The sequence below is a fragment of the Pelecanus crispus genome, chromosome 11, assembly GCF_030463565.1.
Source record: "Pelecanus crispus isolate bPelCri1 chromosome 11, bPelCri1.pri, whole genome shotgun sequence".
NCBI classification, from domain to species: domain Eukaryota; kingdom Metazoa; phylum Chordata; class Aves; order Pelecaniformes; family Pelecanidae; genus Pelecanus; species Pelecanus crispus.
In genome coordinates, this window is record NC_134653.1 from 1,456,671 (window position 1) to 1,664,472 (window position 207,802).

General features: G+C 59.0%; 10 protein-coding genes and 1 non-coding gene across 19 annotated transcripts; 6 read left to right on the plus strand and 5 right to left on the minus strand.

The window, feature by feature from the left end:
• Nucleotides 1-2,278: 2,278 nt before the first annotated feature.
• GRID2IP (Grid2 interacting protein) lies at nucleotides 2,279-42,508 on the minus strand. 2 transcript variants are annotated; one of them, XM_075718544.1, is made up of 23 exons: nucleotides 41,945-42,508; nucleotides 39,034-39,188; nucleotides 27,447-27,701; nucleotides 25,519-25,604; nucleotides 24,894-24,963; nucleotides 23,499-23,593; nucleotides 21,829-22,012; nucleotides 18,979-19,133; nucleotides 18,043-18,084; nucleotides 16,876-16,962; nucleotides 14,416-14,513; nucleotides 13,820-13,937; nucleotides 13,105-13,430; nucleotides 12,455-12,868; nucleotides 11,080-11,167; nucleotides 9,204-9,281; nucleotides 8,252-8,448; nucleotides 7,590-7,745; nucleotides 5,562-5,648; nucleotides 4,945-5,074; nucleotides 3,398-3,516; nucleotides 2,780-2,944; nucleotides 2,279-2,350 (listed from the first exon to the last, which is right to left on the minus strand). In XM_075718544.1, the coding sequence occupies exons 1-23, from the start codon at nucleotides 42,506-42,508 to the stop codon at nucleotides 2,279-2,281; spliced, it is 3,741 nt and encodes a 1,246-aa protein (XP_075574659.1). The 2 variants fall into 2 exon arrangements, with proteins under 2 accessions (XP_075574659.1, XP_075574660.1); XM_075718545.1 differs by lacking the exons at nucleotides 39,034-39,188; nucleotides 41,945-42,508 and adding an exon at nucleotides 31,473-31,507.
• A 6,466-nt stretch (nucleotides 42,509-48,974) lies between these two features.
• Nucleotides 48,975-56,891, plus strand: ZDHHC4 (zDHHC palmitoyltransferase 4). Its single transcript, XM_009488664.2, has 8 exons — nucleotides 48,975-49,046; nucleotides 49,130-49,260; nucleotides 51,678-51,751; nucleotides 53,438-53,616; nucleotides 53,716-53,841; nucleotides 54,506-54,750; nucleotides 55,828-56,373; nucleotides 56,755-56,891. Exons 2-7 carry the CDS (start codon nucleotides 49,138-49,140, stop codon nucleotides 56,104-56,106), a joined length of 1,026 nt encoding a protein of 341 aa, XP_009486939.2. The 5' UTR covers nucleotides 48,975-49,046; nucleotides 49,130-49,137; the 3' UTR covers nucleotides 56,107-56,373; nucleotides 56,755-56,891.
• A 503-nt stretch (nucleotides 56,892-57,394) lies between these two features.
• E4F1 (E4F transcription factor 1) lies at nucleotides 57,395-67,205 on the minus strand. Of its 3 annotated transcripts, XM_075718356.1 has the most exons (14): nucleotides 67,049-67,205; nucleotides 66,448-66,599; nucleotides 66,212-66,308; nucleotides 65,604-65,809; nucleotides 65,270-65,390; nucleotides 64,835-64,987; nucleotides 64,350-64,516; nucleotides 63,595-63,822; nucleotides 63,157-63,262; nucleotides 62,424-62,641; nucleotides 61,856-62,054; nucleotides 60,449-60,609; nucleotides 59,591-59,653; nucleotides 57,395-58,915 (listed from the first exon to the last, which is right to left on the minus strand). In XM_075718356.1, exons 1-14 carry the CDS (start codon nucleotides 67,203-67,205, stop codon nucleotides 58,568-58,570), a joined length of 2,376 nt encoding a protein of 791 aa, XP_075574471.1. In that variant the 3' UTR covers nucleotides 57,395-58,567. The 3 variants fall into 3 exon arrangements, with proteins under 3 accessions (XP_075574471.1, XP_075574473.1, XP_075574472.1); XM_075718358.1 differs by lacking the exon at nucleotides 67,049-67,205 and having other exon boundaries at nucleotides 66,396-66,489; XM_075718357.1 differs by lacking the exon at nucleotides 67,049-67,205 and having other exon boundaries at nucleotides 66,212-66,311; nucleotides 66,396-66,489.
• Nucleotides 67,206-67,744: 539 nt separating this feature from the next.
• PGP (phosphoglycolate phosphatase) lies at nucleotides 67,745-69,763 on the plus strand. The gene is made up of 2 exons (XM_075718549.1): nucleotides 67,745-68,369; nucleotides 68,955-69,763. Exons 1-2 carry the CDS (start codon nucleotides 67,745-67,747, stop codon nucleotides 69,278-69,280), a joined length of 951 nt encoding a protein of 316 aa, XP_075574664.1. The 3' UTR covers nucleotides 69,281-69,763.
• Nucleotides 69,764-73,002: 3,239 nt separating this feature from the next.
• BRICD5 (BRICHOS domain containing 5) lies at nucleotides 73,003-77,861 on the plus strand. The gene is made up of 6 exons (XM_075718884.1): nucleotides 73,003-73,041; nucleotides 74,303-74,434; nucleotides 75,112-75,264; nucleotides 75,535-75,642; nucleotides 76,986-77,139; nucleotides 77,635-77,861. The coding sequence occupies exons 1-6, from the start codon at nucleotides 73,003-73,005 to the stop codon at nucleotides 77,727-77,729; spliced, it is 681 nt and encodes a 226-aa protein (XP_075574999.1). The 3' UTR covers nucleotides 77,730-77,861.
• A 38-nt stretch (nucleotides 77,862-77,899) lies between these two features.
• On the minus strand, nucleotides 77,900-83,186 carry MLST8 (MTOR associated protein MLST8). Of its 3 annotated transcripts, none has more exons than XM_075718294.1 (8): nucleotides 83,058-83,186; nucleotides 82,853-82,901; nucleotides 82,594-82,756; nucleotides 82,424-82,499; nucleotides 80,161-80,313; nucleotides 79,830-79,954; nucleotides 79,184-79,347; nucleotides 77,900-78,663 (listed from the first exon to the last, which is right to left on the minus strand). In XM_075718294.1, the coding sequence occupies exons 1-8, from the start codon at nucleotides 83,184-83,186 to the stop codon at nucleotides 78,545-78,547; spliced, it is 978 nt and encodes a 325-aa protein (XP_075574409.1). In that variant the 3' UTR covers nucleotides 77,900-78,544. The 3 variants fall into 3 exon arrangements, with proteins under 3 accessions (XP_075574409.1, XP_075574407.1, XP_075574408.1); XM_075718292.1 differs by having other exon boundaries at nucleotides 82,853-82,904; XM_075718293.1 differs by having other exon boundaries at nucleotides 82,594-82,767; nucleotides 82,846-82,904.
• Nucleotides 83,187-88,721: 5,535 nt separating this feature from the next.
• LOC142594588 (hexosaminidase D-like) lies at nucleotides 88,722-92,336 on the plus strand. Its single transcript, XM_075719064.1, has 13 exons — nucleotides 88,722-88,816; nucleotides 88,966-89,203; nucleotides 89,334-89,443; nucleotides 89,764-89,851; nucleotides 89,937-90,101; nucleotides 90,196-90,379; nucleotides 90,587-90,658; nucleotides 90,767-90,971; nucleotides 91,067-91,149; nucleotides 91,403-91,481; nucleotides 91,719-91,820; nucleotides 91,941-92,030; nucleotides 92,153-92,336. Exons 1-13 carry the CDS (start codon nucleotides 88,722-88,724, stop codon nucleotides 92,334-92,336), a joined length of 1,695 nt encoding a protein of 564 aa, XP_075575179.1.
• A 3,098-nt stretch (nucleotides 92,337-95,434) lies between these two features.
• On the plus strand, nucleotides 95,435-129,768 carry CASKIN1 (CASK interacting protein 1). Its single transcript, XM_075718687.1, is given in 23 exon segments — nucleotides 95,435-95,528; nucleotides 112,340-112,391; nucleotides 115,209-115,306; nucleotides 115,413-115,558; nucleotides 115,655-115,750; nucleotides 116,038-116,168; nucleotides 116,243-116,288; nucleotides 116,290-116,352; nucleotides 116,720-116,828; nucleotides 117,823-117,917; nucleotides 118,002-118,157; nucleotides 122,040-122,100; nucleotides 122,251-122,369; nucleotides 123,377-123,464; nucleotides 125,157-125,254; nucleotides 125,682-125,792; nucleotides 125,889-125,990; nucleotides 126,435-126,573; nucleotides 126,652-127,694; nucleotides 127,696-128,764; nucleotides 128,852-129,036; nucleotides 129,038-129,264; nucleotides 129,672-129,768. Coding segments are annotated over 23 exon segments (4,425 nt in total).
• Nucleotides 129,769-132,810: 3,042 nt separating this feature from the next.
• Nucleotides 132,811-169,349, minus strand: TRAF7 (TNF receptor associated factor 7). Of its 4 annotated transcripts, XM_075718136.1 has the most exons (21): nucleotides 169,316-169,349; nucleotides 154,040-154,158; nucleotides 153,736-153,793; nucleotides 152,489-152,580; nucleotides 147,717-147,833; nucleotides 146,290-146,382; nucleotides 144,488-144,521; nucleotides 143,018-143,201; nucleotides 142,162-142,296; nucleotides 141,024-141,241; nucleotides 140,368-140,441; nucleotides 139,295-139,343; nucleotides 138,670-138,797; nucleotides 137,509-137,591; nucleotides 137,048-137,087; nucleotides 136,508-136,624; nucleotides 135,259-135,381; nucleotides 134,319-134,438; nucleotides 133,980-134,111; nucleotides 133,308-133,427; nucleotides 132,811-133,057 (listed from the first exon to the last, which is right to left on the minus strand). In XM_075718136.1, exons 2-21 carry the CDS (start codon nucleotides 154,118-154,120, stop codon nucleotides 133,043-133,045), a joined length of 2,013 nt encoding a protein of 670 aa, XP_075574251.1. In that variant the 5' UTR covers nucleotides 154,121-154,158; nucleotides 169,316-169,349; the 3' UTR covers nucleotides 132,811-133,042. The 4 variants fall into 4 exon arrangements, 3 of the variants coding, with proteins under 3 accessions (XP_075574251.1, XP_075574252.1, XP_075574253.1); XM_075718137.1 differs by lacking the exon at nucleotides 147,717-147,833; XM_075718138.1 differs by lacking the exons at nucleotides 137,048-137,087; nucleotides 137,509-137,591.
• A 524-nt stretch (nucleotides 169,350-169,873) lies between these two features.
• LOC142594630 (small nucleolar RNA SNORD60) lies at nucleotides 169,874-169,964 on the plus strand. The gene has a single exon (XR_012831519.1). It is a non-coding gene; the product is annotated as a small nucleolar RNA SNORD60 (small nucleolar RNA).
• A 3,696-nt stretch (nucleotides 169,965-173,660) lies between these two features.
• RAB26 (RAB26, member RAS oncogene family) lies at nucleotides 173,661-207,308 on the minus strand. Its single transcript, XM_075718695.1, has 9 exons — nucleotides 207,090-207,308; nucleotides 204,396-204,506; nucleotides 179,276-179,317; nucleotides 178,361-178,427; nucleotides 177,933-177,985; nucleotides 175,268-175,333; nucleotides 175,035-175,091; nucleotides 174,505-174,581; nucleotides 173,661-173,934 (listed from the first exon to the last, which is right to left on the minus strand). Exons 1-9 carry the CDS (start codon nucleotides 207,306-207,308, stop codon nucleotides 173,832-173,834), a joined length of 795 nt encoding a protein of 264 aa, XP_075574810.1. The 3' UTR covers nucleotides 173,661-173,831.
• Between the last annotated feature and the right edge of the window lie 494 nt (nucleotides 207,309-207,802).

A 207,802-nucleotide genomic window follows, 5' to 3' on the forward strand; every position in this document is an offset into this window, starting at 1 on the left:
CTCGTATTCATCACACTGCCCTGAATGCTGGCATGCAAGCAGCTCTCTTCACAATTATGCAGTTATTTTCCCCATACCAGCCCAAATCAAGGTCAGATCCTGCATCTCTCTCCTGTAGGTGTAAGGGGCCAATATTAAGATGTGCGGTCACAGAAGTGCCAGATGCAGAATTCCTCCCACCTTCACAACTGCGGCGGTCGCACGAAGCAGTTTTTGACAGAAGAGAGGTACATGCAGTCAGGAGGCAGAAGGCAGTAGCTTTATTTTAGGAATAGCACATAGGCATTGGGTAGAGAATGAATTGTGAATATACATAGTCCCATTATCAAATAATATAACCGTATGTCAGAAGTTCTGGTTCTTTGAAAATATTCACATAAAAATACCAAAGGGATTGGAGTTCTAACTATTTTGGAAAGTTACAACATGTAGCAAAATCTATGTACAGCATTTTCACGTTTGTAATGACAGTTTCAAAAGAACTTCCAGTGGTTTAAATATTGAATATGTTTTGGGGGGGGGGGGAATCAACTGAATGCAGTGTACAACACCCAAACCAGAAAGAGGAGCCGAGTGAGCACCGCCCTGTCACCGCCGTCGGGGCAGAGGAGAGGCAGAGGCAGACAGGGCTGGACCGCTGGGAACACAACGCTAGAAACTACCTGGCACTTAAAGCTGTATAAACTGAGAACACTTGTGAAAATATACTTCACTTTCTACAGCAGGGTTTAAAAAAATACTGAAAAACCAAAGATTTGATGGTCATAAGGTCTCCCATAAATAATGCACCGGTTGGTGATTGTGTACTTGAGCAGAGGCTGCAGTACGAGCTCTTGCTCTGGCAATAGACGGGAGGAAGGTTACCTACGCTACGGCTTGCTGGAGCGCTTCCGCGGGGCAGGGTGTTGGAGCGTGCCGGCTCTGAAAGGCAACGGATGCATTTTGCACAGAGTAGTGCCTCACAACAGTAACGCGCTGTGGGTTTGCTGCCGTAAAGCTCTCGGGGCACCGTGTCGCCCGGAGGCGCATGCACTGGATGCTGCTAGCCCTTTCCTCCCAGGGGACATCTCGGAGGGAATTAAGTCATCTAAATAACCATCACCCGCTGTTGAAAGATGGCTGTGCATGCTTCTAGAGTTCCCTGGGCGTATTCAGCGGGAACGACTGGTTGTACGGTAGAGGACTCTCAGGACTCCAGCCCTCGGGAGTGAATAGCGGAGGGCAGGGGATGATTTCTCGCTGGTCTCTGCGCTGCCTCGGGAGCAGTCCTTGGGGCTGCGGAGGACTCCCACTCCTTTTTAGGCTACCAAGGGTTCTGTACTTTCCAAGGAGGCACCAAAATGCTCAGGGATTTATGTCTCCTGGCGAGTTCAAATAAGTCTGCTGCTGCTGCTGCTAAACTCTTGGGAAGATTTCAAGTCCTGTCAGTCTCTGCCACACCTTTGAGCAAAGCTGATGGCCGGGAAGGACTCTGGGCTTTCCTTCCTCTCCAGCGCAGCTGGGTAGAACCAGACTGGATCTGTATTTGGGACCACACGGATGTGCCAGAAGGGTTCTGCAAGGCCATATTGCTTTCCATTGCCACTGGCCAGCAATGGCAGGGGATTAAAGCCTCTGGGCCACCTCCAGCAGTCTCCACTCCGCTGTTACGGTCTGTTCAGGTGGAGCTCCAGCCCCACGGTGCAGCTCAAGGGCAGAAGGGCTTGGAGAGGGATTTGAGAGGAGCTCAGCAGCGTTGCTCCTCATCCCCCCGCGCTCCCTTCCTCGCCTGACCCGCTCTGGCTCCCCAGGGAGCCTGTGGCTGGGCTCTAACCCCGGCCCCGAGGCTGGCAGGGGCAAGCGGTGCCGGCCTGGGGGAAGCCGTACCCTGCAAGGGCTGACTCCTTGTGCAGCCGTGCTCGGGCACCGGCTGTGGGGACGTGGGGAAGGTCTCCAGCAGCTGCTGGCGCCAGCTATGCGTGTTCTGGAAACGCGGGAGAGTGGAGGTTTGCCCAGATGGGTCTGAAATCCTTGACTCAGTAATACGCTGGAAATGGAGGGTGCTAAGCAAGCTGTTAAGACCAGCGCGGTGTTTACCTTCTTGTCCCTGTGCCTCACCCTCGCATCCGTCCACCATCACCTGTGGTGCCTTTTCAGCGTCCAGACTGCCCCGACCCCTTCGTCCGTGGTTCTGCTTGCTGGTAGCAGGTGACAGCAGCGTATTTACAACCAAACTCAACGGGAGCAAATTGCACTTTGTTGGCAATAAATTGTTGCACCTCGCATTGCTGCAGGCCCGTCACCAGGCAAGGGGGGAGGTCATCCTGGGGCTGCGCTGGCTTTCGCCGACCTGCACATCGCTGAGCGCCCGCTGCAGGGAGAGAGCAAAGAGCGGGAGCTGAGGATCAGGCAAGGGCAGCTGATACGGACAAGGAGGACGTTTCAACAGTACTGGCCACTACAGACTTAATTCTCCCCTGGCTTCCCACTGGACAAGCCCTGACAGTCAGTGCATCTGCCTCGAGGTGCTCCGACCCAGCCTTTGTTAACCACGAACGTCAGACCATGACAACATCTGCTTTACTCTCCATGGGGCTGGTGCTTGGACCATCAACCTCCACCTCAGCCTCCTGCACCGGCCAGGCAACTTGGGCGTTAGAAAAATTGCACTTTACAGACACTCAGGTACACGTGCTCACAAAAAGCTCGTCTCATTCCCACAGCTCGCATGCAAGTAAAACGCTTCACTGACCTTTAACAGGAAACCCCTTGCTGGCTGGCTTTGAAAAGTGCAACTCACCTCAAACTTGCTCATGAACTCTGCAAAAATGCCAAAGAAAGCTTCAGAAGTTGTCATTTTCGAGTCTTCCCCGAAGAAGGACAACACCTTGCTGAATTCTTCCATGGCCTTGTGCTGCAGGTCATCCAGGGATCGCATGGCAGGCTGGGCGCTCTCCAGGAAGGACTGCGAGAAATGGCTTAAGGAAAACCAGCTGCACTGTGGGTCCGGTACAGATCAGAATCACTTCTACTTATCAAATGGCTGGGTTTCATCTCAGGTCTAGGAAAGGACCTGCTGCAAATGCAGGCTGTGGCCACATGCGAAGGGAGCCCGCTGGCGTGCTCAGCTGTCCCTGACAGCGCTTCTCTGGAAGGAAAGACGACTCGGCAAGCTTGCTGGCCTCGTGGCACAGCGTTTCTGCCACGCAGAGGCATGTGAACAAAAGCTGTTTCCCATGCTGGCTAAGTGAGTGGAGGGTGAAGGTTTCCAGCATGCTCTCACCGAGTGCTGAGATGGTCCTTTCTTACCAGCTGGACACAGCCCTGCTGCTTACCGAGGAGCCATAAAGACAACCGAATGGTTTTACTGGAGGGCAGTAAGTCACGTTGGTGTTTTGCCCCTTTTACAGAAGGATACAGTCATCACAACTGCAAATCTGTCCTCTGCGGTAGCTGGCATGTTGTGACAGGCCATCTGTATGTCACTGACAGTGGTGTGCAGGTCCTTTAGGTCAGCCGTTAGCGTTCTCTGATTCACTACATGAGAGGAGAGGAGTCAACAGCATTAGGAGACTTAGATCTGGCTTGCTTCCCGCGGCAAAGCGAGGGCAACGAGCGTGGGCCATCAGTCAGGGTGGTTCAGGCTGTCTGTCTACATGGCTTTGCACAACCTGTCCACGTTGTCCAGGGCATGGTGGACAACCAGACCTTCCTGCTGGCCTCCAGCAGCTGCCGTTGGGCGCTTGGGCCAAGAAATGCCAAGAACCTCAAAAGGAGCTTGGAAAGTGCCAAGTGCAAGGAGTATGCAGGACTCAGCAGCACAAGGGCGGTGATGGAAACACAGGTACTTGACTTAGGAGGGGGACAGAGGGAGTGCACAGGACGGTAGGACAAGGGGTAATATCCAGGCTGCCCTCCGTGGCATCTCATCATAGCACCAGCGTTCAGGAGAGTGATGAGCACTTCAGACTCCTTGCTGGCTTCAGCGGCCAAGCTTTAGCTCTTCTGCAGGCAAGGGAGAGGGCGAGCTGCAGCATGTTGGGAGGGTTTGGGTTACGTACTGCAGCCGTGGTGCCCTGTGGCCTGTGTGAGGACGAAGCTGGGCAGCCCTGGCTGGCACACGGTCCAAAATTGGGTATGAAGTGGCAGGAGTTTGGGCAGCAGGGAGCCTTCAGTGACAGAAGTGTTATTTAACAGTTAGGCCAGATACAAAATCCAGCTAGGAAAGTTCCACAGACCTTCACCAAGTGGAAACTCACATCTGCAGGGCTGAGTTTTCTCCTTTATTTATCCACTGTAGCACTAATTCCCAAGGGAATTACTCACAAACAACAGGGGATGACGTGCAAGGAGAATGCAGCCCATGCTTTGCATGCAGCCAGCCTGTTGTGACACCACCAACATGAGTGGATGGATGATAACCCCAGCATCTATGCGACTTTTCTTTATTGCAGCCAACGAAGCCGTACGATCCTCAGTCAGCGTGACATACCTGCGACCGGACTGTGAACTCATAACATGAGGGGTGGTGTACGCTCCGTACCACGCGTTACTGCAAGCAGTAATAATGCTGGCACCCGCGCCGGGGAGGCTGCACAGTGGGGATGGAAGGAGGCAGAGGCTGGGTGGAGCAGACCGGCTCCTGGCACTTCCCTCTTCTGTTCCTCTCCTGCACTTACAAGATACCTCTGAACTTGGGAACCACTTTTTCAAGTCAGAAGGAAGGTTCAGGTCAGGGACAGAGCCTCATCTCGACGCTCCCGTGTGCAGCAGCACGGGACACTCCCCTGTCACTAGCTCGTCCCTTCCTAGCCCTGTCCTCTCGCTCAGGACCATTCCTCACTTATTTGGGCCACCATCCTGCTCGTGCCAGCGCCGTGCAGCTCATGACCAATTCTAGACCCACACAAAGCCAAGAGACAGCGCAAAGAGGCAAGGAGCTTGCAGATACTTTTGTTCGTTTACCTTTGGCAGCGAGCGGCACTGTAGGAAGATCCTTGGCAAAGCCCAGGAGCTCTGGGAAATGTTGGCTAAGTGATTTGGCAAGAATGTGCAGGAAGGTGGATTTCCCATCAACAGTCTTGGTTGTGTTCAGCTACGGCAAAGCAAAACAAGTAAGGAGATTCCTGTGCGGAGGAGAGCGTGTTTTGCCAAGCACCCAAATGCACAGGGGCTCTTCTGTTCTGCTCGGCTCACCCTGCATTCACGTGCGTGGCAATTCCCAGCCATGCTATGTGGATTAATGTTTAAATAGGACATTTAATGTTTACACAGCACGTTACGCCCAGGTTAGTGGCGTCGAGATGCTAAGCAATGCCTCCCTTCCGCAGGCCAGGGCTGTCACCCCGTCCCCCACCCCTCAGGACTCCCACCGTGACCCACGCAGAATAAAGACCTTCGTTTTCTCCCCGCAGCATGCTGAAGGACCAGGCCACCATCTGAAGTCAACCTTGTGCATCAATCCCCGCCCTCCCACCGGTCCCCCCTCTTGCAGCCTTATGCGAGGACAGGCACGATAAACCGGCACTTGGAGCTCCCAGCATTGGTGCTGCCTGCGTGGGAACAAGCATGCTTCGTCTTACCTCGGTGAGAAAGTTGATTTTAAAGCCTGTGGTTTTGCTGGTCTTGGGCTGCCCGTTGTTCAGATAGTTTCCCATCGCCAGCACAAACTGCAAAGAGAAACCTCAGTGAATGACTGGCCAGTGACGTCCAGCACTTATATCGTCCCATCTCCTTTTGTACCTGCTTTTGGGTCACAGAGACCTACCAACAATGTGGTAGAAGCAGAGGTAAAAAGCCTCCCTCTGTCTACAGGACGGTGGGAAAACACCCTTTTTTGTGCCAGGTCACTTCTGCTAAGGGACCCCGTATATGTGCTCATAGAGCATCGTTAGTAAAACCTTACCAGTTCCTTCAGTGGGTTACATTAGGTGGATGAATGCATGTTAAAGCAGAATTTCCGCTGGTTCTGTACACACTGTTCATGCTATTACCCATAAAGCACACTGGGAGAAGGAGGGCTGCTAATGCACCCATCGGCACGGCAGCCCCAAGGGACGGAGGGTCCAGAGGAGCAGGCTGTTCTCTTCTCTGCGCTGCTCCCGTACGAAGCCTGCACTGAACCCTCAACAGCAAAGCCCACGCTTCAGCTACAAGAACTGGTCCGCATCCACCACCTCTCCCGTGTCTTCAGCAGGAGCTAGAAAACACGCCCCACTTGTCAGCCGCAGAGCCAAACTTCCAGAGCCCTTACAAGAGATCTCATTTAGATGCTTCCCCACGTGGTTGACGTGGATGCTGCCCAGGAGTCCCCTTCCTTCTCCTGCAGCCATCCAGGTCTGTGCAGGGAGCCCATGGCTCCGCTAACACCGGCTTGGCTCCTTTGCCACTTCCGGACTGACCATGCAGGTGCCCAAGGTGCCCTTTGTTAACGCTTAAGGGGGGATTTTATCTCATGTTACAGCTTTGGGCACAATTTGGTTTTGCCTTTTTATTTCTCAAGGCGTTTTTCCTTGCAGGACCGGGGCTAAGTCTGGAGGTCCACTCTGAGATCTCCCACCTGCAGGACAAGGACTCTCCTGCAGAGCAGCAAGAGCCTAAGCTCTCCTCTTCCCCAAGCCTTTTGCCGCTGTTATCTGCAGATCTTTAAGGGACTATTTTAAAGGCAAAGTAGTGATCCAGCAGAGCCAGCTTTCCCCTCCAGAACGCTCTGATTCCTTGTGCTGTGGCTTTGCAGCCTTGGAGGCACAGCAGGACCCCAGCCTGGGCTCCCCTGAGTCCTGATGTCTCTCCTGGGGCCTGGCGAGGAGCAGGGACCTCAGGACTGCCTGGATTTCAGCCTGGGACTCTCCAAATTTCTGTTCATCACCCGTTAATGTGCAACCAGCCATTGGCCCCCCAAGGAGTTAACAAAGTGTTGGGGGGTTGCTGGCCAGGAGGTTCATCTCTCATCTGGAAATGCCTTTTGTCTCATCATGTTCTCATTTATCCCACCTGCTTTTTTTTTTTTTTAAAAGCAAACGTGAGTGAATTAACATTAATTTGGGGCAGCTCATCTCAGTAGGGTCAAAGAGCAGCTGCAGCACGATGCGTTCTCTCCTGGGAGTGTAGTGCCCCTCTGCCAGGCGCAGCCCATCCCCGGGACCCTGAAGGCACCTCAGAAGGAACAGGCAGCGTGTGGGACCCACGGCCGTGCATGGGAACCAGCCTGCAGTGCTACCTGCACGTGGCCATGCACGCAGTGACTGCTCGGCCAAACCCCACATCCTCCAGCCCCATCGCAGCCAAAGGACAACCTCGGTGGGCTCTGCTGCGTTACTGGGTGGGCTTCTGGCTCCCACCGCCCTGCCGTGAGCTGCAGGTGGGTGCGTGGCCATCTGCCATCTGCCCTCCCGCATCCTCCCGTGTCCTCCCGAGGCCAGGATCCCCACAAGGCCAATGCCAGCAGGAGCTGCCAGGGGATGGAGCTTGGCCAAGCCGGACCCGGAGGGACCCAGGGCACAGCCATGGGGCTGGAGCTGTGCTCTGGCTGCCCGTGAGCTGCCCGCGGGTGCTCCCGTGGACGCTGGGGACCCCCCGTGGCTGTTACCAGAAGGATGGACTGTTCTGACCTCCAGGATCTTAGCCAGCTTCTTGCTGCCTTTCAGCTCTAGAGAGGCCTTGCAGATGCACTCGTAGCTGGCTTTGATCTCCTCCGTCTTCTCCTGCAGAGTGGCCTTAAAATGGAGGCTGCGCAGACGGATCTTGTATTCTGGTACTGACAACATCTGAGAGCAAAAGAAGGAGAAAATTACTACTATCACCATTAGCCACAATCGCTCCGGTATGGTGTTTTTCCCAGCATATTTCCCTGTGCAGTACGCACTTGCTTAGCGCAGGTGACACCGCGGAGCAGCTGGGACAGCTGCTGTAGCTCGCAGAGCATGGCCGGTTTGCTGCCACAGGACGGGGCAGTTTCATGCCGATATCCACAAGTGACTTTGTCAACAGAAAGTTGCGCAAAGTCACTCTTACCGTGGAGTAAACATTGTGGTATGCTTTGGCTGTAAAACAGCCACCGTGGGAGCTGCCAGACACCTCAGGCATCAGCCCCAGCATCGCTCGCCGGTGGTCCCTGTGACCGCTGCGGCCAGCTCTTCCCATCCCGCAGCATGCGTGAGCAGACCAGCGTCCTGCCGACCACTTCCTCTCTGCTGGGCGTTTTCCTCCCTTCCAGCAGTGGGATATCAGGGGACACAGCACATGTGGACCTCCTCGCTCCCGGAGCACGTACCTGCAGCACAAACTGGTCGGGCTCGCTCAGCTTGCCAGGGTTCTCCTTGTAGCTCTGGAAGCGCTGGACTTCCTCCCCATCCGGGGCGTACAGCAAGAGCTGCTTGATGTGGGAAGGCTCCAGGCGGTCCGTCTCCATCGTCATGAGGATCTGGCGCAGCTCGATGTGCGAGAGCTTGAGGTGGGCTATCAGGATGGCTGGGGGAAGGGAGATGCGTCATTTGGGAGGGGAGGAGGACTGGACCCCAGGGCTGGCTGCGCTGGGACAGACCCCTGGCAGGACGGGGCCGGGAGGAGAAGCTCAATCTCTCCAAAGCGTGAGAGTGCCGTGGACTTCCCCCCGTGCCCGCACTGGCACAGGGTCAGCCCTGGGGAGAGGAAGGGCTTTCTGCTCCCCAAGGCCCTGCAGAGGCTGCAGCGGGGGTCCCGAGGAGTCACTCTGGTCCTGCAGACCCCCCAGGGTATGGCATCCTCGTGCACGTACGTCGCCAATGCACCCGGCTGGGCTGCACTGGAAACCACCCCCAGCACCTCCTCCGCTCCCACGTGGCCTGTGGCCAGGGGCCCAGGGGCTTGCAGGGTCCCACCAAGCCCTCCCACCCTCCTTCCTTCCAGAAGCACGTCCTGGAGAAGTGGCACCGACCCTTCCCCGGTGGGCATCAGGGCGGCCCCGCACACCCTCGCTGCCCTGCGGGGCCGCACGAGCTCTTCCCCTCTCCCTCCCCAGGCCCATGAGTACATCCCATCTCCATCCTTTCTTGGAAAGCCTTCTTCTCCCCCTGCCCGGTGCTGAGCCCAGCCCGGAGGGGCTCTGGGCTGCAGGAACAGCTGGGTTGCGCTCATGGGATTGTGCTCACGAAGCCCCCTCCTTTTACCTTTCCAGTTCTCTACAGCCCCGGTCCCATCTCTGGGCCCGTTTTGGGGGGGGTACGTTCACCGTGATGTTTACTTACATGTGTTGTAGGCCTTTTTGTGAGACAAAATTTCAACCACGTCTTTCTTTTTAAAGTTTTCAGGCATGAGAGTTGGCTCTGGAAGAGAAACTGAAAGATTTAATCATGGGTAAGGACAGGCTCAGCCGGCTCCAGCAGGAAGAAATTTGTCCTGAAAACAGTGAAACCATGAATGAAAGAGAGGAGAACTGATGCTTTGCACACAGCAATGGCTCCGGGAATCCTTGAATTCTGCGATTCAAAGATCTCCTCAATGGAGGACTCAGTTGGAGCTGAAAAAGGTAAAACAAGAGGTGAAACACACAGAAAATCCCAGACTGCCCAGAAACATCCCCAAAAAGATACCCCCTGAGAAAAATCCCAGTTCATCCCACTTCCACTGCCAGTCCCACCTGTATCTGCCCGCTCCAGCTTAGCTCTGCCCATGCTGCCATCACGCATCGTGTCCCTTGCAGGGGAGCTCAGACATCCCACTGGCGTTTTACTTTTCCCAGCATAAATGAGGCAGCTGCGCTGCCCCACGCCTCCCTTTGGGCAGGCTGCGGGGGGGCAGGACCCCCCACTGTCACCCCACGCCCTGAAAGTCTCCCGCTGTGCAGGGCGGCCATGCTGGCCACCGTGGCTTGGCACCCCCAGCCTGGACCCGCTCGCTGGGTTTGCAGCGCCCAGAAAGCCCGGTGGGTGGGCGATCCTGGTCGGGGGGTCTGCAAGAGACCCCGATTCAAGAGCAATGGGAAGGCTGCACTGGCAGGCAGCTGCGGACCCAGTATGTGGATTTTGGGGGGGAACTAACTTCTTATATATGTAGAATCATCGAATTGTTTAGGTTGGAAAAGACCTTTAAGATCATCCAGTCCAACCATTAACCCAACACTACCAAGTCCACCACTAAACCTATTAAGGGGAGAGGAATAATTAATTTCATGTTTCCTGGCTTGCTGGCTGGATTATTTTCTAATGAAAGTAAAACTGGGAATCACTAAGGTTGGAGAGGGCCTCTAAGACCATCAGTCCAACCATCAACCCAACACCCCCGTGCCCACTAAACCATGTCCCAAAGTGCCACCTCTGCCCGTTTTTTGAACCCCACCAGGGATGGGGACTCCCCCACCTCTCTGGGCAGCCTGTTCCAGTGCTTGGCCACTCTTTCCCTGAAGAAATTTTTCCTAATATCCAATCTAAACCTCCCCTGATGCAGCTTGAGGCCATTTCCTCTTGTCCTAATAGAATCATAGAAAGAAAAGCATTGCTTGTAATGCTCTCTACGGACAGAGAAATGTTTTGATGGCTCTTTCAGGGCTGAGTTCTCAAAGCAACAGAGCTGCAATCCTAATTTGCAGCCGTTACTGCTACCGCAGCACAACTCGGTGTCCGTGCGTGCCGACGGCCCGGCTGACAGTCCATACTGCACGGACCGTAACAAGCAGAGGCTGTGCACAAATCGTTATAGTAAGCGGTGCAGGTTTGAGCTTCTGCTGTGTTGCAAACCGGGCCCCTCGTGGCACTGGAGAGCGGTGCCGGCACACCGGCGTGCCCCACGGTACGGGGACGGCCGGGCAGGCGCTGTGAGAGCCGGGAAGCAGCACTGAGCGCAACGGGGAGCGAAACCCTCCAGCTGAGTTTTGCTGCCCCGATTGACTGAAATGCAGAGAGAAAACAGATAACGGCAGCAAAGAAAATTAAGGGAGATAGCGAAACAATCTCCACCTTAATGATCTGCTGTGCCACCAGCCACAAAATCCTGAGTATGAACGAATTCTGTGCCGTGGGTGATGCTAGGACCAGGCATTGCCTTGCTGCCCACCGAGCCCCAGTCCTTCCCAGTGCCCCGGTCTCCGGCCAGTACCAGGACCTATTCTGGGGCTCGGGTACTTACTCGTAGGCTTCTGCGTCCCGAAGTGCAGCTCCAGGTCGAGGTATTTGACCATATCACTCAGCTTGTCGTAATCCGAGTCTTCCCCGAGCTGCGGGAAGAGGAAGAGTCAGGAGCCGTGCTGGCGCAGGGGACAGCCTGACACTGCCCGCCTGCGCTGGGCCACCTTCCCTCCTCCCCAGTAAGTCCCTCCGCTAAGTTCTGCGTCCCTGGAAGGAAGCGGGAGAGGTTGATGGCACTGTCCTCTAGCTGGAGACTCGGCCATCATAAACCCTGCACAGAAACCAGAGCCTGGCAAACCGTTCACCTCTGTGGAGGCAGCTTCTACACAAGTCGCCAAGCCCATCTGGTGGGACCTGTTCTTATTTCAGAAGAAAGGAAGAAACCCGGAGATTCACCCCGTCAGCATTTCCTCACACGCTGCAGCCGGCGGCAATGCCCCACGGATTCATTTAGCTTCTGACACAGCTGGAAACCTACAGAGCACTACTGCTCTTCACTTGCTACATGGGCACGTTGCTTTACTGAAGGACAAAGTGGGAATTCTAGAAACTTTGGGAACTTTTTGCATACAAAAAAACCACTGGGAAGCATCATCTTGTTCTCCAGAGTCCCGGGGAGAGGGACCTGCAGGATTTCAAGTGCTTGCTACGAGGTGGGTGCCTGTGGGACTGGAAGATGATCCCACAGCTCCCCTCTAGCTGCTCAGGGCATGAAGAATATGGCAGATCTGAACATATTCACCACCGTGAGAGACGCAGAGGCTGGAAGTTAAACCCCAGGGAGGCCAGCTTCTCCCTACAGGGACTTGAATCCACCTCTGGAGTTCTGCATCACTTCAAGTCCATGATGCCAAAGGATTATCACATCTAGTCTCACTCCTCGCCTCTGCTTTCCCTCTCCAGTGTCCTTCCCTGCCTCCGTGCTCTCCCCATCACTCTGCTTTCAACCATCCTCATGGTTTCCCACCGATCAAACCTCCTACAGCTGCTAAATGTCCGAAGGCAGCTCCTGCCTATGTCAACCCACAGAGCGCAGGAAAGCCAGCGCTCCCAGGACGCTGCAGTCAAAACCAGCATTCCGGGTGCTTTCCAGAGCTTCTTCTCATCCTGGCAGTTTTGGTCCAAACAATTAAAAATGAAAAGAAATATGAGACTTTCTGTAACACGGCATCTTCAGAGCTCATTCCCTTGGCCAAGGAATTGCATGTGTGGCCCAACAAGAGGTTAGGACGCGATGCTCCAGGGAGGGGACAGCCCCCCCAGTGCTCTGGGTTGGGAGGGAGGGCAGTGCCCCCAACCCTCACAGCCTTGCACAGCCAACCGCTCCCCAGACCATGGTTTGGACCCTCGCCCCGCTCCCCATACCCGGGCCGTACCTGCCCCCAGATGGTCCCTTCCGAATTCTCCACCTGCTCCCACCGCAGCCTCTTGACGCTCATGTGGTTGGACTCGCTCCTGCGGTGCAGCAGCCCCCGGTGCAGGGGGGGTGCACAGGGCAACGGGGGGGGCGGCGGCGGGGGCGGCGGGGGTGGGATGGGGTGCAGGTGGCTGACGAGGGATTTGGGAGCTGGCGACGTGCTGGCCTTCATGGCCTCTGCCTTGGTGGGGATGGTCTGGGGGTCGTGGAACTGCAGGGGGGGTGGTGGCGGAGGGGGGCTGAGCGGCGGTGGGGGGATGTGGTCCGAGAGCGTGGAGTAGGTCAGGGAGCTGCCCTCGTCGCTGCTGCTGATGTACTCGCTGCTGCTGGCGTCATTGGTGACGTAGCTGCCCTGGTCATCGTGGAAACTCATCTGGGTGAGAGAGAGACAAGAGGCTGAAGGTGGCACCTCATCCTCACCCACCCAGCCCTCCGGGGTCTCCTGCCCCCCAGCCGTGCAGCCCTCGCCCCCCTCTGCCACCCGCAGAGCCCCCGGACATGTCCCCAGAGGCTCTGCACCCGTGCCGGTGCAGTGAGGCTGCACGACAGATGCTCCATGGCCAGGACAGAGAAGGACCGTGCACCGAGCCAGCCCTGCGCCACGCTCACCTCCTCGTAGTCATTCTCAGGGGTGAGGAAATCATCCACGATGGTGACCCGGTGTCCCAGCTGCTCGCTGAGGGCATCCAGGAATCGGTCGGTGTCGCGGCTGCGCGGGGGCCTGGAGAAGGTGAAGAGCTTCTTCCGTCGCGACAGAGGGCTGAGCGAGTAGTGCCGGTGCTTGGGGGACGGGGCTGGGCTGCTGTCGAGGCTGACGTAGGGGTTGGACTCGGTGCTGCTCGGGGAAGCCACGCTGCTGTGCAGGCGGTAGTAGCAATGCTGGGAGGCCAGAGGGTCGCTCGGCCACGAGATCGCCATCCCCGGCTTGCGAGCACCTGCGGGACAGAGCTCTGTCGAGGGGGGTCCTGCAGCGGGCGCTCCCCGGAGCCCCCCACCCACGGGCTGCGACGAGCCCCAGCACTGCGCTGAACGCGATGCAAGATAATGGTGCAGCCTGCGGGGAGGAGAGGTCCCCGGACAGCGCCCTGTGCTGCGCAGCAGTGTGCTGGGGTCCCGCGGGATTTGCCACCCCACGCACTCCGTTGCCCTCCTGCAGATGCAGCTTTGCAGGAGCTGGGCTCACACATGGCACCGTCACTGCTTCGTGAGAAGATGGCACCAAGAGAGGATGTCCTCTCCTCCGCCCGCCTGGCCAGCACCATCCACCATCGCCGGAGACCCCCCCAAAACAGCCTCTCTCACGCCGTGGGAAGCCGGACGCTACCTGCAGCGTGTGCCAGCTCTGGGGCAGGAGGCGATGCTCTGTGCAGGGCAGCGTTACCCATCTTGCCAGCAAAGCTGCCGATCAGGCGGTTTTCTAATTCTGCATAGACAGCCGACATCTGAAAAAAAGGGCAAAGAGCTGCTGTCGATGCCCGAATCGAGATGGGGCTTGTGGACCCCCCCGAGACCTGCGATGTCCTGGGGACAGGACAGCCACCGCGGGCCCGCCAGCCCCCAGTCTCTTACTCTTTAGAGGAGCGCATCGCCCTCACCCCAGGCTTCTCTGCCTTTTCTGAAGCTCCCCAGGAGCCTCTCACTCACACGGCTGCAGGAAGATGCTGGCAGACACCAGCCTTATTAAAGCCGACTAATTGCCCAGGAAAGCGATCTCGGAGAGGAGCTCTGAGGCAGGGATGTTGTCAGCCACCAGCAGGCACTTACATGCAGACACATCCTTCCCCATTCCCTTTTTTCTGCTTTCCTGCGTTAACATGAAAGGAGTCAAACTGTCAACCCTCCCTCTGAACGCAGCGGTCCCGCACACGTCGGCAAAGCACTTCCCAGAGGTGTCCCCCCCTCAGCCCCACGAGGTCGCACCATTTTGGGGTTGGGCGTCTCCGGGAGGGATGTGCCGTCTCCAGCCTGTCTCTCTCCAGGGATCAGCCGAACCGGGACCTCCACGGTGTCACTTTGGCCTGCCGGGGAAGGAAGAGACAAACCAGTCAGGACCCCCTGCTTCTGCCTCTGCCCCCCGGGGCTCCAGATGGTCCTGAGCCATCAAGGTGCCCCCCAGCTCCTGCTGGGACCCGGAGCCGTCCTCCCTGGAGCTCCTGGGTCTGGGGGTCCCAAGGGACCCATGCAGGGTGGCCGGCAGCCCCAGGCAGGGCAGCCTGTGAAACAGGGAACGTCTTACTGCAGGTTCCCCGGGAGGCAGCAGAAGTCACCCGGCAGCAAAGCACGATGCGTGCTAGAAAACAAGCACAGCTGAGACAAAATCCTCCTGTGCCTTGCCCTTTACCTCTCCATTTCCAGTTTTGTTCACTATAAAACAAGGATATTATTTATCTCTCAGTCTACCAGCGTGTAGATTTGGAAGCTGCCTATAAGTCCTCAGCACCCGAGCAGTGCTGCGGCTGCAGCATGGTTAGTGTGTTCCTGCAAACAGCGGGACAGTGCCGAGCCGGGGGGTTTCCATCACAGCATTTTGGGAGAAGAGACATTATCCCGGACACATGCCGGAGTTCGCACTACGCCGAGAACTCTCCAGGTGTCAAGACGCTGCAGTGCCGTGGGGGTTTCTTTTTTCTTGGTTTCTTTTCCCTCAGCACATGGCAGTCGAGGTCACAGTTTCCAAAATCTGGTCCTTTTGGTCGCCGATGCCCGGGCAGCGCCGGCCGCCCCAGCAGTGTCCCCTGAGATGGGGCTCTGCAGGGGACCTGAGGAGGGAGGGAGGGAGGTCTGGACCCCCACCAAGGCCCAAGGGAGCTCACGACGCTGATTTGAGCAGCTCCAAATGAAACTCTGTTTTTCCAGTTACATCCATGGAGAGCTGTTCAGAGGTTAATGGCTGCAGCAGTATAAGCTCTCAGAGATGTGTCCAGACCCCTGATTTATCTCCAAGGGTGTGTGAAGGGCTGCCGGGAGGATGCAGTCTGCAGTCCCTGCCTTTCCCGAGCTGCTGGAAGGCAGGTCGAAGGGATTCACATTCCCTTCAGCCACAATATTTCCAGCCAGCAGTCAGGGCCAGGCTGAGTACTGGGACGGGCAGGCAGAGCTCCGGAGAGCCCGGCTCTGCCCACACCAGCACCAAACTGGACCCGTGTGCTCGGAGCCCAGCCTTTAATGGCAACAAAGAAAGGCGAGCCCGGATGGATGTAGCTGGCTGGAGTGAGAAAGGGCTCTGGAGTGGGGCTTCCATCGGGAACAGGAGGTGCAGCCCCCTCCCCGCGTCACCTCCCTCTCCAGGACTGAGGAACTTTGTCTGCTTTTTGGAAATGACAGGGTTGTGCGGGGAGGTGAGCTGGGAGCGCCCGGGGCAGGGTGCACCCCAGAGCCTGCTCAGGCTGGGGTAAGGTTAGCGCGACAGGTCGCGGGCTGCTCCGCTCTTTCCGCAGGGCAGCTGAGGACAAGGCTGCTCCCCCGCAGCTGGCGAGCATCTGCCCGGGCGAGCGGCTTCCCTCCGGTGCACGCAGCTGTCGGCCGCTCTCCGTGCCGTAATCACAACCAGAAATGCTCCGCGGAGGCAGGTTGGAGGATCTTCGCTGGGGAAATGTCTCGGAGTTGACTGCTCCAGCAGCAGCTGAGGAGGACCGCGCTCCTGGTGAGGGGTGCCCGGAGGAAGGCGTGCAGCCGGGGTGCTGGCAGAGCGTGGCTGGTCGCGGTGGGGAGGTCATGGTCAGAAGCCATAAGCACAGGTCGAGTGCCCTTCGCAATCAGCTAAGGGTGATGGAGGAATAGGCGGGATGCCTTGTCCTGCCATCTGGGAGAGGAGGGCAAAGCCCTGGAGGACTGAAAACACAACGAGCAGCCTGGGGTGCATCCGGGGGAGAGGGTTAGAGATCCGGGGGCTGTGGAAGGCCCTGCAGCAATACCAGGACGGGATTTTCAGAGGAATGGGGAGATACGGGGCTTCTCTCTGAAAGGAAGGAGGGTTTGTACCATGAGCGTAGTTCATCAAGAGTCTCAAAGAGGCATTGAACCACGATCTTCTGCCTCACGTGGATTCCACAAATGCTGTTTTCCTCGTGAATTTGATGGTGTCCAAGAAAGTTCACAGGGAAGATAGAACCTGTGCACCCCGGAATGGAGGGCTCAGACCAGCAGCATCAGTTCGCATCCGAGCAATGGAAGGGATTGGAAACAGTGCTCAGCCTCAGCCCAGGTAGCCTCTTACTGGAATTGCTTATTTGAACTGTTTCTCAAAACACGGATTTCCAGCCAAAGCTGGCTCCATGCTCACCTCCATCTTTTCCCACCGTTCATGCTCAGGCACGGCCACCGGCACCCCGGTTCCTCCTCCCCGCAGACGGAACCCCTGCGCAGCCCCCGATCACTCACCTGCTGCCCCCCCTTCCTCGGGGCGGGGGGTTCGGAGGCTTCCCCGGCACAAGGAGGCCCCTCGAACGGAGCTGCGGTAGCGATCCTCTGCTTCTGGCTCAGCTGCAGCAGAAAACACCCTTCCTAAGGCGTGGCCGGTGCGTGCCGGACCCTGCAGCTCCCCCATTCCTCCTCGCCATGACACGGCGCTCCCCCAAGCCCATGGGACCCGCAGCTGCGATCCGAGCCCTGCGCTTGACCATGACCCCATGCACAGCCTTGCTGGCACTGCAGCTGCCCGTCTCCCCGGTAGCTGCTCACCCCGTCCTCACACTGGCCCCGGGGAGCAGAGCGGGTTACAAACGCTCCTGCCAGCACAGGGCAGGGGGATGGATGCCTAAAGATGGGACATGCAATTGCTTTTTCCAGCAGGATTGGCATCCACCAGCTTATGGTGCACACAAAACCCCAGCCTTGAGCTCGGCTGACCCAGAGGGACCGGGCTAACTCCTTACTGCCCTCAAGGGACAAGATGGGAGTGGGGGCCAGCACCGAAATGCTGCCTGGAAGAACCACATTGTCTAATGGATTGGTCCATGTGCAGTTCAGTGCGACAGCTCAGAGAGGCTCAGACTTACAGCAGGATGAAGGTACCGGAGCATCAGTCTCCATGGTATCCGACAGACCAATGCTCGGACAGCCCGATACACGCAAACCTCAGAGATGGCCACTGAGTTTGGAAGAAGCCCAGATGAAGGACGAACCCAAATTCAGAGATCTCTGGCCATCGTGTTTCCACGCATGGACACGCATGCAATGCACCAGAACAACCAGAACTTCACGTGGTCAGAGATTGCCCCTTTCACCCGAGGAGCTGAAAGGAGCCAGGCACCAGCCTGCAAACTGGGGACAACAGTCTGAAACAGCCCGGTCCTGGGAGATTTACTCCCCTGCTTTCCTCCTCTGCCAGTGGCTGGGGATACCTGCTTTGTATTCCTGAAATACAGCTGCAAACTGCAAATATATCAGCTTCTCCTTGACATCTTCTGACGTTCTTCTAAAGGAATATACAACACTTCAGGTAGGTTGGGCCATGATTCTGCACGCACAAAAGCAGTGGTAACTGATGTGCAAACTAGGTGAGCAAATGCCCAACAGGTTTCCATGCTCAGCAGGGAGTATTTGCACCAGGACTTGGAGCTGTTTCTCCCTGCGAGGGGACAGGCTGTGCTAAAATAACTCTGCTCCTCCAAAAGACTCTCTTCAAGCAACGCCTCTTTTTACCTACGTCGAGTCCAAAATAAACACATCAGCACAATGTAAATAGCTTAGAACAGAAGAATGGGAAAGCAATTAAGAAGCCCAAATCCCAAGATTAAGACATTTCACTCCAAATTTGCCCCCGCTTTTCCGCTGTCTGCCTGCAAAGCCCATAATCCTCAGCAAACCACAGTCGGTTTTGGTGTTGCCGCAGCCCCAGGTGATGGCGAGGGGAGAGGGGGACCAGGGAGGAGGAGAATCACCGCCTGCCTTCCAAGTCTCCTTGGGAGATCCGCGCTCCCGGGGAGATGCGGCACTGCCGGGGCAGCCACGCTCCCCACCGCCTCTAACCACGGATAGCCACGTACATCGACCGCTGGAGACATCCCGAGGGACACCACCGCCATCGCTTATTTTGCCTCTCTGATCTGAACACTGCCCCTAAACCAGCTGTTTGCTTTCAGGACTTCCTAACCTCTAACGACCCAAGTAGCTTCCAAAAGCCTTTGCTCCCAGAGACAACCTCTCCGGTGCCATCTCTCCTCTCAATGCAGTTTCCTCCCAAAACTACGGGGCTCCATGGTGCAGAAAAGGTAACCTCCCGCCTGACATTTACAGATCAACCTCATCGGTAGCAGGAGCTGGAAACTCTTCTGCGCTGCTCTACGTCCCGCGCAGCCGCTGCCTCCGTGCAGGCAGCGTGTGGGCAGGAGCCAGGCAGGGCAGAGCCGCAGCCGCTGCCCCCGGGGAGAGCCGGCTGCTCCCTCGCTGCCCCAGCCTGCTCCCGGCACGACGGACCGAGGTCCCCGGGGACCCGGTGGGACACGGCGTGTCCGTGCCGGAGCGCAGGGGCTTTCCTCTCACCTGCCAAGGACTTGTAACCAAGAAACCTGGCAATCTTTTGCTGGCAGTGCTCCTGCTCTTCACACGTCAGCAGCTGGTAGATAAACTGCCAAATGACTTGCTTGGCCGGTGTGTCCAGCACCGGGTACGCATCCACAATGAGAGTGTCAATATTCCTGCAAAATCCGAAAGAGAGGGCTGGGCAGTGAGCGCATCCCTACGGCACAGCCCCACCACGCCGCTTCCCTGGGCTCCAGCGCTTCCCAGCCTGCCTCCGCCTGCGTCTCAGCTGCTGGGCTTGCCTTTGAGTCTTTGGCACAAGCAGATTATTTCAGAGCAGAGGTGCCAGGCTGCGAGCAAGGGACCGAGCCCTTTGGGAAGTGGAGTTGTGCAGCTGGTGCTAACGGGGAAAGCAAACTCCTGGGGATGGGCAGCACCTGACAGCCAGGTATAAAACCTGGTTCGTGAGTCAGCCAGGGTGCCTGGGGTGGAGGAGCACCAGGAGGCAGAGAGAGGCCTGGGAAAGACCTGAATTTTGGCCAGCAGCAGGTAAGCAGGCTCAGGTAGAGATGCATTGGAGGGGGCAGCTGGGCTGGCAGCCTGGCTGGGCTGAAGGCTCGGTCTCAGATTGGCTCTGCGGCGGGTAGAGATGGCGAAAGGGCTGTTGAGAGTAGCAGGGCTGAGCCCCTGATTCACTGAGGAGGATAAAGCAGCCTGGGGAAGGAGGGCTGTCCTGGGTCAGAGAGCTAGTCAGGCTGCTTTTCTACTGAGGAACTGAGGCAGATGGGATGGGTTAAAGCTCATTGCAACTGTTGCATCCTTAATGTAGAAGTGATAATAAGAACCTCTTATAATGAGCTGGAAGGATGTTCCATGCAATCTGCTGTCTTGGTGTTAATTGAATGGACCATCGCAGCCTTCTGAGGGGCAGGGACCCGGCACGCAGCGGGGAGCTGAAGGGTGGAGAGGCTCAGATGCTGCCTGGATTTTGTAAATGAAGCATCTTGGGGGAACCCCAGAGGCCAGGAGGGATGAGAAGTGGTAGGAGCGATCTAGACCCTGCCAGAAGCTGTGTGCTAAGTTTCTCCCTCGGTTTGGGTTAACTTGCCTCTTCTGTGGAGCTGGGCACAGCTCTTGGCTGTCAGAAGCCTATTTCCCGTTCAGAAAAGTTAAAGAATTGTGGAGGAGCTGCTGAGGCAGGTGGCTGCTCTGCCCTGTGCAGGCACCGCTCTTCCTGGCTGGTGGCCAGGGCCAGCTGGCTCATCACATGCACACTGGCTGGGGGGTTGAAGCCCGGAACAGGGGTGTCCTGACTCCATCACCTGTGTTTGCTGCTGGGAAATGTGGCTAGCTGCATGGCAAGCAACATAAACTTAATGTTTGGGGATTTCCTTCCTTGGTGGAGCAGTTAGAGGTCACAGCTGGCTTCTCTGGGACAGGCATGCAATTAGGTCATGATGAATTATTGTTAAATGGAGCAGTGGCCTCTGTGTTGAGCTATCCGGGGCAGCCACAGGCAAAATGAGAAGGTTGGAGGAGAGGATGGGAGTGCCTGTGCCCCCGCTGAGCCTCGCTCCCCACGGTGGGTGACAGCCCCCAGTTAATCGCTGCTGGAAGACCAAGCAATGTGGGCAGCCCTGCACTGGGAGGGGAACCTGGGGACTTGATTCATGGTACTTGGGTTCCCACCTTTGTGCTGCTGAGTAAGAGGAAAAAAAAACCCTGCTGGGATTGGGTCTGCATTTCCCAGTTGCAGACCCCGAGGGCTGGATCTGCTCCCACAGCTGCTGTTCCTCAGGCTGAAATGCCCAACTGGGGAATCCTGTAGCAGCAGTGCAGTCTCAGGAGCACACAAAGCAATGATTTCTGTTTTACTGGGGCAGCGTTGGTGATCACGGGGCCTCAAGAAGGTTCACTCAGCTGGTGCCGGGGGGTTCATGCAGCTGTACCTCCCCCAGCAGCCGCAGGTACAGAGGCAGCCCAGCCTCCCCGTGCACGGGGGATGCTGCAGGGTGGTGCACAGGGGCAGTGCTATGGCATTGTACGTGGTAGTTTCTAGTCTCTTACCATCAGTAACCTAAATACTGAGGGCTTTACTGCATTTCCTCAAACTGAGGATTCCGATCCTTTGATCTTCACACCAGCAGATTGCCGCACTGCGGGAGCCTGCCTGGCCCTGGCCCGTGCATCTGCAGCCGGTGTGAGACCCAGGCTCCCAAGGAGCAGCCGGGCAGCCCGGCTCGGTTGGCTCAGCAGCTGCAGGAAGAGGCAGCAAGCATCTCCCAGTGCCCAGAGGGACGGCTTATTCGCCATGGTGCGGAAAGGTTAAAGATCAAGGGCAGAAAATAAGGTCACTACTGAAAGCCTTGAGTCTGCCAGGGGATCGGTTTTGACCCTTGCAGCAGGGAGGGGAGGATGTGCTCCAATGCAGGACGGGGGCTCTGCCAGCCACGGCCCTTCCTGCGCTGCCGCCAAGATGCTGAGAAGAGTGAGAAGGCAAGGAGGAAATGCAGCAAGATTTACTGAAAGAGGTGAAATGGGATCTGTGGCTGTTGGGGATGGCTGGACAGCAAGAGAGCCTGTGCAGTGGGGGACTGAGGTTGGTTTATGAGGGATTAAGGGGTGACTGAATTAACGTTAAAAGCTAATGGGCCTGCCCTGTCCTCGGGCAGGACCCAGGATGGGCTTGTGCCCTGTGAACATGCACAGGGAGATACGCACTGGGGAAACCGGAGAACATGATCACAGCAGAGCTCAGCGCCGACAGCCTCACAGCTGAGGTCTGCCTTCTGCTTGGAGACCAACTCTGACGTGGGCATCGCTACCAGGCCAGGTATCGCCATTAGAGGAAGGGAGCTGCTAACAAGTTACCGATGTTGGAAGAAGCCTTCCAGCGCTTTGCAGATGGTATAGCGCTCGGGTGGAGTCAGCAGGTGCTCCAGCTGCTGGCTGAAGGTCCTTCCTTGAATCTTGATGCTAGAGGGGAGTAGCTCTGCAACCCACTGCAGGGAGGTGAGGGCGGAGGAGGTGCTCGGGGAGTCAGCAGAGTCAGAGTCTGCAAGGCGCAGGTAGAAAGAAAAAAGAAAATTCAACAGACAAAAGGTCTTAACCATGGGTTAAAAGGCTTGTCCTGAATCCAGGGGTCAGTCCTGGGGACAGCTGTGCCCGCACACAACGGGTGCTCCACAGAAATACAAATCCTGATGTGCTGATACAGACATTGTTACCCCAGCAAAAATGGATTTTGGTCGCTGGAAGGCAGCATGGTGACATGGAGAAATGGCTCATCTGGAGCTGTGACTGCCCCTGCCTTCCTCCCATGCTCTGGCCCAGCTGCGCTGGAGCTCGTGGCTGTTCCAGTAGGTCCATGGACCTGCTGGAGATGAGCAGGGGTGTTTTGATTGGGATGCTCTCTGGGATCTATCTCTTCAGCCATGCTGCTTCTGTGCTTCCCGTAAATGCATGCAGATGATATTCCTTCTCTAGCTCTCTAAAGCATCTGCTCAAGTTTCAGAGCACTTTGTGATAATCATGGACTTCAAAAGCAGCATCAGTCGAGGGTTACCTGCGAGTGAACTGAGGCATGGAAGGTCATTTGCTTTGCCATGCTCATCTGCTATGGTCCCCATGCCACAGCCTGGCCGCCTCTGCAGTGAGCGCAGGGCAATAAGCGTCGCTGGGAGAGGGACCCGACCGCGTCTGTGGGATGCACTTATCCACCAAGGAATGTGGCCAAGGCAGCAGGAGCAAAAAATTCCATCTTTTCTAGGTTTCTTTTGGGGGGCAGTGAAGGAGTTTGAGTGCTGCTGGCTCTGTACCACGAAGAAGCGAGGTTCTTGATTTTGTTTCTAGGGCACATGCGAATGAGTTGGTAACACCAAGCTCCTAACGTGAAGCTTAGGAGAGTCCACTGCCACTCTGGAGGGAAGAGCCAGTCCCTAATTCCTGGCCCTACGCCTTGCAGAGCAACACCCCAATGACGCACCAACCCTCCTGCCTTCGCACAGCTTTGGAAACGCGGCAGCGACCGCGCTCTGCCCTGGGCTGCGGTCCTGCCCCTCCGCTGAAATCGTGCTGACAACCGCCCGCGTTGCCCCAGATACCCTCATCTCCCGCTGACTCACTCACCAGCAGCAAGCTAAATTATTCATAATGGCAGCAGTTATTCTGAACAGCACAGTCCATACACAACTGTGGGATTTGCACGGTGACCATGGATGCACAGGGCTGGATTACTTCGGGTCAAGTACACAGCACAGACTGCATGTAAAGGACATCGGCAAGGGCTGTCAAGGACGATCATACAGTAGGATGAACCCTTCTGGGGAGCAGCCAAGCCTGAGATCAAGCCTGATGCCAGAAAGCGGGCAGCCGCGTGCCCCGGCAAGAGGAGCAGCCCTCCAGGCAGCGCTAGGCTCCAGGCAACACGTTAAACATGCTGAGCCTACGGGCGGTGTTAGGCAATTCCCTCCTGCGCCGGGAATTCGGGAGCCGGCGTGGGATTTCTGCTGCTCCGGCCCCTTCCCTCCCCATGCTCTTACCATTGGAGAAGTTGACGATCCCCTCTTCCACCACCAAGGTAGGCATCGCCCCGCTGCCCTGCAGCATCGACACCACCTTGTCATGGGAGCAGTTCCTGCGGGGCACAGGAGAGCCCGGGTCAGAGCTGCCAGGCAGCGGCCGGCGGGAGAGCAGCAGAGGAATGAAGTTTGCAGCTGGCTCGTGTCTCTTGCAAAAAAGCCTCATCTTGCTGCTTGCAGCCAGGCAGTGCTGGGCCCCGCTGTGATGCCCCTGGACTCTGGGTCTGTGCTTGGTTTTACCTGTGCTGCTTGGAAAAGAGCCTCCCCGAGGGGGAGCGTGAATGGCCCCCCGCGACTGGGCTCTCCACTGTACCTGCAGCAAGGAATAACCGCAGGGCGTGCCTGCGAGCACCCTGCGGAGCTGTTACGGCAAATGAAGCCAGCGTTGCTTTAAGCTACGCTCAGACCCAGAAGATGAACTTTCCATTTAAGTGATACAGTGCTGCGGGTCTCTCCTTGCCTGGCCTAATTCTGCATGAAAAGAAAATGCAAGGTGGATGTAAAATGCATTTTTGTAGGGGGAAAAAAAAAAATCTTGGTGTGTCCTTGGACAAGGGTATGGGCTGGCCTGGGACAATGCCTGCCAAAACGTGGGCTCAGAGGACAATCTTGAACTCGGTCTCCTTTATTTTCTGGCGGTGCTGCATCAGCCAACAGTTTGCTGGATCAGCTGAAATGTGAGAACCTGAGCACTGACAGAAGCAGCATCAGATGTTTAACCTTTAAATATTCATCACTTTCTTATCCTGGAGTCTTTTCTAACTCTTTGCTTTTGCTTTTTGTGTGGAAAGACCAGCCTGAGGAAATACAGGCTGCTGCCACTGCGCTGGCAAGCTGCACACTCAGCTCTGGTTTGATTGCTTTTGTTATGCACAAATAATATAGAGAAGAATTAACTTCTGGGTGGAAATGCAATTGCCCATGTGGTTTTAAACTTATGATCCTGTTCTGGGAGTGATTTGTGGGCTGGCTGGTGCTCTGCTCTTTTCAAAAGCAAAACCCCAGGTGTTTAACTTGTACAGCTTAAGTCACAGTGGCTCAGATCAGGGTCTGCAGGTGGGTTGCAGCCAGGAGACCAGTTACATGTAGTGCGTCATGCACTGTGCACGGCTGTTTGCACAGAGAAGTCAAAGGAGGAGCAGGGGTGGAGCTGAAATACTACTCTTGGAGCCAGTTTTTGTAAAAGAATTGTAAAGGAGATGCTCGTATGGGGCAAAACCCCTTATGCACCTCAGTGGACAGCTCTCAGGGATGACCAGCTCTCGTTTCTGTTGCACAGCAGTGAACAAGTGAACACGCGTGTGCTTGGCCACCTGCTGGGACCCCTGGGCGCAGCTCTTCTAAAGAGCCTCTTACCTCATGTCCAGGCCGTTGAGGAACAGGATCCGGTCTCCAGCTTTGAGAGCAGCCTTCTCAGCCGGGCTCCCTAAATGCACAGGGAACAAGAGGGGCTTCAGCTGGAGGACCCCTGCTTACGGGGATGGGGTCCCAGCTCTCCCACCACTCTGTGCCCAGCCGTGCCCAGGGCTGGGCATCCACTGCAGCTGGGTGGGCTGGGGCTGTTCGCAGCGCCCAGCAATGCAGCGCCCAGCAATGCAGCGCCCAGCAATGCAGCGCCCAGCAATGCAGCGCCCAGCAATGCAGCGCCCAGCAATGCAGCGCCCAGCAATGCAGCGCCCAGCAATGCAGCGCCCAGCAATGCAGCGCCCAGCAATGCAGCGCCCAGCTTGCGTTGGAAACGCAGGTGTGATTTCAGGCTGTTCACTGAAACACAGACATTTTCCACCTTACAAAAGAGGGAGTGCCTGAAGCTGAAATAAACTGTACTAAAGACACTAATTCTTCAGCTCGGGAGACTCTATCACTGAGCCTTGTAAAAGTCCCTTTTGCTATTTTCTAGCAAACAGCAGGCACTTAAAATTTGAGTTTAGACCAGAGATAAATAAGTGTCTTTGCACCTTGTGGCTGGAGGTTTTCTTACCTGGCAGAACGGACTCGATCCACACCGGGGCATGGCCACGTAGCGTGAAGCCAAAGCTTCTGTTGCCTTTATAAACTCGCACAGTTCTGCAGGTAAAAAAAGCAGATGTGAAATCAGAGATTAACAAATATTTGGTTCTTCTTTCCCAGCCCCACCAAAGCTCCGTCAGCCCAGGTATCCCCTGAGTGCCCAAGCGCTTGATGCTCGCTGTGTCCCTGCAAGGTCCCCTTTGACACCAAAGTGGCTTTCAAATGCTTTTGGGGTTTCAAACCCCCAAACGTGCCCTGCCCGCACTGCCAGCCCCTCCTGCCTGCAGCCTGCCCGTGCCGGGGAGCAGAGGGAGCCCGCGGCGCTGGGCCAGCTCGGGGTGGTGGGGTGGGGAGTGATTTGGGGGTGCTAGAAATGGCCCAGACAAAACCTCGGGGAGGGCTGGGGGGATCTGGATGCCACTGTTTTAGGGGCAGAGCCCCTGAGCATAGCCTCTTGCTCTGCATTAATTACCGAATTCTTAAAACTCCCATCCAGTCCTTCAATGTGTTTTTAAAGTGGAACGTGGGATATAGCTTATGTATTACACAGCACGAGAGAGACAAGGTGTTTTGGGGGGCAAAGCCCTCGTAGGCTGCTGAGAGAAATTAAATTTGGCTAGAAAATTTTGGAAGGAGCATTAGGAAATCTCTCTGCTGGGAGGCTGACTGGAGCTGGGTGTTGCTCCCCATGGGGAGCCGGGGGAAGGCAATATCACCGACATCATTTACAACCAGAAAGCCTGTTGTAGGGACTGATCCTACACTGGCAGAGAGAGCGACTCTGCTGGAACTGGATTTTGCATAAGTCACACCAAAAATTATCCCGGCAGGAAGGTGTGCTGCAGCCAAACACGCTGGGGGTACCAGCTGGAGGCAGGGGAATAGCTCGGGACGTGCCTGTGGCAGCGCAGCCCCTCCCGGGAGCATTCCCTGGTTTTGCTGGCAGACCCAATCCTGCTCTCCTGTTTGTGGGACGGGGCTGGGAACGGAGCCGGAGCGACCAGCAGCACGGCAGGGATCCTCAGCCCTCCAGGGCTGCTGAGGCCTGGCCCTATGGGCAGCGGGAAATGGGTTCATCCCCTGCGCACCCGGGATTGTCCCGCTTGCCTCCCGCAGCCGAGGCCTCGCACCCAGACACCCACCGGGGCACGGCTGGACGATAAAGCCTGCTCTGTGCCTGGGTGCCCTGCATCCCACCGGCACGGCTGGGTGCCCTCCGTTCCACTGGCACGGCTGGGTACCCTGTATCCCACTGGCACGGCTGGGTACCCTGTATCCCACTGGCATGGCTGGGTACCCTCCATCCCACTGGCATGGCTGGGTACCCTGCATCCCACCAGCACAGCCGGGTACCCTGCATCCCACCAGCACGGCTGGGTGCCCTGCATCCCACCACCACAGCTGCGTACCCTCCATCCCACTGGCGCAGCCAGGTACCCTGCATCCCACCAGCACGGCTGGGTGCCCTCCATCCCACCAGCACAGCCAGTTACCCTGCATCCCACCGGCACGGCTGGGTGCCCTCCATCCCACCGGCACAGCTGGGTACCCTGCATCCTTCTGGCACAGCCAGGCACCCTGCAGCCCACCCAGTGCAGGAGCTGACATCCCCTCGCAGCCTGCAAGTGCTGTCTCAGCTCCTCAGGCGGCTCATCCCAGCCAGCCCTGGCAGAAAGGGTGGCCTGGAGCTGGGACAAGGGGTGCAAACGTGCCCAGCCTTTGAGAGGCAGAGGTCTTTGCTCATCCTCATCCCAGGAGGATTTCACCCACTCTGCACGCCAAAGACATCTCCTTTCCTAGTGCTTTCCCCGCTTTCCCTGGTATCCCTCTGCCATGCTGCCATCCATGCCAAATCAGACCCTGCCGTGTGAATGCGAGGGCATCCAGGAGAGGTGTTACCTGCGGGCAGCCCCCGAGGCCACATTGCTGGTGATGAGCGAGGCAGTTTTCCGCAGGCTCTTGCTGGCCTCCTCATGGCTGCGGGGCACGGAGCTGGCACGGGTGGAGACGAGGAGCCGCTCCTGGTGGTCCTCGCTCCGGCTGCGCCGCAGCCGATTGCTGTGCTGCTCACTCTTGGAGCGGCAGAGCTTGCTGATCAGGCTCTGTGACACCACCTCGTCAAACCGCTGCCGGTGCTTCTTGGGGATGAAAATCCTGGAAAAATGAGACAAGGGAAGGGAGTGAGGTGTGGGGCTGGAGCGGCTGTGGCCCAGGAGCTCTAGATCCAGCCATACTTGGGAAAGGAAAGGTCAGAGCAGCCCCAGCCCTTTGTGTGCTTTTGGCCTCAATCCTCCCTGGAGCTGCAAGTGCCAGGGCCGGGGATGCTGGGGACGCCGGGGACACCGGCTGCATCTCCTGCCCCGTCCCATGCATGGCTCCACTGGCGCAAGGAGGTGGGACCCCTCCACAGTGCAGTGCTCACAGAGACTGATTCAAATGGCTCAGTTCCTCCTCATGCATCCCGTCCCGGACCCCCTCACCTGCCGGTCCTGGTACACCGATGATGAGGTTCAGCTCGAGTCCCAGATTAATCGCTTCCCCCCACGCCAACAGCCAGGGAGCCGGCCGGGCAGGGGAGGACCCTTGTCCCCGTGGTGCCCATCCTGTCGCAATGCTGCTCCTTGCTGTGTGGTACCCACGGCCGCGGGTCCCAACGTGCAAGTGCCCCCCCCCCGTGTTGCCAGTGCCAAACCACCTCCTCCAGACCTGCTTCTTCCCCAGCACATTCTAGGACCCCCAAAATATTGCCCCCCATCTCCTGTCCCAGCCCCGTTGCTGGGAGCCCTGGACTCCACTCTCCTGGGGAGGAGGATGGGCACGGTGATGCTGCAGGCAAGGGGACATCACTGGGAACGTGCTCCATTTCAGGTCAGCTCCCCTCTGCGTGGTCGGAGCTGCTCTGCCAGCAGCCAAGTGGCCTTTGTGTCCCTACAAAGACCCCCGGGGACCCTCGGGGGATGCAGAGTGAGCGCAAAGCGGGATTCCAGGAGAGAGCAGGGAGGGTATCTCTGCACCGCTCGCACCCCGCCCGGGGCTGCATCCCTGTAACACAGGGAAACATTTTTTTCTTTTCCTTTTCCTTCTGCCATTGCAAGTGAGACGCTGTCACCTCGCTGACCTACTCCTACCCTCCCGTTTGCACATTTAGGGGCTCCTGGAGGAGCTGGTATCGCTGTGTGTTTCTATAGCAACTCTTCCCCACACCCGTACGGGGCTGTCGCAGTTGCATTTGCTCATTAGACAATACCGTCTTGTGAGGTTCATTAGTGCTCTTCACCTCGTGGCACATGAGAACGCGCTCCCTACATTAACACAAACTCCAACACTTGCGGCGGAGGAGGGACGCGAGCATCACTTCCAGACCGCCCGGGGGGCACATCTCCCGGGGAGCACACCTCCCAGGGGGGCACCAACTGGGCCAAACTGGCAGAGCTGGTGTCACAGGACCCAGAGCAACTTGCTCCGAGGGGCTGCCCCTTCCTGCGGCCAGCACGGCGTGGCTGTGATGAGGGCCGGCTGCTAACGAAGCGCGGCTGGAGAGGCTGGGGCTGGCGGGGGGCTCCTGCGGGTCTCCCCCATCCCTCAGGCAACTTCACCAAAGGAACCCAAAAGCCTGGGTGAAGCCAGAGGAGAAGGAAGGGGAGGCTTCAAATCCCAAATCTACCAGGACCAGGACGTCTCTGTTTCCCCCCAACAACAGGCAGAACTCAAAATAAGAGCTGACGCTCTTGCTGAGGAGGAGCAGACAGATCGCAAGCCATCCTGAGGCTAACATATGTTCATGCAAAGCATTTGGTGATAATTTAAAATAAGTGACACGTTGGTACAATTCACAGTCAGTTTGTGATTAAACAGCAACTAGAAAAGAGCGAAATCACGCTAATAAATAGTTCACCCAGCTGTAAGCAGGCTCCTGCGGGAACGCAGGCTGCTGCAGCCCCGTGGCAGGGGAGGACACGGCACGACGGCAGCAAATCCCGGCAGGACCCCACGCCTCTGCCCTGGGAGAAGTCCGGCTTCTTGCAGGCAAAACGAGCACGCTCCCATTTAAGTTGGCCAAATTAAATTGGCCCTGCTCGTTCCAGCAAGGTTGTCCCACTTTGCGCCGACTGCTGCTTTGCCTGCGGCTGACAAACATCAGGGTTGAGGAGCAAAGCACGGCTAGCTCCATAACCAGGCACAAGGACGTACTTAAGGGTTTCACCATGAATTCACTCAGTGCTAGAAGTAAAACGGTGTCTTAGCAAGGAGAGGAGCTAAGTGACTGATAAAAATAATCCTATTAAAGCACGTAAAATAGTTTCCTTCTGCAAAATCCTTTGAGAGAATTTGCAGTGTGGCCTCAGGGCGCCCGGGATGGCCCCATGCCACAGAGCTGCTGGGGGCTGGATTCCCCCGAGCTCCCCGACACCCTGCGGTTCGGCGGGTGCTGGCCTCCAAACTGCGTGAGCGCAGGTCTGGTCCTTAACGAGGGACCCACCAAAGGCAGCACGTGGGGTGGCATCGGACAGCGTTGATGCCTCAGCCTGTCCTCTGCCCCGGTACAATGCCGCCCGTGCAGCATGCACCAGCACAGGGCGGACGGAGTCCCGCGCTTAGCGGGAAACCACAGCTATTTCTGCAGCTCCCTGCTGTCCCACGGGACAAGCCCAGCTTTGCCTGTCAGCGGGGAGCACGGATGCACCCACCCTGTTTGCAGAGGTCAGCCTGGTTCCAGGGGCAGACCCCCCCGTCCCAGCAGCCCCGCCGGCTGCACGTGCCCATGGGAGGGCTTGGGAGCCGTGCAGCACCGACCTCGTGCCTTCAGCTTCCTCTTCCTCCTCCTTGCACACTCCAGGTGAGCCCTGGCTCTGTTCCCTGTTGGAGAGGGGATGGGAAAGGTGTCCCCAGCCCTGCGCACTGCAGCCCTGTGCCCACTGCCTGGCCCCGGTGCAGGGTGCGCTGAGCCCCAGTGCACTAACCCCTGCAGCGGTGCCAGCACACGCTCATCAGGAGGATGCAGTCCGCTCTAACTCACGAATGCTAAGTCAGGGTGTTTTCCAGGCCGGGAGAGGCCCCGGAGGCTGTGAGCTGCTTTGCCTTCGCTCCCTCTCCAAAGCAGCCTGGCCAGGACGCCAGCACGCTGCTGCGGAGCGGGAAACCACCCGGCAGGAGCCCGTCTGCCGGCACAGCTGACCCCAGCCACTCGGCTCCCGGCTCCGGGGCTCGCTTCGGCAGAGGATGTTTAGCACATCCCGGTCTTTGTCACACTCGCTGTTCTTAAAACTCCCAGGCGGGTCACTTGCAGCTCACCTCCGAGCAGACAGCCCCGCTTCTGCAGCCTGCGCTTGCTGAGAGCTGCCTCCCGCACCGGCCCAGCGCCATGGAGAACACCTTTCACGAGGGCACACGTCCTGCGACGGGCACTGAGCTCACCCGAACGGTTCCACCCGGAGCTGGGTGCTGAGACTCGCTGGTGCAGGATGCGTCCCCTCGAGCGGGACAGCGGCTCCAGCCCCGGCAGGAGCAGGTGAAAGCAGCCCCAAGTTTGCTCAGAGCTCGAGCTCAGCCGGGGCAGGAGCGAGGGGTCCCCGGTCCTCGCTCCTTCACAGCCCCTGCACCATGCAGCACCCCAAACCCCCGTCCTCACCGTCCATCCCTTTGGTGGGCTATAGTCATGGAGACAAAGCAGACCCAGACGTGCTCTTCCTGCCTCTCCCCAGCCCCTCACCCCGAATTTTTCAGCTGAGCTTTGCTCGGCTCCCCCCAGCCCCCGTGCCGCCGCTGCGGTGGGCATGGGTTGGCAGCAGGGCTGCACCGGCACCGGGAGGCACGGTCCCCGCAGCTCAGAGAGGCAGGAGAGACGTCGCGGGGACGTCTGCCGGGGCACAAGGCATTCCCAGCACAACCAACGCCATGCACGCCGAGTGGAGCAGAGAGACGTACCGAAAATGCCGAGAGAAACTCCGGTCCTTTCCCATTTGTCGGGATGCGGTGGGAACAAAAGGGAGATGCTTCAGATCCTCATGCAGCTGGGTCTCAGCCTCGGCTCACGCCCAAGACGTGGCCGGATCCAACAACCAAACCGTGCGCCAGCCGGTGCCCCCCTGCCACTCGGCACCCCCGCGGTGCGCAGGGACCGCAGCCAGATGGGCCGGCTCGCCGGCAAACTTTACCTGGGCTGAGTCCCAGCCTCCCTTCGCCCTCGCCTCCCCGCCACGCTCTCCGTCCCGGATGGAGGTTTACCATCCACCGAGTGCCTCCTTTTTTTATCAATTTGGCTTTAGCGCCTGCTCTGCCCTCCCTGCTCCGGCTCTGCCCCAGCTCACAGCGACGAAGCCTCTCGCTTTCCCTAAAAACTGCAGTCGCTGTGATTTCCAGCTGGAACGATCTCGTAACAGAAAGGAGGGCACGGCTCCGCGCCGAACTCCGGGGGGATGCCTCCCTGGTGCTAATTAGTTGACTTCTAAAGTGCTTCTGTTTAAATTACATGCTGCCGTAATGGGGGAGAAACCTTAAAGGCAAACAGCATCGGCGGCGGGTGCGCAGCTGCTGGGCGCGCAGGCGGAGCTGCCCAGGCTGCACCAGGACCAGGACCAGGACCAGAGCCATGGGCCCAAACCTCCCTCCAAGCCACAGAGCATCATTTACCCCCAGGGTAACACAGCAGCGCTTTGCATTAGGAATAGAAGATTTAAAAAAAAATCTTTAATTTAAATAACACCATCTTTAAACACAGCACTGGCGCTTGATGAAAAGGATGTGAAGCTTTCCAGAGCTGCTAAGAGCAGAGACAATCTCCAGGTAGCAAAGAAAGGAAAAAAGAAAAATGTATGGTTTAGCTCCCAAACAGCTAGCAAAGACCTGACCTTGAGCCTGTTGGCTGTGCAGAAAAACACATCCCAGGGTGGATTAAAATACTGAGCTACACTTGGATTATGCCTGAACTGTGCTGTGCAAACAGCTACCAGTCTGGAAAAGCACTTCTGCCCCGACAGCGTGCTGCAGTGCTAAAACTCACACGCTTTCGAGAGAGAAAACTCGTGTGCTGCTTTACCCACGCAGCAGGGCTTCTGCTTATGAACCTGCATGGATGTTCTCAAACCTGATCTCCCTGTTACCTCGGCGTGCATGGGCAGGGGTGTCGGCAGCTCTGCACCATTCTCCAGCGCCAGCAGCACCGGCAGCCATGGGGGGACGCGGCGCCTGCGAGCCCCCGTGCACGAGCGGGACTGGCTCCAGCCCGGCAGCGAGCGCGGACCTGCGATTTTCACAGGGGCTGTTATCCCCCGTAATGGGAGGCTCGGTAATCACTCGTCTGGCTGCAGATGTTTTGCAGATGTGACCGTTGTTATCATTAAACAGGAATGAAGGCGCTTTTCCACCCGGGAGCGCTGACGTAGTGGGATGCAATGGCTGTGCACCGGGGCCAGGAGCCCCTTGCAGCCCTTCCCCGGCCACCCCACTCGTCCCTGGGGGCAGCCCAAAACCCCCAGCCCCGCACGGCAGCTTTCGGGGGGGTCACCCTCTCATGACACATCCCTGCACCGGCTCCAGGAACGACTGGTGCGTTATCTGCTGGTAAGAGCCTCCCCGGAGCAGCGCCGCAGCCCGTGCCCGGCTGGGGGTCACCTTCCCCATCTGCAGCCGAGCACCGGGGCCCCGGGATGCTCTCGCCTCTCCCGAAACCAGTGTCAGCTGCTGGGGACATGGAGACCTTCAAAGAAACCCCCCCGAAAGGCTTTCTCTGCAGCTTCCATCCTGCCCAGCGTCGCCCGGCGGGTGTCGGGGATGGTGCCCAGGTTGGTGGGTGCAAACGCCTGCTTGACGTGGCACCCATGGGACGCTGCCAGCCGCTGCGCCGGGGAGACGCGGGGCCACCCGCAGCACCCGCGCAGCCCGTGCCCCGCACCAGCACCCCACACCACCCCGGGGCGCAGGGAGTTTTGTCACCCCCGGCTTTTTGGAGCCGCAGAGAGCGGTCACCTCGGCCGAGGCACTGCCCCCAACCTGCTTTCTGCTGGGAACGCCAGGGCAAATCATAGAATCGCTTAGGTTGGAAAAGACTTTTAAATGCAGCTTCCCATGTTTTCTTTAAGACACTGGAAAACACTCGGGCGAGTAACCACTTCCCAAAATAAAAGTAACAAATCAGTGGCAGTGTGATTGATATATATATATATATATCACATATATATATATATATATATGCAGCTCTGCCCTGGTTTGAAAACAGCTCAGAAATAAGAGCAGTGCCACGAAGCGCACGCCCCTGGGACCCCGACCTGCCCAATATATATATATATATTTATATATATATATATAAAATCTGCATTACAGCCTTAGTTCCATTTGTCAAAAGAAATTAATCTCCTAACAGGAGATTTTACACTGAGGCATTTTGGTCATGACCTATTTGAACTCAGCCGGTAGAAAAGGAATTCCGCTCCCAATTGTCTTCACCGCTGGCACATTTTTTTCCTGCTGCCCTAATTCCCATTTTTGGGCAGTTGACCATATGTCCAGCTATCAGATTAGGGATTTTTTTTAAAACAGAAGCAAACAAGAGCTGCTTTTCCTCCATTGTGGTCCTGCCGTCCGCGTGGTTTCACAGCGGCTCTGCCCGGACCGCGGGCAGGAGGACAGCGTCCGCTTGCAGTTTGCAGTGCTGCAGCAGGCAGCAGCCAGAGCGATGCGGGTTCGGGGGGGGACCCAGGCTGCAAGCTGCATCGGCACCCGAGAGCGCCAGAAAGCTCCCCCCAACCTCAGAGGAGCGGGTACATGGGGGGGGGGGGACAAGCGGGGAAGCAGCACAATCCGCAATATATAAATCCTGATGGCTAAAATGAAATTTCTTATCCAGAGACAGTCACAGATGGCTGGAGTATTTTAATACGGGAACATGCCAAGCGGTTTTATTGCCATGAAAAACAAGCTGAGACAAATAGATTGTGTTCGGAGCATTATTAAAATGAACTCGGTAGAATTTCTCCCGTAATAAGGGAACCCCCGATGGGCAGCAGTTTTATCTTTGTCAGGGATCAAAAGTGACGGCAATCAAAGCGGCGCTCGCCTCGGCCCAGCCTCCACAGGCCGGCAGCTTCGGCTGCACGCTTTGGTTTTCCCGCAGGAGCAGAGGCTGGTCGGGAAGCAAACAGACCGTAACCAAAGCAGCGAAGTAACAAACTACCCCTAACTTTTCTCCCTGCAGCAGTGAAGCACAACATGACTTAATGGAGATCCATGATAACACAGAGCAGCATGAACAGCCCAAGAGCTATCGTCTAATGAATTAATACAGCTGGATGTGCTCCGGAGCACACACGCATCCTGCCATTTAAATCCAGGTTAATGGGATGATGGCCATGTAAGCATCAACGCCGGTGTTTTACGCACCAGCTTTTGTAACACCGCAGGTCAGCGGGGAGGAGGGGATCTGCGTTTCCATCGCTCCCCAATTCTACCGCAAACAGCTGTTTCAAAGCCAAACGCCGCTGCCGGGAGCTGGTGCAATGCTGGCACGGGCACCGCCGGTGCTGCCGCCGGCACAGGGGAAACGCGCGGCGCAAAGGGAGACGGCGACCGGTACGCGGTGGTGTGCAGGTGCTAAACCCCTGCGCAACGCAGGTGAGGCTCCCACCTGCACCGCTCGGCTCGGAGGGTGGCTCTGGCCCCCAAAGTCCGGGGAAAAGCCAGCGGCCGCTGCGACGGCACTGCAGAGCACTTGGGTGCAGAGCCCGTGCCGTTCCTCTGCTGGAATCGCAGCTCTGCCCTGGTTTGAAAACAGCTCAGAAATAAGAGCAGTGCCACGAGGCGCACGCCCCTGGGACCCCGACCTGCCCAAAATAACCCGCTCCCCTCCCCACGCCGGTGCGAGACACGCACAGCCCCTGCACACGCGCTCGGCACAGCCGCGGGGAGCAGAGGAGGTAAACCCCGCGGCTCCCCCGGGACTAGACCCGGGCTCTGGCGTTTGCAGGTGATGGAATAACACAAAATCAGAGATTTCCCTCTCCCCCGGCAGAGCTGCGATGCCCACCGAGTCCCTGACGAGAGCAGCTCTGATGCAATACGGATGCTAAGAGTTAATTAACTTGTGGCACATCTCGTTTTTGCGGTGCTGGGGCTTGCTAGATTCAAGAATTAAGCTGCTTTAAACCCATTCCCCTCCCAGCCCCCTCAGCTCCCGGGAAAGGTCCGTTCTTACTCACCCGAGACAGCTCATCTTTCCCCCTCGCTGCCGTATTTCATCATTCTTGAGCAGAACTACAATTGTGCACTTTACTACACACAGCAGCCATATGGGCAGGGGATGGGAGCGGGGAGGAACCGGCGCAGCACGTGCATTATCCCTGCTATCCACAACCAAACGGATGAAGAAAATGTCAGCAAATTAAAATCTGCAGGAGCTTAATTCTGGGCAAATGGGATGAAATCCATTTGAGCTAAAAAGAAAAAAAAAAACAAAAATACCAACACTGGAAAAAGCCCAGCCTGAGGACAGACAGGAGGAGGAGAGGTGTCTGCAGCCCTGGGTCGATGTGCGTGCTGAGTCGGGGGATCTTGGGTTACGCTGCACCGCAGCACCTTGCAGGGAGCACGTTAAACCCCGGGGGGAGCCCGGGGAGGGGACAGGCAGGGGAGGAAGGACAGCCGGCAGCAGCAGCGGCCCGAAAATAAATACAGCTGGTGCAGAGAGGAGATCCAATCAGGCCAGCGTGAGGGTCAGTGGCAGACAGGGACGTAGCGGCCGCCTGGCTCTGCACGGCGGGGGCTGTGCGGTCACCCAGGGTGGGCCGCCGCCACGCACACTGCAGCAGGGCTTGGCCAGCCTGCCGGGGCCCGGGGCTGCTGGTGAGGCGAGTGTTGGGGACCCTTGCCAGCATCACCCCCGGCATCACCCCCGGCATCGCCCCCAGCATCACCCCCAGCATCGCCCCCAGCATCGCCCCCAGCATCGCCCCCAGCATCTCTCCCCAGCATCTCTCCCCAGTCCCCAGGCAATGGGCACCACCATCACGAGAGAGAAGGGGCTCGTCCCAGCCCCTCCAAGTGTTCCTCTCAGCACCTCTCCTCCCGGCTTTGCAGGGCGGGAGGCACGGGTGAGTTCGTGGTGTGCAGGGCTGGCCCCCAGATCTCAGGTGGAAACAGCCCCCGGGGTCAGGGCAGCCAGGCACAGCCTTGCAGGGATGCCCGGGCTGGCTGCTGGGTACCCGCGTGGTCCCGAGCCCGTCCTCGCACGGCTGCACGTGCCCGCAGCGGTGGTCCCGCAGGACGAGCCCCAGGGTGCTCACTGGGTCAGCTCCAACGGGCTCCGCTCGCCCGAATTGCACCAACACACACCACTGCCCTGCGCCCCAAGGACAGTGAGACAGCCACACCAGCAGCACCCCATCCCTGGAGCCAGCGCCGGAGCCAGGACCCCTCCTTGCACGAACTCCCCGCACAGCTCTTCCCCCAGCCTGGGGCGCCAGTCGGGGCGCAGACCCCAGACCCCTCCTCAGCCAGCAAGGAGCCGAACCAGCTTGAGCCATGCGGAAATCACCCCCATGAATTCACAGCACCCCCTAAATCCAGAGCGCCCAGGAGCCGCTCACCACCTCTCAGTGAGTTATTAAAAGCATTAAAAGCTCTTGCTCGGCAGCAAACCCGTCGGGTGGGAGACCCCGGGATAAGCAGCTCGTACCACGCGCGGCAGCGCACACAGAGCAGCCCCCGCCTCCCCAGCACCCCCGCAGCTGGGAAACCTGGTCTCCAAAGCACCTTTTTTTTTTTTTTTTTTTTTTTTTCCCTTGACTTCATTTCATTAAGATTAGACGGTAAATCTTTTCCCTAAGCTAAATATTTCATTTCCATTAAACCGAGATTAGCTGCCTGATTTACGGCGCCTCTTGCCCCAGCCCCGGCATTGACCTTTCACATGGGGGCACAGGGCGGCCGCGGGTTTGTCTGCAGCATCGGGGGGCTGTAACGCGGCGCTGCCCCACGGCATCACGGGGCTGGGCATGGGGCGAGCTCTGCACCGTGTAGCGGGGACGGCGGCACCGGGTCCGGCCACGCTGTGCTCCGCTGGGATGGGGACCTGCTGTGTCCCTCGCAGGGGGGCTTGGGTCCAGAGGAAAATTTAGATATTTATTCAAATAGTCTCTGTGGGGGGGGTGGAAAATATCGTATAATTCCCCAGGGATGAAGACAAACGGGCTCGCTGAGGTGTTCGAGGCATTTCCACGGAAAAGACTTTGTTCTGAATTGTGGGTGGCGGGGTGTTTTGGGCTGGGGCTAGTTTGGGGTGACGGCTCAGGTGGGGCTCGGTGCCATCCGTCCCCACCGTTTGCAGGTCGGGTCGCCCCAGGACAGTCACAGGGGACAGGACAGCCTGGACACGGGCACCTGGGCAAGGCGGCTGCCGGGGAGGTGACGGTCCCCTCCGCACCCTGGCTCTGCAGGGGTCTGCGCCCGTCCCCGCTCGGGCGGGGGGGGGTCCGGAGGGGCCCCGGGTGGCCCACGCGCGGCCGCGGCAGAGCAGGGGGATGCTGCATGGCAAGGGCCACCGACCCGCGCTCCCCATCCTCCCCAGCGCCGGATCGCAGCAGGCGCAACGGAGACCCCAGCACAGGGACGTTGTTATGGTAACTGTAATATCTTGCAATTCCACTGATTAAAGCAGGAATTGGAAAGCCAGGCCCAGAGCGGAGCCAGATGGAGACCTGATTCCCTAATGGCCATGGTCTCAGCCTGGCCGTAATCCCCACCATGTGTCCCCGCACCGGCACCGGCACCGGCACTGTCCCGCAGTGCCGGCCCACGCTGCAAGAAGAGCAGTGGAGCGGCTGCACCGGCTGCACACCCGCAGCACAGCCGCTCTGCTGGGGGCTCAGGAGGTGCTGAGAACCCCAAACCCAGGCGGAGCATTGCCGGAGCATCCCGGGATGAGCGACCTCAGCCCTGGCCACCCCAGGATGCTGCGGGCAGTGCTGGCCCGGAGGCAGCCCCCAGCCGCCCCTGCTGCCGGAGGTGCTGGCAGCCCTGGCCGACCCCTCGCCCGCCGCCAGCTCTCGCCTTGCCGAGCTCGGTTTATTTTCTGGCCAGGCTCTTGGAGAATCGCCAGCCGTTCTGCAGCTAATCCCATCTCCCTTCGAAACGACGGCCAGAAACAGGAGCCACGTCCCGCGCTGCAGGCGCAGGCGGTGGCTCCGTGGGGCCGGTGACCGCCACTCCTTGCAGGGAGGAGGATGGCCAGCGGTTGGTGCAGTGGTGGCCAGCGGGCCACCACGGTCCCCCCCGTCCCACCCCGGGCAGGGCAGCCACGCGGGCTGGCGGGCACAGGGACGCCAGGCTGAGACCCCACCAATTCAGCTCAGCTGCCCCTCGGAAAGGGGGTTGGCATCTTCCCCGTGGGAACCTCCTGACCCGCGCCCGCACCGCTCAGCCCTGCACGCTCGTCACCGACGGGCAGATGGGTGCCCGTGGTTTAATGACCAGCACGGCGGTTGCTGGCACCCTGTACCTGATGTTGTCAATCAGATGCTGATGGGACTCCTGGGTGAGAACCATGCAGAGGGCATAGGCCAAGTATTCAACCTTCCGCTCTGCCGCATACTGCTTCAGGACAGTGAACACCTTCTCCTTGACCTCTGGCTGGTCACGAAGGATGTCATCCACCTGCAGCACGGGAAGGAAGAGGGAAGGGGCATTGAGCAGCCAAGCAGTTACCCGTGCATACAGAGGCACTGACGGTGCAGAAAACACGTCCGTCTAGTTGCAGCGTCTGGTCAGCCAACGAGGAGGGAACCCATGCGGGGAGGAAAGAGAAACTTCAGACATCGGCCCATCACACAGCACCCCGGGGCCTCGCACACGTCCCTGGTATCGCTGTTCTGCGTGTTATAAACATTGCACCGGAACAGCGGCGTGACCCCAAACCCTGAAATGCTGCTCGGGCTGGGAGCCGGCAGACCAGCCCAGACTCTACCTGGCAGAGGCCACCACAATGGGCTTTTGGGGGTATTTAAGCCTCTAATCACGCCCTGATCGTGCCGGGCAGCACCGTCCTGCCATTAACTCCAGGAGGCTGCAGGGAAGTGGGGACAAGGAGCATGAATGTCAGCACCAGCCCTGGAAACAGCATCAGCAGCTCCCAGCCACTGTCCTGTCCTCTCCACCTGTGACAGCCATGACAGGCAGAGTAATTAGCTAATTACCATCCAGCCAATTACCCTGCATGAGATCCTTCTTATTAGCCTCTTCCCAGGCTAGGGGGCTGTTCCCTGTCTTGGGGCTGTGTTGGGTGCTGCTGCCTTGCCTGCAGCCTGGCTGGGAGCAGCAAATATGCACCAGATGCGGAAAACTCCTCGTGACCACCCTGCAGTGCCTCCACGGACTGGGTTTTCCTGCGAGGTGATGGTTTTGTGCTGACAGCAGGTTTAACAGCTTCCCTCCAGCTCTGCCAGCGCAGGGGGAAGCAGCAGCGAGGGGAGGGGAGCCCCTCGCCCTTCCCCAGGGCGTGTGTGTGCACCCCTGCGGCAGCACTGCGAGGGAGCCGGCGGGCATCGCCCGGCAAAGCCCCCTGCGCCGGCTGGGAGAGGCCCATGCCCAGGGAAGGGCCAGAGCCGGCGCCTCCAGGCGCTCGTCCCACTTGGCAGCTCCCCGGGGAGGGCCGTCGCAGGCGCTGCCACCCCCAGCCCGACCCTCCAGGTGCTGCGGGGTTTGCGCAGCCGCCGTGCGAGTGCCGCGGGGGCTCCTGGCAGCGCTTCAAGGTTACCGAATCTGGGGCAGCCGAGGCAGCTGCGTCCCCTGAGCCGACTCGCTTGCTTTTCAGTCCCAAGGTCCAGCACAGAAATGACAAAGACCGTGGTGTTCCTGGTGGGCTGAATCCCAGGATGCTGCTGTTAAATTTTTGCCTGGGCTGAGGCTGAAGGGCTTGGCGGGTGGGAATGGGGGGTGCTGCCCGTGCAGTCCTCAGCGTATCCCCAAGCATGCAGGGGACAAGAGGAGATGTTGACCTGGAACCGAGACCTGCAGCACTTTGTGCTGATGCCCCCAGGCTGCTGGGACGCTCGGCTCGCACAGCCTGGCTCCAGCCCTGGCCCTGCTGCCACCAACGCTGCCACCGGTCTGGCTGCCAGGCGAGTGCAATTCGAAGAGGCGCTCTGCCAAATGAATGCGGGTGGGGAAAGCCTCTATACCTCAGGCTTGTGCATGACCTGCAGGCAGCACAGGCACAAAATGCAAGCCACCGGCACCCTCCGACCTTGCAGCAGGTGGGCAGGAGTATCTGGGTGCTCATGGCACCAGCAGCACCCACCAGAGCCGAGCTCCCAGGTAACTGCGGGGGTAAAGCGTGCCACTGGGTTTTCTTATTTTCTGCGTCATGTTAAAAAATGGAGCCACTTAAAACATCTGCGCCATTAATTCCCTCTGGAGAGGCGTCTGCCAGCTGAGCTGCGCTCCAGTGCCTGGGAGCCAGCGACACGTGAGCTCTGCAAACCTGCTTCTGCCCAGGCTGGCTGGGGCCATCGCGGGCGGCTTTGCTCGGCGGGGAAGGGAGGTGGCAGAGGTGCTGCTGCAGGCGCTCGCGGCATCGTGACCAGCTTGCTCGCTTCGAAAGCGCTCTCCTGTGATCATCCAGGAAACGTTTACATGGCTTAATGTGACTTCACGAGATGGAGGCAGTGTGGAACAACCTCTCATCCTCCTGTTAATCTCCTGTAATCAGCAGGTATCTGTTTCACATGCAGTGCTCTACCTTATGAATCCAAACCTCAGTGCGTATTTGTGAATCTATAATGTAAAAGCTGATTTGGCTGATACCCACGAATCTCTTTATGAATGTCTTGCTCCTTTATTAGCTCGGGATCAAAAAAACCCCACAAGCCTGATTATTTTCATAACAGTATTTTAAAAGGCTACTTTGAAATGGAAATTAGAAAGATTAAAAAAACAACCATGATCAAATTTATAATTAGCACGAAGCGATGTGTTTGGTAAACTACCCGCTAGGCAGCCTTCAGGAACACAATGAAGATGTAATCACATCGATGTTTTCCCTTTGCAGTGGAATAGGAGCTAAAAAGTCTACGGAATGACACGCTCAAACTTTGAAGGGACGTCCAGCCGCGCAGGAGGGAGGGATCTGCCCCCGTGGGTTTCCACACGCTCTTGTAGTGCAAAGGAGTAAGTACTTGGGGCTATCCCCGGGGGCATCTCCGAGCTCTTTGCAGCATCCATCTACTCTCCCAGTAATTATCAGACCGTTCTCTCGTGCACTGAAGCCCCCAGTCTGCACCCCAGCCCGGTGACGGAGCCAGGAGCATCGCCCTGACCGAGCGCGCTGCAAGGGCTGAACGCGAGAGTCTCCAAACCGCTGGGTGCAGGGGGTGCCCAGAGCCCCAGGCGTTCGCCCCACGCCCCAACCTTACCTTTCTGCTGAATTCCTGCGCTTTCTGCTTCCTCTCCAGACGCACGGCGTCGGCGCTGGGGACGGGGTCCTGCGTGCCAGCCCCGCGCTGCGGCCGCAGCAGCCCCAGCCGCAGGGACCGTCCGTGGCAGGACCCCACCAGAGCGGCCGCCGTCTCCTGCAGCATCACCGGCATCCCGTTGACTTCCAGCACGTAATCTCCCGGTTCGATCCCGCAGGCAGCAGCGGGTGAGTCTGGGCTGATGCTGGCCACTCGTGGGGGGCTGCCGCTGGCCAGCTCGAAGCCAAAGCATCCCCGGGGACTGGGGGGGATGTCGACGTGCTGCAGGCGGGAGACCACCCCGATGCTGGGGGGCACGTTGCTGCAACGCCTGGCCAGCCCGAGCAGCGCCTCGCAGCCCAGGGAGGAGACGGGCTGCCCCTCGATCTCCAGCACCTCGTCACCCGGCCGCAGCCCCGCCGCCGCCGCGCAGCTGCCCTCCTGCACCCAGAGGATGTAGCAAGGACCGGTCCCGCTTATCTGGAACCCGAAGGCCTCGGGCCAACCCTGGTTGGTTGCTGGCATGGCTGCAACTGGAAAAGAAGGGTGGAAAAAAAGTTGTGGTGCGTTTTCGATCCTTAACATCAGCTCCTGTAGAGGCCGCATGGATCCCATCAGGCGTGGGGGCTCTAGTCTGTGCTGCACCCCCCCCATTGTGGGGAAGGAATGCTCCAAGAGGGACAGTTTTCCTCTATATTTCCCTAAAAATGACTTTTCTTCTTCTATTGTCAGGCTGCTGGCAGTGCCGCTGCCATTAGCCGTGAGGAAGCCGAGTTGGCCGGAAAGGTCGGGGCTACGCGTGGCACCCGGACCGTGGCCTCGCACAGCCCTTGCCTCGCCCATCAGTGGCACCTACCTAACCCCCCCTCCCAGGGAAGCGTGTTTGGGCACCTGCTGGTATTTATTTGTCTAGCAAAACGATTATTTCATTTCCCTGGCATGTCATGTTAATGAACAGATCATCCAATGACTTAAGACAGCCTTAATTTAACTAACTCATCTCAATACTCAATATTTTAGCAGTTTGCAATGGCAAAATTACTGCAGATTCCTTAGAATTTGCCAGATCCTCTCAGCTCCCCTGGGAGTATTTCTTTGTGCCCTCCCTGTCCCATGTATAGCATTAACCTGATCACAGCATCTTGAAATACAAAGATGAGGATTTTCAAAAGGATGTGTTTGTGGTTCATTTGAAGTGTTAGGACTGGCTCCACGGATGCTCAAGGAGAAATCGGGCACATCAGCCCCAAACATCTGCGGAAGTCATCTTTGCCCAAGGTAAAGTGGATCAGCTGATCCACGCGGCTCACTTGGATGCCCTTTGGACACCGCTGATGTGTAAGTGCCTGCATTGTCTGCTGACACTTGATAAATTAATTTGCATGTAGATTTTCTCTTCATTTGATCTTAGCTGTCTGTGAAGATGCTTTTTACTCCCACATTTATTCCATCTGTGCTCCTTAACATGTATTAAACACTTACAAAAATGAAACGCAGACTATTTTACCTGGGCAAATTATCTTAGAGACTACAAGGACTTGGAATCGCTCAGGAAAACATTCTTACAAACGCACCTTGAGTTTTGTGCTCTTCAGAGCATGAAGTCTCAAGCACAGGCAGAGAGGCATGGAGCCCAGCAGCAGCCTAAAGCCGGCTCTCGGTGCATCCCCCCGAGCCTGGGCAGCCCAGCGCGTCCCAGTTTGCTCCGGTCCGTGCTCCTGCCAGCACAGCAAAGGCACCCCTTCACACCTCCACCTCGCTGCTGTCGGGGCGGCTTGGCTCTGATCGGAATGACCGAAGGACATTGGGGTGCTGGAGGGTGTCCAGGGAAGGGCAGCGGAGCTGGGGAAGGGTCTGGAGCACAGGGCTGGTGGGGAGGGGCTGAGGGAGCTGGGGGTGTTCAGCCTGGAGAAGAGGAGGCTGAGGGGAGACCTGATCGCTCTCTACAACTCCCTGAAAGGAGGGGGCAGGGAGGGGGTGTTGGGCTCTTCTCCCAAGGAACTAGCGATAGGACGAGAGGAAATGGGCTCAAGCTGTGTCAGGGGAGGTTTAGGTTGGATATTAGAAAAAATTTCGTTATGGAAAGAGTGGTCAAGTGTCGGAACAGGCTGCCCAGAGAGGTGGGGGAGTCCCCATCCCTGGAAGTGTTCAAAAAACGGGCAGAGGTGGCACTTGGGGACATGGTTTAGTGGGCATGGTGGGGTTGGGTTGATGGTTGGACTGATGATCTTAGAGATGCTTTCCAACCTTAGCGATTCCTGGTTTTACTTTCATTAAAAAATAATCCAGCCACCAAGCCAGGAAACATGAAATTAATTATTCCTCTCCCCTTAATTGGTTTAGTGATGGAGTTGGTAGTGTTAGGTTAATGGTTGGGCTTGACGATCTTAAAGGTCTTTTTCAACCTAAACAATTCTATGATTCTTCTCCTTTGAGACCTGGGAAATCTTGGTCAAAATTCAGTAGCACTGAAAACATTGTTTAATACCCCATGATAGGCCAGGCAGATGAAAGGAACTCTTCTCGTGTCCACTTTCAGCACAGATAATACAGACCAGCTTGCTCTGAGAGCAGAATTGTGGGGATGGGCAGGGAAAACAGCATTACCATGGAAATCTGTATTAATAACCCAAGCCTGTTCTGCTGTTGCAAACAGCGACTCAAGGCTGTATCACAGAGGGCACTAGAAGTGCCGCCTTCATAAGGAAATATTAAACCAGACCAAGCAATATGCTGTCACTAAAGTTATAAGTGTAATCATCATGTCCTCCTTTGTGCAGCAGTGCTGTTTAAAATATTACATAAAAATCAGGGATTATTATTATTGTTATTAGTTAAAGAGGAAACTAAAGCTGTTGCCCATGTTAACAGGTACAGAAGTCAAGGACCGGAGGGGCACTGATGAGGGTGAAGCATGGGGCAAGTCTGGCAACAGCGGGATGAAATCCATCGGCGAGCGAACGCCAGGACATCCCTGGGGCTTTGAAGGCTCCAGCAAGAGCCCGGTAAGCACCGGGACGGCCCCAGCACCGCCGCTCTGGGCTGAGCTCCACGACAAAGCCCGGCAGAGCAGCGGCCGTCGCCTTGCTGCGGGGAGCTGCGTCACCCCTTCGCCTCTACACCCTACGGCTCAAGCACTTACAGAAGTCCGCAGCCATCCGAGCGAGCCTGGTGGGCTCTCACCGGCGGCAGGTTTGTCCCGCTACGGGGTCGAAGCTTTCTCGGTTCTCCTCCATCGCCCCTGGAAGCGTGTCCTACCTACCCGCTGGGCTCCCGGGGGCATCTCCGCTGCAGCCCCCCGGGCACCGGGGGCACAGCCCTCGCGCGTAACGCCGGTCCAGGGGTGGGTAAAACGGCTCCTGTGCCACGGCACTGGGGCAGAGCAGGGTGGCTGCCCCTTCCCGGGCTTCTTACTCGAGCCCTGTGCCCTTCCAGCCGCCCTGAGTCAGCGCCAGGCAGGCAGAAAGGTCTTTCTTGTCTTTTCCTTTCCTAATTAACTTTATTTCCATCGCAAAGAGAAGCACGGGCAGACTAATTGCCGTGCTGGTCCTGGCTGAGTCTGGTGCTGACCTGAGCCCACAGCTCTGGGGGGAATTAGGAGCTGGAAGGAGGTAAAAGAGATTAGTGCCCGTGGAGGGAAATCCCTTACCCACAGGGCAAATCCGAAGCGACAGCTCTTTGCAAAGCAGCAGAGACGCAGCAGGCTGTCACCGCTCCCGAGCGGCAGCTGGGCGTACTGAGACCTCGCTGGCCCTGCCGCCAGCGATTTGGGTGGGAAACCAGAGATTTTGGGAGCGCGCATCTGCCAAAGAACACACAGTTTGCTGCAGGGATTTGGGTGTCTGGCCCGACTTCTGCGGGGCTTGCCAGGAGAGCTCTCCCCAGCCAGGCTGCTCCGGGCAGGGGGGTCCTCGCAGCGGAGAGCGGCTGAGAGCGTTTCGCAGCAGAGACCCCTGCGCTGGCACCCACTCCCCGTTAAGCTGCTGTTTCTGATTTTCTCCTCTGCTTCCTCAGCACTTAGGGATCCCAGGGCTTAGCACGCTAAGAGGTTTTAGGGTATTACACATCCTGCTGCGGCACCAGCGGGAGGGGCCGTCTGCATCCCATGGTCTTCCCTTGGCACCGGTGCGGGCCGAGCTGTCGGCAGCATTGGGCTGGATGGGAAACAACCTCCCCAGGAAACCTGGGAGACTTGACATGGGATCAGGTAAAGCCTGACAAAGGAGAGCTGCAGGGACCTGCTCTGCCCACCCTGAAGGTGAGCACGATGCGGTGGAGGGTCTTCCTCACGCTCATGCCCTTCGTGTTCGTACATGTCACTGCTGCGAGGGACTTGGAGACCCCCTCCTCCTCCTCCTCCTGTCCTCCCCAGCTCTGCTGTCGGTGATGCTCTGCTAGAGACGGGACGTGGCTCCTTTCTCGCAGGTTCCGCACAAACACAAATCTCCTCCTCAGCAGCTGAGATCCACAGGCGCGTGCTGGGGGGAGCATGCACTGCCCTCCCGCGTTGACACAGAAATGCACACGCCTTCCTGCAAAACGTCAGGGCATCTTTGCTATTCACTGCTCAAACAGGCAGACAAAAATCTGCAGTGGATTTTTTTTTTTTTAGCAAGTGAAGTAATTGCTGCTCTTCCCATTATTTTTAAGTGACTTGAGTACTTTGAAACACTGACAGTGAATTTTAATCCCTGCAAGAAGTAAGTTACGGGATTCCATGCTAATGAAAATATTGTTTCCTCGAAGACCTTCTGCTAGACGTCGATCAGACAAGACTTTTCACTCATTTTCACAGCGCTTGGATTGAATCAGCTTCATTTCTCTCAGACTCAACCTGCTATTACAGAACTTGCTGGCTGTTTTGTCCTTGAGCACAGCCTACAAGGCCACTGATTGTGGATGGAGCTCCTCGGCGGTGCCGGTGCCCTGCTCGGCGGCACTCGCTGCAGCTCCTGCCGGTAGCGCGGGCAGCTCCGCGCTGTATGCAGGGACCGCGGTGCACAGACCCTGCCTGCCTGCCCGCAGACGAATAAACCACCTCGTGCCCACACTGCCGCCAGTCCCCCTTCCCAGGGTCCCTCCTGTGCTGCCAAACTTGCCAGTTTACATCCAATGTCCCAAAGAAACCGACAGCTGTACCTGGAGCAGTACAGAAATTTTGCTGTATCAGTAGGAAGGGAAAAAAATGGCTTTTTCACAACATCCTCTATCAGGAGCAAAGCGCCTCGGACTGCACACTAGCATAGCTGTGCCCCAGCAATATTTCGGCTGCATTTCTCTCTCCCAGGTTCTGGTTTGGTGTGTCGGTGGCCAAGAACTTACCAGGGAAAAAAAGATCCCCTTCCTGAAACCCAACCTCATCTCCTGCCGCCGCGTCTCGACCAAGCCAATTAATTTCGTCTCGGTGCCAAAGCAGCCTGAGCACCCCTTGGCAGGCTTACCTGTCGTGCCCGAGATCCAGCCAGCGGCAGACCCGCACCCAGAGCTGGCAAAATCATCACAGCAGCTTCAAAGCTTTTGGATCAGTTACCCGGCGCCAGCGACCGGCTGAGTTTCTATGGCAAATTCTACCCAGGCACCGTAACCCAATCGGCCGCTCATTAGCGGCGCTCCGGAGAGCAGGGACCGCGCCGGCCACAGGGACGGTTTCAGTTGACAGCCACCGCGTAAGGAACCGGCACTGAAAAGTTACTTAAAGTAAGGACTTGTACCTCCTGCAGCTTTGGTGCACCTCAGCCCGGTCCCAGAGGAGACCCCCGGGGGTACTGGAGCCAACAGCTACGTCCTACAGCGCGCGGGAGGCGATGGGGCGAGAGGAGGCCTACGAAAAGGGAACGTAACGCTCGGGGCTCCTGCAGGAGACAAAAGGATTTTTGCTTCAGAGGGGATTTCGCCAAATGCGGCGGATCTGAGGAAGTTTTTGCATATTCCTAAGGAATTCTGCACGATGCGCCGTGCCAGTTGGCAGCACCACACGGACCCTCTGCAAGCAGCAACAGGGCATCGACTGCACTCAACCCACGCGGTAAGGAGCTGCCCAGGACCGTTAGAACTCTACATGTGACTCTGAGTTTATAAAAATGATTTAACTTTTATTTCTGCTGCTTTAATCTTTGTTACTTTTATTTCTGCTGCTTTACTCTTTGTTACTTTTATTTCTACTGCTTTAATCTTCCTTTTCTGCCGCGGAGGAACGAAGAAGGCCGCAACGAAGGGCTCTCCCCAGCAGCCTCAGCACCTTCAGGAGGCGGCGGCTGATTTCTCGCCCGGTTTGCAGCCGCTTCCCGGTGTGCTGGCCCGGGGCAGCCCCATCCCGCCGCCGCCGCCCGGCTCCGCTCAGCCCGGGGCAGGGCCCGCTCCCCGCCGGCCGGAGACGCGGCCTCCTTGGAAAGGCACCTTCGGGCGGAGCGGGGCAGCCGGGGCCGCTCTCCCGGGCCCCGCGGGCGGCCGATGACCGGCACCTCCCGCCGTGCCCGCTTCCGGGTGCGACAGGCCCTGCGGCCGAGCCCCGAGCGGCCGGGGCGGGGGCTCGGCGATCGATTAGCCGGCCTCGGGGGAAGGGCGGCCGCCGGGGCGGGCTGAGGGGAGCGCGTCCCCCCCCGCGCCCCGTCTGTGTCCCCCCGTGTCGCTCCCCGGGGCCGGCGCCTCCCGTCCCGCGTCCCTTGGCGCTGGGGACCGGCGCCTTCGACGGCCCGCAGGCCCCGACCGCATCCCCAGGCCAGCCCCGGGCTCCTACTGCCCGGGGGCCTGCAGGCCGCAGGCCTCGGGCCCGGCGCCGTCAGCGGCCTCCCCGGGCCGGCCCTCGCTCCCCGGGCCGGGCAGGGCCTCCCCGGGCCGGGCAGGGCGTCGGTACTCGGGTTGTCCGCGCTGCAGGCAGCGGTGTGGAGCCCCGAGGCCTGGCAGACGCCCGGCTTCTGTGCCCCCCGCCAACGAGTCGCCCTGTCGCCGGGTCTCGGGCTGTATAGAATCCATAAACCCTTGACATAAGCCCTCGTGGAGGGGCTTCGGGTGTGCTGGCAGGACACCGAGCCGCGTCGCTGTGGCGGTAGCCATGCGCTGAAAGGTGCGAAGCGTGGCTAGGCCCGGGCACGGCTGCGGAGGGCTGGCACCGAGGGGCACTGATAAGCTGCTTCTGTTGCGTTGCAGGGCTCAGGATGGACTTTCTGACCCTCTTCTTGATTTACTTGTGTTCTGTGCTCACTGCTATCGCTCTACTCTGCGTCTGCTCGGGAAGGAAGGAGGGTTTCCTCACAAGAAGTGTCAACGGTGCAAGCCAGGTAAAGAACTGAGCTTTCAGAGCGATGACCAGCTCCCGGTCTGGTGGTCTGCCCTAGTTCCCTGTGCTAAAATTAGTGCAGCTGCTGTATTTCTCCTCCATAAAAAAGATGCTAGTATATGTTGTTAGAGTACTGATATGCTGTATTTCATATTTCGTCCTATTTTGCCAACTGCGCTCAGGTAAGCGCTAATTGGGATTGGAAATGGAAATATGTTTCCTTCTGGCTGATGAGATCCTGCCCAAGCAGGCAGTAAAAAGCCATTTGTGTCTTGCAGCTCCTGTTCCTGCGTGTGCCAGTCTGGCCACCTGCAGTCACCGCAGGGTAGTAGTAAGGATGGAGCTTCTCGCGATGCTAAAAGTACATGGCTCGGTGACACCATAACACGTCAGCTTTGAGAAATTAAATAATAATGAGGCCCCAACTATTCGCAATTTTATGGTATTTGCTGCTGTCATTAAGAGGAAGAAGGTGGGGGGGAGGTTTGAGAATTAAAATAGGGAGAGAATTACAACGGGAGCATATATTTTAGGGGAAGCTCTTTAATGTGAGCCTGTAATAATGCTGCAGACTGTTCCTCCTAAGAAAGAGGGAGGAATGAAAAGCTTTAAAAGAGGATTAAGAACTGGCATTTTATTGTAAAAACAGGAAATGAATTGGAAAGGCGCTAGCTGATTTTTCTGTCTATTGGGCTGTGTCTGAATGAAGAAGGAAAAAAAAAAAAGGTGTAGCGTTCTTGGAAGGGAAAGGATAAGAGAATTATTACTTAAATTGTAAATAATATTTAATGCTGTTTACATGAGTCTAAGCAGACATTGATTTTTATTACTAGTATTATACTTTCTTTTTATTTTGCTTTATAGACACGCAGATCACTGTGCAGAGAAATTTATTATTTTCCCACATTTGTTAATAGCTGCTTCTATGAAACGTGTGTAATAATCGGCAATTAAAATACTGCTGTGGTGTAAAGTCACTGTCTGGAGAAATGTAATTGATACTTGTACGCATGAAATAAATATAGGTAATCCTAAATAGTTTCTCTAGATGCTGTATTTTAAATTCATTTCTGACTGTAATTAATGAAGCGTATCAGCCTGGAAGTTTGTTGAAATTGTTTGACGGCACTCCTTTAAGATCCTTTAAAGTATTCATTGTGAGCAATGTGGAGTAATTAACTCGCAGACAGCACAGCTGTTTCTAGCTCTGTGACAAGTCACCTTCCACCCCCAGCCCATTCTCCTTGCAGCAGCGGGTCAGTCATGCGAGATGGTTCTATGCATTGTACAGCTCTTCTCCTTCTCTCCTACTTCTGTCATCGCTGCAAGCACAAATCGTATTTGCAAGAGCCTTTTGCTTTGGTGTAGGGAATGGCTGAAGTACAGGGGATTGCTGTAGTGTACGTGGGGGAGTGACGGATATGGAACGTAATGTTAGACTGCACGAACAGGCATGCAGTTAATTTAAATCTGAATTTTGCCGTTGCATGCAGGTTGCTTTTGTGTCTAGTTTTGTGTTTCCTGTTGCAGTATGCAGCCTCTTTTAAAAAAGGCTTGTCACTTGAACTGATGATATGAGGCATACCAGTTAAAAGAAAAATATTATAACATTTTCTCAACTCTACATATGCTTTTTGCCTTCTGGTCTTTCACATCTGAGACAAGCAGCTCTCACTGCATGTTTTATTCCCATGTCAGCTAGAAATAGGCTCAGCTGCTCTAATTCCTCCACCCCTGATGGAACGGTGTGTTGCTATAGAGATCTGTCATCTTCTGAACAGCAGAGTCAAACAACTCCGCAGTCACAGACTGTTGCTGAGGTCTCTGCTGAATGGAGACAGCAGTTTTCTTCTTCATCGTGTCTAGCTGGTTTTGAAACGGCAATTAGATAGACATGGAGTTAATCAGATTGGATCATAGCTGTAGCTGAAGGAACTCTGGATTTTCTGGTTTTGGTGGGGTTGGTTTGGTTTTTGGTTGGTTGGGGGGGGGGTTCCCCTTTTTCTGGAGGAGAGGAGGCTTTATCCCTTTGCTTATCTCCGCTTACATCTGTCAGATGTCCTGATGAAGCATATTGTAGTTCAGAAATTGCTCAGTTCTATCCTCTGCTTAGCCAGTTACCCAGTCTATAACCTGATATAAGCTCCTTATAACTTTCACATATTAACCCAGATACATTTGTTTGTGCCTTCTGGGCTTCCAAGAATATGGAACCTCACTCCCATTTTGAAAACCCCAGCAATGTGCCTGCCTGTATTCTCAGGAGCTCAGATGCCCCTGAAAATGGGCTTCCTCCCCGGTGGTATGGCTACAGTGGTACATAACTGAGGGATCAGGTGACTTATGTTTTTGTTTGAACGTGCCACAAGGCAGAAGTGCTGTGCAATTCTGGTAACACAGTGTTTTCATTTGCTTCAGGTATTGTCATTTGTAATCCCCACACAGCTCCAGAGAGTGACACAGAGGGTGCTTCACAGGCTCTTCCACACAAGGTATTGCACTTTTTTTTAAATGCTTTTGACCTTACTTTTTAACTGGTATTTCTGGCCACTATAGGTGACCTCCTGCCATTGTCAGAGCTTTCAGTATTATCCTTAGATATTCTCTCTTCGTGAGGGATGCTTGTCAGGGATTACAAATTCCCTTTAAGGTTTGCCACACTGTTGTCTTTCTGTTCCTTACTTATTGTTGGGAGGATGAGACCCTGAAATATTTGAACATATTGACAAATAAAGATAATGTGGCTCAGTAGCTTCCAGTGTAACAGATGTTGGTCACACTGGTGGGAGACTGCATCCACGAGAGAATTACAGCAGACTCTCTGGCAGCTGCAGAATGAGTTTACACAGAGCTAGCGACCCCCATCCTCTCCTTAAATCCCATTAGTCTTAGTCCAGCAGCTTGGCTGTCCAGGTGGCTCAAGGGGTGGCTGCACAGCTGCCAATGTGCAGGCTGCTGTATTAAGGTGGGTTTTGTAGCGTTCTGTAAACTTCCGTGCTTTAGGATCTACTTCGGGAATGATTTAAATACCTTTCCTCTGGGGGCAGCAACTCCAGTATAACAGCCACTTCAGGGGTGTAACATCTACAGCTGTTGAATGCGTGCTGCAGTTGTTTTGTTGCCTGCTGTGCAGACTCTCTGCTGTTAACACAGCCCAAGAGAGAGCGGTTACACTGTCAAATGTGCAGCCAGCAGCAGAGCAATTATCTGATGAGCCTGGTGTAGTTGTCATTGCTAGATTAAGCTGTGCGCTGGAGGCACTTTGATCCTCCACACGCACCCTTTGACCGCGTCGCCTCATACAAGCGAGAGACTTTTTCAGTTCATGCAGAAGTCCAGTGAGGTGCAGCACTTGAGGGTATCTTCTTGTAGCCCTGCAGCTGAGGGGAGACTCCGCAGGATCCTGCTGGATTGCACACAGAAGTGGTGTAGGAGAGAGCAGGAGAGGAGAGCTTGTCTGCAACAGACTTCCCGCCATAGTAAAATACACATCACTAGTTACTTAAAACTTGTAATAGAAGTCCAGCAAACTGACGGATAATGCAGAGAACTCTAGTAAGTGAACAGTGCTCTCCTAGTGCGTGCCTTATCTGAGCATCTATCTGCCAGGCTGCTGAAAGCTGTTGCTCAGTATGATGCATCCCAAACAAACCTGCTTGCCAGACAGTTGTGCAACTTGCCTCGCAGAAGCTGTATTCTGCTGACAGGTTGGAACTAGTGTTCGCCATTGCTAACCTCCTGCCACACTTATTTCCTAACGGCTGCTTATATTATTACAGTTGGGTTTTTTTAAGATTACCTTTTACTGGGGTTTTCTTTGCTTTCAGAGCAGCACGCAGAAAATGTCTTCTGGCAGAATGTTTTGTGGCCTGTTGCTGTGGCATATTTTGTCAGCACCAAGGGTGCTTTGTATTTGACCCTACTGTTGGAAGAAAAATCCAAAGGGACAATAGTGGAAGTGAATTTAGCTGGCATATTTAAAGGAATGTATATGGGAAGAAGAGAAGGAGAAGCCGTTGGATGGAGAAAACACTATTAATATGTAATCCATGCTGGCCTGAAAACCTAAAAGAGGTGTCTCCTTGCATTTGGAAAGTCTTTGCTGATTACCTCTGAGTGTACTTGACCTGTTAATCGGGATGCTGAGTATTAAATAGACTGTCCCCTTTCTGTTACAGAAGCTGTTTGTTTGTTGTGCTGCACATAGCCTTGCAAGCTGCAGTGTATGGGGAATACACATGGGAAGTGTTTGTTTACTGCTGGGAGCTGCAGTTCCACCTCCTCCCCCTGCTGCTGCCCTACCTGCTGCTGGCTGGGAACATGGGCTGCTTCGTTCTCTGCTCCCGGGCCAATCCTGGTAAGCTCGTGCTGATTGTGAGCTGTAACTGTTTGCAAACGGAACCTAAAAAATGTTACAAATGCATTACTTTTACTATTTTACTTGTTTCTTTCGCAGGTGTAATAACAAAATCAAATCATGCATCGTTGGTTAAGATTTATGCATATGATGGTGTATTATTTCAGAAAGGCATCGTGTGTCCTACGTGCAACATGGAGAAGCCAGCCAGATCAAAACACTGCAGTAAGAATCTTCACTTCCTTGATAAGCATAACAGTAATGCTTTCCCAAGTGAATTCTCTGTCAATAACTGCAGTTCACACTACATCTGTTCTGTTAATCCAGCTCGATGCACATGGGATTGTGTTTGTTTTACTGGGGTCCCGGGTCACAGCTGCCCTTTGCCCATCCGTAGAACTGTTTCGCTGCTATTTCTTCTCACAGAAATTACCAGTTCTGAGGGTATTATTTGGGGTCAGGAACAGGCAAGCTTTTGAGCGTCTAGAAGTTAAATGAAAAATTATCACCTGTCAAGACCCGAGTTCGGGATTTTGTGTTTCTCTTGCAGAATTTGCTGTTACCATCTAAGCTAAAGCTGGGAGCTACCATCCCTACCTTTCATATGCTCTGCTAGGCAGTACTGTCAGAGAAACCAAAGTCTTTGAGCTGCAGTCTTGGTGAATAAGAAAGGAAATGAGATACAGGTCTTTGTTGCTAGTATTGGGGGGGGAGGGGGGGTGTTATATGCATTTGAAATTAATGTATTTTCTTAAAAAAGCTGTCAGCTAAATCACCACCATAATTCTTAGACTGTTTCAGATGAAAAACTACCCTAAACTGTGCAAACCCCAAACTGATTATTTAAAAAGCAAATAACTGAACTGTCTTGTCACTCACTCCTCATCAGGTTTCTGCAGTATGTGTGTACATCGTTTTGATCACCACTGCGTGTGGGTCAACAACTGCATTGGTGCCTTCAACGCAAAGTATTTCTTCCTTTACCTCTTCACGCTGAGTGCCATGGCTGCAACCATTGCAATCATCACAGCAGCGTTTCTCATCCAGGTGGTGCTGCTGTCAAATGTGATGCGTGGGAGTTACATTGATGACCAAGGACAAGAGCATGCTGTTGAGATTCTCTTCCTCATTCAGGTAAGTTTATGCTCTCTGGGTTATTAGCTTATAAAAAGGTTTATCTCAGTCTTTGCTTTCAGGAATCTTATAAGTCCACCTGTTCTCACAGGCAGGGTGTGGACAGGCTGCAGTTTTTTTACCAACTTCACACAGCTAATTAGGTTTAGAAAACTGCCATTGCAGAATACTTTAAAAATGTGGGATTTTTCTCAGAGCACTTCATCCCGCTTCCCCATTCTCCAGATTTCTGTCTCCAGGCTGCTTTCACTCAGCAGATCTGGTTCACAAAGAATGACTTTACGTTCCACTGACCATCTACTGTAGTAACATTTAGGAAACAGTTGACAATCCTTGAGATACCTTCATGGAGATGTTAAAGCAGGACTGTACTACCCTGGAATTTAGATACTTGAATATTTTCTCTCGCATACAAGCAGAGGGTGACCCTGAGTCTCTCTAGCACTTGAGCTATTTGCATTTCAATCCCCTCATCCCTTTCTGTAGTACGGCAGTGAGGTGATAAGTAGTAAATGCTTTATCTTTTCCTCATCCTAGACAACAGATGTTTCAGCCTTGTACTCTTTATAAAGGGATCTTGGTCAGGGAATGTTTGCTCACGTTCAAGCAGGACCATTACCACTCCCCCATATTGGAATTTAACTCAGAAAAGAGCTGCCTAAACTGTACCATGTCAGCAAAACCTGAGGTTGTACCAGATTGTAGCCTCTTCAGTTGGCAGATTGTTTTCAGCTGATCTGCATTAGTGATTTTTTTTTTAATTAAACAAACAAACAAGCAAAAATCCAATATGAAGTACAAACATTCAGAGATAGAATGGTGTAGAAAACACACCCGCATATTAGCAGGCTTGTGAGGAAATACCGTTCTGGCAATCTCTCTGCTTTACTCAAAGATTGAATCGGGAACAGACCGTCACGGAGCTGGATGGGGGACAGGGCTGTCACTTGTTTCTGGGGCTGCAGTTACGTGTGCGTACAGATGTGAATTTCGGCTGATGTGTTGCAGCGGTCACGTGCCTCCACGTGATTTAATGCTCCAACTTCTTAACTAAGTTATTATTTTCTTTCTTTGCAGCACCTTTTCCTGACTTTTCCTAGGATTGTCTTCATGCTGGGTTTTGTTATCCTTCTCACGCTCGTACTGGGTGCATACTGCTGCTTCAATCTATACTTGGCCGTAACCAACCAAACTTCCAATGAATGGTATAAAACCAGAAGATCTGGGTGTTCCCACCATCCAACACTGCAGCCTCATGACAGACGAGTTGTCTACAGGAACATTTATTCTAAAGGAGTCTGGATGAATTTAAAGGAAATCTTTAAGCCTCCTACAGTGTTGGAAAGAAAGAATTAAAAATGAAATGTTGTTATTTATATGTGCATTTTTTTACTTTTTGTAAGACTTTGTTTCAGCGGTGCGCTTTGATACCCCAAACAACTTTTGTAAAAAGATTACTGTATTTCAATTAAGTCATTGGAAACTATGTTTTATAAAGCCAACCAGTCTTCAAAAAACTGGAGTTCTTCCAAGTTTATCTGTAACACTACTCGTACCAGTCGTGACAGTGGCCTGTCAGTCTTTTCAGACACAATGGCAGTATTGAAGCAAGCTGTACTAGAGGTAGGTTCAGCTAAGGAACACATACGGAATTTTTTTTTTTACGATTACTGTTTGTATGCTGCATTGTATCACTGTATAATAGGCAAACTGAGTTCCTGAGTTACTTTGGTACATCTTAAGAAGGTCTTCCTGCAGGAGGCTTTACAGGAGTATAGCGATGTTACGCATGTGGAAGGGGTGAACGCCTGAACGCACGTATTTGTCAAATACTTGCTTTTTTTTTCCCTGCAGGAAAACAGTGACTCCCAGCTGACTGTATTCAGCTGGGAGTTACTATTTTCAGCAGTATTCTGATAGCAGTGCCTCAGCAGAGCACTATTTGAGATACTGCACTTGGCGAGATCTCTGAGGTTAAGCTTAGTCCTCTTGTTTCCTTGTTAGAGGGGACTGCTAGTGGATTTGCTGGTACGGAGGGGCAAGTTTGGTCTATCTTACTGAAGTGAATCTTTTTCTCTGTGTGTGCACTCGCAAAGGAAGAGCTAACAAAGAGCTGCTGTGAACTCCGAGGAAGCTTCATCTTTCTTGTAAGTACCTTTGGTTGGCAAATGATTAACCCATTACTGTTAACAATATGTAGAATAGGTTGCATGTATTTAGCTGGGAAAAAAAACCATTACTGGCAGAATCTTAACCTGCAGAAAACATGTTCTACTGCAAATTTGTACTAGTATGGAGCACCTTAATTTTGGAAAGCAAACTACCAGAAGCGCTGCTTCTCCTTACCCGCTGTCTCTTTCTCAATACCTATTTTCAGCTCATTCAAAATAAGATGCAATTTCAGTCGTAGAGTCATGAAAACGTTGGACTTCTGGACAAAACTTCAGCATCCTGACAAGGGTATCTGAAATCAGATACTGAGCTCTGGATGTACAGGTCCTGGCCATTTACAAACTTAATCCTTCTGGCATTTCTCATCTTTATTGCATTATTCGATACATCTGTTGACAGCGAGAGGCTCAATCACGTCTTAGGCATTTCTTTGTATTTTGGACATTTTGCAGCAGGGGAAGTTGCCGTTGCCGTTGCTGCCGCTGTTTCTAGGGCTGCCCACCTGCAGCCACTGAACAGGCCACTTCAAAGGCACTACAGCAGTGGAAGACCACGTCACTGCTCAGGGATGCTCTAGGTGAATGCTGACTTTCACTGGTGTCCCTCAAGGAAACCCTCAGCCTTAATGGTGGAAGACAAAAGTAAACTTACAGCTATGCAAGTGACCTTCTGAAATCCCTCTAACTAGGGGTCACTTGAAAGATCTCCAAAGCACAGATGAGCTGGCTGCCTTTAAAGGCTTGCGTTTGTTTTTGGGAAAAAAACAGTGTTTGACTTGCCCAAGGATAAAGGTTTCTTAAGCACAACGTTAAGTGGCCCTTTTCTCCTTCCAGCAATTCTTCTGTTTGAGTGATAATAGAGCAGAAATTGGAAAAATAGAGTAAGAACTTTAAATAACTTTATTTTTAAAAATGTATTTATTTACATGCCGAATCTGTACAATATGCCATTAAAAATCCGTATATGGTTTTTAAAAAAAAAAAAATCATATACAATATGGCTTTACACACCAACAGACTAGCTCTCAGAGTAGCCTGTCTGGCATTGCAAGGGTACAATGATGCATTTGTTCATAGACCAGTACATAAGGCTACTTGTCCAGGATATAAAATAAAATACTGCAGTACCATGCCTTAGGAGGACTAAAGTAGTGAGGTTAAAGGCATGAAAGTTTTTGAGTGGTGGTGAATGCACACCAGAACTCCTTAGGTTTGGTTTTCTTGGTTGGTTTTTAATGCATATGATTAAGGAGTCTCTTACGAGACCCTACATACTTGCTTCACTTTCTGAATCCTTTTAAATCTAAAACACCAGAACACTGCTGTCCTGTGGTCAGAGGTAAATGCTTTGCAAAGGATCTTCCTTAATTTGAGGAAGCTGTACAAAATACTCAGACCATCAAATATGGCACATCAGTTGCTTCCACAGTATAACCATGCAGATGTTTTTAACAACTATTATTTCCATTTTAAACAGAAAACATCTCGGGGGTGTACCATCCTGTTAAGCCACTTACTTACCTATAGAAGCATTCTCTCCCTTGCTCTCTGAACAATTATAATGGCAAACTTAGGACCAAATTCCCCAAACTGGAGAAAAATAGTAAGTTTTACATTAGCCTCTGTCACTAGCTGCATGCTGTTCGTTACACAATCACAGTCTGGACTTCCACCTCCCCCTCCTGGGAGGCGATCACAAACTCTCCTGCGTGTTCCATTATTTCAATGTCCTCGGACGCCACCATTGTCACCGTTGCTTCTTCCGTCTCGATGCTACCCTCCGTAGTCAGCACCGCTCCCTCTCCGATGGCGGAAGCCAGCGTCATAGCTACCTGCTCCGTGAGGCTTTCGGGGGTCGCGATGGTGATGGTGTCCGCAGCATCTGTGGTTACTTCTGAGTTTTCTGCCACGGTGACGTTCTGTACGATGATCTGGTGACCGGAGTTTGCTTGATTTACTATCTGCTGCACGACCTTCATAATGTGGCTGTCAACCTACATGAAGAGAAAAGAGGCCATGTTATTTCTTGGTGTATTTTAGAAGTACAGACGGTTACCATCACCATAAACAGTGCTTTATGACCAGCAGGGCCGTACACCAAGCAGCATTTAATTGCAATTTCCTCCAGCTGTTCACTGAAGTGCTCATCACCCCGCGAGCAGCAGCCTCCTAGAACATGTCACACCTTGTGTCGCTGAAGATCTTTTGCCAGCAGCGTACTTCCTACAGAAAGTCAAACTGCTGTTTATAGAGAAATCTCAGCAATGCACGCCCAGACATTTCAACTGATGGACTGCCAGTCAAGAGCCCAGCCAGCCTCTGACTTTGCAGCAACCATTATTTCTAGCGTTCAGGAGTACCTTAAGAGGATCATGTCCCCAAGGCTGAAGCGTTGCCATACAATTCTACTTAGCCAGCAGCTGCACTCTCATGTGTGAAGCCACGCGAGTCGCTAGCGACCACCACCGAGAGGATCTGGAGCTAACAGAGCTCAGTCAAACCCAGTATGACCAGCGCTACAGTTTTATACAGATGGGTCTGCAAAACTACAGAGGTAGGTAAATTAATTATTTGCAGTTGGGTTTATTTAGCATGACTTTTAGACACTAAAAGCAATTTATTTCACCTACAGCTAGTCCCCGGAATAATAGTTTATGTGGCTGCTTTACCTCATGTCTTGTTCCTTCTATTATTTCAGTAGCTTCGCTGGTCTCCATGTCTTCAGTAGCAGTCTTGAAAGACAAAATATGATTATTCCCTTTTTAGATTACTTTTAAAAGAATCTTTAATTACCAAGATGCTAAGGTCTTTTACAAAAGTCTTTCTGTTCCCCTCATGATGCAGTAGCTACTCTAAAGACAACAACTTGAAATTCCCTCCAAATCCCATTATCAAGAGCTACTTAAAAGTAATGTGAAGTGCTCACAAATAACTGAGAGAGAACATCCTCTCTCAGCAGGACTTGGCCAACTGGCAGATTTTTCTCCTATTGCAGAAAATCTATGGCAGCACTAAAGGGACTCAATAAATGAGCTGTGTTATTCTGCCCGGATGCGTACTGGCTCTTTGTCACGAAGTGGGAGAAAGCAAAACGCGTAGTTCATTGCTTTTGGCAGCCACAGCCCATTAAAAACAACAGAGATTATTTTGGACAAAATAAGCTAAATAGAAATGGGAGAAAAGAGTATGTAAAAGTTGAGGGAAAGCTGAAGCAAGTTTGCAGTCTGGTATGGTCAGAAGTTCTCAGCCTTCTAATGAACTACTGTCAGTCTTCCCCGTGTTCTCATTTTCCTGCCTGCGTTACATGCGGGACTTCAGAAGGGTGGTGAAGTAGGCTCCTGGCGCTCTCCTTCTGAACAAGATTAATCCTACTTATTCCTAGGGTCCTGCAGGCAGGGATAGCTTCGGATAGACCCTATTTTACTTTCTCCCAAAAGCCTAGATGAGGAACATGCACAACTGCGGTTTTTACTGACAAAATACCGTGCTCAGTTCGGAATGAGAAGGCTGCTCGCCCCACTTCTTACCTCAATGATGTATTCCTGAGTGTCCGCTACCACCGAAGAAAACTCTACCAACACAGTGTGAGGATCTTCAGAAATGACCGTTGCAGCTAAGTTGTCAGCTGACTGACTTTCCTCAGACACCATCACTTCTTCCACCTCTTTCAAAGCAAGGAGGCAGCCACCTGAATGGTATTCCAAAACCGCCAGAAAAACAGTATTTTTCATAACCATCTCAAATACGGGAGTACCTAGAAAATACTACGTGGCACAAACGAGACCCTTTTAACAGGGTGTCGCCGACAAGCAACCAGCAGTCGGACGACGGGCTCTCATCCCACCAAGACAGTCCAAATAATGGCCTAGAAGAGGCCTACATGACATCAGACAACAGAACTGACCCTCGAGCAGAGCAACTGTCCGGTGTCATTTAAAAAAAATACACAACTAAATTCAGATGCGTAAAACCATATAGGATTTCAAAAGCCGTATGTGAAGAACATACAGTAAGACTTTTGGTATATTTTAAGTCTTATATCTTTTCTGCCTATGCATTACATTTCCGTATCTACCTAGGAGATACGGTAAACGTGTATTGTCCTTTACAATCTCAATACATCATCATCAGTACCTGAAGAAGTTTGAAAATGCATGCTTAGGAGCTAAAGGAGCAGCAGGTCCAGTGCAACTAATCCGATCAAACAAGATTATCTGTAAGAACTTAACTCTACTTAAGACATTTTCCTCGCAGCACATCCACACTTTGTGTTTTTACAGGATTTCATAAAACCCCCAAATTAGTACAAATTTAATGCCAGCCCCCCCCCCCCCAATTGGCAAGTTTAACCATAACGATATGTGCTACATTCTATAAGTCCTCTCGCCTCTTCCCCAACACAGAAATCAAGCTCACTCTGGCATTACTTCGCAAAAACATTAGTTTTCTCCCTCTTTGTGTACAGCCTTGGACCAGAACCACTTCACAATTCGGGGTAGACTCTCATACGGTTTAGGGTCTGTCTTCCCCACTTAGGGCAGTGGCAACATTGCAGAGACCACTTAAGCCAGAGTTTGGAGCAGAGAGTCCACAGCACCCCTGCAGTTACATTCTTGATACAAATTCCATTTTGGTTATCTTTCTCTTTAGTTAGATGATCTAGATTTTATATTAGAACTGGTTTATGTCTGATTGTTCAGTATCATTTTTGATCAGAAAGATCACAATAGGAATATTCATTAAGGTAGATGGAAAAAAATAGAATGCATCTCCTTCTGATGCAACTGCGACGCAGATAAACAAATGGCCTTGGACAAAGGTCGTTAGATCCGCTCTGAAAAATCATTACCATTCAGCCAAAAAGCAGCTTGTCCAAACCCAATCCTAGAACACACACGCACTCCCCGCAACGCAGACAAGCTTTGCCATCTCACCTTTGGTTTTTAAGTGCCTGTTGAGAGTGCCGTGCTCTGCAAACCCTCGCCCGCACTTGTAACACTTAAAAGGCTTTTCCCCCGTGTGATGGCGGATGTGGCGGACCAGCGAGCCCTTTTCCCGAAAGCCCCGACTGCAGTACTGACAGACGTAAGGCTTATCCTCTAAATGCGTACGGAAATGAACTTGCTGGGCATTCTGTACAAAGAGAGAAGCAAGAGAAGAGCAGCTGAGGGGAAGGACGAACTCAAGCAAGCAGTATTTTAGTTTCCAGGGTAGAAGTCAACATCTTTGAGGACTTCTTCTCATGTAAGACACGATAAATACTTGGGTTTGTTATTATTCCGCAATTTTTTCACGCACGAAGGAAGAGTTTCTTCATAAATGTGAAGGTTTTATTAAGACTGTCCCTCTTTTCCCCACTAAAACTCCTCCTGGAGCTTCTGCTCTCACAAGAGGCAGGTGAGCTGGCATTTGTTCTTTCAGGAGCAAAGCCTCCTAACTTCTCCCAAACCCTGGCTCTGGAACGGAAAATCTGAAGGCAAGCCTGTTGTGAGGGAGGCACACCTTTGTCTTGTACCGCTTGCCACACTTTGGACAGGAATACGGCCGCTCATCAGAGTGCACTCTTCGATGTCCCTTCACGTGCGCAATGGTCTTGTAGAGCTTGCCGCACTCTCCGCAGCGGAAGCGCCGTTCATTCACGTGCACTTCTTGATGCTTTTTTAGCAGATAGCCCTTTGTGAACTCTTTGCCACACTCCTCGCACTTAAAAGGCTTGTAATCTAGAGAGGGAGAACGCGTGGTTGATACAGGACAACCAGCAGTAGCAACATCTAGTATGTGCTGTAGCAAAATTCTTACAAAAAAATTAACCTGGAGGAGGAGGGAAATTGTATTTTCAACTGCATATATGGGCTTTGTCTCATTCGTAAGTGAATTCTGCTCAAATGTTGCTCTTATGGCCTTTGATGCCTTTCAAGCAGCAGTTCCAGCCTACCAACCTGTTCTGCCTCGCTAACCTTTTTATTGGCTTCATCACAAAATTCTACTTTCAAGGATGCAGTGCAAGCCCTGAAACATAGAATCTTTTTTTTCTTTTAAATATTTCTTTTACCCTCTGTTCTAGAGCGCAACCAAAGTCAACCTTTTCATATTTGTGTGTTAAGCATCAATTGATTTTGCATGGCTAACAGGCACGTGAAGGCAAGGAATCTGAAACAAAGCAAGCTGTACTATGCTTAAGGTTGCAGTAAGACACAGTGCATTTCAGACAACAGCATAAGCGGTAGAACTTTACCTGAATGACCTTTGATGTGTGTTTCGAGGGAAGTAGCTTCGCTGAAGGCTTCGTTACAGTGAGGGCAAATGTAACTTTTGTACCCATTTGTTCTTTCTGCATCTGCCTATTGGAAAGAAAACGGTACAACATAAATATTTTTTTATACAAGTGTGTACAGTAAGCATCACTAACCAAATTCAATTCCCAATTAAATACTCCAGCTTTGACTATATAGTTAACAGGAGTTAACAGGAGAGAGTGAGCGTGCGTGCGTACTAACACTACGCTTAAAGCATACGTGAAAAACTTAACTAAAAAAACTGACACAAAGACCCAGGCAGAGGGAGAGATGCACTGAGGGCAACGTGCGGGGTGGTGAGGCTAACGGTGCTGTCCACAACCAAGTGCAGGCAAGGAAGATTAAAAACTTAATCTATTTATGGAACACAAACATACAGAGTCCGCTTGTTCTACTTCAACACACTGTTCCCCACATGGCTCCTCTTCTGCTTGCACCACTTCATTTTCCAGTTCTTCTGTAGCAGCTGCAGCAGGCTCATCTGGCTTTTGCATTTCCTCCATAGCGACTCTCTCTATCACAATACCCGAATTCCTCATGGCCTGCCTCAGCAGGTTCTCGCTGTTCACTTCCCCCTCACACGGCAGCTCCTCAGGATGCGATTGCTGAAGGAATAAACGGTCCAGGAGTTGGTACAGCAAATACGCAGTTAGCCCGTTTTGTATGGCTGTATTGCTACGACAGTCACTCTTTCTAGAGTGTCTAATGCTGTGATACAGGGTTGAAAGATCAATGAGGGAATGATCTTGGACTAGGGAGGAAGATGAGGTGAATCTGTACTCTGAAAACATACAGTCCAAGCCTTTGCTCCTACCACGGGGTCCTGTAGCAGGGAACGGTCAACAAGAACATCCTCTCACCTTCTGTATCGTCCAGTACATGGTGGTGAACCCTACACATCCCCCTGTTTGCTATACACGTGCTGCTAAGCTCAGCAGCAGCAGATGGCCAGACAAGGTCAGAGCAGAGTGCCTTCTATGTTCTCAGATGAAAAAGAAGCTAATTAACCATTTACTTCCACCACACAGATTTATTCTCAGCACCTAAGAAAATTTTGTTCGTGAGGTGAAATACTTCAAAATACTGTTTTGCATAAAACACACGAAGGGTATTTAAGAGAAACGACACTCACATCTTGGTCCAGGGATTTCGCATCCACCACGGGAAGTTCCTGCATTTGGACATGGACTTCGTGAAGAACGTTGCCTTTTGCATCCGTCACGAGATGAATCACGGGTGAGGTCTCGATGGATTCACTTGCTATTGATGAAACAGTGTCGGCGTTTGAACTGCAGGATCCTTCAAGAAAAGCAGCACAGTGAATCACTTGGCGTACTGCCACCCCTCATCAATTTGCTGTGCCCTACACAAAACATGTCTTAGAATAAGACGCATTTTAAAGCCGTCTTTGTACCAGATTCACAAACATTCTTCACGGTCGACGCCTGGCTACATGCCCTTCAGGTTAATAGTTTAGCTCTATAAATTAACATTTTCCTGTATAAAAGATACAAACTGAAGACCACAGCAGTGTTTTTTTCATAAATGAAAAAGAGTTTGTAGTTCAGGTACCAGGAGCACGCTCAGGTTTATCAGAGGCAGGGCAGCATCACTGACCTGTTGGCAAATCATCTTTATTGACTACTATTTCTTTGTTCATGTTGAAGCGAACTTTTTCAGTGCAAGGTGTCAGAGATTTCAGGTGCCGAGTCAAAGCTCCCGATTCCCGGAAGCTTTTCCCACATTTCTTGCATTTGTAAGGTCTTTCATCTGGAAATGACGAGAATCGAAACAACAGCATTAAAATAACCACGGCCGGTATTTGCCCTATGCGACAGGCTGCTAGAACGCTTGCAGCTTCCTACAGTGAGCGGACCATGCTTATCCCAGAACCCCGTGTTGCCTCCCAGCACCCCAGACGTCAGGGAGCTTCACGGTCTCAGCTCAGCAACGGAAAGCAGCAATAAATTCCACGGGAAGGTAAGCTGGATAACCAACCATGCACGGCGTGCTCCAGCAACCAGGAACTCCTATTCTGGAGAACTGTCTTACCAGTGTGACGCCGATGGTGTCGAATCAGAGACCCTTTTGTCCTAAAGGAAGTTCCACAGAGTTTACATTCATAGTCCTTTCTGCTGCTGTGAGTGATCATGTGAGCTTTGAGGATGCTGGCCTACGGAAAGAATTTCATTTTAAAAGAAGTTCCAAACGATTAAGGATTTTACGTTTCAACTGTAAAGAACAATAACGCTCCTTCTGAAAGCAGAACTTTCCTTTTGAAAGCATAGCATGCAGTAGAGAAGTACGTTAGCGAGCCTTGAGACATCTTAGTTAACAGCTAGCCTAAATAACTCGCTAACCCAAACGCAGTGGAAGCGATACTTACCGTTTTAAACGTCTTCTGGCATAATTCGCATACATATCGCCCTTCTTTGTTAACCAGCAGCTTAACCTTTATCAGTTCTGTGGAAATATCCTGCTCCTGATCATCAGGGTTGCCTTGCTCTTCAGCGACTTCCCCATCAACGTGACCATTTGGGTTTTCAAAAACGTGGTCTCCTGCAACAATGACTTCTTTGATGTGCCCACTACCTGGGAAAAGGGTACGAAAACAGTTACGTTCTTTACCGAAGAGAGCTCTACATGAATAGAGCGATTTACTGTTTCAGAGTTTCAGGCAGCAGGAAGGAGAAACAGGTACTTAAACCCGGAACACGGGTCTTTGTGAAGTTACCACAATGTAAATATTAAAATGCGGCATTTCTGGAATGGAGTTTTAAATCTATTTTGTATTAATGTGGAGAGAATTGCAAAGCCGGCCTCGGGATGCCTCTCTCACACCTTTGAGGTAACGCTCCGTCCCAAGTCCCAGCACTCGTAACACCGAGGTGTCACGTACCCAACTACGGCACAAATCAAGCAGAAGCGGGCGCTGGGCGAGCAGACAAGTTCCTAACCCGGCAGGGGTACAACAGCAAGCGTCTGGAAGCTCACCTACTATCGCGGATGCACTGCTGATCTCCTCTGCTATTGAAGACGCTTCAACAACGATATGAGCAACAGTTATCGACTCCTCGACAGACGGAACGACCTGCTGCAACAGATGACATTTTAGCAGAAAGGTTTTACGACCTTTGAAAACACTGTATTCTGTTCTGTCCCCTCCAACCCAACAGACCATTGCATCCTAATTATTTTCAGCCACGGCTCAAGGAGAAGCCTGCTGTCACCTTTTGTACTTCTTGGTTGAGGAGACCTGCTGATGCAGCAGCGAGAGCTTCTGGAGCTCGCTGGCAGACCTTTTGTAACTTGTGTTGCACAAATTCTTCCAGGGAGGTGAACTCCGACTGGCAGCGACCGCACTTATGCACGTCATCTTCATCTGCGATTTAAAATTCAGCCGTGGGTTTAGTGCAGCGCGGCACCCGTTAACGAGCAGCGTTTACACCGAAGAACTGGCGTTCTGCTGGGCCCGCTGAGCTCCTGCCCCAGGAGGGGAGGGAGCCGGGGGGGATGCGCGGCCCCAGGGCGATTTCGCTCCTGCCCTGGGGCGGTTTCTGGGGCGGAGCGGGGCGATCGCCCAGGGCTCCGCTCTCACAGCCCGCCGGAGGGACGGGGCGCGGAGCCCCCGGCGCCAGCTGCCTCCTCGACCCCCGCTGAGAGACCCGGCACCACCGGGACCCCCCCCTCACCCCGCGCCCGGCGCCGCGGGGGCCGGTTCCGCCGCGCCGGGCCCCCCTCAGGGCCTTCCGCGGGCCCCGCCGCCCCGCTCCCCCCTCGGCTCCGGCCGGGGCCCTGTCGCGGCGGCACCGCCCGCCCCGCGCCTGGTACCTTCCTCGCTGAAGGGCGCCGGGAGGCTGAGAAAGGCGGCGGGGCCGGCGGGAGGCGCGGCGGGGCCGGAGCCCGCTGCCGCCGCCCCCTCCCGCTCCTCGGCCGCGGCTGCCGTAAGCCCCGCCGGCCCCGCGCTCGTTGCCATCGTGGCCTCCATGTCGCAACGAGCCGCACCGCCAAGATGGCGGCTTTACGGCCGTGTCGTCATAACAACGGGCCGCGTGCCGCTGGACGGGCCGCGGTGGGGGGGGCTCGGCGGGGAACGCGGCCGCCGCGCGGGGGGTTCCGGGGTCGCGGGCGGGCGGCCGGTGGTGCCGGGCCCCCGCGTGTCCCCCCCCCGGTGACCTCTGACCGCCGTGCCCGGACGGACCGGAGCCTAACGAGTTACCTAACGAGCCCCTGGGCCGGGCGGGTAGCCCAACGGGTCGCGGGGCGCCGGGGGTGACGGCGCGATCTTGGCCAATGGCAGCGCGCGGGGGGCGGGCCGATGAGGCGGGAGACCAATGAGAGCGCAGCCAGCCGGCCGCCCTCAGTGGCGCCGGGCGGAAGGGCGGGTAGGGGGCACCGGGCGCCGGCTCCCGGCGGGGTGGGCGGGGCCAACTCCGCCACCGCCCAATAGGGGCGCGGGCCGGGCGCGGGGCGGCCAATGGGGGCGGGCGGGGGGCGGGCGCGCGGCTGAGGGGCAGCGGGGCGGCCATGGCGGCCACGGCGGGCGGCGGGCAGCGGCGGTGCCGGCGGCTGGAGGCCGAGGCGGCCCGCGCCGTGCTGGGCGCCGCCGACACGCTGCTCTTCGACTGCGACGGCGTGCTGTGGCGGGGCGAGGTGGCGGTGGGCGGCGCGGCGGCGGCGTTGGGCCGGCTGGCGGCGGCGGGCAAGCGCCTGTGCTACGTGACCAACAACAGCAGCCGGACGCGGGTGGCCTACACCGAGAAGCTGCGGCGGCTGGGCTTCCCGCCCGCCGAGCCCCGCCACGTCTTCGGCTCGGCCTTCTGCGCCGCCCGCTACCTCCGCCAGGCCCTGCCGCCCGGCGCCGCCGCCTACGTGCTGGGCAGCCCGGCGCTCTCCGCCGAGCTGGAGGCCGCCGGCATCCCGCACCTGGGGCCCGGCCCCGCCGCCCTGCCCGGCCCCGCGCCCGCCGACTGGGTCCAGGCGCCGCTCGACCCCGCCGTGCGCGCCGTCCTCGTCGGTTTCGACGAGCACTTCAGCTACGCCAAGCTGTGCCAGGCCCTGCGCTACCTCCTGCGCGGCGGCCCCGACTGCCTCCTCGTCGGCACCAACCGCGACCACCGCCTCCCGCTCGAGGGCGGCGCCGCCATCCCCGGTGCGCGGGGCGGGGGGGGCCGGGGGGCGGCCGGGGGCTGCGGGGAGGCGGCCCCGGCCCCTTCGGAGCCGCCCGTGGCAAGGCCCCGGGCTCCGGGGCCCCCCGGGCTCAGCCCTGCATCTCGGGACGAGGGCAGCACCAGGCTTGGTGTCCCGGGGCCTGGGCTTCCCCTCCTCCTCGCTGCACCCCCGAAAAGAGGGAGAATCCTTGTGGATCCTTCACTTTACTCGGGGAATGGCAGCTCCTTTTTGGAATCCTTGTGGATCCTTTACTCGGGGAATAGCGGCTCCCTTTTGGAATCCTTGTGGATCCTTTACTCGGGGAATAGCGGCTCCCTTTTGGAATCCTTGTGGATCCTTTACTCGGGGAATAGCGGCTCCCTTTTGGTCTCGACACGAGACAGCATTCCAGCCTCCTGGCAGGTTTTACTCACCGCCTCCCTTAGGACTAACCCGTTCCCCTGCCTGTCCTGTCTGTAAAGCTGAGGCGTCGCATTTCCGAAGCACCACGCGGTTTTGTACCGGCTCGTGTGGATGCCGAGAGGCTTCTACAGCCTCTCATCAGTGTTCTCTGTTCTCTCCCTAGGGACCGGCTGCCTGGTAAAAGCGGTGGAGACGGCAGCCCAGCGTGAGGCGTTCATCGTCGGAAAGCCTAACCGGTACATGTTTGATTGCGTGGCGAGTGAGTTTGACATCGATCCCGCTCGTACCATCATGGTGGGAGATCGGCTGGACACAGACATCCTGATGGGCAACAGCTGCGGCCTCACCACGCTGCTGACACTTACCGGCGTCACCACGCTGGACGAAGTGAGGGGCCACCAGGAGAGCAACTGTCCTGCCAGGCAGAGCCTGGTTCCTGATTACTACGTTGATAGCATAGCCGACCTCCTCCCAGCGCTGGGGGATTAATATAGCGAAATGCTTGCAGCCCCTGCGGCGGTGCCCCGAGGAAGGCCCCCGTTAATCACCTTGTGACAGTAACCTCCTCGCTAGGATCCCACCTGGAGTTAGCAGCCCTTAGCTTTTTAACCTTTCTGTCCTCTCAATACAATGTTGTTTACAGCTCAGTCTTAAAATGCACTTTGAAACAGAGGGCATTACGGTGTCACCCCAGTCTTGTGGGCTTGGGGCTTTTTTTTTTTTTTAAATTATAAGCATCCCATCTATCCAAATGTTTGTGATACTTGATGGCATGTTGTCCTCTACACTGAGCCGAGGAAAGTAGAGCTGGTTGATCTGAGGAAAAGAACCCAACAACCTGCAGCGTGTCCTTGCCCGGACGGGCCGTGGCTCAGTCTGGTTTATTCAGGGAAATAACTCTTGGAGTGTGTAGTAACTTAGCAGCTGTGTTTGGAAACGCTTGCGGTGGCTGGCAGAATTAGCGCTTGGCCTTAGGTTCCTTCCCCCCCCACCCCCCCCACCCCCGGACATGGTCCTGTTTAGCGGTACAGCCTGCTGCAAGCGCGGCGTCAGGTCACAGAAACTGAAATCCGTCTCCTTTGTTTGACCGCTGCAAATTGCACTTGTGACGCAGATGCAGGATGATTCCACTCGCAGAACGCAAACGGTGTCTTCTGTGTACTGTATTTGTCCAGGCGTTGGATGTACGTGTAAAGTACATGTACGTGTGGGAACCACCCCGATCCTAAATATATATCAGAATATATTTAAAATATAAATTTAAGTATAGTATATGATAATATATCTTGTTTCCCAAAAGGGAGGATAAGAGGAACGTACTTCACTGGTCACAGTAGGTTTAATTCTCCTAAACTTTTGCATTTGGTAACGCAGACAGTCTGTAACCGCGTAGGACTGTCCTTCGCTCCTGCTGCTGCCCAGAAAGAACGGGATTAGTACCGAGTTAGCCCTTGTACTTCCCTCAGCATCAACACAGCCGCTTGCCTTGGCTTTACCTGCAGAGTCCGAGTTAACGCTTGGTCCACGGAGGACGGATGTAGCACACAGTATAGATTTCCACCGCAATAAGCCCGTTAGCGCGCTGGCTGTGTGTGACGATGGCACGTGCTTCCTTTCGATACCTGAGGTTAAAATCTTCCGCCTGTGCCTGGCGTGGGGGCCTGGCACCAGTTGCTTGTCTGAAGAGGAGTGCTTGCTTGCTTGCTCAGGTGATGATTTCATTTCGATCTTTAGGTGGGTTTGGGTGACGCACGGCTCAGGCTACGGGGTAGATTTTTGTTCTGGCTGAATCAAAGGCCAGAGTTGAAAGCTTTTGCGTTACAGAATTAAGTGAAAAATTAGATATGCAAATGACACGCTTTTATTCCGTAGATTCCACTAGCAGCAGTTAAATTTAAACACTGGCCTTCCTTCATCTCCCGCTGTTCAGCTGAATAGCCCTAGCAGTGTGTCGATGCCGTTTCCTTCCGCTCGGACACTCGAAACGAGTAGACCTGCCACCTTGTACAGCAATAACCGCGCGGTTCGCATTGTCTTTCGCTGGCACCAGAATATTAGCTGGATCTTGTAAAAGGGCGTTCGTTGGTAACTCGGGCTTGTGTGAGGAAGCAGGGATAATCTCTTCCCTGTTCCTGCCTCCAGCTAGAAGGCTGCGACTGTGGAAAGTCGCAGAGAAATACCTACAGGTAGAACTTCCACTTTGGTAAGGTGGAAACGGACGTTATGGGTTTCCTGCTGGTAGGGTCCGACTTAACGATGTGTTCTTTGATTCAGTTCCTGTATCTGGTGCTTATCACTTGAGAATATGTCAAGTAAAGCAGCAAACGGCAGGAGAGGCGCTCAGCCTCGTTCAGGCAGCGCGCCGTCCCTGCTGAGTACTGTTCACTGTACAAGGGAACCATTACCTCGATTCACGTATGCTGTAATGTGCTGGTGACGGTATCAATCATGCTTCAAAACTCTGTATCAACTTCCAAATGGTTTTTAAGGCTCTACTTGAATGTACATTAAACTTGCAAACCTACTTTCCCCTGGCGTTGTCTTATTTTGTAGTCTCTTTCGGTGAGCTGCGGCGCAGCTGTACTGCGTGGAAATTCTGGGAGTCAGGGATGCAGTTTGCATTCATCATCTTTAATCCTGACATGCAGTATCGGGGAAAGAAATCCAAACCCTGGAGCGTATTTCTTTGGTTCAGGCGCCCGGAGGTGTGCAAGGCTCTTAGCGTGGGCTGGGATTTGCTGCTTTGAGTAAGAGTATACGGAGCGGAATGCAATAATCCTTTCACAAACGTTTTATAAAGGTTTTTGCTTTGTTGCCGTGCTTTAGATCAGGCAGGGCATACGTTTCTTAAAGTAGGAAAGCGTCTGCTGTGCAGTTGTTGAAACCTGTACGGGGAGAACGCCCCATCTGCCTGTTGCAACTTGTTTTTCAAACTTCTTGCACTCAGCAGAAGCCAGTTAGCAGGCTGCGCTGCGGGGAGCGCTGCCCGATCCCTGTAACGCCTCGGTTGGCGGAAGCAGAACCGGTGGTTTGGCTGTTCCAACACCGTTCCTGTTTTCAGCAGAGCCGTAGCACGGGACGCTGCAGTCTTGCGTTCTCCGTTTTGCTGTTTTAAAGGAGCGAGCATGATGGTGGTTTAACTCTCGCTGGCCACAGCGTTCAGCTGTGAGTTCGTCCAGAGTTGGAGTTCACATCCCACCGAAGGAGCGTGCGAGAATGAGACGGTGATCTTCTACCAAAATAGCTCGGCTTTGACTTACAGAAGGAACAAGACTGCGTGGGGAGGGGGGTGCTTTGATGATGAGAAACCCCAGCATGAGCTGCCCTCTTGGCTGAGTTTGATCAGTCCTGGACCACGTTTGATAGGAAAATGTCTAAAAGCCGTATTTTCCCTTGATAGATACTACGTGAAGGAATCCTGCTGAGCTTTTTCTTGCCTCCGTTCAGTTGGTTATGCCTGCCTGGCAGGTCTCAAAACCACAGAGCTCTCACGGGGGCTCCTGGACTGCTCAGGAAAACCGGGATTTGGCGACCTGAGAACGCTATTCCCCGTGGGGTGTTTCTCACCGCGGGGCACGGGTGTTAGCAGGAGCGCAGCTCGGGTTGTGGCGATGACTTTGTAGCAGAGATCCTTTTCCCCGGGCTCCGAACGAAGTGAGGTCCGTAGGTGGAACGCAAGCGCATCTGCGCGGCCAAGGCTTGCAGGGCTGCAGGATAAACAGTTGGCTTTGGCCCACGGAGCTCCGGCAGCGCAGAGTTCACGTTGAAACGCAGAAATGACCGATGACAAGGGCAGGCTGCCGCTTTTCTTTATTCATTGTACCTCTGAATGAGGCTTACCTGGTCCCGCTGCCAGCGGGGAGGGCCGACACAAAGCCCCCATTGTCACCCACCTGCCCCGCTCCAGCCGGCTTGCGAGGGGAGCAGGAAGAGCGGTTTTGCGCGCTGACAGCGTTGCTCGGCAGCCCTGGGTTTTACCCCCCCTTCCCTCCTCCTCTCCCCGGGTGGCAGCTCTAAGGTTTCACCCTCCCCGTAGCCCTGAGCTGAGGAGCTCCTGGCTGGGAAGCCCTTTGGCCCCAAGGGACGCGTATTTACGTTTCGCGGATGCACGCTTAGGTTTCCCGGGCGCACCTGGAGCTGGGGACGATGCACGGTCTGCGTGCCATCAGGAGGCAGAGCTGCGGGAGCAAGGTCCTCGGCTGAAGCGGAGGATGGAGGGTAGGAACGGCGCCGGCAGCGCTGTCTCTGCAGTGAGTACCCCTGGTCCCCCAGCTATCGCAGAGTCCCCGCTCGTTTGAGTTTTGATCCCAGTAAGGTTTTGTTCATCCCCACCCTCAGCACCCCACAGTTCAGCTCCCGGTAAGGCAGCTGACTCTCTCAGCTGGGATTTTCTTGTAAATGCCTGGACTTACACGGTGTAAACCGATCGCGTAACAAGGCAGGGCAGGGCGGTCAGGTCAGAGATGCCAAAGAACCTCGGCTCGCGCGCTGCAGAGGTGCTCGGGATGCACGAGCACGTGTGAACTGCAGCCTGCCGAGGGACAGGAGTCGCTGGATTTCTTTATTTGCACCTTTCCCACCCGAGGGAATTTCGTTAGCTATTGAAAACCTGCCCGTTACTGTAGGGCTTGGGCTCTATTGCGTTTGAATTGAGGAGCTTTCAGCTTTGTGCGGTTTTAACTTCGTTAAGTCTCGCTGCTTTTCTAGTGGAATGTATCCGGAAGTTGCGTATTACCAAAAAAGATCAGTAACTGACCCGGAGGCTCGAAGAGCCCGTTGCTTGTGTGGCTGTAGCAGATCCAACCACGGGCATTTATTGAATTTCTATACGTGCTTCAGAAGATTGAGAAACAGATTATTTTTTTTTTTAAGTGTGGTTGAAACTCTGTTATTGAAAGCACATTCTTTCTGCCTTGTACAAATGATTTTATGTGCCATTAAGTTAAATGTAATTGTTTCAACATAAGAATTAAAGTGAATTTTAATCAAGCCACTAGAAACGCCACACGGCCACCAAGCTCTTTTGCTTCAAGCAACAGCTTGGTCTGCACGAACAACAACTTATCAAGGAAACAAAATACAAGCAAATACACGGTGGGGCAAGGAAGCAGGATCACTCCGCATGGGGCCCGTTTCAAACGCTGATGGTTCTCCTGGGGATTTCTGCTATAAACCAAAATAATTTGCTGCTGAAGCGCAGCAGCAGCCCCTGTGTGTGGAGAGCTTCCAGCTCCAGCCCTGCCTTGGCGGGTTTGCAGCGTTTGCACGCTTCCCGGGCTGCGGAAGGAAAGTGCTGGTTACTGGGACGTCGGATCCGAAACCCCATCGCTGGGGGATAAAAGCGACGTTATTCCGGGGCTGCTCTGATGTTCTGGCAGTTCTGCGTTCAAACCCCAGCGGTTTGCACCGTGATTTGCGTTGTGAGCGGGAAGCGTGGTTTACGGTGAAGGATAACCAGCAGAAGGGTTAACTTTAACTCCTGTTCTTTCCTCCTTTTGCCTTGGCTCCCAGGACAGGGGGGCCGCAGCACAGCTCACAGCTCCATCCAGGACCTTCTGGATCGTCTTGTCCGTTGCCTTGTTTTTCGCAGTTGTTGGCATCAGCGTTGGAGGGGTTCTCAGCTTCTCCCCCAGCTCTGCCCAGGTAGGAGATCCCGATCCAGGCGGGAAACCTCCTCCTAAGCCCTGATTTGTGTCGGAAGCACTTGCTGGCAGGGCTGAGATCAGGGCTGGGTTTGGCCGGTTACCCCGTCGCAGGCAGCCCGCAGGCAGAAGGGCGGGAAGGCGCCGGCAGCGCTGCAGGCAGCGAGCTGAGCAGCGGCTCTCGGCCCCGCGACGCGCCTGCCAGCAACCGTTGCTTAAATGAGAGGAACGGCGGCGGCGCGGCGCTCGTAATTATAGCCGCGAGCTGGCGTTCGGCTAAGCAGGCGCGTCCCAACCTGCGGCTGCGGCCTCGGAGGTGAGGGGCGAGCGAGCTGCGCTGGTGAGGAGGCCGATCCCAGCCTCCCCCCGTGCGCGGCTGTGGCGGAGGCCGGCGAGGCCCCCGGCCCTTTGCTCCAGCCCCCCGCTGCCTGGCAGGGTGGGTGCCTTCGGCGCGAGGGGCACTGGCACCTCTCCCCGCCGGCCCTGCGTGACGGCGAGCGGTCCGCTTCCCAGATCCGCTCCCCTCCCTTGGGTCAGAGCTTGCTGCCGTCGCTAAATAATTCAGACGAGCAACAGGGACCAGCGAAGGGGTCCGAGGGGGGATGTCGGTGGGGAGATGCTGCGCGCAGACGCTCAACAGCTGATGCTTGGTGCTGGCCTCCCTCTCTTTGTGCCCAGGCTGGCTCTCAGCTCGTCCGGCTGACGCTCCAGGGCCAGCAAGACCCGCTGAGGAACCAGACGGCCTTGGTGGACGAGTCCAGGAGCACCGTGACCTACTACGTAACCTCGCAGAGTAACCGCAGCGCCGTGGTGCTGTATGACAGCGGGAACGTAAGCGTGTTGGGATAATTACCTGCCTTGCTAGCCTGGAAGCGAGCAGAGGAGCCCAGGCTGCTGAGAGAAGAGCTGCTGGGGTGGGAGCAGGAGGTGTAGACCAGGAAAAACATCGACGGGCTGCTGTTTGGTGCCTTTCTCTGCACCTTTAGTTAGGAAAGCTAACGCAGGACAAAAGGAAGAACGGAGCGTACAGTTTGGGGGCTCTTAGGGCAGCTGCGGGTGCGTGCCGCTGCCCGCTCTCACGGGGCACGATCTGTCTCGCAGGGCTACGTGTGCTACAAACCCGAGGCGCAGCGTGCGTGCTACCTGAGGAGGATGGATGCCTGGGACCTCCAGACCCTACAGATGTCTCTCAACGCCTCTGAGCAGAGAGTGAGCAGCTGCTGCGGCCGTTCCCCGGGGCGGCTGAGTGGACGGGGGCGATGAATTGGGCTTTGCAACGGAGTTCTGGCTCGCTGAAGGCCCTTTCCTGCATGGATTTGTGTTTGCAGCAGTGACTTTTTAATGCCAGCATCCCAAGCGTGGCTAAATGAGGGCACGGGCGGCAGCCCCCTGTTCTGTGCAGTTCGGTGCTCGGGGGGGGCTGCGTCGGTGCCTTGCGTAGGAGCAGAGCTCTGCCTCGCGGTGCTGGGCTCAGCACACAAGCTCGGAGCAACAGCTCCCGGTTTTATCGATACCCTGTCTTCTGTGAGAAACAGCAGAGTTGCAGGTCAGGGAAGGGGGATATGTCCCGGAGACGTGAACAGCAGGGCTCTTGCAGGACCCGCTCCCACTGGATTCTGTTACCTGCTCAAAAATCTGGGGAACAAAAAACAAAGGGGGTTTGTTAGCAATTCGTGGGGAAGAAAGTTGGAGTAAATCATGTATACGGACCCTCTGAACAAAATGTTAATGGATGCACGGGTGGGGGCAGATTCTGTTTCAAGAAGACAGAAGGCTCCATTTTTTTGTGCCCCTGCCATCTGCTCTCCATTTCCTTGAGGGCTCCTGGGGGCTCCTTGTCCCTCTCCTGCTGCTCCCACCCAGCCGGGAAGCGATGGGCAGTGTTTAACCCAGAGGAGTGTAGGAACGCGGCTCCGTGAGAGCAGGCTACCGAAGGGGATGCAAGGAGAAGAAGGCATCTGCCAGGCTCTGAGGCTCCTTAATGGAAGTAAAAGCGTTGGCGGTGCTGGAACGGGAACCGGCATCGAGGAGCCTCAGCTCAGCCTTGTCCCGTCCCAGCCGCCACGGGGCTGAAGGACGCCGATACCATCACACCCGGCGCTGGGGGCTCTGCCGCTGCACGTGGAGAGGGGACCGGGCTGCCGTGGGTCACCGCGGCCGTGCCGCAGCCGAACCCCAGGGCAGGTGATGGTGCTGGGCGCGCAGGCGCGACTCAGACGGATGCTCCTGCACCAGCAAGCTGTGGGGCCGTGACACCTGGCACAACGGGGCGTTTTAGCTCCAGGCCTGGGGACAAGGCAGCCCAGCGAGGGGCCCGGGAGGATCCGCGTCCCAAGCTGCAGGGCTAGCGAGGGGCCGCGGGCTGTCCCCGCTCCAGTCAGAGCGGGCGTCCTGCTGGGACGGGGCAGCTCTTGGGAGGAACCTGTCCTTACTGCTGGGGTAGAGAGTGCTCTGCGGGTGCCCTGAAAGCATGAGCGGGGCTGGAGGGCAGCGCTGGGAGGAGCAAAGTGCCTCGGGAGCGATTAATTAATGGGGACGGTTTTTTCTTTCAGGCTGATCAGCTGCTACGTCAGAACAACCAGACCAAGTACTACCGGGAGTTCCTGGGCATTCTGGCAGGGGAGCAGGTGGACCCCAAAAGCCTGGGGGAGGCTGTCCAGACCCTGTGTGAGCAGACATCCATCTTCTGGGTCAGGAGAGGGGAGGGTAAGTTGCCCTTTGCAGAAGAGGGAAGCCACGATTGTTTCTCGCGCATCTAAGAGGAGCAGACTCCACTGCGCAAAAAGCTGACGCGCATCCCGGGATGGGCTGCCAAGGCCCGGGACGGGGACAGGTGACCTCTAGTTCAAAATCAAACCATTGCCCAGCCATCGCTGAGCGCTGGCTCGTGCCCACAACCTGCGGGGATCCGCGGTGCTGGCTGGGAAAGGCTCCGACTGCCTTCCCCCGGCAGCGCAGCCGGCTTGCGCGGCACAACCACGACACAGAGCGGTCCCCTGCGATGCTGTCGGCTTAATACTCGTCACCTTCGTCTTCACCAAAAGCAGCCTGCCGAGTGCTCGTTCTGTTCCGCTTTACTTCAGCATTAATGAGAAAGGTCGCTCCCTGAGGCTTTCCACTCGTTTGGCTCCCCAGGGACTCACAGCTGCAGGACTGCAAAAGCATTTCCCTCACCTGCTTCTGTCCTTGCTCATTTGGCAGGTCCAGGGAAGCAGCGGCTGATCTACCTTTGCATTGACATCTGTTTTCCGAGCAATATTTGCGTGTCTATCTGCTTCTATTACCTCCCCGAGTAAGTCCTGCAGCTGTGGACGCCCTCTCACTGCTCTACGTACCTGAACCGGATTCCTGAAAAGCCTCCGATTTCAGCAAGGTAACATCTCCAGTAGCCCCCAAAAGCTTCCTGCTGATTTCACGCTGCAGTTCAGGAGAGTTTAGAAAAAAATAAGAGGACTCTGCCCAGCACTGTCAGTACAGACACTTTTATTTGCAGCTGTGCTCCAGGGCTGCACCTTGTACGTAGGTATTAGGAGATCCAGGCCTAGAGGAACCGCGGGGAGCAGCTAGTGCTTTATGGCCGCCTGCCCTGTTCAACACGAGGGTACTAAATTTGTTGGGGTGCTTGGCTTTATGAGCACAGCTCTCCAAGTAAGCCTGTGAAATACACTTTGAATAAAGGGATTGCAAAACAAGAAAACAGCTGCCTTTCCTCTCTTTGCTCAGCCTCTCCCATCATTTAGAAAGGCTGATTTTTTTTTTTTTTTCCCACTGTGGGGTACAAGAACATCACAAAGCTGTCAGCAGCTGATGCCACAGGGATTCCTCCAGCTGAACCGGACCCAGCTCCCCTCCGTGGGATCGTGCCTCCCTCTCCCATTCCCTTTTGTCCAAGCGGCCTCCCTTAGAGGCCACGCGCGTTTCGGTAACGATCTGCTCACAGCTGAAGCCTGGTCTCACTCCAGGCAAACGCAGCTGCTTCTGCTGGAGACCGAGCCCTCTCCATCAGAGGAGGGGACGGTTCCAAGTGCATGTCTCGGGCTGCGGAGAGGGTGCTGGCCACTGTAAGACAAGGGAAAACAAGCAGAGGTCCTTTCCTTCCCACGCGTGACCGCTATCCCAACACGCTGTCGTTGAAAGCGAGGCAGATGACTGCTTTCTGGTGGCCGCTGTATTCCCTCTTGATCTCTCCAGTCTCCACGCACCAAAGTCTGGCCAGGTTGTCGGAGGAGGCTGGAACAGAAAGTGAAAAGAGGAGCGGGATATATTGCATTACTCTTTAAACTTTTTTTTTTAATCAGAAAGACTTTCCTCTTGCTTTGTTCAACACCTTTGAGGGCTGTTGATGAGAGGTAAGGGAGCCATGCAGAGCAAGAAGCTTAGCGCACTTCTGTATTACGTGAGGTTTTAATTATTTTGGTGAGAAGTTACTGTGGAAATTACGTGTACATTTTGAAGGGACTCTGACGCTGCGTACTGCAAGCAGCATTGCTACCAGGTGAAATGAACTGGACGCATGAAGATCGTCTCTCCAGTTTAAATGGATGCCCTGCTGCAGCACAGGCAAAATGCTTAAAGGAATTAGTAGGCTGCGCTGCGGGCGTGAGGCTGGATGCTCTCTCCTCGCATAATGGTGCATGAGGGTTTGGCAACATCCCAGTTAGAGAAAACGCCAAGTCCTGTGCTAGTGCAGGGCCCTGGCGTAGCCCAAATCAAGCAGTGGGCCCCGGGCAGGAGTGCAGCGGTGCCTCACCCGTCACGATGTACTGGGAGTCCCCGGAGAAGGCGCAGTCCCACATCCAGCCCCGAGATGTTTCCCCGGGGTTATTGCTCTTGATGCTCAGCTCTGTCATCAGAGAGAAGTTCGAAGTCCTCCAGATCTTACATGTCTGATCTGCAGAACACGTGGCCAAGAGCCTGCAAGGAAGAGACACGCGAGGGTAACATTACTAGTGAGGCTGTACGGCGAAGGGCCTCTCGTTAACGTGGGCCTGGAACAGTAATGAACTGAAGACCCGCGTTCATTGGAATCGGATTTCTCTACGCCTGTATCATCTCCCTGACGAGACTCAAGCCGAACAGACTCGGTGAAGGAACACACCAAGTTCACCACTTTGCTCCCAGAGCTCAGCAATTCGATCCCGGCTCTAAGAACAGCTCACGGCTGCAAAGCTTGCTGAGATCATGGGGCACGAGGCTGGGATCGCCACTGACAGCAACCCAGTCCCAGCAAGTCCCGAGCCTCCAGTCCTGCTCCTCCCCAGGGACCTGCAGGGCGATGTGGAGCCAGCATCAGCCAACAGCTGGAGGCACAGCTGGTCCCTGCCTGCCCGGAAAGGACCGTCTGCTCCCCTCGCCTGGTCCCCTCGCAGGTAGGTGAGGGGCTGGCACGCACTCACGTGGAGTCGGGGCTGAACTTGCACTGAAGGGCGTAGCGGTTGTGTGCTGGGATCTTGGTCTTGGGGATCAGCTGGGTCACCTCCTCTCCAATGCCGCCCGTCAGGTTCCACACGAAGCAATTTCCCTGCAGTGAGACAGCAGGATCTGTGGCCGGGCTGGCGGTCACCCACCCAAAAGCAGCCCAGACTTTCCGTGTCCGACCGCAGCACGGCAAAGCTGCAGGCAAAGCCGGTACGTGCAAACCGGCTGCCACTGCCCACGGGAGGCACAGCCCAGCGGCTGCCGGAGCACCGTAAATCCCATCCCGCGTTCAAGGCCGTCGGAGCTCACCGCGCTGTTGACAGCCGCCATGTAACTGGCATCGGGGTCAATGTGAACCGAATTCACGGAAACATCGGGCTCTGGAATCAGCTGCTCGTTGTGGTCTGTCTTCAGGTCCCAGATGTGAATGGCACCACTCTGATCGCCCACAATCAGCTCCGCCTGCAAGAAAACAGTAGCCTGGCTCTCTGCGGAGAGCCCCGCACGCAGCAGCCCCAAGCCAATGCCCAGATCGTGCCCGTGTAGCACCACGTGGAGCCTTGCTCTGGTTTTAAGCATCAGGGTCCTGTTCTGCCTAATTATTCCCCAGCACAGGGCTGTTTCAGAGCTCCAGCAGCCTGCTGACCGCCCCTGTGTGCCGAGAGCCAGCAGCGTACTAATCTCACGTTACACTCCACAAAAAAGGCTGTTTACCTTTACAGAAGCGTTTGCTAATTTTATAAACCCCCAGAGCAGACAGCGGCTGCCTCATTTCCAGAATCAGTGCACAGCTACAGCTCCAAACAACATCCACAGAAGCCAAATGATTTTCAGCACGTCTGAGAAGAGGGCATTAAGATGCAAGTTGGCCAGCGAACAACTGAAGCACTCAAGAGTGTACAGATATGTGAAGAACACAAGCCTAAATGGGGTTTCTTCTCTCTCTCTCCCCTTCTCAGGGGAAGGACAAGAGCCAGCTGAAGGGCAGGAGTGCTGGCTCCGATCCCTGCTCAGACCAGCAGACAATGCTGGCAGCTCTCCACTAAAACCAGGGCTTTTATCGACAGTCTTGCGCTGCCCATGATTTTAGCAGAATCCCTAGAGGAGATCAGGTCACCAGGCACGGCTAATCCTGTACCTGCGAGCAACGGCTTGTTTCCGAGGAAGACAATCATCGCTTGATATATTTAGCTGACTGCGCAGTGCAGAAGCGTCTTCTGGACGCCTCAATCCTTAGCCCCCTCTTAGCAGGGGTAAGTGCAATTGCTAAAGCTGTCACGGCTTTACCCAGGCCATGAGAAATCCTTCTCGGATAACTGGATCAGCATCGCTGCAGTGGGGAATTGCAGAGCGATGAAGCTATCCGAAGGAACGCTGCCACCGTTGGACTAATTAACTGCGGTCTGCTCACAAACCAGCACTTCGGCAACTCAGCAGCATCTTGGTTAGCAATTGTTTCACGTGTAAGACGTCTGTACAACGATAATAGTTGCTTTAACCTAACACATTCTCACAGCACCGTCACTATAGGAGCATCGGCAGCATTTGGATAAAGTCTGGTCCAAATAATTGATCTCAAATCTGGTCCAGAATTCAGGACTTGCAAAGCCAAACCTTTGCAAAATCAAACACAAAGAAACATTTCCATTACTCGGCTCTTTAAAAAGGTTTGTGCTGCCCTGTCCGCCAACAAACCCTGCAGCTCTGTGAATACAAAACGGACCAGAGGAGTTATTAACACTGCAATGATACGGATTGATTTTCACTGCTGTCCCCTCTAACGCACCGCACACCCTTTTTAGCCTTGTTTCCCCAGCCCCAGCCATCCCTCTGTTTATCAACAGCTTCTGAACCGACTCGTGAATCTTGAGCAAATCTGAGCCAAGTCCTGAAAGTAATTGGGGTCACGGGCCCTGAGCTGCTTTCTCTTGGCAGCAGTGCCGCCCTCAAGCTTCCCAGCCCGCCCCGCACCGCCAGTTCCACTCCCATCAATCCCCTTGGTTCTGTTCTTGGGACAGAGATGGCCCCAAAGGAGCGTCCCCTCCCACGGGATGAGGCCCAGCGCAGCTGCCGTGCTCTCTCTTTGCAACAGCCAGCAGGTAATTAGCACAAACGCGCCGGCTGGCAAACGAGCTGAGCGGACAAAGCCCCCAGGCACGGACACCCGCTGCAGGCACAACATGAGCCCACGGTACCCGCTTGCTCCCGGCGCCGCTGCTCAGGGAGGTTTGCTCCACCGCACAAAGCAGCATTGGCTTTCCCAGGGCAGACGGAGGGACTGTGCGTCTGTCGTGCCGGCTCCTGTGCCACGCAGGCTGTGTTCCCCCACCGACCCAAAGCTCCCGGCAGCAGCAGCTCGGTGAGGGAGCAGGCGGGCTGGGTGCGGGAAGGCACTTGTCCGGCAATGCCACCGAGAGCTTGCAGGTCTGTGCTGCCAGGAAGGCCGCCCTCCCCAGCCAGCCCCTGGGTTTCCGCTGCCTCTGCCAGTATAAAACTCTGCAGCCCCTCGGGTTCACCCAGAGGAGACGCAGCAAACCACGAGCTGGGAAATCACGGAGGAGCCGGCGCTCACCTGGTTGGGATGCAGGCAGACACAGTTAATAGGAGCGTTCACCTGGAAAATCCGCTGACACTGAAGGTTACGAGACCTGCAACAGAACGGTGTGGAAGGAGCGTGTTTCGCAACCAGCTCTGGCGCCTCTGGGGTGCTGCCAGAGCAAGGGGATGGCCGCCTCTGCCCACCTCAGGTCCCAGATCCTGGCCATGCAGTCCTCCCCGCCCGTGTACATCCACCGCCCATCCTCGTGGAAGCCCACGGAGGTGATGTTCTTGCTCACGCCGTCGTAGTTAATGACGGGGTTGGGGTTGTTGGAGTTGAGGTCATACATGCGGATGTGCTGGTAGCCTGTGGCAACGACCGGGCAGGGGATGACCAACGCCCCCCCCCGCCCCTAGGCAGTGTCGCCGGTGCCTGGGGCAGCGGGGGGCCGGGCGGGCTCACCTGCGGCGGCGATCATGCTGCGGTCCGGTGTGATCTCCAGGGCGTTCACCTGCTGCGGGCGCCCGTTAAGGTGGGTAAGAAGAAAAAGAAGAAGCAGCAGCAGCAGCCAGGACGCGACCGGTGAGACCGAGCGCTCCCAAGCGTGGGGCGGGACACCGAGCTAACGGCGCCCGTGGGGCGGCCCCGGCCCGGGGGTGAAGGATACGGAGTCCTGGTGCTGGACGGTGCGGGTGCAGATGCCGCTGTGCGCCTGCCAGAACCGCACCGTGTGGTCGTAGCCGGCCGTGGCCAGGATGACGGGGTCGCTGCCCACCGTGCCCTGCGCGGCGTTCATGGTCCCCGCCGCCGGGCCCCGCTCAGGCCCCGCCGCCACCCGGGCCCGGCCCGCCGCCGCGCCCCGCCCACGCTCGGTTCCGCGCCCACGCCTGCGCCCCCGTGCCCGCCCCGTGCGCCCGTGCTGTGGCCGGGGGGAGCCCAGGGCCCGCTCTCCGCCCCCCCGTCCCCCGCCGCTCCCCCGGTACCGGCCGGCGCAGGGCGGGGGGGCGGGCTGGTTCTGCGCATGCGCCGCGCCCTCGGGGCTGCGCACTACGCATGCGCGCGGCCCCCGGCCTCAGCGCGCAGCCGCTCGGGGGCGGTGCCGTCCGTCGGAGGGCGCATGCGCAGGAGCGCGGCGCCGGGCGGTACCACGTGCGGGGCGCGAGGGGGGGGCGGGAGAGGCGAGACCACGGGGAGCGGGGGGGGGCGGGGGCCGTTGCCAGCGGCGCCGCCAGGGGGCGCAGCGCCGGGCACGCGGGGCGGGGGCGGGAGCACCGGGAACGGCGGGAACGCAGCGGGTACACCGGGCATGCACCGAGTACACACCGGGTACACGGGGCAGGCATCGGGTACACCGGGAAGGCACGGGGTACGCACCGGGTACACCGGGAGCACAGCGGGCACACACCGGGTACACTGGGCAGGCACCGGGTACGCACCGGGAACGCACCGGGTACACCGGCAACACCCCGGCTACACACCGGGAACACCGGGCAGGCACCGGGAACGCACTCGAGTACACCGGGCAGGCCGGGAACGCACTGGGAACACACCGGGAACGCACCGGATACACCAGGAACACACCGGGCAGGCACCGGGGACACCGGGAACACACCGCTCGGGCACCGGGAACACCGGGAACGCACCGGGCACACACCGGACGGGCATCGCGCACACCCCGGGCACGGCCGGGCCCGGGCGGAGCGGTCCCGGGGCACCCTTTGGGCCGGGGCAGGGCGGGCGGCGGCTCCGCGCCGTGGCGGTGTCCCCGGGCGTGCGGGTGGGGCACGGTCCCCGCCCTGCCGGTGCCGGAGCATCCCCGCCCGCACCGCCCCGCACCGCCGCAGCGCCCGCGGCACCGGCGCCGCCCGGGCCCTTTAAGAGCGGCGGCGGCGGCGGCTGCGCTCCGGGACCGCGCTCGCTCCCGGCGGTGCCCGCGGCGGCCCCGCACCTGCCGGTAAGGGCCGGGATGCGGGGGTGCCCGGTGCCGCGGGGGTGCCCGGTGCTGTAGGGATGCCTGGGGCGATGCGGGGGTGCCCGGTGCTGCAGGGGCGCCCGGGAGGGTGCGGGGGTGCCCGGTGCCGTAGGGGTGCCCGGGGGGGGGATGCGGGGGTGCCCGGGGGGATGCAGGGGTGCCCGGTGCCGTAGGGGTGCCCGGGGGGGATGCGGGGGTGCCCGGGGGGATGCAGGGGTGCCCGGTGCCGTACGGGTGCCCGGGGGGATTCAGGGGTGCCCGGTGCCGTAGGGGTGCCCGGGGGGGATGCGGGGTTGCCCGGGGGGATGCAGGGGTGCCCGGTGCCGTAGGGGTGCCCGGGGGGGATGCAGGGGTGCGCAGTGCCATAGGGGTGCCCGGGGGGGATGCGGGGGTGCCCGGGGGGGATGCAGGGGTGCCCGGTGCTGTAGGGGTGCCCGGGGGGATTCAGGGGTGCCCGGTGCCGTAGGGGTGCCCAGGGGGGATGCGGGGGTGCCGTAGGGGGATGCAGGGGTGCGCAGTGCCATAGGGGTGCCCGGGGAGGATGCGGGGGTGCCCGGGGGGATGCAGGGGTGCCCAGTGCTGTAGGGGTGCCCGGGGGGATTCAGGGGTGCCCGGTGCCGTAGGGGTGCCCAGGGGGGATGCGGGGGTGCCGTAGGGGGATGCAGGGGTGCCCAGTGCTGCAGGGGTGCCCGGTGCCGCAGGGGTGCCCAGCAGACCCTGGAGGGTGCTGTGGGATGCGGGGATGCCCGAGGGGTCCATGGGGTGCCCCAGGCTTGCGGGGTGCGGGTGGTGCCCGGGTGGGGTGTGGAACGGTCCCCCGCATGCCCAGGGGCTGCCCCGTGTGTACCCCAGCACCCTGGGGGGGGACAGGGGCCATCCCTGCCCAGGGGCCGGGGGAGCAGCCCCCTCCTGCTGCCATGGGGGGGTCCATGGCCTCTCCATGCAGGAGCCCCCGACTGTGGGGCTGCAGCGCCGTGGCCCCGGCACAGGGCAGCTCATCCCGGGGGGGACCCCCAGGCTGGGGACGGGGACGGCCTCGGCCGGCCGGACCGAGGAAAGTTCTAGAAGCGCACGAGCATGTGCACGTGCGTGTGAGCGTGCACAGGAGTGCACACGGTGCAGCGTCACTCTTCCCACGGCCGCGCCGTCATCGTCGTGCGCACCGACGGGAGCGAGGGTTTGGCGCGGCAACAGCTGGCGAACGCCAGAGCGGGGCGGTGGGCAGCCGGGCGGCATCCAAACCCTGCGGTGGCACCCGAAACCCTCGCTGCTGGCCCGTGGGCCGCGGTGGGCACCCGCCACCCCGGGGGCGCTTGCCTTTGCCCCCGCCATGGCCCCGCTCTCTCCAGGCTCAGGTTTGGGTTTGCTTCCATTCTCCAGGCTCGCGAAGGTGAGCGGGGAGCTGGGCTGGTTTCGGGGAGCTGGGAGCAAAACCCACATGGGCTGCGTGGAGGCAAGGGAGGGGGGCGAGGGCCCAGCCCCCTCCTCGCACGGCGGCTGCCGAGAGCGCTGAGCCGGGCTGGCCGGTTGCAAGGAACCACAGGCTCTTCCCAGCCTCCCAGGGACCGTGCCAGCGCCGTCCCCACAGGGCTGGCGGAGGAAGATGTCACATTAATAAATATAGCGGGTGCTAGCAGCGAGATGCGGGGTGAGAGCGGCGGCATCGCTCGGCTGAGCCCTCGCTGCGAAGGCATCTCCCGCCGGCGCAGGGGTGCAGCTGGCCCCGGTCACCCCTCGGTGCTGCGCCCCACCGCCGGCGTGCACCCACCCCACCTGCCCTCGCCTGGGCTGTGCCAGGGAGGCTCAAATCCTGGAAAGCCGTTCTCTATTTAAATAAGATAACATGTATTAAAAACGCCAAATCTTGGCGAGCTGACAGCGTCTGTCTAAATATTTATCCCTGTTCCGATCAGGCGCAGTGTTCCCATGACAGCGCGATTAGCACTTTGCATATTTATGGCCTTCCTGGGTGCTGGGCTCCCCGTGCCCGCCTGCCCTGTGCCCAGGGGCCGCTGAGCCCCCTGCTCTCATGTCCCTCCTGCACCTTCCCATGTGCCCAGCGGAGGTGAGCGCCGGGCTGGCAGCCATCCCTGCCAGGCTGTGCCGGTGCTGCCAGGAGCATCCAGGGCCGGGCAGGATGGAAACGCAGCGGGGACGGGCAGGGAGTGGGTGCTGCGTTTGTCCCCTGCAGCACAGGAGGTGCAGCGCCGAGCACGGGGCGTGTTCTTCATGCAGGGGCATGAGCGCAGGGGACGGCGCGGGCAAGACCTGTCCCAAAACCAGGATCCTGCCCTTCCTCTTGTGCGTGAGCACCGGGGGACCGGGTACCCACGGGTCCTGGGTGATGGGGACGGAGCAGGGATGCTCCAGCTCCCTCCCGCACGGTGCAGCCCTGCCCCACGCCATGGCCTTGCTGGGGCCTCGTGCTCTGGGGACAGCACCATGGCAGTGTGCGGGAGGAGCACGTCGGGAGGCATTAGGGCTGTGTCTAGAAAAAGGGCTAATTCAGAGCCGGAGGCTGAGCGCAGCTCTCCCCTGGTGCCACTGCTCTGGCAACGCAAACAAAACCCTCGCGATCAGCTGAGCCGCTTGTGTGCCGCCGGCAGCCAAAATCTGCTTTTCAATTCTCAAATCTGGCAACGCTGAATTTAACCCTAAACTCCAGCGCGTTTGGGTGGCAACTCACCGAAAGGGCTGGTGGCAGCTGCCCCGGTGCTCGCAGTGGCTGGGGGGCCAGGGGTGCTGATGCGCTGCCCCATCCCTGCCTCGCCGCACACGCCAGAGTTGGCAAAAAAAGGAGGAAAAAAAAGGGCGGAAATGATTCCAGCGCTTCTGGTGTGCAGCTTCCAGGAGGATTCGTGCTGCCTGTAGTGCCGTGGGGGACACAGGAGCGGTGCTGCCCACAGCAGGGTGGCTCTGGGCTCCTGGGGTGGGAGCGGGCGTCACGGCGGGTCCCGTGTCACCTGCGAGCAGTGCTGGGGGCAAGGAGGAGCCCCGAGGGGGCTGCAGGAGCGGGGGACGTGGCGTGCACTTGGCGTTGCCCCCCGGCAGCGCTTTCCCGGGGAGGCACGCTGGGGCTGCGGAGGTCGGCGGCTCTGCCAGGGCTCCCGGGAGTGGTGCCTCCAGCGCTGCGCTCAACGGGGTCTGGCCCGGCTGAGCATCTCCTGCGGCAGCCGCGGTGCCGGCTGCACGGGACGCTGCTGTGGGTCTTGGTGTTGGGGCTGGTCGCGTGCCAGCGGGTACAAATCTCTGCACAATCCCTCGAGCTGTGACCGTGGGGGTGCTGGGGAAGGGGCGCCCGCTGCCTCCGGCCCTGCGGAGTCTGCCTTTGGTGCGGGCTCGCTTTCATCTAAATCGGTAGAGCCCCATGCCAGGAGTTCTCAAAATTGGTTTAGGGGAAACAAAGATTTCAAATGAATTTTATTAATCTTAATGGTGACAACTCTTGGACACGAGCTCGTCCCTGCGCCCCGTGTGGCCTGTCCTACATGTCCCGCGAGGGATCAAACATCGGTTTAACCAGACCAGCCTCTCCTGGCACGGCGCGGTGCAGTGTCTCGCAGCCCCCAGCAGCGGCGGCACGGGCCATGCCGCCCTCGTCCCTCTCCCCCTCCATGGGGGAAGCGGCAGCTCCTCTCACCGGGCCTAGATCCCCGGTGACCAGACCCCGCTGGGCTCCTGCCCCGCTCCCATGTTGTTTTCCGGCGTGCGAAGTAGCTTGTGCCCGTTCCCCTCGCTGGTGCTGGGTGGCACTCGCCTCCCCAGGCAGATGCTGCGGGCTGCATGTGGCAAGCATGTGCCTGTCGCTGCGGGTGCAGGGGGGGTCCGGGCTGCCACCTGCGCCCCGGCGGTGCCTGTGGCCATGCCGATGCCCATCCCCGGAGCAGCCCAGTGCCGGCACGTGCCCGGCCAGTCCCCAATCGCCTCTCCTCCATCCGCAGGGGCGTTGCCTCCCGTGCCTGGCCAGCCCCGGCTGCACCGTGCCTGCCCGGTGATGCCACCCCACCCAGCTGCCCCGTGACAAAGCCCTCGTCTCGGAGGCGACGCGGCGGCTCGAGGGGATCCCCCGGCGGGGACCTGCCCTGCAGCCACTGCTGCCTTTGTGCTGGCAGAGCCCAAGGAGGCTGCGCCCTTGCAGGCAGAGGCGAAGGCAGGTCTGGCCGCCGGCCCCGGTGCCGGGGCGTGTGAGGTAGGAGGGACACAGGGTGCCTCTGTGCGCCTGGGACCGGGGTGGAGGGAGGGGGTCTCCCCCATGTCCCCTTTCTCTGGCTCTTGTGCTGCCCTGATCAGGGGAGCCCGTCTATGGGGCTGCGCGGGGGTGCTGCCACGTGGCCGGACCCCCGCGTGTGCCCCGCAGAGATGGCCTTCCAGCGGAGCCACAGGCTGAACCTGCTGCGCCTCGTCATGCTGCTCCTCGTAGCCTTGGCCGGCATCAAGTTCCTCTTCCGCGACAGGTGAGGTGATGGCAGGACCCCAGGCGTGGCGGGGGGCTCAGCGGGGTCGGGGGCTGTGGGGACCCCCTGGGTTGTCCCCGTGCGGGACCCTGTTGCTGGGGGGCAGCTGGTGCCCCACGGCACCCCCCGCCCTGCTCTGCTCCCTGCAGCTTCACCCTGGAGCTGCACAAGCACGTCACAAAGGACAGCGGGTTCTGGGGGGACACGGGGGACACTGTCCAGGACGCCGGCCCCCAGAGCCAGGCTCTCAAGCTTCCCATGGCAAAGATAACGGCCCCGAGGCAAGAGCCTGGGCAGCACGTCCCCAGGGACGTCGGTGCCACCGAGATGAGGCTGGTCCACCTGGACCTCAAGGGAGCTGCGCCCAGGGTCTCCTACCTGGAGCAGGTGAGGATGCCTGGGGACCGGCGGGGGATGCCGGGGAGGGACACACCGAGGGGACGGAGGCAGAGCAAGGCTCGACCGGCCCGGGACTGTGCCGTCTCCGCTGGCTGAGCTCGCCCTGCCTGCCCCGCAGGTGTTCCCCCTCCTGTCCCAGCTGGGAGCCAACGGCATCCTCATGGAGTACGAGGACATGTTCCCCTTCAAGGGGGAGCTGGAAATCCTCAAGTCCCCCTACGCTTACAGGTGAGCTGGGGCTGGGTGCTGAGCTGGCCAGGGGGCTGCCGGCTCGGTGCGGCCCCGGCAGGTCCCGGTGTGCCGGGGGCTGGGTGTGACATGCCTGGAGCCGTGCCCGTGATAACTGTGGTCAGAGTGCCGGGCTGTGCTGGCGGCAGACGGTCAATATTTGTGTCCCTCTAGTAAAGTCCACACAGGTGTGGGGTGGCCAGGGCTACGTGGGCAAGGTGCCGGAGGAGGAGGAGGAGAAAGAGGAGGAGGAGGAGGAGGAGGGAGTGCCCTCATGCTCTGTCCCGCATCCCCTGGTGAGCCTGTCCTTACCTTCCCAGTGAGGAGGACATCGAGCGGATCCAGCAGCTGGCGGAGCTCCACAAGCTGGAGGTGGTTCCCCTGGTGCAGACCTTTGGGCATGTGGAGGTAGGGATGGTCCCGGTTCTGCTCCTCGTCCCGCATCCCTTTGGTCCATGGCCTGGAACTCCCCCCGATGGCTCCTCCCGCGCAGTTCATCCTCAAGCACGAGAAGTACCAGCACCTGCGGGAGGTCGAGCGCTTCCCTAACAGCTTCAACCCCCATGTCCCCGACACCCTGGCCCTGCTCAAGAGCATCTTGTCGCAGGTGATCGAGAAGCACAGGCGCTCCGCCTGGATCCACATCGGCGCGGACGAGGTGGGCAATGAGCTCTGCAGGGACTGCAGCCCTTGCCCTGGGCGCCAGGAGTGCTCCCGGAGTCCTGAGCATCCCCCTTTCCCCCCAAATCCAGGTCTTCCATCTTGGGGAGGGGATGGACTCCAAGAACTGGATGAGCCACAACAAGGGCGACACAGGGACCATGTACCTGAAGCACATCAAGGAGGTGCTGGGCTTCATCGCCACGCAGTACTGGGGGCTGCGGGCGCTCATGTGGGACGACATGCTGAGGAAGATCAGCGTGGGAGCCCTGCGGGGTGAGAGGATGGGGACAGCAGCAGTGGCACCCGAGCCGGGGGTCTCGGCAGCGCCCGTCTGCGTGGCCGCCCTGGCAGGCGTCGTGCCCAGTGCCCGGCAGGAGCCCGTGCCTGGCCCTGTGGGGACACGGATCTCGGGGGAGCACCCCAGGCATCCTCCTGCTGCTGGCACCAGCGCCCACATCCCCATCCCTGCTCCCCTCGCAGATTCCGGGATAGCGAAGCACGTCTCGCCCGTGGTGTGGTTCTACGCGCCCGACTTCGAGGCTGAGCAGATCGGTAAGGCAGCGTGCCGGGCAAGCGGGGCTGGCGGGGGGACACCCCCACTGAGCCCCCCCAGCCCCTTGGGGACAGTGGCACTGGTGGCTCGCGCCTGTCCCGCTGCAGGGCCGTTCCTCACCAAGTACGCGGAGAGCGGCTTCGAGGCGGTATGGTTCGCCAGCGCCTTCAAGGGCACCACAGGACCGGCGCAGATCTGGCCCCCCCTGAGCTACCACCTGAAAAACCACCTCAGCTGGCTGAAGGTGATGCAGGCCCTGCCGCAGCTGGCCCCGCTGCGCTTCCAGGGCATCGTCCTCACCGGCTGGCAGAGGTGAGGGGCGGCGGGACCCCTGCCCTCCCCGGCGCCCAGGCGGCTCCGCCGGCGGTGGCGCGGGAGGCGATGGCGCGGCTGGCCCTGCTCCGCAGGTACGATCACTACTCGGTGCTCTGCGAGCTGCTGCCCGTCGGCATTCCCTCCCTGGCCATCTGCCTGCAGACGCTGGTGAACGGTGAGCCCCCCCCCCCGCTGCCGGCACCGGACCGGCCATGGCGGACAGGCTCGTCCCCCGTCTCCCCACGCCGCAGGCAGCTGCTGCCTGCGAGACCCCGTCCTGCAGGCAGGGAAGGATACCGGGAGCGGGGTGGGAGGCAGGGGAAGGAGAGCTTCAGCTCCCCCAGTTTCGGGGACACAGTGAAGCCGGGGACGAGTGCCTGATGGTGGGGTGGCCCCGGCCCCTCTGCCCTTCTCCTCACCCTCCCCAGGGGGCTTCATGGAAGAGACGAAGAGGAAGGTCCTGGACACGCTGGGCTTCCAGAGCATGCAGCTGGAGCAGGGCACGTGGTGCGTGGCACAGCCCGGATGTGGCGGGGGGCAGCTGCGGCACTGCTACCCTGGTCGTGTCAGAAGGGATGCGCTGGAGGGGAGCGGGGGGGGGGGTGGTTACCCAAATGCCCCGGTCCCAGACCCACCTGGGTGCCCTCCAGCTGCGCAGGGTGCTGGGGTTCACCTGCCCTGGAGCCCCGGCGTGGCCGATGCACCCCACGTGTTGGGCTCTCAGCTCCTCCTCCCCTTCCCCAGCGAGGGCAGGGGAGCGTTCCCCGGCGCGGAGATCTACCACATGGTCGAGCAGGTTAATGGCCACCTGAAGGAGAGCATCCTTAAAGCGCTGGAGGAGGAGAGGTAACGGGCGGCGGGAGGCGGCAGGGTCGGCTGGCTCTGGCCACGGGGCCGGAGCACAAGAGTTTTTGCAGGGGAGGGGACATGCCCCCCGTACCCCCCGCTCCCCTCGTGCCTCCCCAGCGCCATCAAGGGCTGGTTCAGCCCCTATCACCGAAAGCGCCAGTTCGGCAACCCCCGCAACATGGAGACCTTTGGCAGCAAGGTGCTGAAGTACGTGGTGCTGGGGGCCGGGAGCCCCCCTGCATGCCTGCGCGGGGCTGGGAGGGGTCCCCAGCTCGGCTCTGGGGTCCCTCGCAGCAGGGGAGCTGGACCCCCCGCTCTCCCCATGCCAGGCTCCACGATGACTGGGAGAACTTCGTCCGCGACCTGCGCACCCACCTGGAGAGGGTCTACTTCCCCGACACGGTGGAGGAGTGGATGGAGGAGAATGTCAACCCCTACCTGGACCAGCTGCGGGACCTGGTGCGGGACTACCGGGCCATCATCCGCCTCAATGCCAGGCCCAAGGTGACGTAGGGACCGCGGCCCCCCCAGCTCCCACCGCGGTGGGCTTTGGGCGCTGCTGTCGCGTGCCTGCGTGCCGGTGACTGCAGCGCTGCCGTTGGTTTGTACTGTACAGAGAGCTCCCGTGCATCCCGCTTCCACAATAAAGTATTTTTATAGATGCTGATGGGTGCTGGAGGGGGCCGTGGCTCTGCCCCCCGTGCAGGCTGGTGTGGGGGGGCCGGGATCTGTGCCGCAGACGGCTCCTGGGTGCATTGCTCCTGCTCTGCCGGAGCTGGAGGGTTTGGCAGCCGTGACGGAGGGCAGGGAGGGGGCAGCCCATGCCCCGCGGTGCTGCCGAGCGCACGGGGACACCCGTGTGCCTCGTGCTGGCCTCAATGGCGGCCGTGCCCTCCCCGCAGGACGGGATCCAGCCCGGCGGGGTGCTGGGTGCTGCATGCTACCGGGTGAGGGCTGGCACCCAGAATGGTGCAGTGCCCGAGGGGGGGTGTGGGGGCCACCCAGCACCCCTCCGCAGGCCCGTGGCTGCTTTTGGCAGCAGCCGCCACGGCCAGCCCCTGATCGGGGGGCGAGTGCGGTGCTCGCTTCCTGCGCCGAGCCCAGCCATCCTCCAAACACGCTGCTTTCATCTCTTCCTTCCTCTCCTTTAATCCAGCGCCCGGGCCCCCGCGCGCTCCCAGGCCCGTCCTGCCTCCCGCGCCCGGGCAGGGGCCTCCACCGCGCTCCTCGCCTGCGGCCGTCGGAAAGGCAGCCGTGGCGGGGGGCTGCGGGGGGGACCCCTGCGCGGGGCGAGCCCTCCCGCTGCCGCTGGTGCCTCCGGCTCCTGCAAGCGAGAGTTTCCACACGCCCGCTCCTCCACGGTGCCCATCCCTGCAGCGGCGGGGAGGCGAAGCCAAATCCCCCCGCGCCCGCGGCTCTCCCCGTTTCAGGGTGCCAGTTTTGGCTCGGCGTGCGCAGGGCAGCAACACGGACATTTCGCTGCACATTTTTCTGCTCTGCAAAGACCAACCCGACTTGGCAAGAGCCCGGAGGGAGCCGCAGAAATGCGAGGCGGTCTGGAGCTCCTTCTGCAAAAGCCTGGCTCAGCCAGGGGAGGAGGGACGGCAGCCGTGCACCCCGCTCAGCCCCACACAGCCCCACACAGCCCCACACAGCCCTGCTGCCCTATGCCCTGGCTCCGTCACGAGGGTCCCGGTGCCCGGCGAGCCCATCGGGGAGGGGGCTGCCCCATGCCGTGTCTGTGCTGGGTTGCCGGGTGCTGGCGCTGGGTGCGGGAGCCCAGCAGGAGAGAGCTGTGGGGCACAAAGGGACCTTTGTTGAGGAGCTTCGTTTGTTATCGAGTGATGACGGATGCCAGGGAAGCCCCTGGACCTGCCTGGGCCCCCGGGCGCGTGCAGAGCCCCAGCCCCGGCCCCCAGCCCAGGGAGACCCGCAGCAGCTCAGGCCCCCCACGCCGCCGCGCACCGCCGGGCTGCGGGATTAGAGGACAGATTAGACGGCGTTTCACGCCGGCAACCCAAATATCCTGGATTGGAAAGTGGGGGTGGGGAGAGGAGACGGACCCCGCTGTCCCTGAGGGGAGGGGGGGGTCAGCCTGGAGCTGGGGGCTGCAGAGGGAATCGGGGGCTGCAAAGGGCATCCTTGGGCTCCAGCTCAGGGGCACAGGCCAGCACGGGGTGGGCAGGGGGCTTCAGGGAGGAGGCGTGTTCGTGTTTGTCTGGAATTTGCTTGGTTACCTCCATCTTTCCCTCTGCCGCAGGCACCCACCCATGCCCTGCAGCCGCCTGGCCCCGTGCACTGCACCCACCCGTGCCCTGCAGCCGCCTGTCCCCATGCACTGCACCCACCCATGCACTGTGCCCACCCATGTACTGCACCCTCCTGTCCCCGTGCACTGCACCCACCCGTGCACTGCAGCCACCTGTCCCCGTGCACTGCACCCACACCTGCACTGCATCCACCCGTGCACCGCAGCCACCTGTCCCCATGCACTGCACCCGCCCATGAACTGCACCCACCCGTGCACTGCACCCACCCGTGCACCGCAGCTGCCTGCCTCACTGCTCCGCAGCGACGAGTGCTGTAGGGGCCAGCCGGGTGCCGGCCTTTCGGACCAACGCACCCCAACATTATTTTGCCGGAGCTGGGAGCTCTGCAAAGCTTTCAGACAGTGACTTGTCTGGGGGAACAGAAATTCGGGGGTGATTTTGTGCGGGTGATGGCCGTGTTCTGCACTGACTGGGCACCACGAGCACATTAACGCCTTGCCCGTCGCTGGCCCCATTTCCCGTCTGGTTCGTCAGCATCCTCAGGCCCCAGCGCTGCCCAGCACTCTCCACACCTTTAATGTCTCAGCCTTTTAGCCATAAAAAAAGTGGAAGGGGACGAACGTCACCGGCCACTGCGTCTACGAAAGTGGAAAATTAGGCAGTAATAAGGGCTTTATTTAAAGACGTTGAAAAGCTGCTCCAGCCTGGTTCCCATTATCGGCCGCCACGGCCTGACGGTCGGTGACTGCAAGGGCCAGGCACAGTGGCGGGACGGGGAGCGGTGACCGGCACCCCGGAGCGGGGCTGGGGGGCACGGGGTGCCCCGGGGGGGTCTACTCTGCTCCCGGCTGCGGCCCCCAGCTGCAGCTCCTCTCGCCAGGCGGGTGCTGCCGCCCCCCCGGGGTCCCCCCCCGAGGAAGATGAGGCCCCGGGCAGCCTTGCTCCCCTCTCTCCCCTCCGGTTACCGGCGCCGCTGAGACCCGCCAGCTCGTTACACGCCACGGCAGCGGCGGCTCCCGCCGGGGCGTCCCCCGGGCCCCGGCACCTTCCCCCGCACCGGGAGGGGGGGGATCCCCGGCTCCCGCCACCTTCCTCCTCCTCCTCCTCCTCCTCCACGCCCCCCACCCCCCCGCGCTCCCGGTGCGGCCCCCTCCGCCCCGCCGCGCCCCGCCCCGCCCCGGGCGCCCGCCGCCGCCGCCGCCGCCCCCGCCTCCGGAGCGGGCTGGGGGGGGGGCCCACGCCGCGCCGAGCCGCGCCGAGCCGTGCCGCCCGCCCCTCGCCGCGCCGCGGAGGATGCTCGGGCCGTGAGCCCGCAGCCGGCAGCCCCGGCGCGGCGGAGCCATGGGCAAGGACCAGGAGCTGGTGCAGGCGGTGAAGGCGGAGGACGTCGCGGCCGTGCAGAAGCTGCTGCAGAGGCCCAAGCCCGGCAAAGCCAGTGAGTGCGGCGGCGGCGGGGCCGGGCCGGGCCGGGGAGAGCCGCGGCGGGGAGGGGGGGGCGGACGGGACCGGCATGGCAGCCCCGGGCGCGGCGGCTCGGGGCCCGCATCCCGCCCGCCGCTCCTGGGGCCCGGCCGGGATGCCGCCCTGCCCGGCCCCGCAGCATCCCCGGCCCTTCCCCGGTGCGGCGCGGCGCGGGCGGGGGCTGCAGACGTGCCGGGGACCACCGGGAGCGGGGGGGGGGGGGTACCGGCCCGGTGAGGGGAGGGGGGGGCTGCGCGGGGGCTCGGCGCTGCACAGGGTCGCCCCGCCGGTCCTGCTGCACCCCCCGGTGCACCCCCCGGTGCACCCCCCGGTGCAGCCCCCGGTGTACCCCCCGGTGCAAGCCCCGGTGTACCCCCCGGTGCCAGCCCCGGTGCAGCCCCCGGCACGGCCGGGCTGCCCTTGCCCTGCACCCGGAGCAGCTCCCGGGCCCCCGGGGAGCCGGGCCAGCACACCCGGGGCGGGGGGCTCGGCCCCGGGCACGGGCAGGGGGCTGCGGCCGGGCAGGCGGGGCAGAGCTGGGGGCATCTGCGTGGGCGTGGGGCGTGCGGGCACGGGCCGGGCGTGCGTGCACCGGGGGCTGCCGGTGCCTGCACGCGTTTGCGTGTGTCGGTGCGTGTGTGGCCGTGTCTGCGCGCGTGTACGTGCGTGCCGGGTGTGCATGTGTGTCTGTGTTTGGGTGCGTGTCTGTGTTTGTGTATCGGTGTGTACCCTGGCATATGTGTGTTTGGATGTGGCTGTGTTGGTGTTTCTCCGTGTGGGGGTGTTTGGATGTAGCTCCACGGGTATCTCCCCGCGTGCGGCTCTGTGGCTGGCTTTGCACGGCTCCGTGTGCGCACCCGAGTGCGTGTGTCCGGGCGTGGGGCTGCGGGGGTGTCTGTGTGTCTGTACGGGTGTATCTGCGTGTGTACGTGTGCGTAGCTCCATGAGTATCTGCTCTCTGTACGAGATAACTGCTCTGTTGAGGCGTTCCACCCGGGACTGAATTATTCATGGTGCTGATGCAGCCGCAGGTTTCAGGCCTGGCGCGCGGGCCCAACCCGGGGGGGCCAGGGACCGTCCCTGGGCACGGGCAGGGACCACGGGGAGCACTCGCGTGGCATCGGGTCGCTGGGCGCACAGCCTCTCCGCCGCTGCACCCTGCGTCCCTCCCTCCCGGGGCCCAGCACTCCCCAAACATGGGCACCCTGCTGTCCCTGGAGCCGTGCAGGGCTGGTGCGGTGTCCCCCACCCCTGACTGTGCCGGGGTGCTCCTGGCCGAGCAGGGCCAGCGTGGTGTCCCCCGTGTCCTGGTGCCGCGCAGGGCCGGCATGGCATTGGCATCCCCAATGTCCCCGCTGTAGTGCAGGGCTGGCACGGCGTCCACCACGTCCCCGGTGCCGCGCAGGGCTGGCGGGGTGTCCCCCATGTCCTGGTGCCGTGCAGGACCGGCGTGGTGTCCCCCGTGCCGTCGTTGCTGTCGCTGCCGAGGGCCTGTGCGGGGAGGGAAGAGGCCCCAGCTCAGACCCCCCTTCATCCCAACCCGCTCCAGGTGCTGCCGCGTCCGTGGCCTCTCAGAGCGGCGGACAGGGACGGGGACGACGCCTGGCCTGTGCCCCGCGCTATCCCCCGCACACCCCTCTCCAATCCCCACTGGCCCGGGCACACAGCTGGTGTTGCTGTGGCAACGGCCAGCGGTGCCGGAGTACCACCACCTCCTCCCGCATCCCTCTCCTTCCCAGCCCTGCTCTGCTGCATCTCCCGCCCCGGCCGCTCTCCCGCTGCAGAGCCCTCCGGCTGCCTGGCACTGCCGGGCAGGATGGCCGCGGGGGCCGGCGGTGGTCCCCGTGCCGGGCTCGCGGGCGAGGGACAAGGGACACCCAGCAAGGCCGAGCCCGGCCAGCCTGCTGTTGGGGAGATTCCTGCTGTGGGCCTGGACGCTCGCCCCGCGCCCCGGCTGGGCTGCATGTCTCCAGCTCTGCCGGACCCCCCGGTGCCGGTGCCGGGCTGCTCTTGTGCAGTTTCCCTACGGGACCCAACTCTCCTGCCCGGCAGCAGGGCCGCGTGCGCGGCAGCGGGTGCCATGCTCCCGGCACGAGCACCTCCGGCCGCGGCAGCGGGGCTGGAGGAGCGGTGCGTGGCACGGGGTGGGAGAGCACGGAGCAGGGGCTGTCCCGTGCTGCGGCGTCCCCACGTCCCCCGTCCCCTCCACGTGCCGGTCCCACGCGTGCCTCCGGCGCTCCCCGCGCTGCGTGGCACCAGGAAGATTTGTAACTTAGCTCTGTTATCTGGATAATATCCTATTCATGTGGGGTTTAATAAATGAGATTTTAAAAATCCCTGCGTGAATTAACACGGGTTGCTATGGCGACATGGGGCCCGATTTAGCGTGTGGAGTACGAGTTTGTGGGGCCCGGGCCGGCCGCAGCGCGCACCGCGCTCGCTTCCCGGGCATCCATAATTGATGAGGTTGTCTGAAAGTTACGCAAATCAGATGCAGGGATTTGGCAGCAAACTGTTTCCCTCCTTGTCCCCTCCTCCCTGGTGCTACCTCGAAGAATTGTAGTGACTTGGCGTTTTCCCCTCAGCTCCCCGGCTCGGGCACCGTGGGACGGGACGAGGGCCCGGGGTGTCCCCAGCAGCGCCGTGCCCACCGCACCGTCCCCATCCCGGGCACCCGGGGCTTTGGGCAGCGGGAGACGGGGCTGCGCTGTGCCGTGCGGGAGTACTATGGTTCCTCGGCCGTGGTGTGTTGGAGCGTGCAGGCTCCTTCCCTCTGAGGCCGGTGCCGTCGGTGGCTCATCTGCTTTGGAAATGGCTTCTGCGTGGCACCGCCGGTGCCGTGGGAGAGACCTCGAGCCGAGGGCCGGGCCCTTCTGCCCCGGCTTCTCCTCCCACCGGGCTGGGGGGCTTTGCAAAGCTTTTCCACACGTGGCGGCTCCGTGTGGCAAAGGAGAGGTCCTGGCACGTGGCCCCGCGGTGCCGGGCGAGCACCCGGCGTGGCAGGGGCTGGCTGCAGCCCGGCTGTGCGGGTGGGAGCCGGGGCTGTGTCCCGTGGGGCTGCGCTGCCCACCCTGTGCCTGCCCCTCGGTGCCATCCTGGCCACCCAGGCTGCCGTCAGGGCTCGCGTCCTCGTGCGCCGCCGGAGCTCTGGGTTCCTCGCTCCGGGACGCCCGGGGCCGGATGAGCCACGCTGCCTGGCCAGGCTCGGGAGCTGGGCATGGGGTCCCGCACCCCCTGCACCCTGCTATGCCGGGGTAACCCAGCCCTGCCCAGCCCCACTGCCTGGGGGTGCGGGTGCAGCTCTTGGGGTGCCCCTGCCCTGGGTTGGAGACCCCCGCCCGCTCCCATGTTGCTGCCTGCACAGGGCTCCGCGTCCTGCCCTGCCTGTCTGATCCCAGCCAGCCCCGGCCCCGCTGCCGGGCGTGGGGAGCGGGTCCTGCCCTTCCCCGGGGAGGGACCCCAGCCCCACTGGCACCACTGGCGCTGCGCTCGCCCTCCGGCCATGCTGCTCCCGGCTCCGGGCCGTGCGGGGCAGGCAGAGCCCGCTACGGGGGAAAAGACCGGGATGGGAGCCAGCTCCTCGGAGGGGTGCGCATGGTGCGGGCAGCCTGCCTGGAAGCGGGCAGCAGGGGAGGGACCCCAAAGCTCAGCGAGCACCCCCAGGCTTCTCACCCTCTAGGGTGCTGCCATTCTGTGGGGGCTCGTCCTGGGATGCAAGCGGAGCCGCAGAAGCCAGGCGGGATCGCTGCTTCGCCGGTGCTCCAGGATGTGGGGGCAGCGGGAGGCAGGAGCCAGACCCCCTGGGGACACGGGGTCCCCGGGCACGGCCTCGCCGGCTGCCTCCTGCCCTCCAGCGTGTCCTCCTGCGCAGCGGCCAGTTAATTCTGTTTTTTTTTTTTCTTTTCCTTGCATTTGATTGCATTAATAATCTCCTCTGATAACAGTATTTAATAAAACCAGGCTAATATGGCGCAGTTAGGAAATGTCTTTGACATTTTACAATTCAATTTCCATGCAGTAAAAGGCAGGGCAGCTGCAAATCCAATTGTGGTGCAGTGCCCAGGGTGCGCGTGGCCGGCAGCCGTCGGAGCTGCCCGGTTCCCCTCGGCCCTCCGGTAATGCCAGAAACTTCCCTGGGTAGCAACCACCCCTAATGGGTCCCACTGCTGCTCCCTGGCCGCGGGCGCTGGGGCAGCCCCCTCCTCGCTGCAGGGGACGCCTGGGCAGGGGGGGAGCAGACGGTGCTCACCGGGACGCCGGAGCCCCCGCGTGCTCCCGGCCTCGGGAGCCGTCGGTGCCAGGCAGGATGCCTGGAGTGGGAGAAAGGGGCTGTGGGGCCGGATCCTGTGTCAGCTTGGCCAAGCTGGGGAGGCTGCAAAGGGGTGCTGGGCCCCCGCACGCCCCCCGTCCCGTGGCCGGGTGCTGCTCCCGCGGTCCCCCCGATCCCCTCAGCGCGGATTAAGGGGCAAAACGCCAAGGGGACGGGCTGGGGCGCGCGGGGCGATGCCGGCACGGGGCGATGCCGGTGCATCCCAGCCGTGTCCCAGGCACAGGGCCTGAGGGCCATCCGGGATGGCGGTCGAGGCCAAGCAGCTCCTGCTGCTGCCGTGTTTAACGGTGCGTCAGCGTGTCCCTTATAAACTTCTTCCTGGGGTTTCTAGCCCGCATGTGAAACCTCGCTCCCAGCAGGACTTGGCAGGCGGGCGCAGGCTGGCGTGTGCCAAGTTTCCTTCCAGAGGGGGTTTATTACTCAGCCCAGGGTGACATCTAGTTATTTTACATTTTCTTGCCTCTCTCTCTCCAGCGGGGCCGGGGTTGCGGGTGCGAACCCTCCTCTGCCCCCCTGCCACCCTAGCACAGCTCCCATTTTGGGGCCGGCCGCGGGGTCCCTGCCCGCTGGGCGATGCTGCGGAGGATCCAGGGCTGTTGGGCACCAACACCGAGGAGCAGCGGAGCCGTGGGCCGGCAGCTCCGCACCCAGCTCGAGGCTCCCTTGCCGGCCTGGATTTTCTCGCGGCAGTCCCAAATTCGCCTGGCTTGACACCAATTAGCCCTTTGCTGGTGGCGGGTGGCCCCTCGAGCCCGGGCTCTCCCAGGGCCGCTGGCTCCGGCTGTTCCCTGCACAAGGACCTTGCCGCTGGGTGCTGCGGTGCTCCCATGCACCGTGGAGGGGTGATGCTCCTGGGGAGCGGCTGGAGGACGTGGCAGGGCCAGGCTGCACCCAAGGGTGATGGTGCTACAGATCCTTGGGGTGCTGGTGCTGCGGCAGCGCTGGGTGCTGTGGGCACCCCAAGACCCCCTCCGCAGCCACCCCCTTCCCGGCCAGCCCAGCTCAGTTTCCAGTAGCCAGGTTGGCATCTGGCTCCCTTGCTCCGCTGAGCTCCCTTTAACCCTCCTCTCCCCAGCCGCTGGGAAAGGCTGCGATCGGCCGCTGCCCCGCTCGGCACGCCTGGGTGCCCCCAGCCCCTTCCCACTCCCCCTGCGCCCACCGCTGGCGGCTGCATGGGCCGCGGCGTGCTCGGCCCCATGGCAGCAAGGCCTGTGGATGGTGGCAGCGTGGCATCATGTCGGGGCCCGGACCGGTGCTGAAGCCGTGGTGGGTCTTTGGTGAACGTCGGCGCCGGGCACATGGTGGGTGGGAGCTGTGGTGTCGCTGATGGGGTGAGCGGTGGAGGGGACCGCCTGGCTCTGGGGTGATGCTTGGGGCAGTGCTTGCACATTTTTGCTATGGGGCTTTGCCTCCTGGTGCCGGTGCGGGAGCGGTGTTTGCCGGGAGCGGTGCCGGGGCTGGGCACCGCTGGCCACCCTGAAGAGCCGGGGCCGGTCAGCCTCTGGCTGAACGCTGGCCATGAACCCGCTGCACGCTGCCCTCGCCAGCCGGCGGCTAAAGGTGCCTTTCACAAGCGTTCAGACACCGTCGGGAGAGCGTTGGAGAACTAATTTCCTGGTATTTAATGGCTGATGCTGTTACGGCCAGGCCAGGCTCCTGCGGATGAGGGAAAGGCAAAACCCGCTCGGCAGCACCCGGTCTGCATGGATGCTGCTACTCTGTCACTGCTTTGTCCCCCAGCTGCGGCCAAGCGTGCCGTGAGGACGGGCCGTGCCGGGCTGGTCACTGAGCCAGCGTGCAGCGCCGATTTCCATCTCTGCTCCGGGTTGCCATCCCGTTCTGCAGCTGGGCACGTGGGACTTGCCCTCCCGGTCCCCTGTCCCCAGAGGGACGGGGGCCAGCGCAGCCTGCCCGGCGCAGGAGCGATCCCGCCAGCGGGCTGGCTCTTCGTGCCGGGCTGAGAGGGATCTTTAAGCCGTAATGAAATGTTAATAGTATTTTCCAACTCAATACGGGAGTAGAAAATGAGGTGTTTAACGCTGGGCTCCGCAGCGACAGGAGCAATCAGCCTGAGAAATGGGAAGCCGGGGACGCAGTGCCAGCCTCAGCACGGCCTGACAGCCCCGTGCTGCCGGGCCTGCTCCGGTGATGGATGGGTGCCGGTGCCCAGCATGAGCCGGCCGGCCAGGGAAGCACGGTGCTGGGATGCTGTGGGAAGAGCGGCTGGCGGGGTAATGCTGAATCTGCTTGGGTCTCCTTGGGTCTTGCCGGCAAGGTCACTGCCGGCCGCCTGGAGAGAGCCGAGCAGATCGAGGTGGTTGTGGGGCTGGGGCGCCCCGGGGCACAGCAGGGCGATGGGACCCCGGCTCTGTGCCCTGCCACGGCCCGGATCAGCTGGAGACGGAGTAGGTTGGAGCTGGTGCCCAAGCAGCTGGCACGGGCACAGCCCGGGCACCGCTTCTCTGAGCACCGTGCCCGCCGGCGGCTGGCTGCTCTGCACCAGCGCTGCTCTGCCGGTGTGTATCCATGTGCCCCTGTGTGCATCCGTGTGCATGCATGTGCCTGCGTGCATGCATCTGCCCCGGTGCATCTGTGGGCATGTGTTTGCCCATGTGCATCTGCCCCTGTGCATCCGTGTGCGTTGTGTGCCCCTGTGCATCCATGCACATGCATGAGCCCGCGTGCATCGTGTGCCCGCGTGCATCGTGTGCCCGTCTGCATTTGCATCCGTGTGCCTGGGGCCATCTCCGCTGGCCGCTTCGGCAGCGCCTCCTCCCCGGCCTGGCGTGGGGCTCGGCGCTGGGGATGGCTCGCGGCAGTGGCAGTGGCAGCCGCTGGCTGATGCCTTCCAGATGCAGCTGCTGGGAGCCTGGGTCCGTGCCGCCTCCTCGCCGAGGCCCCCGTAGGTTTTTGGTCCGTGGCTGCCGGAGCCGTTGGAGCAGACAAAGCAGCCGCCTGCCCGGCTCCTGCATTGCAGCTGGGCTGTTTACGCCGCGCTCCTCGCGGCTGTGCAGCTCCGCAGCAGCTATTCTCCCGGCTGTCTCCACTCCGGCGTGCGTGGATCCTGGGGCTGTCTCTGACTAAGCCCCGGCTCCCGGCAGGGATGGGGCAGGTGGTCCCACACTGCCCCTTCCAGCCCCTCCCAGTGCCCGCTGTGCTGGGGACACTGGGGACACTGGGACGGGTCCTGCGAGCCCTGCGCTTCTCCCGCAGCGCTGCCAGGCCCTCGGAAGCAGTGCGGTGCCTCCGGCCGGGCTCCCGGTGCTCAGGGCACTTGCACGGCATCACTTGGCTGCACATCCACGTGCTGCCCATCTGCCCCGGCAGTGACCGCAGCATCACCAAGCTGCCAACCCATGCACCCACAGAGCTGCCCGTCGCCGTGCCTGTCCTGCCCACAGGCACCACTGGGAAAGCCGCTGCGGTGCGGAGGGTGCATGGGTGGGCACGGTGCACCGGGTGCATGGGTGGGTACGGTGCGGAGGGTGCATGGGTGGGCACAGCGCACTGGCACGCACGGAAACCAGGCTGTTATGTGGACGAGGACAAGCGACGGTATTAAAGGCACTGTGTTTAAAATAGCCCTAGGGCCTGTTTTACCCGCGTACGGCGGGGAAGCTCAGAGCCCAGCGCTGCAGCGTTGCTTATTGCCCTCTTATTTATCTGGGCTGCCCGCACGCACACACGTGCACACGCTCTGTGTACGGCGGGGAGCTCCCCACCGTGTCCCAGCGATTCTGCACTGTGCCTGGGTTCGTGGGAGGTGATAGTGACCGTTCGTTAGTTAACGATGCTTTAAGATACACAAAGCTGCCGGTCCGTCCTTGCAGGGCAGCGTGGCTGGGGTCAGTCCTTCCCCTGGCCCCACGGAGGAGATGGGGAGGATGGAGACGGGGCCGGGCAGGATCGCCTCTGCCCTGGAGCGGAGGTGAGTGGTGCCAGCGTCTGCCCCTCTCTGCTCCCTTGTCCTGGGCAGCCCCTGCTCAGGCACCGAGGATGCCCAGTGCCGGCTGTACTGGGATGTGGATGCAGGGACGGACGGGCCAACACAGGCTGGCGGTGGCCCCGAGCAACCCCAACCTGTCCCCTGCCGCGGCAGCCTCGCCGTGCCGGCGGTGACTCCTTCCAGCCAGGGTGATTACTGAAAATTACCTGTTTGCCGCCGCCCCGGCACGGGGAGGACAGGCTGTCAATTAAGGCTCCATGGAAGCGGCACCAACACGCATTTCCGCGGAGACGAGGGTGGGCATACGGCTGGCACCGGGCCGGCGGCGATGGGCGCAACAGGGCTGGTGTGATCCTTGGTGCTGGTGCCACGGGGCTGAGCATGGCACCCCGTGTCCCACCTGCGGGGCCAGAGCCGACGCATCGCTGCGCTGCCTGCACCCCTGCCCATCCCTGCTGCCGGCTTTCCTGCATCCCCGCTCGCACGGGGCCAAGTCACCGGCAGCCTTCGCACGGCAGAGCGGTGCAGCCCGTGTGTTATTCAGGGGTCAGTGGGTTTGCAGGCAGCCCGGAGCGGGCAGGAGGCTGCCGGGACTTCACAGGCAGCGACCCTGCACTGGGTGGGAGCGTCTGCAGAGCCGGGGGGCTGCACGGCTGGGCCCCAAACCGGGGTTTGGGGAGGCCCCGTGATGCTGGGGCTGCCGCGGGGGAATCCGGCTGATGGCAGCGCCAGTGGGGAACAGCTCGGCCGGGCTCCACGCGGCAAAGGTCGGGTGAGGATACGGCTCTGCGATGCAGGGAGAGCGGGGATGCTCACGGTAGCTGCTGGTGAGCACTGCCGCCCCGGCACCGCGCTGGCAGGCACCATGGGGTGCTGGGTCCCCGGCCGGCTCCAGATTCTCAGCGGGTCGGCTCTACCTTGGGTACACCTGCATCCCCCGTCCCCGCCTGCCCTGGCAGCCTTGCAGGGTCAGCCCCTCATCCTTCCTTGGGATTGAAAAGTTGCCTTTTTTTTTTTTTTTTTTGTAAAAAAAAAAAATCACAGCGGAGTCTCCGCTGCCTCTTGAAAGCTGCGTTTAAGTTGCTTCATCCTGGCCCCAGGGGACAGCCCTGCACTGCTGCAGCACCGTGACTCAGGCTGCCACGGCCTATTGATTTTGAAGTGCAGATTTCTCCGCTCCCTGGGGAAGGCTCCGCACGAGGGCCGGCCGGCCGGAGCACCAGCAGGTGCGCTGGGCACAGGGCCAGCATCCCCAAAAAGCATCTTGGGATTTGGGGAACGGCTTGTGATGGGCACCGGGGCACCCAGCTGTGGGTGTCCAGATGGGAATGGGTGTCCACATGTGATGGGAATGGGTATCCAGCCGTGATGGGCACTGGAGCATCCAGCTGTGGTGGGCAGTGGGTGTCCAGCTGTGATAGGCAGCAGGTGCCCAGCTGTGACAGGCAGTGGAATATCCAGCTGTGATGGGCAGTGGATGTCCAACTGATGGGTGTCCAGCTGTGATGGGCAGTTGTTTTCCAGCTGTGGTGGGCAGTGGATATCCAGCTGTGAGGGGCACTGGAGTATCCAGCTGTGATGGGCAGTGGGTATCCAGCTGTGATGGGCAGTGGGTATCCAGCTGTGAGGGGCACTGGAGTATCCAGCTGTGATGGGCAGTGTGCATCTAGCTGTGATGGGCAGTTGTTTTCCAGCTGTGATGGGCACTGGGGTGTCCAGCTGTGATGGGCAGTGTGCATCTAGCTGTGATGGGCAGTTGTTTTCCAGCTGTGATGGGCACTGGGGTGTCCAGCTGTGGTGGGCAGTGTGCATCTAGCTGTGATGGGCAGTTGTTTTCCAGCTGTGGTGGGCACTGTGCTGCAATGGGTCCGTCCCATCCCTGCCGCCTCTTTGCCCCAGGCAATCCCTTCCCACGCAGCCAGCAGCCCGCGAGCTTCCCGTTGCATTATTTATACAGTCAAAATCGATCAGAAGATGATAACGGCTTCATTAGCATCTGAACATCACGTCGGCCTCGGTGCTTGACACGACCTTGGCTGCAGGAGTACAAGCCTTTCGCTGTCTGACAGCGGCGAGGCCCGGCTCCCCGGCATCTCCATCGCCACCAGAGCCAGCCAGGGCCGCTCCGGCCACCTCCGTGGGGTCCCCATCCCTGCTGCGAGGAATGAGACCACTCATGCCAGGGCTCCTCGTGCAGCAACTGCTTGCAGCGCCCGTTGTTTGTGTGGCGCTCGTCAAGCAAGGATATAATTAAGAGTAGCTATTTTGGATGCTTCCTTTATCCGGCAGCTCACGGCGATGCCGCTGCAGGGTCCTCCCCTCCTCCTCCAAAACAGGCGCTCGGCTTTGCCGTGAATGTCTTCCCCGTGGGGACTTGGCGTCATCCTGCTTGTGGGGTCCCGGGGGTCCCCGTTGGGCAGGTTGGGGGGGACACACACAGGGGTCCTGCTGCAGAGGTGGGGATGGTGGGACCGGAGAGGAGGGGGGGCACTGCAGTGGGGTGATGAGGGATGGGGGAGGAAGATTTGGGGGGGGGGGTTGCCCCAGCTCATTCACTGCTGCCGCCAAGCTGCGGGGGGGCAGCGACTGCTTTCCCCTCATTAAGTAGATGTTGATTTAGCGGAGGCTGGAGCCATCTGCTCGGAGCAGCCGCCCGCTCCCTGCGAGCTGGCGCGGCGCTGCCAGGGGGAGCTGGGCGAGGATGTGCTTCGTCAGCGGGGGCTTGGCTGGGAGCCCCCGCGCCCCGGCCGGGCATCGATCGCTGCTGGCGCTGCGCTGGCTGCAGATGCAGGGGGCTGGCGCATGAGCACGTTAACGGGTGCAGCATGGCCCCGCTGCTGGGAAGGGAGAGGAGACCCTGGCCAGGGGCCACGGAGGCACTGAGGGGTCCCATCGCCCGGGGCTGTGGCCTCGGACATGGGTCCAGGGTCAGGGCTGGAGCAGCTGGGCATGGGGGTCTCCCCACAGTGTGCACCAGGGTGCCGGGAGCCATGGTTGGGCACGGGGGTCTCCGCACAGTGTACACTGGGGAGCCCAGAGCCATGGTTGGGCACGGGGGTCTCCCCACGGCGTGCACTGGAGTGCCGGGAGTCATGGTTGGGCACCGGGGTCTCCCCGCGGCGTGCACCGGGGTGCCGGGAGCCATGGCTGGGCACGGGGGTCTCCCCGCGGCGTGCACCGGGGTGCCGGGAGCCATGGCTGGGCACGGGGGTCTCCCCGCGGCGTGCACCGGGGTGCCGGGAGCCATGGTTGGGCACGGGGGTCTCCCCGCGGCGTGCACCGGGGTGCCGGGAGCCATGGTTGGGCACGGGGGTCTCCCCGCGGCGTGCACCGGGGTGCCGGGAGCCATGGCTGGGCACGGGGGTCTCCCCGCGGCGTGCACCGGGGTGCCGGGAGCCATGGCTGGGCACGGGGGGTCTCCCCGCGACGTGCACCAGGATGCTCAGAGTGGCGGCCAGGCTCAGTATGGGGGTGCAGGGGGTCAGGGTGATCCACGGCTGGACCCTGGGGTCGGGCAGAGCCGCTCCCCCGTGCACGCCTGGCCCTGCACGTGCAGCCGGCTCGTGCGTCGCCTGCCGTCGCGGTGCCCATCCGGGGCCGTCGCTGCTGCGGGGCGGCCGGCGCGTGGCCGGGGAGGCCAGGGCTGGCGAGGAGTTCGCCGCCCCCGCTGCACTCAGAGCGCCGGGATGAATTCGAGCGTGCATTTAGCTACTGTGATCCCTGTGTTTAAGTAAAGGCATTTCTGGGAGTAGTGGCTGGGCTGAGCTCCCCGCGGCGGTGTTTACTCGTGGCAGACGCTGTTTATAGTCGGTGTCTATGGCAGACGGCTGCGGCTCCCGGTGCGCGCAGGAGATGCGGGCTGGAGCCAGACCCGGCGGTGCTGGGGCTCGCTGGATCCAGCAGCGCAGCACGTCCCCCTTTCCTGGGGCTGGCGATGCGGTCCTGCCCGACCCTGCTCGGCACCGTCAGGGCCCTCGGGATGCTCGCGGGGTGCGAGCTGCTCCGAGAGCCCTGGGGGGGCCGTGCCATGGGGCTGAGAGTGCATGGGGAGCCCTGTGCTCCCACGCGGCATGAGCATCGCCCAAGCAGCCTGTGGGGAGCAAAGAGGGGACATTGGGGTGTCCCAAGGACGGTGGCGGGGTCTGAGCAGCGTCTGCCCCATGGCCCCAGCGTCTGCCTCCGCGTGGGCAGGGCAGGATGGCGCTCGCGGGCGCTCGGTGCTCTCCGTCACCCCTCCGGCGATCCCGGCAGGGAGGACAGCCAGGGACACGCTCAGTGCCCGCTGGCAGCGTGGCCGTGCAGGAGCCCTGCTCTCCTCCCTGCCGTGCCCGTCTCCTTTTGTGGCTGGTATTTTTAATTGGCAGCGCTCTCAGCTCCCTTCCCTCTCCCTTGTTAGTGGCGGAGTTTTCCTTGTGCTTCCCAGCCATTAACGAGCTCTCCCGTGGCTCGCTGCCCCCAGACAGGCCGCAGATCCTGCACGGCGGCGGTGGGGCCGAGACGGCCCCAGGCTGCGGATCCAGCGGCATGTGGGAGCACCCATCCCGCTCCCCCTGCCCCGGCGACCGCGAGCACCCAGCAGCAGCGGGACCGTGCCGAGGGCCTGGTTGGGCTCCAGGCTGCGGCACTGCGCCCTCGGCATGGCTCCGTTGTGCCCCATGCCAGGCTGCCAATGCCGTGCCGGGCAAGCACGCCGCTTCGTTACAGGAGGAGCTTAATTGCTGGGCTGTGGGACCACGGCGTGAGGGTTTTGCTTGCAGCCCCTTTGGTGGTGCTGGCTGGCGCGGCCGCTGCTGCTTTCCCTGCCCGCTGCCGGTGCAAAGCCGCTGTCCGGCAAGGACCGCGGTGCTGGTGCAGACATGGGGTTGATTCTCCGCTGGTGCCACGCCGGCTCCCACCATGGGGGTCTTGGCCTGGCCCCTGGGGGTGCCAGCTGCCACCCATACCACCATCCACACCTCTCCACGCTGCCGGGCAGCCGGCGGCACCCCAGGGTGCTGCACCCCAGGAGGATGCGGGACCACCCGGCTGCTCCCCAGGGGACCCCATCAGACCAATGCTGCACCTAAAGTTGTTTTCCCGGCACCGCTTGAAGCCACGCTGGACCCTAAGCTCGCCGCAGCCGAGCACGGGCACCGGCAGGCTCGTGGCCGCTGCCAGAGCTTTAACGAAAGTCAAACCGCTGCACGGCTGGAAGTCACTGACTAAGCACTTGGCATGGGCGTTGATGGAAGTGCTAAACAGATTTTGGCAGCCGCAGCCTCTCCTGCAGGTGCAGGGAGGAAAGATTTGCCGCTACGGTGTGTTCGGCTGATGCCGGTTTGGCTGGTGCCGGGGGCTGCCGGCACGCACCCGGGGATCGGCGTCGCGGGGTGCAGCGGTGACGCTGCTGGCGTCACCGCTGCACCCCGCGACGCCAATCCCTGGACATTGCCCCATCCCAGCCCCTCACTGGGAGCATCCCGTGGGAAAGGCCAGGCACCGCAGACCTGCTGACATCCATCCGTCTGTCTGCAAGGGCCGGTTAGCCGGAGCGGGGGCCCATCTCGGGGCCGGAGATTGGAGCCAGTGCCGGGCACGGTGCCGCTCCTGCGCCCGCTGGCTCCTTTTGTCCGCCGGCCATTTGCATCCCTGGGGGGCGGCTCGGCCCCCTTCTCCTGGGAGCTGCTTCTTGGCGCCGGGCGGCAGCGGAAGGAGCCCTGGGCTCCTCTCCACCGGCACTGAATGGCACCTTTGTTGGGGAGCCTGGCGGCAGGTCGGGGCTGGCGGGGACCCGCTCGGCCCCGTCCGCTGCGGTCGTTCCCGGTGCCGGGGGGCTCTGCCCGCCAGCAACATCCAGTCCTTCCCCGGGGGGAGCACGGGGATGCTGCAGCGGGGGGGACTGTTCCCCGGGTCTGGCCGCCCCGATGGGGATTTGTTGCTGGGGTGGTTTGTTAATGTGTTAAACGCATAGCGCGGGCTGCCAGGGCAAGGGAGGATGCCCCATCGCGTGGGGCTTGGGCTGGTGGCATCTTGTTTGCTGGAAGGAGGGCGAGCAGGGCTGGCTGCGGGGATCCTGTGGTGCCCCATCCCTCCCCATGCCCTGGGGACCCCCCTGCAGTGCCCCATCCCTCCCCATGCCCTGGGGACCCCCCCGCAGTGCCCCATCCCTCCCCATGCCCTGGGGACCCCCCCCGCAGTGCCCCATCCCTCCCCATGCCCTGGGGACCCCCCTGCAGTGCCCCATCCCTCCCCATGCCCTGGGGTCCCCCCTGCAGTGCCCCGTCCCTCCCCATGACCTGGGGACCCCCCTGCAGTAGCCCTGTCCCTCCCCATGCCCTGGGGACCCCCCTGCAGTGCCCCATCCCTCCCCATGCCCTGGGGACCCCCCTGCAGTGCCCCATCCCTCCCCATGCCCTGGGGACCCCCCCGCAGTGCCCCATCCCTCCCCATGCCCTGGGGACCCCCCTGCAGTGCCCCATCCCTCCCCATGCCCTGGGGACCCCCTGCAGTGCCCCGTCCCTCCCCATGACCTGGGGACCCCCCTGCAGTAGCCCTGTCCCTCCCCATGCCCTGGGGTCCCCCCTGCAGTGCCCCATCCCTCCCCATGCCCTGGGGACCCCCCTGCAGTGCCCCATCCCTCCCCATGCCCTGGGGACCCCCCCGCAGTGCCCCATCCCTCCCCATGCCCTGGGGACCCCCCTGCAGTGCCCCGTCCCTCCCCATGACCTGGGGACCCCCCTGCAGTAGCCCTGTCCCTCCCCATGCCCTGGGGACCCCCCTGCAGTGCCCCATCCCTCCCCATGCCCTGGGGACCCCTCAGCAGTGGCCCTGTCCCTCCCCATGCCCTGGGGACCCCCCTGCAGTAGCCGTGTCCCTCCCCATGCCCTGGGGACCCCCCTGCAGTAGCCCTGTCCCTCCCCATGCCCTGGGGACCCCCCTGCAGTCACCCCATCCCTCCCCATGCCCTGGGGACCCCCCTGCAGTGCCCCATCCCTCCCCATGCCCTGGGGACCCCCCCGCAGTGCCCCATCCCTCCCCATGGCCTGGGGACCCCCCTGCAGTGCCCCATCCCTCCCCATGCCCTGGGGACCCCCCTGCAGTGCCCCATCCCTCCCCATGCCCTGGGGACCCCCCTGCAGTCACCCCATCCCTCCCCATGCCCTGGGGACCCCCCCTGCAGTCACCCCATCCCTCCCCATGCCCTGGGGACCCCCCCGCAGTGCCCCATCCCTCCCCATGCCCTGGGGACCCCCCCGCAGTGCCCCATCCCTCCCCACACACCCCGGGGACCCTGCTGTGCCCCTTGTATGCGCCAGGGGGAGAGGCTGGGGCTGGGGGCTGCTTGTTGTGGCTGTTCAGAAGCCGTCCCCCATGGCTCTCGCCCATCAGCGCTGGGCTGTGGCATCGTTAGCAAACGTCCTGCAGCTCGGACCGTGGGGTGGCCGTGGAGCACGGGAGGGAGCCAGCGCTGGGTGCCAGAGCCTGGGAGCTTCTGCGTGGGCAGGGAGAAACCTCTGCCACCGCCCCGGCTGCTCCTGGGACCGTCTTGTGGGTCAGGGCCGGGCACAGCCGCCCTTCCCGCTGCGCCCGTTTGCTGACACGGCCCTTTGTGCCGAATAATTGAATATCGCGCTGGGACGCTGACAGGGAGACGCAGTACAGGGGGAGCGAGCAAGGGCACGGCCATGGTGCACGGGGAGCGTCCCAATGGCCCCGCGTCTCCCTTCCCTGCCTGATGTCCCCCACTTCCAGCCGGCTTCTCCCAGCCGGCGCTTGTCCCCGGCACGCTTCCTGCCGAGCTGCCGGGGTGAGCACGGCCGCCCCTTCTCCCTGCCTGGCCGTGCAGCCTTTGAGTTATTTCCCGTAGGCTCGGGGCCGTGCCGGTGCCGGCTCGCTGCGGCAGGCACGGGGGCTGCTGCATGGGTGCTCTGCCGTGCTGCAGCCACCCTCCTCTTCCTCCTCCTCCTGCTCCAGCTCCCTGCTGCCAGGAAGAGCAGGCTCACTGGAAAGCCCGAGTGGCATTTTTCTGTTAAATCTTATGTAAATCTGGCTCCATCCTTCCTCGTGCTGCAAACTGGATTGCCCCGAGGTGGTTTGTTTTCCCACGAAGGCAGGTGTGGGGTGGGAGCGGGGCAGTGCCGGGCAGGGGGCTGCAGGGGCAGGGGACGTGCAGGAGCACGGGGGAGCATGCCGAGCTCCCTGCTCTGCCAAAGCAGCCCATCCCGGCAGCTCAGCGCGGCACCGGGCTCCACGAGGCCATGCCAGAGCCCCAGCACGGCAAAGGAACCGGGGCGGGGAACACTAGCAAGCCCACAGCAGCCTGGGTGGACGGAGACCCCAGTGCCAGGAGAGACCCTTGGGCTCCGCTGCCATCAGCGGGGACCCCTCCACCCTGAGCCCTCCTGCAGAGTTGCAGGGAGCCGCAACCGTGGCAGGGAGGGAAACGCGGAGCTCCCCAGCATGCCCCGGGTCCCTGTCCCGGCCACCTCCCGCGCCGCTCTAACGTGCTGTCCCCTTCCCTCCCTCCCAGAGCTCCTCGGATCGGCAAAGAAAGTCAACGTCAACTTCCAAGACACCGATGGGTGAGTGGGAACAGCTGGGAATGCATGCCGTGGGGTGCACGGGCAAGGGTGCGTGTGCCGCAGGGTACCGCGAGCAGGGGTGCGCGCGCTTTGGGGAGCGGAGGCACGCATGCCCGGCGACGTGTGCGGCACAGGGTGCGGCGAGCAGGAGTCTCGTGTGTCTGCGTGGGCACGCCGGGCTCTCTGGAGCAATGCAGTTGAGCTGCTGGGGTCCGGATGGGCAAGGGCTCTCGCCCCAGGTAGCCAGCGCAGCTGAGCCCTGCCTGCACCCCTGAGCCGGTGGGCTGGCACGTGGCAGCTGCGGGCATCTGAGGAGGCGGGAGGTGAGGGTTGAAAGGCAGAGGAAGAGCTGTGCCCCACGTCTCGCCGGCCTTTTCCCAGCTCTTGCCACAGGCTCGGGGCTCTGTGGGTGTTTGGGGGGGGAGCAGCCCCACGGGGCACCGGGTGGGCGAGCCGTGACCCCACCAGGCTGTGCCGCCGGCGCGCTGCTTTGCAGCCAGCATCCGACAGGCGGGGAGGAGCGGGGAAGGGGGCCGCAGGCTCGCCCCCTGCTAATCACACTAATGAGGCCGTGGGCGCAGGGAGGCAGCCAGAGCCCCGTGGAGGAGGGGGCTGCGGTGGGAGCGGGGAGCGACGCTTGCAGGGCTGGGCAGCAGCCGCCCTGTGCCCCCCCCCGCTCCCCCTGCCCTGTGCCCCCCGCGTCGAGCGAGGCGGCAGGACGTGGGGCTGGGCAATGCCTCTTGGTCCCCGGGGACGACTCTGCTGTGGCCGTGGAAATGGCATGTGAGCCGAGGGGCTGGATGGGGTCAGGAACGGGAGGGCACGTGCTGGGAATGCGCAGCCGCAGCAGCCTGGGTCCCTCCTCATCCTCGCCCCGAGCAGGGCCCCGGCACCGGGGCGGTGGCAGCGGGCATCCCCTGGTACCCACCCGCGTGTCGGCTCTGCCAGCACGCGTGTGTGCACGTGTGTGCGTGCGCAGGTGCATGCAAGCATGCAGATGTGCAGCTGAGCGAGTGTGTGCATGCAAGCGTGTCTGTGGGCGCGAGCGTGCACACACGGCAGCAGAAGCTTGTGGGCACGCCGGCCAGCGGTGGGGCGGGTGTGTGGCGCTGCCCGCGCGGGGCAGGGGCTGGAGGGCGCGACGTGGGCAGGGCGAGGGGATGCATCACCCCACGGACCCCCCGCATGCAGCGGCTGCCAGAGGCGGCAGGTCGCCGGAGGGCTGCGCATTGCAGCAGGGCTGGGACGGCCGTCGAGAGCTGCAGGCAGGGCCCCTGCTCATGTCCTGCCTGCGGCTCCCGGCCGGCTTGGCGGGTGCAGGAGCAGCCCTGCAGCAACCTCCAGCCCCGCTCCTGGAAAGGATCATCCCCTGGGAATGCGCAGGGCAGACCTGGGCTGCAGCCCGTGTGCGCTCCGCTCTGCAGCTGGCGTGCTGTGCCGGCTCAGCCAGCCTTGGTGCTGTGCCTCAGTTTCCCCGTCTCCGCTGTGCTTGCTGATTCCTGGGCTGGTGGGCGAGCACCGTGCTGGTGTTCCCGTGCTTGCCCAGGGGACGGTGCCACGTATGGCGCGTCGGCTGGGCCGTGCCGGGGAAAGCCCCCGAGGCAGCCCGGGAGGAGGGCTGCGATTTGCACCATCTTGAGCGGATTTGAGCAGGGCGCTGGAGCGGAAAATGTTGACATTTCCCAGGCAGACGTTGGGGATCGACCTCCTGCGCAAGCTGTCTGCTCGCATTGCCGCTCCCTGCCAGGGCATCGCGGGCGGCAGCTCCGTGGGGAACATGGTGGCCAAAGCGTGCTCCCCGGCAGGGACATGTACCCCCTCAGCTGGGGGTCCCGGTGATGGGGGGCACACGGGATCGCCTTCCCACCGCCCGCCTCTCGGGCACCAGGCAGCCGTGGGGGCCAGCAGGTCCCGCTGGGGTCTGCAGCCCCTTCCCGTGCTCCGGTGACACCGGGGTGGCCCCGGGGATGGGACGGGGACGCCGTGCGTGACCGGGGCCCGGAGCAGCAGGGTAGCGGGCGCAAGCGCAGCCGTGAGGAGGATGCCGCTGCCGGGAGCAGCAAGTAGGTCAGCTCCTGGCCTGCTTCCCAGCAATGAGCTGCCTGGTTTGGCCAGTCCCGGGGAAAGCAGAGCGGGCTGTGGCACGGCGGGGCAGGGGGCTTTCCCCGCCCCATGGCAAACCCGGCACCGGGCAGGGGCACCGGTGCCATCTGGCAGCCTGGGCCTACCCGCTCTGGTGCCTGTGGTTGTGCTGGAGAAGTGGGTCAGTGGGGAGGGCGGCTCCCTGGCACCCCCCACCCTCGGTGGGACCCCCCCGTGCCTGCCCTGCCTATCGCCTCCCACCCCACGGGGTCTCAGCATCCCTGGGGAGCATTTTGCCTACATCTGTCTTGCTGCAGCATCCCCAGCTCAGACCCGCCGGCCCCAGCTCGGTGCCAACCCCAGCCCGGCGCCCCACCATGCGGGTTGGGGGGGGGGTCTGTCCTGTGGCTGCAGCACCCCAGGAAAAGCTAAATAAAGTGATAAAGGGCTGGAGAGCACACCCATGTCTGCCCCGGCATGTCCAGCCTGCCGGCCCTTGTTGCACGCTGGAGCGTGGCCGGCTCCTGGCTCGACTTGTGGCTCGGCCACGGCTGGTCCCTGCGGCAGCTCTTTCCCCGGCTGCCCACGGAGGGACGTAGAGGTGGGGTTGCGCGGGGAGCTCGGGGACACGTGCGCGTGGGGTGCTGCGGTGGGTGCACGCTGCCGGGCAGGGGCTGGCGGGGCTGCGGAGGGGACAGGGGCGTGGGACCCCTGACACCCCGGGCTGGTCCCCAGGTTCTCGGCTCTGCACCATGCGGCGCTCAACGGCAACACGGAGCTCATCTCGCTGCTGCTGGAGGCACAGGCTGCGGTGGACATCAAGGACAACAAAGGCGAGTCCCTGGGTCCTGGCTGTGGCCCCGTACCCCTCTGCGGGCTCCGGCCGGGCGCGTCGGCGTGCCCGAGGGGCTCACGGCGTGCTGTCCTGCCCGCCTGCAGGCATGCGGCCCCTGCACTACGCGGCTTGGCAAGGCAAGAAGGAGCCCATGAAAATGGTGCTGAAAGCGGGTTCCTCCGTCAACATCCCGTCGGACGAGGGCCAGATCCCCCTGCACCTGGCAGCGCAGCACGGGCACTACGACGTGGTACGGTGGGGCTCGGCGGCGGGGTGCGGCGGTGGCGGGGGGGCCGTGCTGCCCTCCATGCCCTCGCCGAGCTGGGGGGGTCTCGCTCATCCGCAGTCGGAGATGCTCCTGCAGCACCAGTCCAACCCCTGCATCATGGACAATTCGGGGAAGACGCCCCTGGACCTGGCGTGCGAGTTTGGCCGGGTCGGGGTAAGTCCTCGCAGGGCTGGGACACCTGAGAAGAAGATTGGGAGGGGATGGGGGCACGACGAGGTCCCTGGGGGGGCTGGAGCAGCCCGGGGGGGCCCGGGGCAGCCCCCGGGAGGGATGGCAGCGGGGGCCCGTGGTGCCCCCGCTGCGGGGGCTCTGCGGCGGCTGGGAGAGGGGCAGAGCAGGGCAGGGAGGCGGGGGTCCGGGGGGGGGGGGGGGGGCCGCAGCCCCGGCAGGCGGCCGAGCCGCCCTTGCAGCCCTTGCTCCGTCTGTGTTTGCTGAGCCAGGTGGTCCAACTGCTCCTGAACAGCAACATGTGCGCGGCGCTGCTGGAGCCCAAGCCGGGGGACGCCACCGACCCCAACGGCACCAGCCCCCTGCACCTCGCCGCTAAGAACGGCCACATCGACATCATCCGGTGGGTGCCGTGGGCAGGGAGGGCAGCACCGGTGTCCCCCCCCGGTCCTCGCTGACCCCTACGTCTGCCCGCAGACTCCTGCTGCAGGCCGGCATCGACATCAACCGGCAAACCAAGGCGGGGCACAGCGCTGCATGAGGCGGCCCTGTGCGGCAAGACAGATGTGGTGCGGCTGCTGCTGGATGTAAGGGCCCCCCCCGACACCCCCAGATGCCCCCCAGCCCAGGGAGGGGCTGCGGGAAGGGAGGGACCCTGTGGCCAGGGGAGCAGAGTGGGCACCTCTCCCCGGGGATGGGGGCGAGGGTCCTGGGGGGCACACACCAAGGCACTGAGCCGGGCTCTCCAGGTGCTGGTCTTGGGGGTCCCGGGGGGGACACACCAAGGCACTGAGCCGGGCTCTCCAGGTGCTGGTCTTGGGGGTCCCAGGGGGGGACACACCAAGGCACTGAGCCGGGCTCTCCAGGTGCTGGTCTTGGGGCGGCCCAAGGGGTCCTGGGGGGGTGGTGGGGCGAGGGGCAGCCTCCTCCCAAGCCCTCTCCATGCCGTTGCAGAGTGGGATCAACGCCCACGTCAGGAACACCTACAACCAGACAGCTCTAGACATCGTCAACCAGTTCACCACCAGCCAGGCCAGCAAGGAGATCAAGCAGATGCTGCGGGGTAGGGGGGCACGGGGCGGCCGCGGCAGCGCGGGGGGGTGCTGGGCTAGGGGTGACGGTCCCCCGCGGCAGGGCTGGGGGTGCTGGGCTGGGGGTGACAACCCCTGCAGCGGGGCTGGGGGTGCTGGGCTGGGGGGTGACGGCCCCCCGTAGCGGGGCTGGGGGTGCTGGGCTGGGGGTGACAGCCCCGTGGCGGGGCTGTGGGGTGCTGGGCTGGGGGTGATGGCCCCCACGGCAGGGGTGGGGGTGCTGGGCTGGGGGTGACAGCCCCCGTGGCGGGGCTGTGGGGTGCTGGGCTGGGGGTGATGGCCCCCACGGCAGGGGTGGGGGTGCTGGGCTGGGGGTGACAACCCCTGCAGCGGGGCTGGGGGTGCTGGGCTGGGGGTGACGGCCCCCGCGGCGGGGCTGGGGGTGATGGCCCCTGCGGTGGGGCTGGGGGGTGCTGGGCTGGGGGTGACAGCTCCCGTGATGGGGCTGGGGGTGCTGGGCTGGGTGTGACAGCCCCTGCGGCAGGGCTGGGGGTGCTGGGCTGGGGGTGACGGCCCCCCGTGGCGGGGCTGGGGGTGCTGGGCTGGGGGTGACAGCCCCCGTGCGGGGCTGTGGGGTGCTGGGCTGGGGGTGATGGCCCCCACGGCAGGGGTGGGGGTGCTGGGCTGGGGGTGACAGCCCCCGTGGCGGGGCTGTGGGGTGCTGGGCTGGGGGTGATGGCCCCCACGGCAGGGGTGGGGGTGCTGGGCTGGGGGTGACAACCCCTGCAGCGGGGCTGGGGGTGCTGGGCTGGGGGGTGACGGCCCCCGCGGCGGGGCTGGGGGGTGATGGCCCCTGCGGTGGGGCTGGGGGGTGCTGGGCTGGGGGTGACAGCTCCCGTGATGGGGCTGGGGGTGCTGGGCTGGGTGTGACAGCCCCTGCGGCAGGGCTGGGGGTGCTGGGCTGGGGGTGACGGCCCCCCGTGGCGGGGCTGGGCAGCCAGCGACGCTCCCGCTCTGTCCCCGCAGATGCCTCCGCCGCTCTGCAGGTCCGGGCCGTCAAGGACTATTGCAACAACTACGACCTGACCAGCCTCAACGTGAAAGCCGGGGACGTCATCACCGTGAGTGTGGCCAGGGGGGGACCGAGGGGTGGCCGGGGGGACCCCCCTGGCAATGGCAGCCCCTGACCTGGCCCCTGCCTGCAGGTGCTGGAGCAGCACGCGGACGGGCGCTGGAAGGGCTGCATTCACGACAACCGGACCGGCAACGACCGCGTGGGCTACTTCCCCTCCAGCCTCGTGGAGGCCATAAGCAAACGAACAGGCAAATAATCCCCCCCTCACACACCTCCCCCCCGCGGGGTCCACTCCCAAACCCGCAGCCCCAGGGAGCCCCATTTTGGTCAGGCGGTGCCTGGGGCGTCGGGGAGGGGTGCAGCCGGTGGAGCCAAACTGGGGCGATGCCCCCGCCCCATGCATGTGGGGGTCGGTGTCCCCGCCGCGTGCATGGGGACGGCACCTTTGAGTGTGCGGGGTTGGCGTCCCCATTGCACGTGTGGGATCGGTGTCCTCGAGCAGGTGGGGTCGGTGCCCCCGCTGAGCGTGCGAGGTCGCTGCCCCTCTTGTGTCTCGGGGGTCGGTGCCCGTGGGGGTCGGTGCCGGCAGCCCCGGGGTGCCCACGGTGTTGGGCTGGGGGAGGCGTCTGTGGTGCCAGGAGGTCGGTGCATGGGGAGAGCCGGGGGCGTCGCTGCGGTTTTTGGGGATGGGGTGGGGGGGAAATGGCGCAGCGGTGGGACCGGGGGACCCGGTGCTCGGGGTCTGAGCAGGGATGGCCACAGCAGCCGCGCGTAGAGCTGGTGCCAGGGACCCGGCGCTGCCCCACGGGGACCCTCTCCCTGGCCAGGGGCCATCTCGGGGTTCCCCGCTCCCCTGTCCTGTGGCTGCCCGTCCCCATCGCTGTCCCCGTTCCCTCAGGCTCCTGATGGGGTGCGTGGTCCCTTGGGATGGCCTCTAACCATGCTCCCTGCCAGGAGCGGTGCGATGGGGCCGGTGCCTCTGCGGGCAGTGTCAAAAGGCCCCCCGCATCCACCGGCTCGCTCCCCCCGCCCCGGCAGCCGCACGCTGCCCAGCTCTGCGCGATCTCGGGTCCGGCCACATCTCTGGGGCACGGGCAGGGAATGGCAGCGCTCGAACAAGATCCCAAGGGAGCGGTGGCATGGGTGCCTGCCGGGCACTGCCGCGGAGGTGCCACGTGGCGAACAGGCAGGGGCAGAGCCGCTCTCCGGGTGGGGGTCACGTGCCGGTACCATGGGGATGAGGTCTGTGGCTCCCGGGATGAGGTCCATGGCTCCCGGGATGCGGCCAGCTCCGTGGTGGTGTTTGCCAGGGTGTGGGGTTTTGTAGCCATCCCATCGGCTGCAGCCCTGGGCCCCCGTGCAGCGGGGGGGTGGCGCCATGGGGTGCAGGCGGCGGCTGCACCGGGGCTTGGCCAGCCGGGCACGGGGGTGCTGGCGCTGCAGCCCCCAGCCCAGCCGTGCCTGCAGCCCACCTCCTCCTGGGATGCCTTTGTGGGGAGCAGGACCCCCGGCAGCCCGGCTGTGGGAGCCCCACGGAGCCGGGAGCCCCACGGTGATGTTGCTGCCTCGAGCACGGGGCTGCCCCGGCGTCCGTACCCTGCCGGGGAGCCGTGGCGGCTCTGCGGGATGTGCCCATGGGCCGTACCCTGCCGCCGGACCGGGCCGTGCGCTGAGCTCCTGCTGCTGCTCCTCGGCTCGGCTCCACATCGGTTGGGTCTCGGGTCTGGCTTCTCCACATTCCTTTGGTTGCTTTTTTTGTTTGCTGCTTTTTTCCCCTTTTTTTTTCCCTTTTGGTTTTGGTTTTTTTTGTTTGTTTTTTTTGGTGGCGCTGAGCGTGTCTCTATTATTTTGATTCTTTTCATTTTGTCTCTTGTTATGTTTTATTATCAGGTTCATGGGAGACTGTAACAATCCCCCAACACTACCAAAAGATCCCGCTCCCGGCTTACGGGGCTGCTGTGCTAAACGGTGACGCCTCGTCCCATCCGTTCCATTCCCTGCCTCCACCTCCACCTCCACCACCACATTCCCATCAGACTCTTTTCAGTTCCTTTGGCTATCACAGGCTCTCCCCTAGCAGTGCCGACGAGCCGCGTTACGGACAAGGTAGTTCACCGCTCGCTTCGTGCTCTCGCTGGATTTCTTTCTTTTCCTTTAAAGTGTGTATCGAGTCTTTTCTTTCTGCTCGGCCTCTCTCCCCCTTGCCGCCGTGTGTTTGCACGCAGGTGCGTGCAGGCGTGCACAAGCGTGCGTGCATGCAGGCGTGTGCGTGCGGACGCGCGCATGTGTGTGTGTGCATGCAGGCGCGTGCATGTGTGCGTGTGTGTGCGTGCATGCAGGCAGGCGTGTGCGTGCAGCGCGTGCAGGTGCGTGCACACGTGCATGCCGTCGGCCCCCTCCCCTGCACGCCTTCTCCTGTAGCACTGTGCGGCCCACGGCTCCGCTGCCGGCACAGCCCACCCGCACCACCCCGGTGTCCCCGGCTGCAGGGCAGGGCTGTCCACGCTCTCCCCATGGCCCCCGCTCTCCTGCACACCCTCTCTGGGTATGTAGGGACCCCCCAAAACCGCTCTCCAGGCTCTGTGCCAGGACGCAGCGCCCGGCCGGGAGCTGCGGGCGCAGGGCAGGGACCCTCTGCAGCCTCTCCCGCAGGGTGTTCGACACCCAGCGAGCCGCTCTAACCGGGTCGGGGCTGCGTGCTCCGAGCGGGAAGGGGCTGCGGCGCCGGGCGTGCTTTCCCGGGGGATGCTTTTGGGGCTGGCTCAGCGCAGGCAGTGCCCAGCTAAACCCTGGGCACCGTCCCCGTGGCACGGGCAGGTGACGGATGCTGCAGATCTACGTGTCGGGAGTGCCCGGAGAGCAGATATTTGTTGGGGGGGTTGCAGGGGTGCAGCACACGCCATGCCCACGGGGGCTGCCGCTGGCTGTCTGCAGGCCGGGGGTCTTTGCATGTGCCCCGGCGGTGGCGGCGCAGGAGGTTGTGGTGGGAGAGCACCGGGCTGGCTGTGCTGGTGACGGGGACAAGGGAGCAAAACTTTTCCCCGGAGCTTTCTGGCTCTGCTGGGTTGCACAGAGCCTTACGCCTGCCCGGGCAGCACGGGTTCCTCTCGGTGTCACCGCGACACGCGCAGCTCAGGGACGTCCCAGCCCCATTGCAGCGTGGCCGTTTGTTCCCCCTCGCGCTCCTTCGGTGACTTTATCACCTTCTACCATCCACCCCCTGCTACGGCCCGGCTGCTAGCGGGGCGAGCGGCTTAATGAATGCAAACGGCCTGGGCAGCAGCGGGGGTGGCAATGCCCGGGCTGCGCCGGGCTCCTCGGCAGTGGGGCTGCGGCAGCGCCGGGCCTCACGGGGCTGTTGTCCATCTCATCCGACGCTGTTTTACACCCCGGGCTCAGCGCTGGGCGTCCCCGGTGCGAGCGGGATCTGGCAGAGGCGGGCAGGCAGTGCCGGAGCCATGCTTCGAGGGTGACCCTCGAGCCATGCCCCGCCGGGAGGGCCGGGTCCTCTCACCCGCTGCTGTGTCACCCGTGTGTCGCCGGCTGCCATGGGGCACCCTGGGGAGCGCGGGGGGTTCAGGACCCGGTGCCTGGCCCCACGTCCCCTGTGTCCTCCCCCAGATGGGTGCGGGCAGCCACAGGGGCACGGCCAACGCTGTCTTGGCTGGGGGACAGCGGGGGTGGGGACCCTGCTCCCCACTGCTCGAGTTTGCCCGGCTCCCTTTGCTCCCCCACACTGGGTCACGTCCCCGTCCCGCTCTGCACGGGGACGACACGGTCCCTGTCCCCTGCCTGGGCTGAGCCGGGGCACTGGGACATCCCGCCACGGGCCTGTCCCTGGCTGGCAGCAGGGAGGGGATATCTTGCAGGATGGGGTCCCAGGACTGGTCACTGTCACCCCGTGCCAGCTGCTTGAGCGGCGGAGGACGGGCCCCTGGGGCAGCGCTGGCATCCCTGGGCATGGCGTGGGACCCAACACCCTTGCTGCAGGGTTTTTCCCTGCCTGCGGCTGCGACGAGCCCCGGGGCCACGGGTCGGCTGGCCCTGCGCCACACTGATGTGAGCCCAAGCCGGCGGAGCCACGCATGCCTGACGGCTGCTCTCTCTGCTCTGCCACCAAGGGTCCCGCGGGGCCGACATGAGCCCATCCCACCTCTCACCGTCGCAGGGCGGATCGGCCGCGCCGGCTCCCACGGAGGAGATCTGGGTGCTGCGGAAACCCTTCACAGGTACGGCACTGCCGGGACCCTCCCTGTCGCCAGGGAGGGGCACGTACCAGGACGCGGCGGTGGCTCTGGCGGGGCACGGGCCGCACCGCAGCGTCCCCCAGCCCGGCCGTGGGGCTCGGTGCCCTGACGGCATCTCCTCTCTCTGCGCAGGTGGCGACCGCAGCAGCCTGGGCAGCACGGGCAGCGTGGCCTCTGCCCGCAGCTCGGGGAGCGGGCAGAGCACGGGCAGCGGGGCGCATGCCCTGCACGCTGGCTCTGAAGGCGTCAAGGTAAGGCGAGCCCCGAGGCGGCCGTGCCAGCCTGCGGTGGCACTCGGCTCCGGTCCTGGCACCGGCGCTTGCCCTGGGGCAGGTGTTTGTAGCCTCGGCAGCTGCCCCTGGTCCCGGCTGGGTTTGACGCTTGGCTGGGTGCTGTGATGTCCTGCCGACACGCAGCGTGCCACCAGCCGCGGCTGTCACCGACGGTGGCCACCAGCGTGTCCCCTCCCAGCTGGCTCCTGGCTGCTGGCTGGGCCCGGGCTCGGCCCCCAGCACGACGTCCCACCGGGCTGCAGGGCTGGGCAGGGGCTGCCCACGCGTGAAGGGTCCGGCCGAGGCCGCGCGCCGCGTCTCTGCTGCCGCTCGCAGGGTACCTCCGCGCTGCCCTGCACCGCACGCTGCACTGCACGCTGCCACCGGCGTGCTGCCGGCTGCAGCTCCGCGCTGCACAGAGCCGCCTGCCTGCTGCCGCCAGGACACGGCCTGCTGCACGTTGCACCCTGCACGTTGCACCCTGTGCATTGCACCCTGCATTGCACCCTGTGCATTGCACCCTCCATTGCACCCTGCACTTTGTGCACTGCCCACGGCAGCTTGGGGCATCCCGTGCCCGGGCCGAGGCACCCATGAGCCCACCCGCCTCCCCTGGCATCCTGCCCGCGTTACGCCGGAGCAGGCCGGGCACCGGGGTCCGCGTGCCCTGAGCCGAGCGCCGTGCTGGCGGCCGTGGGGGCTCTGCTTTGCGGGCGGGGTGGGGGGGTCCCTGCAGCCCGTGCTGGCAGCCTGGGCCAGGCGCTGCCGTCAGGCTGGATTCGGGGTGCCGCGACGCCACGGGCTCCCGCCACCCGCGAAGCACCATCTGTGCTGCTCCCGCTCTCCCTGCTGCAGCCCGGATCTGCTGCGCTCCTCCCTGCCCACCCTCGCCCGGGCTGGCGGCGGGGCGGCCGCCGCAGCACCCGCAGCGCCCGCCGCCCGCCTCACTCCTGCCTGCTCTCCCCCCTTCCCGGGGTGTTTTTCAGCTGCTGGCAACGGTCCTTTCCCAGAAGGCTTCTGCGCAAGAGACTGCCGTGGGCGATGGGCCGGCCAAGGCGCAGGACATCCCTGCAGGTGCGTGCCGCCGGCCGCCCGGCTGCCGGGAGCAGGAGGAGCCCTGGCCCTGCCGCGGGCGTGCCGTGGATCCAGGGATTTGTCTTTTTTTTTATTGCCACGGCACCCATCGCCAGAAGAAAAACGTGTGGGTAAAAAATGACTCTCTCGCCTTTCGGCTGCTGCCAGGCCTTCTCCTGCCTCGGTTAGTGGGGGCCCCGTGGGGGTGGGGGGGCGGGGGGGAACGGCGTGGGCGGGCGGGGGGGCCGCAGCCTCCTCCCCAGCCCCTTCCCTTCCCTGGCCCCCCCGCCAGCCCTGCCGGAGCCCGAACCGGGGTCCCCCGTCACCGCCGGCGTCGTCCGGGGGGCTGCGGAGCGGGGGCTGCCCCGGCAGCGGGGGGCACGCCCGTGTGGCGGGGGAGGCACGTGCTGGGGCAGGGGGCAGGCGGGAGATGCAGACGCGGGGCGGACGCGCGCACACATGGGGGATGAAGGTGCCGGGGGATGCCCGGGCTGTGGAGATGCACACGCAGTGGCGGCGGGGAGTGGGGGGATGGAAACTTTGGGGAGGGGGGTGGGGGGGGATGCGCAGACGGGGTTTTGGGGTTGGGGGGGGGCGATGCACGCGTTGGTTGCGGGGGGAAGCACATGCCGGAGAGATGCACAGGCAAGTGGGATGCAGACGTGAGGGAGATGCACGTGGCAGGGGGATGCACATGTGAGGAGGGTGCCCACGCAAGTGGGATGCAGATGCCAGGAGGATGCATGCGCGGGGGGGGGGGGGGATGCGCAGACGCAGAGGAGGGGGGGTACACACGCACACATCGGATGCACAAACACACGGAGCGGGGGAATGGACACGCGTGAAGGATGCAGTTGCCGGCGGGGGCGGGGGGTGATCCCCATCAGAAATTTCTGGGCAGCCCTCGTCACCCCCAGGGCCAGTGAAGGCACCAGCTGGAGGGTGGGCACCCTGGGGGTGCCTGTGCGGGGGTCCGGGGTGCGAGGCGGCTGGTGCCAGCCTGCCCTCCCCAGCCAGGCCCCTCGCTGCGGGGCAGAGCGGGCGGACAAGCCCTGTCCCGTGTTGGTGGCTTGGCCGGAGGAGCGGGGACAGAAGGTTTTGGGCAGCGGGACCCCTCTGGCTGCTGCCAGGGGGAGGTGGGCAGCCAGGGGACCCCAGGAAGGGGCTGGCCGGGGCCCTCCGCTCAGGGCTGTGATGGATGGCGGGCGTCGCGGCACCCCGGCTCGCTTGGCTCTGGGTGGGTGGGCAAAGGCGACAGCGCGGGCAGCCCCGGGCGAGCCACCGTGGCAGCCGGGAGCCGCGTGTGCCACGGCGCAGGGGGCTGGGTGCCCTGCAGAGCCCCAGGCAGACGCAGCCCGTGCCGTGAGCCCCGTGCCAGCGCGGCCGGCCTCGCCAGGATTCAGCGACGGGCTGCGACCCGTCCGGTGGTGCCTCGGCACGGTGCCCAGCACCACACTTGCCCGTCCCGGGGGAGCAGACCCCGCGTTCGGGGCACCCCAGAGTGCTCCGGGCTGCTGTGCTGGGGCGGGTGTTGCTCTCCCGTGCCTGCCCCGGCCCTGCCGACCCGGGGGCCGTGGCTGTGCCGATGGCTGTGCCATCCCACCCGGGGGCAGGGGCTCGGCTCCCCGCCTTGCTTGGCCGGAGCCCAGGGGTGTGTGGCCCCGGCCCCGCTGACCGCTGCCTCTCTGGCAGGTTCGTCGCGGTCGCAGAGCGTGGCCAGCTCCCCGTACGCCCCGCAGCCCCCCGCCGAGCCCCAGCTGAAGAAGATGGAGCCGCCGTCGGAGGGGAAGGTGAGCGGGGAGTGCCGGGGTGGCACGGGGTGCCCCGCGGGTGCGGGGGGCACAGGCACAGCCACGTGACGGGGCCACCCCCCTATGCCCACCTGCGGGCGCCTCAGTAGCCTGGTGTCACAGCCGCCAAGGCTGGCAGGGCTGCGGGTGCTGGCTGCGACGGCGGTGCCCGTGAGATGCCGTGCCGTCAGCCAGCGGCGTGAGCCAGCCCTGCGGCTGCTGGCCCCCCCAGCTCGGCAGCACCAGCCCCCTGCACGCCCCGGGGGACAGACGTGTGCCCCGGGGTACCCCAAGCCACGGGGCCACGCAGCCCCTCTGCGGTGCCGGCTCCCAGCAGGGTGTTGAGACAGCGCCGGGGGGCACGGGCAGGGGCGGTGGGTCCCCGTCCCCAGGGCTGCCCTAAGCCGCTCTGTCCCTCTTGCCGCAGAGCTCGGAGGCCGTGTACCAGTGGCTCTGCAAGTTCCAGCTGCAGCTCTACGCGCCCAACTTCCTCAACGCCGGCTACGACATCACCACCATTAGCCGGATGACGCCAGAGGTGAGGCCGTGGGGCCGCCGGGGCTGGCTGGTGCTGCAGGGAGGGGGGCACGGCTGGTGCAGGGCGGTGTTGACCCCCACCTTGTCTCTGCCCCAGGACCTCACGGCCATCGGCGTCACCAAGCCAGGGCACAGGAAGAAGATCGCCTCCGAGATCAACAACCTCAATATCCCCGAATGGCTGCCAGAGTACAAGCCGGTAAGGGCTGCGCGGGGCTGGGGACGCCAAAGCCACATCCAGGGTGGCAGCAAGTCCCCTCCGCCCTGTCCCCTCCAGGGAGGGGGTGGCACAGGGGGACGAGGGTGGGAGCTGCCTCGCCACTGCCGGACAATGCCCGCATCCCATGGTCCCGAAGCTGCGCGCATCCCCTCAGCCGTCACCGCACGGACGTGACACCACGTGTGCCCCCGACACCCCTCCTGCCCCGTCGGCCGGGCACAGCAAGGGGCTTCCCGTGGGAACCGGGCTGGGCACGGCCCCGGGAGCTTGTGGAGCACAGGGACAGCGTGGGGATGGGGAAGTCCCCGGGGGCCATCCCCCAGCAGGACGGGGAGACCCCCCCTGCGTGCCGCAGTGCCGGAGGGTGCCAGGGCCAGACCCCGCTGTCAGCCGGCGCTGAGCCGTGCCCTGCGCCTTCCCCAGGCCAACCTGGCGCTGTGGCTCTCCATGATCGGCCTCTCCCAGTACTACAAGGTGCTGGTGGAGAACGGCTACGAGAACATCGACTTCATCACGGACATCACCTGGGAGGATCTGCAGGAGATCGGCATCACCAAGCTGGGTAAGATGCCGTGCCGCAGTGCCGGCTGTGGTGGCCCCAGCCCCCGGCAGTGCCGCTGACACCGCGTGCCGTCCCCAGGCCATCAGAAGAAGCTGATGCTGGCAGTGAAGAAGCTGGCGGAGCTGCAGCGCGCCGAGCTGGGCAAGTACGAGCCAGGCACGCTGAAGAGGAAGGCGGCGGCGGCGGCGTGCCCGGAGGTGCTGGCCATCGAGTCCCCCCCGTCGGAGCCGCCCGAGTGCCAGTCGCCCAAGATGACCACCTTCCAGGACAGCGAGCTCAGCAGCGAGCTGCAGGTGGCCATGACAGGCGAAGCCCCCGAGGAGCCCCCCGAGAAGGTGGCAAACCCTGCGGCCCCTGGCTACCGCTCGCCGCCGGGGCTGGGCGGCCGCACCAGGCTGATGAGCAGCTCGCAGGAGCTGCTGGGGGATGGCCCCCGGGCTGCCCCGGCCACCGCCATCTCCAAGAGCCAGGAGTACCTGGCAGAGGGGGCCGGTGAGGGCCCCCCCGCGCCACCCAAGGAAGGGCGCCCGCCCCGGCACGGTCACCCCGTCAAGCGCGCCAGCGTGCCGCCGGTGCCTGGCAAGCCCCGGCAGCCCTTCCCATCCTCCGCCGGCCACTTGACGCCGCCGCAGACCCCCGGCAAGCCGCGGCCCCCCTCCCCGCAGGGCCTGCCGGCGCCCCATGCCACCGCCAAGGTGAAGCCCACCCCGCAGCTGCTGCCGCCGGGCGAACGTCCCGCGTCGCCCCGCTCCCTGCCCCAGTCGCCCACCCACCGCGGCTTCGCCTACGTCCTGCCGCAGCCCACCGAGGGCGAGGGGGGGCCCCCGGGGGTGCCCGTCCTGCCTGTCTCGGTGCCGGTGCTGTGCCTGCCGCCGGCGGGCGAGGGCGAGGAGGAGCCGGGGCGGCCGAAGAAGCGGGCGCACAGCCTGAACCGCTACGCTGCCTCCGACAGCGAGCAGGAGCGGGACGAGCTGCTGGTGCCGGACGCGGGGCCCTATGCCACCGTCCAGCGGCGCGTGGGCCGCAGCCACTCGGTGCGGGCGCCCGCCGGCGGCGACAAGAACGTCAACCGCAGCCAGTCCTTCGCCGTCCGCCCCAAGAAGAAGGGGCCCCCGCCGCCGCCCCCCCAAGCGCTCCAGCTCCGCCATCTCCAGTGCCGGCATGGCCGAGGACTTCCCCAAGGAGGGTGAGGGTGAGGCAGCTGCCGGGCCCCCCGCCGCCGAGGGGGAGAGTCACCGGGAGCAGCGGCGGGCCAGTGACCTGGGCGGCAGCGTGGACACGGGCAGCGCCGGCAGTGTGCGCAGCATCGCGGCCATGCTGGAGATGTCCTCTATCGGCGGCGGGGCCCGGGCGCTGGCGCTGCAGAAGCCACACGGGGCTGGCGGGCCGGGGCCGGCCAAGGCGCCCGAGGGCTACTACCTGCAGCCGGGGGCCCCCCCGGGCAGCCCTGAGCGTGCCCGCGTGGCCACCGTCCTGGCTACCGTCAAGCACAAGGAGGCCATCGGGCTGGATGGGGAGGTGGTGAACCGGCGCCGGACCATCAGCGGCCCTGTCACCGGGCTGGTGGCAGCCGCCCGCCGCGAGCGTGCCGACAGCGTGCGGTCGGAGGCGGGCGCCGACGGCTCCGGTGAGCGGCTGCGGGTCGAGCGCGGCGGCTCCCCAGACGGCATCCCCTTCGCCGAGGAGGGCAACCTCACCATCAAGCAGCGGCCGCGGCCCCTGGGGCCAGCCCGGGGAGAGGTGGGCGAGGGGCTGTCCCCAGCCCACCGCCACGGGGACCTGGCCAAGGTGGAGGCCAGCGCCACGCTCAAGCGGCGGATCCGGGCCAGGCAGAGCCAGCAGGACGGCGTCCGCTTCGTCCTCACCGAGTCCGACACTGTCAAGCGCCGGCCCAAGGCCAAGGACAAGGAGCCGGTGCTGGAGCCGGCCCCGCTCGCTGTCTACCAGAACGGCACCGGCACCGTCAAGCGGCGGCCGGCCTCCGAGCTGACCGGGGCTGAGCCACCCCCCACCCCGCCGCCCACCGCCCGCCCCGACGGCCCCGACTACGCCCCGCCGCCTGCCGAGCCCAAGAAGCCCTTCAAGCCGCCGGTGTCCCCCAAGCCTGTGCTGACACAGCCGCCCCAGAAGGTGCCGGGGCCACCGGCGCCCGTCCCCAAAAAGGTGCCCATCCCGAGCCCCGGCAGCCCAGGTAGGTGCCCCGCCAGCTCCCCAGGGCGGACGCCGGGGGTCCCGGCCAGCCCTGCTGCCCTTCTGCCCCTCTCCCTTCTCTCCGCAGAGGTGAAGCGGGTCCACGGCACGCCGCCCCCGGTGTCCCCTAAGCCCACGCCGCCCCCCACGGCGCCCAAGCCCCCCAAGCCCCACGCTGCCATCCAGTCGGTGAGCGCCGGTTCCACGCCGGCCCCGTCCCCGGCCCGGCAGCTGGGTGCCGCCGCCGCCAAGCCGTCCAGCACGCCGCCCTCCGCTCTGCTCCAGCCCCGCCAAGCCCCTCTCGCCCGGCGCGCAGCCCCAGCAGGTGCCGGTGAAGCCGCCGCGCTCCGCCATCGCCGGCCCCTCCGTCGACAGCGCCGGCCCCGAGCTGGCGCAGCAGAAGCTGGAGGAGACCAGCGCGTCCCTGGCCGCCGCGCTGCAGGCCGTGGAGGAGAAGATCAAGCAGGAGGACAGTCAGGCGGCAGAGTAAGGGGCGCGGGGGTCCCGGGGGAGGGCGCGGGGCTGCGCTGTGCCACCGAGCTGCGTGGGGATGGCGGGGCGGGAGGCTGCAAGCGCGTGGTCAGGCTGTGCCACCATGGCGGGAGCAGGGCTGCGCTGGGGGTGACGTTGCGGGGACGCCGTGCCGGCTCATTGCAGGGCGCCGCGTTGGGGAGGTGACGCTGGCGGACGCCGCGGCGGAGCAGCACGGGCAGGGGGACCTGGGCGTGCGGGTGCAGTGGGGTCGCATGGGAGAGGTGACGCGGGGGACGCGGAGCTGGCGCCGTGGAGCGGGGCTGGCGCCGGGGTCTGCGCTGGGGAGGTGACGCTGGGGGGGACGGGGACAGCGGGGCCCCTGCGGCGCTGCCATCCTGTGCGCGGCGCTGACCCCGTCCCCACCGCTCGCCCAGCTCGGCCGTGGAGTCGAAGAGCACCGTGAGCATCCTGGACGACATCGGCAGCATGTTCGACGACCTGGCGGACCAGCTGGACGCCATGCTGGAGTGAGGGGCGGCAGGGCCCCGCGAACCTCAGGGCTTACGTGGGCACAAGGGCACAACGATCCACGACCCCCCCGGCCCCGCCGCCCTCCCCTGTCCCCTTTGTACAGCCGTCCCCTCCCGGACATCCCGTCCCTCGGGGTTTGCACAAAGAAGAAGATACCTCAGGATTGTGCTCACGGACTCGGCGCCGGCTCCGGCAGGACTCCCTTTTGCAGAAGCAAAAAAAAAAAAAACAAAAAACAAACAACAGAAGCAGCAAAGCAACGCGCCCCGGACCGAAACGCTCCCCCCGCCGGCTGCCGGGGCTCCAGGGGGGTGTCTCTACCTACCTGTCCGGTGGCCGCCGCCGTTGCGCCCGTATCCTGCTGGCCCCGGGGCCGCGGGTCGCCGCGGCCCGAATGTAGCACAAGCCCTGCCCGGCACAGCGGCACCGTCGACGGCGTGCCGCGTGTCGTCGATGGCGTTTGCTGGTGGCCGTGCTGGTGGCAGGTCCGGCTGGGCAAATGCACTTGGGTTTCTTTTCTCCTTTTTTAATTTTCCTTTTTTTTTAAAAAAAAAAAATTTTTTTCTTTCTTTTTTCCGTCGTCGTTCGCTGGGGGCGGGCAGGGCGCGGGGTCCCGCCACGGCGTCACGCCGGGCGGGGGGGTGCTGCCCCAGGAGGGGTGCTGCCCCGGGAGGGGTGCTGCCCGAGGGGTGCGGGGGCCCAGCCGTGGGGCTCCCCTCGGCAGGGGCTTCGCCTCGGGCCGGGGAAGGGGTTTCCTTCGCCTTGGTTGCAAATCGGGGAGCGAACGCCCCCGTCTCGGGGCCCTCGGTGGCGCGGGGGGCAGCGGGACGTGCCCCTGCCCAGCCCCTCCCCGTCGGGGAGAGGGCAGTGATAAGCTATAAAGAAGTATTAATTTATTGGAGGGGAAAGAAAAAAAAAAAAAAAAAGATATAAACCAGATTTCCCCCACCCCCAAAATAATAAAAAGAATAAACTTTAACAAATATATATTTAAAAGATTTAAAAATATTAGCAATTATATATAAAGCAGTTTAAAAGAAATCAAGAGAAAACTGGATTTTAGCTTGAGAAAAACTATTAGATTATACTAAGCTGTGTGTCTTGTGGCAAACTCATTCTACGAGTAGCACAATATTTACCTTTTCTCTGGGTGGAAGGTACGTGCGAGCAGTTCTGTTCGGGTCTTTCCGTTGGGATTCAGTGTCGCGTCTTTATTTTTCCACCATTAAGAACTCAAAGGATGTGCCTTGTTTTATGGAGGTTTTTGTTAATTCTTATACTGGAGGTGTTTCGTTTCTTTCGGCGTGTCTTCAGGTTTTGGGTTCGTTTCTTTTCTTTCTTTTCGGCATTTGGTGTGCGTGGGTGTGCGTGTGTGTGCACGCGGGGTGCGTGTGCTCGCATGCGTTCTCCGGGACGCACCGCTGTATATTCCTGTATAAACTGGAGTTGGAGTCTGGTTCAGTCGCTTGAGTCCTGATGAATGCATTTTTTGCTTGTGGTTTCAAAACAAAGTGTTGCTGTTCCTTTCTTTTCTTGAGACGTACAGAGTGGTCTCTCCCTCCGCCTTCCTCTCCCTCCCTCCCTCTCCCCCCCCCCCCCCCTTCTCTCTCTCTTCCCTGCCCGTCTCTCCCGTTGTGGTCGCTGATCCAGATGTGTTTGGCACAACTTTGAAATTTCTTTAAAAAAAAAAAAAAACAAACACAACAAAAAAGACTTTAAAAATAAGGAAAAAAAAAAAAAATCACCCGCCTGAAAATATCTGTTGAAAAGAAAAAAATATGTATCTTAAAAAAAAAAAAAAAATCCATAAAGTTCTACATGATGGATATATACATATATATATTTTTTATGATTAAGTTATGGACTCTGTATCGTATCCCATCTGTCAAGCTATGCATCTTGGTGCTTCTCCCTGCTCTTCTGTGCTTAGATTTCACCTCTACTCGTCTTATTCTTCCTATTCTGAATAGTAGATGGCTCGTGGTGCTGTGAAGAAGTTTGCTCCTATACAAAGTCTGGCAACAAATATTTAAAGAAAAATAAAAAAAACATAAAACCCCTGCCGGGCTGCCACAACTCTTTGTGTCCAAAAAGCATCAGCCGTCGCGTGCGATGGCTCTGGCCGCAGGGTCCCGGGCCGTGCCGGCGCAGCAGGTGCCGGCAGCCGCGGTGCACGTGGGTCCTCGTGGCGCGGTCGTGCTTTGCCGGGTGTAGGCGCCGCGCAGCCCGAGGCCACCCTTGGGTGCCTGTGCCCGGGCCGGGTGCGGGTGCTGAGGGTGCTGCAGCAGCCTGGGAACTGCCAGGATGCCCAGTCCCCACAGCCCATTTTTCACAGCGGGCGCCGCGGCCGTGCCCACCCCTCCAGCGCAGCCGAACGATGGGCGCAGGCTGGGGGCAGGAGCTGCCGCAGGACCGGTGCTGGCCGCCAGCTCCCGCCGAGAGCCTGCAATAACTCACGCTGGCCAGGAACAATTCTTTCCGCTTTTATTGTCAATGAAGAAATAATCAAATCTATATTACAATCTTAAAAACAGTAGAAAATGTGAGTAAAAAAGCAACGAAGGCTTTTTCTCTTTAATGTGGAGACCATTATTACAGGGTGGTGAACAATGGGCTTGTGTTACTTGATTTGAGAACTAGCTGTGGCGTAAAAATCGTACCTGGCTACTCAAGAAAACACCTCTTCCCAGATGGATCAGCCTGACATCTTGGCAGTAAAATTAAATACTAGAGACAGAAAGGGGTGGGGGTCCCAACCCAGGGCAAGGCCTAATGCTCAGTTCTACCATTTACAAAGGGACCTGGCCAGGCTGGCTCCCGCCTGCGACACGCTGAACCATCGAGTCCCAGCGCTGGCCGAGGCCCGCGCCGCATCTGTGCCGGTGCCCGGTGGGGCTGCCGCGGCCCCGAGGCCCAGCTTCGCCCCGGCCCGCGCCCCAGAGGATGCTCCCCGGCTCGGGGGGACGCAGGCAGAGGAGGGCACCCTGCGGTGCTGTGCGGAAGGCGCTGGCAGCGGAACGGCTTCCTCTGCGTTTCCAATCGTATACGGCAGATCTGAGGGAACATCTGGAGCGTCCGTGGGCCAGACCCGTCCTGAGAGCTGCCAGCCGGGGTCCTTGCGGGTGGGGGAACCGGCCAATGGGCAGCGGCAGGCAGTGGTCGGTGCGGAGGGGAGCTGCAGCAGTTATTTCATAGTCGTGTTAGTCACCCAGCAGGCCGACGAAGGGGAGGAGTTTTTGGTCTTTCAGTGTGCAGGACTAGCGTGACGCTCTCGCTAGCACGTCCAGACCTGCGGAGCAGAGACAAGAGGAACCCATGGCAGGGGTGGTTCGGAGCAGCTCTGTGGGCTTCTCTTCATCCTCTTGCGGAGCTTCCCTTTGGGCTTCCAGCATCCACAACACCCTCTGTCAGGAGTTAAACCTCCCACCCGTCGAGAACCATCCCCTTGCTGGTTTGAAGACAGCTCCTAACTCATTTACTGCCCTAGTTCTAGTACTGGAAGAGCCCGAACCATCAAGGAGAAGCCTGAGGAAACCAACCTTTACAGTGCTGTCCACAGCGCCGGAGAAGAGGCGGCCCCTGGAGACTGCGAGGGCAGTGACGCTACCCTGGTGTCGCAGCAGCGTCTGAGTACAGATCATGTTGTCCATGCTCCACACCTAGAATCATAGAATCATCGAATCGTTTAGGTTGGAAAAGACCTTTGAGATCATCCAGTCCAACCATTAACTTAACACTACCAAGTCCACCACTAAACCAGTTAAGGGGAGAGTAGCAACCCCACGCCTCCTGGCTTGGTGGCTGGATTATTTTTTAATGAAAGTAAAACGAGGAATCATTAAGGTTGGAAGGGATCTGTAAGATCATCAGTCCAATCATCAACCCAACACCCCCATGCCCACTAAACCATGTCCCGAAGTGCCACCTCTGCCCATTTTTTGAACTCTTCCAGGGATGGGGACTCCACCACCTCTACGGGCACACGGGAGGCGTGAGCCAAGCGAGCGGCACAGAGCTCTGGCACATCCCGAGCACCGGGAGGGACGGGGGATACTGAGTGTCACAGGGTTCGAGCCAGGTGACACAAATTAAATACAAGGCCATGTGGCATGCAGGGATGAGGATCCCCCATTGTCCCTTTCCCTCAGGGCTGTCCATTCTTTCACCACTGTGCCAAATGCAGACGCAGCTGCGCATCCCTGGACACGTACCCTGAGAGACCGATCGTACGATGCACTGAAGACTTTGGTTTGATCCGGCGTGGAGATGACAGCGAGGGCGTAGACCGTACCCACGTGCCCAGTCAGCGTGCGGACTTGTTCCTTTGTCTCTATATCCCAGACCTGTGGGAGGAGAGTGGGGCTCGGAGACTGCACTGGGCTGCAGACCACCAACTTCTCCTCCGAGAGGTGTTTCCACCTCTCGGCTGGGTGCTGTGCACCCACGCTCTGGGCGTGCCATAAAGGGGACCGGCAGAGCCAGGCCCCTATCTCCTTGCCCCTCTCCCCCAGCCTCAAGCCAGCAAATGCATCGAACCCCGCAGCCCCTACATGGATGAGGTTCTCGTAGGTGCCACAAACAATGTGGTGGTTTGTCACAGCGATGGAGTAGACGCTGCCTCCTGACGTCTGCAGCACATGCACACACTCCAAGTTGCGGATGTCCCAGATCTGAAAGAGATGCCGGAGGAAAGGCAGGGTAAGACCCATGCAGGAACCCCTCTCCGGGAGGCAGCTCCCTTGAAGCTCTTCTCCAGCCACGCATGGAGTCAGCCTGGCTCCGTGTGTGCCCAGATTGCATCTTTAAGGACAAATCTGTCCGGCTGGGAATGTTCAGTACCGATGAGCAAAGTCTTGCTATCTTATTTAGCTGCCCAGCTTTGAACATCCAGGCTGAAAAAGGTCATGGAGATTGCACACCCTCTGTGTGTGACTATACACACACATGTGCACACACACAACCCAGTCCTTGATAGCACTAAAAACTGATGTGGACAAATTAACAGGGATTTATTAACGCTGAGGAGGGAAACTTCAAATTCTCTTGTGTCACCCAGATGCTGAGAGGTGAACTATTCATCAAAGCCTGAGCCAACACAGATGAGGGCATTTCAGAAACCACACATGGATTTATGGGAACTCTGCAGCCAGCCAGTGACCTTCTCCTGTTATCAGCAGGGCTGTCAGCGCAGATAACGCTGCGGCAGCTGCAGAGGCAGCGTGAGGTGCCGTAGCTGTGAGGCCACGTTTTATCTTAGTGAGCATCCCCCAGCAGCTGTGCTCCCAAGGACCAGCCAGAGCCCAGCCTTTGTGCCGGCAAAGATGCAATCAGCACGGTAAAATCTAGTGTGTCAGCAACACTACAGCAGCACTCTCACATCCTAGCAGCTACCTTTTGTCCTGCTCCACCAACCCACGCTGCAGCACACAGATACGTAGAGGCACGGGGAGAGCCGATAGCTTACAGTCGCCACGAGTCTCAGGGTCCCACCTTGATTGTTTGGTAAGATCCGCTGTAGAGATAGTTTTGAGAAGCCACCAGCGCTCGCACCCAGTGATTAAGACCTGTCAGCTCCTTCTTCAGTTTGAGCTCGGTACCTACAATATCCCAGACCTGCGGAAAGCACGAACACACACACACACAGAGGAGAGGCTCAGTGACGGGGCACAACAGGTCAGCCTCTAGCTCGGGGGCCGGGCGCTGCCCACCCCTGCCCACCCCACCAGCAGAAGGCCCTCCCAGCTCCTGCTGGCTCTCCTGCCCCATGGGAATCGCCTGAACCCACTGACTTGCAGATAAAACACACAATCCCTACGCTGAGTAGGCATGTTCCCTGAGGGCCTGGGAGAGCTCGCCTGGAGCCTGCATTATCACTGGCAGAGACCTTTCCCTAGCAGAGCCATGGGCTGGAAAAACCTAAACCAAATCTACAGTCAAGATCTGCTCTGGACTTCCACTCCCAGCCTGTCCCCACAAAGCTCCATTCCCAGAGCTCCTGGGAAACCCTGGCCGAAATTCCCAGCACACAGGGATTGACGGATCTCACCCTGCCGCTCCAAAGCAGCACAAAAACAAAAGGCCCCAAGTTCTGCTTCTGCTTAGTGCTGTCTCACTGCTCCTCCAGCCCCGAGCACTCTCTAGACAGCTGAACCTCTCCAGGCCCCAGATAAAGAAAAGAGCATGCGCCCTCTTACAGACGGATGGTCCCATAAGCCGTCTCACCAGGAGCTGGAAGCAGAAGTAAGGGAATCTAGCCAAGGCTTTAAAGGGCAACTTGCAAAGCTGTTCCCTGATTTCTGCATGCTTTAGGTAAAGAATGCAGATTCAAGATCCTTTGGAGGGGGTTTCAAAACAGGCAGCCTGAATCCCCAGCCAATTCTGGACCCCAGACACAACTCCCAATGGTCTGAGCAGGTCTGTTGGGGGCCCAAGGACACACACACTCGGGAACTGCCAAGATACTCCACCGGCAGCCTCAGGTTTACAGAGTTAGAAGAAACAAAAGTTATTTTTTCAGCCAGGTCCCCTAACATCTTTGACTTCAGCACAGAGCACGGGCTAAACCTCTGCAGCCCTGGCTGCTCTGTGTAGCTGTGCTTCTCTGTGTGGCTCAGGAGAGCTTAGTAACAAGGTCACCTACAGATCAAGATGCCACTTTCTTCCTGTTTGGACACTGCTGCCTGACAGTCTGTACCATCGGTCCCCAACCAGACCAAGAGGAGCCACCCCAGAGCTCTACCTTGATGGCTTTGAGAGAGCCGCTGAACAGCATGTTGTGCGAGGAGACCAAAGTGCAAACAGGATTGTCATGTGCCCGGATCGTGTTCACTTTCTGCAGGTTTTGAATATCCCAGACCTGCAAAGGAGAAGAAGAATGCCTGTGAGGGCCAGAGGCAGGCCCCTTGTGCTGGAGCCCTTCTTCTTTGGCTCTGAAGGCAGGCAATCACACACAGGCAAAAACACAGGCAGGACAGGGCACTGGTACGAGCCACTGTCCTGGCTTGATCAGGACTGAGCACCCTGCCCCAGCGCAGAGCACCAGCACCGCAGGAGTGGGCAGTGGGAAATGCAGCCTGCAGGAAACACCCAAATCCAACCCAGGAGTAACTTGGCTGAAGGCAGTGGGTAAAGCACACACGGGTTTATCAGTCTTCCACCACTGGCAGCTGAAAAGCCTTATAGAAAAAAGGATGCAGGTCCCTGCTCTACAACAGCCTGGGGCTGGCCTGTAGCTCTCACATCCCAACCGCGAAGCGGAGCAGGGGTCCTGGGTACTCACAATAATGGTGCAGTCAGCAGAGCCGCTGTACAGCTTGTTCCTGTAATGTCACCAGAAAACAAAAGGAGGTCAGCGAGGGAGAGCGACGAGTGCAGGGTCCCAGCTCGTTCCCAGGCACCGTGCTGGGTGAGGAGCTGCGGTCCCACAGCCTCACTGGGCCAGGACTAAACACACCAACCCCAGGAGCGGAGCCCAGGATTCGTGGGGAGGCCGGGCTGGATTGGCCCTTCGAGCAGGAGGCCAGGCACCCCGCTGGTGACCAGGGAAGGAAGGCAGGACAGCAGGGGAGGCCAAAGAGATAAGTGCTTTGTTGATTTTTAAAGAGGAAAGAGGCAAGATGTGCCTCTCATGCACAATCGTGGCGCGTGCAGGACCGAGGACGGGAATTGTAAGGGCAGGCTCGGCAGCCCCAGTGCTCTCCCTGCTCTCTCCTGCAGGGCCAGGTGTCCCTCTCCACTCACCCCTGGATGCAGAGAGCCAGTACAATTCCATCGTGACCCTCCAAGGTCTTTTGGCACTTGTATGTGGTACAGGTATCCCACACCTAACAGGAAACACAAGTCAGCAGAGGGTCACACGCCGGCAGACAGAGCAGCTGGGGACCCGGGCAGGATGTCAGCAAAGCCACAAAAGCATGGAAACGAGGAAACAGGCTGTCACCTGGGCACCTGCCTTCCGGGCTCCCAGGCAGAGATAAGCTTGTCTAGGAAAGGAAATTTACTGCAAAGGGTCAGGTTGAAGTTAATGAGACACCGGACAGCAGCACGCATCAGCTCACTCCGGCACTGCCTTTCACAGCCCAGGCCCAACACAACGCGCTGAACCAGAGACGCAGCTCTCGGGCTCCTGCTTTAGCAACTCACACCCGGTCCGAGGGCTCCAGCGGCACAGCCCAGCCTGCTCTGCCACTGCAAAGGTTCTCCACTGAGCATACACCGCTCACTCAAGAGCGGGAATGAGGGAAGGTGGTGCCCAGAGCAGCCAGGACAGGGGAGAAAGCTGTTTTCTTTCAATAAAGTACAGCAATGTCCATTTTCTTCCATGTGGCTCTTGCTATCACTCAAAGAAACTGAACCAAAGCTCTGCTCCTGGCAGGGCTAGTCGTGGCCGCCCGTGTGGCTCCCCAGCCAGCCAGCAGCCACCAGCAGCCAACGCAGTGACATTGGGAACTGTTGTTTAGGTTGCACTAGAGCAGTGCTGTCAGTTTGAGTTACTGAAAACAGGACAAAGAAAAACAAACATGCCATAAAATGGAAAAAGGACGACATCAGGGGAAAATGTTTTTTTTTCTAAGATGATTGTTTTATAACAAGGGAAAATAAAATCAGAAGCCAAAATAGGTTTAGATGCCCTAAACACCACATAAAGCAAAACCAGGACCAGCAGGAATGAGATTCTAATCAGGACATTGCAAAACCCACTATTTCTCTCGATTTCACTATCACGTAACATTTCCTCACAGAGAATTTTGCCCAACTACAACTGCAAAGAATCATTTAAGATTCTTTGGGAGAAACTTCAGGAAGTGACATCCCCCCACCCCACAAACTGCAACTCAGCTTCTGTCCCACCTGAAGCGCATTTACAAATGCAGACGATACACAGAAGAGGCAAGCCTTTACCTTAATGGTTTTGTCTGAAGAGCCACTGAAGAGCAAGTCTCCTATGGAGTAAACGCACAAACACCAGACAGGGCCCTGGTGTCCCACAAAGGTCCCCTTGCACTTGAAGATCTGCTGAGGATCATAGGCTACAGAAACAAGAGGGCAGGTGAGAGGTGGGAGAATGGTGCTGTGCCACGTCGCGGTGAGTTTGGAGGAGACGGAGCTCCCTGCACTGGCCCGGCAGGTCCTCCTTGCGCTTCACGTTGTTGCAGGCCAGAAAGAACCGTGAGACCCTCCCAGTCTGGCTGGAGGGTCTCATGTCCCACCCTTACAGCTCAGTGACTTATCACTGCTTTGAGCCCCAGGGCTCATTTCCCTAATGCAACTCCCAGGCTGGACCGAGGGAGGCCAGAGATGCAGAATCCACTTGACATCTCCCCCAGCAGCTAATAACCCTGCAGCACTGGGAGTTCCCCTTCAGCCAGTGCTTCTGGCAAACTCTCCCACCAGTATTTTCTTCCTGCAGCAGCGGTGATCCTGTGAACAAATCACTGCTGCATCCAGAGACAACTGTGACCGTGATGGCTCACTGAGCCATCAACCCAAACCTAGCCTGAGAGGATGAAACCGCATGCATACTCACATCCAAGGATGCCCATGTTGAGCCGAGCATTAATGTGGGAGAGTTCATCCTGAAAAACAGAACAAGCTGCATGAGCTGCAGAGCCATCAAGACCAGTCTGCCCTTCTGGGCAGGGCTTTAAGACCGTCCCCCTCCACTGCTAAAATCACTCTTGCCTTTGGACAGGTCTTGACTCCCTGTGAGGGCCCTCCCTCAGCAGCTGACACTGATCGGAGGTCTCCTGCTCTAGGACTGCATGCGTACATCCCTCTGCCACCTCCCTCCAGAGACCACGGGGCTCTGACAGCATCTCAGACCTGCACTAAACTCCTCAGTATTCAGGCAGGCACAGAAATACCTTTCAGAATATACTGTCCTTGTTCTGCCATTCACCAGACTGCTAAAAATAATCAAATCGGTTACGGGGACTGCTTGCTCAGCTGGGCTCTTGAAGCCCACCTTGCTGGAGAAGAACTGGAAGGTCTCTTTGTAGTCTCCTCCATGGCCCGGTCCCTACTGCATCCATGGGGACCCTCTTCATTAGTATGCTTAGGTGAACCAGGGTGGGCCATCCAGTGGGGTGCAGTCTGCCTGAACTAGGGAGGAATGTCTATCTAACATCAGTGCTTGAATAATGTCCAAAATCATGAGGCAGCTCTCACTCCCAGCTGGTTAGCAGGGATCTGCTTATCTTCCTGCTTTCTCTGCAGGCAGGGAGAAGGGCATACTGTCCCCAGCTAGTATAAAAGCTACAGCAGTGCCCAGACTTTGGAGCAGAGGTCTCTCTCCTTGCTGCAGGGGCCCTTTCCTCTGGTAACACATTTCAAGAGCAGCAATAGGCTGAGAAAAGACAGCAGGAACCGTTAAAATGGCAGCTCAGATGCAGTGACCAGAATGTGCTCGCTGAGCTGCCTTTAACTCAGCCTAGAGGAAACCTTCACTCAGACCCCAGCTGCAGTAAAAGCAAACCAAACCTGGGGTGAACAGAGCCAGCAAGCAGGAGGGAACCCGAAGGACTGCCCCCATTGCAGGAGAAGCCTAACTAGTAGCAGAGCCAGCAGCTAACTGCATGCAATCCCCGGCCCCATCCTCACATTCAGCATGGAGGCGTCCCTGCGGAACTCCATCAGGTCCTCGCTCAGCTTGCTCTGGTTCTCGTCCAGCACATCTATGAGAGATGGACAGGCCCACAGTCACTGCAGAGTCAGTGATGGTGTCCAGGGGAACGGGCAGAGGACACCCGCTGCCACCTAACCTCTGAACAGAGGGAGGACAACCCACTGCTGTTACCAGCAGGGAAAAGCAGGAGGGTGTCTGCTACTCAAATGCAAATTGTACTTGGATGTTGAAGACCCAACAAATTTCAGAGGCAAGAGAGGGCTGGGCACAGCAAAGGTGTCCAGGAACCATGCTTGCTCCAGGATGACTGCATTGTTGGCCACTTGACTCACTGACTTTTATGGGGGCTTGTGCCCATGGACTGCACAGGAAAAAGTCACAGGAGAAAGGTGGTAGCTGCCTGCAGACAATTCCATGTGATCGGCGACTGCAGGATTAGGTCCCATGACGTTCTGGCAGCAGAGAAGTCGATGAGACCCCTATTTGTTCCTCTGCAAGGAATATCTGAACCTCCTGAAACCTGCTCAGCACCAGTTTTAAACAAGGAATGAATCCTGTAATGCACCATCCTAACAAAGAGCTGCCCTGTCCCTACAGCTCTGACCACAGAGCTTGTCTGGTGCAGACTCACCAAACTTGAGCTCCAGGTTCTTCTCCAGCTGGTCGATTTTCTCCGAGAGCTTCCCCAGCATGGAGCGCAGGAAGGCAATTTCCTGGTCCTTCTGAGCCATTGCCACCTGCATCTCATGGAAGCGATCGTCTGTCTGCTGCAGGAACTCCTTCAGACCCTCAAACTTGCACGTCTCCAAGTGGGTCTCATAAGTGTCTTGATTTCCTATGAATGTACACCTACAAGGGGAAAACAGACGCTGGCTGGAGCCGGGCTCACACTGGAGACCTCCTTGCTCAGCTGGCTCCTCAGAGGGAGGTCTGAGGCCTGTGTGGGTCCTCAGCTGTTCTGCTGCTCCTACCAGGAGCAGTGGTACTGAGGTTCACCATCCTGCTGGCTGCAGGCAACTGCAGGGCAACACAGAGGCCAAGCAGCTCCCATTCTTCCAGCCAGGGCATTGGCCCCAAACTGAACTGTCTGTCTGTCTGTCTGTCTAGGTAGTTGCAAGGAAAATCAGATCTCAGGCAAGAGACAGATTGTGGTGTCAGTTCATGTGCTCACCAGGAGCCCGACTGAAGAGCCATCAAAAGCAATGGAAAAAACTGCAGCTGACCTCGGCAGATGCTGACTTGGGCCTGCAGCATGGCAGGGAGTCAGTGCTGCTCTGTCAGGACCTGCCTTGCTCTGCTTCTGCAACAGTAACCTCAGCTGTGCATCCTGCAGAGAACCCCCCGCCCGAGCTGCACACCTGTTCAGGTGACAATCAACCCTCAGAAGCTGATCAGCGCCTGGGACTGGTTTGAAAGACACTGCTATGGTGCTTGCGTTACTCTTGTACTCATCCTCCTCCCTGCGTGGCTCTGGCCACGTCCACTGCTCTGACTCTGCTCCAGCTGGTTCTTCTGCCTACGCACCTCAGCCTCCTCCTCGGCTGCCAGCAGGGCTTACAGCTGGGCAGTGTGACCTGCCCCTTCTCAACAAAAGGCTCAGGGGCTGCCTTCTGCAAGCCCTGCAAGCCTGATCTCAGTCTCAGGCCACTGCACAGCACTGGGTAGAACTGCTCAGAGCCCATGGGGCTATCCCAAGGGTGCAGGAGCCAAAAAGCAGCTCAGCAATGAGCTCAGTGCATCCTTCCCACCAAAAAGCACCAGCTCCTTACCCATATTTGGAGTGGGGACATTTTATGTGCTCGCACTCTTTCAGATGTGCCTCCAGGTTCATTTTCAGGAGAGGTGGGCAGCTGGGGTTATTGGGGCAGCGAACCGGCCTGTAATCACAGCTGCTTTCATGATCTCTGCCCATGGAGAGAAGCAAAAGGAGGGAAAATCAGCAATAAGCAAAAATTAATGGAAACAACACAGATCGTAGAAAAGGAACAAACCAGCCCTGTGAGACTGTCAGGTGATCGAAAGCCTCCTGCTCTAAGACTGCAACTACAGCTTTACATTCTCATTTGGCCAGCAAGTTGAGAGTAATAATAGGCCACAGTTATGCAGGGAACGTCTACTTCTGCAGCTGATCCACTGAGCCTTCAGGCAGCTATCAACAACGGGCAATGGCCAGGTGATAGGGAAGACAGAGAATGCATTTAGGATGGGGAGGGAGATAGATTTCAGATTCCTAGGATGTAACTAGGATAGCTCCTCTTACAAAAAGAATCCCAAGGTCTCTGCTTGACCATAGCCACAGCGTTTCACCCCAGATGTGAGGTGGCTGTTTTCACAGCGTACCTCCTGTCCCGATGCCGAGACACTCAGGTAAGCTGGCAGCAGAGAACAGCGTCCTTTCCCCGCGACCAGCCCATCTGCCACCATCCTAAGACTGAGACATGGTGGAAAGAACTGGCCCCTCAAGTCACCCTGCCCATTCCCACACCCCGGCACACCCCAGCAGAGCGCTGCTGGTGGGAGCTGCACCGTCCCCAGGAGCCACAGGGCAGCTCAGGTACGACAGCAGATTGCTGGTGGTGGAGCCCTTTCCCTGGCGAGGCTGCATGCTAGTAACAAGCCACTTACTTCCTGGCACTCAGTTTAATTGTAAACGGACATCCACGGGGGTCCACCTCAAAGGCAGCGGGCTTGCTGCTGGCTGCAGGCCGGCAGCCATACTTGCAGTGAATGAAGAGCTCCCCGATCTGCTCAGCCACCGCAATGTTGTTAACCACTACGGTCAGTTTGGCATTGTCCACGGGGCACTTCTCTGCCAGGTGGGGAAGCAAAAGAGACAGAGAGTCAGCAAGGGCCGAGACACTGCACGAGATTTTATTTTTTTGCCTCCCCTGGGCAAGACGGCCAACTCCCAGATGGGCGGCAATGGAACAAGCCATGAATATTCACACAAGGTCTGCAAGCCACTGTCTCTGGTTTGTCTTGGGGCTTGGTGAAAAGTTACATTTATGTTAATCCATGATAATTTGAGCTAGCTGCCAACGAAGGAAGGCCACACTAACTCAGACTACCTTGTGCTTGCCGAAGTGTGAGAGTATCCACAGGCAGTGACCACAAAACATAAACATAACATAACCCCGTACATAACCCATTCCCCCACCCAGGCCTGGGGCTCCGCTCCTCTGCTGCCAGCGGGGCACTGCAGGCCAGGGACGCTGCAGCGAAGCAAAGACACGAGCTTTGAGGACAGGAGCAAAACTGAGAGACTCAGGATTGCAACTGCAAAGGCTTTTGCTACAAATCTGTAGGTTGGGATAGATACAGCACAACATGGTGACAGAGGATTAGCACGCAAAGCAGAGGGACCCCTCGCATGTGGAAGATGAACATCTTAAAGCAGAAAGAGCTGCTGTTTTGCTGGCCTCCCCAGGGAGCCTCCTCAGGGCTCGCTGTTCTGGTAATACGAATGGCTTGGCTTTGTGCTGAACAACAGCTTTCCAAGAGGGGCACAGGCTCGTGCCAAATAAAGCCTTTTTCGTAGTGCAGAGTCCAAACCAAGCGGGAGATGGTTAGGCCAGGCCAACAGCCAGGCACGTGGGCTCCACCAGCTTTGTGGAAGAGCTCGGTGAGCTAAAGCAGCTCTGTGTGCTGCCGCGCACGGGCTCAGTAAGCAGCCGGAGAGCTGGCACTAACGGGATGGGGGAGGAGGGGTTTGATGGGTCTCTGCCAAACACGGCCCCCCTGTCCCTCAGACAGGCAGCCGCAGAAAGCTTTCTGCCTGAAATCAGTGGGTCAGCTCTGGGCGAGACATGTATTATCCTGGGATTATCCAGTGCATATTCCAGGATTTGAGAACATCCTGTGCCCAAGAGCTGGGCCTAGCTGTCTAGTGCCCATGCTACAGCGCGTACCATCGGAGCTCCGAGCTGCACAGCCACCCGTGCCCCAGCCCCTCACTGCTGCAGTGGCAGCCTGTGACTGACAGCCTGTTTTAAGTCCTTCACACACCTTTCTGCGTGTTGCTTTTTAAGCGAAAGCAAACAAACCAGAAAATAACAGGGGTTTGGCTGCATCACACAAGAACAGTTCTGTACTCACCAGATGTTAAGGCACATCTTCTACAAAATGTGTGCTGTGGAGACAAAGAGGAACAGCAGTGTCAGCGTAAACAATATTGGACAAATTATTCCCTGTGGCTAACAATGGGAAAGGTGGGAGATACCCAAGCCTGTGGCACAAGGGCCTTAGCAGCTGTTCTACCTGCTTTATAGCTCAGTGCGTTCTTGAGTCTGCACCGCGGGGCAAAACCCAGCTGCTTGCTCAGAGAGCTAAGAGCGCAACACAGGTCCTGGTCCTGAGAAGTTTGGTTTGAAGCTTTGAGGGTTCTGCCCTGTTCAAGATCAGGCCATGATCACGGTGCAAGCCAAAGCCATGGCCACGTTCTGCCACGCTCCGATATCCCTACCCTCCTAGTCTGCACGCGGTTTCTCTTCTCACCCTCCCTTAGTCCATGTCATTCCTCTCATTTCCCTGAGAAGTCCTCAAGGGGAAGAGTAAGGGGAAGTCTGGCCTCTCGCTGTCCTTGGCCAGTCAGCCCATCACATATATCCCCCTGCAGCTCTTCTAACATAGCTGAAACTGTCCTGCTGTCAGGTGGATGGGACAGCGGGTTTGTAAGCAGCCCATTAAATGCACTGTAAATTTTGCCACTTCAAATAGCTCTCTATCTCTCCATTCTCATAGCAGAAATGTATGGTAACAATATAACTTGATAAAGTAGCAAATTCAATCTAACTTGCTAATGAATATAAAGAGAAGAACAAAGGCTGCAGCATTTCACTGGTCCTGAACTTGCCCCATGGGTTCCCTGGAGCCTCCTCAGCCACATTCCCCTGCCACAGGGCCAGTGCTTGGCAGCAGTGCCGGAGAGGCTGCAAGTCTGTTATCTGCTGCCCTGCTCACGCGGCCTTTTCCTGCCCTGCACAGCTGCATGGTGCTCTCTCCAGAGCTGCCAAACCAGGACTGCAAATGAAGCCAGTCTGCTTCCTGCAGCGTTATTTTTTTCTCTATATTAACCAGTAAATCTCAGTGCATCCGTGAAGAGCTGCTTACTGAAATGGTGCAGCGAAACCGCACCAACTTCCAGCACCTTTGAGGATAGCACCCTGACTGCAATAAACAATCCTGCTCCCTGCTTTTGTTGCTACAGCTCCATCCTAGCAATCAGAAGCACGTCAGAAGCATTAGAGAGCCCGTCACAAAGCCATCTTTCTTCACATGTAGCACAGAAGCAGCAATAATATACAGTTTCTATTAAAACCCGGTAAAATGGAATATAGAAGAATATTCATAATACTCTCTGCCTTTCATTAGAGGATCTCAAATCCCTTTGCAAGCATTAACTAAATGAAGCTTCAAGCCATTCTTGTTTTGTAAGAAACGCTTTCTTCACAACTGAAGAGCAGCCCTTCCTGGGGTGCCCAGGAGGCAGCAGCACTCTGCAGAGCCCTCCAGGACAGGGATCGAGGAGCTTTAGACCTCACTGAAGCCACACCAAGGAGGCTGAACGTGGCCAGGATAGGGAGGCTGACAGTACAGCTCTCCTGGGAAAAACAGCCCAATTTTAAGCAAGCCCCAGGCTTCTCTGGCTAACTGCAGAGTGCCCCGCACACCCGACCGCAGACTGGTTCAGAGCTGCCTTGTGGGGAAATCTAACACATGTCCATCAGCACCTCTGCTTCTATGCTGGCCTGGCTTCCCTGGTCAGGGGCTGCCTCGTCTTTGCTCGCTCAGGCCAACAGTCACTGGGGACAGTCACTGGGGACAGTCAGGGCTTCGCCATAGGTCACACAGGACGTCTGTGGAGCCCGCGCTCACAATTTGGAAGAGTACTGCCTTACCCCACAGGTTGTGATGACTGGATCCTTAAACAGACTACAGCACAGTTGGCAGCACAGCTTCACGGACGGTTGTTCAGCAAACACCAGTGGCTCCTAAAGAGGAGGAGAGAAAGGGACAGAGAGAGCACAAGGATTAGTCCAAATGCAAGAGCATCCAGCTCTGCAGATGGAACAAAACAACTCTTCAGCGTTGAGCCTTGGGGAGCCTGGGGCACAGGGCACGCTAAGGGTTTCATTATCTTGAAATAAACTTTTGTCTGGATCTGCTGACCTCCAGTATGTAAGAGGTAGGGGAAGAATGAAGCTGGGAATGGCTGGAGACCCTCCGCTCATCACAAACTGGGGGCCACCAGCATGTGGCAGGATCAGGACCCAACAGCAAACTGCACAGACCAACTTCTTTGCCAGAGTGACTCAAGTCACCACAACCACGTGAGCTGCACTGTCTGGTGCTTTTTGCTTGGTTGGACTGAACAGTGCGTTGTCAAAAACATCCTCCGTACTAAGCCTCAAGTTTAAAAGCAATTTTAAAACAGCTTGTCCTTTTGTATTTTTGAAACGTCCTGAAGGAAGGGCTCTTTCATTCCCTTATGAAGCAGAAACAACATTGTTTCTGCCGCAATGGGCCCATCTCTCCAGTTTTGTTTACCACCTAAGACTGCCGGAGCGTGGGCTCTGAGCACATCCTCCCGGAGCAGCACAGCTCTCCCCTCCACGCCAGAGCAGGGCTTCACATTTCAGAGCATTTCAAATCAGTCGCTGCAGTTCGGTCTGTCTTTTCATCCTGTGCTGCTCTCAGAACTGCAAACACAACCCCCTGGGTTCCTAAATATGAAACGCACACTTTTATCCCAGATCTGTGGCAAAATGCCGCCTGACCTTTTATGCATCCAGTCTGGGGTTAGTTACTGGGTCACAAGCTAAGCTCAGCTTAAAAGTGTCCTCCCTTGAAAGAGTCACATGCGGACAATTCCTTGCACCCTCCTGGGGCTTACAATCAAGTCAGTGGGGTGCCACGCAGCCCTAAAAGCAGGATGGGGCTCTGAATCAGTGGGGAATTGTATTAGTCTTGTTGCCTGGGGCTAGACCACCAGCCGACAGACTTGCAACCCCCTACTGCTCTGCAGCAGAGCCAGGGAATCACACGACTTTGTAAAGACTTTACAGTTTTTCTGACAAGCAGAAAAGCCTCACCGCTGTCACCGCTTTACGTAAGGGGAAATGGTAGACAAGGAAGCAAAGTAACTTGCAGAAGTCAGTGGTGGAAACAAAATTAAAACCAGGAGGCCTGACAGCCAGGCTTTTAGTTGCCAGACATCACAAAAATCTGCCCATGACAGCTCTACGTACTCACAAGAGTCCACTAAGTTACTCTTTTGACACTGAACTTCCTAATACTGCTCCTTCAGACAACCCCAAATACCTACTGGCTCTTCCTCTTCCTCATGGAGCGAGAACGTGGAGCGCAAGGACATGTTGGACTCAGAGTGCAATGAACGGACGGAGATAGCAGAGTCAGAGCGGCGTGGGGTGCTGATCGGAGGCTTCAAAGAGATAAAAAACAGTTCTTGTTACTGCAAAGAATTCCCCCCGGCTCCAAAACCCTACGCAGACTTCAAGTGCAGTCCCCCGTCCTCCCCCAAAACTCAGCTGCTCCATTTGTTCATCTACTCTGCCAAGCTGCACTGAGTGGCCTCCAGAAGTAGCATGTCTCGCTGCTGTGCGCCCTTCCCAGCAGCCGGGAACGCTGCACCACGCTCAGAGGCAGGACAGGCACCATTCAGGTTAAACGGACTAAACCAAGCTGACATCTAAATTCCAGGCACGTAACTTTCTCAAAGGTGCATTCGTTTGTATACTTACCGTGCGTGCCCGCAAAGCAATGGTTTGGAAGAATTAATCCTTCACAGAAAGCTTTGTAAATCTCCCCCAGAGACAGCAACCAGCTTCTGCAATTTCTATAATCTCTGCTGCAGCACTTGTTGTTTCACTCGCTATCTAACTTCTGCCAAATTTCTTTGCGTAAGTGTGGAGACTTCCTTCTATTCAATTCAGTAACAGACTGGCTTTGTCGCTTCCTGCTCGGGAGGGGAGAGCTAAGTGGACATCGCCTGCACCAATCAAGAAAAATCCCACTGGTTACGGCAGTCTTGGGATTGGCTTTGAGGGAATGCCGCCGCTGGAATATTAACCAGCAGCGCATCTCTAAGGGTGGAATATCAACCAGCAGCACATAGCCAAGATGCAATTCGGCGTCAAAGTGAAACCGGAGACTCTTCAGCCCACGGGGTGATTGGATTTGAGGGTCTACAGCAGCCGGTAGCGCAGGCACTGCTGGGTTACTCCGGAAGAGATGCTGCTGGCAGACTGGGAGGAGTGCAGAGAAGCAATAAAAGTCTTCAAGGAGCAGAACGGATGGGCTGACAAAGAAATGGCAGAATGAAGCCATAAGCTTCAGATGCTTAGCACCGAGACGACCAATGCCCAGGCCGCCTGCACCTGCACGTTATCACACCTATACGTGGCTTGACTGTAGCCTATATCAGTCGCAAACTCCTAGAAGTGCTGGCTGGAAGGAGCTCTGGAGATCGCTGGCCCTGCCGCCTACTCAAAGAGGGACTCTCCCTGGCTCTGGATCAGGTCAGCCCTGGCACTGCCCAGCTGCAACGGGGAAAGCTGCACAGATGAGACTGCTGCCCTGTGTTCCTGTCCTGCACTACCGTGTGAGCAAAACATTTTTTCCTCCCGAGCTGCATTTTGTGCGCTTGCCCTGGGTGAAAGCGTGTGACATCAGACCCAAGGACAGACAAAAGCAATGTAAGAGGCCAGTGGGGCAGGCAGGAAATTCAGCAATGAAAGATGTAAGATGAGCTTCAGAGACTGCTGTCTTCCCCAGAGACAGACTATACCGCAGCCTGAGTGCAGTCCTTGCTGGGCTGCAGAAGAGGAGCGGACCTGGATCCTGCTGGTTCTTCACACTGCTCTGCTGCTTAATTTTTATGATACTGGGATCCTAGGAGCTCAGAAATGCTGCATCTGCTTAGAAACCAAAGCATAAAGCTGTTTTTCTTAAAGAAGGCATATTTATTGGCTAAATATGTAAACCTTGAGGAAGAATAGTTATAACGAGGTAAATCAATTTTATGTGGATCCATTAATTTTATTATTTGCCTCCACTAGTAACAGAAGTTATTAAAATAACAAGAATGACTGTGCATAGTTCCCATTCTGGAGGTGACACAGAGATCAGGGCAGCAAAGGCAGGCTCTGCAGGGAGGCAGTTTTATCAAGAGCGTGATCCTATGTGGATCACCGAGGGAGAAGAGGAGGACTGCAGCCCAAGAGCACTTCCAGGAGGCAGGGGTGTGAGACCCAGCCTTGCCAGGCTTGTACAACGCCGTGGGCTCAGCTCCTTGTGTCCTGGCTGGGCTAATGCTGGTGCAAGCTCCGCAGGAGGGAAGCTGATGTGCTGAGAAAGGTCACTCCACCTGGGCTGTAGTGACAACGCTGAGCGGCAGCGGTGTGCGCTGGCGTTTACTGCCCCTCTAGGTATCCGAAGCCTTTGCTTTTGCCAAGCAAACAAGGCTAAGAAGCGAGAGACCTCAGCTCTACAGGGTCAGTCACTGCACTGCTTCCCACTCCTAGCCCGCCCAGACCGAGCTTTGCAGCACCAGTCGTGCGTAGAGCAGCCAGTGCAAGGCGACTGACTGCAGGGTGGTCTTGCACTGCAAACAGAATAACAGAGCGTGAGGACCACAGGACCCCCCCCAGGTTGGGGAGGACCCGTATGCACCAAAGCCAAGAAGCGCCAGGCCCTGCTGCGGGGGCAAGGTGGCACAAGTGGCACTGCTTCGGCCAGGCTTGGATTTGGGAGGATGTGTCAGAAGGGTCCCACCTCCCCACTGCTGTGCCAGGGCTATTTCTGCACTAAACATCAAGTCCATCTTCAAAGAGCCCAAGGATGGAGTGCTCAAAGATCTTTTGATGGAAGATGGATAGCCTGTGGCTGGCTGGTAACTCAGCCCAGCCTCTGGTTCAGGGGCGAAGCTCGCTGTAAGCAACCGAGACTTTGGACAGCCGGTCAGCTCTTCATCCATGAGTACACATTTGCCCCAATACCCAGCTGAAATCTTTAGGTGCAGTTCCCATCATGTCAGCTACAAAAGCAGCCTCCACGGGAAGGCACTACTACAGCCCTCGTTCCCGCTCCCTGTAGGCATGGCGGGGCTGGGAACCCGTGGCACTGTTTTCAGGAAAGATGACAGCAGCCGCTCAATAATCCCTGCCTTGCACACAGAACACGCGGCTCTGCTTTTGGTTTTCTTCAGAAAGAAAGAAAAAGGAGTGGCGGAGGTCACAGGAGGGCTCTGACTCGTCTCCAGCTGTCTCTCTGATGGCTGACAAGCCCTTGGCAGCTTCTGGAGAAGGGAAAACAGCGATGAGGGAGGGAAATCCCAGATTATTTCTTCACAAAGCAAAGGAAGCTTCCTAAAAGGGTTAGTGAGAGTTTCTCCGGAGCAGCAGGCAGAGCAGGGCCGTGGTGCTCCTGGTTTGTTAGCACCTAGGGCCACAGGCTGCTTCCTGAACCACTCATTAATCCTCTTGCTATTTTTGCTTAAGAGTATTTATTATTCCAGGGAAGGTGGGCTGAGACCATCCAAGAGGACTGAGGCTAGGTCCTAGGAGAGATCTCTCCTATTCTTGGCTGCACACCTCAGTTTGCCACCCTGTAGTTTTCAAAGGAGTCGGGGAGCTTCTCCATCAGACATGGCCAATTGTAATGTCCCCAGCACCCCCCCGCTCCTCTGGAAAAATCCTCATCTGTGCTCTGTAAAAACTGCACAGCTCGTGAAAAGGGTGCAGTGAGCACAGCACTCAGCCCACGGGATCAGTGCTGACAGCCAAGGGCTTCCTGGAACAGTGGCCCAGCACCATGGGGTCAGCGATGTGATGGAGAGCTGCATTTGCCAAGGACACGAGGCAAATGTTCAAAGGACTTTTTGAAAAAACAAACACACGCTCACATAAAACACAGCAAGATCTCTGAGCAACAGAAGGAACTTTATAGGATGCTGACAATAAAGCTCTCTGCAATCTGGTGTCAAATTTATTTTAAGAAGCGTTGTAGCTCCATACCGTTGCTGACCCCAGTCTTTGCTAGTTCCTAACTTCAGCAGCAGCAGTGATCCATTTATCCCTGGCTTGGAAGCTGGGTCTCGTAACCTGACAAAGTCTACAACAACTTACTTAATTTCAAGAGTCTGCTACTCACATCCTTAAATCTAAATAGGAGCCTGTGGTTATGAGATGTGGCTGGAACACCAGGGATGGGAGAAGATCAAGGCCTCAGAGCTATCTGTCCATTCACTGAGGTTTGCTTTGCTGTTGCTGTTCTCGATTTGATTGATTTAGCTGATTTGATTTCTCTTTAAGCAGGTAACCCTGAGGCCCGCTGGATCACTAAATTCCCCCAAAAGAAGTTTTTACTCAGAAGTGAGCATGATGAATGAGAAAGCTGGGTGCAAAACTGGGAAGTGCTTTTCTGCAAAGATATTGCGAGACATGGGAATGGTTTGTGTGAGAAGACCCTGATGATGTAATCCCCATGAGCAGAGCACAGCCTGTGGCTCCAACATCCCACTCTGCAGGTTTCAAACGTGCTCCCTGCGGTCAGGTCAGAAGCCCCATCTGGAGGCGAAAAGAGGAATGGATTTTCTGGTCGTAACTGCAGGGCCAGCTGTGCTGCTGGATGGTCCGTGCAACACGCCCTGATGGAGGCTGACTGGCCTCAGCCACAGCCCCGGACATCGCTGACAGTAGCTCTGTTTTCTCCCGAGCTCAGGAGACCCAGAGCACGCTGCTCACATCAGGAGACAGGTACCCCTTCACAAGTAGGCCTGCGGGGTTTGTAGCTCCTGGGCTCTGCAACCATTTTGAAGCAGTCTGAAAACGAGCAGCAGCACTGCCAGCCTAATGCCCCAGGTCAGAAGCAGCCTCTGCTTCCCCACTGCACCAACCCTGGGAGCAGCCAGGAAACGCTGAGGCTGGTCCTGCGTCTGGTGCAGACATCTGCCTCCCATATAAAGCAGCGCACGGGAATGATGAGGGAGGCAGGGAAGTGCAGAGCAGCGCCAGACAGCCCTCATTTGACATATAATCAGCTAAGCCAGTCAGCAGGGGGGCTCCTGGCAACACCTACCATGCCATCGTCCTCATCTCGTGGGGAGTAGGTGAGTGTGCTGGAGGAGGATGGGGTCCGACGATGCTGTTTAAAAGTATTGGTCCCGTCAGCTTTGAAGTAAATTTAAAAAAAAAAAAAAAAAAAAAAAAAAGGCAAGCGTTTAGGCTCCTCAGTAACATTTTCAAGCTACAGGTCAGTCTCTGTAGCTGTTAGCGTTCCTTGAAAAAGGAAAAGACTAGGGATTCCTCAAGTCCTGTTCTTGACCTGGACATATCAGTACAGGCAGAACAATCCTGATCTCTGATAGCTTGCAAAATGCACGCGGCCCTTTGAAGGTAGCTTGCCCAGAAAAGAGCACAGATAATATTCTACCAGGTCCATAGGTTAAAAATGCTATTAAAAGGAAACCTTATACTCCCACATATTTCAGTCACCAACAAAAATTGCTTCGATCGAGGGAGGTCTGGATATTCTTGTAGCACAAGGGAAGCATGCTAAATTAAATTGGAGATCTTTGTATAAAGATCATGTTACTGACTTATATAAAATTTGGAATGTAAATATTCAGGAGTCCAAAACCATCTAGAGTCCAGAGTCCTGTACAAATGTAATCCAAACATTTCCCCCGGGCAGATGTTCATTTCCTTATCTAAATCAGTGTCAAGTGCCACAGTTTATCTTTACTAAAGTAAGGATATTTTTATTCCAAAATGAAACCAGACCTCTTCCTGCATTCACACCACGTGTCAGGGCTCAGACTCCTCACCTGCTGGGCTTTGAGGAACAAAGCACAGGAATTTTAAATGAGCAGGTACACTTGCACCCCCTTCTGCCCGAGTTAAAAATGGCCATGGGGGTTTTACTAAAGTGTCCAGAGTGACTCACAGTCAGGCAGAGTGAAGATGTGAATTTTCAGCACCGGTAATGATTGCATGAGAAGTCACAGAGATAAATAAGATTTGGGACTGAGCTCTGTAACAAACCCCGTTGTACTATCCTAATTTCAGCAAGGGTTTCCCAGTGGTACTGTTCAGTCTGCCTAATGGGAGAATATTTCTGTGCATGCTCACTTCCATCATGCGTGATCAGATGCCATGATTAAATAACACTTGAGCTGCATAATACTAAAACCAGCACCCCGGCACCTGTCTTTAATGAACACAGTGATTCTCCCAACAGCTTTATGATCCGTAAAACAACAAAAAAAATGGTAGGAATCACACATAGGACTTTGGGGTGAAGCTCTATGCGTGCAATACACTCACCCTTTGTGATGGTCGTCACAGCGGAGTAGGCTGGCCCAAAAGTTGTTTCCATTCTTGTCTGAAACATCAACAAAACGAAGGTCAGTGCCTATCACTGCAGCACAGCCCAAAGACTTGCCACCTTTCCTGAACTGGTGAAAAAAAGTACATCTATATTCCCAACTTTTATCTGTGGATATTGGGATTTTTAAGAGGCAAGAAAGTACTGTATTTTCAAAAGCCATCTTCATTTTCTCAGAAGAAAGGATGAGAACATAAGAAGCAGCCCTAGCCCCTATCTGCTGCCAACAACACCGAGCCTTACCCCGTTAGTGTTTTCGGAAGTAGTGATGTTTGTTGTGCCACTGGAGAAACGATTGTAGCGAGCGTTCTTGTTTGAGCTCATAATCTAGGCCAGCATTTGTTAGTCATGGGAAGTTTGCTCTGTGGAAGCAGACAGACAGACAGAGAGTTAGGTTCATTGCACATATTTTCCTGGGCTCAGAGAACAATCTCCTGTAGCATTAAGTCCAAGTGTTTACCTAAGCTCACGTAAACCTGGATTTTCAGAAGCAAGCGGCAAGGTCAAAGTCAGGTTCCTTCAAATCATTCCTGGATGAGTGTTCAGCATTTTCTAAAGATATGGTATCTTTTAAAATGACTCCTTAATCACCCACATACCGGAATACCCATCATCATTAGCTGCTTTTACAAGTATACAACTGTTTTAATAGCAGATGAGACTTCTCGGGAGACTACTCTAAGACAGACAGCATTCCACTGGTCATGACACACATCAATCTTTTAAAAATGAGAGTATGTACCAGTTGTGACTGACAGTCCCAGCCCTATGCAGGCTCTGTATCTGGTCCTCTCTACCTCCCCAGCCTGAGCATGGTTCAGAAAGCAGGTTACCTGCTGCTTCCCCAAACACTTTGCACAGAGCAGTGATTAGTAAGCAGGGTCCTAAAAGGGAGCCCCTTCCACAAGACACAGCAACGGCGAGCGCAGAGCAGACTGTACCATGGCAGGCAGAGGGATTTCGGCAGAGGCCACAGACGCAAGCCTGAAAAGGTCCGTGGACGTAAAGCTATGGCAGCACAACCCTTATCCTGCTGACTGGGAGGCTCGAGCTGAGCTGGCCTGGACTCCAGAGCGCAGGGAGCTTGTTCACTCGCAGCTTTGCGGCTCAGGCCACCTTCCGAGCACACGGTACAAACATCCCGTTCAGTCACCCGGGGCTTTGCTTTAGCACAAGGGGTTGTGACTGCCTTCCTCCCTCCAGGACCACCCACCCCAGACGAAGGAAGCTCGGCGGCCCCACATCCTCATCAGCTGGGGTGCAGAAAGGGATCCCTCCACGGGAGCCCCTTTCCCGAGCAGGCTGTGCCGCACTTTCTGGCACTTCCAGCCAAGGGAACCAAAGCCAAAATTTCCCTGCACCCCCAGAACTTAAGGATGCCTCATATTCAAAAGCGTGATTAGCACAGGCCTCATCCTGTTCTTGTGATGAACTCAGTGGGAGTTTTGCTATTTAATTCAAAAGCCCTGGGCTGTACTGCTGAACACAAAAGCCAGGACTAGATCTTAGCAGAAAGCAAAAATCCCACGTTTGATTTAGTTATATTTGCATTAAAGGAGTTCTTTCCAGCATGGTCTGAACTATGAGGTCAAGGAAACCATGAAAGAAACCTTACTTCAAGGAACATGTTTGTGATTCTGGATCTCACTTGCGGTTTCTGCTCAGAAACAACCAGCAAAACCTGGATCATCACCCAGAAAGAGAAACCCTCTCCCTTTCCCAAAGTCAGCAGAGGGGCTCATTTCTCTTCCTCCATTGTCTACACAGTTTTTTACTAGGTTCAAGTTTGCAAAGTCAAGTATTACACAATAATAGTCTGCAGAAGCACATGGAGTTTACTTTCTTTAACCTTTGTTGAAACCTGACGCTGGCTTCAGGGCACAAAATCATGCCGTCGTCCCAGCAAATCTGACAAGCTGCTCTCAGAAAGTCCCCTTCGGAGTCAGGGTACCCACAGGAAGGAGCTGCACCTCCTCTCTGCCATCGTACGGAGGTGTTCTGGCTTGAGCAGAAGTTTCCATCGGAGAAGACAAGGGTTCGGCAGGGCACCGAGCTCTCCCCTCAAGCTGCCCCTTCATCCTTGCAGCTGAAAGGTTCTGCTTGCCCTCGCAGGCTGTCCCAGCCTGTCCAAGGAAACAGGGACCCTGCGCTCCAGGAATAAGCTGCTCAGGAAGGATCCTGATTAAAAGACCCCTTTCTGTCCAAGGTATAGTTAAGTCTTGGTACTCTCACTGCCAGCAGCAGAGTCCAAGGGCTAAACAGACAGACCAGACAGACATCTGCAGTGAGGATAGGCAGGCCAAAAATGGTTTATTAAGACACAATCAAAACCCTTTTTTGCAGGACAAGAGCCAACCACCGGCAAAGGGCGCCTCGGAAGAAACACCCCGCAGATGCCTGCAATCGGCCGACGCAGAGCTCCCGGTCCCTTTCAGACTCACCTGCTTCTGGCCCCGGCTGAGATGGCACCGCTCCGGCCAGGCTTTCGCGCTCCCCCTGCTCACATTTCCAACTTTTGGGGAGGTGAAGTGTCTTGGGAGTTTCTAGCAATTGATTTTCTCTTATCTGAGGGTGACAAGTCCTAAATCCCCAAGCTCTTTATAAAAGGAGATCGCTTTGATTTCTCCGCTTTAGAGAAAGGGAAACCGAGGCTCGCAGAGAGACACGATCGCACAACGTAGCTGTGACCTGGGACTTGCCCAGAACCTCTTTAACCCCAGCCCAAGAGCATACCCACCTCTGCTGCGAGCCCCAGCGCGAGGCTGCCTGCACACAGGGTCCTGCACTCGCATTTTAAACATTGCAAAGCCGACGCTCGGGATGTCCTCGGCCAGCGCTCTGCTAACGGCCAACAGCTCAGCCACGCCTGACACAGCACTTCATGTTGCTCGCTGCGGTTCTTTACCGGACAGCTGTCAGGCAGCCAGATTACAGCAGCAGTACAGCCCAGGGAATTGCTACTCAGGTCTAAACTCTCAAAAAAAGTTACAGCCTAAAACAAAAAAAGCAAAACCCCAACCAAAAACCAACCAACCAAAAGCCTCAAAACCAAACCCAAGACCATCTTAAAAAGAGGGATCTGGATAATGTTTTCCACACTTTTGAAAGCACTGTCCTGGCCGTTTGCAAATGCCAGATCCCTTAGGAGATGCTAAGCAGAGTTGCTGGAGTTGTCTCAAGAACAGCAGGAATGAAGCAGTGTTGTGCTGCTGCATCATGGAGACCTGCCGAGTTTAAAGCTGGGTTCCAGCAAGCGCAAGTTTGGCACTGGCCATCAGGATCCTTTTATTCCTTTCAGTGGTTCCTTAGAGCACAGGCAGCAGAAGGCACAGGGAGGGTGGGCGGTGGGGAAGGGGGCAGACAGAGCTTTTGGGGAACACGCTGGCCGTGGCCCCACGAGATCCGAACCCCGCTCAGCCCATCACTCCCTCGCAACGCTGGGCAAGCCACTGGAGCTCCCTGCTTCCTCCCTGCACAAGTCTCTTTAGTTTACCTCCTCTGCACAGCGTATCTGGACTACAAAGCCCGAAGATGAAAGAATCTGTGGATATTTGTGCAGTGTCTAAGCATAAAAAGGTCTCCACCTTAGCTGGGGCCTCCGGATGATGCAGTGCTCATAAATAATGTAAAGCAAGTACTTCCATGAGAGATGACACAAACTGCCACATTTCCTGTGATTTCATGCCTCAAGGTTGCATTATCTCATGTCTAATAACATGCACGTATCCCTACAGTTCCCCTCCTATATAGGTTCCCTACGTCTGCCTATAGAGCTAAGCTCACCAATCTCTTCTGGAGAAGGGATTCAGCACCCCCCTCCTCCCACGTTAGGGGGGAAACAGAGGGACTGGCTTTTCAGAAGGGCTACGAATTCGTGACTCCTTCTTCAGAGAACCTCAGGAGCATCCTCCCAAACACCCTCTACCCCGCACTACTCACAAGGGAGCAGCAGGGGTACGGTCCCACCTCGCCAGTCGTGACCGCATGAAGGGAACCTGGCATATCAAATATTCCTACTGGGTTTTTAAGGCATCACTCCCAGATGGAAAGAGAGGAAGCCCATCCTTATGGAGGATTGTGGGCTGTCTGAAGACTCAGGCAAAAGCTTCATCCCCTTCTCATTTTCAGGGTATGTATTGCCTTCAAACATAACAGATGGAGATTCAAAAAAGCAATGGGAAAGCACTCGCTGTGGAGCGCAAAGAGACAGGAAAAACCAAGAATGAGGACAACTAACAGTTTGAGTAGTTTTGTAGTATCATTAGTCGTAGGATCAGACGTGCAACAAACAGTGACATACAGGCACTTGAGCTACTGCAATCAGTGAGTTATAGCCTGTCAGCCAAGGATGAGCACGACTCTTTAAATAACCACCTTTGAAGCTTCTGTGCAGGCTTGGAGGTGTCCACTGTGCTGCGGCTCACGGGGAAACCCAGCAGGCCACAGAACTGCTTACTGCCCAGAGGCATTGAGGAGGCACATCTCCAGTTTCACCCTGTCCCAAAGCCTCACCAAAACAGAGGCAAAATGCCTTCCAACTTCAACAGATCTTGGATAAATCCAAAGCAAGGAAGGGAACACGGGCGGGAATACAGGGATTTTCCACTCGTTGTTTATAAGCATGTCCTGCGCTCTGCAGCTTGGCTGAGTAACTTACCTGCAAGCAGCAGTAGGGAGCCTGCTTCGCGTCTTCTATGAACAGAAACCAGAGGAATGCGAGCAATGGAAAAAATGTCGAGTGGAGTATCAGCCAGGCTGCAGAGCACCAGCAGCCGCATGAATACCTGGTTTCAGCCCAAATCTCTGCAACCACCATATATAGGAAGCATTTCAACAGAGCAGACACCTCTCTAGAGCACTGTCTGACAGGTCCTTCACATCTCAGTCTTCCAAGAGGTGCTGAGAAAGGCCTTCTCCAACTGATATCAAAGAAGTTAAAAGGAGGCAGAAAAGAGCTGGCGTTGTCGACATTTACAGCAGCTTCCTACAGCACCTGCAAAAATCTTCACCAGATCTCTGAACCTTCACTCGGCGTCTGAACCCTGCCAGCTACGCCATCCTGCGCTCCCAGGCCCGGAGGACGAACATCGCTCCTGGGTGGCTGGTGTCCTGGTGTCCTTCCCTGGGGCACCCTGCACCGGACACGGGCAGCTCCTGCCCCTGCTCTGACTGCAGGCAGAGCTCCTCAGCCTGTGGCATCCCAGCAGAACCACATCCGGAGGAAATACAGACCATGACACAGTGCAACTACCAAATATTTTGTTTTACAAAACACGTGCTCTCTGTGACCTAGAAGAAAAGCTAAGACTTACTGGAAATCTCGCAATCCTTTGGGTTGCTAAGTCCTTCTCACATGACCAAATACAAAGGGGCTCCAGAAATCCCCTGAGCATCTTCAGCAGCTCTGCAGAGCAGCAGGTCAGAAGCCCTCATGCTGGAAACATTCTCCCAATTTTCCAGCCCAGGCCTCTACAGGGTCAGGTCATGATTTACAGCAAAAATGGGTTGCAGAGGCACCCTGACACCTGCAGTGGGAGGACAGGCTCCATTTGCTCTGGAAAGACAAGAACTGTTGAAAGAACTTGCGTGTCCCAGCAGCACAACAGCACAGGGCTGCCTTCTAAACCAGAGAGGCATGCGTGGACCCATGCGCTGAGGCCAGCTTGGGAACCCAGCCTGTGATCCAGAGTCTCCTTGCCTGGAGTTAATTTTTATTTTATATATATATATATATATATATATTTTTTTTTTTTAACAACTTTAGTGGTTTTGACAGTAAAAAAAGAGGGGGAAAAAAACCTACCCTGGAAAAAGGAAGCTGTGGGGACCCACTGTTCACTAAATCACACGGCTGATAGCAACCAGATGCGAGGGAGGGGAAGGGCTAGATTTCAGCTTTTGCACACCACAGGGATCAACTCAACAAGACAAAAAGACTTAAAATTCCTACTTTAGCAATCCAGGCAAGGAAAAACCCAACCACCGGTAGTTGCACAGGCAGCTGGGGAAAGCACTGCTCCTTCTCCCCACTGCAGAGGCCAACAGGACCAGCAAGAGAGCGGTTTACTGCTGGCTGTTTCACGCTGCTGCCAGCCCCATCGCTGCACCTCAAAGCAGGGAGAGGAATCGCCCCCGGGACCAGCAGCCTGGCTGACCCTCTGGCTGTGCTGAAGAGCTTGCCCGTGAGAGGGGTCTGGCAGCACTGGCACGGGTACCTCAAGGGTCTCCCCTCCTCTCAGCCCCCAGAGCGCACACACGCACTTGGCTATTGCCAACACTTAGCAAAAGATCCTTACAACCGAGCTCAAGGCCAAGGCTCTGAGGGGGGACATGGCATGAGGAGAAGGGATGGCAGAGTATCTCGTCCTTCACAAACACCACATAACCTGCCCGGTCCTGATTAGGAGCTGGTTCCCAATGCAGGAACTATTGCAGGCGCAACGGCACTGCCGGGGTTTCTGCTCCGGCTGCTCTCCAGGGCGAGACGCGGGCACAGCACCGGATCCTGCAGGTGAAACGTGGCATTGCCAGGGAGCGGCTGGCAGACGCAACGCCCCACGTTGCACAGTGTCTGTTTGCCAGGAAACCTGCAAGCGTCTCCGCCTTACGCAATCAACAGCCCATAAAGCTCAGTGACATGTCCTACATCTGCTTTGTTCTCCTTTTTTTTTTTCCCCTCCCTCGGCTCACTGAAGCTGTCTCTAAGGTTCTTCACCCCTGCGGAAACTGCTGGGCTGGCAAAATCATACACAGCAGGAGCATTTGCTGGAGAGCGAGGCCAATGCGTGCAGCTGGCCTTGTGAGAAAGGCAGGCATGGGGTTGTCTGCCCTGTTTGGTAACAGGCTGTGGGTGACGTGAATTTCCTTATTTCACAGCCTGGGTATTTATGGCATAAGACACAGGCTTCTGTTCCTCTCACAACACTGCAGCCAGAACGGAAGGGGTTACACATCCCTGAGAGTGCTGGCACATCACTGGGGAAATACTCTTACAAAAGCTAAAATGCACCGTGCTGCTCCAACAGCCCAGCTCGAGAGGACAACGCAAGGCAAGGCAAGCAGGCACCGAGAGCGGGGGGGTGCGTTTGTGCACTACACCCCCTTCCTCGGCTGCGTCGCGAGCTCTCGCACGGCCAGGGCTGCTCTGGGGAAGGTGACGGGGCTGGTAAATCCAGTCTAGTTTGGGCAGGCTCTGTCCACTTTGCTCTTCTACAGTACCAAGGTGTTGCCCACGCTTTCTGTCTGTGAACTGATTCTCAGTGGCCCGCAGCAACCTGGAAGGGAACGTCTCAGACCAAAGCACAAATGAGACAAGATTCGTGAGCGCAAACGCTAACTCTTCTACAGAGACAACCATGGGACAGTCATGCTGTCTTTCTTGGTCAGTGTCTCTGGTGGAAATAGCACTCATTTCATAAGTGCTCGCGAATGTCATTAACAGGGCTTAAAGAACATGGTGACGAGGACTACCAGCATCTAGTCTGACTTGTAAAACACGGGCCGTAAGAATGCATGTGAGCTACAGCAGATCACCGAGATGGACATCTCTCGGGGCGCTCACAGGACAGGAAGCAGAGGGTGGAGCTCCATGGTCACTCCTCAGGTTAGAGAAGCCTACTCCTCCAAGAACCACTGCTGAACAAGCTTTTTCAAGGTCATAGGTGAAGATGTTGAGTAAAGAGTGAGCAGTGAAATCACCAAGTTTGCAGATGACACTAAGCTCTTCTGAGTAGTCAAATACCATGTTGACGGTAAGGAACTCAAGAACAACCCCACAAACTGCGGAGACAAAAAGGTTACAGATGAGCTTTTATGGAGATAAATGTCAAGCGATGCATCCAGGGAAAAATAATGAAAGCGGGCCTACGCAATGCTCAGCTCTGACCTGGCAGCTACAGCTCAGCAAAGAGACGCTGGAGTCTCCATGGAGTTAGCTGCAATTCTCAGCCCAGAGGACAGCAGCAGACAAACAAGCCAACGAAATGCTGAGTGGCATCACAAAAGCTGTGGAGAACAACCACAAGAGTGTCATTTGGGTGCTACATAAAACCTCGATGCACTTGTCTCCTGAGTACTGTAGCAGTTCTGGTTTTTGCTTTAGAAGGTGGCCACAGCGTAGTTAGAGAAACTTCAGGGACTGACAAATGAAATGATCAATGAGATGTAGTCCCTAATCCAACTACTCTGAGTGGTGGGAAAATACGAGGCAAGTGGATGGCAGAAAGCGGTCAGGTTCATGTGCTCTCCATTAACAGCACCCATTTTTGGAACTGCTGAAGACAACTGGGGCTAGGCAGACCGATGCTCTGACCCCAGTGCTCAGGTTGGGCGTTTCTCACACTCTTAGGGTGACCTCTCTAAAACCAGGCTCATATGCCCAGATGTGCAGTCAGGGCTAGAGGAACATAAAACCTGAACAGAAGTTCAGCCTTACCAACAGAACACAGCACTTCCATCTGGTAGGTCTTTGCTTCTGTGGAACAAAGAGAGTCTTTTTATTGTTTATGAGTTTTTGCATTGCTCTTAAAAGTCATACAAACTTTTCTGAGCTACTTAAAGTGAGACCATAATTGTACTGAGCTGTCATCAATAAAAATAAAAGTGCTATTTTTAATTGCTGCTACTTTTACCAGCTCTTCAATTGACTGCAGAGCCGAGAGGGCACGTTCAACAGCTGTTTGAATGCTGTCATTCCTTTGTGCAAATGCAGTTCAGAAAGGTAAATCATTTTGTATTAGGTGCTTTTCCTAAAGGGTAATGAGTCCTTGGGATAGAAAAACTTTTTGCAATACTTCATGTTAAAACCTGAAGCAGTAACTTTCAGAAATGCCTGTAACAGGATCAAAAATGATTGCTCTGGTGGAACAAAGCATCTCATTTTTCCCAAAACCCTAAAATCAAGTTAGAAGTTAGAACAGAGGCCGATGTTCAACGCTGTTTCCATGACACAAAAGCTATACTTGAAGCTTTACTTCCATTTTAGGAAACCTGGAATCATCCACCTACTACACCATTTTTTCTTATGCTTATGCATAAGAAAAACCGACCAGGTTTCGGTAGTGCCCGACCCCTGCAACCGAGATTGGCCTGCCTTGGCTCAGTGCCTACGTGGTCGCTGCTGGGGTGGCCAGGTTGGCAGAACCGGGCACACTCAGAGCTCTTCCACACAAGGCCCTTAATCAAAAGGTGCTTTAAAAGTTGGCCCTAACCTTACAGTGCTGCATGCTGTTCCTTTCACAGCTTGTGATCTTTCCCACATCCTCACTCAAAGAACAGACCCATTCAAGGACCTTCACATTACTGAATTGTGGATTTGTTTAAGAAAAAAAAAAACAACCAAGCCCCCAAACCAACAACCTCCTACCCCTGCAAGACGAAAATCCCAGTCCTGCTGCTGTTTCTTGAGAGAGAATGGCCATCTCCTCTGTGCGAGGCAGGTCATGATATAAGGTATCACCGATAGAAGGTATCTCTGAAGATATCACGCCAACTGTATGCTGGGCTGCATCCCCAGCAGCGTGGCCAGCAGGTCAAGGGGATTCTGCCCCTCTGCTCCACTCTGGTGAGACCTCACCTGGAGCACAGCTCTGGGGTCCTCAGCACAGGAAAGACATGGAGCTGCTGGAGCGGGTCCAGAGGAGGCCACAGAAATGATCGGAGGATGGAACACCTCTGCTACGAGGACAGGCTGAGACAGCTGGGGTTGTTCAGCCTGGAGAAGAGAAGGCTGCGGGGAGACCTTAGTGCGGCCTTCCAGTACCTAAAGGGGTCTTGTAGGAAAGATGGGGACAGACTTTTTAGCAGGGCCTGTAGCAATAGGACAAGGAGTAATGGTTTTAAACTAAAAGACAGTAGATTTAGACTGGATATAAGGAAGAAATTTCTTACAATGAGGGTGGTGAAGCACTGGCACAGGTTGCCCAAAGAGGTGGGAGATGCCCCATCCCTGGACACATTCCAGGTCAGGTTGGACGGGGCTCTGAGCAACCTGATCGAGTTGAAGATGTCCCTGCTCGCTGCAGGGGGGATTGGACTGGATGACCTTTAAAGGTCCCTTCCAACCCAAACTATTCTATGATTCTACAATATCACGCTTCAAAAGCCAGTAATAGTCACCTACACAAATCACACCAGCACTGGTGCTAACTGGTCTTTCTCAGCCTTGCTTGACAGAGAGCAAGCGGCTGCCAAGACCCCACAGGGACCCGCGGACTAGCTGAGGCTCTGCTGCAGGTTCCCCTGCTGCAAACTGGCCTGCAGAAATCCAGTAGATAGATGGGCTTGCCACTCATTTTAAAAAAAAACTCTTAAGACATGCCAGATCAGCAGCAAAGCCTGGTTCTGGCAAGATTCAGCCTCTGTCCTGGCAGGATGGTCCGTGAGGAAGCAAAGCCTCTGTTTGGAGGGCTTCAATCTTGGTCGATCAGTTCAGGAGCAGCATGAACTCACGCAGAAAACCCCTGTACGAACGGATCCTGAACTCCCTTGCGCACCTCTCACGTCCGCCCTGCGCGGTGCCGACACGAGCGCTTCAGCAAGGCTGCGACCGAGAGACTTGCCTGTGAAAAACAGAAACTACTCCATCCTCAGCCACTCTAGTCCCACCCTTGGCTGGTAAGCTACCAAAGTTCAGAAGCCTGCTCTCAGCTGGAAAGGAGTTAAACGCCAATACACGTACTGAGTTTTCAGCAGACGCTGAACCCCATGTCCTCCAAGGAAGCCAGAGGAGCGCTTGTCTCTGCTGCTGCGTTCTCCTTTCCTGAAGCCACCCTGCTTAGAGCCAAAGCGATCAGAGTTTCTTCTCTACTTCGTTCCTCAGTTGCTGTGCAGTCACGGAGGGCTTTTCAAACTGCTTTGCCTTACGGGTGGCTGCACTTCTCTGGAAAGGTTTAACCGCTCCTATCACATTATGGGATTCTTCCAGATTAAAGTCATAAGAATCCTGAGCCCATAATCATTACTCAAAACGGACAAAGTATCACTTCCACCCCCTGTTTCCCCCCAACATCCTCCAAAGCTTTGAAACTTCATGACACGCTCCTGCTTGCCCTCTGGGGGCACTTAGACCATTTTAAAGAGCCATCTGAAATGCATCAGCTCCTTCCCATTAAAAAAAAAAAAAATCCAGTAAATGTCAGTCACCTGCTCCTTTTTTTGTACAGTTTCCTTGGACTTTGCCACTGAGAACAAGCAGGAGAACACAAGGTAAGACAGCTACACTCACTGCTAGGGAGTGTTAACCAGCGACTGAGAAAGAGAAAACTGTAGTGCTTTACAGGTAGCACGTCAGCTGGGCAGAATACGATCAAACTAGTGATGTCCTGCTCCTTGATAAACAAGCGTTGAATCTTTGATTCCTGAAGAAAGTGGATGTGGACGCTTCCACCATGGCAAATCTACCGACAGCTTTCAGACAGAAGCACCGTTCAGCGTCCCACAACCACCTAGCACCACGCTAGGATTTAAATGACTCCCCCAATGCACCACCAGCAGCTGTACCGTAGCCACGATGACTGAGGATGCGAGGGGGAGGCAGCGAGAGAGTCTGCCTCTTCTCACAAACCTGGCTTCTTTGCTCACAACTTCTCCTAAAGAATATCGAGGATTTCCCGTTTCTGAAACCACCAGAAGCAACCTCGGAAAACACTTGCTGGCTGGTTGCAGAGTCAAGCGTTACACGTCCTTGCAAAGGTCACTCTGAGGGATCACAAAATCAGCAAAATACAGCTGCAGCTAGTTGGACAGGCGACAGGTACCCACTCCTAAACTGGCGTTGGCTTTCGGATACCTCCTGCTTCTTCACTAAGATCTAGACACGGGCATGAAAACAGATCCTCCCCCACGGCTGTCTGCGACCGCTAAAAGCACAGCAGCCTCCCGGGGAACACTGCTGACACAGCCCTGACACCCAGCACCCAGGGCACACAATTTACCTCAGAGGAAACTCACCATCGGCCATCCAAGCTGGCACGGAGCGGCAAAGCCCAGCAAGACGCTACCATGACCAAGTTCCTAAGCTGCGGGCAGGCTTTTCCGCGGTCAAAATGTCTCTTTTGCTATCTGTGTGCGTGTATGTGTGTATCACTCTTAAGTGATGTAAACAGAAAGGCATGCAGAGCAGTGGGCGATATGTAAATTCAGCTGGAAAATCCCACAGCTCAGCCAATCTCCACGCTGCCTCACAGCTTTGCCCTGGCTGCTCTGAGACCGAGGAGGTTTAGTCTAGTGCAGAAAAAACCAGCCACTTTCTTAGCACACACAGATTTATTCCTCTGATCAGAGAAATCTCCAGGGAGAGGACGGGCCATCGCTCACTTTAAAGGGAGTTTGAGTTTCTCACCCTCTTTAGATAGTTCCCAAACTATTCATAATACTGAATATCAAGCAGCCTAACAACCAGTAACGCAGTCTTTGCTTGGAGAGACAACCCAGGAAAATCCACTTAACCAAGAATTGCCACAAAAAGGCAGAGCTTTCCCGGGCCAGTGAGCAGGGCTCGCCTGAAAGACAGGCGCTGACAGCGGGGGACTTGTACTGCCGGGACACCCACCCCACACAGGAGAACACCACGCTCCCACGGCTGAGGCTCTCCCAGGAGCAGGCACTGCACGGAGAGCTCTCACCCCACTCCAGCACCCAATACGCTTCCCGCAGTTTATACACCTCATTAAAAGCAGCAAGGTAACTCTGACGAGGCTCCGAACTCAGGCTGTTCTAAAGGCAGAGCGGGAGCAGTCTGTAAATGGGTACGTTGGGGTGCCACTGCCCTGGACTCTGCGGGGAGTCGCTGAGCTTGAAAAAAGAGGACACGTACCCCTGTAAGCAACCACCCGCCTCCTCCCTTGCCCCAGGCAGCCGCTACGTCCCCCAACCCAACCCACGGGCAAGGGGACGTGCCAGCATCTGCCTCATCGTGCCCGCAGCAAAGGAGCGCAGTCAGGGAAGGGAAGAGAAGGGGCATAAAAATCAGGAGGGAAGAGTTCTGACAGACTCAACTTGTGCACATCATCTAAGCATTTACGTTAGTGAAACCGGGAAGGATTTGCTCACAAATGCCTTTCTCCCAGCACAAATGAGCTTGGCTGAGACAACCCGAGAGGCAGGTACGATCACGCTTCAGAAAGTGCCACAGTCACGGCCAGCGGGGGCTACGAAGGTCCCGCGGAACAGGCAAACACTCAGCCCACGAGGTGCCTGACTGCTGAACGCCAGCTGAAGTCAACTGAAGCTGCAAAACGCTCAGCACCGCTCAGGACCAACCCTAGCTGACATACAGCCGCTCCACGGCAGGGCGGAGCGGGCACCAGCACCATCACACGGTGCTCAGCAACGTCCCGGAGCCCGCGGACCTCCCTGCAGCTTGGCTGTGTTTGCGGAGCCCCGGGAAGGGAACGGTTGGCCGCAGAAGGGTTTCAGTCAGGGGACACAAACTCACCTGTGGTGCTTCACGAGTGGCTTAAGGTTCAGGCTGCGCTGCCGCAGGAACGGGCAGCGGTGGGCCCAGCCCCGTCGCTCTCATGCTGCGGAGCAGCTGGTATCGCTATGCGATCCCTCGGGTCAGGGAACCAAACTGCCTGAAAACTATGGATTTGGTTTTGGTTTTTTTCCCTTGGGTTCAATCAACATCATGAAAATTCATGTTTGGGTGTTATCAGTGAAGGTACCTGCATTCCCTGACTGAATGTTCTGGTCACTCCAGTTCAGCTTAGGTTTCCCACTGCCACTTAGTAAAATTTAACCTCCCTCGTGAAACATTCCTTTCTGCAGGGCAGTTTCACCTGCAAGCGATCTGCTGCTGCTCGCTGCAGCAAACCAAACCACAGAGCTGGTGCTTTCTGTATTGTTGTGGCTGGATTTACCCTGGCTTTTCTCAGCCTTACTCAAGACCAGCAGTGCCCAGGGTGGGTGACCCCAGGACTCGGAGGGGGACGCAGCAGACTGCGGACAGTTCCCTGCTCCTACAGTTTTCTGCATGATGCTTAGGAAATCCCAAAACTCTTGGATCTTCCGCTCCCCAGGCGTGCAATGAGGACAGCAGTGTGTGCTCTCGCTCCTGGCGATGGCCAGCTCTTTGGACTTGTGCTTAGCAGACGCCTGTACGGTACTTGACACAAGGCAGCCCCAGTTTTTGGTGCCGCACCGGGTTATCTTCGCCACATTGCACTTTCTGTGAACTACCTCCCCTCCTTGCACAGCTCCCAAGGAGCCGCGTAAAGGCCGTCATGGACATGGCTGACTTTCTTACACCATTCTCCCTCAGCAAGGGCTTTCTGGAACCATCCTTCACTCACACAGACCTCTCCCTGCAAACCCAACAAACGCCGTTGTGCCTGTAAGCAAGAATCATTGACGGACAAATGCTCAAAGCCAAAACGCAACAGCTATTTAATGGGAACACACTAACTGCTTAAGACAGACTGAAAAGAATACATCACTGGGGTGAAAAAGGAGGCAAAATTAAAGCGCTGGGATTGAAAAAAAGTGTTTGGCAACATTGCCAAAGTTGAAAAAAAAAATAACTGCTAGGCCAGAGTTCTTCACAACACACCTACGCCCCAGGGAGCACAATAGTCCGGACCTGGCTCGCTCCGTACATATCAAACCTGACGAAATTATGCACCAGCTTTCTTCTCACACTCATTGGCCCCCAACAGAGCCTGTCTGAGCCCTCGTCTTTGATACCAACAGAGCTCAAAAGCAAGCTGAACTGAAAGAAAGTTCTCGCTTCTGGCTTTCACGCAACACAACAGGATCATCAGGTCACAGTCGCGGATCAGACCGGAGAAAAGGGTTTGACAGCAACCCTGTCAGAGGAAGGGCGGCTGGGAGCTGGCAGCAAAATACGGCAGAACTAAACAGCACGTTTGAAATGAAAGGACACAATTTCCCTGCCCGCTCCGAGAAGAGGTGCGTGACTGCCTTGGGGCAGTTGCGGAGATCTACCACCAAATATCCTATATTGCGTCAGTTGTGAAACCAAAGCACAAGGAAATGAGTTTACGGGGAGATGGAGAGAGAACCATCAGCAACACGTGCCGCAAGCCGGACGAGTAATGGAGCAGAAAAAGACAGAACTAAGCACGGCCCGGGGGGAGACACGTCGAACGGCAAAGGGGAGGCAGCCGGGGTGAAGAACGCAAGGCACGGGCAGGATTCACCGAGGACCGACCACCACGGGAGGCGAAACGCGAACTCCTCCGTGCGCTTGAAAAAACCACGCTGGCAGCTGCACAGGGTTTAAAAACCAATAACCCACCCCCGAGGGAGGGCAGCGAGGCGGCGGAAGACGCGGCGGTGCTGCCAGGCGGGCGGCAGCCCCCGGAGCTGCCCCGAGCAGCCCCGCGGCTCCCGGGGGAGCTGCCGCAGGCGCCTCCCCACAGCGGGGCCGCCCTCCCGGGCCGCCGCGCAGCCCCTCGGCGGGGAGCCCCCCGGCCCCATCGCCCAGCCCGGCCCTTCCCCTCACAGCGCTCCCTCAGCCCCGGGCCCGGCCGCCTCCCCTCAGCCCGGCCCCGCTCGTACCTGGCAGCGGCGGCGGCCGGAGCGCCAGTGCCCGGCCCCGGCACATCGCGGGCCCGGGCCTGCTCCCCGCTCGCCTAGCGGCTCCGCTGCCGCCCGGGCCGGAAGCCCCGCGCCCCGCGCTCCTCGGGAGTTGTAGTCCGCCGCGCCGCCTGCCCCCGGCGCTTCCCCGCGCCTCCGCGGCGCCAGGACTACAACTCCCAGCAGCCCCCGCGGCCCCGCGCCGATTGGCGCTTTCCCGGTCACTCTATGCTACAACCACTGTTGCTACTGGCTTGGCTGGGCCGCCTCCAGGGACCAATCAGGCGGCGGCAGACCACCGCCTCGGGCCACGCTGCGCCGCGCGGCGCTATTGGAGCGAGGAAAGGCAGCGACCAATGAGCGCTGAGAGAGACGGGAGGGTGATCACGCCAACCGCTCGCGATTGGCCGTGTGCGCGGGCAGATTGACCAATAGCGGCGTGGGGGAGGCTATAAAGCCTGCAGCGGGGGCAGCGTGCCGGTCTTTCCGGGCGGGAGGTGAGCGGTGGTGGGACCGGTAGCGGGGCCGGTAGCGGGGGCGGGCCGGTGATGATCTCCATCCACCTTTCTGACACCTCGTCTGAGGGCGGCGGGCGGCCGCCGCCTCTGCTGACCATTCACGGCTGAGGCCCGAGGGAGCCGCGGCGGGGCCGGGCCGGGCGATGTGGCGCGGCCTGCTCTTACCGCGCTGCCTTCTCTCCTCAGGGGCCGGCGGGAACCGGATGGCGGCGGCCCGAGGGGCGCTGAGGCGGGGGCGAGGAACGGCGACGTGGGAACCCGGCGGCAGGCGGCCTCCCCGGGGCCTGGGCGGTGCAGCCCGGGCCCCGGCACCCTCCATGCCCGAACCGCGGCTGCCGGGCAGGCAGGGCGGGCTGGTCCCGGGGTTTCAGGGAGGTAAAACGCGGTGTCGCTTGTTTCTAGCGTGCCCATGCATCCCCGTGAGCTACTTCTGGGATCTGCAGCCGCAGGGAAAGCCCGAGTGGGTCTCGGGCGGGTGAAACCGGGGCTGGAGTAGCTACTTGGTGGCCTTGGCATCGCTGCTATGTAAGGTACAGCGTAGGCTGCAAGCTCTGGAGCAGAGCAAGCCATGCAGCTCCCAGCACAGCTAAAAAAGGCAGCCTTCTGGGCTTGCTGTATGCCACAGGGAAGCTGCTGTTTCTCATGCTGTACAGCTTGGAGAAACAGGGCGGTTTGCAAAGCACAAAGCAGCTGCAGAACTGCCCGAAGTACAAGAAACCAGCAGTCATCGACTCGTGCTCTGCCACGTGTGGTGGCTTAAAGAAATGTGATGGCAGGTGGTGGGTGCAGTAGCAGGGGTACCGGAAAGGATTCACGGACAGCAGTTCTTGCAGTACGTACGAGCTCCAGTGCGAGAATGCGTAGGCAACTAATTTAAATCTTGGAGTCCTTGAGGCTAACTAGCTTTTTAATAAAGTTTTCAAAAGATTTGTTTCGCTTTTGCCTCTGTTCTTCACAAATCCCATGGGGTGGGGGGGCAGTTAAAACCACAAACCAACTTCAAAGTTTGCATTTGGGCGCCCAGCAGACCATTTCTATTCACTTTACTATTACTATTCACTTACCTATTATCATTCACTTTAAGGGAACCAGAGCATCTTGAAATGTGCGCTGCAGCTTAGCTCAGCCCTTTTCATTCTTGCTGGGTGCACCGGACCCCGTGCTGGTACTGGAAGGATCTCAGTGGGTTCCAAAATGAGCTGAGCTCTTTGAATGACTGAACAGTGCGGGTGCGTTAGACAATCCAAATACCATTGTAGCCACAAAGATTACTAAAAAATTTTATTAACAGGAATGAAACCAAAGCTGTAAACAAGAGCCAGCAAAAATGAGAAGTTGCACGTAACGCCGAGTCCTCCGGCTTGTTTGAATGCACCGAACAATTAATTCTTCATCGCTTGGTGGCAGTCGAGGCCCACGTAAGAAGACACCAAGTAAGAGTCTGAGGAAGCGCTTCGGGGTGAGGTCGATGTGCAGGCGCTGGGAGAGCAGTCCCGTGGAGGGAACTTGGGACCGGGAGAGGTGGGGGCTGAGCCTGGCTTAAAGTTTAGGTCAAACACCCCACAAGCAGTTGTGCTGTCTCTGCTGTAGTAGTTAGCTCCCAACAGGCACGTTTAAAGTACTCCAAAAGGTAGCATTTACACCTTCCTTATTTAAATTCGGTTTTGAATTGGTTTTTGGTCCCACACTGAAGAAGTACGTTAGGAGGTATAAGCTTTTTCCTTCAAGATGGCAAGATGCAAGGCTCTCCTGCCCTGCGAGGAAGAGAGAAGGCAGCAGCCTGATGGGAGCATTAAGAACACTGCTGGTTATTTCTGCCTTCGGGGGCACCCTGTAGCTTCTGGGGGAGCATGTCCGCAGCGACTGGCACCTTGGGACAGGGGCTGCTGCTACGCTCGGGCTGAGAAAATGCTGCGCCGAAGGCGGACGTGGGCACAGCTCAGGCGTTGGAGCTGTTTGAGCCGCTCTGTGCCTCTCTGCTAGGCTGGCCAGGCCCTTCCCTGCACAGCTGGGATGCCAAAACACTGGTACTTAGCAAGCTCAGACCTAGAGAAAAATCCCACTCCCGTTTTTTTCCTTAACCTCAGCCAGCAAGCGTGTGCTGCGCAGCCCAGAATGAGAATGGAGGTGGCTGTAAGATAAGCGGCGGCGCGTAGGAGACGCTCATCAAGTAGCAGCCACGGGAGCGCAGCGAAGCTCACCAAAGGGGTGTGAAACAGCGGGGTTTGCGGATCCCCGGCGCTTCTTGACGGTGCCCGAGGAACGTGCAGAGCTTCCCCTGTCCTCTGTTGCTACTTGCAAACAAATCTTAAAAGAGAGCGCTTGTAGCGGGTGTTGCCACCTTTTAGAGAGGGTAAAGGTGAAGAGCATTGTTCCGGTTATTTCAAAAAGAAAAGTCTCGGCTGAGGAATGGATGGCTGCTGCTCCGGCGGGAGCTGGCACTGGCAGCAGGGGTCTGCTCCAGGCTGTGCGCTGCAAATACTCCGGCAGGAATGGTTTTTCAATCAATAATTTAAATCAAATTTAAATCAGACAGTCGAAAGGCTTATTCCTCCCTAAAAAGCTATTCAGGAATTCCTGACTAGCTTTTTAGGGAGCTCACCGAGGAGCGTAGCTCTGAGGAGTCCCTGCCTGAACCCCGCGCAATAGCTGCGCAGGGTCTTTGTGCCCGTCAGGGACGCAGCGCTGGAGCTAACGCCTGAGCAAAGCAGGGGGCAGGGGCGGCTGAACCAGCTGCCGAGAGAGCCGGTGCTCGGCTGGGGCGTGAAGGAGGGGTTATTTTAAGTGGCCCATTTAGTAGGGCAGCACGGGGAGGTTCAGTGTGGCAGGCACCTGGTGTCGTGAGTGGAATTTTCAAAGGAGGAAACTGCCAAAGGCCAAACGCTTCAAATTTGTACTTAGAAGTGCAGCTTTAAAGAAAAAAAAAAAAGCCAAATGCCTGACACAGACCAAAGGGGGTGAGGAGTCCATCGAAGAGAGCTGGCAGAAGAGTCTGAAACCTGTGAAATCCACGTCTGCAGCATCCCCCCAGCTTTCTTCAGTTAGCAGAAAGAGCTGTCCCGAGAGAACTTTGAAGATATCAAAGCATTGTTGCAGTCTAAAAACGCTATCACGCTTACATGAAGGTATTTAGAATAAGCTGCAATACATTAGATTTCTTCTCAATTAAAGTACTAGAAACAGCAGTAGTATGAGAGACCCAAAGCCTTTACCGAACAGACAAACATTCAGGAAATCTCTGTACAACAGGTTGGCTTACTCAAACGGACAGCTAAGCTCTCGTCTTCTGCAGGGAAGGGGGGGAGCCTTCGAGGCGGTGTAACCACGTGAAAGATGGACAGACGGAAGTAAGCAACTACAAAAATGGTTGCCTCGAAAACAAGTCTTTCCTGCGTGCCCCAGGCCAGGGGTCCGAACAAGCTGAATTCCGGTTACACGGGGAAAGAAAAAGGGAATTTGGGACTTCTCCCTACCCAGATATTTGGTGTGGAGAAGGCGGTCGTTCCCCTTACTCACACCATAATTCCTACTAACATTAAAGCAGCCTCGTAACGCTCCTGGCTGCTGCTGCATGGGTAGAGACAGCCAGGTCGACCAACTGCCCGGCCCTGGGAGCAGCGACGGCGATGGCGAGATCCCCGCCCACAGCAGTCCCTTCCCGAACGCCCACCTCCCGCTGGCATGGGGACGGGCGGCTGCGAGCCAGGCGGGAGCGACCGGCGAGGGAAGCCGGAGGGCTCGCAGTGCGGATGGATGCGACGGGGGCTCGGGGAGCAGCGGCTGGCACGTGGCTGCGGCACGGCCAGCATCCGCCCCGGCCGAGAAAGAGCTTTTTCTGCTGCTGCTTCCATTCCCCAAGTCTCAGCTCACCTTTTAGGCAGATACAGACACGACAGACAGACATGCACACACTGTCCACGAGGAGAGAGCGCGGCGCACAAACACTTGGCATGAGTCTCTGTACAAATGCACCGAGCGCATTAGGACCTGCAGCAGCCCGAGCCTCTCACTTCCTTCTTCACGTAATCGTGGAGCTTGAATTTGGGCTCGTTGGGCAGCTTCATGGACCTGTGCTTCAGCTCCCTGCAGGAAAGGGCAAAAAAACCCCAAACCCACATTACTTTTCTGCCTACACTGCCTGCTTCTAAGCTGCCTGGCCCAGCTCAGTTGAACTCAGTTGAAAAACGGGCAGAGGTGGCACTTTGGGACATGGTTTAGTGGGCATGGTGGCGTTGGGTTGATGGTTGGACTGATGATCTTAAAGGTCCTTTCCAACCTTAGCGATTCCCAGTTTTACCTTCATTAAAAAATAATCCGGCCACCAAGCCAGGAAACATGAAATGAATTATTCCTCTCCCCTTAATTGGTTTAGTGGTGGACTTGGCAGTGTAGGTTAATGGTTGGACTGGATGATCTTAAAGGGCTTTTCCAACCTAAACGATTCTATGATTCTAACTCAACTTGGGCTAGATGGCTTGCTAAAGCTCCCCCTGATGAGACACTTCATGGCTCATGTGAGATGGCAAGTACTTGCCAGCACAAGAGCTGGGAGCCCAGGGAATGACAAGGTGGGTGACAGTGCCAGCCTTCATCTCGAAGCCCGCTGCCCCCGCCGCGGGAGAGGTGCCCAGCCCGGCCGCACCGGTCACTTACTTTGCAATGGCTGTGAACGCTAATTCAACATTGAGGCCACTTTTTGCGCTGGTCTCCATAAAGGGCACACCGTACTCCTGCGGGACAAGACACACCGGCATCAGAAATGTCACCCAGGGCGTCCCCGGGGGCTCCCGGCTCGCACCGAGCCCTGGCAGCCCCGGCCGACACCGGTGCCTGCTGCGTGAGCTCGTACCCCGCCCTGGGAGGAGGCTCTGCCGCGGTGGGCAGGAAAAGCTGAGCGAGGGTTTGCAGCTCAGGCATTTCTTACACAAGTTCAGAAATAATTTCTGAGGACAAAGAAGCGAAAAACATTGGTGGAAGCTTAGAGGAAGAAGAGCAGATGAGGAGGAAGAGGAGAGCAAGACAAAGGAAGAAAAGCAAAGTGCTCCCAGACGTATTTTGGGTCAGACTGGTCTCCAGTTCACCGTTTCACTGGTGTCCATCAAGTACACGCTGGCGCGCTCGCACATCCCCATCAGAGCACGTAAGAACTGACTCCACTGCAGCAGACGGACGCCCTCACGTACCTTGGCTAATTTTTCTCCGTCTTCCCTTTTCACCACTCTGTCCTGGGCTGAATCCACCTGCCGACGGTAACGGCAAAGAGCAATTTGGGATGATTTGGAAGGTCAGCGTTAGGCAACCTCCATGTCCCCTGCCCCCCTCCCAGGCTCCCCTGCCCACGCAGCAGCGCAGCCCCATCGCAGGACCATCAGGGGAGGAAGAGGAGGCTCTGGCGAAGCCGTGGGGCTGGGCTCACCTTGTTTCCCAGTAACATGAGGACCACGTCTTGCTGTGCATATTCATGAATCTCTGTCAGCCAAGCCTGGGGGGAGACAGCCGGAGAGAGGGGTTAGCGACAGCACCGGGAGGAGGAGGAGGAGGAGGAGGAGGAGGAGAAGGAGGAGGAGGACGGGGGGGGGGGGGGCTGCCCCAGTGCTGGGCACCGGGCACCCTCCGTGGGAAATGCTGCTGTCCCCGAGCAATGCTGGGGGTGTTACGTGGACACAGGGAGGAGGTGGCTGGGGCTTAGGTGCAAAACGAGAAGCCCAGCTCAGAAACTCGGCTGTGTGCGGCGGGAGCCACAGACAGCGAGCAGCCGGTCCCGCGCGTCCCCTGCGGTTCAGCAGCACCCTGGGAGAGAGCTGCCGCCTTCCAGTTCCGCAGAAGCCAGGCAGCGACTCGGCCCTGGGGACACCCTTTCCCCAGGAGCCCTGCGGACGAGCCGGTGCCCTGGGGTGCCACTGAGCCCCGGGATGCCACCGAGTCCCGGGGACCCACTTCGGCTGCTGACCAGGCCCCTGTTTTCAAGGATAACGGCAGCCTTTCAACCCTGCTGCCTGCTCCGTCTGACCACAGCTGCTTGTAGGACGTGAACCCCAATTCCCCATCGGCTGGGACGTTAAGACTAAACCTCCTTTTGGAGGATAAGGCCGAGGGTTTGCTCTAGGATGTGCCCCGTGCCCGTGTCCTGCACGTGCTGCCCCCGTGCCGAGCACACTCGTCTTTGGCAGGCAGCTGAACCTGCCTCCCCAAGCCATGGGGTGGCCTCCCTGCCCTCTAATCCAGCCTAATCTAATCAAACCTGCCCTAATTCCCTGTAATCCTCGACCCCGCGGTGTGAACGGCCGCTTGCTGCCTCCCGGGCAGGCAGTGCTGCCGCAGCCCGTGCCCCGGCCCCGAGCACCGACACCGGGCTTACGGCAAGCGCCGGGCGATCCCCGCTCCACCACCGCTCCTCACCCAGCAGCATCCTGCACCAACCCCCAGCTGGCCAGGAAAGTGAGGGATAATTTGGGATTAGAGCAGAAGCCCAATGCACACGGCCGCAGCCCCGGGACCCCGTCGCACCCCAGTTGGGCTCGGGGTGCTGGGCTCCACGGATGGGTCAGTCCAAGGGACACTTGGTCAACGCCTGACAACCCCCTCGGCTCCCTCCTGGTACTGCTCCCCCTCTATCCCTCTTCCCAGTGCCTCACACTCACCCCAGGCGCTTATTCCTCACCGCCGCGGCCACGCATGCCCCGTGGACGTCCCTCCCGCAGCCGTCCCTCCCGCGGGGCCGGGAGAGCTGACGCTGCAGACGGGACCGCGCTACCCAGCAGCGTGAAACCTCCAAGTGATTCTTCTGTCTCGTTGCAGGATCACAACCTCAGTGCAGACCCGCAGCCTGGTTAATGACCAGCGCTCACTCTCCATTAGGCCCGGCAGCAGACGCCTCTCCTCAAGCCATCCAGCTCATCAGGCTGGAAAATGCCGCCGCTGGCCAGTCCCCAGCTCCCACGCTTCCAGGAAGCATTCCCAGTGCCGCTGCCATGGGAGCAGGGTGGCAGGACGTGCCCCGTCCCCCACCACGGCGCTGCGGGCGCAGTGGGGCGGCAGGCGTGGGGCTGGTGATGGAAGGATGCTCCAGAGCAGGGACAGCTCCAGGCACCCGGGGCGGTGGTGCAGGGTGGTGCAGGACCCCCCGGGAGCCGGCGTGGCGGATCACGGCTCCCCGCTCCCCACCCCGGGGCGTTAATGCCGGCACGGCACCTCCCGCGCTATCCAACGGGGTGTTTTTGCAGGCAGGCAGCCTGCTCGCCGCAGATGCACACGGTGTACTCCGTGTCCGGGACATGAGCAATGACGTCCTGTTCGTTCAGGGCTAATTGCTCCCAGGGCTCGCAGTACGCTCTGCCGGCGTCGGCGGCCCCCAGCAGCCGCACGGGCCTGGCCGGGTGAGAGGAGGGGACACCGACGCCAGGTCCTCCTGCACAGCGACGAGCATTTGCTCTCCCCGTCCCGCGGGCAGATTTAATGGAGCCCTGTGCTCCGACACCGCTCCCCAGCACCCCTGCAGCACCCGCATCAGCGCTCAGGGTCAGCCAGGGGGGCCGGCTCTGCGGGGTGGGGGCAGATTCGGGCGGCGCAAGGGGCCCCCACAAAAGCTGGCAGGACGGGCAGGTCTGCTGGGGGTGAGGAGCGTGCCGCAGGATGCAACCCTCTCCCCTGCCCGCGTTTGGCATTAAGGCGGGTGGGGGCAACGCACCCCCCAAGCCTGACCCGTCGGGACCCAAAGGCGCAGAGGACAAGGGAGCGCCTCGCTCCGTAAAGCTGCCTGCGCTCATTTACCGGAGCAAGTTCTCCAGCCGGTGCAGCAATTACGCACCGCGCTGATTTGCCGGTGAAGCGAACCCATCACCCCTTTTTTTTGCTATGAAAGGGAAAACCTTCCCTGTGCGTGCTCTGCTGCCCTTGCAGGCAGACCCGCCATCAGGCAGGCGCTTGGCGTTAACCACAGCCCTTCTGGAAACGATCACGGTTCACACCTCCAAGACGCATCTCCTGCGGCACGCACCCCCTCCCCGGGGCCGACCCGCAACCGCGACCCAGCCCGTCGCACACGGGGCATGGGCAGAAGGGGCCCAGGGGTGCCGCCGTACCTGGATGTTGTCAAAGGACGCTTTGTTGGTGACATCGTAGAGCAGGAGCAGGGCTGCAGAGAGAGGGACGGCGCGTTAGTGCCGGTGCCGTGGTGCCAGGCAGGAGCACGGCCGAGCAGAGCCCACGGCTCAGAGCTTGCTCTCCAGCGTTGCCCGAAGCAGCGCACGCCCCGCTGCCGGTCACGCCTGGGGACGCGGCGTTAAAGCACCGCTGAGGTCCCCGCTGTGAAATATAAACCAAGAGGCTTAAATCCGCTGCGGGCGATGCCTTAGACACGTGGTGTTGGCACCTCGACACGCAGAGGCTCCTCCATCCTTCACAGCTGCTTCCCACGGGGAAACCACTCCGGTGATCCTGATTCACCTGGCCTAGAAAAAGCCGGAGGGAGGGAGCTCCCCCACTGGGAAGCAGAGGTGGCCGTGCTTACCGTGGGCATCCCGGTAGTAGGCGTGGGTGACGCTGCGGAAGCGCTCCTGCCCGGCCGTGTCCCAGATCTGGAAGGCAGACGGGAGCGAGGGGGTCAGCCACGACCTGCCGCCACGCAGGCTGAGGGACCCACCCAGCACCAAAACCAACACCCACCCAAAGGGCACGCTGCGACCCCAGGAAGCTCCTTCAGCCTTTTGCTTCCAGGGACAGCAATAAGAAAAACGACAAGCGCGATAACTATCGAAGCGGCACCGCCCCGCTCCTCAGCGCATGGAGACGATGGTGCATGGCAAAGGGCTCCCAACGTGTCCCTTAACCAGAAAATCCATCCAGCAAATGGATGCGTGGGGACCCGCTAATCTAATTTATCAGTTTTTAATGCAGCGATACGTTTGCAGAGTGCCACGCTGCTGTCAGGGGAAGATCGGCGCTAATGTTGTTATTGAGCTGCGGGCAAAGGGGTTGGAGAAATGGTCAGGTCTCAGGGGGCTGGGGGGGGGACACGAAATTTCCTGTGTCCCCCGCGGGGCTGGACGCAGGCTGAGCCAGGGGACGTGGATCCCTTCGGAGGAGATCTCTGTCCCTCTCACCATTCTCTGGCTCTCCCAAAGCCCGGCAAACCCCACAGGCGCCGCTTCGCTCTCACCGGCTGCAGCCGCGGTCACTGGCAAGGAGGCAGACGGGCCGGGATGGGGATCACCGTGGCCAAAACAGCCCCCAGCCTCGAGCAGGCTCCCACCGAGGGGACAGAGCAACCCAAAGGGCTTGTAAGGCTGTCCCGGGGCGGGAGACGCGATGGCAAAGGATGGAGATGAGGGCGCTTCTGGGGTGCTCCTCTGCCGAGGGGCTTTGCCCAGCCCCAAACACTGGGGCGGGGGGCAAGGGGGCTGCTACCGGGGCCACGGGGACGTACCTGCAGCTTCACCTTCACCCCGTCCACCGTCAGCACCTTATTCTGAAAGAGAAGAGAAAGGGCAGTGAGGGGCGAGCGTGGCTGCGGGATGCCGAGGACCCCGGGGAGACGCGCGTACCCTGGCCCCCCACCCCGGGCCGCGTGTCCCCCCGAGCCCTCGGGCTGATCTCTGCTCCCTGTTTTCCAGACTCGCATGCATTGGTCCCAGCGCCCGCTGGAGCCGTCGGCACCGTGGCCCAGCCAGAAGATCATTCCCTGCGTCTGCTGCACGTTGCGTCTATTTGGATAGTTAAATCCTCGTGTCTGCAAGGCTGATTTAGTGCGGAGTGCGGCTCAGGCTAGAAGACCTCTGGCAATAAATTAATGAGCACCAGCATCCCATCTTAATGGCCTTCAGAAGACACGGCCAACTATTCCGTATCCAGTTAGCAACTTAAAAATAACTCCTCTTCCTGCTGTTTGTACCCATTTTTCTCCCAGTGAGCACCAGTTTCTCAGGACTGTTTGGGTTTTTTTTTTTTCCCCTGTTTTGCTTGGTTTTGGCAGGAAAGGTGGGAGGAGGAGGAGCGGGGGCAGTGCCCCTCTGCGCTGCCCTGCGGGGTTTTCCCCAAAGCCAACAGGAAACTTTCTGTGACCGCCTGGAGCACGGCTCTCCGCGCTTTAATGAAACCCAACCCTAACGATCCAGCAGTCCCAGGGGAAGGAGCAGAGAAGAAATTCATTTGCCTGCTCAATCCACAGAAATTAGCACGGTAATCAGTAGGACGTGATGAAAACACCGCCGGAGAACGGTGCACCGGCAGGACAAGGCAGCCGTTCGCTGCTCCGGTGATGCCCGATTTAAATCCCATTTCTCCGGAGCAGGCGTGGGGTGCTCTCCCCTCCCCAGGCACATGGCCGTGGGACGGCCAGGGCTGCCCCGACCCCGGGCGGGCTCCGTCGGCTCGGCCCCGCTCCCCACCTTCCCCGGCACCGACCGGCAGCAGCGCGGGCTCTGCCCCGGCTCAGCCACCAGCTCCGGTGCCACCAAAACCTTCCGAGGAAACGGTGGCACAGGCGTGCCGAGGGCCATCCCCGCACATCCCACACCGCTCGGCACCGAGTACCAGGCAGCTCGGCCTGGCATCACCCTGCCAGGACAGTGCCGGTGGGGCTCTTCATTTCTGTTTTGATGGTTTTAATTACGGCAGAGGCAGCACCTCGGCACCTGCACGTCTGCGCTCGCCGAACAGCGAGGATACGGACGAGGGGGAGAGGGCAGGAGTGGGCCAGAGCGCTAAATTTGCACCGTCTGCTAAAGCAGGCACAGGGGAGACGATCGTGGTTTATAAATACCTTCGAAGGCAGCGACCGAGACGAGGGAGTGCAGTGATTCACAGCCTGGGAGCGGTAAAAATAGGCAGCCAGGCTGCGGGGTGGGGGAGCCGAAAAGGGCTCAGGGAGCCAGCCCGGGGCTCGGGACCAGCTCGCCATGCCCCACGCATGGAGCCAAGGAAAGCCCGGGACATGAAGCTGGGGCCACTGAAGGCTTGAAGTGCTTAAACCCGAGGGTCCCCACGGGCACGAGGCGCTCCCCAGCCCCCAGCCCCTCCGCACGCCGGCTCTTGGGCGAGCGCGGCCGCGCCAGGCGAGCCGTGCCCGGGGTGGACACACGCACCACGGCGAACAGCGCTGAGCAAATCCGAGCAGAGGAGCTGCGCCTTCGCCGTCATCCCAGCGGATGGAGAACCACGCTGCTGGGCACCAGTTTCGTGGGCAAGACAGAGCAGATTTACCTGCTGCAGAAGATCCAGGTCCCGGTGCTGCACCGGAGGTGCTGGCACATCCCGCAAGGTGGAGGCTAGGAGCCCCGGGCTCCGCACCGGCGCGATGCTCGTCCAAACGCTGTCCCCACTCGGTGGCAACTGTGCCAGGCATTGCCATGCCAGGAGGCAGGAAAACGCATCTGCGTGTCCCTGTTGGCCCCGGAGCTCCCGGCTGCTCCGGATCTTGGTGATTCGAGACAGCCAGCACGGTTTCACCAAGGGCAAGTCCTGCCTGACCAACCTAGTGGCTTTCTATGAAGGAGTGACTGCATCCGTGGACAAGGGAAAAGCAATGGATGTCATCTACTTGGATTTCTGTAAAGCGTTCGACACAGTCCCCCACAACATCCTTCTCTCTAAATTGGAGAGATATGGGTTTGATGGGTGGACTGTTCGATGGATAAGGAATTGGCTGGGTGGTCGCATCCAGAGGGTCGTGGTCAATGGCTCGATGTCCACATGGAGACTGGTGACAAGTGGGGTCCCTCAGGGGTCTGTACTGGGACCGGTGCTATTTAACATCTTCATCAATGACATAGACAGTGGGATCGAGTGCACCCTCGGCACGTTTGCAGATGACACCCAGCTGAGGGGTGCGGTTGACACGCCAGAAGGACGAGATGTCATCCAGAGGGACCTGGACAGGCTGGAGAGGTGGGGCTGTGTGACCCTCATGAGGTTCAACAAGGCCAAGGGCAAGGTCCTGCACCTGGGACAGGGCAACCCCCGGTATCAGCACAGGCTGGGGGATGAAGGGATGGAGAGCAGCCCTGCAGAGAAGGACTTGGGGGTGCTGGGGGATGAAAAGCTGGACATGAGCCGGCAATGTGCGCTCGCAGCCCAGAAAGCCAACCCCACCCTGGGCTGCATCCCCAGCAGCGTGGGCAGCGGGGCGAGGGAGGGGATTCTGCCCCTCTGCTCCGCTCTGGGCAGACCCCCCTGCAGCCCTGCGCCCAGCTCTGGGCCCTCAGCACAAGGACGTGGACCTGCTGGAGTGGGTCCAGAGGAGGCCACCAAAATGATCCGAGGGCTGGAGCCCCTCTCCTACGAGGCCAGGGTGAGGGAGTTGGGGTTGTTCAGCCCGGAGAGGAGAAGGCTGCGGGGAGACCTTAGTGCGGCCTTGCAGTGCTGAGAGGGGGCCTACAGGAAGGATGGGGAGAATCTTTTTAACAAGGCCTGTTGTGCCAGGACAAGGAATAACGGATTTAAACTAAAGAAGAATAGATTTAGACTAGACATTAGAAAGAAGTTTTTTACACTGAGGGCGGTGAGGCACTGGCACAGGTTGCCCAGAGAGGCGGTGGAGGCCCCATCCCTGGGAACATCCCAGGCCAGGCTGGACGGGGCTCTGAGCACCCTGGGCTGGTTAAAGCTGTCCCTGGCACTGCAGGGGCTGGGCTGGGTGGGCTCTAAAAGTCCCTTCCCACCCAAAGCATTCCGTGATTCTGTGATTCTATGATTCTATGATCTCGGCACAAGCGCCAGCAGCCCTCGCAGGGGATGAGGACGCTTGGTCTGATGGGTGATGACAAGGGACAACGACACCAGGAGCTTCACGTTAAAAACTGCACCAAGCAAGCACCCTTCCCCGCGCAGCCCCACGGCCGCAGCAGCACCTCCAGCTCGGAGGATAGCGTGTGCCGAGGGACGGCCGTGCCCAGGGACGCGGCCGTGCCCCCGTGCTCCAAGGGTGACCGGCCACCGCGAGCGGGAGGGAGGGATGGAGAACACGGCCCTGGCCCTGCGCCTGGGCCAGCCGAGCCAAAGTGACCACGAAGCATCTGGTGAGCAGCTGAAAAAGCCGAAGCTCCGATGCTGCACCTCGTGCATCATCCTCCACTTCAGGAGCTTAATTAAAAGCAACGCTGGCAGCAGCAGGATTCACACTAATTACGACTGACCTACATTTTAGCGGGGAGGAAAATGCTTAAACCTAATTAAAGGCTGCACATGGATCCAGGTGCTGCTGGACTGGGCTGGGGAAAAAGATGGATTCCCTGGGGTTTCGGTGTGGAACAGAGCGGTGTTTCAGGGCGAGCATTTGCAGAGATGCTTCTGCAGGCAGGAGACACAGCCAGAGCCGTCCGGAGTTGCAACTGCTGCCTGCATCCCTGCCTGCATCCCTGCCTGCATCCCTGCCTGCCCCCAAGCACAGGGCGGCTGCAAAATGCGGGTGAAGCAGCCAAGGAGAAGGTGGGAGGAGCGGGGTGGGAAAAGGCAGGGGCTGTCGCCAGCAGCACACAACAGCTCCCGTCGGGGCCACGTGAACCGGTTGCTCAAGTCTTCCCCCGTACCACAGCTAACAGACTTTCCACCTTCCAATTATTATTATTTTTTCAAGGAGCTGCAGTTCAATTCCATACTCACAGCCCTTCAAAGGCACAGCTGGGGGGGTTTAACGACTAATAAGCATCCAAAGACAAAAGACGACGTGTGTCAACGCACTGAAACATGAAATACGCTGCCAGGCCTGATCACAATGAGAGGGGTTGTGTTGTTCAGGGCTTGTTCTTAATCTCGCACGGTTTAATATAACAGAGGCGATACTCACTATGCAAAAGCAGGCAGGAAAGCCGTCCCCGCAACTCAGCTCTGCTGTCACCCTCTGCAATTTCAGTTTTTGTGCGTCCTTTTTCCTGGGGCTTTGACAATGTTATTAAAATACCTTCTAGCAGGGGCTGCAGTGGAATGCCTGGAGAGCCTTTGTTGGAGGAACACGATGCTCGTAAGTTAAATAATCCTCAGGACGTCAGATAAATAAAGTCGGAACCTTGCAGACGCAGGTAAAATTAAATTACCAAGTGCAGATGGTCCTTAATTAAGAGCAGCGTTATCAACACACCAACGGCCCCGCCGACTGCAGCCCCGGCACGATCCCGCCCCAGAGACCGCAGCACGAGAGCAGCCATTCGGTGGCAGAGAGGAGGGAGGAAAAAAGTGCCCGTTGCGGGGTGAAACTGCGCTGCTCCCCGAAACGTGCACCCCGCGACGGACGATGCTCCCACCCAAACCGAGGAGCCCCCGCGCTGCTCTCGGGTCAGCTCGTCAGCGGCTGCGGTTTGGGCGACGCTGATCCCCGAGTCCACAGGGTCCCCACAGTGCCGGTGAACCACGCCGGGAGCGACCGGCACATCCCGGCCCGGCCGCAGGGACCCGAGCCCATGCTGGCGAAGGCCACGGTGGGTCAGCGATGGCAGGACAACCCGGCCGCTCCCCAGCTTTTCCACGCATTAGCTCGTTAATTAAAACCTTAAAAAATTAAATGGGATACATGGATTAACTCGCCTCGCCACTAATCCGACAAATGGAAAGCTGCTTGCTGACACCATTCAGGCTCCAACAAGGGGATGCCCTCACCCTGGCTCCCCGGCACCTCTGATGGGTGCTGGCTCAAATGGTGCTGCCCAGGAGCACCCAGGAGCACCCGCCCGCCACAGCATCCCCCGCACGGGCGGGCACTGCACGGCAAGTCCCGGGCACGGCTGCAGCTCGGCGTGCGCGGCGCCAAAACGGGGAGAGGGGACAGGCAGCGTTTGGGGACTGGCTGAGGGACCCTGTGCCTGGCCCATAGCCCCGCTCCTCCCCAGCCCTGCTCCTCCCCAAATCCTTGCGGTTGTCTCCTGGAGAGGGGGAGAGGAGAGAAACCGGGGGGCTGTGGGGTGCCGGGCAGGGACCAAGGGCACCCGTCACCGCTGCTGCGGCTGCGCCAGCACCTCTGCTGCAGCGGGCTTGGGCCCCACAGCCGGTGGGGGTCTGGCCCCCAGCCATCCCCACCTCCACTTTTACGACGGAAAAGAAGAAAAACCCCAAATATCATTAGTGCGCTTTGAAGGCAGCCCCCGCGGCCGACCAGGGCGGGGGTGAGTTCCTGCGGGAAGTGGAAAAAATTGCATTAGCGAATATACATCAAACCCGGCCGAAGGCGGCTGGGGCACCGGCTGAGTTAATTAGCGGCGGTAACGGCTCTGCTGCGGGCTGCAGGGCTGACGGCGCAGCCACCCGGCAAACTGCAGCGGGGCTGCGGCGTCACGCGCCGGCCGGGGCCGGGGGGGCTGCCAGGTCCCCATCGCCGCTCGGGAGCGCGTGGGGAGCGGGTGATGGATTGGGGCGCCCTTTATTTTTAGGAAGTTAGGAGGAAAACAGCAGCACGGCAGAGGCGAGCTGGCTGAAGGGATGCTGGGGGGACCCCAGCCCTGTGCCAAGGCAGGACCCGGCTCCAAATTCCCACTCGGCAAAGCCCGGAGAGCCCCCGCCTCCGCGAGCACAAACGCTCCCATGCCGGGAGAAGCTGGGATGCAGTTGCGATGGAGCCGTAGCAGACAGACAAACAAACACCACCTCCAAAAGCGGCTGTAAAAATAGATAAAGGATTGATACGGAAATCTGCTCAAAACAGCAGGACACTGCATTAAATTTGCTCATTAAAACGCTGAAGTTTCCCCACACGCGCGCGTGCCGCTGCCGGCAAGCTGGTCCTGGCAGCCCAGCATCTTCTCCAGGAACAGCAGCCTGGCCAGGGACAGCCCAGGCCTTTGCCAAGGTCACCCCAGGACTTTGCCAAGGTCACCCCAGGACTTTGCCAAGGTCAGGGCTCGAAGAGCTGCCCCCCCTTTGCTCCCTCAGTACAAGCAGTTCTCTAAAAACTTGGTCCCCCAAAATTAAAGCAGCCAAACGGGGTGATTTTTGAGAGTGAGAATGAGCAAATTTCATTTTCATTTGAGAAAATGGAAAAAATAACAAAAAAAACCCCCCAAACAAACCCAAATTGGGCAACACAGGGTGCCCAAACAGCGGGTGCCCAAGCAGAGGGTGCCGGGAGGCTGGGACACGGCAGCAGGGCCTGGCTCCGAGTACGGACCATCCGAGCAGGCTCTGGGTGAGGAGCCGGAGCTTTTCCGACTCTCCAGCTCTGCGTTATTCACAGCCTGCGCACAACCCGGGCAGGGCCCAGGGAGCTCGACAGCAGCTCGGCGCCAGCCCAGGCCCCCGGGGCGAGTGAGCACCCGGCAGGTGTCAGCTCTGCCGTCCCCTCCGCGGGGTCCAGCAGCCCGGCACGATGCCACGGGGAAGCCGCGGGCAGGAGCCCCGAGCGCGGCTGTGCCCGAGGCAGGGGACCCAACCTCAGGGAAAGAGCTGTCCAGAGCTTTTGTTGGAAAAACTGCCCCGGCAGCAGCTGGTTTGAAAACATCCCATTATTTCTGCTGAGGATAACAAAAGGGAAGAGAGCAGGAGGCTGACGTTGCACAAGGACCTGCACTTCTGAAATCAAGATGCGTTCAGCGAGATAAACACTAACCGGTAACAGATATTTAAGTTTGAGCAACAGTGAGCAGACGCCAGAGCAAGAAGAGCAGCGCTGAACTCTTATCTCATGCAAGCTTTCGAAGCGCGGCACGGCAGGGCTGCTCTGCGCATCGCCGGTTCACGGGGCAGCGCGGGCATCCCTCCCGACCACGCCGCCGGCGCGGCCGGCACAGCCCAGGCACGCGGCGCCTCGACGGACATCGCAGCCAGCCAGCCCGCCAGCCCCAGCTTAGGAAAAAAACATTCCAGAAGCACATTCCCTGCGAGAGAGGGGAGGGAACAGCCCGATGCTGTGCTGGAGCTGGCAGAAAGCCGCCGGGGATGGGGAGAGCGGGGCAGGGACATGGGCTGGATGCAGGGGGTCCTGGGGCTGTGCCACAGAGGACAGCCTGGCCACTGGGAAACATCTTCGCTGATCCTCCTCCTCCTCAGCTGCAGAGCAGCAAGAAAAGCAGCTCTGCTGTGCCACCACCGGTGACGGGCCCGAGCAGCCCGGGCACGCATCCCTGGGGAGACTCGGGGAGACCAAGGCAGCCAGCACACCTGCCACGGTTCCCTCCACCTCTTCCCACAAATCTGCTCAGAGAGAAAACCCGATCATTCATCTTCCAGGGCAGGTGATTAATTTCCTCGGCAGCACTGTGCATTTGCACTCTGCAAGCTAAAAATAGAAACTTCTGCCCTGGTTTTTTTTTTTTTTTTCCCCCCAGGACTTGCACACTCCTGCCTGCAGCAGAGACGCTCCAGAGCCGGCCGCCGATCCCCGGTGCCAAGATCCTTTCAGAAACGATAACGTGTCGGCGCTCGCTGCTCAGTTCAACAGCGGACCCCGTGAAAAGCAGATTAATACGGCACCTTGCAGCTTACGGCGCTTCCGATCCGCTCTGCTGCCGGAGCCGTCCCCGCGCCCCCGTGCCTCTCGCCGCCTCCTTCAAGGGGTCACCCCACCGTGTGCCCTCTCCCTCTGCACGCTGGGTCCTGGCCAGGGAGAAGCCGCGAGCCCTGCCCTATATAAATCACCCCAACACATGGTCTCGGACCCTCCGTGCCGCCCTGCAGAGCCCCTCGCCCCCACGGGCAGCGCAGCCCCTTCCCCGCACGCTGCGAACACCCTGGGGACGTCTGCAGCACCAGGCTTTGTCAGGAGCCATGTACGCTACATTAAAGCACAATTAACATCTCCCTGGCTGCCAGTCCTGCAGGAGATAAGAGCCAAGGTTCTTGCTGGAGCAGACGCACTGAAGAATTAGTGACTTATCATCTTCTATTCACATCAGTCTGCACATAAAAGGTTTTTCTGGCAAGAAGTAGAGAATCCTGTCTTAGGGACAGATTAGAGGTAAGAGGATCTGGTTAGGATCATACGTCTTAAAATAAAGTCACGCTCTGCTTCTCGGCAGCGCCCGCGGCAGCCGCGTCCTGCACCCGCCCGGCTCCTGGCGCTGGCGGAGCAGCACCAGCTCGGCGACGCTTTCCCTCCCCAGCCCCGCTGCTCCATCGATCCCGCAAGCCAGCGCCGCGGGGATGATCAAGGGGACGGTTCCTCGAAGGAGGCGCGGGCAGACGAGACTCAGACTATCGACGCTTTCCAGCCCGACGCGGCTGCTCAGGCTCACCCCGACAGGCGGGAGACGCGGTCGCGCAAGGCTTTCGGATGTCACCGCCACGTCGGAGCGAGCCTGTGCCCCAGCCCCGTGAGCAGCCAGGGAAACCGGGTTTTCCACCCTTAAAAATCCACAGGGTAGGGTCTGCTACAGCCGCCCCGGAGATCAGAGCCACCAAAAAGCCAAAGTCAGCAGAAGGCTGCAGCCCATCCCTGCAGCTCCCAGCACGCGCTCGGGTCCCGGGAGCAGATGGAGCCCACGGCCGCATCCCTCCTCCCCGCCCGGGGATGGGCTGCAGCAGCTCCCCACCCTCCTGGGCTGCGTTACTCACCCCTTCAGTCCCTTTTTTCTCTACTTTATAATAGAAAAGATATTTTTAAAACTACCCATGCTTACTTCTAAACCAGGCAGCCTTGGAAACAAAGGGGGCAGAGATGGCTCACGCAGATCTGTGCCAATACCGAGAATAAGCAACGTGGCGCTCAACATATTTATCTTCATTTTCTTCATCAAGGACGTACCGTGCTGCAAAGCAGAACAAGAATCTCTACAGAGCATTTATTGCAATATCATTTCTCATTTACAGCAAACACAGCGGCTGTCAGTGTCGCGAGAACGGAAAATGGGTCATCCGTTACTTTTATACAGGGAATTTTTCACTCTGCTCTGGGGCAGCGGGTGGGAATAAAGCCTTGCTGCATAAAGCATCATAAAAAATCAGTTTTTATGTCAAAGAAGCCAGTCCCTGTGTCAGAAGTGCTGCTGTACCCACTGCTCCCGTCGCAGCAGCCTGTGGGGTGCTGGAGCAGCAGGAGCCACGGGACGAGCCCGGCAGCCCCGCTGCAACAGCCGTGCCGCTCACGGCCTCCTGGCTTTGCACCGCTTCACCCCTGCCAAAACCCCAGTGACGGCAGCCAGCCCCGGCCCCAGGCGCTCCATCCTCCGCTGCCTCCGAGGACGATGAATAGGACGATGCCGGGGGGGATGTGATTTGCACCAGCCCAGTCGTGTCCGGGAGCAGGATCCCAGGAACCACGTTGAAGTCCCGCAGCAGCCGTCTCGCTTCCAGCACAAAACCCGTCCCAGCTCTGGAGGAGTTTAACTGCTTTGGCCCCCGAGCAGCCAGGCAGCGGTGGGGTTCATGGAAGAGAAAGCCACCGGGAAACACCCAGCGAGGGGACCCCCAGCCCTGGGCACCCACCCCTCCTCTGGCTCACCCCCGCACACCCGAGCAGCCCTCGGGCACGGCAGGCAAATTAGGGAAGATTAATTTTTCCTGCTGTTATGCTCAGCCCGAACGTTTTCCATTTGGCCTATCCCAGTCTGAAGGATACTATTATAATCTGATTTCAGAGCTGCAAAACCAGCCTTCTGGGCAGCCTCATCCGCCCTCAGTACGATCCCTGCCATAAAACATAGAATCATAGAATAGAATCATAGAATCGTTTAGGTTGGAAAAGCCCTTTAAGATCATCCAGTCCAACCAGTAACCTACGCTACCAAGTCTACTCTAAGCCAATCAAGGGCAGACCAGACTGAACCATGTCCCCAAGTGCCACCTCTGCCCGTTTTTTGAACGCTTCCAGGGATGGGGACTCCCCCACCTCTCTGGGCAGCCTGGTCCAATTCTTGACCACCCTTTCCGTAAAGAAATTTTTCCTAATTTCCAACCTAAACCTCCCTGGTGCAGCTTGACCCCATTTCCTCTCGTCCTATCGCTAACTACATGGGAGAAGAGCCCAACACCCCCCTCCCTGCCCCCTCCTGTCAGGCAGCTGCAGAGAGCGATCAGGTCTCCCCTCAGCCTCCTCTTCTCCAGGCTGAACACCCCCAGCTCCCTCAGCCGCTCCCCACCAGCCCTGTGCTCCAGACCCTTCCCCAGCTCCGTTGCCCTTCCCTGGACACGCTCCAGCCCCTCAATGTCTCTCTGAAGGCAGCGGGCTCACTTGGCCTGGAGGAAGATGCTGCTGAGAAAGGCTCCAGGGCTCGGGCCACCAAGACTCCCCTGCGCAGCACAGTGCGTGCGACGGCTGTACCTGCGACTGCAGCCGGAGGCGCAGCCGGGCTTCTTTGTATCAGAGGTCTGGCACCTAAAGGGATGGAAGCTTGCCCAAAGTTTCAGAGAAGACTTTGCAATCCAATTAAAAAAAAAAAAAAAAATCAGGTCTGAATATCTGGCAGCAAACATCCCATCAGCATCTGGCAGTAACACAGCATCTTCTGCAGACAACATGGCAAACAGCATTATTAAATAGCGCTTCTCATCCCTAAAAAAAAAAAAAAAATCCCCAAAGACCTGATAAATGAATCTGTAGCTTTTTATCACATACACACACAAACATGCACATCCTCCACCTGCAGCTACGGCAGACAGCTCTTGAAAGCCATGCTCTCGCCGAGCAGCAAGCCCCAGTCCAGCCGAATCCTTCAAAGGATTCAAGGAAAAGAGAGTGACTGAACAAGCCGAACGAGACTTTCTGAAGTCTGTGCGAGTCCATTAGGACCCTGGGAATGGCACGCACCGGGTCGCGGTGCTCCCTGATGCCCTGGCCCGTTTCTGCGCTGGTGCAGCAGCTCCCGCGCCCGGCGCGGTGCGGTGGCAGCAGCGGCGCCGGGGGCCGAAGCGCGATGAGCCCCGGTCCCTCCCTGCAGGGCAGGACCCCTCCTCGGCCCCATGGTTGCTTTCCAAACTCTGGGTGAGAATTTGCTGAGGTTTCGCCTCCTCCTCGCTGACCAGAGCGGCCCCACGTTGCCACGGGTGGCAACACGGCCGCGGTCCTGCCCGGCCGCTGCCGGGCACCCGGGTGCCCGGCAGCGGCCGGGCAGGACCGCGGCCGTGTTGCCGGGCGCTACTGCAAGGCACAGGCACTTGCAAAACGTTTTGCAACTAAAACTGAACCCAAACCCATGCGCAGGTGCCTTGATTTTTTTTGCTGCACCAGGAACATCCCTTGGAAAGCCCGACTGCAGCCGGGCGGCTCAGGCTGGAGCGGCCGCGTCCACCGGAGAGGATTTCCACCCGTGCACAAAGCTGCGGGGCTGATCCCCCGGGGAATCGATCCCCCCTGGAGCTGCACCGCTCCCTGCTGCTCTCCCTCAGCTGCACCCCGGCGATGCCAGGCCCCGCAGGACTGCCAGCGCGCCCAGCTTTTGGGAGCTATTTGATCTCACGTGTGTATTATTCAGGAGGGAAAAAACACAGCTGCCATGCATTAACGCTCGCTCGGGAACAAAGTTATTTTAGGCATTGTCAAGCGCTTCTCACATTAATTCATGCACATTTATAAGTGCAGCACGTTAATGTATTTAAGAAAGTTCAGGCTGAACCGCAACGCCGCTTGCCGAGCCCCAGCCCTGCAGGGAGCCACCTCGCCAAGCTGCGACTCGCCCCGATGCAAAGGGGTACGGCACGTACCCCCGTCGCAGCGAGAGCCGGCTCTCCGAGCTCAGCTCCTCGTCACTAAATTAAGCGCTGGCGGTGCCGCTCTGCGACGTCTGCCAGCGCCACAGCACACAGGACCACCGCTGGCACCGCTCTTTGACTTTTCTGCGTGTCCCGCATCCCGGAGCAGGGTGATGCTGCAGGAGCTGGTCCCTTCCCGGCAAAGCCCTCGGGAAAGCAGAGCAGCAGGCACAACGCTCAGGCCTGGGAGCGCTCATCCCCCACGGCAGATCACGCTCCGGCGCCGTCGTGCTGCACGTTTTGGGTGTTTCCACCCCTGCAGCTCTCTTGGGTCAGCAAAGCCGCAGCAGCAAGCGCCCCGCTGCGCGCTGCCGTCCAGCCGAGTGCCACCTCCCTGCTGCAGTGACAGCGGGCACAGGGCGGGAGGACGGTCTCCTTCTTTTATCCGCCCTCCTCACAACACAGACCTCTGGTGTCTGGCAGAGGCAGGTGGGGTCACCCCTCTTAGGGCTCTGGCTCCCCCAGTTCTGCCACTGCTGCTTCCTGCAGGGCTGCTGCGCCTGCACCGCAGCGATGCTCCCAGGGATGCACCGTGGCGATGCCCCGCAGGGATGCACTGCGGCGATGCCCCGCAGGGATGCCCCCGCAGGGATGCACCGCAGGGATGCCCCCGCAGGGATGCACCGCAGGGATGCCCCGCAGGGATGCACCGCGGCGATGCCCCCGCAGGGATGCCCCCGCAGGGATGCACCACAGGGATGCCCCGCAGGGATGCACTGCGGCGATGCCCCGCAGGGATGCACCGCGGCGATGCCCCGCAGGGATGCCCCCGCAGGGATGCACCACAGGGATGCCCCGCAGGGATGCACCGCGGCGATGCCCCCGCAGGGATGCACCGCGGCGATGCCCCCGCAGGGATGCACCGCAGCCAGCCCTTCTCCCAGACACAGTGCAACAGGATTCACCAGGAAGCGATTCCCAGCCCAGCTCTGGCCCTGTCACATCAGCCACATGTCCCCGAGCCACAGCAGCAAACTATGGCAGGTCTGGGGAAGGAGCCGGGGAAGGAGCCGGCGGGAGAGCTTGCCCGTGGGGCTCAGGACCCAGCGCCGTTCAAGCTGCTCGGGGTTGGCTTCAGGCCGCGCGTGCCTCGGTGCTTAGAGGAAAAAAGAAAAGCCCACTCATCCGAAACCCGCGATGCGTGATCTCCTGGGAACGCTTTTCCTGCAGAGAGCACTGACTCATGGGAGCCCGAGGGAGCCCACGCCCGCGGCGTAAAGGCTTGAGATGCTTCACAGCCCCGACCCCGCTCCCTCCACGCGCCGACCCGCACCGTGACCGCAAAACACTCCTCAGCCCTACGGAAATGCCCAGAAGCGTACAGCTACAGCAGAAAACAAACGCAACCGGTGATGGCTGCCCGGGGCAGCACGGTGCGGCCGCCACAGCGCGGGGGTCTCGTCCCAGCCCTGCCATGCTGGTGCCATGGGGACGTGCATGGGCACGCGGCACGGCGGGCTCACCCCCAAAAAGCTGCATCCCTGCCAGCCCGGCAGAGCTGCCAGTCCTTCCCCGAGGCTGGCACTGCTCGGGGCCGCGTGGGCTGGCCGGCACCGCTGCCAAAACCCGCGCCGCGCTCTAAAAATTGACGCCGAGAGTAGCAACAATCCCCCGGCGTTTCCGCCGAGGCGCGCGGTAAACGGGGCGACGCCGAAAGCAGGGAGCCCGCAGGGGCTTTGCAGCCGGTGGGGTGGGAGGGCGAGCGCCCGGCCACGCCGGGGAAACGATGCCATCCTCCCACAGCCGCGACCCCGGAGAAACGGCTGCTTCCCCGCAGCTCCCGAGAGCTCAGTGTGCTTAACACGGGGGGAAAAAAAAAAGAAAAAAAATTAAAGCCCAGCCATCTGGCTGCACAAGCATCGGGAAGGGCTCCCTGTGCTCCCAGGAAAGGGACTGGACTGACCCTGCGCTGCCCGGGGCACCAAATCCCTGTTGCAAGACGGAAACTCACCCAGGGACCAGCCCCCTCCGACAAGGAATTCCCCGGACAGGGTCTTTGCTACGACCTCCCCAGTACCGAGTCTGGGCTGTATCATTCCTCCAGCCACGCCACTGGGTTTGTCCCGGTGATCGGGTCAGAGGAAGCAGCGAGGCACGGAGGCGCTGGCGCGGACCTGCTGCTGGCGAGCAGCACGGGGGAAGCAAACCCCGGCAATTTGGACCAAATTCAGCATCGCTGACCAAGCGGATGGGAAGGTGCTGGCCAGCGGGGTCTGTGCTCCCCGGAGGGGTTGGGGCTCCCTGCACGCCTCCAGCAGCCTCCTGCACTTGGCTTTGGGGGGAAAAAAAAAAAAATCATTAACAGAGGGGTGTTCCAAGGTTGAGAGCAACAGGCACAGGAGTGCCGATGCCAACAGCTCTCCCCTGGTGGGAACGGTACCGGGAGCTGAGGTTGTTCAGCTTCGTTATCGCTAACGAGGAGCAGCAGCGCCGGTGCTGGGGCCGGACCCCCGCTCCTCCTCTGCCGTGCCCCCCGCGCCCGGCACACGTCGCGCCGCAGGTGCGCATCGCAAACGGCGGCGCTTCACTAATGCCCGCGTTAATGCCGTACGACGACGCGCGGCGGACGCGGCGTTCGCCGGCTGGGGCGGGGGGGATGGTGGCCGCGCCGTTGCCGTGACGACGCCCGCGCAAGCAAAGCTGGAAAAGCCAAAGCTTCCATTTCCCCAGCGTGTCACTTGGGCCCAAGAACATCGTGGCTCGACAGGAAGGAGGAAGACACGCTCAGACACGGGCAGATTGCACGAGGGCTGACGGGGTCCGGGCTCGCCGCAGGCGGCCGGCTTCGCGGCGCCCGACCTGGCCAGGTTCGGCTGCACCGATGCAGCCGGGCACGGCTCCCCACCGCTCCCCTCCTTCCGATACATTAAATCGTAAAAAACCCACACAAAATGAAACAAAACCTGTCCAGGTGTTCACAACAGGACCGGCTGCATCCACAGAGACGTGCTGCCGGTCTTACGACCTCTAGAAGAGCTTTGCGACCTGCCTGCGGGCAGCACTGGCCCCGGGCCCGCCACATCTCCGGCACAAACGTCTCCCCAGCCTGAAGCCCCGAAGCATCAGCGAGACCTCGGGACCCCCGCTGGGCTTCTCCTCGCCCTGGGACGGCCGCAGAGCGGGGCAGTGGGCATCGCTCTTTAAGGCTGAAGGAGCACGAGCTCCCAACACGTGTTAGTTACGATCGGGAAGAAATATTTTTTCTGATGCAGGCATAAAGATGAAGTATTTTGCTGTTGTTTTCAACAGGTTCTGCAATCCTTCAAGGCAACGACTCTGTGCTTAGCCAGGATTAAAGATGCTGTATGCCCCTTGTCAGACAAACAACGCTGTACGAGTCACAGCGCTCCGCTGGAGATCCCTTGCTGGGGTGCAGGGGCAGCTCCGTCGCCCTTGGACGGAGCCAGCGGTGCGTACAGCGGCACCGCGGCTTCGCTCCCCTTCTCGCCGGGCTGCGAGCAGGGCCAGGAGCCGCGCAGGCAGCGCGGTGCAGCCACGCAAGGCGAGCATCGCTCCGGACGTGGGCATAGGATGGCACGGCGCTCAGCCGGTCCCATGCTCCGGGGCAGGGATGTCCCCATGGAGTCACCAGTGCTGCCCCGTGCAGGAATCCCACAGCTCCCCGTGCTTCCCCAGCTGCCCTCTTCCTCCTGCTCCTCCTCCTCCTCCTCAGGGCTCCCTGCCAGCAGCCGCCCCGGGCCCCCCTGCTCGCTGCATCCCTTGCCTGCCCCCAGGACAACGCCGCCAACAAAATATTTTGCTTCTGAAGGCTCCGCAGGTGAACAAGCCCTCAATCCCTAAATTCCCCATTGCCACAGGAGCCAGCGTGCGTCCCCCCATCGCCAGCCAAGGGCGAGCGGACAGCTGCTCAGACAGGCACGCGCTGCAGCTCCTTCCCCGCTAAACACGGCTCCGATCCACTTGGAAAGGATTGTTTCTCCCCCCCGCCTTTTTTTTTTTTCCCCAAAGGGGGATGATCTTCCGCTGGCACCCACTGTTCCAGGCTTCGGAGCGGCCGATCGCTGCCCTTCCGATCTGCTGTGCCAGCGCTCCGCGTTACCGTCGCAGAGCCCAGCAAAATTCCCATCGACGGGGCCGACCTGACCCCCATCTCGGGTCTCTGCACCCTTTGTGGACGTGGGGAGGAAAGCGGCTTTTTAGGAAGAGGACGAAGGGGCAGGTGGTTTCTGGGGAAGGATGAGGCGCAGCCAGCGTCCGGCAAGCTCGGCTGGAGACGGTTTCCCCTGCACCAGTTTTTTGGGAAAGGTGGCAATGTCCCGCTGCAGCCCTTCCCAGCGCTGCCGGACCCGGGACCGGCACCTCGCCCTTCCCTGCGTGCATGCACACAGAGATCACCGGCATCCACGCTGGGAATAAAACGAAGCCTGTCGGGGGCAAATAATTAATCAGCGGTAACGAAATGAGTCAGCGGCTCAGCGGAGAGGCAGCGAGGGCTCGGGGGGCTCATGGGGCTGAGCAAGGCGAGAGCCATGGGGCAGGGATGCCCCTAAATGCCCGTCACAGGGGCGGCGGGGGGGGCAGAGGCACCCCAAAGCCCACCCGTCCCCGCCGGCACAGCCACCTCCCCTCTGCTTTCAAAGAAAAAAAAACCCAGTTCTGCACAGCTGAGTTCAGTATTTTATCGCAAATAAAAGATGAAAGTGAAATTAAGCTAAATGTATTCCATTAAATATTCAAACCATTTCGACTTACTCTAAACCCATTTAAATGTTTTATCGGCTATAAAACGCTCCCTTGCAGGCGCCGGGCACCACGAGTGGACCCAGCGTAACGCCTGGCTCCGCACCGGAGCAGCTGATGCTCCAGCACCCAAATTGGCCTCCCCGGGGCCCATTTCCCACCTGGCACCACCCGGAGAGGTGCAGACACACCGCATCTCTATGCCCACAGCCTTCCTCCAGCACCGACCTCCTCCTCGCCCCGCTCCACAGCAGGGAGCCTGCTAAGCTGGAGCGAAGCAGGGAGCGGGGGCATCGACCCGCGCCCCCGAGGACGCGGGGAAACGCCTGCGGCTGCCGCTCCCGAGCAGAGCAATCTGCAGCGGCAGCTCCGCCGCAGCCGCCGAGCCCGCAGGAGACGGGTGCTGCAGCGAGGATGCTCGCATAGAATCATTGAATCGTTTAGGTTGGGAAAGCCCTTTAAGATCATCCAGTCCAACCAGTAACCTACACCACCAAGTCCACACTAAACCAGTCAAGGGCAGACCAGACTGAACCATGTCCCCAAGTGCCACCTCTGCCCGTTTTTTGAACCCCTCCAGGGATGGGGACTCCCCCACCTCTCTGGGCAGCCTGTTCCAATTCTTGACCACTCTTTCCATGAAGAAATTTTTCCTAATTTCCAACCTAAACCTCCCCTGACGCAGCTTGACCCCATTTCCTCTCGTCCTATCGCTGTTCCTTGGGAGCAGAGCCCAGCACCCCCTCCCTGCCCCCTCCTGCCAGGAGCTGCAAGGCGATCAGGTCTCCCCTCAGCCTCCTCTTCTCCAGGCTGAACACCCCCAGCTCCCTCAGCCGCTCCCCACCAGCCCTGTGCTCCAGACCCTTCCCCAGCTCCGTCGCCCTTCCCTGGCCACGCCCCAGCACCCCAATGTCCTTCTTGTATGAGCAGGTCCATCACCCCGCACCGAGACCCAGCTCCCCGCAGGGACCTCACGGTGCACTTCGAAGCCCGGCCACCGAGCTACCGCCAAAAACCTCGTGCGATTTTACGACGCGCAAAGCAACGCTTCCCTTCCCCTGCTGCTGCGGGGAAAACCAGAAATAAGATGAAGGCATGGGAGGGCTGCAGGAGCGCAGGCAGCCGTGGCGGGCGCTGGCGGCTCGGGGAGGGGACGCTGCAGCGACAGCACACGCGCCCGGGCGCCGCTTCCCAAGCCGCCTCTGCGCCGCAGCACAACTTGTCCGGGAAAGAAATTAAAGGATTAAGAAATGAAGCCGTTCTGGTCAGATGCTACAGGGCCTGGGAAGCGACTCAGCTGGCGCTTTCCACGTAGGCTCGCAACAGGCTGCGGATGTGCAGGAATTGCATTTTCCACTTCATAGAATCATAGAATGCTTTGGGTTGGAAGGGACCTTTAGAGGTCATCACTTGAGTTTCCACCGTGTCGGTCCCCGTCCTCTAACGGGGTTTTGAGCTCCCGTGCAGCTCTAACGAGGAGGATACAGAAGCAGACCCCGGTGAACAGCTTGACAACCTCCCTCCTTCCACCCGCAGCTCCCGAGTGTATTTTTTTCCGTGCCTGTGCCCCGGCTCTGCAGCTCCTGAGCAGCCCAGGCCTCCTGCCCTCCGCCTGAGCTAATCACACCTTTTATTTCAACCATCCGGCACTGGGACAGACCCGCGGGGACGCCGGCTGTCAGCACGCGCCGGGAAGCCACCACGCAGCACCGGGGCTGCAGGAGCCTGGGAGACACCGGTGCCCTTCCAGGGGCATCTCCCATGAAACCCCACGCCCCCAGCGCTCTCGCTGGCAGCCGAAACGGATGCAAAATGTCACACCCGGATTAAACGCACAGCCCGGTCTGGGTGGCATTTCCCAGACGCCGAGGGGGTGGCAGAGCCCCCAGCGTGCCGAGAGCAGGGCAGACACCTTCACGCCATCCTGCAAACTGGTGAAGAGTTCTCTCTGAGGTCTCGAGGCTGCTCCAGCTGCTCGTTTAAAGAGCAACTCAAGCACTTCTCTGCTTTGAAGACATTCATCTTACTTCTTTTTGCCTTTCCCAAGGCAGGAATCGAGTCCGTTGTCCACCGGGATTACCGCCAGCACAGGGGTGCTTGCAGTTTACTGGTGTGCTGCGGAACTGGAGCACACCGAGGAGGCTTATTATTTTTCAAATGCAAGAGCCAGGGAAACATGAATAAAATACTAGCAGATGTGAGAAAGCGGGTGCAGCCCGCCGCGGGTGCCGCTCGCAGCATCTCTTGGCAACTGAGCCCCTGCATGCAAATGACAGCCTTCGCGACTGCAAAGCTGCGTCCCTCTGCAAGGGAGGGAAGCAGCAGCTGAAAGCAAAGCAGGGCTCGGTTTCCCAGGAAAAATGGCCATTTACTCCCCTGATTGCCTGTCCTGGGAGCGGAGAGAAGGAACCAGCAGCAGCTGCGGAGAAGCTGTTGTCCCAAGAGTCAGAGACGACGCAAATCGATAAAACCAAGGCGCGTTGCGGCTAACGGCGCCTGCCCTCCCTGCGCGAGCTCCCCGGGACCCCCCTCACCCGCTGCCCGATCCGGGCAGCACCCGGCCCTTACGGCACCTGGTCCTTATGGCACCGGCGCCGGCACCCCGTCTGCCCCCCGAAACCAGGCAGAGCGGGTGGCAAGCGTCGCAGGAAAGCGCCTCTGGGCAAATTTAGCCCAGCTTTCTTTACAACAAGAAATGCGAAAGTATGAAATCAGCTACCGGTTTCTATTAAAATTCATACAGCAACAGGAGATGCAGAACAAGCCCGTTGCAGACAAAGAGCTGCTGGAAACACATCCCCAAGGCAGGCACACGGGCACCCCCCTGCCAGGCCGCCGGCACAGCAGCGCCGCGGAGGGACGGGCAGGCCCTCGGCCCGGGCGATGCCGGTGGCACCGAGATGCCCTTCCCAGGGGAAGGCCACCGTGCTGGCCCCTCCGGTGCTCCAGCTCGTGGCCCTGGGGACCCACCTAAACCCAGCCGACCGCAGCCTGCGGCAGCCCCCTGCCCGACCCCGTACGCTTCGCCGCGCCGCACGGCGAAGCGCGCGAACAGACGCGACCAAACGCCCTGCTCAACGCCCGCGGTCCCTTCCCTCGAACGTTCAGGACTAATTTGGTGCAGAAAAAACACGCCTGGAATGAATTTATTTCCGTTTCTTTCTTCTGGCCTAAGCAGATCCCCTCCCACTTTTTCCAGATTGATCCATCAGAAAATTAGCCCTGCTAACGCTCAGCGCCAGCCGCTGAGATAAAAGCCAGCCCTTGGCTTTCAGATGGCTCCAGGGTGCAGCGAGCCTTGGAAGGGAGGCACCACGGCCAACGCCGTGCCGGAGCATCGCCCCGAGGGCGGGGATGCGGGCACCCGCGGGTGCTCAGGGCATCCACACCTCCCTCCCCTGAGCGCACGGAGAGCCAGGACCAGACTTGCCAAATCCAGACCGCAGCCAACGTTAGTTTGCACGCCCTGCACGGCTGGAACGAAGCTTTCCATCTCTCCTGCAAAGTTCAGCTCGCTGCGGGAGTCAGCAGGCAGCCAGCAGCTGCTGTTTTGCCGACGGAAGGTGCACGCATGCACGCTACAAAAAATAAACAGAGATGCAACAAATCTCTTATGCAAAAAAAAACCCCACCATTATATACTGCTGGTTCCACCCCCAGAGCCGCACAGGGCTGAATGTAATCAAGAGTCCTTAAAGCTCAGGGTCACAAGTGACAGCTTTTATTTACAGCACGCAGCAGCCGTCCCGGCGGGCAGATTAACTGCGGCACGGCCAAGGCTGGAGCAGAGAGCGCAGCCGCTGCCAGCTCGCCCGCGCCCGCCGAGGCTGCGGCTGGGGGGAGCTGCGGGTGCCCGCGGGGGACACGTCGGTGCAAACCGGTGGACGCCAAAACCCATCCTTCAGAAGAAATATTCCCCGCGCCCAACCGCCTGCTCGGGAAGCCCAAAGCCGTGCCGGAGCAGCAGGGCTGGCTCCCTCCTCCTCCCGCAGCACCCAAGCGTGCTCGGTGCCAGGATCTTGGTTTGCTGCCTCTCCCCGGGGCAGCAAGAGAGGAGCGATGCCGCTACGCACCTCGGAGAAAACGGAGGCAAGCCGCCCTGCTCCGAACTCCGCCAGCAAAGTGCTTCCTAATGGCTTCATCCCACTGATTAAGGCAGAAACCATCTCCCCTGCTAACGCAAAGAAACTCATTAGCACCTCTTCCCATGGCGAAAAGGCTCGTCTTTCATTTTTTTCTATTACGTTCTTCTCCTTTCAGGTCCAATTAGCACGAAAATTTTAACTCGCCCGAGCCTGCAAAGCTCGGGACAGAGCGTGGGGCTGCGAGCGTCGGGGCGGCCCCACGGAGCCCGGCCGTCGTCGGGGAGGGGGCACGCAGCGGGCTCACGTGGCCCGTTGGTTTCTCGGCTTTGGCAAGCCATTCCTCCCGTTAGTCAGCTGTTACAACAAGACAGAAGTACCCTTGGCTGCGCAGCTTTCATTTCTGACAAGGTTTCTGCTGCGTTCCCGCAATCGCAGCAAAAGGCAGCTTCTTCAGCAGCACCGAGAAAAATGGGATTCGCACCCCTGAGCGATAAACCTGCTCTTTTGCAGGAGACCCTTCTGCCTGAAGCTCCTAACAGATGAAGTTAGAAACGCACGCGCGAGCTGCCCCAGATTGCTGCGCTGCCTGCACCGGCCGGGGTCTGCAGGCAGAGACCCGGCCCCACCGCTGCCCGCAAGCAGAGGGATCTGCCGAGACCCCCAGCCCCGGGGCAGATGAGGAGGAAGAGCTTGCGCCACGGCTCGGCACAGCCGCGGCCACGCTGCGGGAAGGAATAATTCAGCCCCCCGTTATCTAGCGATGGCTGGAACCCCCAAAGGCGCCGCCTGCCACCGAGATGCCGGAGGCAAAGAGGGGTTTGCCCCCCCGGGAGGCTTTTCCCTCCGAGGGAAGCAGCTCCGTAACTTGGACAGAAGTTCCCATGGCTCCAAGCGAGTCCCCCGCCAGGAGCGGAACCCCTCGCCCCAGCGCTCTCCCTCGCCTCAGTGGCACCCGCAGCGGCGGGGGGGGGGGGCTCGCCCCCGCAGCGCACCCCCAGCCGAACCCTCCGCTCGGCACCCCGGACCCGCCGGCACCGCCACGGCTGAACGGGGAGGGCTGCTGTGCTCCCCAGGAGCTACAGACGCTCCTCCAGTAAACCTGATTTTCAAAGGAAGGAAAGCCGAAGGACTCGGCACCTCCAAAGAGAGAAGCCAATAGGTACCATTTTGATGCATTTTTTTAATACTACGATCGCCTTTATTTCCCTAGTATCAGTGGTTTATTTTCCAAATCTATTTAGATCAACATCCTTCTTTGTTTAAGACGACGATGGTAACCAAACACAGCGCGAGAGGTTCTCTGTAACATAAAACAGTAGGAGGGAAAAAACCTAGGGGACCATTAGGAATTGTAACGCCAGATTAATTTTAAATGGCTTTCTATTCATTTACATTTGCTCAGGCCTACACAATCCATTAGCCATAGCTTTGCGTGTATCTAATGGTTTGACATCCTCGAAAACGAGCGGCTGATCCTGGAGCCCACTGGGACCGGTGGACGGACTGGGAGAGGAGGCGGAGAGCGGCTGGGTGGGCGTGGGGGCTGCCCCCCAACGCGGCTCTGTCCCGTCCCAGGGCGCTTCGCGGAGACCAGCCGGCATCAAGAGGAGCCGAGACAGTCCCGAAAACAGCGGCAAGAGCCGGGTAGCTCCATCCCCACAACATCCCCAGCCTTTCCCCAGGCTGCCGGCAGCTCCCGGCTCCCCGGGCCGCGCAAGCTCACGCATGCACGGGAGCGCAGCTGCCGCACGCCCTGGCCTTGGGGAGGTCCCCGCGGTCTCCGCCGCCAGCGAGGCTCAGCGACCACCGCAAACCCCGCCGAGAAAGCCCCCGACGCACCAAAATAACGCCCCGCGCTTGCTCGGCGCCCCTTGCGCCGGTCCAAGGCGAGCGCAGCAAAAACCCGGTGACCGCCTTCCCCAACCACAACCGCCCACGGTCACAAACAGCCTCGCTTGCTTCAGCCAGAAAACCTGATGCCAAATTCTGGGATTACAGGGAAAAGGAGCTGCGATGTGACAGTTTTGCTGTTAGAGACGCGCAAATTAAAACCCAAGCGCGCTCTCGCAGCAGAAGCCTCCGGCGTTACCACCCCGGAGCTTCGTCTGCATCGTGATGCAGATGGCGAGAGGGGCACAATTACACAGCGCCTGCAAACAGGATTATCTTAATGGAAACGGAGATGTACAATCAAAAAACTATTCCCATGTCCCCCCAAAAAATTACGAGTGCCTTACAAAGATGATAATAATGAGTTTTAGGGCATACACATGATCTTCCCTGCTGTGTAATCTGCCCATTCCAAACCTATGTACCTCTAGCAGCTCTATTACAGAAGTAAATTAACCCTAATTTGATTGCTTCTCCGTAGCAGTCGTTTCAGCGCTCTAATCAATAAGTCACAGGATTTTATGACTGCCCTCGGTATCAATCATTGCAATCAGTAATAAAACGCTTTTCATTTTAAGAACACCTGAAATACCATGTAATTAATGTTGTATAAAATTATGGACTCCAATCTACCAACTTCACCACGCTGCTGCTACCTGCAGCGTCGCTCCGCACCGAAAGCCTATTTGCAGGGAAGAACATCGCTTTCCAAGCCGTCCCTCATCTCTTCGGCTTGTCACTGCACCAGCAAGTTATTATTCACGCCCCGGCAAAACAGCAGGTTACAAGAGACACCCGTCTCCCAGAAATCCTCCAAGAAAGGGGGGAGATCCAAGACCCCGCTGAGAACAGGCAGCCGGGAGGGTGCAACACCGGTGCGTGGCATCACCACCAGCTCTTCACCGCACCCACCCGTCACCGCCACGGCGCCAAAACGGAGCCAAAAGCCTTCGCACGGCGAGACGACGCAGACGGTGTCCCGACAGCAGGGCAGGGAGAGCACAGCCACCGGGCACGTCCCCGGTCCCGAGGGCTGAGCCCCCCCGGGGGCCTGCGGCACCGGCCAGACGTCTCAGGGGTGGCGAGCTCGTGGTTTGGGGGAAGCTGACGGTTGGGGAATCGGTGAGGGACAGGGAACACCCGATCCTGGGGCCAGGGACCCGAGCCAGGCGTGCAGCTGGCTGCTGCTTCGGTAGCGATAGCTCAGAGGAGCCACCGCGGCCACGGCAGCATCCGCAGGGCTCCCTCGCTGGCCCCTCACAGCCTGCTGTAAGGTTTCTTGGATAGGACGGAGGAGATGGGCTCGAGTTGTGCCAGGGGAGGTTTAGATTGGATATTGGGAGAAATTTCTTCATGGAAAGAGCGGTCAAGCATTGGAACAGGCTGCCCAGAGAGGTGGGGGAGTCCCCAGCCCTGGAGGGGTTCAAAAAACGGGCAGAGGTGGCACTTGGGGACATGGTTTAGTGGGCATGGGGGTGTTGGGTTGATGGTTGGACTGGTGATCTTAGAGATCCTTTCCAACCTTAGCGATTCCCAGTTTTACTTTCATTAAAAAATAATCCAACCAGCAAGCCAGGAAACATGAAATTAATTATTCCTCTCCCCTTAATTGGTTTAGTGGTGGGCTTGGTAGTGTAGGTTAATGGTTGGACTGGGTGATCCTAAAGGTCTTTTCCAACCTAAACGATTTGATGATTCCCTGATGCCACCTCTGTCGCATCGCCCCGCGCCGGCAGCGGGATGCTCCGGTGGCTGCCAGCAGAACAGTTACGCTCCGGGAGCTCAGGACCCCTGGGCACGCCGCCTGCCCCCCGTGCCGCGGGGAGCACGGCCACCCCGGCACCGCGCCGCCGCGTCAGCGCCCCAAAGCTGCGCCGGGAAGATGCTTCCAGGAGATTCAGGTTTGTGTCAGTTTTGTTGTGGTTTCGTTTGTTGGGTTTTTTTTTTTTTTTAAAACACACTCTTAAAAACACTGAAACCGACTTGGGGGAATATTTTCACGGGGCGGAAGCTCAGACCTCAGCAGTCGCTTTCACACGAATCGTCCCCAGGAGCCAGAGCAGGGGCCACGTTCCCCCATCCTCGTGCAAAGCTACAACGAAGAGCCCGCTGCGCTGCCGCCGCCCTCGCACGGCTCCTCAGCCCCGGGTCGGGATGATGAGGTTTAAGTTGTTGGAGCAATATTTTGTTACTCCTCCGCAAAAGCCGCTACTCACCTGCGTGCAGGGACGGAGCAGGCAGGGGCGGAGGAGCCCCCCCGGCACTTACCCTGAAGTCGATTCCAACCGTGGAAATGAAGCTGCCGGCGAGGAAAGCGCCGTCCTTGAAGCGCACCAGCAAGCAGGTTTTGCCGACCCCCGAGTCGCCCACCAGCATCACCTGCGAGGGCGGGAGAGGAGGGGCGTTAGACGGCGGGTTTCGGGAAGGAAGCCCCACCGCAGCCGTTGCCCGTCTCCATCCCAAAAGCCCCCTCCCGGGAGCAGGCAGCCGATCCCGTATTCTCAGGGGGGAAAAAGCACATCCGTGAGCGATGTCCTCAGACGCAGGGGAGGGTCGGGGAGAGAAGGGAGGGACCCGCAGCGGGATTATTGCCCATCCCGCGCCACGCGTGTCCCTGAGCACTGGCCAAACTCGAGACACCTTCCGCCGACCAGTACTTCAGAGATCGCCCATGGGGGCACAAACACCCCTTGAAAACCAAGCGGTGCTGTCAAGGCCACCCGACGGCTGCCGGGCCCGCGCTGTCCCCGGCACGGCCACGGACACCCCGCCCCGTGCGGGGCTCTCTGCGAGGGCGGCACTGCCTGCGGGGAGACTTCAGGGGGGCCCCAATTATGAGCGCCAGCTCCAGGGGTGCACTGCGCCCTCGGCGAGCAAAATCCTTAGGCGGGACCCACCCCCCCTCACGGCCGCCCTCCTGGTCCTCAGCGGGTGCCGACGAGCAGCTCCCGGTGCCACCTGCCTCAGTTTCCCCACCCAGCAGCAGCCGCAGGTGCAGATGGGGCAGGCACCCACCCCAACATAAAGAAACCACGGCAGAGCTGAAACCGCTCCCAGACGCAGCTCCCCGGAGCCTGCGCTCAAGCCACAAGCCCCCCCGGAGCCCTCCAGCCCCCCCAGGGCCACCGAGCCCGCTCCGCTCGGCGGGACGACGGCTTCCCGCCGTCGAGAAATCCCGGACCACGCAGCCGAGCTGCACTAGCGGCTTCTGCACCCACGCCGCTTTGCACGGCGGGGCTCCCTCTCTCCCCAAAGCGCTGCCATCAGCTTTCCGCAAGCCATCAGCCCGTGACCAAACCCAAGCGGTTTTACGAAGGCGCTGCCCTGGGTCGCACCGAACCCACGCAGGAGCCGTCAGAAGCAGCCGACGCCATCACCCCGCCGCGGCTCGGCCTCCTGAGAGGCGGCAGCAGCCCCGGCCGCAGCTGGGCCTTGTTTTGGGCAGGGGGGCACCACTGGGGAGGGGAGGGGGCGGCCGGGATCCGGCCATGGCGCCCCATCGCCCGCGGCGCAGGGTCCCGCAGCGGGTCTCCCGCGGGAGCACCAACGCGCCGAGCGCCGGCACAGCGGGGTCGGAGGAGCCAGCGAGCCGGCGGACGTATCTGTGCGAAGCCAAGGGAAGGGGGAAACAAAATTTTGCAGTACAAAATAGTGGTATTGATTTTTTTGAAACTTTCCAGACCTGTCTTCTAGAGCAGGGCGACCCGTAAAGGCAGCTTCTCCCCGCCCAGCACCGCGAAGCCTCAGCCGGGGCACGCAGCAGCGCCCAGGGCCAGGCTGGCGCCAAGGGCCGGGTGATCAGGATCCGGCCCCATGCCCGGGACTCGCGTTTGGCCACTGCCTCTGGCAGAGCTCGGGAGCCTGAAGAGAGGGGCAAGGGGAAGAGAAAGTTGAATAGACCAGGTTTTTACTGAATACGAAGTAATTTCTCTCTGCCACTGGTTCAAAGCCAGCCGGACCATCAGCAGAGGTTTTGGCTACCTGGCGTTTGGGCTCATCCGAGACCTCGTTCCGCTCATCCCTGTGCCATGGGGGCAATCCCCAGGGAAAAGCCCAGCCGGGGCAGGGAGAGGCGAGCTCAGAGGACCAGCATGAACACGGAGGTGGCTCCATTTTAGGGAAGCTGTCGAACCATTACCGCAGCTGTATCAGGACCAACCGCCTACCAAAGCAACCAAATTCACTTCTCCAACAGCCCTCACCTCCGACTCCGCGTCCCAAATCTCACCACCACGCCGACCGCCGCAGGCGCCCAGCTCTCCGACACAGCACGCCGAGGTCGGGCTCGCCACCGCAACCACCGCCTCCCCGAAGCTTAATCCCCCGCGCTCGGTTACGGAGATCCGTGTTGGAAACGCGGTCAGCCGGGTCGCGCTGAATTGCGGCCCCAGCCAAAATCGCTAAAGCGAGCTCCAAGCTGGGCTTGCATCAGGATGCACGACGGAAGGGGGGGTGAGGGGTGCAAATATGGGGGAGGGGGGTGCAAATATGTTTGATCCGTGCCTCGCTCGCCAGAACCCGAAGCGGCGAGAAGCCATCCGAGCCCTTAAACGAAGGCGCCAGCCGGAGACGTTTCCCCAGCAGCCAGGGCAGGTTGGAGGCGGCTGAAGGAAGACCATCGCCCCGCTTTGCAACCGCATTTTTTACGTGACTGAAGAGGAACCAGAAGGTTACAACGACTCGTCCGAGCAGAAAGCCTTTTGTCATCACTTGCAAAAGTTCCGCAGGAGCGGCCCCGCTGCCGAGGGCTCTGCGGGCTCAGCCCCCGGGGGGCACCGGGCACCGGAGCCGGCCGGGATGCGGGGCTCGGAGGGAGGGAAGGGAATCATAGAAGAGGGGGTGCCCGCCCGCTCCCGGCAACTTCTCCGGCTGCTGCGGGGAGGCTGCACCGGCCCCGCACCCCAGGGACCCCGCCCCCCCCACCCCGGGGGGGGCTCCCACCCCCGCGCCCCTTCCCCGCACCTTGAAGGCGAGATCGTAGAACTCGCCGCTGCTGCTCGGCGAGGGCCGCCCGGCCGCCGCGCCGCCGCTGCGGGGCAGCTCGGGGGCGGGCGCGGAACCCCGCGGGGCACCGCTACCGGTACCGGTACCGGCGCGGCCGGGGCCCTGGGCCGGGGGGGGCAGCGCGGCGGTGGGCGCGGCCCCGCCGCCCTTGCTCCGAGCCGCCTTCTTCCGCGACATCGCCGGGGCCGCCGCGCCGGGCGCTGGGGGGGCGCGGGCTCTACCGGCCCCCGCCGCCGCCGCCGCCGCCGCCGCCGCCTCCCCCGGGCCGGCCCGGCCCGGCCCCGCCGCCAATGGCAGCACCGCGGGGGCGGCGGCGGGGGCCGGCCCGCTCCGCTCCGCGCCCGCTCGCTCCGCCCCGCCCCGCGCCCGCGCTAACGGCGGGGACCTGCGCACAGGCGGGGCACCGGCCCGGGGGGGGGCACACGGGAGGGGGGGCACGGGCGACAGGAGCAGCGCGGGGGGGGCTCCCGCGCACCCACGGGGGTATTTGCACCCCGGGAAGCTGCGTGCGGTGCTCCACGCCGTGCCCGGGGTGCCCCACACCGTGCCCGGGGTGCTCCATGCCATGCCTGGGGTGCCCTAGGGTGCCCCACACCATGCTCAGGGTGCTGCACCCATGCCCACACTGCTCCACGCCATGCCCAGGGTGCCCCACGCTGCGCTCAGGGTGC

What these genes read in the sequence shown, in the direction of transcription:
- E4F1 (XM_075718356.1), bottom strand. Translation starts at nt 67,205, where the DNA reads ATGGAGGCCACGATGGCAACGAGCGCGGGGCCGGCGGGGCTTACGGCA. An exon ending in CAGTGCATCCGCGATAGTAG is followed by an intron (nt 65,810 to 66,211) that starts GTGAGCTTCCAG and finishes CCCTTTTCCCAG; the next exon opens with GTAGTGGGCACATCAAAGAA. An exon ending in TAAAGATGATTTGCCAACAG is followed by an intron (nt 64,517 to 64,834) that starts GTCAGTGATGCT and finishes CTTTTCTTGAAG; the next exon opens with GATCCTGCAGTTCAAACGCC.
- RAB26 (XM_075718695.1), bottom strand. Translation starts at nt 207,308, where the DNA reads ATGTCGCGGAAGAAGGCGGCTCGGAGCAAGGGCGGCGGGGCCGCGCCC. An exon ending in CGGTTGGAATCGACTTCAGG is followed by an intron (nt 179,318 to 204,395) that starts GTAAGTGCCGGG and finishes CTTCTCTTTCAG; the next exon opens with AATAAGGTGCTGACGGTGGA. An exon ending in ACGGAGAAAAATTAGCCAAG is followed by an intron (nt 174,582 to 175,034) that starts GTACGTGAGGGC and finishes CTTGTCCCGCAG; the next exon opens with GAGTACGGTGTGCCCTTTAT.
- TRAF7 (XM_075718136.1), bottom strand. Translation starts at nt 154,120, where the DNA reads ATGAGCTCAAACAAGAACGCTCGCTACAATCGTTTCTCCAGTGGCACA. An exon ending in GAGATGAGGACGATGGCATG is followed by an intron (nt 147,834 to 152,488) that starts GTAGGTGTTGCC and finishes ATCTCTTTGAAG; the next exon opens with CCTCCGATCAGCACCCCACG. An exon ending in CTGCTGACTGCACCATTATT is followed by an intron (nt 136,625 to 137,047) that starts GTGAGTACCCAG and finishes TCTCCTTTGCAG; the next exon opens with GTCTGGGATATTCAAAACCT.
- LOC142594588 (XM_075719064.1), top strand. Translation starts at nt 88,722, where the DNA reads ATGGCCTTCCAGCGGAGCCACAGGCTGAACCTGCTGCGCCTCGTCATG. An exon ending in AAGTCCCCCTACGCTTACAG is followed by an intron (nt 89,444 to 89,763) that starts GTGAGCTGGGGC and finishes TTACCTTCCCAG; the next exon opens with TGAGGAGGACATCGAGCGGA. An exon ending in CAGCTGGAGCAGGGCACGTG is followed by an intron (nt 91,482 to 91,718) that starts GTGCGTGGCACA and finishes CCCCTTCCCCAG; the next exon opens with CGAGGGCAGGGGAGCGTTCC.
- BRICD5 (XM_075718884.1), top strand. Translation starts at nt 73,003, where the DNA reads ATGGAGGGTAGGAACGGCGCCGGCAGCGCTGTCTCTGCA. An exon ending in TCTCCCCCAGCTCTGCCCAG is followed by an intron (nt 74,435 to 75,111) that starts GTAGGAGATCCC and finishes CTTTGTGCCCAG; the next exon opens with GCTGGCTCTCAGCTCGTCCG. An exon ending in TCAACGCCTCTGAGCAGAGA is followed by an intron (nt 75,643 to 76,985) that starts GTGAGCAGCTGC and finishes TTTTTCTTTCAG; the next exon opens with GCTGATCAGCTGCTACGTCA.
- MLST8 (XM_075718293.1), bottom strand. Translation starts at nt 83,186, where the DNA reads ATGAACGCCGCGCAGGGCACGGTGGGCAGCGACCCCGTCATCCTGGCC. An exon ending in CCGTCCAGCACCAGGACTCC is followed by an intron (nt 82,905 to 83,057) that starts GTATCCTTCACC and finishes GGGCGCCCGCAG; the next exon opens with CAGGTGAACGCCCTGGAGAT. An exon ending in GCCAGGATCTGGGACCTGAG is followed by an intron (nt 82,500 to 82,593) that starts GTGGGCAGAGGC and finishes GTTCTGTTGCAG; the next exon opens with GTCTCGTAACCTTCAGTGTC.
- GRID2IP (XM_075718544.1), bottom strand. Translation starts at nt 42,508, where the DNA reads ATGCCAGCAACCAACCAGGGTTGGCCCGAGGCCTTCGGGTTCCAGATA. An exon ending in AAGGGACCATCTGGGGGCAG is followed by an intron (nt 11,168 to 12,454) that starts GTACGGCCCGGG and finishes CTCTTCCCGCAG; the next exon opens with CTCGGGGAAGACTCGGATTA. An exon ending in CAAAAAGGCCTACAACACAT is followed by an intron (nt 8,449 to 9,203) that starts GTAAGTAAACAT and finishes CCCTTCCCCCAG; the next exon opens with CCATCCTGATAGCCCACCTC.
- ZDHHC4 (XM_009488664.2), top strand. Translation starts at nt 49,138, where the DNA reads ATGGACTTTCTGACCCTCTTCTTGATTTACTTGTGTTCTGTGCTCACT. An exon ending in CTGCTCCCGGGCCAATCCTG is followed by an intron (nt 53,617 to 53,715) that starts GTAAGCTCGTGC and finishes TTTCTTTCGCAG; the next exon opens with GTGTAATAACAAAATCAAAT. An exon ending in AGCCAGATCAAAACACTGCA is followed by an intron (nt 53,842 to 54,505) that starts GTAAGAATCTTC and finishes ACTCCTCATCAG; the next exon opens with GTTTCTGCAGTATGTGTGTA.
- PGP (XM_075718549.1), top strand. Translation starts at nt 67,745, where the DNA reads ATGGCGGCCACGGCGGGCGGCGGGCAGCGGCGGTGCCGGCGGCTGGAG. An exon ending in GGGCGGCGCCGCCATCCCCG is followed by an intron (nt 68,370 to 68,954) that starts GTGCGCGGGGCG and finishes TTCTCTCCCTAG; the next exon opens with GGACCGGCTGCCTGGTAAAA.